Here is a 278,380-nt window from a genome sequence, read left to right as displayed (position 1 = left end):
ATGGCCCTCCCAGTCCCTGCACACGGAGGTCTCACGTAAAACCTGCCTGCTGGGACCACGCTGTCAGGACCCACTGAGGAAACACAGCGGGTAAGAGGAAGATAACAACAAATAATTCTGTACCGGAATCAACCGAACAAGGAGCAACAGAGAGCAGTGTTTCTGAAGTCTCACAGCAGAAACTAGACCAGATTCATCAGCATCCGCTGTCCCTTGCGGACGACTCCACCGAAGCTGACAGAGCTACGCCAAGGCAAGCCAGCTGGCCCCCGGGTCACACTTCCCCACGTTTCGTTACACAAGACAATGAAGCCAATGGAAATTTTATATCTGTTTCTGTGATTAATATTCAGCAGCTTCCTACCAGCCCTCCCAAACGGGTGGAATCTTCTTCTCTTTTGCACAGAACCATTTCATGAAACGGGCTGCCAAGTTTCAAGCCATGATGCCTCCTCCAACTGGGAACCAAGCTTCCGTCCTAAGCCAGCCATAATCCCAGAAAATAACCCAGTATGGGAATTTTCCCAAAATCTTCTGAGCAAAGTAGAAGGACAGCAATAGGTAGGAAATGAGAACAGACATAAAAGAAGGGATGCAGCTACTGCAATATAAAAAGTAAAATGAAGCTAAGAAGCAATGATAAATGAACCTAAGCTGCAGGTGTCCTATGAAAATGGGAAAATATTTTCCCTGGCCCCAGGTTTGCAAGCCTTTTTAATGTTTTTTATATGCTAAGTCCATCAAAACTCTAGTTCTATTATCAATTTACAGAGCAACTAAGAGTCCTAGAAGTGCAAGAAATCACCCCTTTTCCACCCTGCAGCCAGATGCACCCTTTAAAGACTACAGTCTTTAGGATCACCAGGGATGCTCCTCACCTGCCAGCCATACGACAGAAGATGCTATTGACTCTCAGCAGTCTTCCCGCCAGCAATAACCAAACGGACCACACAATGACCTGAATTTTGCCAGGGTTAAAGAAAAGCTCCAGGAAGCAATATGAAATTAAACAGCCGATCAACCCAATGCCCAATTTTCTGCAAGATTTACAATGCTGTACCACAGACAGTTGCATCTACATAATTAACACTGGTTAGTTTTGCTGCATTAAAGCAACAAATCATGCTCTTGATTGTTATGAGGAAGAGACATTTATTTATCTTTCTAGCCAGATAGGCCAATTAAAATTGTATGTCTGAAAACACTCGCTTTAAATTGTGCATCTAAGGATCTACTGTATTCTGTATTCCCCAAGTAGCTTTAATGTGGCAGTTGTAAACATGCAGCCACGTCTTTATTAGCATTTATTTTTAATGCAACCATTCCTGTCTGCAAATCTAAGAAAGGCGAATAAGAAAACCTGCCTCCTAAAAAGTATCCTCAATATTTTCCTTCTGGTACTGTCAAGCGAGCACCTGCTGCCAACCCTGGGGCCAGCATCCTCCTCTCCCGAGAGCCGCAGAAGGATGGAGACCAGCAGCAGCAGGACAGGACGGAGCCAGGGCCATGGCAAGGTGCCGGTCAGCAGCGCCTGTGTCCACGGCGGGTCACAGCGAGAGGTCCCCAGGCCCGGGCAGATAGCAAACACGGCGGAGAGCTGCCAGGACAGCCCGACTGCAGCAGCCACGAGGTATCTCCGCTCCTAAAACCAGAGCAGCACCGACCCACAGCCTCAGGCACCCTGCATCGCTGCCGTGTCACCCTGCCCGGCTCTCAGCCCTCTCTGCCACGTCCCGCAGGAGTGTCACAGCACAGCACTCACCCAGACCTGGGTGCACACACCCGCACACACCCTCTATCTTTCCGAAGCATTTTCAGGACAACTCCTTCCCACCATGAGAAAAGCAGACACAATTCTCCAGGGAGGGCAAGAAGACACAGAGTCATTACGGCTGATAAATCACCCCTGTGCAAGAAGATTATTCACCAGTTAAACGCCACTTACGCCAATCATGCTCCCCACACAAGGTGTGGGCTCATTGATTTTTCTGACCGAGGCCACAGCCCCCAGAGCGCAGGAGGTCGGGGCAGGGCTCAGCGCCCACGCTGCAGTTACTGACGGGCTGTCCCTGTCCGTGCCCAACAGCCCAAACAAGAGGGCTTTCACCAAAACTTCCCTAAAAACCAGCCTAAGCAACACTTTTTTCCCCCACCATGTTATTCCCAGTTGCCCATCAGGCCCCTCTAGTACTGCTTGGGCAGCTGAGGGTCTTTTACGCGCTTTTACGCACTGCTGGGTGGTTATTGCCTTGCGGGAGCCCCAGGCGGCGGCTGACACCTTACGCCCTCCCGGCTGCGTGGGCAGATCACAGGCCAGCACCCTGACCGTCCCCAATCCTGACAGCTATCTTTTAAATGCATCTCAACCGCACCTCTGCTGTGAATTACTTCCACCCATGCCAATGTATTCCCTGGAGTTCACATGCAGGTTTTCCACCTTTCTTCCCGCTGTTTTCTGGGCCACGCCATGGGGACCACCCCTGTGCTGTGTTCAGACTTCAGCCCCATCTTCCATAACAACACATCACTTCTTCAAACGTATCACCTTCCTATGTCAGTTCTTCCGTGACAACTTTTTGATTGACATCTCCCTTGTCACTGCTCCCCCTTTTCTTTCTCCCCATTTCTTTCCCATTTTAGTCTTTCTCTGGAGATCTGGGTATCCATCTTCACCAGGGTAGCAGGGGTTTAGATATGAACAGAACAACAACTAAATCCCTGAAGGAAATAAACAGGGGATCTGGGATAACGAGGGGGCCTACATGAAACCCCCAGGTCCAGACAAGAGAGCTCAGGCCCTGCAGAAGAGGAGCCCAAGTGGAGGTGGGTGTTTACGGTCACTGTCAGAGCCTCAGGAGAAGGTTCAGATGATGACAAACGCTCCCCCACGCCAGGTTTTGCTGACACCAGCGACACACGGATCTGTTGCGTTTGCACACGCAGTACACAACTAATCAAAGAAAAAGCCCCACGATCCCCGCAGCGCGCCCTCGGCAGCGAGCCCTCCTCAGGTCCCCGCTAACGTGGTGACCAACCACCAACTCCTCACGAAACCTTCCTGCCCAGGCCCATTTCCTTCCACTGCCCCTACTTAACGATGAGGCACGGGCTACCACAGACCTCCGTGCCAGTTCCTCTGGAGTCGGACGTTCACCCTCCTCCGACAGTTTAGCAACGTGGGAAGGTCAGAGCTGCCCTGGTCCCCGCAGGGAGGTGGCAGTGAGAGTGACAGCAGCCAGGACACAGCTGCGAGCACCGGAGCCCTTCACCGCACCAAGGTCACCCCGGGACCACGCTGCAGGACCTGACGCATCTCAGGGATGGAGCTGCCCGCACCTCCAAGGCAGCGGGCAGGCAGCACCCGCAGACATGGGGGCCTGACTCTTCCCACCTCGCCCCAGCTTCAGGTGCAGTTCAACCCTGACCACATCCGAATTAACCTTTATTTAGATGAAAACACAGACTGAGTACGCCAAATCACAGAACAGACATTTCTGGAGGCATAATTAGGCACAGAATAGTGTCAAGGAAATCATTACCAGCCCATGAGCAAAATCTGTCTGCGTTACAGCTGCCCAAAACATGATCGCTGTGGGCAATAAAACACCCCTACGCACAGCCCCAGCATGGGCTGTCTAACATATGGAAACCATGAGGCTACAGAAGTCAGGCCAAGAATGATCACCGCAAATGAGTATTCCAGTTACAAACAACAAGAATAAACACTGGAGATATCTGGAGCAGAGCTTTTGGAACCGATCAGACCCAGTCCTGCCCCCAGCTACCCCTCTGCAGCCCCAAGCATCTGAGAAGCAGGAATTACCTGGCCCAGGGCATCTTCGAGGCGACACCGAAACCGGGGACAGTCTCTATCAGCAAATGCAAATCCCCTCCCGTCAAACAGAACAATACCACAGGCTAAAAGAATATTTCATCTGCTTAACTGCAGGGTGCAATAACATCAATTTGCCCAAATTACACACAAGCAGAAAGGTAATTGGCACCGAGCAGAGCATGTTGTGACGGTTACATCACTCTTCGAAGCCAACTACAAAAGACTGAAATGCAAGAAAGTAAACAATGGCACGAAACCAGCAGACAGCCCCTTCCCCAAAATCCTCCACCCGGCGTTGCACTGCAGCGTTGGAGCAGCGACTTGCTCGGAGCGCTGCGTGTGTAGGCTCGACCTCCCGCAGCTGAGCTCAGGATCCGACACACGGAGTGACCTCTAGAGAAACAGGAAAGCTGTTTCGTTTGCACATTCACATGCTCATTTGCAGAAAAGCTATTTTATGTTTTCAATTAACTCTGTCTTAACCAGAGACTTAAACATAACAAAATGGTGAACGCAACCTATGCCGAGAAACAACCAGGGGGAGACTGGAGCCAGTTTTATGTAATAGCCGGGGGGCTCGAAGGGGGCAACTTAACGAAAAGGCATTAAGTAAGCAGTTAAGTATCCTCCAGCTGGAAGTGGGAAAAGGAATTGTCATCACCTAACGGAATTAGGAATTGCTGCAATAATGAGCAGATTCACAAACTGAAGCTGTCCAAAATACCAGTTAATACAGCTCGCTACTGATGCTAAAAATCCTACTTTTGTCATAGAGAGACGGCCACACAGACCACTATTTTTTGGTCACACTAACACACTCAACCCTTCACCGGACTGCAGACACCGGTGGTGTTTCACCAGGTACCAACTTTTCCGTAATAAGTCTAACTGTAATAAAAATTAATTAGGAGCCCGATCCGCGATGCTTAGTGCTCCCCACAGACATAACCCCCGTTACGTTCTCCTCCGACCCTCTGAACCACAGCGGTCTGCTTCAGAGCTCCGCAGCCTGCAATACCGGGACTTGCATAATAACGGCGATGTCCCCCGAACCCGCGGGGCCCGGCGAAGTTCCTGACGTCAGACCCGCAAGATCCCTGTGCCCCTCGCCGGGGGGCCTCGACCCGCGCTCCCCGCGGCGACCCCGAAACGAACCGGGGTCCCCCGCCACCGCCCCAGTCCCCGCCGCAGGCAGGCGGCCCGCGGCTGCCCGCAGGGGGGCGACGCCCGGGCGGGTGCGGGTCACGCCTCGCCCCCTCCCCGCCACAGGCGGCTCCTGTGCGGGGGCTGCTCCGCGCTTCGATCGTTATCGACTACAGCCGCTCCGCCGAGTGCCCCGCGCCGCCGCCGCCGCCCCCCCCCCCACACGGCGACGGCACCGGCGCCCACCCCGGCAGCAGCAGCGCCCGGGCGGCGAGGGCCGGGGCTCCCGCAGCCGGTCCCTCCGCCGAGCCCAGGCCCCGCGGCCGCCCCCCGCCACGGCCCGCGGGGGCGGGAGGTGCCGGCGCCCGGCGCTGCCGCAGCGCCCGCGGGGGCGGCGCGGGGAGGGGGCAGGGGCAGCTGCCCGGGGACCGGCGTCGGGGGCTCCCGCGGGCAGAGCCGGCCCCGCCGCCGCGCCGCGCCCCACCCCGCCCGCACCGCACACAAAGGCGGGCCCCGCCGCCCGCCCCGCAATGCAGCGGCCCCGCTCCGCACCTTTGACTTGCGCCTCGTAGTCGGCGATGATCTCTTTGTCCTTCTTGAACTTGCCCTGCGATGACATCGTGCGGGAGGGCGCGGGCTCCGCCGGGGCACCCGCTCCGCTGGGCACCCGCGCCGCGCCGCACCGCACCGCGCCGCTCCGCTCCGCACCGCCGGCCCCGCCGCCGCCGCCTCACCCGGCCGCGGCCCCGCCGCTCGCGGCTGCCTTCATTGGCGGGAGCCGCAGCGCCACCGGCCCCAGGAGCCGAGCCGAGCCGAGCCGGACCGAGCCGAACCGCGCCGAGCCCAGCCGCGCCGCTGCCCGCCGACAGCCGAGGCGGGGCCCTGGCGCCGCTCCCGCGCTCAGGTTGCGCGCGGGGCGGGGCGGGGCCGCCGTGAGGGGCGGGGCGGGGCGGGGCGGGCGGCCTCGCGCCCCTTCCTCCTCCTCCTCCTCCTCCTCCTCCTCCTCCTCCTCCTCCTCCTCCTCCTCCTCCTCCTCCTCCTCCTCCTCCTCCTCCTCCTCCTCCTCCTCCGGCTCCGCCGCCCGCAGGAGGCACCGGGGCGGCCGCTCCGCAGGCGGGGTCGGGCTCTCGCCCTCGGTGCAGCAGAGCGCGGCCCGGCCCGGCCCGGCCCGGCCCGGCGCTCCGCTCCGCTCCGCTCCGCTCCGCTCCGCTCCGCCGTTCGGGCTGCCCTGTGACTGAGCGGGCACAGCCGCCCCCTCCCCGCATCGCCCCCTGTCCCAGCTCCGCGGCCGTTCCCGTCCCTCGTTCTCCAGCCGCCCGGAGCCGCGCCCGCACAGCCGCGAGGGCAGAACCGTGGGGTCGCTGGGTGGGAAGAGCCCTGAGGGCATCAAGTCCAGCGCCAGCCCAGCCCCACCGGGCCCACTGAACCGCGTCCCTCAGCGCCACATCTGGGCGTCCTTTAAGCACCTCCAGGGACGGTGACTCCACCACCTTGCCCTGGGCAGCCTGTTCCAGTGCTTGACAGCCCTTTTGGGGAAGGAATTTTTCCTCATGTCCAGTCTAAACCTCCCCTGGTGCAACTTGAGGCCATTTCCTCTCATGCTATTATTAATTACTTGGGAGCAGAGACCGACCCCACCTCACCACAACCTCCTTTCAGGCAGTTGTAACAGAGTGATAAGGTCTCCCCTCAGCCTCCTCCAGACTAAACCACCCCAATCCTCTCAGCCACTCCTCATCAGACCTGTTCTCCAGACCTCTCACCAGCTTCATTGCCCTTCTCTGTACCTTCTCCAGCACCTCAGTGTCATTCTTGTAGTGAGGGGCCCAAAACTCGACACAGTACTCAAGGTGCAGCCTCACCAAAGCTGGATACAGGGGCACGATCACCCCCCTGCTCCTGCTGACACCACCATTGCTGATACAGACCAGGATGCTGTTGGCCGCCTTGGCCACCTGAAGGCCTACGCTGCCCTAAAACCAACCACCCTCCTGTGTTGCCTCTGTCTGGTAGCTCTTCCTCTTGAGCAGAAGCTTCAGCTATCTCATGGTTAACCACAAAACGGAGCTGGCAGCCCAGGTACCCGGGGGACGAGTCCCTCAGGGAAGAGAAGGGAGCTCCCCGGGGCCGTGCTTCCAGCAGCACAGCCTGGCACTGTGTCCTCGCTCCCCTCACCTCTGTAAAGGCACCTCTGGTCCGTACCTGCAGGCCAAAGGCTCAGCCGCAGCGGATTCACCAGCCTAACGGCAGTCACGAGCATGAGCACAGCGGCATGAGAGAGGTTTGCAGCACACGTTTAGCTCAAAGGCTGTTCAGCTCAAGCCAGGGTATCTTCTGACTGACACTGTCTTTAAAAACCGCATCAGGAAAGCTCCAGATCCCAAAACATGGCAAACCCTGTTGTTCAGAGCAACAGACAAAAGCTGGTTTTGCTGCTCCAGCCCCAGGAGCAGGCCTAGCACACAGGTAAAGGGCCATTTTTGAGGAGAGAAGCTCCTGCTTCGGGTAATCCTTACAGAGCATCACCTCATGGTGTGTCTGCAGGCTGGCTTGTGGAGGTAGCCGTTCATTGTCTCTGCTGTTAATCCATCATTACAGTAACACCGACCCTTGGTCAATCACTGAAATACGTGTATTTTAGGAAAATCCTGTTAGGAAAATGTATGATGCACAAGGCTGGGCTCTGTAAACGCCGTCTGTTTGGGCCAGCCTCCCCAAGCACCACTACACCCTTAAACCCTCCCTGGAAACCATGTTTCCCCCCCACACCCCGAGGTCTGGCAATGAGGGGTCCGGGGGGGTCAAAACCAACTGCAGACCGGAGCGGGACCCAACCAAGGTTCTGCCCGACGGCACAGATTTCCGAGTGAGGACGCGGTGCCCAGGCAGCCCCGTTCCTGCCGCCCGTAGCTGGGCAAGCAGAGACAGCGCTGCGGGGCCATGGGATGCCCACTCCAGGCAGGCACCGGCTCAGGGCCCCGGCACCCGTGGGAGCAGCCTGCCCTCCCTCTGGGCTGGGAGCCGAAAGCTCACATCCGAGACAGCTGCATGAGGGGCGTCAAAGTTGGAAAATCTCCTCTTCTGTGCGGGCACCGCTCCTGCAGAAAGCGAGCCCGGGAGGTGAGCGCCGCGCAGACACTCACTGCAGAGCCCCATGGGGATCAAGGTGCGACGTGAGCAGGGAGAGGAAACCCCTTTGCAAACTGAGGGTCTGGTCCTAATGAGTTCTCTGACTCCATCCAGAAGCTGCTTTGAGAGTGGGGCTGCACTTGAATAGGTTTGTCATTTTTTGTTAACAATTAGGAAAAAAAGGAAAAAGTGATTCTTCTAGCAGAAGCAGCGATACCATTTAAGGTTCTTTTCCTGATGTTTTCAGGTTGAGTAAGAAACAGTGGTTGGGACCCAGCGTCATGAAAACCCCACGCTTTTGTCAGCAATCGGCTTTCGAAGCAGCACATACTGGTCCGCGCGCTGGCAGCGCCCGCGTACCCAGGCGCTGGGGAAGCCAGACTCACTGCACAGCTCCTCTGTCCAGCCCCGGCTACGCTCCGGGTGCTGCTCTGCACAATGAATCCTTTTGTTGGTGTCTTGTGTGGAGTGAATTCAGGGAAATTTGATGATTCACAGTTATTCTGCCAGCTTACAAAAAACAAACCAAGCCTATTAAACAAATAATTTACCTAGCCCCAGCGGGCAGCACAGAAGAGCATTCTGCATTTCCAGCAGCCATAAAAAGAGCCAGAGAGGAGGGAGACAAAGAAGGCGCTGCCGGGGGACGCGGCAGCCTTTGCAGAGCGCCGAGGCTCAGGGCTGCAGGGCTGAGCAGCCGCTGCTCCCCGGCTCAGCGGGGGCTGAGGAGCCCAGGGCCTTTCGCAGAGGGAGGACAGCGAGCTGCTGTGGGCACCCGCTGGGCACGGGGAGAGGCAGAGCACGGGGCCCACAGGGTAGGGAAGGGCACTGGGATGGTGGCTTTGAGCGCAGGTCAACTTTTTGTGTCAGGGGCAGAAGCAGCCCGAGAGCTCATGGGGGTCTCCAGGACTGGTGGTGCTGCGTGGGTGAAGCAGGGCAAAGCGCTGCGCCCGCGGCCCAGGGTTTGGAGGAGCAAACCTGGCTGCGAGGTGAGCGAGCCGGGACAGCAGGCATCAAGGCGTGAAGTGACAGGGACACAAGCAAGCGATTCCGTGGAGCTGCTCCGTGGGACCCAGTTTGTGCCGGTGCGCAGAGCAGCCAGGGTCCCCACATCGGTAGCTGCGGCAGCAAAGGGGCGAGCCGGGAGGAGCGGGGCGCAGGGCAGCCCCTGTGCCCGGTAAGGCAGTGGTGCGGATCTGTAAACCCCCAATCCGAGGGAGCCAGGCACGAGGGAACGGAGGAAGCCGAGTGGGGAGAAAGGGTAGGAAGGAAGGGTCTGACAGGGGGAGGGTTGGGTGCAGCCAGCAGCACGGAAGAGGCAGGAGGAAACAAGTGGAGAAAGAAGGAGGCTGTGAGGAATCCTGAGGGTGAGCTGAAAGGGTGCAGGAGGGGCCTGGGTGCAAGGAAGATGGGGTGGGATCAGGGAAGCATCAGCGGAGGAGTGTTGACACCTCTCTTAGGGACAATTGGCAAGTCTGGGAGAAAAAACACTGAGACAAGGAAAAGAGATGAGGGGGTGATTTGGGGTGGGGAAGGCAGGAAGCTGTGCCCACTCTGTGCCCACGGGTGGGTAAACCCGCAGCAACGCAGGGAGCCGGCCCGACCTCGCGCTCTGGTTTTGTTTGCACCACTCACCAATACCCTGAGCATTTTGTGTCAAAATATCTTTGAAACAAAATTTAACTCGGTCTGGGCAGTTCCACACCACCGAGAATGGTGGGATGGGACAAATGAGGCAGGCAGCAGTGCAGCGCGTTACCCTTGAGCAGGAGGGAGGATGCGGAAGGCAGACAAGAGCGCGTCAGAGCACTGTGTACAGGGAGGTGGCTGGAAGACGGGTGAAGAACTCTTGGTGGTAGGCAATGTAACAGCTGATACAGGGAAACGGAGAGGGGTCAGAGATCTATTAAGCTTCTAGTGGCTGTGATAAAGGAAACCAGAAAGATAACACAAATTTGTGCAGAGTGGACACATGGCAAGATTTTGCATCGAGGAGGATTCTGTCCAGAAAATCAGATGTGTGAGAGCCCTTGAGAGAGGAGAGGGCTGGGCAGGGCCAGGAGCCGATTCCAGGGTGTTTGGGTGCAGGCATGAAAATAGTAGGACATTGTAGTTGAAGAAAGGAGAAAATGGGAGTGTCTCGGGCGTTTTAGTGGCCGTCATAAATCACCTATCAAACCAAAGGTTCAGGAGTTAAACCTCAGTCCGCTACAGAGGATCGTCACAATCCTCTCCACCGACGCGCTGCCCCTCCGCACCATTCACACTGAACATCCCTCCACGGCTCCGAAAGCACGAGCTCAGTGTTAAATCTTGCTCTACGTGAAAACACCGTTTTTGCCAGAACCGCTCTAGTGGGAAAGAGGAATAACAACCAGGATTCCCAAGCCAAGCGATGGTCCTGCAGTGCCGCTGCGGTAGGAAGCCCCTCGCTCTGGCCCGCGCCCCCCACGCCCACCAGGCAGGGGCTACCGCTGCTCTGACCCGTGGGCAGGCAGGAGCCGCGGCTGCGTTCCCTGCCCGGGGAGTCCGGGAAGGGGCTGGGGGTGAGTCCCAGCCCAAGCTGGGGGTGAGCCTCCTGGGGGAAAGACCACCCGGGGCTGTACTGGGAGCAGGGCTGGGGAGGGACGCCGAGGAAGGCCGGGAGGCATCAAAGAGCAATCCTCCAGGAGTATCGGGTCTCTGGAGAGGGTGCTGCTGGGATGGGGAAAGATCTGTCCCATGCAGCCACGGTCCGGACCTCCCAGAGCAGGGCACACCAACTTCGGTAACGATGGCCTCCTCGTGAAGCGGAGGGTGACGCCGTGGCGTTCCTCTGCAGCAACGGCCGGTACGGTTGGGACCTTACAGCTCGGGGCTCGCTCTCCACAAAAAAGAAAAACAAACAGAAAAAGAGACACGAGCGATTTTGTAATAGATTAATCCCCACGGCTGTTGCCTCCCCTTGTGACATTCACAGGTATCAGGAGAGCAAGTACCAAAATTTTCCAATAACAAGCTGTGCCATAGGACAGATTTTGATTTTCTTGCCAGATTGGTTCAAACGTGTGTGGCTGCCTCTGAGGTCCAAGTGGAGTGTCTGGGGTTGTTAAACGTCTTTTCTCAGAATGGTCCACAATACAGCAGTGAAAGAAAAAATCCCAAACAGTCATGACATTGTATAATAGTGTCAGGATTTTCTGCTATTCAGATATCACTAAGAATAAAGAAACAGCGATGTCTGAAGAAAAATAATCCAATCATGAATTAATGATCTTTAATAAATATCAACGTCTAAGATCATTTGTGGAATTCCTACTTAAAACAGCTTTTTAAAAGGAAGGATTACATTATAATTCACTTTGTGACACTTTCAGCACAGAATTTTTAAATTAAGAAGGGGATGGGATGGGATTTAATCATAATAAATACTTCAGGCTTGAGGTATAGAGAAACCAACAGTAACTATGGCAACGTGGTCACTCCAGTAAGGCTAATGCAGATTATTTCCAGGGCAGTAGCCTTGTGTGTGCTCAGGAAGCAGAGGTAATGCTTGCTTAAAGCAATTCCTAAATTAAGGAAAGTTCTTTAGGCAGAAGCTGTCTTGCACTCTTTGTTTCCAGCTCAGGCTGTAAGTGTTTCACGACGCGCTTACCACGTACCCAGCTGCCTCAGCAGGGTCTGCCATGCCGTGTCCAGAGAGATGCTCACGTGCCCTTGCCCTGAGTCGGGCAGACCCTCTGGCCACACCAGGTCCCGCGCTGGCAGGGCTTGGAGAAGGTGGGCTGGCGGCGGGCTGCACGGGCACGGCAAGCTCCGCCGGTGCAGACACTGAGCTGTTCGTTGGAGCCCGTCACAACTTTGCGCACGTACTAACGGCTGCCGCGTCGCCGCCCAGTCCCCACCCCAGGCCAAGGCAGCTCGTGCTACGTGGCCCCCGTCTTCCTTGGTCTTCTGCCTTCCTGAGATCTTGGAAAGGCAGAACTCCCCATGCCACGCCTGCGTTTGACCGAGCTGGGGAAGGGGGACGACCTCTGCTTCTGTGTTGCAGGACCCTCCGCAGCCCGCCCGGGAAGACGCCGTAGGCCCCTGCTTGGGGACAGCAACTGTTCCCATTCAGGCTCAGGAGTCACCAGGAGATGTGGGCTCTTCCTCAGGCTCGTGCGACCCGCAGCAAACCGCCGAGAACGGGCGGGCTCGGAGGGATTGCTCACACGGGAGCGTGCTCAACTCCAGTGGGATCATCTGCGGAACAAAATCTACAAAACATGAACTAAGGAACCAGATTCCAGCCCAAACGGCGTGTCTGCTCTGGGATACCACAGGGCACTAACAGAGCTGAACTGCTGGGAAAGACTCCCATATACACATTTCACAATGTAAGAACAAATGGGCTGGAGGCACGTGACATGGAAGCTGTTTGTGCTGCACTGCATCGCCTTTGGTTTTTTGAACCTCACATACTCGTTCCTGCCAGCCAAGTGCTGTTATCTTGTCACATTAACAAGAGAACTAGTTCTCCCTGTGCCCTTTTTTATCTGTGTGTAGTGAAGTGCCACTGTAACTTGGCACTGACAGAGCTGTATTGCTGCATCCTGCCTTTGCACCCAAAATAACTGCATCCAAAGATGAATCTTGATTTCCATATGCCTTAGGTTTTCCATGTGAAAGCTCTGGGAGGCTGCAAGGCTTAAGACGTCCTTGAGCCATTTGAGATGCTCAGGTGAAAATGGTGTCGCGTTTCCCTAGGACAGTACTGGCATGGTTCCTTCACCAGGTACAGAGCTGGGAGAACAAACTGGGGAGCAGATCTAGGCAGAAGCAGCCCCTTTCTGCCCATGTTGCACAACGCAACTGCAGCAGAATCTTGCTAGCCTGCCTGCTGCCCTCAGGACCCGTATCGCTGACTGAAGCGCTTGCTCCTAGGCATAACCTGGGGATTCCTTCTCTTCCCCTTTCCCACCAGGAGACTGGAAATCACCCTCCCCAGCAGCCCCACAGTGAGCAGCAAGATACCCCAAACCTGTAACTGCTTCTTTACTACCCTTGAGAGGCAGAGCGCGCTTCAAACAGCTCGGGAGGGAGCAGTCTCCATGGGGTGTGAACAAACAAAAGCTGCATTTGTAAGGGGAGAAAACGGGAAGCAGAAGCCATCGCTGTCACCTCCACCTATGGCCTTCCTTCCACTCCGCAGGTTGTCCGAGGCAGATCTACCAGCGTAGGTGAGCTGACCCAGACGCCCTCCTCCAGCACGCCTGGAAGCGATGCTCGGCACGAGCCGCGGTGACGAAGCCGGTGGCAGAGGCAGGGGCCCTCCTGCGCTGGAGTCCTGCGCGTGTGCTGCAGCGACGGCCTTGAGCCGATGCAGCAGCACTGGGAGGCTTTTGGAAAAGTGATCTGCTGTGGGCAGCACCCAACGAGACTCGGTGCAACGAATTTACTGCAAGCAGCTGCCTCCATCTGTTCTCCGGGTTATTTGCAGCGTACCCCCGCTGGTGTCCAGGGGTAACAAGTCCGTTTTTACTGGGAACTCCTAGCAAAGAGAGCTTCTTTGCCTCCCAAACACTTTAGGTAGGAGTATGTAATTTGGGATCAACGTGTTCCTTTTCAGGTAAAGCATCCCGGAAGTTTGCTTTTTATTTTTATTTTATTTGGGCCTCCACAGCTCAGCTGTAAGCAGAACAATATCTTCAAAAAAATGTGAGTGTAGTATCTTTGAAAACATTAATATTCAGAGAAGGAAAAGAGCACTCTAAAAATACAAGCCCATCTGGAAACCTGTCTCTTTCACTGATACCATTTTTAAGCCTTTGTAGTAATGGTAGAATTTAGCAGTGTGCTGGTCAATAATTCAAGTCACGGTAAGAAATGGGAATATTTACTTGTGACTAAAAGCACGAGGTATTGTGATAAACAACCTGGCAACAGCAATTCCTCCCAGTAGCTATAATTCTCCTGTAAAAGGCACTTGAGCCACCATCTACTCAGAATTTGGTGTAACTGCAAGGCCAAAGTTGCACTGCACGTTGCTGAAGTGGTTGTGAAAGAAAGTCTCTTGCTAACAGTTTCCTGCTGAAGATCTGTTGCCTCTTATTTCCTCGGGGAGGTTACCAAGACCGTGCGGTCAAAGCGGCGCTTTTGTTTCTCTGCTGCAATCCCGCAGCCGCTGCCCCGGGGAGAGGGCACCCAACGGCACGGAGCGCGGGGAGGCGGGTGAAGGTGGCTGAAGACACGCTTCTTCAGCGCGGGAGCCCCCAAACCGAGCCACGTCCTTCCTCTCGGAGAGGAACACACTCGGCTGTCCCTGCCAAAGGTCTGTTGGCCCAGGCTCTGCAGGAAGGACGCCACCCGCACAGCGCTGTCATTTGCATATTAATACCCAAGGGGTGCACTTGAAAGCCGAGTGGCTGTTTAAGTGCCACCCACAGGACAGGTTGGAGTCCGTTGCCCTCTACCCCTTCAGCCCACAAATAAGTGCTTTTGCACAATAGTTCTCAGGGAAAAGCGGCGGGAACGTTGTTTCTGGCTCGCTCCGTTGCTCTCCTTCCCTAGATTTAATCTGGTGCAAAACCCACGGTGGCCCAGGCTTCTGCTGGGGCTAGTCCTCCCTGTGCACACCGTGCTGCACCTGAAGCTGCCAGAGCTGTGCTGTTATTTATGTTCCTGCTAATTAAGAGGAAAGCTGCACAAGTAATATTTCATGTGCGACAGCCAACCCCTTTCCCCAAACGGCGGGCCTCAAGGCTTTGGTACAAACCTACGTGATTTGTTGCAGTTGAATTTGCAGTTCGGATGGGATTTCACCTCCGCTTTGCTCATGCGCGGTGGGGCTGTTCTCCCGGGCTACCTGCTCCCAGGAATCCGTCCCAGCTTTAGGAGCAGCACCCGCGGTTTGGTCATCCGAGACAAACTTCACCGGCCTTTCTCCCCCTTGCAGCCGTTTCCTGCGGCGAGGAGCACCGTTACCCTGCCCGGAGCAGTGCTCGTGGTGAGGAGCATCGTGACCCTGCCCGGAGCAGTGCCCGTGGTGAGGAGCACGGTGACCGTGCCCAGAGCGGTGCCCATCGTGCCTGGCACACCCAGACGACAGTCGAACGCAGAGCAGCGGAACGTTTTCTGCAAAGGTTCAGCTGTAACTGCCTCCGTGCAAAGTTCCCGACCTCCAGCCGAGGGTCGGAGATCACAGTCCTGCCAACGCCCGCGGGGGTCATTTGCCAAACTGTTCTACCACAACGGGGTGATTTTGCACGTGCAGAAGTGACCCCAGAGGTAGGGAGTCAGTGGCCTTGTCCTGTCTGCTCTACACGAGATAAAGGCTGTGACGTGGGGGAAAGGAGCTGAAATGCAGTATTGCTTTGAAAACAATTTTAACATTCATAAATTCAGATGACCTCTGTTACAGTAATTTAGATTATACATTTCTGATCTACGCCATTGGCATAAACTGAACTTTGCCAAAACTGAACTTGCCAAGAACTGTTTGTTTCTTTTTAAAGAATATTAAGGCTTTGGGGATTTTGGTACAGAATATGAGTTGTGGCTTAAAATACATGATGTCCACATGCAAAAGAAATAAAGCCAAGAAACCTAGTGTTTATAATCACCCACTGGATTTAAATAAGTTAATTTGATTTAATTGGTTTCTAAGGGGAAGGAAGAAAAAGCAACGCAGGAATTCTTGTCACAGGAAGACATGATTTCTATCTGAAATCTAACACAATTAGTGGAGCAGGATTCAGTTACTGAAGGCAAAAAAGAAGGCAAATCAAGAGTCAATTGAGTTGCTGCAAAATTTAATATCTTGCTGTCATCTTTGTTCTTAGTAGAGAGTTGCTGTAGCAACAGACCAGAAAAAGAACTTGCACTAGAGGAGGAGCTTGCTGCTCTTTTAACAGCGTCTTCTTATCATCCCTGAATTACTGTTTATGAACAATCAATCACATCCAGCAGTATCAATGACTCCAGATACAAGGCCAGATCCTGCAGATATTAAGCCTCTCGCACAAAGAGCTGTGTTTTCAGCTCCTCTCTGTGGGTTATACGGTGGCAATTTTCTTTTCTAGGATTGAGCCCATTTTATCCCATGCAAGACGCAGCTATCCCTCCATCCATTTACATCAGCAGTGCCCCTGCACCTTGCAGCTTAGGGCTGCTTGTGGCTACGCATCCTGTAAATAAGAAACAGCTTTTCCTGCCGCTTTCTTTCCAGGTGACGCAGAGGCACAGTAGCTCATGAGGACAGGGCACGGGGCAGCAGAACACAGCAGTGTCGGGGCTCACGCCCGCAGCAGCGTCGGGGCTCGTTCCGCAAGGCAGGCGCGGAGCCGTGTGCCTCGGGTCCACCCGAACCCAGAGAAACGCTCCCGCGTGGTGGTGGCTGTTGGGCACTGATGTGCCTTCTGACATTCGAGTCACTGCTATTCGTTGTTTGCAATTACCATAGAATGTATTGGGTTGGAAGGGGCCTCTAAAGGTCACCTAGTCCAACCCCCTACAATATTTGGTCAATTAATTCAGTCACACATCACCTCTGTTTCTCCATCTGTAGTATGAACCCCATTATCATGGGTTTAGGTACTCTGGGATCCAGAACTCGGAAGCACAGGGTGGCCGAAGCCTGGACCTGCTTTGGGCACGATGGGAGGGCAGCCGTGCGGGAGCTCTGCCCGGGGACGGGGCGTGCTGCCTGCGTGCCCCTGTGAAACAGCCCCTTCTCCGCCCCTGCCAGCCCAGCGGGACCAGCACCCTCCCAGCCTGGGCATGGTGGTCCCCAAACATCCCCGCAACAAGGCAGCGTCACTGCACGTCACAGCACATCCACCTTACGTGATGCTTGACTTTATTTCCAACAACACACAGAAAAAGGGTTGATAAACCTCCCCCCTGCGCAGCCCGCAGCTCGCCGGGGCCAGGCGCTTCCAACAGTCTCCGTCGTTTGGCAGCAGCGAGGGGCACGAGGCAGGAGGAGCGTGCGGGTGGGCATGGGGCCCACTGGGACAGAAATGGGGTCTGATCTGGGACACGGAGGTCTCAGGCATACCCCTGTTTCCTCATCTGTAAATGGCTTTAGGACTCCTGCTTTCTTCTGGGGGGTGCTCTCGTGTCCGTTGATGCAAGCTCACGTGCGGGCTAGGTGCCACTGCTGCCCTGCCTGTACAAAAAAGCACCATCCACCTGCTGTAGAGATTCAGCCTTTTTTTTATGTTGTTTTTAAACTTCACCCTGTTGCTCCTCACTCCAGCATCTTCATCTGTCCTGAAGAGCACTGTGGAGTAGCAACCCCCCCGTATCAGGAGCGCGGGGACCCCAGGGCGCCCGGCACACTGCAGCTCACCGGAGCAGACCGTAAGGGCACCGCAGCGCACCGCCCTCGCCGGAGCGACCCCAGGCTGCCTTCGTCCCGTCTGCCTGTGAAGCTGTCTGAGCGACGGCCAGAGCCCTGGTTGCACCCTGGCTTGCATTTCTTGCTGAAATCACCCAGGTCTGTTCTGCTTGAGGCAAATGATCCACAAGTACCTGCTGTCGGAGTCAGGCACTGGGGCGGAGGGCACAGCGCCTGGGCAGGGACCCCCGAGCCCCTCGGCTCTTTGTTCGGCAGCCGGTGGCAGCAGCCTCTGCCCGCTCCCGCATGCCGGGGGCTTCCAGCGGGAGAGGGGAGAGGAGAAAAGGAAAAGCCTGGGAAAGTGAGCCTGCACTGTGCTGTCACACAAAGCGCTATTGTTCGGGGGGCTCAGCGATGCCTTTTAGTAGGCCAGCCTGTCCTCCGCCGAGCGCAGCCCCGGCGCGGCTCACAAGCCGAAGGGAAGCTGCATGCGGGGCCTTCTGTCTAAAGTGACAGCGATTGATGAAGGAGAAGGGGCCAAATGGAAAACACGCCTTTCAGGGAGAATTTAGCCCTCTCATTAGAGCTGAATACAGCCGGCCAAAGGGGCCTTCTTGTGGAGAAGCCCCGGGCTCCAGCCACATTCACGACTTCATTGTAAATTCCAGCACGACAGTGTCATTTCCTGAAAGAGAGTGGAAAGTTTCGGGTTTTTTTTAAGCGCCCCTTCTCAGTAACACACGCCCGAGGAGGAAGCCCTTCCTCTCCTTCACGGCTCGGCCGTACAGCTCTCCGAACCCGCGCAGCGAGGGGAAGGAAAGCGGGCAGGGCTTTTTTTTCCTTTTGAGAAAGAACCACCACAGAGGATCTTGCTCACCTGTTTATTGATTGTACAATTTCATCTCTTAAAACAGAAGAGACCATGTTCGTGTTACAGTTTTGGTGCTGCTTAGGACAGTGAAAAGCACAGATAAAGGGGAAAACATGAGAAAGAGAAGTGCAGCAAAGAGAAGAAAGAGATCAAAGTGAGAAATGTCAGCGTTACTGTCCACAGAAACACCATAAGACATAAACGCCGTAACGGGCTGGGTAATCACACTTGCATTGGCACCACTAAGTTCACGTAACGCTCTCGCCTCTTCTCCGCCTGAGCCCTAGCCGAACTGCCTGCACATCATCTCCCAGGTCCGCTCCTGCCCCCGCAGCAGCTGCTCCACCGCCTCCAAGGGCCGAACACCGTCCCCCTCCAACCGCTCTCCAGACCAGCGCTGAGGCTGCCAATGCGATGCCGAGCTGCTGCGCAGCAATGAGCCCTAACCAGGAGGAGGCAGGCAGCGGCTCCCAGCACGGGGACTTCGGGTGCCCCAGCCTGGGGCCGGCACAGCCGCTCAGCGGGCTGTAGGGCTGGGGGCTCGCTGCAGCCCCCGCGGGGAGCGGCCGGCTGGGCTGGGCTGGGCCGGCTGAACATCCCACATCCCCCATCCCGCATCATTCATCCCACATCCTCCATCCCACATCCCACATCCCCCACCCTGCACCCCCTCTAGAAGCCTCCGCCTGCTCCCCACCAGGGCAGGCTAAACCCCTCATCCCACAAGGGGCCCTTCTGGCCCTTTACAAGGGATCAACGGCTTCTCCTCCCATCTTCCATCAGCGGAACATCTTTACCAAGTGCCACCGTGTAACACACTCTGCCAACCGCCCGCTGAGGCGACACAACACAAGCATTCGTGCTCCCCACGTTCCCCGACTCCTTTGACCCGTGCACAGCCCTGCGCCGTGCTGCTAGCCGTGTCCGTGCCAGTCCGTGCAACGCCGGCAGAAGCCAGGAGCAATGGCAAACCAGGGAACCTCGAGGCGCCCCTGAGGCTCGGAAGCAGGCTGTGCCCAACAGCGGGGGACACGACTGCCGCGCCGCTGCACGCAGCAGCTGGCAGCGCAGCGCCAAGAGCCGCTCGGCCGTGAGGGCGGCCAGCGCACGAGCTGGATGCAGCCAAACGGCACCGGCGGAAGGGCTGTGCCGGAGCCTTCCCATCGCTCGCCCGCCGTGCTAACGGGGCACAACCACAGCTCCCCTCCCCCGTCCCTAGCAGCTCCGGCCAAGTCCCAGGCCGGTTTCACAGCCTGTGCCGACAGCTCTGCGGCTGCAGGCAGGCCAAGTGCCCGAGGTAGCCCCTCCGTGCCCCCCTGCAGCGTGGATACACTCCAGCTCAGTGACCAGAGGAATAACCTTCTCACAGCCCGGAGCAAACCACGGCTCCTCGCACTGCCCAGTGACGGGGAACACGCGTGGCTCCGCGCAGCAAGGGCTCCTTCCCCCCTGCCCCACACTTCGCTCGGGCTGGGGTGGGTGCACAGGGGCTGAGCACCCCGCACCCCCTCCGCTGACACACAGAGCGGCGGCACAGGGACCCGACAGCCCGGCCCGGGCAGCGCAGCAGCTCCTGAGGCTGAGAGGTTTGATTGCAGTCTCCGAGGTCTCGGCCACGCGGAGCAGCCCACCTGCCAGGCCAGGCACGGAGAAACGGGCTCAGCGCATTGGTCACGGCTGTTTCGTCCCGTGGATTATCTGCCGCTGGGCGCGTACGGGAAGACACTAACACTTCCAGTTACAAGCTGCTGCCCAAGTTCTTGGCTTCAGTATTAATTTAACAGACAGGGATTTTCTGATTTCCTCCACCAAGTCAGCCGAGCGCGAAGTAGCTTAGGATAATCACAGCTCTATCGGCTGAAGGGCCAGCGTGAAGAGCGAACCTGCCTCTGCACTCAAGCACTGGCTCTCCGGGGCTTTGCCTCAAAGGCAGACAGAAAACTGTTCAGCCCGCACCACCGCAACGTGCCGTTTCCAGCAGGTTTTGTTTCCTTGGACATTCCCTTCTGCGAAGGCCCAGATTATACCCAGACTTGCCGTGCAAGGTACAGCCAGCCCTTGGTACAAGGCGTGTGACAGTGCGTGTGCTTTTGTATTTTCACACGGCAAATAAGGAGAACACTGGTAATTGTCATGGTACAGTGAGGTCCCAGGATTGACCCCAGTGTGATGGACTGGCTTAACATGGACAAGAAAAAGAGGGAAAGCTGAAGAGAAGAGAGGAGAAGAGAGAAAAAAGAAGGGAAAGGAAAGGAAAGGAAAGGGAAAGGGAAAGGGAAAGGGAAAGGGAAAGGGAAAGGGAAAGGGAAAGGGAAAGGGAAAGGGAAAGGGAAAGGGAAAGGGAAAGGGAAAGGGAAAGGGAAAGGACACTGAAGGAAGAGGAGAAGAGCAGTAATGCCAGCCAGAAGAGGAAGAGAGAGGCAGAGGCGAAGCAGACGGTAACTGTCTGGCTGCTCCAACCGGCCCCGTTCCCAGGGTGAACGTGAACGGCCCCGGCCTGTGCCAGCCGGCAGCCGCGGCACGGGCAGGCACACACCAGCCAGCCGCACCACATGTACACCCTCGCGCAACAGGCGCTGCTGCCGCGCCTGCCTGCCGCCCGTCACTGCCCCCTGCGAGCAGCAGCCACCCGCGCCGCCGCCACAGGGGCCTGGGAAAGCGCAGGGGGGTCCCACTGCCCTCATAGAGCTGCTGCTTCGGGGCAAGAGCAGCTGACCCGCCCTCTTCAAGCAGAGTCCGGGTTATTCCACACTGTCACTGCCAGGTAGCTCTGCCCCGCATCCTGCAGACACCGCCCTGCCCGTGGAAAACCTGAACCCAGTGGAGTCGCCCTGACAGAGACGTACCTGCCCATCGAGAGGAGAGGCTATTGACTGTGGCAGCGTACACCAGACTTTCCTGGAGCAGCCGAAGCAACACAAGCACTTTGCTAATGCTCTATCAGCATGCCTGAACCAGCCCTGGGTCTGCAGAAGGCCTTGGGCAGACGCCCACAGCACCGAGGTGTCACCGTGCCCACGCCATGTGCTGCCACCCTCTGCGGAGCGTCACCGATCCCGGCCGTGAGCGCGGCGATGCTCCTGGCAGCCCAGTAAACCCTGGCACCATCAGACACGCCGCAGCTCGGGCCGCGCTCCGGGGCTCCGCACCGGCGCAGAGCAAGGGCTCGCAGACCCCGCCGCGGGGCCGCTGCTGCTGCCATGGGGATGGGAAGGGCCAGCTGGCGAAGAAAGGGAGCGGAATTGTAACCCCCACGGCAATTAGCTGCGGGCACATCTGCCTAAGCCCTGACCGTGGTCTCCCCCGGTGCTGCCTGCAGAATGCAAAGCGACTCCAGAAGTGAGGCAAGGACAGCAATCTGCTCTCCTATGTCTTGTTTTCAAAGCTCGTCTTTCTTCCCTCTATTCCCAGCATCAGTGGGCTTTGGGTTTGAAAACTGGTGTGCACAGCGAATCTAATTTGATTTTTATCACTGTTGCCTCCCTCGTTCCGTTTTGCACACTGCATTAGGCTTTTGTTCCAACGCACTTAAAAGCAGATTTAGCGTGGTGAGACGCTGCCTAGCCGCGGCTGGCAGAGCTTCAGAGCAAAGGCAAGTGTCACGTAATAGATATGCTATTGATAAGCTGGGGAAGCTTTCGCAACAGGGAGGCCCGGGAGAGCAGGGATTTTCAACAGCAGCAGTAAACCCGATTGTATTTGAGCAGGTTCTTCTGGTTGGAGAGCTGCACTGTGCAGAGATGAAGCACTGTGCTCGCTAGAGCTGCAGCAACTGTGTGGGACTGTGTCAGGAAGGCTCGAAGAGTTCTGACAGAAATAGCAGCCCTGCTGTTGTTCAGTTACACCCCGATGTTTGGTTTCTTCTTTCCCTTTTTTTAAACTCACCATGTGGTGACTGACTGTGCTGCTTTTGCAGCTCTGCGAAGCATGAAGGTGGGCAGAGAAACGGCTTGTTTGTCGCCAGAGGTCCGTTCCACTAGTCCTCTGAAAGGGTTTGCCCTAGCAGCGCTGTGCATCACACTTCTGCCACCCAGACCAGGCCAGTTCCTCCTCTGATGCCACCCGACGAGGCGTGCGTGAACCCCTCCTTTCAGACGAGGTCAGGAACGTCCCGGCATGCTCCAAGCATGGCCCCGATTGCTTTCCAGAGAAAAAGCTGCACTAACTTGAGTTGGCACTGATTTGGCACGAGTTTCTCATGTGCCAATCATTATGATACAGTTCCTTATCCCACCCTCCCCCTAATCACTGCAGCAAGAAAAATCTGGTCTATAGTGACAGTGGCATATCCGTTAGCTATTATTTAAATCTATACAGATTTGTAGATGTAAATGTACTTAGATTCAAATGCCTTGAGGAGGAAAAGAGGACAAAAGATATTTTGTCACTAGATAATAGAAGTACGTGGTATAAGAAAAGCTACCCGTTATCCAACACTAGAAAATTTAACAAAAAATCCTGCGGACTTTTACTATCTGTGTTTTTCAGCCCTAAGGAAAAAGACCACCCTCTTGACGCCAGCAAAATGATGCTCAGAGAGGAACGAACAGCTGAGCCAGCCCTGCTGCGCTGAAGCAGGAGGGTGCAGGAGCACCAAGGTCCCGAACGTCGTCGTTAATTATTCCCCTGGGGAAACAACGGTGCCATTACCGAACAAGAGACGCACCTGAGCAAGCCCCTGCGTGGGGCTGAGCTGCCAGAGCCAGCAGACCGTCAGCGTGGAGGCTTCATGCCAGGCTTAAGCAACCTACCGTCACCCCCTGCTGAGAGGGTCGCACCTCCCTGCTGCCTCCCCACCCCTCCTCTCCATCCTCTTCCTCCAGCTGGCACCACCGGCAGTGCGGTGACTGCACTGGCTGAGGACCAAACCTACCAAAAATGTGCTGCGATTTCTTAATCCACCCAAGTTAATGAAGCTCCAAAATGGAAAGTAACAGGGTACGTATGGCAGTGGCAGGGTTCCCGAGGCACAGGAGACCTCTCAGGACTACACTGCTCCAAAAAGGAAAACTTCCGTTTGCCGGGGGCTCTCCAAAAACACAGCCCAGAAGTCAGGGCGCTGACCTCCCTGAAAATCAAGAGCAAAAGCTCGAGTTAGCTATCTCCAAAGGCAAAGCGGAGATGCAGCCTACATATTTTGGGTTTCAACTTCTCAGACATCCGGATGGGCTTTTTATCCATTTCACTACTGGAAAATACGGCGGCGACCTTGACCACCTGCATCAGGTTTGAGAAGGATCTGTGTCCCGTCGCACTGGGATTCCGCAGCGCTGCAGAGGTGTGACCCCCAGTCAGCTCTCACTGCGCAGCACATCCCTCTTCAGTGAGGACACAGCCCGGTGTTACAGGCAGCTGTTCCGAAGCATTTCAGGGATGTGCACTGGATGCCACAGCTCCAAAACTTGAGGAGTGGAGTAAAACACATGTGTAAACCAGGAATTCACCAGGGCTCTGCCAGCTGTCCGTATGCCCAGAATCGGTGTAAAATGTTGCTGTCAGATCTAACTGGCAACCTCAACCGTGACACAAATGACAATACAGCCTGCTTGCTCACAGGGATTCAAGGCCAGCATTGTCATTTCTATGAGAGGCTACATTTTGGGGGAGATTTTAATTTAAAATCAAGGTTGGAGTGAAAAGAGAAGAGCTCTTTCTTCAAAGAGGCATTTAGCTCTTGAGAAAGAGATAATCCTGATATTCCTGTCCTGACAAAATGAAAATCAGAACAGACAGGATGAGGTGAGAGGAAACAAAGGCACAAAACTCACTAGAAATCACCCAGTGCGTCGCCGGTGGAGCCCAAAGCTGGTCCCAGACCCCTGCTCCTCGGTCCACACCAGCTGCCTCAGGCTGCCCGGGGCAGCAAGCATCCAAACAGGGGTGCACACCGCTTTGTCTGCACCAAGCTACGAGGCCAGTCTGCCCCACCGGCGGCTGACATGGAGCCTCAGTGCGCTGGCCAGCCCAGGGACGGGTTGCACCTCTCCCCGCCCAGGGAAGGCAGCAAGTGTGGTGCTGCCGGCTGTGCAGAGCAGGCACCGTGCCACACGCCGGGCTCCAGCCGGCTGGCCTGGGGACCCTGGCTGAGGTGGACCCTGGCGGTCAGTGATAATAAATTAATCTTTCATTTCAGCTTTTAATTAAGTTCCCTTGCCTCAAAGCTGCAGAGAAAAATCCTGAAAACTATCATCCAAGAGCAGAGTAAAGGCTTAAATGCCCAAGACAAGCAGCAGCCTGCGCTGCTGTTGTTTTAGTTGTGATTTCGTTATTCTAAAGGAAGCATCGTGGTTTTCAGGGACTAACTCGGGATTTTCTAATGCTCGCAGTCTGACTTTCTGTATGACACATCAAACGTCAGCCAGGTCGTACATACAAGCCCACACCTCATTCTTGTCACAAGATGCTGATTTACCTGCACCCAGGGTATTATTCTTTCCATCCTCTCTCACTCTCACTCACTCACCTTCTCTCTCCCAAATGACTCAAACCCAGCTACTCACATAGCTCTTCTCGTGTCACAGCCTGGAGGACCTATTCAATCCCCCCTTCTTCCCTTACAAACAAGTTTCAAGCCTCGTGTTCCCAGGCAGCACAACCCGAGCTATGTGGGATCTCACAGCATCCTCCTGACTGCATACGCAGCCCCCTTCTGTAGTCGCTGAACAGTACCACCAACCCCTCTCTTCCAGTATTTCCTCGCCTTCTCATTCTCTGTTCACTTAAAAGCATGTGTGGAGCAGGGTGTTTTCACAGAGGTTTTGTCTGGGATTCTGGTTCATTTTCTCCCCAGGCAGATGTGCAGATAGCTCAGAAACCTTTACAGAAAAAGACTAAGAGACGTCCCTGGCATTAACAGCTCCTTTCCCTTCGACTGGACTGAGGAAGACTGTGCTGGGAGATGCAGTCCTTTCTCAGCCACCATCCGGGCAGTTTCTGCCTCTTGTTCCTGTAAGCCTTGGCATCCTTCCCACGTCCCCTTTCGCTCCTGGTCTAGGTTCTTCCCAGAGCTGTTTCATTGCCAGCTTTTGGCATCTGGCCCTTGGCATGCACTTAAGAGGAGGAAATTGAGCTGACACCAGCACCAGAGCCTGCTGCAGCCGAACAGAGAATATGCTGCATGCGCACAGACCCAGGCCAGAGCAGGGAGAGCTATTTCCTGAGAAAATCACCAGCAACGGCACTTGTTTCATAACCAGCTAACTTGAGCCAGGCCATAGAAGAACAGCATGCAAAGCACTGCAGCCCTTCAACTGCAAATGTTTTAGAAACGCTACAAAAACTCTGCATCAACACTGCAAGATTTTTGCTCTAACATATTCTGCACAAAATTAAATACCACGAATCCACAAACGGCTTCCTATGTAGGTGCGGTTCAGGTTTGAACATGGGGGAAGAGTTGTCGCTTTCTGTTCCCTCAACTGCCACTTCTCATCCAAAACAGCTCCAGCTCACAGAGCACCCAGGTTAAAAAGAAGAACCAGGTCAGCAGAACCGGTGACTGACACCGCCATGCTCTCCTGCGATGTGAAAGCACTAGGGAATCGCCGGGCAAGGAAAGCCACGTATTCGGGAAGACTGGCGCCTTCCTGAAGGTCACCTCCATGCAGTGATGTACCCCACAAAGTAACACACAACTGGCCGGACAACACTTCACTCCCGTTCGGGAGCCACATCCAACATACTGCAGCGTAACACTGCAGGTCGTTTTTCACAGCAGTCCTCACCGAAGGGCAGGAAAGTTGGTCCCCTGGAAGCGTATTGCAGGTGCCTTAAATAAAACACCCAGGACAATCACAGGGACAGCTTGCTGCCCAGGCAAACTGCATGAGCAGCGAACACACGTGGGTAACGGGTGTAACTCTATGGAGGGATTTTTACACCCTCCAAAACAAGATCTTACATTTGTGTGAATGACCTCTATCAGCAGTAAATTTGATTTATTACTCCGAAAGGGTCATCCTCTGGCCATAAAAAACGAGTTTGATGCTCTGTCATGTTTCAGAATTCCAAAATAACAAGTCTTGATTCTCTGGCTTCGTTGTTTCATAGTGAAGAGAAATCACCGTCTTGCGCTGAGGAGATTCCCCTCGGCACAGGGCGAGGCACGCTGGTGGGGCAGCATCAGAAAGCAGGACGGCCTTGCCAGAGGACTGGTATCCACAGCCCTGGAGACGAATGAACTAGGAACTGCTGTGGTGACTGCAAGTATTTCACAGGAGCCACATTTGATGAAAAAAGTCTGCTTCTAACAGCTACGTAGTCATGGATATAGAACAAACAAATCACTAAATTGCAAAAAAACAGTGAGAAAATTTAAACCTGGAGTTTGTTCTAGACTCTGCTCCCTGTGGAGTTGCATAACTCTCCCAGTTTCACTTTAAAATACCTTCATCATTTAATGCCAAAAAGCTGGGGCTCCAGTTGAGTCTGGACTCCCCGCAGTTGATTTCACAGATTGGGTCCAACAATACCTAACTCGGAAGGCATCTCCCCTTAGCCTCTTCAAAAGGCAGTGCTGCAGAATCTATTAAGTAATCAGTCAGATATCTGCTTAAAAAGAACACTCATCACAGCAGAGTAACACTGAAAAGTTCATATGTAAACCAGAACAAGGGGTTTGCTTCTGGCCTAAAAGAGCAGGCAAGTGCATGAAGAATTCATACAGATCAGCAGGGCTTCGAGAGACCCGATGGTGACTGCAGGGTTGGAATGGAAACTTAACTCTCAAATCCGAGTTTTCACTTTCTTACTTACATCATCTGTTAAAAATGATTTAGGATGAAGGAGTCGCAGTAAGCACACATGTTATTCAGGATTACCCCTTTTCCTAGAAGAAGAAGGTCTGTCCACCCACGGCGACACGAAGCACGTGTAACTCCCTACAAGCCACCGTGCGAACTGTGCGAGCATCGAGGGCTGAAGGCGCAGCTGTGCTTGGCAGAAGGGGTAGCAGGCAACGCGGAGCTTACACACGGCCGTTCCTCCTCGTGATGCTCCCTGCACAGCCCTTCCGCAGGAGAAGGGGAGCGCGTCGCAAGAGGCGCCCTCCCGATGCCAGCGTTCAGCACAGGCGAGACCGATAAGAGGTCACTCGCCGGCGGGGCGGGAGCGCAGAGTCCAGTGGCGAGGCACGTGCCCCGAGTCCAGCCACAGCTTGAGGCAGCAACTGCCCGCGTGCGGGACAAACACGGCGGAGAGGGAAGGGGAGGGGAAAAGAAGTCACAGATTTTCCCCCACCGCTCCAGAAGCTTTCCAGCTGGGCCTTGCGGGCAGCTCCCATCTGGCAGGCAGACCCCGAGCCCACGCCGCAGGGGGGGCTGCGTCCTCCCTCCTCCCTGGCTGCCCCGAGGAGGTTAAACAGCAACTGTCCTGGTGCCCTGCTCTCGGGCGCCCTGTCTGTTCCACTTACTGTCAAGGGCTCGAGAGGAGACAGCCACAGTCTGGACACTTTCTTCAGGGTTTTCATTGGTTTAAGCAGCATTTACACCGCAGTAATTCAAAGCTGTTAATGCAGAAGGCAAGCAGAGAGGACAGTTGCAAAGCCCTTGTGTGGCTGTAGAAGCAATGGCCGAGAACAGGAATCCCGCTGTAACAGACACATTCAAACTCGGAACAAACACAGGCAGATTCCAAAACCACTCACATGTGTGGGTGGTGGGTTTTTTTTTTTAAAAAAGAAAAAAAAAGCAAGGAAGATATCACAACTCTTCTCATTTTTTAATTTAAAATGGTAATTTCCCCTGTTCTCTCTCTCTTTAAAATGGGGGTGAAGGTATTGAACGCCTTTTTAAGAATGTTTTCAGACTTGTTCAGAAGTCTGGCAGCAGTTACAAAGTCAGCTAAATCTTTTACCAGCTCCTCTTTTTATTGTGCCTAAATGTAGAACAGAAATTTCTTGCAGTATCACCATTTTGAATCCGCAGAAGCCCACATGCCTTTCTTCTTCCGCCTCACGTCCCCTAGCGAGGTGGAAGCACGCAGATGGTTTTCCACTTCTCACTCCCTTCCAATGGTCTTTCCATGTGCAGGAGTCAAGTATTCTCTCCACTTAATAATTTCTTTTTAAGAAGGAGGGAAGCACAGACAGAAGCATCACCTGAATCATGCTATTGCTTTCACTATTCTTCATGTACAAATACCCTGAAAAGTTGTTTGCAAAGACATTAATTATTTCATCCAGCAACCTCAAAGCACAGAGGGACGCCCGGTCAATGCAGATGTGATGTGACTCCTGCAAGTCTCTCATCACACACTGCTCTCACCTTGGTTACGTTCTCTGACTCGTACACCTGCAGCATTCAGACTGTCACTGTCCAGAAGACATTTTCTCTTGAAACACACCTTTCTAAATGAGATTTCTGTTTTGCACGGGCTAGTGCTCCTAGAGGTGGGAACAACTGCTAGCAAATGAACACAGTTCAGTGGACGGAATTAAGTACTTGCCATATCCCACTGAAAGGCAGAGATTAATTTGGACAGATCTTACACTGCAAATGTTGTATCTTGTTTCTTCATGTGTGCTACACAGACTCATAAAGAACAAGTAAGATTCAGTCATTTCATTGATGGAAACCCCCTTTCAGAGTGACTCACAGTAAAACCAGCTTCCTGCCAACCCAAACTCCTGTTACAGTCACTCCTGAGCAGCTCTTCCACCCCACGAAATCAAAAGCCCAGGGGTATGATTCCAAAAGTACATTTTTGTGCAGAACAGAATTCAAGTAGGCGATCAAACTGCTAGCTTTGCGTGCTAAAAGACGGTGCAGGCTTCCCACTTAAAAGCAGTTGTGTTTAAAATAGAAACAAATTTTTACTAGTAGATTAGTTTAATAGATTTAAAAAAAAAAAAAAAAACAAACCCCAAAACCCCAGGCTCCCCAAAATGTCTTTTAAGTGTGTAAGTGTGTGCCAATCTTCCTTCAGATATTCTCAACAGAAGGATTTCCATTTAGTAATGCAATTTAAATCCCCTGTGTAGCACCTATTTGAAGAAATCAGATCACAGCTCAGCTAAACTGTTGGCAGTCGCACTCAGCTGCAATGGCCATACAGGTTATATGCAGGCTAAGACAATTCTCAGCAGAGTCCTTGTCACAAAGATCACTCAAATTTTCACCAAGCTCCTGCTGTTTAAGAAGTTGTGATTTCCCAGTGAGGTCAGAGGACCCACGGCGCACGGTACTTACCCGTTCTCAATACACACATCACCTCAGACGGCAGCGTGGTCTGTTTGAAATGCACTAAAATAATTCCACTTTTTCCACCACAGAAATGACTCAGGGTGAGTTGGAAACAATTGACTAGCCACAAAGGTCTGAGACAACAGCCTCGTGTTTGGACAGTTTCACTGGCAGGTGCTTATTACGATGACTCCAGAGCAAGAAAGAGGTCAAAGCACGCATGTGCCACCGCTTCGAGTACAGCGGCCTGGGTCTACACAAAAGAGGCTGAAACCGATTTTTCTCAGCTCGAAACACCGGAGGTAGCAGGGCTGCTGAGCACCCAATACATCTTCTGAACACATGGTTTGACACGACAGACGTTAGAACCTCAGCTAGGAGCCTGACAAATCCTCGCATCCCCACAGCAGGGTCACAGAGAGTTTAATGGCAGGTAAATTAATAGAACTCTGTTGTGCTGCAATACATTATAGATCTTGTAAGATTCCACCCTAGTGAATAATTAAAAAGACTTTATAAGACAGCTTTTCTGACCAAAAAAAAAAAGAGACTTCATAATTCTGTTAGACTCTGTTCTGGCCCCTAAGTGATACTTGGGCAGGTCTTTTAACAAGCAAGCCTCAATTTACTCAGTAATAAATTAGCTGTTAGGAAAACAAAGCTCCACAAGAAAGGTATTAGTAAACTGCAAATTCCGACTATGAAGATGTTCATCAGAGCCCGTGGTATCTCACAGAAGTTGTATGCTCTTGCAGCATCAGCATCCTTTTGGTCCCAGTTAGGAACTAATCAGACACATCAGGCATAACAGAAAATGTGGGCGTCACGCACACGGTGGGGCCGCAAGGAGATTATCCCCCCACCCCAAATTATGGGTAAGAATTAAGACTTCTGAATTAAGAATGAGGAATGGGACTGGTGGGGACCTGTCCCGGCAGGAAAGCCTCCTCCATCCCCTGCTCCTCCAGCCTCCTGAACTGAACAGAGCCAGCCAGGCGGACGGCTGTGACCGTGGGATGCTGCGTAACATGGACAGAGGGTGACACAGACTCCGCTGGGTCATTACACAGACGGAGTAACCTCGTGCGTGCCTCCCCACCCTGCACCCACGCTGGGCCACGCAGCCTCTGCCAGGGGTCTGGTGCCCGTACAGTGCACCCCATCCCCTGCCACCCCGTTTTCACGTGCCCACCGTGTGACAGACAAGCACAGGGCCCTCGTCACGGGATTCAACACACACAGCCCGCTCTGTGTGTGACCGGCATTCCCACGTCCCACCGTACCGCAGGACGCCTGCTCTGGGGGCAGGGAGCAGCAGAGGCGCCCCTGGTGTGGGAGAACCAGGAGCAGACTTCGGGCCAAAACAACGTGTCCTGGAGTTCAGATCGCGCCTGTGGTGGCAAACACAAACCTAGTGCAACGTGCGTGCTCTGGGCAGCTCGTTCCTTGAGGGGTGTCGTAAGAGAAGGGGGACTGAGAAAAAGCCAAGGAGAGTTTAGAACAGACAAAAATGGGACTGTTTATCCTCAGCAGTAAACGAAGAAGGTATATATAAAAATAATTAAAAAAAAAACATTCCAGAGACAAAGATGGGCAGAACAGGAGCTCACGATGTCGGCAGCAACAAAACCAACCAACAAACAAATAAATACATAAATACAAATACTGGCAAATTTCAACAGCCATTAAACAATGTAGTCCCTACCCCCTTAATGCATAATCACGCTGAGGAAAGTATCGTCAAAGAATATTAGAGGAGAAAAAACTCAGCAAAACTCAAAATAATTTATTGGAATAAAAGGAGCAGAAGGACAAATAGAAGTGGATGCTAAAAAAAGAGACTAAATTTCATGTATCATGGCCGAAATCAACCTGATTAGTAACAACTGTGAGGTCTCCTGGCCTGCTACAGAATCATCCAGTTCTGGCACTGAAGAAGTTTACCGTCTCTTAGCGATCCAGAAATTCTATGTAAGACCAGACTGTTTCTGTGAGGAGAAATCACCCAGGCTTGTCTGACACCTCACTGAGGTTAGCACAGACATTTCAGTTAGGCGGGAAAGCTACCCCTAACAGGCATACCCAGCCCACCACTGATACAAATCATTTCTTTCCACGAAAGGACCTTTACTATTATGTCCAGGAAAGGGGGTTTGGGTTGTGTGCTTTTCCCAAAACAGTTCATTTCTCTTCTACACACACTCAACAGTCTCTCTCCTCTGGGAGAGCCTGGCAGTCCAGCTCCACTGCCCCTGCTTTATCAGCACAGCCTTGGAGAGGGAGATATGTCCATCATCATTTGGAAGAACTTTCGGAGCCACGATTTCCCCAGTGTGGGCAAAGGTGGGATGACCGGGTACAAGGACTGTAGCCTCCCACGGGCTGCATAGCTCCTCAGCTACCTCCTGCGCCCCAGCAGCACACCTGACACAGCCCCTTGGATGGCTCAGGCAACCACAACTTCAAACACCAAAACACCCTATCCTCGGCAGAGCTGCAGAAAGCCACAGAAGAGCTAGCAGTGAAGTTGAAGGAAAGATGGAGCTCTACAACTTTAAGCTTAGCAGAATTTCGTTTATTAGATGGCAGAAGGGGCAGGGGGTAAAATTCAAAACAAAAAGTTTCCGTGGGCTTTATTTCCCTCTCCTCCCACTACAGCTATGATTAGACCAACTGATAATATTTTGCCTTCAAACTCTGCCTCATGAAAGAATCAAACAGCTGTCAGCTTCAGAAACGTACGTACCCTGTGATAGTGCATACAGTAAAACAGCCAGAGGCTGCGGTTTGAACCGCGGTAACTGGGACAAGAGATCTCCATTTTAGATCCTCATTATTACAATTCCCTTTCAATTAAACAACTTTCTTTAAGAAGCAGAGAGAAAGCAGAGTATTTGCTTCCTTTAAACTATCCATCAGTCTGTGGCAATGGCCTCTTCCTGCAGCCACTCGCGTGTGTGGTCTCCTTGATCAAGCTGCTTTATTTAAAACACGTGAATGCAGCCTGCTCGGCCTGAAATGCTGACTGAAGCTGAAACACACACGAAAAACCCCCAGCCGCAGGAAGGATCCGAAAAGTCCTTCTGATTCAGGCCTCTCAGCAGGAGGCAGCTTTTTATTAGACACACGTACTCCCACACATAACAATGAAAATCCGCGAGCTGGTAATGGCCAGGCCATGTCCTGGTGGAAGCAGAGGCGGAGTGCTGAGAGCCAGGACCCCCGCCACGCCGCGGGAGGAACGTGTCTGCCTGTCCCAACACAAGCAGGACGAGCTGACGCCCACGGTCACGTGGGCTGAGCCACTGAGTCCGGCACTTTGGGCTGAATCTCCGACCACGGCCCCACGGACGCGCTCTGTGCACCAGCACCGCACCCTCACCTCCACGCCGGGACGTGACGCTACCCCGCACACACTCCTGCGCAGAGGCCAGGACTTCGCTGCAAGTCCAGCCGTAGGCAAACCCAGTGCCAACAGAGACTGAAATGGTCTCCTGAGGAAAGAACCAGGGCGTTTTACACAGAGCGTTTAATAAATCCTGAATGCTGTGGACAATGCTGCCGCAGCGCAATGCCATTTACAGCAACACACCGAGCTCAGATACTGTTTTTTTCCCAGCCACGTGTGCTGGATGTATGGGGAAGTTTTGACTGATGATGGAAGGATGTGACAACCCAACAAAACTAGGAGCTGCTTCCCTTAGCAGCCACCTGACGATGCTTTGTGGTTTCTGTTAAAAAATCCTAAGGAGACAAGCTTCTGCCATAAATAGAGAATGTTTTACAACTATAGGCAAGCCTAGGCAGTGGCGTGGCAGATCCACCGCAGCAATTTAATGACCTCCTCTGCTGCCAACGATGAAGCCTGGGTATGTTTTATGGTAACATATGCAGAGAGACTTTCATTCTGCATCATCACAGGCAGGGAAGCCATCACAGCTGTTGTCCAGTGAAGGCAGTTTCAGCAACAGATGGATTGAACACGGCACAAACCTGCCTTGGGTTTTGAAAGGCGGTGTCCAAATGACCCTGTTTACTCAAAGATCCTGTCACAGGGTGCCCTATCACAAGAAACAAATGTGTTGGTGTATACCGCTCCTTCCCCCTTTCTCTTCCCCGAGAAAAGTGAGCCAGGTACACAGAAAATCTTAAAAACACATTGTGGTTTCACTTCCAGAGTTGTCAGAAATAAGTTTAGGGATCATTAGTTTTCCAATCTTTAAAGCTTATGCTAGCTCAGCAGGCACTTTGACAAATCCCTGCTTTCTGGATGCCAAAGCAGATTCAAGACCATGAAGTTGTAACCTGTCTGGAAGAGCAAGAGCTCCTAAACTGTGCGGCCTCTCCTCTTCCCCACAGGGGCCACTGAGACAGCACAAAGGACTGGACCCCATTAGACCTGTCTGACTGGTTTGCAGCTCTAGCCACACTTCATTCAGCACCATTTGAGGTTAAAATCCCCAGAAAAGTTTTGAATTGCAAACTGCTTCATCTTTGCCTTCTCTCTTTATTTGTGTGGGTCTAAGAATCTTATCTCAAAGTAAGCTTGGCTGACAGTTAGGAAGCAGATGCCTGTAGGTTAAAAGGTTATCTGAACAAATCCCCATACTTAGCCCTCACTTCTGTAGTTAATCCGTGTGTTCTGTGTAGCAGTGAAGTACCACAGAAGAGGGGGTAGAACCAGTACCAAGAAGCACGCAGCAAGAGCGACATTTGAAGAGGAAGTGGTGAAGCTGTGGCCCAAAGTCCCATGAAAGCAGTACCTTCTTCAGGGTCACAGAAGGAGAGCCTGACGCCCTCACACGTATTTTTGACTGGAAAGCTTCCTATACTGCTCATAACACTTTTGTTTTGGAAGAGCAAACTTTTGATTTCACTTCTCGACACATGTATCTCAATCCAAAACTCGACGCCCGGCAAGTTCGCTATTACTCCAGAAAGCATCGGAGCAACAAAGGACGACAGCGCATCGACCGGCGCTGTTCAGCCAGCCATGCACACACACCACAGCAGAGCAGCCACCAAAGGCCCACAGAGATGGGCATTACCAGTGATCAAAGAGCTGGGAGCGAAGAAGTGACAGGAAGTTTAAAACAGGATTTAATTCTCTCCTCTAAGACAGTCATTCAGGGTACGCCAGAAGCAACAATCAGAGCAAAAAACTGATCCAGAGGTCAGAAAATCATGGTGCTAGGCCTTCATATGGAGACCTTCGTGCTGTCATTTACAAAGAGGTGTTCAATCACCGTTTAATCATCACTTGAGTAAACTAATCCGCGAGTCCCAAGGTCTCCTTTCCAGGTGAGCAGCTCCCCTCCTAAGGGAACTACACATCTGCACCCCTGGCCATCCTGGTCAGAGCATCAGCACCACAAACGCTGCGTCCAGGAGGCTGGCATAACTCTCCAGGAGCACTAGAACTACTCTACAAATCAAACTAGATAAAATCCTTTTTGGGGAGGCACGTCCACTGATGAAAACCTTCTCATAAAGAGACTTCAACATAACAGATTCATCAGAAAGACTACAAGTGAAAAGATCTGAAGCAATTCAAGCAAGGAAACTGGAAAAGCCCCAACTCCAGGGTCCTTTTCTCAGCCATGTGGTTGCTATGTTGTATGACCTTCAGCATGTCTCAAAACATTCAAGCCTTGGTTAAGACCTGGGAGCAACTCTGATCCATCAACATGCAGAGACCAGCCAGGCAGTTTCTAATAAGAGACCTAGAACACTCCGAAGACTTTGGTTGCTTCTTTTGGAGACATCTTAGCTGTTAAGGAACAGAAGAAAGAGGGAGGTAATGTTTTTGGTTTATACATCAATAAATCAATGTCATCATAGCAATAAAGATAGTTTTTGATTTAGCTACTAACTTCTTGTACAAGAAGCTACAAGTAAAGTTCAGCTTTTTATTTCCTTTCACAGTCTTCCTGTTCAGAAAAACGCCTTATTTCACAAAGAAGACCAGGACAATTCAATGTGGTCCCAGCAGAGCACGGTTTGTGGGCTTTTCGCTAATCTCCCCTCTTCTGTCTCGTAACTAAGGTATTGTCATGCTCCATTTCATCTTAGAAGCCTGCCATTCTTTACTGTTAATTACTCAAGCTTAAGTTCTGGCCTAATGCATCACCCACATTCACAAACACAAGGGAAGTTCAGTGAGTCACTACTTTCACACTTAAGCCCATCCTGTTTGGTTCCCTCCGTGTCACAGGCAGTGCAGTCTGCACACACCTCCACCACGCAGGCATGGCAGTGCTCTCTTGCCTCTGGGCACACGACCACACAAAACACCCATCGAAGGAAACGTCTGTCCATCCTCCTCTGCTGCCAGCTGTAACTTCTGCTCTCTCACACCCTCACTAGTGTCATTCCTGTGACAGACTTTCTCGCTGTGCAGAATGTCCCCTTCCGTATTTTCATCTCCCCTCCACGCTCACAGCCTCACTGTGGGTTTCGCTGTTGCTGTTGTTGCAGAGAATTTCTCTTTCCTGATAAGCAGCTTCATTAAAATTACTGGCAGGAATGACTGAACGCACAGCAAGGCTCTCCCTGGCCAAGGAAGGGATGCAGAACACTGACAGGTTACCTGAAGTACATGGAACTGGAGTCCAGTAACGTCCAGAATGTCCTTCTCCAGAACTGGCCTAGCACTGTTCCCAAGCACTAGAAACATCTGTGGATGTGAAGCAATAATCGAGCTTTTCCTCAGGTTTAAGTTTGTAATCTGATCAGCTGCTGGAGCTGGAAGAAAGAAATCTCCGCCACGTGTCAGGGCCTGGCAGTCTATTCATGTGGGGAAGGAGAACAAACATTCTGCTGTATCAGATGTTCCTCTGTATAAAAGATCTGATTATCAGGGCCAATAACCTGATCCAGTATCAGGAATTCTGCAGTCTTAATCCAGGGGGTGGCTTTTCTGGCTGCAACATTGTCCTTTTTATATAAACTCACTCCTCAAGGAGAAAACTTGGCCTCTACCCAGCAGAATATGAGAAAGAACTCTGCTCCAAAGCTCTGGAAAGTAACATCAGGCACGTACTGTATTTAACAGACCTATAAAATACCGGTTCTCTGTAAAAAAGCAGTAACAATAATTAATCACAGGAGCAATTTAGCTTGTACATGAAGCATTCTCTGCCAGTTGACGGTTCTATGTAAAGGTCATTTTTCCAAAACAATGCTACAGGCAAGCAGAAGTACGGGCTGGCTGCAGGAATTCTTCAGTGAAGCTTCATGTAACAGACCTGACCAGAAGTCCCAAAAATGGCTCCATCCATAAAACTGAAGTTCAAAGAATTTTACACTGTTTTTAACGTAATATGCCAAACCCACACAGTTGTAAAATACACCAGCTTCTCATCTCAGTAATGAAGGAACTTGATTTTTGTCTAAAAGATCCCCCACAGCTCTCATTCTCAGGATCCCAATAAAACCAAATGGCTAAGGGATCCATTCTGTCAGAACACAAACTGGAAGAACCTGTTCTCTTACACCCGTGCCTTGAATGTCCTTCCACCATGGGGCTGTCAGGACCCACTTTCCAGCTAGCTAGTAAGAGCCCAGTTAGGTGGTTTGATGAGGAGCACGCTGTGCCAGTTTCTGACATCAGTAATGGACCAGTGTAGGTGTTGCCTTGAAACAATGAACACCCCAGCTCACACTACCTATTGAATTGCTTCAATTGCTGTTAAAACATAAATGTGTATGTTTAAAAAGCACCCGCTGGAGCCAGGAGACAGTCCTCAGAAACATCACATATCGCTCCAAGTGCACAAATTTGAAGCCACAGATGACCTACTTTCATTTCTGAAAATTGTCTCTCTGAGGCGAATAGTTACAAGTCCTCAGAGAAGGATTTGGCAGTGCTGGAAACCAAACTCACCTTCTCCAGGTGCTTCTAAATTCTTCTGCTTGTCGAGGACCAAGCCCACAAACCAATAGCCAGAGCAGCTCAGGTCCTTCCCTCGGTCACAGGTTTATGGCGAGAGCACGCAGGCTGCCTGCAGCAGGAAGAAAGGAAATACTGCTAGGAAGCAAACACAGTGTTTGGCGGCATTTACTTTCAGGAAAAGAAATGTAGTAAATTGCATTTGAAACCACTGATCAAACCCCATTTCATTTCTGAAATTTCTTCACTAACTGGTATTGTTTTGCTCTCCGTTCCCAACAGAACAAGCCTGATGTGATTAAATCCAGTCCTACTACCAGCTACTGTCATTTTCCCTAAGGGAAGTAGGAAGTATCCTTCCTCCTGCGAAAGCTGAACCCCTCTCAGTGGGCTCTTCACCTGCTGTCATCGGATCTTTAGTGATGAATAAGTGCAGCAATTATCATCTGACGGCTGTTAGCATAATTGCTGTGGATGAACAGCTCACAGAGCGCAGGGAAGTGCCACCACACTTGCTCCAGTGCAGACCCCAGGGGTAGGTGTCCCCGCAGACCCCCGTACCTCCTGAAACGTCAGACCACAGAAGGGGCAAAGGGGTGGCCCTGCAGTGCCTCCCCTCGGGTCACTCCTCTCCTGGGGGAGGACTTCAGACCGCACCAGGGTTTAATAGAAGGCTCTTCCAGAGCACGAGCTCACTGAAACTCTCCAAGTGTTGTCCAGCCGAGGTGCCAGTGACCCGCTTTTAGCTTCAGACTGCACAGAAAGGTAGGGCATGCGGAAACCACTGATGGCTGCAGGGGAGACCCACAGCTGCTTTGCCCTACATGTCTGCTATGGGTGGCCACCAGCTTGTCTGCTGAGTTTTATCAGGGTGTCTGGCATCTCTGGGCCGCTCAGGGTTCAAACACATAAAAGCTTCTGGTATAGCTCAAACACCTTTTTGCTCTCTTTCTCGTTGGGTATTTTGTTATCTACCACAGTATTTGCATCCCTCACAGTTTCACCGAATGTCTCGTAACTCCTGAGGTAGAGGAGTGCTATCTGAAATATTTCAGAGGTGGAGCACTGCGACAGGGAGAATAATATTTTAAAATATGTCTAAATGGCGTAAGAGGCTAGACTCCATTCACAGTGTGTAATCACACTGGAGTTCCACACACTTTGAAAATCACTGGAAATTGGGCTTAAGTAGCTTGCTTTATTACAGCATGCAGTGTAAGCATGCAGTGCTTTGCTGCCGGGGGTTCACAGCTCACACAGGGGCATGCAGACCGGTTCCTTCCCAGCGCCACAATGGAGAGGAATCATTAAATACTCAAAAAGGGATCTAGAAAACCATCCCAGCCTAAGCTAGCAGCAGGAAATGCAGAGGGGGGGAGGTATGGTTCAAGCCCTAAGGCAGTTAGACACTTGAAATTCCCCACCTGGCCTGTGGCATGTAAGATAAATTATCCTTTCCTCCAGAAAAATGGCTTTCCCCACACCCAGCACACCACCCTGCCCTGCCAGGCTTGGAGGCGGAGCTGGAATCCAGGTGAGCTTTGTCTCAGGGAAGCACCTCAGCTCCCAGACCAGACAGTCAATGGTCCAGTACACACTGACACCTAGAGAGGTACCGCAGGGACATGACCCCCCCACAAGCTGAAACAAACAGCTACGACACCCAAAGAGAAGGTCATGTGGAAGAGGAGCTTCGGTGGACCCCCTACCTCCACTCGATTGCCAAGACAGAAGAGAGCCCACAAAGCTAACCACAAAAGGTCTCAACGACTTTCTTTCGGGAGGGGCTGGGGTGGAGGGGAGGGGAGATACGCTTTGATTTAAGCAAGAGATTGCTATCTCTGGATCAGTTTCCATGGGAAAGTTGGAGAAAGAGAAGGTCTTGTCTGAGAATCCTCCCAGACCTTGTGCACGAACTGATGAACAGTTTCAGGAATTCAGCAGTTTGCTCGTGTCTGCCGACAGAGATTGAGGTATCCGTGGCTTTCAGGTACCTGCAAGATTAGGTGAGACTTTTCAGTTGCTGGGGGTACCTGGTGACTGGATTCGGGCACCTAACAACTAACTTGCACACCTTCACTGAGAAGGAAAACGGTTGCTCAAGAATTTGAGACCGGGTGGCTGGAGCTGGGAGTCACCACTGCCCTGTTCTCTGAACAAAAGGCCAGCCCAGTGCATTTACCAGAGAAAAAAAATACAATTCAGATCTGTATCAGCTGAAATAACAGGCTACTCTTTTCCCAAAGACGCTTTTCAAATAATTTAATTTTCTAAAATACATATTCATTTGAAATCAAAGAAAGACTTAGCAAGAATGGGATCTTGCTCATCCATCCTCAAATAAGGCTTCAGGCTTCAACTACCTGTGACTACATCTTTTCAGCCACCCCTCCTTTTCACCCTCTAGCTGCCAAACAGAGCAATGGTCTATAAAAATCTGCACAAGTCTGGAATACCTTGGAAACCCATTTTTAGTAACATTCAGCGTTACATGAATACTCTTTTGTTGGCATTTCTCTTAACAGCCAGGCACACAGTGCAGTGATTTCCTGTCCATGCGCAGGACCCGTCTACAGGTCTTCCCTGGTGGTCAGCAGTGCACCAGTTTTCATGAACGGGGAGCTGATGTGACCTGATATGGAGATCTAAGACAGCTCACCAGAGGGAGAATGCTTTGTGAATGTAAGAAGAGATGTAAACCAAGCGGGAGACTACTATTTCTTGAGTTTCTTCTGATTTTGATTATCACAGTGAACCCAGGATTACCTTGAGGTGAGCCTCAGACATGTCTAGTGAAGCCAACAAGGTGAGCCCAGAAATTAATTCACTCTGCTATTTTTATATGGATTTTTAAAGAAGCTGTGGCTAAATAAGCAGAATATAGAAAGGCAGTCATGCTTACATAAATGTGTAATTTTCTTCACATCCCCAAGAAAATGCGTGGAACTGTGTTTTTGCTGTTCATGAATTTGGATCTAAAACGTTTTGTCACCATAACCAAGAGATAATCCTTCCCTGTCCTGCAGCGTGGCATGCTAGTACAAGGACAAAGAGACATCTGGAAAACGTTGTGTATTTGTGACTTGCCAGAAACAGAAAAGGTCTCACGCAGCACCGAGCTGGAGGAAAAAGCCCACGCGGAACAGACTTGTGCTGAATCCAGGTCAGATCCGCACAGCTTCCACCAGAGCACTGAACAAAGGCAACAGCGTGGTGCTAGGGCTAGCAGTGCTGATTAGCACGTTCTCCTGCAGGACACAGAAAAAGTCACTCGCAGTTACCTGGTAATTCCCAGAAAGACGAGAGTGCTGGCTGTTCTGAGAGTGCTGATCCCACCTGCAGTCAGTACTCCTGCTCAAGCTTTCCTTCCTCGCTGTCATCATTATGTGGTTCCTTCTCAGCCATTCTGCCAAAGAACCATTTCCAGGATGGCTGAAATGCTTCTTCCCATCCAAGGACATTTCAGGTAACCAACTCCATTGGCCCTGAGGTTTAACTCACAAAGTCCCCACAAACTACCTCAAATAAACGAGTGAACGTAACGGTTCCTCCACCAATGAAGTTCAGGGCAGTATGTCTGGAACCAAGGACGCTTGTTTTTCCAGCCAGCACTCCAGGCTCCCTGCAGGCAGGACCCTGACAACCCTGACCGCTTCATCCTCCCCAACAGCCCCCAAGAGCACGATGGGACTCAGGGACTGGCAAACCATCAAAACTGAGCAACACCCAGATCACCCTGCCAGGCCCAACGCACGCTGCTGCTACAACGTAAAGCCCAGGAGATCTTTGGACGAGAGACATCGGAGAAGCGCCAGCTGCCCGGCACTAACGTAGACAGGCTGTTGCTTGCCTGAACGACCAACACATCTGGAGTGACGTGTGGCGGCTCATATGGGACTCTGCTGTGAAGGCTGATGCCAAGGGTTTGGATTAATTGTGATGTTTAATTTGGATTAATCGTGATGTTTTTCAGTCCAAAGTAAAAGTTGAGATTGGAAGAAAACCTATTTCCTCGCTCAAAGAACTTTAACCCTTGCAAAACCAAGTGCCGGATGGGATTTATATAACACATCCCTGGCACTGCAGGACAAACCATACCGGTTCAAACCAAATTAATTCTACAGCTCTGAAACTAACTCCATGTAAGCAGTTTCTCCAGGGAAGGCAGGTGCAGACATAACTTTGCACTTCATTATTGGAAATTCAATGCCACCTCTAAATTTGTTTATGCCCTACCAAATTAATTAAACCAATCCAAGAAGTTAATTTCAGTTACTTTGGTCGAAACTAAGCAAGATCTTTGAAGACCTTTCACTGCTTTCATGAAGCTGTCAGTGGTGTAAAGTTCCACGTGCACAGTAAGTTTCTTGCTAGACAAGACTTCATCAGCACAGTTTTCATTTCACAAACCTCGCAGAGGACAACCCTCGGTTTCTCTGGGCAGAGGTGTACGTGACCCAGCACCGAATGGCTCCATCGGCCTGACATTTCAAGCACATCTTTTATGTTCTGTAGTATGAGCTTCTCATTCCTGTATCGCTTTATCGCTCACCTGACTTTCCAGAGCACGCAGCTCTGCAACCACCCATGCGGCCCACACAGAAGTCGCTAACTGTGCCTTATTTGTTCATGTGCCACATCTGCTGGGGACAGGAAAGGAGCCCTCTTGTTAACAAAGTACCTCCAGTAACAAGGGTCTGCGATACAATTTCTCACTTGAAGTTGTTAACTGTTTGCTAGCCTCAGTTCACACCTCTTCTGACTAAGGCACAGGGCGCACCACTGCTACAATAAACATTGACTAATTCTCCCCGCTCCAGTAACCGTTCAGTTGCCAATTCAATCCTCTTCTATCTCTGGGTTTCAAAAAACACATTGCTTTATACTTCAGCCAGAGATTCCCAAACACTCTATTATCTTTCCCTCCAACAGTCCTAATTATAGGATAAGGTTCTGGTTTTAGCAAGTTAAGTTTATTGTAAACGTCCTTCAGTTACGTGTCAGTATTATGAGACAAACAATTTACTCCAGGACAATATTAGGACTTTCTTTAGTTGGGCAACTGCTATTTCCTTCATTCTGCTGGTTGACCCTGAAGAGCAAGAGCGAAGGAAGACACAGCATCCTCTGGGATACAGCCTGCTGGCTGAAGCGTGCCTTCCGCATGCACAGACCCAACTCCCCCGATGTGCAAAACCTTCCAGACGAGTGGACAGCAATGTTATTCTTCAGGTGTGTCCTAAGCCAGCCATGAAATCAATGCTGCCAGCTCATCAGGAACTGCTCTTGTCTGTAAACGAGCCTAACGGATCTACCCAACAGGAACCTTCTTGCTTTAACCGAGAAAACGTTCTTCTGGGAGCCAAATCGACTTCTGGGCTCTGCGAAAGGGGGATCATAATGGACAAGAAAATACAACTCTGGTTTTGTCTTGAAGAGAGTTTGTCATTTTTTCTCTCCTGCCAAAACACAGGCCCAATATAGTCTATAAGGAAACAACACATTGTCTGTTTGGATAAATGAGAATATGCATGCTACGACCAGTCTGACAACACGCACCGACCCCCACAGCACGAAAAGAGCCCCTTTTCCACCCACGTTTGTGACACTACATCCCAGCTCACATATTTCTGCAGCACCAACCACCAACATATCTATGGTCTGCTTCTACAGAGAGACACAGAAATGTGGTAACACACAGTTGAAAACTAGGATTTTTTAAACTCATAGTCACACAAGAAGGCTCTGAAATATACAGGAGCTTACTGTAACCAAGGGCTGATCAACGAGTGAGAATTAAAACACTTGGATTCCACAGAAACCATCCTGCATTTTGCCAGGATCAGCTCTCTTCTGCCCCACAAAGTGCTGAGCAGATGCCACCACTGCAGGGCATCACCATGTTCCCACTGAAAGCAACTGCAAAATTCTCATAAGGGCTCAACCCAGCGATTTCAGTAGCAGCCAAGGACACTCAGACACTCACAGGGTGAGCCTGCACCTTTCAGATCCCATGGGAGGACTATCCCCTAACTCGCTGCACGGGACCCCTCCCAAGAGCAGATCTTAACAAAAGTATTAATGCAGCTACGGGTATTACACCACCAGAGTGCCGCCCACATAGGAGGGCTTGTCCTGAATCCTTGGGTGAACATTCCTCCTTCCACCCCCTGTCACACCTGCCACGTGGTGCTGGTCTGAATGGTTTTGCTTCTGCCATTCACAAAGGTAGCATCCCTGCCTAAACTGAAAGGTGCTGCAGCTCCGCATTTATAGAGGACGTCAGGAGTTTTTAGGAGGAAAGCTGCAAGTGAAGTGTGGTGTTATTCTAAGAAATCGATGTCTTCAGCGACCGTAGGACCTGGCCGCTGGCAGGAAATAACTCTGCAAGTGGTGCTTGGCCAGATTTCAAGAGCTGAAGCACAGAGGCTGATTACCAGTTCTCACTTTTCAATCTGAGACCAACGGGGAAAGGTCAGAGCTGCTGCTGGTAGGCCAGACACACGAAATTAATTTAAGTGTCTGGCAAACACCTTCACCGAAATATGCTGAAAATTCTGCTGTTGGCAGTAGCTCAGCCAGCTGGGTTCACCATTCCACCTGAACCTGGAAGCCTGCCCTTGTTGTAGGCATTCCTGCAGCACAGAGCGAAGCAAAACCTGCCCAAGGGAGGGGAGCGGCAGGGCGCACGCCTGGGACCCGGCGGCTGGGGCTCCTGCTGCTGCAGCCGGCCGAGGGCTGGGAGCTGCACGAGCCCGGTCGGTGCTGCGCATGGCTGCCATGCCGCTCGGCAGGCACGGAGCCTGGGAGCGGGATACTCTGTGCCGGCCGGCCGGCGACCCACCCTAACTTGATCTACAGCTTTGCAAACACTGCGGTAAAGGCGTCGTGTCACGGGCAGCTTCGGCAGTCGCCAGGGGCATAACCATGGGGCTACGAGCTTGTGCATCTGCCGTCACACCCTGTCACCGTGCTGGGCAGCAGCTGTGGTTCACAAGATGCAAACGTGCCCCAGTGGTTGTCTCTGCTTCAGCTTATTTTTAAGTTCTCATCAAAGAAGCCATTTCACAGAAACTTTCTCCAGTATGTTTATGACCCAAATTCCATGTTTTTAATTCTGTATTTTCAGACTTGAATCACAAGCTTAAAAGAAACTGATGGAATAGAACCCACACCTTCCCTCTCTGAGACACACTCTCACACATACTCTCATGTGAAAGCAAAGTGATGCCTCAGAAGGCTTCACGGCAAGAGCAGTGCTTCAGGCGTCCTGCTGGTTATTAAAATGTCACAGCGGAATCAGAACTTCCGTAGGAAAAGGAAAACAAACAGCGCTGTCGCCAGCACGCACTGCAACCGCAGCAGAACAAGCCGCAAGGACGAGTTGTGTTTACATTTATAACTCCAACGCTGGGAAAGGTAAAGGCTATGGGATTTCAAGAAGAGAGGAGGAAGGAAAATAGTGCCTCTTCAGCATCAAGCAGTTCACACCTTGTCATACTGACGCAGTCATGGTCACAGAAGGTATTTAGGGTGGCCTGTCTCTCTCTGTGAGAAAACATTTAGCAGCTAGGATTTTAGTTAAAAACCAGCTCTAGTGCTGGCAGCGTGCCAAAGACAATAGCCAGAAGACCAACGAAATCCAGTTCTGTCCATAACAAGGGAAGAACAAGGAAATAGCCACCCGTGGTTGGCCACCCAAAGGCAAATGTGTGCCCACAGCCACTGCAGCTCACACGCCGTGCAGGCGCTCAGCAGCAGAGCTCGTCCCTGCTCAGCCGCGGCCCAGCTCATGCATCCAGCACGGCACCAGGGGCGACGGCGGAGCGCCCGGCCACCCTGGCACCAGGACCATGGCCTGCAGCCGGGCCGCAACCCGCCATCGCAACCCCCGGGCTCTCTCTGCTAATGCCCCTCAAGGAAACTCAAAACGCGGGTGTTAACAGAGGGAGAGCAGGAGGGCGCAGCCCCGCGGCCCTCGCTGTCCTGCCTCCCTCCCCGGGCTGTTTGCGGGCAGCTGCCTGCTTTCTGCCCACCGGGACAAGAATCTGCCTCTCCGTTTCCTCACGGGTGCCAGACGCAGGCCTGCTCGCCCGGCAGGCACCGCCACCGGCTGCAGCTGCTTCGCTAACGGGCCTGGGCGGGACCGAGCGGCCGGCGGAGGGGCCGTAGCCACCGCGCAAGCCGCTCCCCGAGCCGGGGCCGACCGGGGCCTTGCCCCGCCGAGCCCCCCGCTCACCGACCGGGCCGCGGCACCGCCTCCCGCCGGCAGGAGCCGCCGCCGGGCAGCAGGGGGCGCTGTCGCCCTGCCGCCAGTGCGCGGGCGCGGCGCCTGGCCCGGAAGCGGAAGGAGCGGGCTGGTGGCGGCGGCGCGTGGTGCCGGTTGGGCGGCGGGAGGCCCCGGCGCTGCGCGGCGCGGCCCGGCCCGGCGGTCACCGTCCGCCGGCGTCCCTCGGCGGCAGGGCATGGCGGAGGCGGCCGGCGGCGCGGGGGCGGGCACGGCGGCGGGACAGGGCCCAGCCCCGGCCGAGGAGGGCGCGGAGCTCGCGGCCGTTATCGGCGCCACCGTGCCCACCGGGTTCGAGCTGACGGCGGCCGAGGAGGTGCAGGAGAAGCTGGGCTCGGCCTCCAGGATCAGCAGGGATCGGGGGAAGATCTACTTCGAGGTCCCGGCCCAGAGCCTGCCGCAGGTCTGCGCGGAACGCCCGCCCCGCTCCCCGGCGGAGCCCCGGGTGTGCAGGGCCGGCGGAGCCCGGTTGTGCCCGGCGGTGCCCCCGGCTGTGGCTAAAGCAGCGGTGGCTTTAGGGCTTTACGCGCGGCCGGTTTGCAGGCGTTCGTGGGGAAAAACACTTCACAATTCCGCTCCGGCCGCGTTGTTGCGTCCGGGTTTAGCCCGTGTTTGCAGGGGCAGGCGAAGTCGAAGGCGGGCGGTGAAGTCAGTGGGCAGAAGCTTCCTTTGGCTTTGCCCCTAAAGCGGTAACCCCCGTGCAACCAAAACCGGGGGAGAACCCCGGTCTCTTAAATCTGGGTGTGAGGTGACAAAATCCCCATCACAGTAAGTGCAATCCCTGGACCTGCACGGTCAGTCACGTGCTACTGTGGTTTCTCGTTCCTTCTAGGTCCATCGTCTAAGGTCAGTGGATAATTTGTTCGTTGTGGTTGAGGAGTTCAAAGACTACCAGTTTAAAGACAGCAAAGTGAGTTACTCCTCGTTTTTCAACCAGTTCTGGGCTTTGGAGTGCTTTTTAAATTTAAGACCGGTTTTCATGAACAAGAGGGTTTTTTTTTATTTTATTTGTGATATTATCCCAGTTCCTCTGTGCTGGCTTGTAACGTGGGAGCACAGTCGGGTTGTCTGACGTCATTTCTTCAGTTCAATATGTTGCACAGGCAAAATTTAGGATGGGAGCTGCTACGGTGCTTGTGGGTCACACTTAGACACAGGGCAGCAAAGTACCGCTTCGGTCCCTTCATTTAGGGTTAGCTGTTCATTTAATGGGCTAAAGGATGAAATACTACAGGTCCTGTGATGCCTTTTTTTATTATTTTAGTGCATTTAATTAATTAATTTAAGTGCAATTCAGTTTAGTTATGGCAAAAATTGCACGAAAAGGCTGTGAGCTTTGCTTAAACATGTAGTGGGTTACGTGTTTAGGAAACTAATTTGAGAGGCTTAAAAAAAGGATCGTTTTTAAAGCGATGGAGTGACTTCAAGCACTTTTTTTATCTTTTAAAGGAAGATGCTCTAAGGGATTTGGAAGATTTGGTTAAAAAGCTGCCGTGGACCAATCCGTTGAAAGTTTGGGAGCTGAACAACAGCTTAAAAAAGAAAAAGACAAAACGCAAAAAACATAATCTGCAGAGTACCGCAAGCAAAGAGAAGGTGAATGACGATGGAGCCGAGGAAGGAACAGGGCAGGAAGACGCCAGTAAACAGGAGGACTGTGCCCGCAACGCTGCAGGTGCAGAACCTGCCAGCGGCCAGGACACAGCAGAGACCCAAGGAGTGGTGTCCCGAAATGGGGGGGGCGGGGAGGAGGAGGAGGAGGAGGATAATGAACAATCGGATGCTAAGGAGGAATTGCAGGTGGGTTGTGGGAGTGAGACCAAGGCTGGTGACGGCAAGACAAGCGAAGGAGAGGCGAAGGTGCTGAAGTTCCGCGTCACCTGCAATAGGGCAGGAGAGAAGCACAGCTTCACGTCCAACGAGGCTGCAAGAGACTTCGGTGGAGCCGTGCAGGAGCACTTCCAGTGGAAAGCTGACATGACTAACTTTGATGTAGAGGTATAGTGGCGTGCCTTGGCAATACCTACGCTTCGGTTGCAGGAATCCTTAGTTCTTAATTCTGATGCTTGGAGGTCTCCAAAACGCCTTCAGAAGGTGGCTCTGGAACTAAACCCTGGTAGTGCTGCAATCACAGCCTCCTTGGCAGCATTCATTTCACTGGCACGCTACGTGCGTCCTCAGATCCCGCTGCTTCCTAGTGCTTTGCTGTCCATAATAATTACAGTCTCTTTTGGGGCCCAGCATGGGCACCTCTCCTCTTCCTCGGGTCCCTCTTTGGCTCTGCGAACACTGTTGCCTTCTCCTCAGGTTCGCTGATGAACCTCACTGCACCCAGCGCAGCCCAGCTGGTACTCGATAGCTTCTGGCTCTCCCTCGGCCAAAGCAAAAGCTCTGCGACCGGTTGTTGCCGCCTCCTATAGCGTTTGGTCTCGTCCCTATTTAAATACAACGCGGCACCTTCTGCTTTACTTATCCCCTCATTAAATCTTCCCTTAATCCACTGTTTTATGTCGGCGTCGGTTAACAGCAGATGCCCCATCTAGACACCATAGTGTTACGGGTGAAGGGGACAAGAAGGGTTAACATCAACTGTCCAGAGTTCATGTATTGCCGTAGGGAAGGTGGGGAGTTGGAAAGGACGACCAAGTGATCCCTCCTGACCAAGTGATCCCTCGGTGGTGCAGGACCACCATTTCTGAGGGACAGAAAAATGGTTTTTGTTGCAGGTCTGTTAAGGGCTGGCCTGCTGTCCTGTAACAGTGTTCACCTTCCAAACTAACGTGGAGGTGGCCAGGAATGTGATTTTTATTGCTGCTTTGCAAGTGCTTCACTGTGACTTGCAGGACTTGCCTGACTTCTCCCCTGTACTTGTAAGACAAGACTTCTGAAAAGCCAGCACGATGGTTACAGCACTTTCTGAAGTGTGACAGGTTCTGCGTGAACGAGAAAATGCTCCTTCTCGCTCGGTGTGAGTGAGGAGATGTGTGAATGCTGAATTTTGTCCATTGCCATTGAAATGGTGCATTGCTTTTCTTCCAAGAATGCTCTTTTATACATCGTTGCTGGTTTTTTAAGTTGCTGCCTAAGCTTCTCATAAATATTTACCAGGCATACCACAGAAAACTCTTGTCACTCCTGAAATTTAGTGCAAACTTTCTCTTTAGGTTCTTCTGAATATTCACAATAATGAAGTGGTTGTGGGTATTGCACTAACTGAAGAGAGCCTTCACAGAAGGAATATTACACATTTTGGACCCACAACTCTTCGTTCAACTCTCGCCTATGGCATGCTTAGGTCAGTGCGATTGCGTGGTGTTGTATTATTCTCTGTTAACAAGTCATTTTGTTTCAGAAATTGGATCCTTTATCCCCCCCACTGCTTCCTCAAAAAACATTTCTGTTAATTCTTAAAAAAAAGGGAAAAAAAAAAGCGCAGCATGGTTGCTGAAACAGCGTGCTTTGTAACTGACGTGGATGTTTTCCAGCTAAGTAACCATTTGCCGTGTTCGCCAGTTCTCAAGATACTGTATCGCATCCTTGAAGGTGTTTCTCTGTATTGCTGCTTATAAAATGCTAATTAACAACAGAAAAAAAAATAATCACAGAGAAGTGCTTTTGTTAGAAGTATAGAATCAGAGTGATTGAACTAGTTCAGTTTCCCTTCCTTACAGAAATTCAAGCTTTTAAGGCTTGTCTCACCATGTCTTTTTTTCTGTTGCTCAGGCTCTGTGACCCACAGCCGACGGACATCATAGTTGATCCCATGTGCGGTACAGGTGCGATACCAATAGAGGTGATTCTTCCTTTATTCTTTAACTTGATAAAACTTGACAGTATCTGCAACTGAATCGTATGTCGTAGTTTTCTTGGTAATGACAGAATAGTGAGTTCCAAAAGTATCTGATCAGCTTTTACACAGATACAAATACAGGGTTTGCAAATGGCCTCGTTTTCCTTCCCGAAGCTGTAACAGGAACAAACTAAATCCACGAGTATTTTGAGCTTTTAAGGTGCGTAGTACCTACAACAGAGAGCTGTTCCAGAATTTGGAGATCATTGACACCCACTTCCAGCTGCTGTGTTGTATTCTGCCGTATTCGAGTGCTTTTTCTGTTTGTTTTAAATGAAGTGATGTTGATGCTAATGATGCTTATCATCCCTGTTTCCCCAGGGAGCTACAGAGTGGCCTAGCTGCTACCATATTGCCGGTGATAACAACCCACAAGCTGTAAAGAGAGCAGCAAACAACATCTGTTCTTTACTAAAGAAAAATGAGAGTAAGGAAAGGTGAGAAGAGTACAACTGATTTTCCTTCCCTGTGTTGTAGTGTTGTACATAAAGAAATCCACTTGGCGTTCGCGCATTTGACTCTCTCGTTCGTTCCTTTGCTGACATTGTGGACCTCCTCAATGTGAAAACACTCTCAGTAAAGCATGTCTGAGACAGAGTCTTTCCCTTGCAGCAGCACTTCCCTGGGCGTGCCCTTAGACATCGTTCAGTGGGATATCTGCAACCTGCCTTTGCGGACGGGCTCTGTGGACATCCTTGTGACTGACATGCCATTCGGGAAGAGGTGAGGCATCGCTAGTGACATTACTGGGCTCTGCTGCAGCGTGCGCTCCCCTGTCTGGGGTTAGGGCTCTCCCTAGCTAGTTACGTCAGTGGGCCTAATTAAGCAGCGTTGCTGTGCTCTATATTAGAAATGCAGGTCAAAATGAATAGTAAACGTGGTCCTGAACGAGCTAATCCCCGTGTGAACGACCAACAACAGTTAACTGGTTTTCAGCGGTCGCAAAGGGGATCCTAATTTATTTTGCAGGATAGGGTCAAAGAAGAAGAACTGGGATCTGTACCCGGCCTGCCTTATGGAGATGGGCCGGGTCTGCACACCGGGCACGGGCAGGGCTGTGCTGCTCACGCAGGACAAGAAGTGCTTTGCCAAGGTATGTTCTGTGAGAGAAAATCTAACCTCTTTACACTGAAAATACATCGAGGAAAAAATTGTAAGCTGACTTCATTACAGAAGATGATCTGTTTTAAGAACAGTCATTAGTAACACTTCAATGCACTTTTGGACCTGAAGAGCCATTTCACATTGCCATCAGATGTGATTGAGAATAATCAAAACCAATTTCTAAAGCAAATGTACCGTTAGTGTCTTGCCTTGAAGCCGCCACCGCTCTTCCTGTGTTTGTTTGGGTTGCAGGCCTTGTCACGCATGGGACACATCTGGCGCAAAGGTCAGACCGTCTGGGTGAACGTGGGGGGGCTTCATGCTGCGGTCTATCTTCTGAAACGCACCTGGGAAAGGGCAGAAGAGAAAAGATCGTTCTGGTAACCTGCCTGGAAGAAGACAAGAGACACCCCCAGAGTTTGTTGAATAGCAGTCTGGTAAAGCAGACACGGGAGAGCCGAGGTCTGTCGATTGCTGAGGGACAAAACCAAACAACCTATGTAGAAATTGTGTGACGTGAATATTAAACCAGGGATCAACTCGAGAGCTACCGCTTGTACTATGTGTTCTGAAACCGTGTTCTTTAAATCACCTCCTTCCTCCCTGCCGCCCAGACTGACATTCAGCAGTGGAATTAGTAATGCTTTCCTTTGCCTGAGTCTTCTCTACCAGGTCTATTGTATTTTTCAGTTAAATGTTTATTTCCTCTGCTTATAGGAGAAAGCATGTTGAGGCAGCTTTGGAAGTAACAGTTAATTTATTTCCTAAACTGTAGAAATCGTATATTTTATCTTAAAATGACTAACAGGAGTACCAGGACCGTCGTCTTGCAGGGTTTAGAGGTAGTATCTTTTTAATGTAGGGTTTTTCCAAACTGAAGTTTTCTATTTCATACTGTTGCCCAGATGTAAACTCAGCTAATAAACCAGTGTCTGCTTTTTAGGGTCTGACAGACAAATGCCAATGGGTAAGCAGTGTAGTGATGCTGCTGGTTTTCTTACCTGTTACCTCAACTTAGTGCTCATTATTAGTAAATGTCCCTATTTTAATATACCACTGCTGTGGGTCAGGGGGGTATCACACACAGCCTTAGCAAACTGTAGTTACTGTTTGAAAATACAGATACTTTTAGCAATTACATTAAAAAGTTCATGTTTTCAGTGTCTACTGAAGACACATCAAGGTGGCAATATATTTATTAGTGATTTAACTGCTGTAGTTATGCCACAACATTTACAAAAATATGTACCTGTTGAATAACTTGAAGTTGCAAATACTTTTTCTTCTGTAAACGTACTGTGATTTCTCAAGCCTCTTTGCTCACCAGAGGCTGAAAACACTAGTTACCAGTTTGCCATCTTCATTAAAGTGTATTCACGCGAAGTGTGTGTGTTTAGAGGTGAATTAACAAGTATTAAAGTTTTAGAAGTTTTGCATAGGAGATAAGTCTTAATTGTATTCTTTTTCTGGTCCATGACCCGGAAAGGATGATGTAGCCCTTTATTTGCTTTCTGGATAAAATAACACCATCAGTGCCTGTTGAATTCTTCCCCACACTTTGTGTGGCCATGTCAGGGCGATGTACACAGCGGTTGCATGAGGTGTGGCTGTCTGATACTGCTGCTGTAGTGAACTCTACAGCTTCCCCTGGGCAGATGACAGTCTTAAACTGCATTAACACCTGTGTGGTTTTAGCCTGGATAGATTATGTTCTTAAACTGCAAAAACACCTTGATTTTTTTTTTTTTTTTTAAAAGGAAAGCCAAGCAACGCTTTAAGACCTCAGAGTGTGCATTTTGAAGTATTTTTCTTGAGTTAATTAGAATGAGATTAGTAAAATGCCAGTCGTCCCTCTTGGCCTGAAAGGGGATAGGGACGAGTTGTCTAAACCCCAGCTAACAGGCCACAGGTTGAAATCAGACGGAGCAAGCTGGGCTTTAACAGCAGGAGGCGGCCACTAACGTTACTGTGAACAACTCCCATTCGGGTTTTGATACTCGTCACGCTAAAATGCCCCATAATTTCATAGGAAACCATTAATCGTGTTTCACAGGGAAGCTCATTAGCCCGTCCTCGCTGCAGAGGGAAGCTGCGCGGCGCTGTGTCTCCCCTCTCCCCCTGTCGAGCTGTACGATTTAAAGCCGTTTACTCTTCAACGATCGCGCTTCCGCTGGTACGGCAGGTCGCTGAGGAACGACGGCTTTTCCCCAGTTACCGTCACCAGCCCAACCGCCGGTTCCCGCCCTGTCCCCCCGACCCTCCTCACCGGGTCGGTGTCTCCTCACAAAACCTCCCTCAGGGCAGCCCGCCCGAGCTTCCCGCCGCGGCGGCGCGCATGCGCGGGGGGGTGTGGCCACCGGCCCCCCCCCCCCCCCCCCCGCGCATGCGCGGCGCTGCGGCGGGGAAGCGCTTGCGGGGATGTCGGCGCCGGTTCCGTCCCTGCGCTCGGTCAATACGCGGGAGCTTTCCGAGGTTATCTTCAACAACCGCAGTCCCCGCTCCGTTCTTCCCATCTGGGTGGACTTCGAGGGGAAGCCGCGCTCCTACCCGGTCCTGCAGCCGCGCACCGGGCGGGTCATGTACAGCTACCGGGGTGGGTGCGGCGCGGCCGGGGCTGCGGCCTTCCTTCGGGCGGGGCGGGGGAGACGCCGCCTTCGGGTGCTCTCGGGGCTCTCCGGGGAGTGGCAGCCTGCTTTCTGGGGCCGGGCGTACCGGCTCGGCAGGGACAGGAGATCGCACCGCTTCCCTCCTCTCCGCCTCGCTCCTCGGTGGCATCCCCCGGTCGCGCAGGCCGCGGCGGCGGCCTCCGAACGGGGAGCTGGGCTGGAGAGCGGGTCGGTTCGTTACGGGTTGCTCGTTAAAAAGCGCGATGACTGCTGCGTGTCCTCTCCCAGGTCACCTCTGGCTGTTCCGGGACGCGGGGACAAACGACGGGCTCCTTGTTAACCGGCAGGAGCTGTTCGTGGCGGCTCCCAACGTGAGGACAGCAGACATCACCCTGCCAGGTAAACAGGACGGGGCTGCCCGTGCCCTGGGAACCCGTGAAGTTTGTGCTTCATCTCTGTGGTCTTCAGTGTCAGGATCTAGTGAGAAATCAACTACTCAAATAATAAAATCTGCCTTAAAAATAGAAAGAGATCATGAGGGTTTCTAGATAGAGCCGTGGGGGTGTGCTGAATAGGGCTGTTGTGGTTGGGCTGGGACAGACTCCCAACCTGGCCATGCCAGGCTGCTCTGAGGGAGCTCCAGGTGGAGCCCATCCCGTCATGGCACGGGTGGTATAAAGGGGGAAGGTTTGCTGAGGAGAGGGGGCTTCTGTGGGTTTCCTGCTGGGGCTCCTCCTCTGGCTGCTCCCAAGAACTGCTCTCTGGTCAGTTGTGGATATTCATTTGGCTGAGCATAACTCTGGATATCTGTGCTGCTGGTGGTGGTGCTTCATTAAATCTGTTTCACTTCCACCCACAGGTCTGCTCTCCTTTTATGATTCCCCTCCCTGGCTGGTGAGGGGTTCTTGGGTGATAGAACGACTGTTACAGTTTAGCCTCGGGTACAGGCTAAGCATAGAAAAGCGCCATTGACAGACCCCTTGTTATTGATGTCTCTGCTGGGTTTGTAGGTGCCTCATGACAGGAAACAACCAGGCCTTTTCCCCTCCTCCTAGCGAGTCTAGCATGTTGTGAGCAGCGCTGCTGCGAGCTCTGTTCTGTATTCGCATTCTCGGAGGGGTGCTGGCTGTGCTGGAGGCAGCACGAATGCGAGCCCTTGTGATGAGGCCGTGTGTGTGTTTGTCTTTAACCGCAGTGTTCACCCTGAAAGAGAGGTGCCTCCAGGTTGTTCGCAGCCTGGTTAAACCGATGGACTACAGAAAACTGGACATTGTTCGATCGTTACATGAAGACCTGGAAGATCATCCTGATATTAAGAAGGATCTTCAGCGGCTTTCTCTGGAGAGAAGTGAAACGTTGAGGAACGGAATTCTGGAATGACGCGATTACTTGCTCCAGACTCTTTAAACAGCAAACCACTGAGTTTAAGCAGGGAGAGTCACCGTGAGACGTGCCAGGAACTAATGTCTGTATTTTACATTCTGAAACATAAACTCAGTTGAATTGTGGAAAACTTGCTGTGATGATGAGATCCAAAAAACTAAACAGCTCGTCGAAGCACGCCAGGTTCCTGATGGTCCGTTCTGCTCATTACGCATGTGGCAAACTGACGGCTCTGGAGGCCTCGCGCAGGTGATGCTCAGAGGACTGTCTCAGAAGACTGCACAGGGCCGTAAGATCAGGTCATCCCTTTGGAGAATATGCCTACAGAGCAACTTCCTGTGTATTAGAAAGTAAATTACACCAAGGATTACTTTAATCCAGGCTCTAATGATCGTAAGTGGCAGACCAACACCCATTCTGCTTGAGTAGTTTGGTTTTGATGGAGTTTTGCTCCCTCACGCTTAGCCCATATTTGCCTGTGAGTCACAGAGCGTGGGGGTGTTCATGTGTGCGAGGGTTTCCATCGCCACCCCCTGAGGCCCTGACCTGAAATGTTACGGTGGTGGAAAGATGACGTGTAAATGCTCAGGGGTTTTTCTGCCTCTTACCGTTGCATTTATAAACACGTGCCGTATCCACTCTGGGGCTGACACATTTTTACACGGATCGTACCTTGAATGCCTTACTGATCCTTTGTGATTGGATTCTTGCCCAGTGGATCTCGAGGTGATCCAGCCTCGTCAGCCACAGAGACCGGATCCCCATTGTGGAACGCCTTTCTTCCCTAGCTGCCCGGGCAGGCGTAGCAGCGTTCCTAGGGGGTAGATGCTCCGAGTCCTACCCTTTCCCATTGCAATGCAGTAGCTCCGGTCATAGTGGGAGGCCTTTTCAGGAGCATGGACCACTCGAGCTGCTGGTGTCTCCCAAGGAGCAGACAGCAGACTGTCAGCTCCGCCAGGCCTGTTGCTGGGCCCAGCTCACAGACAGGTCCATGCGTGGTTGCAGGCGAGATAGGCAGAGAAAACATTTCTTTACCTATGTTCTGTTCCCCCATACCTCAGTTAGAACGTGTGCCCGTGTGAACGCACACACATGACCCCGAGCAGCCTAGCTTTTAGCAGGTGTGTGAATTGTCCACTGAGTAGCAGCTGCAGAGCTGTTCAGTGCTGGAAGCAGATGGATAGGAGATGGTAGCAGGTTATTTCTTCCGTGCACGTTTCTTTCCAGGTGTACATCCTAAGAAACACAGCTGTGAAACTGAGAATATCAACGTGTTCTGTAAGTGTGGAATGTCTCCCCTTCTTGTAGACTTTTTTGTACATATTTGAAGTACGTGAGTTGATCTTTGGCATAAAAATTAAATCCACGCGAACTCTTTTACTCCAGTTCTGTCCAATAACCTCACAGTGCTTGTGAGGGTGTGCTGTGTTGCTGCAGTACTCCCAACAGTCGTTCTAGCTGATCGGTAGCAGATGCTGGGGGATTGAGTTTCAAAACCATTTGGCCTCCATTGCCACAGGACTGCGTTGTGGCTGATGCTAAACTGTCACCCCAGCTTTAGGCAATGCCCAAGTAGAAGGTGTCATTTCCCTGAATCCTTGAGGTGTGTGAGTCCTAGGACAGGAGTTTTACAAACCCCACTACTGTTCTTTAGCATTTCATTGAAGCACAGAGGCTGTCCTTGCAGAGCAGGCAGGCTGCTCTCCGTCCCCTCTGGAGGTGGCAGATGCCTGACTCACAGAACAGGGGCCAGACGGGGACTTTTGGATTCCACCCCAGGCAGCTGTCTCTAAGTTGGGCACTGTGGCATCTGATTTTTAGTACCAAAGTACCTAATTTGGACCTATCTTGACAACTTCATACTACCATTTCGTTCTGCCAACAGTAGCTGACTACTCTTTGCACAGCCCCTAACAGCAGGAGGGAGGTATTTCATCTTTAAAGTAATGGTTGCCTCTTGCTTAATGCACAGCAAGAGACAATCTGTGCTTGACATCTAATACTTTCCCTAGATAAGATAATCAAGGAAATTCTACTTTCATTTTGCAGATGAAACTGAATTTTCCACAGTGGTGCAAGAAGCCTGGGAGAGGAAGGGGCTGAACACAAATACAAAGGCCGGTGCAGAACCCTGTTCACGCAGCTGCCTCCCCGATTCCTCCCACCGCTGCTTGCTTGCGCTGTGGATACATTTTCTTGTGATACGAATTCTGTAACTGCTTGGCTAATTTTAGCTCTCACATACCATCTAAGTGTTCATTTTCCTGTTGACAAATCATGAAATACCTTTATTTTATTTTTTTTTCCATACATCAGGTTTAAAAGCTTAGCACTTCCACTCTAGGATGAGAAGCACTTAAAACCATCTGTCACAAGTAGCTGACGAGGTTTTGTGTTTGCAGACCTCTGGGTCACACCTGATGTTACAGTTGATCCTCTCGCCACACTCTGACAGTGCGGTGACAGTCGTGCTGGTGCTGGCTTGTCTTTTTAACCAACGTGGCAGCGGTTGTGAGCGTGTTCAGTAACACCTTCGTTCAGCTGGGCCCATTGTAGGAGTCCAGTTACCAAATGCTCCCAAGACCCTACCATGGACTAGTCTGGTAATAGCATCATCCCAGCTGTGTATCTTCTTTTTATTACTTGGAGGCATTCTAGCATAAACCAAATTTGATTACATATTGTCATTGGAACACAACTGCTCGTAACATTTCTGCTGTCATTTGGTTTTTGTTCTTCAGCCAAAGCCGTGGCCTGAGCATTCACTTGAAGTGCAAGGCACTGGCAGATGTGAGGAAGTAATTGGCATAACTAGCCTGTTCAATTAGAATTGTTAAAGTAGGTGCATAAATTCTGTACGAAAAAATTTTGGTTATTAAAGAGCTCCTATTGATAAAATATGTTTAAAAAAATAGACAACAAAACCAGATGTTCTAGACAGGTAGACTTCTGGAGAACTGCTCAACATGCAGAAAGTGTCTTTTGTCTGTTCTGGAGTGCTCCTTTGGGTCAGAATACAGGCTAGTGCAAACCCCAGCTGGCTCCAGGACATGAATGCTGGAAAATGGAACCTCCTACTAGTTACTCAGCTAGGTTAGTAATGAGTGAAAGTTGCTGTTTACTTGTGACAACCACATTAAAGATGTGGGTAGTTCTCAGCGGAGTCCTAGCGCTGTCTCATTGGAGAGTGAGGGGGCAGCAGGCCGGTGAGCAGGAGGGGTCGGTGGGAACGGCTGCTGTGGGAAGCGGCTGGTCACAGCTGCGGGCAGGAGACGCCAGAGGAATAACCAGCTGTTCCAAGAGTCGGTCAGCGATCACAGAAAGCTCGCAGCAGTCCTGCCCCCACCTCGCTATTTGGAAGTGAAGATTGTTCTCCTCACAAAAAAGAAAGTTTCAGTTCCCTTGTAAAACCTTTTATTGCATCCAATGTTTAGTGTGAAACTGAAGCCATAAGCACAGTTAGATGCGTTCTTTCCCCTCGTTTTCCCACGAGGCAAATAGTCCAAAAGGTTTCACAGTTTTTTCCAGCACCCAAGGGAAAGAAGTGCTCTTTCTTCCCGCTTTTATCCAGTTCTTTGCACACAAATTTTAGTCTCGTCTTACGAGACTTTCTGATCGTCTTCCTATGGCAGAGAATTTAGGTACATGTCAGAGGGAAAGTAAGCAGGGAAAACAGAGGGAGAAAACCCAAACATTTAACTATTATTGTTGAAACAGCGCTACTGCTAAAAGAGATAGGTCCCAGGGCAATCTTTGAACTGTGATATTTTATATAATAATACACTTCTGATAGTTTTGTTTAGTTTTTTTTCCTGTCTTTTGACCTTGTAGCTACATTAATATCACATTTTTCAGCTTTTCCTTGCCACAGTGGGAGTAAGAAATTCATTATTACATTAATGGTACTTGAAAGGTTCTTGATTTCTGAGGCAGGAAATACAGAAAACTGCCCAAGTCTGTAAGTTTGATACTGAAAACGAGTTAGCTGTACAGTAAAATACATGCAGATTACAAAGAAATAGTAAATGAAAAGCTCTCAAAACCCACAGCCTGTTCACAATTAACACAAAAGACCTAGGGCTAAACATGAACAAAAAGAACGGCAGGGGGAAGGAGTTACAGATTGCCAGCTGTCCCATGGTGGCAGAGGTACAGCTGTAAGGCTGTCCAAGTAGGTAATTTTGCCAGAAGTATTTGTGGCACGTACACTGGCAAATTAATTAATTACAAATGTCTATCAAAAGCAGGTTAAATGCAAAAAAGGGAAACACTAAAAGAACATATTTTAAACCTAATCCTTGGCTAGTGAGACCTGGCCATACAACCACTTTTGGTGTTTACTTCTCGCTCCCTGCATCTGCCACCGTGCCGCGCACTGTAAGGAGTGAATGCCACTGTGCCGCAAGGATTGCAAAACCCCAGCAGCAGGATCAGGGCTCACTGCAGCTGGCAGTGCGTTTATGGCCCTCTCTGTCAGGACGTGTTTCTTAGGTCTCGTGAGATCTTCGGCACTTTCTCGATGCCCGGTCGTACAGCCCCCAGCGTGGCGGGCAGCACGGTTGGTGTTGCTCTGAGGGGAATCGACGTTTAAACACGCACGTGCGCACGCGTCTCTGTCCCCGTGTGGGTGAGCAAACCGCTGGCTGGCTGCCCTGGGGACGCGGCCAAGGTCTGGGCTGAGCAGGCACGGCGGCTCTGCAGGGCACCTCTCCCGGCCCACACGCCCCTCGCGTTGTCCGTAAGCAGCCGTTGCGCAGCCCGTCGGCAATACCAGCCGCGTGTTACACGCAGGAAAGCGCCGCTCGCCTCCATCACGTGGGACTTGCACTTTGGCAACCCGGCTGGAGCAATGAGCACTCGTGGAAAGGAAAATCTGATTTGCATTTGGGGCCGGAGCCTGACGTCAGCAGCACAGGAAGCAGCGGAGTGCGGTCTGACTCTGCCAAGAAACGCTTGTCTGTCTCTCCTGGCTCTTCCCCCAGCCAAGAGCAAGTCGGGCCGGGGTGGGGACAGGCTGTCAGGGCCAGCCCCTTCGAGAAGAGGAAGCTTTTGGAGAAAATCAACCCTCCACCGCGCACAGAGGAGGCAGAGACTGCCGGACGTCACTGCCTGTGGCCGAAGTCCCAGCCCTCGGCGTGCAGCATGCGTAGCCGCTGCTGATGGCCACGGCGGGCACAAAGGGCTCTCCAGAGAGGGACTGTGAAGCCATGACCCTGCAGCAGCCACCCCTCGCCTTGAAAGGGGGCTCCCCCCCAGCTCTGTACGTTCACAGCATGCCTGCCTGGGTGCTGGAAGATTTCTGCCAGAAGATGGACTGCTTGAGTGACTATGACTGGATGCGATTCGGTGAGAGGGCCACTGCGGGGCAGGTGGGCTGGCAGCAGGGCTGTGCTCCCCAAGGTGGTGGGGCAGAGGTGCCGTGGAAGGGCGCGAGGTTCAGGCAAGGTTCGCGGCGGTCCCACGCAGGGTGTCTGGCCAGCGGTCCCTGGCGCTCGGAAGAGCACATCCTGTAGACAGGGAATTCCCATGCACTGATCTGTTTTGGGGATTGAGCAAAACCTCCAATTAATAGGTGGAATTCCAGACTTACGTGTTCCTTTGGCTTCTCTCGGGCAGCCAGGCTCCCTCCCCTCGCTCTCTACTACCTTTCACACTCCTTCTCCTTTACACTTTATCTTCTGCTACTTGCTTGCCTCTTTTCAAAACATCCCTCACGTGTGCTTACACGTTCTATTTTTTTCTTTCTTCCTTCACTTCAGGAACATTCCCTCATACTTACTGCCCTTATTTTTCTCGGTCCTGGCCATGTCCAGTTAAGTATAGAAAATGCAGTCTCTGAGGTTTTTATTTTTCCTGTATCCCAGTCCAAACGATTCTGACCTGAAGCTTTTCTTGGGTGGCCTACCTTCCTTTATTTTTGAGACTTCACTGACTCTGTCTGCTGGGTAAACTCTTAGCCCAGTTAACCTTGTTGGCTTCAGGGAGATTCATCTCCACTGTGATGCATAGAACTGTATGCCTAATGTCCCTCTGAAGCCAGCTGAGATGTGAGCTCCTGAGTTGTTGTCTCCACACGCACCCGCCGGCCCCCAAGCCTCTCTCCTACAGGCTGAGCAAGTGGCACATCAGGTGCGGGGCAGCTGAGAGGGGCCGAGTCAGACAGGCGCCTTCGGTGGGTATCCCCCCAGGAGACCACCGCTGAGCACAGCTGAAAGCACACAAAATCGCGGGACGGAGTGACAAGGTGGCCGTGTCCCACGAACCGCTGTTTCAGCACAGCTCCTGCCTTCTCTCCCCCAGCCCTCTGCTGCAACGCAAGGGCATTTCCCGACACGTCTGTGGTTGTACCACCTCGTTACCTCGCCCTCCTCCAGCCCGCGGTGCTGTACCTAGCGCTTACGCTGCGGCCGGCTGCAGCGGGTCTAGCAGGAGCTGGGTGAGGGGAGGTGGGTTACGTGGTGGTGAGCCAGCCGAGGAGTGCTGAGGGTAACCAGCATGCTGTGCCTGCTTGGGAATTGCGACAAATGGTGTAGGCTCAGCTTTAGCACGGTATCTCCTGCTCTTCGGTATTGCTGCCTGTCACCAACAGGTCTGTCTGAGTGTAACTCACTCCTAGGTGGTTCAGTTACTATTTGATTTACCACTATTTACCACGATACTGGTCTTTAGTACTGCAGACAGGAGTGCACCGTATTACTGGTACTTGGTACTGCAGATGGGAGTGCAACCTCACCACTGACTTCTGTTGCCTATTTCGGGAGAACCACACCAGGAATTTAATTGGAACTTACAAAGATTTAAGGTGAAGGAAGATTATGGGGAAAATATGCTAAAAAGTGTGACTGGGTTTTCTTTTTGGGTCTCAGATATAACAACATTTTCTCCAGAATGGTCAAATGAATAAAAGGAATATCTTACTTTAGGAACTGAATTTTCTTCATGTCCACATAGCTAATTTATTGTGATCCTTCCTTTTAAAAGTGTGCAAATGGAAAAGCAAAGTGTGTCTTGCCCCTTAGCTTTTTTCCCTGCTTGCACTCGCTTGCTTTTTCTCATCTTTAAACAGAAATATCGGTTGTCTCCCACCAGCCTCCTACGTGATAACTGATCAAACAGAGCTACGGAAAATCAAGTGCATGGAGAAGACGGGGATCAGCATAACAAGAGAGCTCATGTGGTGGTGGGGAGTGAGGCTGGCGACGGTGCAGCAGCTCCTGGACCTGCTGCAAGGGCTGCAGCTCTACCGAGCAGCTCAAGTCATTCTGGACTGTGAGTAGCTGCGCCTTGCTCCCGCGGAGAGTCTGTGCTGCTCCTCAGGGCACCCAGACACAACCCAGTACGTCTGTCTTGCTAACTGGAGAAACTTTTTGCTGGGAGTCTCATGCTCAAATTCTAAAATTTCTCCACTGATTCTGATTTTCTGCTCTCTCAAATAAACTTTGTGGTGGGAAAGGAAGAGGTGACATAGAGGAGGAATTACTAGTCCCTCTAGTTCATCATCCCACCTTGTAGTGGCCATCTCAGATGCTTCGAGAGGTGCCAAAGAGAGACTGGCTGTGTTCTGAACAAGGGGTGGCACTTGCGTGCATCAGACAGGGTTTCAAAACAGAGATTAATTATGAATACTTTAATTTTTCATACGTTATTGTTTCTCTGTGAAATTTTGTCATTATACTCTAATTGTCAACAAACTCAGAGTAGAAAACGTATGCTCGGTTTGGCCTATGCAGCCTGCTTCCTACCCCGTAAGGAAAAGGTTACAAAAAGGAGAAATGGTTTATCGACTACCTACATTGCTATTTCTTTATTCCACTTCATATTTTCTCTATTCCTATCATATGTTCTCCTTGATCCCTCCATAAATTAAACTGTAGTCTTTTCTGACTCTTTGCATGCAATCCTTCTCACATTCTCCACTTAGCTCTACTTCAGATTTGTCTTTTTTGATTAGCTTTTGAACTCAGTGCGCTAGTTAAGGTAAACTATTGCCTTCTAGAAATCACAATGCCTTTAAATAGAATTTTCCTTTCCCTTTTTCTCCATTGAAAATTATCTTTAAATTGCAGCTGTCCATTTTTGTACCTTCATCCAGTTCTACCACCAAATCTGTTGAGCCCTGGACCACATACTCTCTTTCTGTATTGAGCTGCTGCAAAAAGTTGCGCAGGCCACGTTCCCCTTTTCACACATACTCCCACCCAAAATCTACTTTCTGGAAATCAGATGTTTGTATGAATTTTGCCAGTTCTCCACAGAGAATTACTAGAAAGAAAAATCACAGGGTTTTGTGATGCGGCCAAAAACGCTTAGAGAGTGCTGCCCAGGCGCCCTTGGGAAGCACTCAAAGCTTGCGAGGGTGTGTGCTTCTGCAGGGGGAAGAGGTGCGGGACAGTCGGTGCCAGGGAAGCCGCCAGCGGCAGGGGTGGTTTGGGTTACGGCAGGGGGGTTTGGGTTACGGCAGGGGGGTTTGGGTTACGGTAGGGGAGTTTGGGTTACAGCGCGCGCGGCTGTTGCGAAACAGCAGCCTGCCTGTCAGGGCAGGGCCGCCAGCTCAGCGGGCAGCTGGCACGGCTGCCCAGCCGCTGGAGGCATTTCTCATGGAAAGTCCGGTAACGCATCACGGGTTTCTCGCCACAGTGTGTCTCTGCGTGGCACTGCTGTTTTGCTGTAGTTTCCTGGCATTGGCATGACTTTTAGCCCTCATTTTTGCATGGCAGAACAAAAATCTTTAACAATGGTATTTGAAATCCTATTTTCTTTTTTTTTTTTTTAAAAAAAAAAGGAATATTAAGTACTACAGCAGAAGCAGCCTTCAAGCAATTAGTACATCAAGCCAAATAACCACAGACCCTAACGAGAGCGCTGCTCAGTTAACGTAACTGATTCTGCCACCACCCACAGGCAGCCCTCTGATTCAGCAGATCCACTTGCTGACTGAACCTGGTCACAGCATTCAGCTTAGGAGACCGTCACCATTCCTACGCCTCATTCCACAGCAAAGGAAACAAAGCTACAGGAAAGCGAACCCAAATCTGTTTTAATTTGTATATTGGTTAATTTAGTCACAGTGGCTGTGACTCTGAGGGTCCTCTCCGAGTGGACAGGATTGAAAACTAAATCTTGATTATTTTTTTAATTTTTTTAATTTTTTTTAATATCTACATTGAGTAAGTCTGATCCAGGTATGACCAATGCAATAAGCCCGGCGCCCTGCTAATGGTATTTTTATGGATACTCTGGAGTAGAGGGTGACGACCCTGACACGATGACCCTTTTGCTCTGTGCCTGTTCAGTGTTCAGCAGCTGAGTCCAGAAAGGGAGTTTCTGGGTGCTCTTACATAACACAGGTAACCTACCACACCTCTAATCTCTAATTAATGAGGTGCAGTCCTTGCCTTCTCTCCCTGCCAGAGCACATCCTGGGGCCCACCTTTGTTTAGGGCTGGCTGACTTCAGCGTATTCCTTTACAGAGTTCATTGACATTTCTGTCCTCCCACTCTCTACACTGTGATTTAATAAAAAACCCACCTGCATTCTCCTTCCAAGAAACATAAAAAATGAAACTGAAAAATTACTGAATGCTTTTACCACTACATAATAGCAGCAACAATTTTCAACATAATTTTAATCCGTTTTATCTGGAAGTGGCCGGTTTTGTTCAGTCAGGTATGATGCCTTTTGTTTCCCATGTGGGTTCATTTTGCCATTTTTGCAAAAGCTGAGTTCAAAGAGCTTAGAAAAATTACCTGTTAGAACAACTGAGCTGCTGCTGCTTTTACCCCAAGGTAGAGGGTCTTCTCTTCTCTTGCAGGCCTTTAAAACAAGACCCTGAGTAGATGTCAAACCGAGATTAGTGCAGCACACTGCAGTGGTAAATCACTCCAAGAGAAGCTTTGTGTATTTAGTTCCTGAGAGCTGTTGCTTGCAAAGCACATTGTTGGATTCAGGCTGATGTCCAGCACACCCAGTAGAATGACCCCCTGGAAACCCAGAGGATCTCTGATCACCAGGCCTGGTCCTGTGCACGAAGGCCAGCACATGGCACTGGATCAGACCCTGAGGCAGCATTTTAAAGCCCCCGACAAGGTTGCTTACACAAAGAACCATGTAAGATTTGTCTCTCTGGTTATGTAAAACGCGAGGAATCAGGCTTCCAATCCAAAAGCAGCTTCCAGCAACACTGCCCTTAAAAATACCGATAAAACACAGCCAAAAATAATCATCGTCACTGCGCAGAAACACTCGTCATGCTGTTTGTCTGACTGGTTCTCTTTGAAGTGGTATGTCAATATCCCCGTGGCTTGCGCAGTCTCCCCATGACTTCAGGCCTGGTACCGGCGGGGATTACCTGCTTTCTCTTCTGCCCCTGTGATTTACTTTTTTATTTTTCCTTTGAGCTTTCTCAAAACCATTTCTGAGAATTTTTGGACTTCATTTGCCACAAGCTGCAAAAACAGAGGGGTTTGCCCTTGTTAAAAATAAAACCCAGCCAACTTCCTCCAGGCTGCAGGAGTACACTTCGGCTGGGATTTCTAAGGACAAGCTTGGTTTCTAAAAATTGTAGTTGGCTGATGCAAGTGAACAGGGTCTTTATAGTGATTTCTGTGGGCTAGATGGTAAACGGGGAAAGTAAATATTACGAGACCATGGCAAGAAATGGACGCGCTCAAGTCAGCTCAGTAAGACACCGAACTGATATACCAGATCTAACATACCTTGGTGTCTCTGATTTGCTCTGTGACGATGGGAGAACTACAATATTGGACTGTTCCACAAAGGGCTCATAAGGAGTTAGGAGTGATTTTGGTTTTGACTCTGAATTCTGTAAAACAATACGAAGGCTAGGTAAAGAGGATTTAAAAGAGGCTGGAAGAGACAAATCCTGTGGAGTGATCACTTTTTAGTCATGTTTCTGGATGATCAATATTAATTTTTGTCCCAGATCAATTCAAATGCAATAAATCGCAAAACTACAATGAAATTAACTTTTTCAAAAGCTTCAAGTAGTTGTCTTCTATACTGAAGTCCCTCACAAAACGTGGTATTAATTTAAGTGGCAGAAAGGCTGGATCATTTTGTTGTTCTGCCATGTGGAAGCAGTTAATGTTTGCTGGAATTAACCCAATAGGGGCATTCCCCTGTGTGCTTAGTCATAAGCAGAAGTGATTCCTAGCAGGATCTTTTTAGATTTAGACAAGTCTTTGAAGTCTTTAACCTCTATTTCTGCTTTTTTTTTTTTTTTTTAATCTATATCTGAGTATACTTATTCAGGTGATTCCTCTTGGGCATATATGGAGAATACATTGCTTGGTCTGTCGGGCACTTTAGAAAACTAAGTGGTCCTGACATCACCGTAATTCTATTCATTCTGACTTAAAAGAATCAGGTGCAACACACGGGTAGATGTTTTGCTGGCAGATTGCTTCCAGCAGCCTTCTACCTCCCTTCAACAATTCCTTGCACTACTCCAGTCCCACTTCTGGATGTCCACAATAATGATTTTTTGTGTGTGCCAGTTCTTCAGCTTCAGTGGTGACCTGTTTGTCTGATGTGCAGGAAGTTGCAAAATTTATGAAAGACCCTGAAAAATAATTTGAAAGACGGAAGTGATTCTAATTTTAGAGACTTCTATCTTAAAGTGCAGGAGGGAAAAGCCAACAACTGCGGAATATGGGGACTCTCATTTTGACTAAAAGCCTGCAGGCTGTTTGATAGCTAATTTTGAAACCCTCTGAAATTTGGCATTTCATAGCTTCCTGACACAGCAATAAAGAAACAGACCTGATTTTTTTGAGTTCTGGTTTGAAGACCTAGTTTCATTCAAACCTGCATTGATAGGTGACACTGAAGAAAGCGGGTACAAACCCCAGACAGAGGTCAAAGGAAAAAACTTGCCTGATGTGAACATGCCCACTTCTACCATTATTGCTTTTCATCTGCTCCTACTCTTCAGCCTTTAGTACATGGAAACTGTCATAGCTTGTCTTCTCCTCCACACTTCTCCTGACTGTTGGCTTACTGTAAGGAGCATGGATTATAAACGAAACACACCCCTTCCTGCTTGTTTCCGATGCTCCCAGTGCTTTGCTTGTACCACAAAGAAGAACACCAGCTATGATCTGATTCCAAACGCAGGGGCCTGCTGCTTTTGATTGCAAGATCACCACCACGCTTAGGGCACAAAGCTGATAAACCAGCATGACAAAACCCCCTTGTATTAATACTTGTGCTTATTTTATTTCATATAAAAATAAAACATTAATTTTTATTTTTAAGAAAATGCTAAATGTATTGCTGACAAAAGGTGCCAGGTAAAAACAAAAGTTTAGAACTACAACCAAGAAAATGTGATTATCAGGCTGTAGGAAGTCCTTATATCATCCCTAGTGCACACTGGGCATTTCCAAGCTCCTTTTCAACTTCAGTTTTAAATCATAGAAAAGGTTGGAAAAGACCTCTAAGATCATCAAGTCCAACCAACCGTCAACCCAACACCACCATGCTCACTGAACCATGTCCCAAAGTGCAACATCTGTGTTCCTTGAACACCTCCAGGGATGGAGGAAATGTATTCATGAGTAAGAATTCAGCTGCTTCTTCAGGAGATTTTGACAGCCTTGTATATCACAGTATCTTGATTTGGTTTACTTTATTTTTTTTACATCCTAACTATAGTCTAATCTAACTTTAATAATTCCCTCTAAGAGGCACATACTCTTCAAGTCCCTGTATGCTGAAAGCATCTTTGTACTTCTTTTAACCAGAGTTCAAGTTGCTTTTTCAGGCCTGATTCCGAGATTCTGCTCAGCTGTGTACAGCAGAGGATCTTTTAGAGCTGTAGTGAATCAATAATTCAGACTTTAATTTTTCCTTATATATCAGTCAGTCTTGACCTTTGGCCATTTTTATGTTTTCACTAGATTGTCTCCAGTTTCTTTCTTTCTGTTTGTAAATAAAACTATGATTCTTCATTGCAAATAGTTTTATATAGGAAAGTGTTTTATGGGAATGAGCATGGTCATAATACTAAAACCACACAACTGAAAATCATCCTAAAATATTAACTGACTAAAACCAATACAACTCTGTCAAACCTCCTCTCAGTCCCATGTCAACTGACAAAGAACTAGATGCCTTCTTTAGGCTGGGAGATATTTGTGATTTGAGATCTGTGGCTGAATGATGTTATATAGAAAATGACAAAATAAATATACTATTATTGCTAATTCCGTATTGTAAGAGACTACATATCTTTTGCGTTGTCATCACTGACCATTGTTTGAAACTATCACTTATTAATTTTCAGTAGTAGTTAATGTCATGAATATGGTCTGAATTTAAATGCCAATAGCATTCCAGCAATTTAACAATAAATTGCTTGAATGTTCATGTTAATGTTCATGTTAATTTACAGTCTGTTTTCCTGACTAGGTTTATTTCCTGATAACTGAGTAGAGTCACACAATCTTCATCTTTCCTTTGTTCTCCTCTGAAGGGACATCAGCCTCTAATATTGCCAACTCTGAAAAAGAAGAGCTGGTAGAGCTGCCTAAACAGGAGGACATATCTTTAACTCCCATAGAAAACAAAAATAAAGAGAGAGAAAACGAGATAAGTGTGTTGCCATCACCAGACTCCTCACATCTGGGAGTATCACCAGCAGGTAGTAAGTAAGAGATTCTGAATTTGCTTTGACATTGAAATGGCCATATAGACAAGACTGCTCCCCATTCACTTTCAGTACAGCACAATGAATATATTGCTCTTCAAAACAGTCACATTTGGAAATTTGCCCTTTTCCCAGCCCTGTTGTCTCCTGAGCTGTTTATTCCTAACTTTAGTCCACAGCCTTCTGTTCCTCCTTCCTATAGCTCTCTTGGCCTCGAGCGGTGCTGGCTATATCATATCCATCCTCGGGATCTCAAGCTGTTTCCCAGGTCTCTGCGAACACCCCGGTCCCATCATGGCTCCATGCTAAGACCAGATCAGTGCACATATTTCCTGCCCCATGTCCCTCTCTCCATGCAGAATGAATCTAGGCCAGAAGCAAGCTGTGCACAGGTCAGCAGGCCCCTCTGCCTGGGAAAGGGAGAGGCAGAGCCACGCGACAGACCGCGGAGAGCATCTGACCAACGGTATAGACGTAGGGAGCTCGATGTCCCCGAGCCAGGATGAGAGAGGTCTGCATAGTCATCTTGCAAAGAGGAACCAGGAAAATAGCTCCCTGTCTTCACACAGTATTTCACATTGTGACAGCTTGTCACAGATTACCCCTGGTTAGGAAATGCACAAAATACCCCACACCTTCCTAATTAGTCCCTGGCTGTGCTATTACAAAAATAAGGTGTATTTTCAATCCTGCTATTTCAATTCCAGGTGCTGTTTCTGAAGGGGCCTTGTATTCACTTCCTTCTCCACCACCTCCCCCAAGAGACCTTTTGAAATCCTTACAGTCAAATCCTCCTGTCTCATCAAGTGTGAAGGTAAATCCCTTGAGTGCTCATTGATTGTAACAGTGAAAATTGTCTTTATGACATTCTGTGTTTTTTCAATTAAAGTTTATCCCTCTACTTGTATTAAAACATAGAGCTGGTGAAAAAGTGGGGCCTGATTACAATTTGTTTGGACTGAATACAATAGTAATGCTACAGATTATTTATGTCAATTTTTGCCAGTGAAGAACCAGTGAAGGGAAGAATTAACAATATTGCATACTGCATAGCTCTGCATGGGTAACATGTCCACAAATAGCAATTAATGTTGAAGGAATTTCCCGTATAGATTTTACGGAGGACTTCACATTTCTGGTGTGATCACAGGCCAGTGCAATATATACCACTGACTAGTCAGAATAGCACACTTCTTTAATTTTATGCTTCAAATGTGGTTTCTGCTCAAAACAGGGCTAGTACCAAATTTAAGTCAGGTTGCCCAGAGCTTTCTGTGGCTGATAATAGAAAATCTCCAAGGATGGAGGTTCCATCACCTCTCTGAGCCCCTGTTCCAGTGCTTAAGCATCTCAATGTGACCAGCTTTTCTGGTGCTCCTAATTATTTCAGCACAGTCTCCTGTTCCTTTCTCCCTACAGCTCTGCTGTCCTTAAGATAGTCTAGCTAGGTCTGTCCTGTGGGTCCTCAGAGTGCTTCCTGGAGTCATGTGCACGCTCTGGTCCCATCATGGTTCTGTCTTGGCCTGTTTTCTTTGGTTGATTTTGTTTGAGGTTTTTTATTTAAAGAAGATTGAGTTTTAAGAGTTTAAACTCTTCCAAAAGAACATGTTTCAGGAGTACCAGCCAGAAGAGAAGATTGCTACAGAGAATGCAGTAGTTTCAGTGTTTTTGAGAGGGAGTTAATGTTTTGTTTTCTCAAGCCTGGAGCACATTAAGGCTGTGAAAACGGCTTGATTAGACTACAGTGGAACTGTAATAACAATTGGCATTAGGACTTGCCACACTGGAAGCAACAAATTATTGTGCAACCGACACCAGCTGCTTCAGAAGTAGGTGTGAAGTTCCTACCAGAATATAAATACATCATGAGGGACCCTACTTTCTGAGCCAACTGTTTCTTAATATATGCCCCAGCCATAAAGATTAATATTTTTTGTAACTTATACTAACATCACTTCAAATAAATACACGGACCTTTAAACAAAACTGAGTCTGTTTTCTGGGAAAGGTAAAAATGCAAATTGATAACTGTTTTCAAGTCTCTTCTACTATGCAAAATTTTTACATCAACAAAGCCCATCAAGGCAGGTATCACAAAGGGAAACCCTAATAAGTGATCGCACAGTACCTTTCACAATTTCTTTCAACAATCAAAGTGACTGCTCAAATCATGGAAAAGAGAATAAGACACCTGAAAGGAGGAAAAAGCTTAGGAATTTTCATGAGATAATCTTGTTTCTTCTACAAATGTGTAGCCCTGCAGCTCTTCTACTCCTCAGCAGGAGACAATGACTGATCTCCCCAGCGGGAGTCTTTTGTGGACCCAGAGGGAAGTTACTAATGCCACAAATGGTTTCAGTGACAAGAGCAGAATTTGTGAAGGTGCTTTTGCAGATGTCTACAAAGGTCAGAGGAACAACATGGTGTATGTCATCAAAAGACTGAAAGAGGCAAGTACTCCACCTTCTCTTTTTCTTTGAAGGAAATACGTTATTTGTATCTCTTGAGCATTAGCAGTTGTGTAATATTGTGTGGTCAAGGAACCAGCATGGCTGCACAAAAGGAGAGGTGAAAACGAAATGATGTAAAGTAAACAAACGTAGATTCAGCAAACGCATACGAGAGGCTGTGGAGTCTCCTTCTCTGGAGATACTCACAACCCGTCTGGGCACGTTCCTGTGTGACCTGCTGTAGGCGAACCTGCTTTGGTGGGGCAGCTGGACCAGATGATCTCCATTCTGTGATTCTCTGCTTCCGTGATGTGGGTAGTTTTATTAACTCTGTGTGTGGGAGTAGCCTGCTATGTAGCTACCCGCATTGATGATTGGATCAGAGGTGTTTTTACACTGGTCTTTGTTCTAATTTTCAATTAATTGTTGTCTCTGACACAAAGCTGCCATCAGTGATACTTGCCTGTTGTCTCAAGCAGCCTGTCATCTGCAGGCTGAGAGATCTGTGTACGCGCAACACCTTAATGGTCACTGTTGACATTCTCTCGCATGTTTTCATTTTTCAGACAGAATGTACAAGCCCGAGTTCCACCCAAAGATTCTTTCACACCGAAGTACAGATTTGCTTTCGGTAAGCGGTTGGCTTTCCCCCGCAGTCCGTGCGTGCCCTGCGCGTAGCCTGCTGCCCCTGTTCGGTTCAAGGCTGACGCGTCTGTCCCCGGGCACTGCGCTGCGCTGGGGACAGGGGGTTCTGCACTGCCACGGCCCGTACTGCAGCACCATCTGTGCTCCCAGCACTGCTGCAGGCCGCTGTGGAGCACACGCAGCCGCTCTGCCAGCCCCGGGGGTGAGGAAGGGTTCCTTCTGCAGCTCAGCATCCCTCCTGCCTGCGCGGGACGGGGCTTTGCTGTAAGGTCTCTTCGCTGCGAGGTTCTGCCTTCTGCCGTCCTGCTCAGGGCCGTTCTGTGCTTCCAGCTGCAGCACACAGTTCCCAGTCGCCTTGAATTTAGGAATTTATTCCTGCTCAGGAATGTTTTTTTCTGTGTTGCTCTTATTTCATTTGCAAATCCTTGTTAATCTGTGCCTGCAGGTGTAGTCACGTCAACATCTTGCAGCTGCTGGGTTTCTCAGTAGAAACTGGATTGCACTGTCTGATATATCCATATCTGTCTAATGGATCGCTACAAAACAAACTGCAGTGTCAAGTAAGCAAATAATCTGTGTCTATTTTCTGTCTGTGATTGCAAGTCCTGTCCTGTCCCTGTATGAAAAGCAAACATATCTCTTCACATTCTGAGAAACAGCCAGGAAAAAAAGTGCCCCAACCTCTTGACTGCAAGTACGAGCCAGGCTGCAGCCCTTTCCCAGGGCTGCTGCACAGCAGATCAGGGCAACGGGAAGTTTCTGCTGTGCAGCCTTGAGACCTCCAAAGTAGTGAGGAATCTGCAAAATGTGTCTGTTCATAATGTAATATCTAATTGCACTTGGAAATACGTTTCTGTAGAACCCATCATCATATTCATTGGCATCATGTGCCATGAATTGTTACAAGGGCTTAAGAGGGAACATTGGAGGTGTTCGCACCCACTGAAGGAGCATTTGCAGAGGAGGTCACAGGGCAGAGGAACATCAGGAAAGTAATCCATCGAAACCAGCGCCACGCTGCAGTAATGGCCAGGGCTCGATGCTTTGGACAAGCATGAGCCTTGCTGCAGCCTTCCCTCACTGTCCTACGGCAGGCAAAGCGGGCAGCTCAGTAGTTAAGGACGGGGTCCTTCCTTGGCCTAGAAACCACCAGTTTCTGCCTTGGACCAAACTTTTCATTTAGGTCAGTACAAGTTTTCATTTGGACTAAAACTAAGCCTTTGGTTTTCCAAACTACTAATGTCTTATAGGGTTTTTATTCTATAAAATACTACTTTTTTCCTCGCTTCCTTGCAGGATGATTCTGCTCCACTGACCTGGGAGATGCGAATCAGCATTTCTATAGGGCTCATCCGAGCCATAAAGTATTTACATAATTTTGGAATTCTTCATGGGAATATCAAAAGGTGAGGGGTTTGGCACTTCGTGGGTCACCTGTTCATTCCAACACCGGTAACAACTGCAGGCTTCCACAATGTTGAAATCCAGTTGCAGTAGCTTTCTGCTGTCTCTCGCTCTGTAGGGTGTTTCCCGTTTTACGTTTAATCTGTCTCTTTTCTAAGTTATGGAAGTGTGTTCTTTTGAAGTAATTTTTGGAGTGCTTGTGCTTCCCCCTCTCCCTTTATACCATTCTTTATCCTTTCATTCATACACAGCAGGCCAAATGCTGGAAACTTTCAGCGCTGGACTTTAAAAGGGTAAAACTCTAATTCTTTACCTCGAGTTAAAGTAATTACTTGACCAATATTGTTATTTGTCTTTCTTTGTCACAGCTCAAATGTCTTGTTGGACGAAAACTTTACGCCAAAGCTTGGACATTCAGGTCTGCGACTGTATTCTGCAGATAAAAAATCAGAATATGCTATGATGAAAACCAAAGTCCTACAAGCTTCCCTTACTTATCTGCCGGAAGATTTTATCAGACGTGGGCAGTTAACAGAAAAAGTTGATCTATTCAGCGGTGGTGTGGTGCGTGGCCTTTTTCCCATGTTCCGTTGCATTCTTTGGTGCTTGCAGACAGGATGTCAGAGTACATGCCTCAGATAGTTCTTTTGCCAGCAATTTCATGTCATAGTTGCTGACTGTACAATGTATTGAAATCCAGTCTTTAATTATGTCCACTCTCCAAATAGACTTCAGTTTGTGGCAAAGTGAGGTGAATCTTGTGAAAAACAGAAACAAAATTGTTTCTTGTTGCAAAAATAATTATTACTGCTGATCATTTTTTTTAAAAAAAAAAGAGTAGCAGAAAGAGTGCAGTTAGGTTCTCAGAATTCTGCAGATTTGCCACATGAACTGCTACAAACATCACCTGTTAATGTGGAATTTCAACTGAAATAATTGATAGACTATGATGTCACCCATCTCCAGGTGTTTCCATTTAAATGGAAGTTACTCTGTTCAGTGTGACTCCTTATCTAGATTTAGAATTATCTTCTTCTCATCCTTTGGTTCAAGAATATCTTTTGTACCTAACTATAACATTTGGACTTGCCTCTGGAGGTAGATCTGAAGGGTCATAACGATTGCCCAGATCTGGCGTTGTTAAGCCGTCTGAAGTAAAAGCGGAATTTCAAAATGCCCTGGCAGTTCAGTGTTTCTTTAGTTACAAAACTAATTGTCAAAACCAGAATTAATTCTGAACAAATGTTTTTATCTTTCAAATATACTTTTTAGGTCTTAGCAGAGATGCTGACAGGGATTAAGGCACTGGATGAAGGAAGACACCCTGTTTATCTGGTGAGAAAAAGCAGGAATAACAAGTACCAACACGACTGAACGGGGTTGCTGTTGTAAAATGAATTTTCATTTTATATAACTACAGTCTGTTATCTGCAGTCTGCTGTACGCATCCTGAAGAAGGGGTGTGGAGAAGCCCTGTCCTGGTCCCGTTCACATCAGCAGCCTACCTGCCTTTGTAGAAGCAGGATATATATATTCCCATCTCACGTAGCACACTCAGGAGTGCTGGCCCAATCGATTATAACAGGAGATACTCCAAATAACTGGTGTTTAAATACGTGTTTCTTTAAGAGACAAGGCTTTATGCTAAAGTGCTGCTGCATGTTTGTTATGTGCCAGAAGGAGCTGTTCTGAGCTAAACTGAATGGGGAAACCTGGGTAGGCGGTGACTGCAGTTGCTCACCATCGCGTTTCTCAGGTGTTTCTGTATTGCACTGGCGTCTGGAATTTCTGTCCTGGCCAATTTGCCCAAGCTGTGATTAGACCTGCACAAGCTGCTCTCACAAGCAACTAGGACTGGCCGGGCTCCCTGACTGCCATTAGCACCACTCTCATGAAAACAGATCCCACCTATGTTCCTTCTGTGGGATGTGCTCCTCGTCTGCCACCTTGTTGGAGCTTTTGAGGTGAAACCAATTACTCCTACTCACTATTTCCAGGCAATTCAGCAATGTTCAAATGGGCTCAGGCAATAAAGGATCCTAGCTTTTGGAGTTCTTTAGCAAATACCTGAAAAGGCCTGTGCAAGAATAGAATGCTGCTATAGGCAGTGTTGATTATTTTTTCTCACCTATAAATGGGCATAAGCCAGAAGAGCTGGGTCTGCTCTGACATTAGCCACATGCAGACAAAACCTTTGGCCTTTTCTCTCTTGTGAAAAAAACCATTTCTGTCAGTTGCATGAATGGAGATTCTTAAAGCTTTTAGGTCCCTAACCCAGACATTATGGAGCAATAATAACAAATATGTGGCAAGACTCATATTCTCAGTGATTCAGATAGAAATAAACATGCTAATTTTGCCTTCACTAATGGATCTCTTTCCTTTGAACAGAAAGATATGATTGCTGATGAAATTCAAACAGCGAAAGAAAGCTCACACTCCAAAGTAAAAAATTTTGAAAAGCTAGCTGCCAAGGAAATCTGCTGTAAATACCTAGACAGGAAAGCAGGACACTTGCCGGAAGAGGTTGCTATCGATTTTGCCTCAGCCATCTGCCTTTGTCTGAGAAAGAAGAATTCCAACATAGCAGAGGTAATATTTTAAATGCATGACCACGTCTTCTTGACAGCCAGGCCTAAAGCTACAGCGTTCATGCCTTACTTATTTTTGAGAGCGATGACATCGGAGAATATGTGTAAGCAGGGGTACAGGAATTATTCTGCATTCTCAGATTTTGTTGTTAAAAACAGGTGCTTGAAATGATGGAAACGGCTAAAACCAGATTCAGAGAGCATTACATCTGTGGAGGCAGCACCTCTGGATTCTCCATGAACACTCCAGAAGAAACTGATGATGAGACAACCAGTCTCAGCACGGACGTGCCTTCTTCAGGGAAGAATGCAGAGCGCAGCGCACAGCCAGTGATCCTGACGAGCACCGATCCGTGCACGCCTCTGACAGGAGTTGTGTCACCCGACATGTACGGCGGGCAGATGTCACGGGTCCCCTGTGAGTCAGATGAGTCAAGTAGTTTTATATGGAATCCTCCCGACAGATCTGCAGACGAGCTATCTAGCGACAGCTGCCACAATTCGGAAAATAGAGCAGCCCCCGATTACTGGCTCAAGCAGGACAAGCCTGCCAAGGGGCTCCAGGAAAGACATGCGGCGGGGATCAGAAGCGATGACCTCTTGGAAACAGCGTCTACTGCACAGAGCACCTTTCACCAAAAAAACGCAGACCTTGACTCTTCATGTTCTGCCCAAGGTAAATCTAATTAAATCGGAAGAGTGCGCGCAGAGCTTGATCTTCAAGCTGTTCTGGCAAAACTGCTCATGCTCCTGTTACAATAAACAAAGTTTTTGTGAAAGCACTCTAGTATCAGAATAGTAGGGACACATTACTCGTCTCCAGAATTGCTTAGGTTCTTCTTCCTACTTTTCAGTAAATCTTTTCTCCTTGGTTATGATTTTACCAATAAATCTACAAATGTTTTCCGGTTTTCTGTCAGTTTTTTTTCCTAAAACAGTTTGTTGTTTGTTTGTTTTTTATTTTAAAATTATCATCTATTCCTTAGACAATAGATGGACTTTTTTTTTCTCAATATTTGGGCTTTTTTGTTTTTCAGCATTAGCCAGAGAGACATCTTGGAAAATAAAGATAAATGATCAAAAAAAGAAGCTCATGGAAAATATTTTGCTGTATGAAGAAGACAAATTAAACAGTTCTGAACTTTTTGAATCATAAATTGGATGGACTTAATTAGCAGTGGCCAGCTCAGAAGAAGAAATAAGGACTGTCTCTTTGTTAGGAAGATGGTAAAAGCGTACCTGTCATCTTAGGTAAAGTAGCAGATCTGGATCAGAAACATTAGCCCCGGCTGAAGAAAATGAAAGCGATCACGCTGAGAAGAAACAAAAAATACCTGTTCCAAGCAGATTAAAGCACAATGCCACTCTGTAAACAGAAATGCCCTCTTCCTTTTCATCTGCAACTAGAAAGATACGGCCAACACAAACAATTGCAGAAATAACGTATGATCTTTTCAGAAAGCATCTACATATAGTGTATGTCTTACTAAAAAGCACAGTCCTGGAGTTACAGCGCAAGCCCTGATCAGCAACCGGTTGCCCACACCCTTCAGCATTACCCCGCCATGTACAAGTGGGCAGAACCCTTCAGCGAGAGCGGAGCAGGGTTCAGTTTTCAAGGGGTCTCTCCTAGTGCATCTCCTCACGCTCAGAAACACCGCGTTACCAGAGAGGTATTTTCATGCAAGTTCTCAGATGTATTCCACGTGCCTCAATCTCAGCCTGATCGCACTGAACAGTTGTAGGTAACAGCCCCGCCAGCCTGCGCTGGGCGCTGCTCCACCACCTGCATACCTGTGGCGCCATCTGAAGTCTAACCTTGAAGTTTCTGTCGGGAGCTCCAAGACAGTGTTTAATACTTCGTAAGAGTATTTTTGGAAGTTAATTTTTTCTCAGTGTCCTTTACATGTGGTTAAGGTTTCTCATTGTGTTTCACATGGTAACTCTTGTATATTTGGGATTAGCGACAAGATTTTAATTTTAAATGTCTTTAGTTTTGTTATAGGTCACATGAAATTGGATTTGTAGTATTTATTCTGGCAATAAGTTACATAATCGGTGAAAGATGAGCTAGTAAGCGGCCCTGCTCACGGTGCCACGCTCACCACGCAGTCTCAGAGGGATCACTCTGTGTGTCTCTTGGCTCACCCAGCATCAGCAGCTTGGGGTCAGCCTTGGTGATCACACTTAAAAAAAAAAAGGAGACTTGTATGCTGTCATATTTATTGTCAAGTGAAAGCCCCCTTAAGAAAGTGTCATTTTTCTTGTTACGACTATTTATTATTTTTAGTATTGTTAGCATATTCCGCTCTTGGGCAGTCCAAGGCAATCCAGGTTTATTATAAACAAAAAGAACTACCAGAACACGTAGCTCAGCTTACAGACAGGTGACTGCTGCCTCCTTAGCACAGGTGATAGGGCCTGATGTACAGAAACCACCAAAATTCACAATGGAGTCCAGGGAATATTTTTTTTAAATACAAAATTTGTATGTAATTCTTTTCATTGGACTTGTGTAATGGTGCAGTTTTCCTAGCTTTCCACGAAGGGCTCCAAGTAGGGCCTCATATCTTCTCTGCTGGTATAGTACCTAGTTCATTGTAGGTACTATTATGAGCAAGTAAAAGTATTTTAACTAAAGACCTGAGTATTAGAATCATCTACACATTTATCAAATTGATTTCTACTCTAAAAACTGGTAAAATTCCTTAATTGTGAGTGCCTGAGATACTGTCTATGCATTTGCCAGTGTCAATTTTTTTATTTTACCAGAATCAAACCAAGAAAACATTGGTACTGACATAAGAAACATTGAGTATATTCAGATTGGTCAATAACTGTTTAACTCTACATGAGATTTAATTGAGATACTTGATGGTGCTGAAAATGTAATACTCGTTGGTTCTCATGGGTGTATTTGGGGAGATCCATGGTAAATACCCTGGGGCTACTCGTCAAAGAAATGCACACAGACACACCCCCGAGCTGAACGGAACACCTCCAGTTTTTAAACTGAGAAACATAATTTAGACACAGTTCTGTTCCACAAAAGTGGTTTAAAGGTTTTGTTCTCCTGTAGTCACAAAATGAAACTGTTCCATGTCAGTTCTGAAGTGCCCCGAGGCAATACACACAGCCTTGCAGAGCTACGCGAGCACACAGTGTAACACGTACACGGGACTGTGTCGTCGTTCAGCAACGGTAGTCTGTGACCTCACTTGGCTGTTCAGTATAACATACATTTTAATCTCAACTTGGCAAATTTATACATTACAGCTTACTAATGTCTTTGTGAATAAAAAAAAAAGAAAAAATCTTTATTCTTTATAGCATGGTTTTTTATGATCTATGGCACAGGGAAACGCATCTTGATCCACCCTGTTTAGGTAAATTTGTATTCGTAGGGAAGCAGCTCAAGGTCTCTTTGCAGACAATCATTAGTAATTATTACCACAAACATGTTTATTCAGTCTTCATTCACTGTTAATAGCTGATTTTTCCTTTGAGGTGCCCCCCAGAAAAATTTAACTCTAAAATTAATAGTTACAAGGATTACTGAGACACAACTGACATTTATTGTCATTTAGATGCACCATCTATAGCATCCTTTATCCTTAAGACATCATAGCTCTTTGTCAAAAATGAAGGAGAATGATCTGCTTTTTTTTACCAATGAACACTAGAATAAGGGCACAGAATATATATTTAAAAAAAAAATACAGCTGTTACAGAACTACAGACCTGAGCAAGTAGAACTAATTTGGAGATTGGCACCTCTCGAAGGTGCAGTTCAAACCTAGAGGATGAACATCACCCTCTTGCTGTTGATTACTGGTAACAATTACCAATTCACTGACCCATTAGTCTATTTTTCCTTGTACATTTAATAACATAAATAAATACAAACATGGAAGCAAACTACCTAAACTAGCAAAACTAAGGCGGCATTTAAATATGCAGTGTGAAGAAAGCTGCATTAGTTTTCAAGGTTACTCATTGCAACATAACAAACCAGCAAGTTTTTCCGTAGCCATTGACTGTATCCTACATACCCTTTGTACTAGAACATTTTTGTATCTAAAAATGAAAAGCTGTAAAATATACAGCTTCCAACACATGCTAGGGTTGGGGTTTTTTTTTCAAGCAACTATGAAACAGATGCATTTCCTAACACTGATTAATTGTATTTCCTGGTGCTATTTCTTACACATTGGTGCTGTTTGCTACAGTAAATGGTAAATTTCCCTAAATCGAAAGGCCGGACTCCGCCTTCAGGCATCCCGGCACAGCGAGCACACAAGGAAAACCCAACCACGTGTGACATCAGTCCCATTACTATTAAGCAGAATCTTGTTGTGTTTACACCCTGAACCTGCAGGGGACAAATTCAACCACTTCCAGACCCAGTTCCTCCAGGAGAATATTATCATTCAGAGCAAACAACTACAGCGTTCGTTACCTGGGCAAAGCTGCTGACTCTTCAGAAAGCGTTGAGGCACTCGCAGTGTGCCCCTCGTGCCTGTCCCTGGCGGTGAGTAACTGAGCCCCGAGCTGTGCCAGGGGCTCACCGGAGCTGGGGCAGAGGCCGCCGGGCCCCACCAACACCAGCGGCTGCACTTGCAGCGGGCTGGGGCAAGCCAGGGGCAGAGCGCGGCCCAGCCGCACAGCTGAGCCAGTACCGGCAGCTCTCGCTGAGGACGTCTCTCCGCCAGGCACCGCGTGCTTACAACCAAATGGACATTTTGTACTTTGGGCACTTTTTGCCCCGCACGACGCCCTCGCCCAAATCGATGTCTGCCGGCTGCAGCAGTTCGTACCGCCCGCTCCACGGGGCTTGGGCAGCACTCCCGAGCCATGCAGGTTTCTGTTTTTCTCTCGTTAAGTCCTCTAGTTAACAAAGCCTGTCCCGGTGAGGAAAGTCTCGCTACAGAAGACCACAGGAGGGCCGAAGGCCTGCTCTGTGCCCCCCCGCCCCGCGGCGGAGGTTGGGGGCCGCGCCCTCACGGCTCCGGGCCGGGCCGGGCCGGGCTCCCCGGAGGGCCGAGACCAGAACCCGCGGGCGCTCCGGCTCCTGCAGCCCACCCCACAGCACGTTTCTGCCCATCGCCTGGACACTGACCCCCGGCTGCAGCGCACCGGGCTCGGCCGCGGTCCAGGGACCGCCACGGCGGGACTGAGCGCAGCGAACGGCGGGGCGGGGCGCCCTTCCCGCCCTTTCCGGGGTGCCTGGCACAGCCAATCGATGCAAGCGCTAGCGGGGGCGCTCCAATCGGCGCCAGGATTGGCCCCAACGTCCCGCCTTGGGGGGCGGGGCTGCCTCCTGAGGGGCAGACGCCCCGCTCGCCCCTGAGGTGCTGGATGAGGGGGTCGGCCTCGGCTCCGGGCACCCGAGCGGGGAGCGGCGGCGAAGCAGCGGTGCTCCGGGAGCCGGGAGCCGGGCCGGCGGCGTGGGGGGTGTAGGGGAGCTGGCTGGGTGCGGCGCTCCCACGGTCGGCCCCGGTGCTGCCTGCGCGGGCGGCCCGCTCAGGGCGGTCCCTAGCTGGGCAGTGCGACCCTGGGGCAGGAGGCCCGGCGCAGCCTGAAGGGGCCTTTTCGAGGGGCAAACGGGATTTCAGGATGAGAGGGCGAGCTGCTTTAAAAGACAAAAGCTCGTCGTGGCTGGAAGAGCCAGAGTGTAGGAGGTGAGTGTGGGGATCCTGCTGCTGCAGCAGCGCCAGTAAAAGCACCTGATGTTGGGTTTTTCCCAGGCTCAGGATGGGGTGGGGTGGCAACGGTTTGTCCCATGATAACGTGCTGTTTATTGGCCATGTTTTAGTGCAGTGGTCTGAAGGGGGACATCTCTGGAAAGCCAATGAATGTTGTTTGCATCCTGTTCCGCAAGGAATCTTTGAATGCGTAGCTGCTGTGTTTCTAGCACTTCTTACGGAGTGTTGGTTTTAAAAATAGCTTGTGAGGTATGGGAATGGCTTCATGTCCTTCTTTATTCCCTTATGATGAATTCAGTTGTTTCTGTAAGAGCCGAAAAGGGCATCACGCTGCTTGCGCTCTCCCTGGGCATTGCCAGGGCCAAAGGGCAGGTCGTGGTCAGGGTGACTCTTGCCCGACACCCTCATGCCAAGAGCAAACAACACTAATGCTTTAAACTTTTGTCTGTGACTTAAACTTTTTGCTAAACCCTGTCAGTTAATGGTTACCTATGTCTAAAAGCACAAAGATTTAGTCATAGTCTTTAAATATATCTCTCTATATAAAATTATGTAGTGTCGTCGTTTGCCATCATTCGGTCCCACAAAACCAATATCAGTGATACCTCATAGTCTTGAGTTCTGTTACTGAAAACAAGCTGTAGGTGCACGTGTAAATGAAAATGTCAGGTTTCAGACATCATTTCCTTTTTCTTCAGTTAGTAACTTGGAGGGCAATCTGATGTCATTCATTCACTTCCTTTAAAGACTTTCAGAGTTGTTCCTGTCACTCCTATTTTTAGTTATGAAATAATGTTTCTTTCTGGAATTCTTTCAAATCTTGACTTCCTGTTCTTGCAACAAACTGCAAGAATGAACATAATGGGTTGAGAAAGTACCTCATTTTAATTACAAAGACGATGTAAAAATCCTTTGTTGCAGCAGAGCTACTTTTTTTTTTTTTTTTGCTTGCTGCTGATGGTTGTTTTCTATAGATCCTCAGGCTTTGTAAAAGTCAGATTTTTATCTTAACAAGCAAGGCAACAAAACCGTAAAATACACTGAGTTTGTATTTTGTGTTGGCCAAAACCAATTGTATTCTCTATTTACCCCTTTTTTATCTGTATAATTCGTTGATGTTGTCTGAATGTCATTTAGTATCCTGTGGTGTCTGGTGGTCATTTAATACTTCCATTGAGGTACACAAATACTGATGTGTTTTATTGTAAGCAGAAGTGTGATGAGAGCAAAGCTGTAGGGAATCTGACTGCTCTATTTCCAGTTACCGTACTGGCTACCTGCAGAGTTTTGTAGCACCTGCCCCTTTCTTGGGAGGGGGGAAAAAAGTTCTTATCCTTTAGGTTGTTCTTTCCTGACACACATACTATCTGTTTAGTTGTGCAAAACTGCTCAAACATGTTACTAACAAATAGACTTTTTCATTTATTATCTAGCTTGAAAACAAACCTGAGCATGAGGAGGTAAATACCGTGCAAAGAACAGAAAACAAGAGCGACTTGGGGGAGCAACAGGCTGGCAGCCACAGGAAGCAGAAAACACATCCCCTGTGACCCACAGCGGTGTGCCTTAAGGCAGGCCGAGTGCCCTGGAAAGGCAGGGAATGGTCAGGAAGGAGGAACCTCCGCCAGGTGCGGTGTGGAAGGACTCCTGTAAGCTGGGTTGCACCTCGAGGAGCGTCCGTGTCATCCCAGAACGTGAAGAAGGCTGACCACTGCAACAGAAAACAGGAGCAGGTGAGCGCCCCGGCAGCTGCTCGTTGCGTTGGGAATGACTGAAGGACACCCTGTGACTTGTCGGAGTGCAGTCACTGAAGGAGCCTCTCCTAGTCCACGCTTGTGGATGAACCAAAAAAACCCCACCAAAAATAGGGCGGTGAGTATGTCTTTGTTAAAATACTTGTGGGATCTTAATGGTGAGATTCTTTTTGAAAATTTTTAAATGAAGGGGATGAAATGTTTTTAGTCTGTTTCTTGCTTTAGGAGTTTCCTGATTGTGTAAAGCCCAGTCTAGTGAAGTACCATTGCAAGAAAAGGGAAAGAAAGAAAAGCATTAGATCATTCTTTAGTTTGAGGAACTATTACAATTGAAGCGACTGGATATTTTTGGCTTCCCTGATCTATAAACACCTAAAGTCATTATAAAATACTAGCTGCTTATTTTCATTGTTTTTCCTTTGATGTGATGTTATACTCATTTCTTTCCTTTTGTTGTTTCGGGTGTTGGGTTTTTTTTTGCATAGGAACTGGGTTGATTATAGCTTAATTAGTCACCTTATTTTCACAATTGAATAATCATCTCAAATTAGTGGAAGAAGACAACTTACTTTTCTTAAGCATTTTGGAAAACAAAAGTAATACTGCATCCTCTTCAATTTAGGGAGATGGATTACAGCTGCAGCTGAGTCCTGTGGTGGCTGCATTGCCCTTTTCCTAATGTGATTTTTTTTTTTTAGCATATTTCATTCATTATCTTAAATAATTAGTAAGAACGAACCATAAAGAAATAAGCATATTCAGCTTTCCTTTTAAGAAGAAAATCTTAATTGTGGGCACTTAAGCAATACAGGAACAGTGGCGGATCCCAGACCAGGTTCTGGTTCGGGATGGCTGGGTGAGTAACTCGGGACTGGCACAGAAGCGCACTCTTCCCTTGCCACCTCCCAGCCTGGTGGCACACAGGGACCGAAGCAGCTCTCTGTGTAACGCTGGGGGTGGCTCCAGGTCACGCAGGGGTGCTTTGTCACACTCCTACTGAGTGCGTAAAGAAATATTGGTTTAGGGGTAGTTCTGCTTTTCAGCCCTGCAAGAATCCATTCCTTTGGGTTGCTGAAATCTGAGAAGGACGAGTTTGGTGAAGTTGCTTCTACTTCGGCTTTTGATCTGGTTTTTTTTGTTGTTGTTGTTAAGTAATTCCTTGCATCTTGGCATTCAATGCATGCAGTATTTGGGTTAGGACAACCAGTTGTAGTGAATACCCAGGCGATTACCCAGCTTCTCTTAGATGTTTTATACCTCAATGTCATTGCTCAGAAATAAGATAACAAGAATGCCAGTTTTGAAGCTATCTGTGCTATGTCAGAGGGTAGAGATCTTGCTTATTTTTTTCGAATAGATTGCACAGTTGTTTCAGAAAAATCCAAGGGCAGATATCATAGGAGTAACGTGGGTTATTTTATTTTTCTGTACCAGGGCAGATTGTACCACATGAGCACTCCCTGAGCAGTATAATCACAGTGAGAGCTGAGATTGCCCTCTTTTTTTTTTTTTTTTTGAACTTATGTCAATATGGGCAAAAAAGAAGAATTTTAGGAATTTTTCAATGATTGGTGCCAGTGTAGTTGACTGATGCCAAGCCAAAATATCTGTGTGCCAGCTAATTCTGATAATCATGCAACTTACTATTCTTGAAAGTATTTTGTTGAAATTTTGGTTCTTTTTTCCATTTGATTTGCTACTGAAATGGAAGGAGATGCTAGAGCAAATCCAACCTGATATAAAGTTTTAATTTAAAAAAGGCTTCTGAATAGTTGGTACTTAAGATGAGTTCTGCATTAAAAGTGGCATGTATTCCATTGTGCACACATGCTTTTAAGGGAAGTCTGGCAATGGACAAATAATTATGCACCAGAAATACTGCACTAAATCACTTCTGCGGCGGTACGCGAGGATCCTTTAGTGTATTGGGCACTTTAAACTGCTGAAATGGGGAATCGGGTTAACTGCCCTCTGTGGAGGTGGTGACCGGACCAGCGGTGAGGGCGTTAAATTAAAAGAGGGTAGATGTACGTGAGATGCAAGGCAGACATCTTTTGTGAAGAGGGTGGTGAGACGCTGCAGCAGGTTGCCCAGCAAAGTGGAGGATGCTGTCAGGTGTAACCACACTAGTCTGGTGCTTTGCTCCTTGGACTTCGTTTTACTGGCAGCTGCAGTGTCATGGAGCCGTTCCTGGAGCCCTTCTGCGAACTCACAGCTTCACTTACTCCTTCCTCTGCCTCCAGTGCAAGAGAGACGGTACAGAAAATCTCTCTGAGCAGAACACTTGAAAGAAAATAGGGAGCATCCATTTCTGCTGGGCAGGTTAGGAAGCACCCGAGAGCTGTTTTGCCCTCAGGATCATTGTGCGCTACTAGGTTATACTACCCTCTTGAGGCTGATGTCATCTTTGCAAAGGAGAAAATGCCGCACACTTTTGTCTTTTCTCTAGATCATCAGGAAACATTGTTGGGAGGTTTTGTATTGCCTTTTTTTTTTTTTTTTTAAGACACCCTTAGAATGTTCTGCTCAATAAGGTGGCCTGTGCCTCCATTTTTGTTCTGTAGACTAGCTGAGCCGTATCTTTTTCTTCTCGGTGGTAGACTGTATCCGGCACAATTCTGCCAGAATTCTAGAAACAGCGACCCGAACTACAGCACTCCTTATTTTAAGCAAGGATTTATGCAGTATCTCTGGCTGACAGGTTCCTTCCTGTACGGTTGGACAGGTTATTGGCTGTTTGCATGGAATATGCTGGGAAAACATTAAATATAAAAAGAACACAAGCGGTAGATCTGTTGTAGAAGTGATGATTAGAGTTCAGCGTAATAAACGCAACCTCAGTGCTCCTTCTGCGTCTTCCCTTGCCTAACACGTCAAAAAGTAGGTGTCCACATCCTTACCCTGGTCTAGTCTCCTCAGAATTGTTCATTCCTTTTTTCATCTGCTTCCCCCTTCACTTCTAATTCTCATTTGCCTTCTGGTGGAGTATAGCACAAGGCGGTGTTAGTGATTAATTTAGGTGACAGGAAAAAGAGAACATGTCTACTGAAAACTGCAGTTGTATTTACCTCTATTGCATTAGCCTGTTGAAGAGCACTTTGTACAGTGTCTTCAGGAGGAGAGTCTAGAAAATGTTCATTCATTATCAGCTGTTGGTATGGGCAGAGGTACAGCCAAGAGCACGTGCTGCATTGGAGCGTGCTGGTTTGTGCAAAGGCAGGAAAACTTACCTTGTACCTCTGACGTACGCACCAGCATGGATATCCTTCTGAACCCAAGCAAGTGAACTGAAAACTAATTTCTGTTTTCTTTTTAACTCAAAGAGATATTAGATGGTTTCCTTGATATGATCCATACTAACACATCCCTTGGCAATCAAGGTAATTTGGCAACTGAAAGCTGAGTCCTTGTCCAACTAGTTTGTGTAGTTTATGACATGAACAATCTAGTTCGAGCTACACTTAAACAAACAAAAAACAACTCTGCAAGTACTTGCAGTTTCAGCATAAGCTTTATTCTCTATTACAGATGTGTACAGAACTGTAAGAAGAGGTTTCCACCAGTTTTAGAAATGATTCATATAGCCTTCAAACACGTCATTTAGAATAATCACTATATTTATGAAGAAAAAGAGATAAAATAAGAAAATAAGCCTGCATGTCAGCCTGTGATTAACCTTGCCCTGTATCATTTTTGGCTCTAGGTTTTGTATTCTTCCTTAAAAGATAATCCATTCCAAATCCATTCTGAAATCCATTCTGTCAGGGCGAACTGTTGAGGTTCACATACTTCTTTCTTCGTTAGAGTTATGAAATTGGTAATAATTTCATTTTAAAGCAAAATTTAAAACAAATCAGGCCTCTAGTGCTGTCTTGGTCCTTCATGTTACCTCAGTTTTTCATCTGAGTTTCTAAAAAGGCAAAAGATAAAGATTATTTTGATAGTCTTAGTATTTTTCTGAAAATCCTGTTTTGATAATCTCTCAAAGTTCTGCAAGTGCTCAAACGAAGGCAGAAGGTGCCTTTCACATAGTTACGTTCCCTCAGGGCACGTATGCATAGGACTGAAGGGCTGCTTCTATGGCTGTTACACAAATAAGACAGAGGGAAATGGGGAGAGGAGCTTGGGGGAAGTCTGAGGAGCCTGAAAAGCAGGTGAAAGCAGAAGCGTGAGGCGATTTGTAGTTGGAATGTGTAACGTAGATCCGAAAACTGACAGAAACATTAAACCAGAAGATTTGGAAAGATCAGCTTAACATGGGTGAGCACGAATAAAGCATGACTGGCTGTAAAGGTGACAACCAGGCAGCTTGTGGTGAGAGCTGGTCATTAGGACTTTGGTTATCAGTCAATCTGCTAGGACTATCTTAGTTACAATAGTGGTTTTAATACTTGTCACCATGAAAATTGTGAAGGTCCTAGCTGAGAAAACAAGGAAATGCTGGGATTTGAGGGCAAGGGGGAAAAAAAGATCAGTAGCGTAAGGAAAGGAAGCCTTCCCCTTCTGCCTGATATACTTTAACATGATTCCTCAAAGTTCAGCTAGCAGTTTGTGAACATCACATGCGTTAGCGGTTCTCATCCTGGTGACTCGGTCCCAGCCACTTCTGAAATGATGCTCTGAACATCTTATGTAACAAATTAAATGAGAAGAGTTGTTTGGTTTGTGGTGTTGGTGGTTTTGTTTGGGGGTCTCAGGTTTTTTTGTTTGTTTTTGTTTGTTTGTTTTTTTTTAAAAGCTCTGCTTTTATGACTCGGTTGGCAGTACCTTTAGCATTCTCTTCAAGCATGTCCCCCAGCATCTTCTCCAGTGCTTGTCCATATTCTTGATACTCTTCTTCTGTTATCTGGACACCAATTTCAAAGGGAACGCTGAACTATAAAAACGTTAAAAGGCAGAGTTTAACAGACAAGCTCTGGACAAGGACGCTGCAAGTTCATTTTATTCATGGGAATGATGGTAAGCAAGAGGTATAAAAACCTATTCCATCTATTCACTTGGTGCTGAGATGTGCCATCAAAATCTGAGAATCGGGGCGTGCAGTTACTGCAGACCAAACTGCACAGTAAACTGGGGAGGAAAGAAAACTGTACAATTATTATATGTTAGTTCTGAAATGTAAGGAACCCTAAATAGGAGATTCTGATCTGACTTACTGCAGCTCATTTTAAATCCTTTCATACCATCCGTGCTGGCAGCTTTCATGTGCCCTTTCCCCTTTGCCTTTCAAGTTAAATATGATTGCAGTTTTAATTTGTACTACCTCCTGGAACAGAAATTGTGTTAGCCAACCCCACCCCTTAAACTTGTCTGTGAGCAAGAGAAATAAATACAAACTTTAATTTCAATGCTGCTTCTGTCATCTTCTGCCCCTGCTTCATCTCTATCCTGAAAGCCTTCCGTGCCTCGACGATGTAATTGTGCTGTGGTTTTCCTTGGATTCTGTTGTTGCTAGAAAGCAAGCAAAACAATAGCTATATATTCTTCCATAATCAAACGAGTCTGTAGTGGGGAAATTAGAACTTATAATTAACACAGATGGAGCAGATTAGCTGAAGGCACCCTACGCTGTATGTGTGATACATATGTGGGTCTGTCAGGATTGTACTGCTCTTGCTGCATTCTCTTTAGTAGGTACTTGGTTTAAGGGTTCATTAAAGATCAAGCACCTTACAGTTCATTTCCAAAGAAGATGCCAACAAATTATTTAAATGAATGCTTTCTCTTCAATTGTTCTTTTTTTCAGGTTATTAATTCTTAGTGAATGAGATCAGATACATATTCTCATAGCATGAATGCAATGCTAACGGCTTGTTACAGAAGTTTTCTGGAATAACTCCTTCCTCTTCCAGAAACTGTATCTTCTAACAGCTTCTCTGAACACTGTAAAGAATATTTGGCTTAAGGACTTAAAGAGGAGGATAATCTTAAGAAAGTATTTTGCTGAATTTTTTTACCTGTATTTTTTTATATTCAGGGCTTAAAAAACTAGAGCCAGCCAGAGTAGTTTCTGTCCAGAGGATGCTGAAAAGAATCATTCCCAGCAGAGGACTTCTGAGAAACATGATTGTCTTTCTGAGGCAGGGTGTCAAACCTGAAAACAGAGACTGAAAAATTAAACATATTTTACAACCTCTGTATTTAATTGAATCCAGATCCCATGAAAATACTTCTCCTGACTTGAATGACCTGAAATTATTTCTAAAAATGGATGTATAAAGCAAACAATTTTTATATGCTAAAGGTAAAAATATCCTGTCCAAAAGAGACTATTGCTTACTGTGTTCTCTTCTGTAACTGAGATACAGTAACTGGAACAGACAGGATAGTGGAGAAGAATTACACAGGAAAACTGGCAAAAGCTGAAAATGAAACTTTACCTGGTTGGTTTCGTGGCTTCACCAAACAGCTGTTTTCTGAAGCGCTTTATATATTGAGTGGAGTGTTTGTTCTGTGCTACAGTATCGCTGGAAATGCAGTCTGATATGTGTTTAAATTCCTTGGAAACTGGGCCTGCTTGTAAGATAACAAAATCAACAAAAAAGTGAAAACCGTGCATAGATCTGTTGCGGTGCTTATTTTTGTGTATAATGAAATTGTGCAGAGAATGACGTGAGTTTCCTTGTTTCCTGTGGCATTAACACTGTTCCTTTTAAATATTAAAATCCATAAAATGTAAGTGTAACGTTTAACATGGTGAGTTGTGGAATCTAGTACCCGCACCAGCAAAAACTTTTCTTCTGTACTTAAGGAGTTAGTGCCTCTTCCTTAGATGGAGTGTGGTAACAGCTAAGAATGAGGTTTCATTTTTGAGCCTTTTTGTTGGAGCTAATGTGCTTGATCTCAAGCGTGTGTTGTTTCCCCAGCACTTGAAGCCAACCCAAAACCCGTGTAGCTGATCAGGTCGATACAGTGCTGGCAATGAAGGGCTGCTGTTCAGCTTGGCAGTCACTGTGGTAGTAGAAACAGAAAATACCTTGAAAGAAAGCAGTGCCTTGCTGTGTAATTTGAGATGGAACTGTCTGAATGTGATGCCAGTTTCTAGATGGGTTGATTCATTTCTGGGTAAGGCTACAGTGCATTTAGACAAGACCAGGAATGTTGCATACTTCTGTTGGTATAGAGAAAGGTAATTCATGGATGAGTTTCTAGGAGAGCGACTAGGGTATTATTTGGTTAGTAGAGATAACCATCATAAAGCAAGGTTTGTTTCTCTAGAAAAGGGGGTATATTATCTTGACCATGCCAAAACAAAGGGCACGCCTAGGACCCGCTACCTTGGAAAAGGAGGAAGGTTGTGAATTGTTCACTTGTGTTGCTTGAGTGCAGCTGAAGAGTAAGGGGAAAATGGGACCTTTTAGCTAAGGACTTTCCCTGCAGGAGGAGGGGAAGGGTGCTTCAGCCTTAGCTGCAGGCATACTGAAATGGACTCTACTTGCCTGAAGTGCAGTGACACGGTAGTTTAACTGAAGGCCAAACGTTCTTTCTTACACTACATACAGTGTTAGTGCCTGGGGGATGAACACCTTCCCAGCTCTTGCAAGGCTAACGCCATGGATGGGAGGACACCGTGGCTGTGGCCTCACTGAAAGCAGGCTGTGGGCAGCCTTGAGAGGCCCCTGTGAAAAGACTAAATGCAGCACACCAGGCTTTAACCAATAGGACTTTATTCGGTTGGTATCTCAACAAAAAAAAAAACCTGAGGTACAGTACAGAAGCATGGCTAAAAAAAAATTCTTCCAATTATGGTCTGATTTATTCATGTTGGTTAAATAACCAAGTGTGAGATTCTGTAAAGCCAAAAGACCTGTGCATTCCACCGCTCCTTTTCACTGTCGGGAAAGCACAGACACTTCCCCTATGTGAGCATGCCACTTTCAGGAAGATCCAAGCGCCATTCCACCACTACCAGAAGGGCTAGCTACCGTGCTGTCACCTAATGCCAGACCCCACCCACCCTTCCCCTCACTTCAAACAAAGTTCTGGCCTTTGAAGGGACAGAGTATTTGTCCCCTTGCACAAGGGAGTTCACACCTCACCATGTTGGTAGCTGCCTCCTCTTCCTACTCAAGTGGTTGAAGTCTGACCACAGCATGATCCAAGTAAATTTGACCCCTGAACCAGGGAAGCAGGGTGCAATTTCTACAGCATCAAGGAGCAGTATAAGGCACAGTACTTTGCTATGCTCTTTACTGTAAATTTAAGGGAATGTCAATTAAGGCTGATTATCAACGTGTTGTAGCCTCTCAGCAATAGCTATAGAGTGCTCATAAAATTGGATAATTGTTTCCCATGTTCATGTCCAGTTCAGATAAAATCAGTTCTCGTCCTGTTCAAGAAACCTTGCAAATCAGGTACAGCGATCACTTGTTGCAGCTGGAACCTTGGCTCGTGCATCACTGCTCGTTCTGCTGCCCCTCTGTGACGGCAGACACCCCTCCTTGGCCCTTGTTGACATCGCTGATACAGGCCCACAGGCCGTCTACTGATTCCTTCCATAGCGTGACCTCAAAAACAGACCAGGAAGAAGTTTCAGCCTTAATACATTATCTGTTTCCCATTTCCTCGCAACCATTACGTCACTAGTCTGGTGACAGTCTACAGGTAGAGAAGCCAAGTGTTGCAGCGTTGTTGTGAGTATCAAGCTATCTGTTGCTGTATGCTGAATAATCATCCCGTGAATTCTGCTGTTAGTACCCTACAAAATAAAGTTAGCCCTCCATTTCTAATCTCTGGTAAGGACTAAGAATGCAGTGCAAGTAGTTTGCCAAAGGTTAGGGTCTTCCCCTCTGTGAGTCAAAAGAAAAAAATTCACCATTGCAGCACAGGAGAATCTACAACAGTCTCAAGTTAACCAGAAGCAATAATAGCCTGTCTCATCTTGGCCCTTCTGAACACAGGGTAGAACCATGTCAGCAGTACTCACTTTATTGTCTCCTCCGGACACTGCAAGAATATTTGCAGTAATGGACCAACTCACATGCCAGACAACATCATTGAACTTGTGCAGCAGCTTTGGTGACCAGGAATTTCCAGAGGCATCATCGCATGTCCAGATAAACACCCTGCCATCCTACAACAGCAAGCAGGCAGAGTGTTGGACCTCTAGTGACCACACAGAAAAACCACCTTGATTGCACTTAGGGCTTCACTTCCAAATAATCACAGCTCCGACGCAAACCCTAGATGTGCCTACACAGGTTTTTGCTCACCACAGCAAAGGGGCTGTTTCCTTCCTATAGCTAAAAGCAAGACAGGAGTACAGCTCCCTGCTGAGAAAAAACTACATACAAAAGACAACTTGCAAATACTAGAGAAGAGCCCCCAAAATACATATATATCAGCTGAAGTTTTTCCCCCAGAATGAGACTTTGCTTTCCAGTCACATGACAGCAAGTTAGCAGCCTACTGAGTAGTTGTCTTGATGAATTAAAAAAAGCACTTACAGAATTACTAGCAGCATGAACACTACAGTCAATATGAAGGCTGAGGACATTAGGAGTGACAGTTATTAGAAAACTACTTTTATCTGGAAGTTCATTGAACTTGATCCAGAGACACTAAAATACAATGTAAGTTTGAAGGTCACCTTCATAGTGAGACCATCCTGCTCGTGGTTTCGAAACAAAAGATAGTCTTTGGTACAGAGCCCCCCCCACACAAACCTTCGTCCAGAAATGCTTCCACTGGGCTTCTGCCTTTGGGAAGAAAAGGAATCAACGGCTCCTATGCCCAGGCCCAGAGGTAGCAAAGGGCTGCCGAGAGGAGCTGTGACAGCAGTTCTATCCTCACTATCCCTTTCCTTCCTTCCCCTTTTCCCTAGTAAACGGGAGCAAGGGTACCGAGAGCCTGCCTCTGTGCTCTCTGTGGGAACCCTCACCTGTGAGCAGCTAGCAATGGTACTTGTTGGCAATCCTATGGAGGGAGCCCAGGCTACATCTCGAACCCAGTCGCTATGAGCTTCCAGCTTCTGCTCTTCTTTCCACTGACCATCTTCTTCCCTGAAAGCACATTTAAACATCAGAAGGGTGGCAGCAGCAGCCGTTCATCTCTCTCCTCTCCTGTTCTGGAAAGCTTTGGCTTTGTAGCTTTAAGACTCCTGGTTTATCCAGATAATACAAAGCACAAGTGTTCCCCACTCTTCTCCAAAACACTCTATGGCTTAAACTGACAAAATCCTTGCCAGGGTACAGAAAGCAGCACAGGCAAAGAGTATTTCATCTTCAGTTACTGTACAGAAATCTGCTGTTGTCCAAGTGACAGTGGTAACCAAAGACAAAGAGAAAGCCACTTCCCAAGAGAAGCTGAAGCAGGGCTGACACAAATGGCTGTAACCATGTGATGACTGTATATCACCAAGTTGTCTCCATTTTGAAAGCACCTCTCTAAAATGGTAATTCAAAGATGAAGGCATAGAGATGCTGAAAATATTGCCTGAGATACTAACAGGGACATTCAAAGGCTATCAGGTTTTATAAGTTCTTAAGTCTGGCAACAGAGCACTTACTTCCAGATCTTGACAAGGTTGTCACAGCCACCAGATGCAAATCTTTTGATGTAGTTTGGTTTCTGACCAGATGGTTGTTCTATAAGGCTTCCTGGTACAACAGCAGGAGCCCAGCTAACTGCATTACATCCAATCTGTTTAATGAAAAAATACCATTATTAGAAGTTGCTTACTTTAAATAGATACATAAAAGCTGCTGAGGGGACAGAGGATACCCAGCATACTCTCTGTTGGGAGGGAATAAGCCCACCTTAGGACAACATGAGCCTGGCACAATGCTGGGTGGACATCGGATGAGTAAGAAATACAGAGACAGCCTAGTCTCAATACAGCACTTACTCAGAAAGCCTTAGGTAGCCAAGTAGCTGGTTTATGTGCAGATATCACCTTGGCTATGTAAACAGTGGAGATGGATACAAATGGAAAGGACACAAGACACATGCAGTTGCTAAGATTTAGGAATGCAGGAGTAGAAGGAACCTCTGGTCTGGAGCCCAGTTTCCTTTAATTGGGAGCCACTGCCATTAGCTTATGAAGTTCTGCTTAAGCACACATCCCCACTATTTTGGGGAAAACAGGAGTCCTGCAGTTTTTCCAGCTTCACTTTATTCACAGCTTGGGCAAGTGTTCTTAGTACCAAAGCCCTTTCCCACCAGGTAACTTCTAGCACTGTGTTTAACCATCATGCCTACTGAAGAGGTACTATCAGTGCTGTTCCGTCACCTTCGCGTCTTGTTTTCTACTTCATTTCAGCGGCTGCAGAGCATACCTTCCCTTCGGGATTAATTTAAAACAAGTTCTTCTTGATTCCAGAAACGGTGTCACATCGTTTCATGGTAGGTAAGTATTTATCTCATCTACAAGTTCTCCGAGGCATCAGCTCAGTGCTGTCAGTGGCTCCAAGAACTCTGTGCTGCTCTAGAGGAGCAGACGTACCGTGTGTGCGTTGCTGATCTTTTTGACTTCCCACTGCCCGTCCCCCGTGTAGCTCAATAACGAAATGGCCCCGTCGGAGCTCCCGCAGGCCAGGATCAATCCATAGTCATGGGGTGCCCAGCAGACGGAATTCACTGTGAAGGGCGAGACAGACTGGATTACAACACAGCGACCCCCAAAATGGACTAACCGATCCACGGACTAGTATTAGTGGAATAGTCACTAAAAGCAAGGAGCTCTGAAAGCCAAGAATAAGAGTGTAACCATTCCTGAACTTCAGCAAAGCCAGTCAATTAACACTGTTTACTGAATGACAGAAACCTGCCTTTATTTTTAGCACCCTTTTAGAACGTGACACCAAAAGAGCACTCTTAGTGAGAGATTAGAAACTGTGAGTGTCCCCTGCAACAGCGAAGAGTACCGCTGCCTGCAGAACAAGAGCTGAAAGGCAGGCATAGCATTCAAAGTCTAGATCAGTAACACAGCAAGGCTGGAGACTTCTCCTGTCTGCGTGCAGGAGTACTGATCATCCAAACAAAACAGTTCCCATTGTAAACCAAAACACAGCGTGCTAAAATCCACCTTCACCCTTTCTTCCTGTAGGGGGTACGTACAGTATTTTCCTCAGAAATTCAGTAGCCTAACACCTTGTTTATTTGAAAGCAAATGTATTTGTAGAACAACTCCTGCACGAACACAGTACGAATCGGGACAGGAGGTTAGCCCGCAGTATGACCATACGTATGTGTTCTGGTTACACTGAGCAGACTTACCGTCTCTCCGCTAATTTATCCCCATCTGTTTGATGGAGGCTTTCTTCCTCAATGCTGACAGATTTATTCCAATCTTACCCGAATCCTCTCGCATCCCCAGTCTCACTTCCCAGCTCCAGACCCCACGCACCTGAGGAATCGTGCCCTGTGTACTCATACGTCTTCTCCCAAGTGCCGTTTTCTTCCTTCCAGATGATAACCTTCCTGTCGTAGGAACAGGAAGCCAAGATGTTTCCGTACATAGGGTGAGCCCAGGCGACCTGCCACACGGGACCTTCGTGCCTGCAAGAAACAACGCTGCTTGGAACAGCCGCGACAAACCCATTCCAGTTGCGGCTCTTTCACAGCCCATCATTGCTGTAAACCAGCGCTCTGCAGGAGAGGCGAAGGACAAGGGATGCCAAGATGGAAAACAGCAGACGGGACTGTCAGACAAAGCCACTGCTGTCAAAAACAATTCCAAACGTTTATCCCTATATTAGCGATTCAGCCTGTGAGTCTACTTCTGGAAAGTTACAGGCATCAAGTATTTAAGAATGAAAAGTCCCAGTGTCGTTTCTAACCGGCTCTCTGTGCCCCCTCCCATGAGCTGTTTAGCAACAACCAGCCAGAGTCATTACTACCGTGGAGGAACGTGCCATGATCTTACGTTACCAAAAGGCAACATGACAAAGCATTAAACATCTCCACAGATACAAATCTTCTGTTTAGGACACTTTACCCTCTCAGGTCCGCAATGAGGATTTGCCCTCCGTTCCGAACATCAAAGATTTTCACGGATCTGTCCGAAGAACAGGTCGCTAGCCGAGTGCCATAGTAGTCCATCTGAGCATCGTGCTATAAGGTGATGGAAAAGCTGCTGTCAGTTTTTACACAACCCAGCCAAGCCACTTAAATAATTTATTTCCCCACTTGCTGTTTTCACTAACTATACAAGCGTTACGCAGAAGTAAACTCAGGAATTCAGAGCAGTAACGTGCAGCATTTTCAGGAGAGGGCAGGAAACGAGTGCCACTGACTATAAAGCCTCGACCAGTTACATGGTTTTGTTTCTTAATATGTAAAGTGGGTGCAAGAGCCCTGACACCTCTTATTTGTGTTTGAAACCTCATTACCTAACTGGGCTCCTTGTTCCTACAAATAGCTTTGAAATGTTTCCTCTACCCGTACCTACACGCCCGCTCCTGGAAACATCCACCTAAAGGACGTCACCTGCTGCAGCTCTGTGCCCTTCAGTGCACGCATACGTACTGCTCAATAGAAACGAGCAGAAACAAGCCTAGATGTGAAAATTAAAGTTTTAAATCCACCCTCTCCCGGTAGCTACGCCTTCCAGTGCACAGTATAAACCACCATCAGGATTTCAGACGGCATTCTCCGTCTCATACCCTACGGGCCCCGCTCTGCACCGGTACCTCCCGCGCAGCAGCACTTACTATCATGTCCTCATGGGAGGTGTCCACGGTGTTGATTACCGAGACCTGCGGGGGAGGAGGAAAAACACAGCAAGGGCACCGCACGGAGCGCCGGGCAGCCCGCCTCGCCCACACGGCGCAGCTCCCCGGGGCCCCCAGGCCGCCTCCGCCTGGCCCGGCCCCACCGGGGCACCGGAGGAGGAGGCGCTGCCCGGGGCTGCCGTTACGGAGCAGCCGGCCGCGTTACACCTTGTGCCGGGAGGCCGAACGCGGCTGCGCTCGGGTCGCCGTGCTGCCCCCGCCACCTCTGCCTCCGGCTCCCACGGGCGCCGCCGGGAAGGGCAGGGCGGCCCGGAGCCCCTCCAGCGGCCGCCCCACGGAGCCGGGCCCAGGCTGGCTCCCCCCTCCGCCCCCAGCCCCGGGCCTACCATGGCGGCGGCGGTCCCCGCGGTGCTCCCCGGCGGCGAGCGGTCCGGCCTGGCCTGCGGCCGCGCTCCTCAGACGTGGCACGGCGGTCCGGCACCCAAACGGCCCCGCCGCGGCGCGCCCCGCCCGCCTGCGCGCCGTGGTTCCGCCCGCGCCGGGGTTCCGGGGCCGGGCACCGCCCCCGCTCGCCGGCGGCGGGCCGGTGCCTCCGCGCACGTACGCCCCGCGTTCCGCAGAGCCCCGCCGCAGCGTGCGGAGCCCCGCCGTGCCCTGCGGGCCGGGATCGGAGCGCCGGCGGGAGGCGGCCCAGCGCCGGCCGCGCCACAGGCCCCGCCGGCGGCCCGTTCTCGCCTGGGACACCCAGCCCGGAGCTTGCGGCCGTGACGCCCTTCTCCGTGTGCGGTCCCTAAGCTGCCCCCGAGCGCCCAAGGCGCTCCCGCGGCTCGGGGCTCCCGGCATCCCCCCGCGGGGCCAAGGCGAAGCGCCTGGGGCTGCCCCGCCCTGCCCGCCGGTGCGCAGCCCTCGCCCGGGCCGGGCGGCCGTGGGACGGGCCGAGCCTTGCGCCGCAGGGAGAGGGCACCGGCCGAACCCGAAGAACAAGCTGCGGCCGCCCGGAGGGCTCCGGGCTGCCCCCGCCCCGCCCCGCCCCGCTCCCGGCCGGCGGGGCCCCTCGAGCCGACGCCCTCGGCCCCGGCCCGCCGCCTCGGGGGGGCGCCCGGCCGACGGCGGCCCTGAGGGGAGCGGGCGGGAGGCGGCGGCGGCGCGACCCCGGCACCTGCGCCCGCCGCCATCTTCCCGCGCAGCCCCGGCGCCGCCGCCGCGATGGCCAGCGTCTCGTACCACATCTCCAGCCTGCTGGAGAAGATGACCTCCACGGACAAGGACTTCAGGTGCGGGCGGCAGCGCCCGGGGAGGGCGTCTTGGTGCCCCGGGGGGGGGGGGGGGGGGGGGGCTGCACGGACGGGGGTTCCGCACCGGCGGGTTCCCTCCGCGCCAGGAGCGGGCACGGTGCCCCCGACCGGCTGCCGGGTACAGTCCAGCTGCGGGCGGGCAGGGTGTTTCTGTGTCCGCGGCGTTACTGGGGTTTATTTACCGTGTTCTGCCTGGGGGGCAGGTAGAGAAACTGGCGTTCCCGTCCCGCGTCGGGATTGCTGCACGGTGGGAGTGGAAGGGGGAGGAAAAGTCTGGACGGCTAGACTTGACATTCTGACTTGTTTTGCGGATGAAGAACGTCGTAGCAAAAATGCTGAAATACTTTTTAGTTTGTTTCTCCGCTAGGAGGGTGGGTGGTCACTGCGCTAGAAGGGCTGAGGCACCGCTCTGAGCACCGTGTCACCCGGGTGATAGGCGCTGCAGGGGCTGCCTCTGCTAGATTGGTTTAAGAACTACTTCTGTGGGTGGGAAAATGTGCCTCCCGGACAGTACTAGGATTCATTTATTCTCTTTATGTCAGCAGAAAATATTGACATCTTTGTAGGATTGTGTCCGGCGGCTTGATACTTAAGGCACTCCATAAAAAATTGGTAAAACTAACAAGTATGAAAGATTTCACCCATGAGCATATCGTTCTCTCACTATCAACCTGGAAGGTAACATTTGTGCCAGACTTGATATTTTGAGGTCTTTTAGAAGAGAGGGGTTAGTAATATCCTAAAAGTAGGTTGATTTTTTGCACAGGCTGCTGATGTTTTTCTGTTGTTAAAATAGGTACTTTTTTAAGAAGTCTGTGCAAGAGTAGTCGCAAAAACAGTTCAAAGAATTGACAGTTAATACTCTAAACCAGATGTGCCCAACACAGGGCATGTGTCAAGTTACAGAGGTGTTCCAGGGCCATTTCCTCCCAGCACACAGTCAAACGTGAGCCCGTTGTCTGTCCTCAGCTGCATGACTGGTTACAGGACCCGGTTTCATGTGCTTCCCTCTCACAGACGGATACATGTGCCAGTTTCCAAGGGGGCTGCGGGCAGGATGGCAGCAGGTAGCGAGTGGAAAGCTGGATGTGGTGTTGCCACGGCAGACTCTGCTCAGCCTGTGGCCATAATTGGTCATGCCTGTTTTGTGCAGATGTTGGACTGCGAGTGCAGCATAGCACCTCTTGCAGGATCGGAAATAGGCTGCACAGTGTTAACGTTACAGGGCAGAGTCCCTCTGTTTTTCCCATTTGGGTTTCGGGCTGGCTTTCTTAACACTGCAGCAGGCCCTCGTTCCCCGTGTACCCAGTTGCTACCCAAGAACGGGCTTGCAGATTGAAGACTCAAATGTGTCCCTGGCACACGAGGGCTCTTACATGCTGAACGCGTTACATCAGAGCCTAATTTAAAGTGGAGGTGTCATTTGGTAAATGAGAGGCAAGAGCTTCTCTGTGGTTCCTTTTAGACATCCATCCCTGGGCTGGGGCTAACATTAGAAAGCATCTAATACACGATAACCACACTCAGATTTCTCAGAGCCTCAGACTGCTACACCAGCACCTTTTACATTTGCTGCTCCCAGGAGGACAGACGTTTCCCAAACATCTCAATTTCCCTTTTGACATTGTCCCTGTTCGGTAATTACATTGACTAACAGTCAGCTGGGAGTTTGTTTTTCCTTCTAAGCTGGAATAAGAAATAACTGCTTGGTTTTGCTTATAGCAATCTAAATACAGTCTAGGGACCTTCTAAGGCCTAGTTTGCATGGAGTCATGACTTTATTTTTCATTTTTGGGCTTGCTAGACCTTCTCCATGTGTAGGATCATACTATCATTGCTAAATAAGCCAGAAAGAACAGTCTCAAGTATGTTCTGAGACCCCAGACTGGTTTACCTAGGCCAGGCAATTGCTGAAAAAAACCCACCATGACTTTTTTACTTTAGCATTGTTAACTGATTTAGTGACTGACAAAAAATACACAAGTGGGTGCCAATTTTAGAGTTTTAGTTTACACCATTCCTGTTAGGTATTTTAAGGAGAGGAGGGAACATACATTTCTCATTTTCACAGGTTCCTTTGCTAAAGTCTTTTCACCAGCTACCTCTATCTGAGTTTCCCACTTGTAAGATAAAGTAAAAATTCTTTGTACCTTATTTTTCAGGCCAGTGTAAAGGGTTGCAAGTTACTCTTTGAAAATGTGTTTTCTTACAAGGACTGGTTGTCAAGTTTCATCCAGAGTGACGTGAAGGAAGCGCCTTTGTGTCCGTGGATCAGCCAAGCCACTGTTGCTGTATGTTCTTGCAGGTTTATGGCCACAAACGACCTGATGATGGAACTGCAGAAAGATTCGATAAAACTAGATGAAGACAGCGAGAAAAAGGTGGTGAAAATGCTTTTGAAATTGCTGGAGGACAAAAATGGGGAAGTTCAGAACCTTGCTGTCAAGTGGTAAGAGCCTCGGCAGTAATGACCCTATTCCCCAGCAGGGATAGAGCTGGCGCAGGCGGCAGAGGGTGCTCAGCGTGGAGCCTGGCCCGGCGGTGGAGGCACCTTCCTCGAACCTCCCTCTGCAGGGGCTTGGCCGCTCGCACCAGGCACAGCGGTTTGTTTCTGTTGATATCCAGAAAGGGCGAGCATAGGGGTGTCTTTGTAGAACCAGCAGGTGGTTTTGGAAGTAGTTCAGTGTTTGTGCTATGGATCTTACCTTATCAAAAGTAGCGTGCCCAAGATGTTATTTCTTCAGAGAGAAGCCCGGGTTAAAATTTTGGGAATCGAATTCCTCTCCTTTCTCGGGCTTTGAAATCCAGCACTGAATTTCCCAGTGGTCCTGTCTTTGACAGGGGTGGCACTAAACACGGGCAGCCCTTCAAAAGTGGCGTTTGAGTTTCAGGTCCCAATCCTACTCTTCAAGGGCATTTTCATTAAAGGTTATAATGCACTTGGGTTTTTTCACCCACTTCGACTCCAAGTGTAGCCTGTGCCGTTGCTTTGCCTTTGACCGTTTTTTTTTTTTTTAATCCAAATGAAAAAGGCAGAGGGTTCCTTTATGACTGAATCATCTGATGAAGTGATCCTCTACTGACATGTTCTTTCCCGTCTCGTTCCCCCAGCGTGTCTAAATCAAGTGTTCATTCTAGAAAGGCAACTGAATGGGTCAGTTCAGGCACAGGGCTCCGCAAAGGTGGGCCATTTAAAGACAACTGTGGGTTCCTGTATGCTTTACTGCTGTGGATCTTACTCATATTCCCCCCTTTTTAACCACATTCTGCTTCTCTCCCTGTACTTTCCCTGTGACCTTTGGCCCTTTCTTTTTGATTCCCACTGTCACGGCTTTTTCTGGACCTGTTCCTGTCTATGCCTGCTTTGTGTTTGTTTATTCTGTTTTTTAAAGCAAAGTGGTTGTAAGTACAACATTTTGTAAGCAAAATTTTTTGTTTGGTTTTTTTTTTTCCCCGAAACCTGACTGTAGATTTTACCATTACTCTGTGTAACGTGGTTGCTTTAGTCCAGATTCTTTGTCTCATGATTTCTGAGCTGCTCCTTCCAGTAAGATCTTAACTGGCCTCATGTTTGCAGTAGCTGATGTGAAATGTCTTCCTACAAATCTGATCTAAAATCCACTGCAGTCTGATCCAGAGTTAACTGAGGCAACAATGCAGGGTCCATAAGCCTGGGGACACGGCGTGTGCTGCAGGGTATCAGTGCTCGGTACCGGTGTTCTGGTAATATTTGCACTTGAGGCTGAGCTGCCCTTCAGGAGGAGTGAGCCTGAGCATCCCTCCTGATGGTGGAGACATCCTCTTCCATCCCTGACTGGCTTCTCCTCCCACAGCCTGGGCCCGCTGGTTGGCAAAGTGAAGGAGTACCAGGTGGAGACCATCGTGGATACGCTGTGTACCAACATGTTGTCGGACAAGGAGCAGCTGCGGGATATCTCCAGCATTGGCCTGAAAACGGTCATCTCTGAGCTGCCGCCAGCTTCTGCAGGTAAAGCGCCCATCCCTGATTGTCAGACTGGGGTATGTTCAATTGGGAAACGGAGGAAGGCGTGTCGTTCAGAGCCTGAAAGTTACAGATTCTGTATTCACCTGCTAGAGGACAACTAGTGAAATCAGGAGAGACCGTAGAAGCTGAGGCACCGATGTTATTAAAGATGGGGTGAAATGAAAACTTCAGCTGGTCGCCCGGGGGATACTTAGGCCTGAAACTGCATCTGAGTTCTTGGAGCAACCCATCGATGTGTGCGGCAGTCCTAAAGCCTTCAGCGTGCGTCAGGGCACTGCTGTTCAGTCGGTCTGGCGGGGCCATCGGTCCCCACGTCAGCAATGCCACTACCCTCTGCGGTCTCCGCAGTGCCAGCACTGCACCACCTCCCGTCCGCAGCCCAGCGGGACCAGGTCTTCTGCCTGCCTCAGCCACCCTGGCTGCTGCTCCTGGGTTGAGAAATACGCATCCCAAAAATGCACCGGCTATTCAGGAGACACCCGAGGCTCACAGAGATTTAAGTTTCCTCTGCAGCCATCTCCTGTGTCCGTTGTTCCTTCCTGGCAGGTGGCTGTGGCAGTGCTGCCAGGCTGCTGGATTTTAGGGTGGGAGGAGAACTAGAGTTAGTATGCAAACACTTGCTGAACTCCTCTCTCCATTTCTGCAAAATGTTACGCCTTTGAGAAACACCCTTTCAGAATTCTTTATTTAACATCAACACATGAACTGAAGCTGTTTTAGGGTAGCGACAGATAAGTCATCTCCTTAAGGGTTGGGATTGACACTGTGTGAGTAGAAGGCAGCAAAAGCAGCGTGGGTTTGCTGCAAAAGGAAAAGTTGGACATCTGCCCCTGTCCAAGAGGCAGCGTGTGCCCGAGGCAGGCTCCTTTGTCGGTGTTGTACAGCAGTTAATGGTGCTCCTAGGATGTTCCACTTTTGCTTTATCTCTGTTGCATCACGGAGGTTGTTCAGAACGTGTGGGAGCAATTGTCCCTTTCTCTGAAACTTTTGTGGAATTTAAAGCTGTTTATGCTTTGCACTGAACCAACTGGGGAAAAAACCCACAACAAAAATCAGTATTGGGACAGGCACACCCCAGCACAAAGATTAAACTGATATCGAGACGTTGATCTGGAGTGCAGGAGACTGAGGTTCTAGATTGGTTGTAACCTGAACACGTTCTTGAACCGGGGTTCTATATTATTTTGAGACAGATTTATCTAGTTCTACCCTTAAATTTCATCATGGAGCTGACAAAGTTTCTGTCAAGACTGCTCTTCCTACCAAGAAAACCTCAGTTTGTTGAAATGGAACATTTTCAAGTTAAAAATGGGGGAAAAATGCCAGAAACTTCTATCCAGCTCTACTCCCTGCATTGCATGGGCCTAGGAGCTGCCTGTGCAACAGCCAGGGTGTTTAAGGGTAAAAGACACTCTGAGAAGAGAAGCTTCTACCAAATAGTTCATGATCACACCGCCGAGGAAGTTACCTTGCCGTCTGCAGCGTGCATCCACCATCTCAAACAAAAGCTAGTTGACTGCTGTTCTGGGTAGGTCTCCCAGTGGTGATTTCTTTTTTTTTTTTAATGTAGGAGGGATTGAATGGTTCTCAGCAGTAAAAAGACTTCTTTTTAACTGACAGTGGGGGAAAAATCTCTCTCCTGCAGGCTCCACCATGACAGCAAATGTGTGCAAAAAGATCACAGCCCAGCTGACAGGAGCCATTGGCAAGCAGGAGGATGTCTCTGTGCAGCTGGAGGCTCTTGACATCCTGTCAGATATGCTGAGCAGGTACCAAAGGATTTCCTTCTGGCAGCCTTGTACTGCAGGGGGCTGCATGTATGCGCTTGCTTTTGATTTCTGTATTTCCCTAATCCTACTACAAGGACTTAAAAATAAAGGATTTGGGTTGGCTGCCACTGGGGAATATCTAGCAGAGCAGCTTCCCCAGCAGGGGTGAGAGATGACACGCTGAGCCCTTCTGTGCTTGGGAACAGCAGTAACACTGGTGACAGATCCCAGGGAGGCTCGGTCCAAACACATGTGGGGAGGGAGAGGGCAGAGCAGGGAAGTTTATTTTAGCCCTGTGAGCTGATGGCACATGCATTTTTTTCCCTGGCTGTCTCTTTCTCCTGTTACCTGAGTCAGAGTGACAGTGTCGTGTGTCACTGCACGCAGGAAATGACCGACAGACCCCCGGGTCATGCAGAAGGACACACTCAAACTCCTCTGTGATGGAGACAAATCACCTCTCCCTGTGTTCTCCAGAGCAAGTCAGTGTTCAGACCAAAATGCCAAACCCACCCTTTTCCTCCCCCTCCCCACGACATGCATGAGGTCTTCATAGCTGAAGGATATTCGCGTTTTTTGCTGGCAAGAGGGCTTTGTCTCTGAAGCTTTTACTTTCAACTTCTGCCTTGTTCTGTTGATTGCAGACTAGGGGGGACGCTCTACTCTTTCCATTCCTCCATCCTGAACTGCCTCCTACCCCAGCTGACGAGCCCCAGGCTGGCAGTACGTAAAAGGGCCATCATTGCCTTGGGTCACCTTGTCTTGACCTGCAGCGGAAGCATCTTCGCAGAGCTCACCGAGCATCTGCTTGCTGAGCTGAAGAGGAACGAGTCTACTTCCACTACCAGGACATACATTCAGTGTGTCGCTGGCATGAGTAGGCAGGCTGGACACCGCATAGGTAGGATGAGCCGCTTGAAATGACGCTGGGAAACATGCATGGCGTGTGCTTTAGAGCAGCTCCTGACAGTGGTAAGAGCGTGCTCGCTCTGTTCCTAACGTATGAGTGGCTTGTGCTTTGTGATTCCCTCTGTGGTCCTGACCTGGCTTTCTGATCTCCACTTGGAAGGGAGGAGACACCAGAGGAACTCTCTGGCTGCCCTTCTGTAGTGATTTCATCTCAAGGTCTTGGAGCACCTTCTTGGTCTGAATTAACACCTCTGTGAATTAGGTCAGTGGATTCACCCCATTTTAAATGAGAGGAGAAATGGAGGGCAGCATATCGTATTACTTGCCTAAAAGATCTGCCAGAGCTGAGATTAGGTCCTAGAAGATCTCTAATCACAGCTCTTGCCATGATAAATCCCAACGAGGGTCTGAAGACAGGGAGCTGGGGTTGCCTGCTGAAAATCCCTGCAAGGCTGGTCTTTGGTGGGCTGCTGGCTCCCTGCCCGTGAGGCCCGGGGGGGGAATGCTCTGCCAGGCACACAAAGGAAGCGGCAGGTGGCTGAGCAGTTAGCTGCTCGGATGAGTGAAGGCTGGAAAGATTTTTCACTGCTGCTTCCTTTGTCTTTCCCAGGAGAACATCTGGAGAAGATAATTCCTCTGATTGTTCAGTACTGTAATGTGGAAGATGACGAGCTGAGAGAGTACTGCTTTCAGGCCTTCGAGTCTTTTGTGAGAAGGTGTGTGCCCTTGAGGAACAGCTGCTCACCACCCTGTGCCTCAGTGTCCTCCTGGTGTGAATATCTAGACGTTCAGCATCCAGGGCCGAGTACCTTCCTATGCGCCTTCCTGTTGGGAAAGACAGCTCACAGATGAAATCTCTTCTTCACATGCAGAGCTGGGCTTGAGTTATGAGCTATTTTACCTCAACATGTGAGACTGCGTTTCTGTATTGGTTTTGCAGGAGCAGGAGTTGTCCTTGTCCTTGGAGGGCTCCTCAGCAAGAGGGAGCTGCCTCACTCCTGCTGTGTGGAGGGAGTGGGAGGCAGGAAGGGAGCTCAGGCAGAAGAGCTGCTGAGCTGCAGCTCTCGTGTTGTTTGGTCAAATGTTTACTGCTTGTCTTGGAAAAGGAGCTCTGCGAGCTGCCAAGGTTTTCTCCCATGAAGGGAGGATTCAGCCAGGTGGTGAAGGCAATTTATTATTTTTCCTTACAGAAGTCATTGCATCCTCCCCAGGGGAATGTGGTCTTGCTTCGTGCACAGCAGGAGGGAGCAGCTCTGGTTTAACTCATGCTAGCAAAATGTTCATATAGTCTGCAAAGCATTTGGGGATCCTTTTGAGTTTAATTGTATTATTTGGGTATTTAAAATAGCTTAGTCTTTAATTCATTAACCCTTAGGATTTGTATTTGTTGTGATAGGTGCCCAAAGGAAATTGACCCTCACCTCCCTAATGTGATGGGGTTATGTTTGAAGTACATCACCTTTGACCCAAACTACAACTATGATAATGAGGAGGAGGAAGAGGAAGAGATGATGGAAACTGAAAATGGGGAGGATGAAGAGCAAGGTGCCTGCTTGTGAGGATGACTGTGCTCAGCAGAACACTGGATTAACATTTCTCCCCTTCCTGCTTTCTCACCCTCTGTGATGTTACTTTTCAGATCTGCTTCAAGACAGTCAGTTCTTTTAAATGTGTTATTTTAATTTACCAGTGGTAATAACATAGCTGCATGTGCAAAGTTCCAGCAGTAATTCTGAGTTTGTTAGTTGTATGTTTTTCTGACAAGGTCCTCGGATCTCTCTGCCTGCCTTAGGCGACAGCGAAAACACTGAAACTTGAAGTCTGACCGAGCTTAGTGGAGAGCTGGACCCAGGAAGCACAGTTTTTCCTGTGCCTGCAGAGTGCAGAAGTTTCTTAGAGCACATCCAGCAAGCAGCCAGGCTTAACACTGGAGATCCTGAGGAGCAACCGCTTTGCCCTGCTGATGGTTGGAAACGCTCCCTTGTGCTGCCAGAGGTGCCGGCGCTGCTTGCAGCCGGCCAGGCAGACCTCGGACCCCTGCTCCGAGTAGCTGACTTGGCAGGCACGGGTTGTTCTTCAAGGGGAGGTGTGAACGCTGCTGTTCTTGCTGCTTTCGGGCTTGTCCTGGTTTCAGGTGGTGGCACCAAGCGTTTGAATGCAGCTGTAACACGGATCCGTGTCTGTCCTTGGAGTTTAGCTCTAGTAGGCTTAGGCTTATGTGAGAGCCTTTTCTAACCAGCAGCTAGCCAGCATTTGTAGCTTACTCTGGGTAGAAAAGGAGTTGGAAATCTTGGATGTGGTCTCACTGACGTACAAGACTGACAAGCTCCTGTTTGTCCTGGTCGCAGGGGAGGTCAGGCAAGCAAGCAGCACTTCCAGGCTGCAGCAGCCAGCACCCCTGCCAGGGCGTGTCAGAACCATGCTGCTTTGTCAGGCTGCAGCTTTTTCTTGGGTTCTGCATTGCTGCCTCTTACCTCTGTGTCTCCTAGTCTGTTAGTAGCTTTTTTTTTTTACTACTTCATAGCAGAAGAGAGCAAAGCTACAGTCGTGAACACTTAGAAGTGCCACCACTAAAAACATCTTAGTCATCAGTGAAAGCAATCTGGTACTGTCATCAAATGAGGCCTTTCATTTATTTTCTGAATCATGTTTACTTTGAGGTGGATGTCGAGCCTTGGTCAGGTAGGAGGGGTATCTTTAATGCCTTAGACGACACTTCATAGTGTCTCTATTTACAGCTGCCGGTAGTGTGGCAGCTAAGAGCAGAAGTCAGAACAAGTACCTTGGAAGAAAGGCATTTTTGTTTCCTTTTGTGCTAATTGGGGTAGGATCCTGGCCAGTTTCCTGGAGAATATGTTAAATGTTCTGCCGATAACATGGTAAATTGTTACGCTCTTTTGTGCCTTTCAGGAATTGCTAAGACAAATATTTACGTATTTTTGGCTTTAAAATCTGGGAACCTCATTCTCCCTTCAAAACAAAAGCCTTGATGCCTGAGCTGAAGCAGCCAGTAAGGGTAGGTTTATTCTCTGTCAGCTCTTTCTTAGAACAGAAGAATCTGACACAGGGCAGCCCTGGACCATACTGGCTGGTAATGACCTCTGTAGGGACAGGCTGTTCTGGCCAACTTCATGTTCCCAGATGTGTGAGTTACTGGCATCTGTTTGTCTGGTCAGCTGGAGAGGGAAGCTCTGAGGATCAAGTGATCTTCTAGTTCTGGTTTTCTCATAATGATGTGTCTTGTCTCCCCTTGACTTCTTTCCAGAAAGCGATGATGAGTACAGTGATGATGATGACATCAGCTGGAAGGTCCGCAGGTCTGCAGCGAAGTGCCTGGAGGCCATCGTCAGCAGCCGGCACGATCTCCTTCAGGACTTCTACAAAACTCTTTCCCCGGTCTTGATAAGCAGATTCAAAGAGAGGGAGGAGAATGTCAAAGCTGACATCTTCAGCGCTTACATCGCCTTGCTGAAGCAAACGCTGCCCATCCAGAGCTGGCTGCACGCTCCAGATGCCTCTGGCAAAGACGACGTTCCCCTGACAATGCTTCAGAACCAGGTGCGTGAGGAGGTGGTGGGCTGGGTTAAATCAGAAAGCAGTGAAGAGACGTGGGTACCGTGCCGCCGGTGAATGTGCCTAGTGGTTAACCTTGGGCATACAGGTAGCTGAAGGAGCCCTTGGGCACGCCACCGGAGGGGACCAGATCCCGAGGGCTGACCGTTCCCTGTTTGTCTGCCACCATTCCCGGAGAGGGAGCGCCGAGCTCTCTCCGTACCTCTCACTAGGGTACAGCCTGCATTGCCCCCCACCGCGGGCTCTGGCACGGGTTTGCCGGTGGGCACCATACCGGTAGCCTTCGGGTGAAATGTCCATTGCCTTACAGTTACTCCAGCAGCTGCTCAGGAAACTCATTGAACACACGGTGCTAGAAACGTACCGGAGCACGTCACTGGAAGCTCAGTATGGTTTGGATCTGGTCGGCAGGCGTAGGAGAGCTCGGTTCATCGTGGCAGAACAGCCAGCGGCTTCCAGGGTAGCTTGCTGTGGTGTGCACACCGTGTGCACGTCTCTGCTGATCAAACAAGCAGTAGTGGAAGCAGGTTTTCTGACACGCTGCTTCGATTCAGAAATATGCTGGAGTGATTACAGTCAGAATAGTTTAGCCACACGTGCTGATCAGGACTCTGCCCAGCCCAGGATCCCTGCTGATGCTGGCCCACACACGGCATTAGAACATGACCAAAGAAACATTGGAAATGACCATGTGGTTATAGAACAGCACGGCCGTGAGAGCAGCTTTTTCTGGCTGGTGCTGCTGCTGACTGGCAAGCTGTTGAATCGGGAGGGTTAAAATCCCTGCCAAAATGTCATTACATCACTGATTAATCATCTTGCGTGTAGGAGATACTGATTTAAATAGCTTGCGCCTCAGCCCTGTGGTTTGTTTTTTGATTTCACTGAAGCACTGGCAGGGCGTCCAAGTTTAAATACAATGATGGGCCTAGATCCTTAAACAGCAGACCAGGAAGGAATCGTAAAACTCTAAGCTCCTATAGCAGCGTGTCCCAGTCTGATCATTTTGGTGTGTTTCTTTAAGCTTCTGTGTTAGGGGTAACATCAACTTCAGGAAAGGCTGCTTAGGAGAAGAGTAATGTCCCCTCCCACGCTTCTGTTCATGCGTCTTTCTTCACATGCACTGTCCTGTAACCTGTCCCGAGTCTGTTCTCCTCTGGCGAGCGGGTGCGCTGCCTCTTGCTGCCCCCTGTTAGTTCTCCTGGTGGTGCCTCTGGCTCAGCTGAGCAGGCTGCTCCGGGAGCACAGCTCTGCGCAGCCCTGGCAGCTAGGATGACCGGTGTGTTTCTTTCTGGTTTTCTTTTCCAAACTGCAGGTCCCCAAGATCGTCAAGGCCTTGCACAAGCAGCTCAGAGAGAAGAGTATCAAATCAAGGCAGGGTTGTTTCAGCCTCCTGACGGAACTGGCCAATGTTCTTCCTGGCTGCCTGGCAGATCACATCCCTGCGCTCGTCCCTGGTAAACTTGTCCGTGGGCTGGGGGTGGAGGAGCGGGGTTGGCTTAATCCGCTCCAAACACGTGTGCTCCTTGCCTGCCTGTTCTGGTTTTATTCCTGTGCGCCACTCTGCTCAGCGTCAGGACGTACCCATCAAGTTCTGCTCTGTGTTGATGTGCTAAACAGCTCCCAGATCAGCCCTGGCTTCTGTCTACCACTGAAGGCCGTGGTAAGAAGATCAAGTTCATGGCACAGTCCCCTGAAGAGACGCTGTTGGGAAGGCCTGTTCCAGCCTCCTTTGAAATGGGCTGGAATTACGCTGTTAGCCCGCTGAGATCAGTAACACGAGTGACGTTTTCTTTTACAAAATGCAGTGGCATTTAAAAAAAGTCATTGGTCTTGTCCAGTTATGTAATTTGCACGGCCACGTTTTTCTCTGAGCTTTCCTGCCTGGAGGCTCCTGCAGCATCCCACTGCCAAAAGGCTCATAACTGAGGTCCTGCCTTTGCTCTCGGTGGGACTGTATCGTAAATATAAAAAAAGCCTCCCGTGGTTGTCCCTGGGCCAGATACGTGCACTTCCCTCTTACGAATGAATAGATTGAAAAAAACCATTCAAGCCAAGAGGCAGGCGTGACTTCAGGGGTGGCAAGCATTGTCGTGGATGTTTCTCATTAAGTCTTTGGGGAAACTTAAATATGTGCCACAGAAATTGGACTTGAAAGCACCTCCTTTCTGCAAAGGCCAGTCGTCTTTAGTTGCGTTCCAAACAATACTAACAAGCTGTAAAACTCGATAAACATAGAGCCCTGCTTCTTGGTTGTGTTTGGGTTGTGGGTTTTTTTTTGTTAAGACTTCCAAGAGAAGAATGAAGGAGAAACTCCTGAAGGGGCACTGCTGCTGCCTGGAATGCCTGTTGTGGAGACGAGGCTTTCCCAGTCTCAGTTTCCTGCCATTTTGTCATACTTGTTTGCACTTGACCAGCCATCCCTTCTTATCTCAACCCAGAATGCTTTTTCGAACTAACTTCTTCAGAAGGTTTTGTGGCCAGGACTGCCACAAACACCAGTTATGTCTGACCTGCCGCCTCCTGGAAAGCAGGAAGTTGGCAAGGAGAGGAGCTCTCTCTGTTGGCATGGACCTTTTGGGTGGGGAGAGGAAAGAAAGAAAACCGATTCCAACTGTGTCCTTCCTTGAGGGGGAGGGGGGTATGATAACAGCCACTTGATGAAATCAGACAGCAGTCATTCTCTTCTCTTCTGCACAGGTATTGTGTTCTCCTTGGCCGATAAATCCAGCTCCTCCAACATGAGGATCGACACGCTGTCTTTCCTTCACGTTCTTCTTTGCAACCACCAGCCAGAGGTGTTTCATCCTCATATCAAAAGCCTGTTACCTCCGGTTGTGGCCTGCATTGGAGACCCCTTTTATAAGATCACTTCAGAAGCTCTGCTGGTTACTCAGCAACTTGTGAAAGTTATCAGGCCTTTGGACAAATCTTGCACTTTTGATGCCAAGCCCTACGTGAAGGACCTTTTCCCTGGTACTCTGAAGCGGCTGAAGGCAGCTGACATCGACCAGGAGGTGAAAGAGCGTGCTATCTCCTGCATGGGACAAATTATTTACAACCTGGGAGACCATTTAAGCACTGATCTCCAGCCAACCTTGAAGATATTTCTGGAGAGGCTCAAAAATGAAATCACCAGATTGACAACAGTCAAAGCATTAACCTTAATTGCTAGTTCTCCACTTAAAATAGACTTGAGACCCATTCTAGGGGAAGGTTTCCCCATTCTAGCTTCCTTCTTGAGAAAGAATCAACGTGCCTTGAAACTGAGCACTCTGACTGCTCTGGACATCCTGGTGAAGAACTACAGTGACAGCCTCAAGCCTGCCATGATAGAGTCTGTCCTGACGGAGCTGCCCGCTTTAATTACTGAGAACGACATGCACGTTTCCCAGGTGGCTATCCTGTTCCTTACTACTTTGGCCAAGGTTTATCCGTCCTGCACCTCCAAGATCAGCGGTTCAGTTCTCACTGAAATCCTTCAGCTTGTCCACTCACCTTTGCTCCAAGGAGGGGCGCTGAGCGCCATCATAGACTTCTTCCAGGCGCTGGTGCTGGCGAAGACGGCCGCCGTGGGTTACTCGGAGCTGATGAAGCAGCTGACTGCGCCTGTTTACTCCTCGGGCTCAGCGGGGGCATCCGTGACGTTGCACAAACAGGCCTATTACTCTGTGGCAAAGTGTGTGGCCGCCCTTTCCTCAGCCTGCCCAAAGGAAGCCCCTGCGATCGTCAGCCAGTTTATCCAGGATGTAAAGAGCCCCAGGTCCAGCTCTGCCGTTAAAGTGCTAGCTTTCCTTTCCCTGGCAGAGATGGGGCGCAGCACGAACCTCAGTGCTCAGAGGGAGCTCAAAGCCGTCATCCTGGAAGCGTTCACTTCCCCCAGCGAGGAGGTGAAATCCGCTGCTTCCTATGCACTGGGCAACATCAGTGTTGGAAATCTGAAGGAATATCTTCCCTTCATGCTGAAAGAGATCGGAAGCCAGCCCAAGCGACAGTACCTCCTGCTGCACTCGCTGAAGGAAGTCATCAGCTCCTCCCCGGCCGATGGCCTCAAACCTTACGTGGAAGATATCTGGGCTCTGCTTTTCAAGCACTGCGAGTGCGCGGAGGAAGGGACGCGCAACGTGGTGGCCGAGTGCTTGGGGAAGCTGACTTTGGTGAACCCTGCCGAGCTGCTGCCCCGGCTGAAGAAACAGCTGACATCAGGTACTGGCAAGGGCAATGGTGAGAGCAGGGCAACACCGCCTCTTGCTGGGAAGTCCTCTTGTCAGCTGCTGGCGGGTGCAGCAGGGAGCAAAGCCAGTCTGCAGAGGCGAGAAGGAAACAAGGGGGATCTCTGCAGGGGGGATCAGAGCAGCGCTGGCTTGCACAGGGGCGTTGGGAACAGGGGCTGCACGTGGAGATTGTGCGGGAGCAGGATTTAAACAAGGAGGTTGTTAAGACAGCGCCTCTGTTCTCTTGCCTCTGCAACGTGTGCGTGACGTGACCCAGAGTCTGCTGCGAAGTCACTGCAATGATTTGGTCTCTCGATCTTTCCCTGTTTTTTCTCTCCGTCGCAGCCTCTCCGCACGCCCGGAGCACGGTGGTGACTGCAATCAAATTCACCATCGCAGACCAGCCTCAGCCCATCGATGCTCTCCTGAAAGGCTGCATAGGTAGGCTGGCACAAACAGCAGCGGGAGACGGTGGGCGTCAGCAGCAGCTCGGGCGTTTTTCACACCTAGTGAACCTCATCTGATCCAGTTAGTTTTTATGTGTTTCTCTGCTTTTGGGCAGAGAAGAGCAACACTGCCCCAGGAGCCCTTGTTAAGTACTGCGGTGCCTTGCTCTTGGGCGTGTTCTGTTGCTGACAGAGTGTTTTAGGGAACGTGAGTTCCTTTTGCATTTAAACGTAGGATTCAAGCATCTCACGACAAGGATCTTGGAAAATACAACCTATGTTAAAAGGGTCTTACCTCTAGGGAGCCTGCACCTCAGATCTGCGGTATAAAACTGGGCCTTCTGCTTTGGAGCCAGGCTAAAACAAAACCCAGCTTCCTCGAACACCAAAGCTTCTGATTTGACTTTAGGACGAGGTAGCTAGAATCGTGCGGTTTGTTTTCATGCTTAAATGCAGGAAAGTCATGTTCCTTCCACTTACTGCATCCCAAAGGGAGGGAGGGAAGGCATCTCCAATGTCTCTGTTAGACTGTGCCCCTAGAGGTACTTTACGGTAAGTGCTTTCATAGCCAGGCTCCTTGAAATGTACTTCTAAAATACTTCCAGAACACCGCAGCGGCCCGACTGGTGTGTTCTTACCCCACAGGCGACTTCCTAAAAACCCTTCAGGATCCAGACCTGAATGTGCGACGTGTGGCTTTAGCCCTGTTTAATTCTGCTGCTCACAACAAACCTTCTTTAATCCGAGAGTTGCTAAACACGGTTCTGCCCAGCCTGTACAACGAGACGAAGGTCAGAAGGGAGCTCATCCGGGAGGTACGTCCCTAGGTCGGCTTGGGGGCGGCGCGGCACGGACTCCGTGCGTGCGAAGCCGAGATGAAGCTGTCGCCCTGTCTGCTGTTAGGTGACCGCGGTGGTTTTTTTCTCGTTTAAGGTAGAAATGGGGCCGTTCAAGCACACAGTGGATGACGGCCTTGACGTGAGGAAGGCTGCTTTTGAATGCATGTACACACTGCTGGAGAGCTGCCTTGACCGACTGGATATCTACGAGTACCTGAACCACGTGGAGGATGGACTGAAGGATCACTATGACATTCGGGTGAGTGCTGAGCTTTGACTGCCGGAGGGTGGTGACGTCACTGGTGTCATTCGTGCTCCGGGGGCCTGGGGTTGAAGGGAGCTGGTGTGTCGCCACAGCACAGCGCGCTCCTGCCCTGCGGTTCCTGTGCTCTGCGGCTGCGGCAGCCTCTCACCTGGCACTGGCTACCTCCAGTTTGACTGTGGTGGCCTTGGAAACGCAACCTGGACGTAGCTGGTTTTGTGGGAGATTTACCAAAGCCTAAAATAAATTCGTTCTGCCTTTAAGCTTATGGTTGTCACTTGCGCAGCGGGGCCAGTGACGCTGTGTTAAAAAAGGTTTAGCACTGTCACTGCCGATGGCCTCACAGCTTAGTCGGAAGCGCTACGTCCCTTCCGTACTGTCGCTTGCTTTCCCTCCCCGCAGCCCTGGGCGCAGTCCCCGTTCCTCTCGGGCTGCCGGCCCTTCACAGCCACCGAGAGCGCGGCACCACGCGCCCCTGAGGCTGGCGCCCAACTGGGCAGCTCCTGCGCCTTGGCTGCCAGCGGGGGCGTCTCGAATACCACCGAGGCTCTTACCAAAATCCCTCGCACAAGTGCAGAGCCACTCACCACCGCGTGGGTACAGCGTGACACCCCAGGGAGAACACCCGCGCTCTAGGCCTGCGGGTCGGAGGGCGCAGGGAAGCGACGCCCGTTTTCTCTCTCCTCCCGTGTCCAGATGCTGACGTTCATCATGTTGGCCCGGCTGTCCACGCTCTGTCCCAGCGCCGTGCTGCAGCGGCTCGAGCGACTGATCGAGCCGCTCCGGGCAACTTGCTCCACGAAGGTAAGATCGGGCAGAGAGCGCAGCACGTGGGAGCGGGTTCTGCCCCAAAGCCACCTCTGCCGTTGGCCTTCTCTGTCACTGCTGCTGCGTGGCCTGCTCCCCGCTCTCCTCCGGCTGGCAGACAGTCTGCCCGCTCCGTCCCTGCTGGCGTGCCCGGTTCTTTGTGCCTGTACTGTCTTTTCTCAACGCAACTGAAAACGGTGCTTTGGATTGGCAGGTGAAAGCTGGTTCCGTGAAACAGGAGTTTGAGAAGCAGGATGAGCTGAAGCGATCCGCCATGAGAGCGGTAGCTGCTCTCCTGACCATCCCTGAAGTAGAGAAAAGTCCAGCGATGGCCGAGTTTTCGTCTCAGATCAGATCCAATCCTGAAATGGCGTCGCTTTTTGAGAGCATTCAGAAAGATTCTGCTTCCCTACCCACCCCGGAGTCGATGGACATGAGCTAAGATCTGCCAGTTCACTGCCACTGTCCTGCCCTCGCAACGCATCAACCCAACGGAGACGCTCGGCGGGCCAGGGCAGAACGTCCCCGAGCTGCGACTTGCAAGTCACTGGGTGCCGCCGGGAGGAAAGGGCTGGTGCCAGCAGCCGCCTGGCTGAACTGTACCGGTACAGGAGAGGAGGGAGATGTGTCCCGGTGCAGGGGAGGGGTCGGAAGATGGGTGGGCTCATTTTTCAGCAAGTTTTGAAGGGGCGTACAAAGCAATCGAGATTGAGCGTGGTTCCGTGAGAAACGGGAACCACTGCCTGCAGTATTTCCTGACCGCAGTACAAAGAAAAATCGTTTAAAATGGGTTTTTTTAACCACTGCACATGCACTTTCTCCCCCAAGTCGCCTGAAGAATGTATTTGTATTGTTTCACTAAATAACATGGCTGAAAACTAGAAGTCACATCTTTCATTAGTGACAAGCACCATAAGGACAGGCCCCGTGACAAAAAGCAGGGACTTGCAGTGGCCCAGCTGCAGGGGCAGCGTTACCCCCCCACCCCCCAGCTGGAGTTCAGGCCATGGAACGGGCACCGATTGTGTGGTGCTTTGGCGGCGCTGGGGGGACACGAAGCGATTGACCTTGCTTGCCTTCTGCTTTTAGGGTTTTGAGTGCAGCGTACCTCAGCCAGCCGCCTTCCAAGAGAGGACTGCTCGATTGCGTGACAGTAACGAACCTCACTGAGCTGCTCTTTTGTGTTTAACTCTGGCTTAACTTTCCCCCTGTGAGCAGCTCCGTGTTTGTGGGGAGCGACCAGCCGTGAAGGCCGAGATCTGGTCGCTGAACAGCAGCAGCCGTTGTGGGGAAGCAGGCGTTGGCAGCGGGAGCAATGCAAGGCACCTGCCGGAGGTGCAGGCACACGGGCAGCCCCCTCCTGTCAGCGGCTGTCATGTTCAGATCCTGCTGGGCACGGGGGGGGGGGAAAAAGCCCTCGCAGTCAGGGAGGATGTAACAGCAAGTTAAGAGAACCGTGACACACTCCTAGTAGCCACGGAGCTGTAACAAGCTTTCCTTTCCCCTTTTTTGACAGAGTGGTTGATGTGAAGAGTATTTATAGTGCTGTGTGAAAGTGCAGCCCTTGCTGGAAGGGTTAACAAATAAAAATGTACTTGTGAAGCTGTGTGCACTCCCGCGTTCATCAGCTATGGCAGTGACACTGCAAGTCGCTGCCACGAGCGAGCACGCTGCTACGAGTCTGCCCTGGGGCAGCCGGGCTCACGCCAGAGCCACAGCCCTGGCTGCCGAGCCCCGCCGCAGCACACAGGCACCACACCGACGCCTTTCCCCTTCAGAACATCCACCCCTGTTTCTTTGTACACTTTATTAAATACACCCCGGCTGCAGAAGCCCGTTTACTCGTTCTCCTCGCTGCGCAGCCTGGCGTTGGGGTTGGTGATCTTGATGGCAAGCTGGGCAGCCCGCTCCACGATGACCTTCCGGTTCTTGGAGGACACGTTGTGAGCGATCTCCGCGCAGTACGACCTGTCCGAAAGAGGCAGCCTGTCAGCCTTGGCAGAGGCCGAGGCAAAGGGCGGCAGTGCCGAGGCCGCAGAGGGCGGCAGGGTCACGGCCCAAGAGCCGAACCACACGCCTCCCGCACCCGGCCCGCTCTGCCCCGCAGCAGCGGCTCGCCTCCCAACAGCTCGGCCCTCCCACTTCTTCCCTCGTGGGTGAGGAGTCAGCAAGAGGCAGCTTTTAATTGTGACTCTCATTACTTTGTTTTGAAACAAAGTGCTGCAAGTGGGTTTAGGCCCACGCCCGAACAGAGACGAAGCCACAGCTCTGACCGCTGTTACCGCAGCACCGTGACCGCCACCATAAGCGGCATTTCTGCCAAAGGTACGAGCCTGCCAGCCCCAAGACGCCCCCTGCGCCCTCCCGCCCGTGGCGCCACAGCCCTAAGGAAACCCAGATGACCGTTGTGCACTCAAAAGCAACAACTCCCCTTGTCCCCTGCCCACATCTCCCCCTGACTGCGCCACCCTTTTGCCCCCGCGCCGCTGGGGACGGGCAGGGCACTGCTGCAGCGCCAGTCCCGCACACTCACTTGTTGCTCATCATGAGCACCTCCAGTTCTTTGACGTTGTGGACCAGGAACTTCCTGAAGCCCGTGGGCAGCATGTGCTTCGTCTTCTTGTTGCTGCCGTAGCCGATGTTGGGCATCAGGATCTGGCCCTTGAACCGCCGGCGAACTCTGTTGTCGATACCTCTCGGTTTGCGCCAGTTGCGCTGAAGAAACGTGGGAAATATTTCAGAGTTACAAAACGAGATCAGTCTGGAAACACCCGCCTCGAGGGAACAGCTGCGGCCCAACCACCCTCCAGAGGGACCCGCTGTGCCAGGCTGTGGCCGCAGGGCCCGCTCTGCCAACGCCGACCCTCTGCCCTTTAGTTCCCCCCTGACCCCAAATCAGGCAATCGTGTCCCACGTCCCCCATCCACCTAACGAGCTTCCAGTGACTTCTACCTTGATCTTGACATAGCGATCAGACTGATGCCGGATGAACTTCTTGGTCCTCTTCTTGACGATCTTCGGTTTCACGAGCGGCCTGAGGGCAGGCATGGTGCCTAGGAGGGGCAGAGCCGGGATGAGGAGGGACGCCCGAGGCGCGGCGCGGCGCCGCTGGGCTCGCAGCCCCTGTCGCAGACTGCCTTCCGCTCACGGGCCACTCGGAGGCCGGCGAGGGAATGGGTGTTCGCCTGCAGTGTCTCTGCCTCCCGCCTCCGAAGCTGGCAGAGCACTGGGAGCTCTCCAGATGCGATCCTGGGAGGTCCCACCTTGCCCGGGCCGCGGCCGCCCCCTCCCCACCCCTCACCCTCCCGCCCCAGCGGCGCAAAACGCGGCTGCTGCAGTGCGGACGGACAGACGGACACCGCCGCCAGGTCCGCCCTGACGGACTAACGGCGACCGAGACCGACCTAAGGCAAACCTGCAACCGCCTCTGCTCCGCGCCCCGGCACGGCCCCGCGCCCAAAGCGGCCATCTTAGCCCGCGCTCTGCCGTTCAAACGACACGCGTGGCTCCGGCCGCGCTCCAGCGGTCGCCGGGTCGGGCCCTGCATCGTCCCGGGCCATCACACACCCCCCCCCCCCACGCGGGTGAAGACCGGCCCCGCCAGCGCGGCCCAGGACAGGTCCCAGCGCTGCCCCCGGCCACCGCCTCGCCGGACCGGGGCGGAAATGGCGGCTCCCCGCGGAAAACGGGTGGCGGAGGGGAGGGGGCGCGCCCGGAGGGGGGCGACCATGCCGGGGCAGCGGCGCCGGGGGCGGATGGACGCGGATGGACTCACCGGGTGCGCTATGGCGCTTCCGCGGCAGCCCCCGCCGAGAGAGGGAGGCGGGGCTGCGCGCAGCGGCTTATGGGACACGGGGGCGGTCCTGCCAGGTCCGTGAGGCTGCGCAGAGCGGGCAGCGGGGCCGCGCGAGGCACGGAGCCGCCGCTGAGAGGGGTCGTCGAGCGGGTAACTCGGGCGAGAACGTCCCGGGAGAACGGATCGGTGCTTCCCGCCTCCCCGCCCTGAACCGTGCGTTCGGTATGAGGCTGCCAGGACCTGCCCGGCGTCACTTCCGCCAGGCTGTGCCCAGACGCCGCTTCCGCCAGTCCCGCTGTGCGGGCGGGCGCCCCCTGGCGGCGCGGCGGCGCGCCCCGCCCCGTCCCGTTCCCGCCGGGCGCGGCTTCGCTCTTCGCCCCGTTGTGCCGCCGCCGCCGGCACGGCCGGGGCCGGGAGCCGTGACCCCGTGACCCGCCCCAGCCCGGCGGGCCCAGGCCGCGGCGAGCAGCCGGGGAGAGCGCTCGGGGACCCGCCTGCCCGGGCACACGCAGCCGCCCGCGGTGGGCGAGAGCCCCGGGAGGAGCGAAGGCCGAGGTGCGACGCCCCCGGAGCGGCTGCAGCCGCGGGCCCCCGGGCCCCCAGCCCGAGCGCACGGGGCCATGGCGGGAGCTGGCGGCGCCGGAGGGAGAGCTGGGGCCCGGCGGCAGGGCCGAGCGGGGTCTCCTCTGCCACCCGCGCAGCTACAGCCCTTGTGGGGAGCAGGGGGGTCGCGGCCTTTCCCAAAACACCCCGGAGGCCGCGGGGGGAGCAGAGGGGCTCCCCGCGGAGAAGTGGACTCGGCTGCCTGCCCGCCCAGCTCCTCCACCTTCAGCCTGAACGGCCGGTTCGGGTATGTCTGTCGTTACCATACATCCGTTGTGATATTATAGAAACGCCAACTTGCAAAACTGTCTGAAGAGCTGGTGCGTTGCTGGTCACTGCAGCATCCAAACACGCTCTAACTGGGGTAACAAGGAAAGTCGTGCTCTCCTTTGCTCTATTTTTTCCCTCTAAAAGTTTCTCCACCAATCCAAACAGTTTGTACTGTCCCATTTTTGTAAAGAGCGAGTTCTTTGCTGCTGTGGCAGCTGTGGTCTGGCAGGAGGGAGGTGGGACCATGCTGCTTGTCTCCTAGAGCAACACTTGCACTCCTCTAACGCTCAGGGTAACTCTTAAGTGGGTGCCCAGTCATGTAAGACCCCAGCAAAGCTTTTGTTTCCGAAGTGCTATTTACAGCTTTCTGAAAAAAAAACCACCCACGGAAGTGGCCCTGAGAAGTTCTGGCGGTGGTTTTGCAGCTGGGACGCAGTTGTCAGTGGGACGGGCAGGGCAGCTGCAGCTGCAAAGCCACCTTGGATCAGGGAGGGAAGCCCTGTTCTTTGGGACTGTCTTTCTTCCACAAGAATTAACATTCTGAGTGGACTCCAGCATAGGGTCAGCCTGAGGAGAACTTCTGGGGCGATCGTCACCTCTGCAGCTCTCTGCGGGTTCAGAGCACAGAACCAGACCCAGACAGACTGCCCTGCTCCTGCCAGGCACCGCGCCCTGCGCGCCGGCACCACCGCAGCCCCGGGACTTCACTGAAACACAGATGCAGCCGCGCAGCCCAGGGCAGAACCTGCCCCTTGGCTGTCGCTGCTGCTCCTCGCAGCACCCCGACGTTGTGCTCCAGCACCTCGGCACCGCCTCCGACGCAGCGGGGACCGAGCGCAGAGGCGTGACGCCCAACAGGGCGGCAGGAGGAGATCCAAACTCTCTCTGAACCAACCTATTTTCCGCCTCTTCGGCCTGCTTTCCGCGTGCGGTTCTGGATGTCCTCACAGGCGATGGAGCAGGACGTGGCGTACGACGCAGCCAAGCGTCGCCCCCCGGCCCAGACCCCGCTCCCCCACCCAGACTGAACAGACGGTGCAACAGAGAATTTATTAAAATACAGCGATTTCAGTGTCCCGCAGCAGCGACATGCCGGGGGCTCAGCCCAGGCTGAGCCGCTCCCGGTTCTCCCAGAGCCACGCGTGGTACACGTTCAGCTTGTGGTCCTGCGGCTGCACCTACAACGCAGCGAACGGGATCGACATTTGCCAAAACACCCCCTTCCACACACCCCCTCCCCAGGCGGGACCCCCCGTGCCTTGCAGGGAGCAGTGACAGGCCGTGCACTGAGGGGTCCAGCGCTCGGTCAGCCCGAAACCCCCACCCCCCGTGAACGGGGAGGGGGCCCTGCGCCAGGGAGCAAAGCGTCCCTCGCAGCCGCCCGCCATCACAGGAGACCAGCACAGGCGAGGCCCCACCAAGGGATGCCGGGATCCGGCTGGCAGGAAGCACAGGGAACCCCGGCCTGACCCGGAGCAGGGGAGAGACTCCCACCCCCACATCAAGGGAGTGAGAAAAAGAACACGGTGGAAGTGGGAAGTGACAGAACAAAAACAACCCGGGTGACACAAGCCTTCAGGTACAGGCTCGGGCTTGCGCATCCTGGGAGCCCAGCCCACCGAAGGATAAACCCAGCTGTCTTCCGTTTCCCACCCAAGGCAGCCCGCAGGCACCAGCCCCGGGACACCGAAGGACGGAGCCCCACTGCCGGCAGCGCGGCCGCGGCACCCACCTCCTTCCACTCGTTGACGCAGAAGATGCGGTAGGAGTCGTTCCCGTACTTGCCGATGCCGTGCAGCTCGATGGGGTACTTCCACCGCTTGCTCAGGTACTCGTCTGCAAGGCAGGGCCACGGGCCTCACCGCCTGCCTGCCGGCAGCAGGGCGCGGGGAGCAGCTCTGGGCAAGCCCCCGGCTCTGCCGTCCTAACACCTCCACTTGGGAACGTCTTGAGTGCGAAACACAAGTTTTAGCTATTTCCTGGTGAAAGCAGGCGATGAATCCCTACGGGGTACATCTTAAATAGCCCTGCAACAACTCGCTGAGGGCGAGTCTTAATTACATCTCTCTCCTCAGAACCACAGGGGAACACTTTTACTCCAAGTATAGAAAATCACAGAAAAATTCAGGCTGGAAGGGCATCAGCCGGTACAAAACGGAGCAGAGTCACCTCATCACAGTGCTGCAGAACAGTCAGCCCTGCAGGCGTTCCTAGCTTCTCCCGCTCAGGGACGTCTCCCCACCAAAGGCCTCTCGCAGAACCCACAACGTGTGGGTTATTTTATCCTCGGTTACGCCGCAGGATCGGCAGCTTTGCATAAGGGACCAACACGTCCCAAAGCTGCATGAACCAAACCAGCGCCGACACTTGCCAAACGGAAGGCGAAGCCACCGCGCGCCGTTTGAACCAACGCTGACTGCCCGGGCAGCACCCGTCCCACCGTCCCAGGCATGGCCAGGGAAACCTACCCGAGAACTTGGTGATGGTTTTTGCTCTGAGTTCGTAGAGGCCGAGCGGTTTGAGCAGCTCTGACATCTCTTTCCAGTCTGCGGCCCTGGCTATTTCCGGAGAAGGATACTTCTTCAGGAACTCCCAGAGCACAGGGATTGCCATCTTGCCTAGTGACAGAAACCACCGTGAACAGAGAGCCGTGCAGGCCATCCTCTCTTTTGACTGCCCCCGTATGCCTCTTGGAATCCTCCTTTTCAGAGGCAAGAGTTATAAATTAAAGATTTTCTTTCTCACACTGACACAAGTTAATATACATTTCTTCTTTCATCGCTGCCATTACAAATGGCACCCGTTCTGACCTTGGAACAGCAACCCAACACTTAAGCAACATGAAATTGTCTTACTCCGTTACCTGAAGTTTTATTGAGAAATATGGTTGCAATGAGAAGTTTCCACGGATCATGGAAAAGTGTTTCTTGGACCAGATTAAAAGGAGAGCGTGGAGGAGTCCATTTCCTTAAGGCCTTCCTTCTAGGTGGGCTGGGAGCTGTACACGGAGGCAATACAGGGATGGTTACTGGACAGCAGAGGATGGCTTTACTCATTTAAATAATGAAAAAAATTGGAGACTTTTTGAAGCAGATTCATCCAGGGGGGCACTACGTGCGGACGGAGCAATGGCCATTCCACACAAATTTCACGGAGCGGCAGGGACTGCGCGTCCCCCGGCACAGACTGCAGTAAGGGTCACGGCTGCCCACCTGCGTCCCCGCGCCCCATGACACGCCTGTGTTTGGAGGAGAGACCCTCCAGCTCCCGCCACGCTCCCGTGTACGTGCAGAGCAGCAGCCGCAGGGTACGGGGCTTCCCCCGGCAGGGTGAACGCCTCAGCGCTCCCAGGAGAACTCCCCCGAAGCCCTTCGCCCCAGCGCTGCGCTGCTGCCAGAAGAGCCGCCGAGGCGTTCGATACCAGAGACCTAACGGGTGTTGGCAAGGCACAGACGCCGAGGTTTAACAGGGGGCAGCCCGGCACCGGGGCAGGCAGCCTAAAACTGGCGACTTTCCGTGACTTCACTTCATCTTGAGCCATCCTATTCCTCCCCCCACAAAAAGAGATCTATTTCCCTAGCGAATATTGTACCTTCTTTACTGTATTTACTTGAAAAATAGGGACTCGTTTTCCTCCTATCCACTTGTGTTCGTGGGACAGACTCTTCTGTAAAGAAATAATACTTCAGCATTAGAAAACCCAAGTATTTTGCTGTCACGTTTCATACACTGCTCCCACTTTATGCTGTGATGGAAATACAAGGATTTCTGGTAGGTGTACAAACATAAACATGCTTTAGATTCACTCCAGTGCTGCTCTGCATTTCAATGCCGTGAACAATCTTCAGAAGATTAAACCGCTACTTTGCCACAACCTGAGGGAAGAGGCTCAAACTACAACCAAGGACTAGACGCTGCCCACACGCTCTAGCACACGAAACAAGCTAGAACTTGCCTTGTTCATGAATCAAACTGACCAACCACACCACAGGAAGGGTTAGTGCAGCCAAGGTCATGAACACGACTACGTTACACCTCACAGCTAAGAGGCTGGCAGGGCAAGTTCCAGTTGTGAATTCAGCTGCATTAAGCTAGAGGCTGTTGGATAAAGAAATGAGGCGGATTCAGATGGCAAAGCCACCAGCCCGAAACGGAAGACTGTGCTGGTGCCGTGAGGAGAACCGTGGCAGAACGTTAGGGTCACGTCCTGCTCAGCAGCGCACACACGCTGGCGGTGCTGTCACTGCTGTGAGGATTGTCTTGTCACACGGCTGCAGGACGTCAGCACCCGTTTCAGTGGCAGGTTTTAATTCCCAGTTACCTGGATTCCCTCAATCTGCCTCCTTCCCTGCTTTCCACCCACCGGTTTTCTCCTCAGGCTTTGCAGAACCTGCCTCCACACCTTCCTCCGCTGCCAGGACCTCCAGCTGCCTCTGCGCGCGAGCTGCCGCTGGCCTCAGCCGTGCGCCCGACTGTGACCTGGTCACCCTCCACGGAGCTCTCCCTGCACCCAGCGGGTCGGTGTTCTGATCAGCAACGCCCTGACCACCAGCGGCACGCGGGTCTGTCTCTCGACAGAGCTTCTTGCTCTGAACGCACTCAGCTTCCTCTTGGCTACAGACTCTTCTCTGCCTTTTCTTCTGCGTATTATCTCGATTCCTCTTCCCTGAGCTCCTTCCAGTCTTCTCACTCTGAATGCTTTTTCCACCTGCCCCCTTTTTTTTCATTTTCAAACAGTCCTGGGGGTTTATGCCTTTCGTGATCAAATCTTCACTCTCTGGAGTGGACGTAACATCTTCCAGGTGCTCATTTCCAGTCTGAACATTTAGAATTCTGTCCTCTGCACCGTTTTGTGTACCGAGGCCTTGCACTTGCCTGTGGCAATCCTCGTTCTCTAAAACAGTTCCCGCAGCTTTTGTGCCGCATCTTTTCACCCTCGAGCGGGCACTGCTCTGACGAGGAGCTGTAAAATCAAAGTCTTCTGCTTTTAGCGTTGTCTCACCAGTTTTCCGAAAATACTCCGCAAGCGCGCTCTTTGATCTGAGCTTGCTGCCGTCAGGGCTGCGGTACGAAAGGAAGTAAGTTAGTGACGGCTCCTTCATTCTCTCGCTCTTCGCTTAAAAAGTTGTTTAGAGTTTAAAAACAACGAATGACAAAACCAGCTGGCGGGGTGACGCACAGACACGCTTCTGTGCCTCGGCCAGGACAGCTCTGCGCACAGCGCTGACAGGCAGCGACGCGCTTCAGCTCACGAACCCCGGGTCCGGCAGGGACGCGGCTCCCCGGTACCACCGGGGGGGAGGAGGGGGATGCCCAAAGGCGGGCGGTGGCTCCACCCTGGACCCAACCCGCCGGCCCCGGCCTCACCTCACGAAGTACACGTCGATCCTCCCTGCCGTCCTGCCCGACTGCCTCCGCCGCGTCTCCTTCTGCCACCCGCCGGGGACAGCGCCGGGCCCCGCCGCGGCCCGTCTCCTCGCAAGTCCCCTCTCCGCCGCGGCGCCGGCGCTCCCGCCGCTGGGGCTGGGGCCGGGACGCTCCGCTGCCTCCACCGCCGCCCCGTCTCCGCTACCGCCCGGGACGCTGCGCGGGGAAGGAGACGCCCGAGTGGAGCCCTGCTCCAAGCGGGGGGCGCCGGGGCCGGCCCCAGGCCCCGAGCCCCGAGCCCCGAGCCCGCCATCGCCCCCGCCCCCGCCCCACCGCCATCCCGCCCGTCGCCGCCGCCTCACCCGCCGGCCGCCGCCATCTCGGCCGCCTCCATCACGTGACTCCCCGCCGCTGTTCCCGCGTCCTGCCCTGCGCAAGCGCATCCTGGCCCCGCCGGTGGGCGGGCGCTCCCTGCCGGGCCGGCGGGCACCCAGGCGCATGCGCGTTGCCCGTGGCGCCGGCGGGGCGGGCGTAAACAAGCGGGCGGTGGCGGCGGCGGTTTTGGGGCGGGGGGGGGTGCCCGGCTTGACCCGGCCCGGCCCGGCCCGGCCCGGCCCGGCCCGGGGGATGCGGGCCGCGCTCACTTGGCGCGACAAGGCCGAGCAGTGGTGAGCGGCCCTGGGGGGAGCCGGGCCGCTCCGCCGTGAGGCGGCGGTGGCGGGGTGGGAGCGGGCCGGCCGGCCGGCCGTGGCCTGGCCGTCGGGGCAGCCCGGTGAGCGGGGCGGGCGCGGGCTGCGCGGCCTGTCTCCGAGCAGCCGTTCTCCTTCCCCTCGGCGGGCCGGCCGCGGGCGGGAGCGGCCGCCGTCCTGCGGCCCCCGGGCCGGCAGCGGTGATGCGGTGACGCAGAGCGGCTCTGGGGGCCGTTCGTGGTGTTTCAGCGGCGTTTCGCTTCGGGCCAGCGGCCGCCCCTCTGTCGGTGCGGCTCCGCCTGCGAGCGGGCCGCCGGGGGCTTCGCCCAGCCCTCCCGCCCCGCCGGGTGCGGGCTGGAGCCCGGCTGGCGGCCGGCGTTCGGGCTTCTCCCGAGGGCGGGGGGACAGTCACGGGGGGCGCTGGTTCTTTGGGGAGTTTCCTCAGGAGTCGGACGCGCTCCCAAGTACGCAAGTGACCGGTTTTGTGATGTGGTGTCTTTGGCGTTGAAGGAAACACACCTTCTGCCTGTTAATACGTGGTGTTCTGGGGGGGGTTGTTTGTTTTCTTTAGTATTTACGATCTTGCGTTCAAACCAGACGGGACTCAACTGATAATTGCTGCTGGAAACAGGCTGCTGGTAGGGAAACTTTTTTTTTGCTCTTGCGGTTAAGCTGTACGGATATGATTTCTTTCACATTAACTTATGGATATAACCTCCCAAAATCCTCTTATCTCTACTCGTCCAGCCTCATATCTACATATATATTAATGCATGTGAACTGTAAAGTGTTTTGAAGCTTTTTAGTATTTCTTACCAAGTTTTAAGCTCTATTTCCAGAAGTAATGAGACTCAATTGCGTCATCTCAGCCTCTCTCACCTCACCCAGTGGTCTGAAATCCCTTAACCTGCGCCCAAACTTGGCGCAGTGGCACGGTGTACAAATACAGTGTTGTTACAAGTTTCATGCAAATCCCTATGAAAAGGGGAAAGAAACTCAAACTGACGCCCGTGCTTTGTGAGAAGCTTCAGCTAGAGCTTTTTGCAGTTCCCTGGGTGCACTTGCCTGCTGGGAGCCCACCAGCAAGAGCAGCTCAGGACCGCGCTTCTCACTGTTCCTGCAGCGCTTTGGGATGGGGCAGGTGTAGAATCTGCAGGGACGGGTGGACACCGCGATGACAGAGGTGTAGTTCAGGACCGCAGGACAGCGGGCTCTGGTGTTTCCAGCGCTTGTAGCGATGAGCCTTTCCAGTAATTTGTTATGTTTGACCGTCTAATGCGGGGGAAGCAGTAAAACGAGCTGGCCAAGTGAGCTGGTTGGAAATCTGTGCACGTAGTTTTCTGATACTGAGCCTTCTTTCATTCCAACAAGCATCACATTAAGGAAAGGTGCTTCCACACTACGGAAGGCTTTGTCTTGCATGGGCTGTATGCTGTGCAGAAAAGCAAACACAGATCAAAGCGTGTAATCGTGTTGGCCTTCAGTAATTTTATATCCTGGTCCTCCCTGGGAGATTCTTTAATGTATGGTTTTTTGTTTGTGTGTGTGCTTGCTTGTTTCCCTTGTTTGAACAGGTATATGATACTTCTGATGGGACCTTGATTCAGCCTTTGAAGGGACATAAGGACACGGTGTACTGTGTGGCTTATGCTAAAGATGGTAAGTATCACTTTGGGGAGCTTTGTTAGTCTGGTTTGTAAAGTGCGCGTCCTCTGTTTCTTACTGCCAACTGATGAACAGAGGAATCGGGGTTGTTTGGGTAACAGTGTTGTGAACGTGTCGGTGGTGCTTTGTTGTGTGATGGACAGTTGGAGCTGCCCTACAGCCGCTCTGTGCAGAAGTGCTGTGTCCTGACCTGTGGGGCTGCCTGCTAACCCGAGAGCTGCAGTCCCCTTCCCGCCCCCTCCTGCTTCACTGCTGGCTAGGTTTGCATCTGTGGAGTAAAGTGAGGAGGAGGCTGACCCCAGAGATCCCTCTCCCTGGTACTGCACCTGCCTCAGATTTTTATTCCCAGAGTTCCTCTGTCCCAAAGCTTCCCGATCTTCTGATCCTCCTTCACACATTGCCGTGCTCACTGCAGACCTTATCCTGCTTCCAGTTCTTTCTTGTCCCCGATTCCCATTCTGTGGGGGCTTGCGGTCGGTGGACCCGGAGGACTTCCTCTCCCATACTGCTGTTGAAGTTAGAGGGGATGCCTGTGAAAAGGAACCATTTTTCCCTTGATGCTGTTGACATAAAATCTCTAGGCTGTGACTGACAGCGTTGGAGAAGTGCGGTCACATTGAGACACGTGCAGCATTAGGCCCTTTATTACTTGAGCCTTGTCGGGTTCAAGAACTTCTTGCTCTCTCTTTGATTGAGTATTTGAAGTGAGAGTGATTCTTGTATGTGTGGGATTTAAGTCATGTTTAATTCCTAGGCAAACGCTTCGCATCTGGCTCGGCTGATAAAAGTGTGATAATTTGGACTTCAAAGTTAGAAGGAATTCTGAAGTACACGTAAGTGGTGCCTTTCAGTTCTGTGCCTCTCAAAAGCGGGCTTGGATTATGCACTTTGGCTGTCAAAGAGTACATGCCGATAGATTTGGAGGACCATTGACCTGGGTCAGAGAAAATGCCAGGGGGTAATTGGGGAGGGAAGAGGAGAAGAACAGTTGGAGTATCTGAATGAGGCAGGAAAGCAATTAAAGGCATAAAAGAGGGTGGGAAGTCTAGATCCACCTCTGAATTTGGAGGGCTGGCAGAGAACTGGGGAAACTCTGTATAGATCGAAATGAAATGAAATATGGCTCTGGAGTTGTATAATAAACAAAATTAATGTAATGCTGGTTCCAAGGCCAAATTAAGGATAAGGTTTGATACTTTTGGTGTATTTCTTTCTTTCTTCTGGCCTTGTTTTTGTGTCATCGCTCCTAAGCAACATCTCCAAAGTCTGTTTCTGAATGTGTGTGCATTTATTACTAGTGTGCCCAGGCTGGTGTACTGCTCGGAGCATACACAAGCACGCTTGTTTTAGAATTTGGATACCACGTTTAATCATATTTCACAAACCACCATCTAGGTACATTTTTGGCTAATCTTGATGAAAAACAGTGAATCCTGCCACTTAGAGACAATTTTTTGAAGGTTTAGTACTGATGTAGTTTGCAGTAATTGCAGATTAATCTGATGTAATATAAACTGATCAAATTGTTTCTGGCATCTGGTAAACCTTTCAGCTATCTTGCTGAAAGTCAGAAAAGGGGGCATTTAGGAATGATTTATTGAAATAGGATTGTAACTTCCTTCTAGGCATAATGACTCTATACAGTGCGTTTCGTACAATCCTCTTACTCATCAGCTGGCGTCCTGCTCCTCCAGTGATTTTGGTATGTCTTCTTCCTCTCATGTTTCCGTTAAGCCAGTAGATTCTGTCCAAGCTGTATAGCTGAGCTAACTGCAGATGGGTGCAGCTCTCTGTATCCAGAAGAGAGGAGATACAAAGCTGCCTAAAGTCACGTTAAATGCTTATTTCAGTCTCTGAAACGCAGTGTGAAAGGACGATGTCGAGAGGTGCCACAGGATAAAATGGACTTTGTTACTGTGATTTTTTTGCAGACACACCCTCTGTGTTTAGATGGATTTTTTTTCCCCCTCTTTACTGATAAATATGTATTTAAATGTCCTTCTAGCAGTGGATGAGACTGTGATCCCTGAAGTCCCAACGGAGTTTTCTGACAATGTTAGTTTCTAATCTGAGCACCAGTAAATGCTTACTTGTAATTGACTTTGGCTTTTTGTTTGCTTTAATCAAGGCTTGTGGTCTCCTGAACAGAAGTCAGTCTCTAAACATAAAACTAGCAGTAAGATTACTTGCTGTAGGTAAGTTTTAAGGATTATCTGTGTCATTTGAGTTAGTTCCAATACAGACTATTCAAAATAACATGCAAACTTGAAGAAGAAAAGTTATAGTTCAGCGTAGGCAGAGACAGTACCTGCTAGTAGGAGAGGGGCTCTGCTGCCTTGCTGCTCAGTAGCACCGTGTGCTTCGTGCTGCTTTGCCGTTCTCAGTGTTAAAATACCCCAGTAGCGTCCATAATGCTCCAGTAGGAATATGACTGGTATTTGTCAAAGGTGCTTTGTTCTTGTGTACTCTGCACAGAGGGGTGTCCTCCCGCCCCTTCTTTTTTAATAGCAAAGGGTTTTGGTATTATTTGGTACTGTTTATAAGTGAATTCTGAAAGTGTCGGAGAGCTGTTCTGGTCTTGAGCAAGTGTCTTCTCTCTCCCTCTGTTTAGCCGTCTTGGGCAATAACAGTCAAATGAAATTAGAGGACAAATAATTACACTTTTTCTTTGTGGACCTGTTCATCTCCTGTGGTGTTGGCGTTTTCAGTAGAAGGAGACGTTACCGTTACGGGGAGCCTGAAGCAAGGGTGCATTAATTTGGGTGCAGTCATCCATCTAACTGCAGCAGAGACAAGAATAGAAACCAGGTCTCCTCTGTCCCGCACCATGCAGCTTTATCTGATCAGTGTTCTCAGTGTGGCTTTTAAAACAGTCTGGTCTACTGCCAACACTGTCATCCCCAAAAATGTGTCTGTTACTTAGCACATGTTAGAAGTATTGCAAGCAGATGATAGCTTTAATATTTTTTCTTATTTCTACATTTCTTTATTTCTGTGTATATTATAAAATGTTCTTGCTGTAGTCCATGCTGTTGCCATAAATGTGGATTTAGATGCATAAACAAACTGTAGGATTACTGGCTCCCTCCCAGAACTCCCTCTTAGAAGTATTTTCAATCCGTCCCTATTTGAGTATGCTGTACTTCCTACCTTCCTGCTGCTTGTTTTTAGTAGTTTGCTCTTCAGTGTGTGTGTGTTTTATCAGCTGGACAAATGATGGCCAGTACCTTGCTCTGGGGATGTTCAACGGCGTTGTCAGCATAAGGAATAAAAACGGCGAAGAGAAAGTTAAGATAGAGCGTACAGGGGGTGCTTCGTCTCCAATATGGTCAATTTGTTGGAATCCATCCAGGTAAATCATGTCATCCTTCCTTTTCTCATGCTGAATGGATAATCCTTGGCTTAGCGATTGCAGAAAGGCTTGACTTTTATCCCTGCTGAAACAGATTAATGCCACGTACGTTACCTTTCTTTAAGTGATTACGTGTTTGGGCTTTGCTGCTGGTCTTTAATTGAACAGAGAAACTGGGAACAAGTTCCACTTGGGTCACAGAGTCATGGAATCATTTAGGTTGTAGAAGACCTTTAAGATCATGAAGTCCAACCCTTAGCCCAGCACTGCCAAGTCCACCACTAAACCATGTCCCCAGGCACCACAGCTACATGTCCTTTAAACATCTCCAGGGACGGTGACTCCACCACCTCCCTGGGCAGCCTGTTCCAGTGCTTGACAGCCCTTTTGGGGAAGGAATTTTTCCTCACGTCCAATCTAAACCTCCCCTGGTGCAACTTGAGGCCATTTCCTCTTGTCCAGTCGCTTGTTACTCGGGAGCAGAGACCGACCCCACCTCACCACACCCTCCTTTCAGATAGCTGTACGGAGCCATAAGGTCTCCCCTCAGCCTCCTCTTCTCCAGACTGAACCACCCCAGTCCCCTCAGCCGCTGCCCACAGGGCTTGTGCTCCAGACCCCTCACCAGCTTCACTGCCCTTCTCTGGACACGCTCCAGCACCTCAATGTCCTTCTTGCAGTGAGGGGCCCAGAACTGCACCCAGCATTCGAGGGGCAGCCTCACCAGATCTCAGGAAAGATTTCTTTTTCTTTTGTATTGGTTTGGGGTTTTTTTGGGGGGAGGGTGTTCTGTTTTGGTTGGGGGAGAGAGAGGGGGAGCTGTTTTTTCACTTCAGTTCAGGAGTATTGTCCCAAACCTGTGAATAAACAGTTGCAATTGCAGCAGGTGGGAGGATTTTTGGAGTAGAGTAGATGAACGAGAGGAGGCCGTTCACAGCTATTTAGAGGAGGTACCAGTGCTGAAATCCAGGCCTGGCAGTAGGCAGTATGGTCAGACAGAGGGAGAAGGCCACGAGGAAGACCTCCTCTATGGATTTCAAGTTGTGAGTGAAACTTCGAAGGAACAGATATATCTGTATTATCTAGAACAGTAACTTACAAAAAAGACCAAGGGCTGAGAGTGTTATGCAGGGTACAAAATAGGGTCAAAATCGGGACAAAAGTCAGGAAATTCTAGATGAATAATTGCCTGTATGGTCTTAATTTATTCTGCTAGTATGTGTTCATCATGAGAGAGTTCTTAAGAATGTGACAGCGTGTTGCTTGTCCCTACAGGTGTGTGCGTTGAGCAAAGGGAGGGCACTTACTGAGGCGGTTAGCTTGTCCTTAGGGGTTTTGCCCATTTCCTTGCTGTTCAGTTTATGGCTAGAGGCATTATTTGCAGCAGAATGTGCAGGTTACCATCTCCCTTCTTCCTAGGCGAGAAGCTGTGGAGAAGGTGACTCTTACATTTTGCTCCAAGCTGAACAGGTCGTGTCAGAGTCCCAAAGTTAACAAATTTGAGACCTGAAGCCTGTCCTTGCTCTGCTGCTGGTCTCACACAAACCTTTTTCCCGCCCCCCCGACCCGCCTTACGCTGATAATCGTAGTTCCCTCTTGCTCAGCTGCATTGAGGTTGATGTTCCAGTGGCTTTGTGCTGCTGTGGCGGAGATCAGGATCCAGGCCCAGGAGCTTCACCTGTTCGAGGGACCGTTACCTTCGCGGTTCCCGCTGCCAATACAGCCGTACGTGGAGGGACAGGTCAAGCTGTGCGGTTACTGCTGTACAGGAGACTGGCTCCTCTTTTGTGTCCCCAAGCTGTCTTCCTGAGTCTTAAATGGCAAGATGTATCTCCTGCCTTTCAGTTTGTGGGTTTTTAAAGAGTAATATAAAGTAAATTCTGCTATCCTATTACTTGGTTCTGTTGCTCTAAGAAACTTACTAATAAATTACTGTAGCATGACCTTTTTTTTTTTTTTTTTTTTTTTGTTAGAGATGAACGCAATGATATTTTAGCTGTGGCAGACTGGGGTCAGAAACTTTCCTTTTACCAGCTCAGTGGCAAACAGGTATGTTTTAGAAAGTGCATTCAAGAGTGGCAGGGTATTTACGATTCTGTTTTGTGTCCTATATTCAAAGTGTTCGTGTGCTAGTGCTTTATTAGCCACGTTGGATGTTTTTTGTTTTCCCAACCTTTAATGAGTCTGCTTTTTTTTAAACTATCTTTTCCTTCAGCTCTTGTATCTCTCTTGGCAGCTCTGCTGCTGTCTTACAATTCTTGTATTAAAGCCCTTGCAACTTTGCTGACTTTGGTGATGTGGTTTACTGGTCTGTAGAGGACATCTTTGTATGTTATTCATCTGGTTAAAGGGGGTTTTGAGTTGCTTGCATTCAGAGTACACTGGTTTGGGACTGAAGGATTCCTGGATGTGTTTTGGAACTGCCTTTGGGGATCTTAATGTAGCCTGTGGTTCTGGGGTACTGAAAAGTCGTGCATGTTGCCTTGGGAAAATATGAAATGATCATTTTGTTAATGCATATGGATTTTGAGGCGTTTTTGATTTATTTTCCCTTGTAGGTTGGGAAGGACAGAATGCTCAATTTTGATCCTTGCTGTGTTAGCTATTTTACTAAAGGAGAGTATATTTTGCTGGGAGGTTCAGATAAACAAGTTTCCCTCTTCACGAAGGATGGCGTGCGTCTTGGGACCATAGGAGAGCAAAGCAGTTGGGTGTGGACATGCAAAGTTAAACCAGACTCCAACTATGTGGTGAGTAGGAACAGTTCTCTGACATTTTCACAGACAATTTGTCATATAAGGCAAGACCGTAAATTTCAAACTCAATTGCTCAGTCTAGGCATTCTTGCTGAGGCAGCAGAACCTAAGCGGTGACTAGTGAGGTCTGAGAACTACCACCGAAATTAAAAACGCCCTGCAGAAGTAAAACGTGGGCGGTGAGAAGGCTGTAAATGAGCGTAACGCCTGTTTTCAGATGGTGGGGCATTTTCTGCATTTTGATTAAAAGAGGAGGAGGGAGAAGAAGAAAAAATGGCAGCTAATAACTTCTAGGTTGACCAAATCTAGTTCCATGATGGGAAGAAAATGCTCAGATCTGTTTGAGTTTCTAGCATTGCACCTTGGGGGAAATGCCCGCAAGGCAACTGCGAGCCATAAATGCTGTGCTCTGTGCCATTGTGCAAGCGCGATGAGATACAGAGCGAATTTAAAAACAAAGAACCACCCCCAAAAACCCCTCAATGAAACCAACAACAAAACCAAACCAAACCCCACCCGCCCAGCATGGTGGTCTCCATGGCCTGTGATGAGACCCGCCCTCACTTCGCAGTGCGCTTTAGCCGCCGTTTCAGTACACGTGGGCTATAATTGGTATCAACGTGTACATTATGCAGGAGAAGGAACATAACGTACCGATGCTGCGCATTTGCCAATTCTCACCTACATGTCCCAATTAACTAACGCTATTTTCTTCGTGTTCAGGCAGTAGGATGCCAAGATGGAACCATATCCTTTTATCAGTTGATTTTCAGCACTGTTCACGGCCTTTATAAAGATCGCTATGCTTACAGAGACAGCATGACTGATGTCATTGTCCAGCACCTCATCACTGAACAAAAAGGTAATTTCACACTTGCCATCAGAAAGCTTCACTCTTGCTTTGGGTTTTTTTTTTTTTAATTAATATCCACCGGAACACTTGGAATATATGCTGCATGTACCAGACAGATTGTCGTCGCTTTGACATTAAAACTGAGGAATACTGTTTGCAGGGTGAGAGCGCAAACTTGGATTCTGGAGGATCAGTGCTGACAAGCTTAATGAAAGATGAGGGGATTTGAAAGGACATGGGGAGGGGCAGAGGCTTTTAAGATAAGGTTTTAATCTCCGCGAATGAGATAAAAATACTGCACATCATATTTAGCTTTTTTTTTTTCCCTCCCCTTACTTGCAGCCACAAGGGTTTGTGCTGATTTTGTTTCTTCGTATCCACTGGCTTTTTATGGCAAGGAGTCAAAGTATTGGTCCAGAATGTGCTGGTGATAAATTGTGATGGGTATAGTAGATTGCATAGATGCAGAGCAACAAACATATCTGAGCAGGAATCTGCTTTTAATTTTAGAGGTGCTCTAGAAAGATTCAGTTTTAATGTATTAGCAAGTTTTCTGATTTCTGTATCCATTATTTTCCTGTCAGCCTATGCTATATTGGTTTTGTGTTTTTTCTCTCTAGTTAGGATAAAAGGCAGAGAGCTTGTAAAGAAAATTGCAATCTACAAAAACAGATTAGCCATCCAGATGCCAGAGAAAATCTTGATTTATGAGTTATACTCGGATGATTCTTCAGATATGTATTACCGGGTGAAGGAGAAGATAGTAAAAAAATTTGAATGCAACTTGCTGGTTGTGTGTTCAGATCACATTATTTTATGCCAGGTACGTGCCTGAAAATCTAGGGTGGCCTTGGGGTGCATTCAGACTTCGATAGCTGTCCAGACAGCCGGTGGGGAGGGATCACACTGTGTGATCTATTCCAGCTGTTCCCCAAGGTGCCCCTGTGTCCTGCTATTGTCGTGTACCTCTTGCCAAGAGCTGTGGCTGCCACAGGTGGCTCCGTGTCAGTGAAACGGCTCTTCACGGAGGTCGATAGGTGGGCACATAATGCGGGGGAACTTGTGGGTGGGGGTGAACTACTAGGGAAAGGCGGTGGGGTTTTTGTTTCTGTTTGTTCATGGTGTTGGGAAACCTTCAAGAGTTCACCCTGCTAAGCTGACATTACGGGTTTTGTATGTACAAGGAGGCGTGCGTGCTGCTATAGGTATGAACGTAGCACACGGAAGACGCAGGGTTTGGTCTTTACCTCCATGCAGTATTTTGTACGTTACTGTGTCTTCAGGAGAAAAGATTGCAGTGCCTCTCATTTAGTGGCGTTAAAGAACGAGAATGGCTGATGGAATCTCTTATTCGTTATATTAAAGTAATTGGAGGACCTCCAGGAAGAGAAGGCCTCTTAGTTGGCCTGAAGAATGGTCAGGTAACACAACACATAACTTCTGGTATGTGTCTTTTCACTGCAAATAAAATCTGTTCTGTGCTCTTAGGGGGACACCTTAGGAGCAGGATGCTCTTTCACGACCTAGAATTTTATTTGGCAGAGTCTCATCTTGTGTTTAAAAGCTAGTTACCTCTATCTTTCACGTTATCCATCTGTAAAATTAATACAAACGTGTTTAACTTTGTCTAAAGTCCTGGAGTTGTAATGAACAGCTGACAAAAATGGAGTTCCTGGTGGCCTGAGAGCGGGTTTATCTTTAGTGGGGGTTGGAGTGTGTGTGTACGCTGTTTCTGATGACCACTTGTGAAGGTGTGGGTGTTCTAGAGGTGAAATTGCTATTTCACAAGCCAGTTGGCAGCTGAAAATCTCAAACTGGAGCCCAGCGGTATTATTGATACAGAGAACAGGATAGAGAGGTAGTAGAGATCACTTGTGTCCTCTGTATCTATGCTATATGTTCCTGTAGTAGTATATTAATGTAATTGTTCAACTAGTGGAGCATTAAAAAATGCAGGCTGTACAGCATGTGATTTATTTGCATAGGCTTGCAACCTGGAGTCTTTCCAAGATACCACAAACCAAAAGCACTTCCTTAATTTTAACGCCCAGTTTACCTCTGGAAAAAATGGCAATTGCATGCGTTGCACAGCATTAAAGTTTGCACCTGCTGTGCTATTTCTGGGTTTAGGAACAAAAATGGAGGGACTGACTTTGGTTTCCAATCTGTCTAGATTCTGAAGATATTTGTCGATAATGTCTTCGCAATCGTCCTGCTGAAGCAATCCACGGCTGTGCGCTGCCTGGATATGAGCGCGTCCCGAAACAAGCTGGCAGTGGTTGATGAAAACGATACCTGCCTCGTATATGACATTCATACCAAAGAGTTGTTGTTTCAGGTAAGATTCAAAGGGGTTTTGTTTGTTTAAAAAAAAAAAAAAAAAAGGGGGGGTGTGTGGGGGGACAGGAAGCGGTTTGGAGCACCGTTTGGAGCACCGTTGTGTGCCAGGAGTGTCGCTGTGCAGAAATGGATGCGGCTGACATTTAAGCCAGTAATCACATTTTGTAGGACTTCACTGTGATCTATGTCTCGATCGAAACTACCCTTTTAGAGACGGTAGACAAGGAATCGGAAGACGGGAGATACATGTAAGCAACAGCTGGATAAAGAGCGCTTGAACACGTGACCTTTTCAGTTTGATTTAGAGCCCTGTCCCGCTTCCCTTTGCAGCATTACAGTTAATGACCATTTGGCTTTATCATCGGTACCAACAGAATTAAAGCCTAAACTTTGTTCGTCCTGTATTCCCAGACTGAATAATGAATGACGAAAATTCTGTCTTCGTGGGCAGTTTTGCAGTCGCTCTAAGGGTTCACCCAGTAGCGTGGGTGAAACGTTTTCAGAGAACACTGGGTAGAAAGTACACGGTGCTACAAAGACAGGGTCTGCAACTTCCCTTTTGTAACAGGCAGAAAAACAATCAATTAAACGTAGTAGCGAGCTAACAGTATATTGTTCTGCAATCTTGTATTATGTTCTACAGTTTGATGGTATAGATCATTAGTAAATACAAAGCAATTACGGCTGCTCGTTAAAATGTAAAGTGTGTCCCTGTAGGTCTGTTCAGGCATCTACCAGGCTGTAGCATATTGCCAGTGTAAGCAAGAAGAGTGTGTGTGTACGCACCCTGGCATCAGTGGGTCAGACGTTCTGGCTGAAGGATGCATGTTTCTTAGGAAAGAAGATGTGATTGCATCTGTTGTAATCATCGGTTCTTTTGCTTGTCAGGAACCCAATGCTAACAGTGTGGCTTGGAACACGCAGTGTGAGGATATGCTTTGCTTTTCTGGAGGGGGTTACCTCAATATCAAAGCTAGTAACTTCCCTGTCCATCAGCAAAAACTTCAAGGCTTTGTTGTGGGTTACAACGGCTCCAAGATCTTCTGTCTTCATGTTTTTTCCATGTCAGCTGTTGAAGTTCCGCAGGTAATCCTTTAATCTCATTAAGCGTTGCTTTACATCTCATAAACATCAGTGTTTAAGGAGTGAAGAGCTTTTCTGAGATTTACTCGTATTCCATTACCAAAGTGATTGCAGCTCACACTTCCTTCATCGTTATTTAAGTTATATTGCATGAGCTGGTTTATTTTTGTTTATTTAGCATTAATTAAAGATAACTTCTGTTTTGCCTCTGTTGATTGTCGTTTCCAGTTCTCTCTTTCTACTTGAAGATGTGTTGTGGGTGTTAACCTATTCCTGTATTCTTACTGCAGTCTTTCTATGTACCTTTTCTCAAGTTGGAATTTATTTTTTTTTATGGGTACATCAAATACTGTCTTATTGTTTCTTCATCTAGATGTGTTTAGGCAATATTTTAAGCTGTATACTTTACTCTGAATGTGTAGTACATGTATAGTCTTTATGTTCTAAATTTGCAGATTGCCTTCCACAAAATGCTATTTTCTGCATTATGGGAAGCAATGGCAGAGTCTAAAACAGTCCAAGAAATGAAACAAAAAAAAAAAAGGGGAAAAAAAAAAAAAAAGGAGTAAAAGATTCTGACTGATGTACCCAAGTGTGGGCAGGATTTGGAACAGCGGGTCAACGGAGAAGGCAATAGTGCCGTGTGCTTTTATGACCTACGGATGTCTGTGTTACAGACCCTGTCGGTTCCTCGGAGGCGTTGTGCAGATCCTCAGTGAGGCTTGGGGTGTCCAGGGTGGTTGGCAGCCATGAGATCGGCCAGGCCCCGTGCGCTCTTCGCCTGGCTTTGGCGTGCTGTGGGCACCGTGTGCCACAAAACTGTTCTGAAGTATCAGAGGGGCAGCTTTTCCAAAGCTCTGCTTTTGGAGGGAGGGAGGGAGTACCAAAAAGTGTACAACTTTCAGATAAATTGATAAAAATAACGTAGAAATCGATCTGCATGCTGTCTTTGGCTGCAAACCCAGAGTCAGAGGTAGTGTAGCTGCAGTGCTGCTGTTCTGTCACAGGGCTCGAGCCGTAGGTGCAGTTCCTGAGCCTTAGTCTGTCTGTGTCAGCCTGCAGTTGGCAGTTTCTCTCTTTAATTCCCTTTTAGGGTGGTCCTTATGGTCAGTGTCTTTTGGGCTTAATAGGTGCAGTCTTGGTGAAACAGCTTTGTAATCAGGGTTGGCGCAGAAGGGTTACTTCCTCGTGACACCTCTTCCTTGTATCTGAATATTTCCAGGGCTGTTGTGCCACTTCTCATGCTTTTAGCCTTTGAGAACAAACTACCCCCTCCTTTGCTCTGCTTCCGCAGTATTTTAAAAAAAAAAAAGCTCCTTGTACGTAATATTTTGCACATACAATGCTCAGAAGAATTCACATTCTTAACTACCTCATAATATGCAAGGAACTGAAGATTTCAAGATGGATGAGTTCAGAATATGATTAACCCAGCTTGTCTAAAGATACAAAAATAATCACCCCCAAATGTCGATCTGTCTGTTATACAAAAACCATACATTCGTTCTCTGTGGAGCTTGTCATGGTTGTGATTAGAATACATTTTTTGTCCTAATGTATGTAGGGAATTTCACAAACATATCTCAGTATTATGCTTTCTAATACGTGTTTTTCAATGGGCATCCTCAGTCTGCACCCATGTATCAATATCTGGAACGGAAAATGTTTAAAGAAGCCTATCAAATCGCGTGTTTGGGAGTAACTGACGCTGACTGGAAAGAACTGGCCATGGAAGCCTTAGAAGGGCTGGAGTTTGAAACTGCTAAAAAGGTAAAGCGGCTATTTACTTGTTTAGCAGAAAGCTTGTGTTGCATTTATCTGTACATATGGTGAGCGTGTGTATGATACGTGTTTTATGGCTGGAATACAAAGTGGTGTTCCTGGCTTACCGTCTTGCTTGTCTTGAGCTATGTCTGTTATTCCACATTCCAAAGAAAACATTGGTTTGTTAGTTTGTTATATACTCAGGATCTTGAGATGAGGTTTTAGACTGAAATCTAATTTATCTCTCTAGATAAATGCCATGTTCTAAATCAAAGTGTTAAATGCAAAGAAAATGGTTTCTTTCATCTGCTGGAAAATGCATTAATGAATTTGAGGGAAATGGAACTGGAAGGCTGTTCACTGGTGCTGCTGATCACTGGGTGGCAGCAGAGAATGCCTTAGCTGGCTCCCCGCCTTCCCCAATGCTATAAACTTACTCTTTTTTTTTCCCCCTAAGCATTTAAGATAACCTCAGTTCAGATGTGGAGGTTTCATATTCTTTGTTGTCCACACATTAATGTTCTTTGAAGGCAATGGTCACGGGGAGTCATCGTTTTAGTCATTTGCTATCTGGAATGCCTGGGGTTTGGGAGCAGGCGATAAATGGGCATGTACTGAAGAACAGACTTTTCTCTGGCACAAAACACTTCCCTATTTTCCTTCAGCACCTTTTCTCAAATAAGAGGGGGTGAACAGAGTTCAGTGTCATGAATATTGTATGAAAGACAAAACATTCTAAAAATATGCAGGGAATGGCCTGTAATGATAGGCATCTTTTAATAACAGATTTTTTTAAAAGGAAATTAAATGCTTTATTTTTCTTTTTTCTTAAGTGGAGGCATCAGAATAATTCCAGTTTCATGGATGGCTTTATGCAAATAGATATTCTTAAAAAGAAGTTTTCAGCGCCATCCTTGGAATTTTAAAGTAGTGCCCTCTTAGAATTAGAGCGGATTAATTTGAACAAAAGCAGCTTCTTGATGTTAGAGGCTCTCATAGTTCCTAGTCCAATCTGGTGTAAGCAGAATATTCTGTGCCCTCTTAAGCGTAACTTTGGTTAGAAGTCTCTAGCGTGTGGTCTAAAGAGTTAAATTTCTGTTTTTTGATGCATGTCAAGAATAAGTGCTAAGCTGCTGTGACTGGCACGTGACTGCCGCTGAGGCTGTGGGTTGCGCGTTTACCTCCGTTTGCAGAAGACCTTACCCTCCCTCGCAGTGCTCTTATCTTACCCTCTTCCTGCTGCTTCCCTCTCCCTGAGCCGCTTCCGTGCTGGATTTTCAGAACGGTATAAAACCTCCAGACACATGCAGTGTGCTCTGGCAATACGGTCAGTTAGATCTTCCACCTTGGAGGAGTTCCCTTTGGTTTCCTTGTCTGCATCGCGCCTCGCGTCAGCGTGGGGAGGCGATAAACCAGCCGGGATCAAGGACGTAATGTTTTAAGTGACTGACACAGGTACAGCTGCTCGTCCCTGCCTTCGCTGTTCCTTCTCAGAGAGGAGCTGTTGGCATTGCGCCCTCGTCTTGTTCCGTGTAATGCCTCAGGGGCCGCAGCCGTGGTCAGAGCCCGCCAGGTTAGGGGCTACACAAGCACAGGCCCCAGCGTGGTTCAGTCTGTCCTGTTTGTGTGAAGACAGCTTGATTGATGCTTTTTTTCTTTTCACTAGGCGTTTACCAGGGTACGAGACCTGCGATATTTAGAGCTGATCAGCAGCATAGAGGTAAGAGAGTGTTGAAGATTTTGGAGGGCCTTCTGTTGGGATAGTGCTTCTGACTCTTGGAGATGTGTTTAGAGGGGAAAACCCTCATTAGCAGAGGTGACTCAGGTTCTAGTCGTATGACTGAAACTTCACAGAAAAAAATGGGGCTGTGGGACAACGAGAACTTCTGAAACTGTCTTCAGGAAAGCTGGAAAAACGTTCAATATTCAATTAATAATTGGTAGAATACTACTGTGCTAACAGAGTTTAGTACAGAATACTTCATAAGCATGAGTTAATGAAGCCTTTCCTTACCCCCTGGAGGTAGGTAATTACTATTATCTCCCCTTTGCAGAGCCAGAAACAGGCCCAGAGAAATAAAATGACAAACTCAAGGTCTCGTAACAAGTTTGTGACAACTGGAAATAGAATTTGGGATTCCTTACTGCCATACTGTGCTCCAGTCACTGGTTCTTATTCTTTTCACACTTCTTCATAGAATTTCACTAGACAATAACTGTCTGTCATGAGCACGTTAAAGACATGGTGTCACCCTTGTCCTTCTACAAAGGCTGCATGATAATGCTTAGTTTAAAGATGTGTTGAGGTGGCATAAAGGGAATTCCTCTTTCTCATGCTAATTAGATTTACACCTTCTATGAAAGAATACCTTCCTTGTCTTCCATTTCTGCAGAGCTGTCCTGGTTCTGTCAAAATGCCAGCTGGTTGCAGTTAACTTTTCTTGGTGTCTGACATGGGACAAAGCTCTGCATTAGGAGCCCCTCTTTACTTTTTTGTTGGTTTTTTTTTTTTTTTCTCTTTTAAAGGGTAGGTAGGTAGATGAGAGCATTCTGTCACCACTCCTAACTTTTCTTTTCCACACGAGCTTCTCCAGATCTGGGTCTATTGAGTATACTCTGGAATTGTCATGTTGTACTCTGTTCTGAGAAAGACTTCCGTTGTAAATAGGCATGAACTTACTTTCAGACTTCTTGAAAATGCTCCTTCTGAAGTGACAGTTCTACATCGCTGCTTACTCTTGCTTGTGGTGTATCGGAGTCCTTTTAAGGCTTGTACGGGTGTAACGAGGCACACATGTTCCATTAGTACGATGGGCTTTCTCTCAGTAATGACACATTTTTTTTCTAATTGATGACAGCAGGAAACACAACTGCCAGATCTCTGTATCTGGCAAGATTCAGTGAAGTCTTTGAAAAATGGTGTAACAATTCCGCTGATCATTCTCGTAACCAAGTTTTTAAAGGGAACTTTCAGCACCAGTCCAGTGTCAGCCTAGTCAGAAGTGTGACCAGGAGGAGGGATGGCTGAGTCTCCTCTGGCAGCAGAGAACTGAACTGGTGTGCTCAGGGAATGCTTTTCTACCTTCCGTGCGGTTTTCTTGAAGTTCAGTTCTCATCTCTGTGTTCCCATATGAGGTGAGCTAATGGCAGTAGTAATTTTATCCAAAGCAGGGTAGTGATGCGTTTCCAGGATACGGGATAGATATGAAGACATGCGTTAAAGCACACACACGTGCACACGTGTGTGCGTGTAAATGGCATTGGTCCCGTGAAGTGAGTGTCCCCGGGTCTGGCTCACGTGAAGGGTTTCTCCGTGGCGCTGCGCACACTTTGCCACTGCGTCCCCTTCCCACACGATCGGGGAGAGCAGTTCCGGGGGGCAGGAGGGTGTGCGCAGGGCTCGGGAAGCGACGGCTGCCGGCCTGAGATCAGGAGCTCGTGCCAGTGGGGGCCGCGGTGGGGACACTGCTCTTTGTCCAGAGGCAGGTGAGCGTGCTGCTTGGATCTGCTTGTGGCTAGCAATTATTTTTGTGTTTGTCATCCCGCCCACACGTATTGTTAATTTAGTCAAATTACATGCTAGTGAGTTTCTACAGGAGAAAATAAGGAACCCATCAGATGCCTTTTTTAAAATAGCATAGCATAATGATAGCATGTGTTCATTTTCCTGTGCGAAATCAAGAGAAGTGATTTTTTTCATCACTTCGGTTTGTATAGTGACATTTAATTTGCTCTTCCTAATTTTAATTAAGAAGGGATTTAATCCTTTAATTATAAATTTGCCAGAAATGTAGGAGAGGCATAATTATGATATCCTGTTACAGGTCTTACTAACAGTTAAAATCTAAGCCTGAAAATCCAATTCTTCAATGGCTGTTTCTCACCTTGGTGCTGATCCTCAAGAATATTTTCTACATCTCTCTTCGGTTTTGGGTTGTTTTTTTTTTTCCAGGAGCGGAAGAAGCATGGAGAGAAGAACAATGAACTGTTCCTAGCAGATGTGTATGCCTACCAGGGAAAATTCCATGAGGCAGCAAAGCTGTACAAGAAGAGCGGACACGAGAACCTGGCTCTCGAGATGTACTCCGATTTGCGCATGTTCGACTACGCAAAGGTAATAGTTTGCAGCTGAGTATTTAAATGCAGAAATAGTAGTGTACCTGTAACTGTTCTCAAAGTGTGATCCTACAAAAGGACTGGATGAAATGCGGGCTTTGAATTCCAGCTTCGTTTTCTCATTTAACTGGTTGAAGTTCATTCGGCTTATAAGAGGAAAAACGGCATCTTCTGTGGCTGGAGGTAGCGGTAGCCCTTTTCTTCAGCCTGCTGCTGAGGCAGCAGGTGTGTTTTGTGTGGTCTCAAATGTGCCCCTGGGCTTTGTGGCTCTTTGGTGGATCTTGTTGTTGGACACCACCAAAGGTGACTTTCGTTGTGATTATACAGTATTATCCATAGTAATTTTTCTTCTTTTAGAAACCAAAAATTTTGGGCTTATCACTGTTTCTTCCTCATTATCTCGCTCAAGAGTCCCTTTTGATTTTTTTGTCTTCTGAAGATAACAAGGTAGTACACGTGCAAAGTGGGGGTGAGTGCACCGTGCGTTTAACTCACTTCTATATTGTAATAAAAATATTTTTCTTTCAGAGTTTGAACTTAAATAGTTAGCTCTGTATTAAAGTATTTTATAAAGTGTGTAGTGTACTAACCCGGTATATTTTTGTTTACTAGAGAATTTCCTTCCAAATATTCAATATGTCTTGACTTTTATTTTAAAAAACTCTGTTTCCACGTAGAGGCACATGGAGTATGGTTTTTAAAAAGTGATGTTTTTATATGGTGATAAGAAAGCATTACTTGGCTTTTAAGTCTTCTGTGGTGTTTTCTTATCAAAATCCTCGAGAATGCATGCCCTGTTTAGTCTCATTCATCACTCACCAGAGCCTTATTCTGCCCAATACGGGACAAAGACTTCACCATGAGATGCATATAAACTGTTTTAGCATCGATTCCACAAACCGTGCTACAGAGAGATCTTTTTCTTCCAAGAGCTTAATATAAATACTTTGGGGCTTTGCTGATGCAAGTCTGACTTCCACTATTTTTGGCTGATGAGTCTTTGTTAGCTTCAGTGTTTTGGCTCCTCTTGAACATAAATGTAATTCATAGATGAAAATTTTCCCATGAGTCTTCATAAGGATCTTTTAATTCTTGGCCATAGTCATGTCTATATTTAGCTAGCAGGGAGCAAAAGGTCTTGTGTCTGCTATCCTTGAAAGTAATTCCATGCAGACGAAATTAAAGGTACTTCATAGCATGTGAAGGAAGCCTCTTGTGCAGGGTGCACAGTACATGGAAGGATGTGTAAAACCCCCTTGTTTGCCAGTTATTTTTCCAGGGAAAGGTAGGGGGCAGGGAGCAGGGGCCGGGTGTTTGTGTCGGGTTTTGTTGTTGTTGTTGTTGTTTCAATGTTGGCAGAATTAGACAAAGGGACCCTTACACAGTCTGATTGGTTGTGCTTGACTTTGATTAGCTCTGGCTAGAGAGTCTGGGCTGGAGGCAGAGGTCAGCAGGTCCTTTGAAGTCTGGTCATAGGCTTGTTATCACAATACCACATCCCAAATCACTGAGAGCTCACAAAAAACTCTTTATGCTGTAAGAAGCTGAGCTTTTGATTTTGGACTTATTTTGATGACCTAAGCTGAAAAACTAGTTGTGTCAAAGATGTTGTTCAACTCTGTCCTTTCGCTTCAGCTTTTCCTGTTCAGGGATGGTCGTGGCACCTTTACTGTTGTCCCCTTGGGTCGGGGCTGTGTTGAGCAGGTGATGCCAGAGCAAAACCCTGCCTGGAGCTCGTTCGAGAGCTGACGTGGAGACGGGGTATGGTTCTGTCCCCGTCGGCTGGCTGCGCAGGGAAGCTGCTGGGCTGCGGTGGTGGGACAGATCTGTTGTGTGGGCGCTTCTTGTGTTTGGGTTTTTTCTTCCCTGTTTGTTGCTTTTTTTACTACTTTTAAACCTCAGTCAGAATTTAGCAGAAGCACAGAGGATGAGGTAATTTTCCACTCCTTTCTCAGCTTTCCGTTTCTCCTCTGTTCTAATTTTCCATGTGATAGAAGCTGCTTTAATGTACGGTAGCCCGTTCTGTTGACAGACAAAACTGCCCTTAATTGATCCTCTGGTGTTGGAGTACTCCCCCTGCCCCCCCAACACATGGTATCAGCAGATGTGAACCATATGGTGCCAGGGCTTTGGTACTGGCGGAAGAAGCTGAACAAACTATTAGAAATATTTCCAAAATGTTCGTCATCACAGTGGCCAGGCTTGGTGTTGGCAGCGCTTGCAGAAGTCCGACCGGTAGTTCAGAGTCAGTCTCACTGCTGAGCAGCTGTTGTTCCGTCCTGATAAAGAACTTCTTTGATATATCGTAATACAATTATCAAATGTCTTTGCAGAAGACAAAATTTCAGCCTTTGATTGTGTCTGGGCATCCCGATGCAAACATACGATTAAGCGGGTATGCTGTTGTTAACTAAGCATGGGGTGGGGCTGGGTCATCTTTGAGAACGAAACTGAACCTCCTTGGCTTGCAAAAGAAAACCCAAAACTTGGATTGATCAGTTACGGGTTCTGGGATCAGTACTATTTTGTTTTGGAAAGGCATGTTCAGGAAAAGCATGCAGAAGTCATCATTTGTATCTACATAAACAGGCTCAACAGAGCAAACTTCCCAAGAAATCAAGTGGGCATATACTTATTACCTCTGAGGCATCTGTATTGTCCTTCTCCTGCGCCTCCCAGAATATCTCACTTTTTTTTTTTTAATTGAAGACTACCCAAATGGAAGACTTGCCATTGTTTCCTGGCAAACATTGGACCTTAATGGCTAGTTGCTGAAGGCTCAGTCAGTTTGTGGTGCTCTGTATGCAGTACTTCTTTCCTTAGGAGGCATAATGATATTCATTTTAAAAGTCTATGTATTTTAGAATTTGGACGTGTAACAATGTTTGTGACCAGAAGGTAATGCAAATGGTTTTATTGCTCTGTTTCAGGATTTCCTGGGATCTGGAGACCCCAAAGACACAAAGATGCTAATAAAAAAGCAAGCCGATTGGGCCAAGAATATCAATGAACCCAAAGCAGCAGTGGAGATGTACCTCTCTGCAGGCGAGCACATGAAGGCCATAGAAATCAGCGGGGACCGTGGCTGGGTCGATATGTACGTTTTAGTTCTATCTCGGACATAATATATGATAAAAACTCTAATGAGTTATTAGGAGTTCTGCATAATGTTAAAGTAAGACAGAACTTGTTTGGTGTCTGCCTGTGTTTCTATCCAATTCAGTAGTTGAAGCACATCCACAATTAAAAACATTTTAAGGGTTACACGTGATCAGCAGGGAGGGACATACAAACACGTTATGGGCACGTGCATTAAAACAGCAAAGTGTGAAGGGCTCATCTGTAGCATGAGGTGATCTTCTAAAACACGCCTGCCTTGGGCTTTCAGAGTGGTCACCGCAGCAGTGCTGGTCTGCGATAGCCCGTTTCTGTTGCTTTAAGCTGTTCAGGGCAATCGTCTAGTGGGCAGAGGAGACAGCTGGAGCACAGAATCCCTAGAAATGCTGGGGCTGCTCCTGTCACTGGTCAAATTCCCCTTGATTTGCAGTAGGTGGCACTTCTGGGTCATCGGCCGCATTGCCACAAGATCTTGGGCAGGTCACTCAGCCTTCTCTTGCCTCAGTTTTGCTGTGTGGCAAGCGGGGTAGTGTTCATTAACGAGTCTTTTGTGTAGGTTGGGGTTGAGGAAGCGTGTCCCATGTCACTTTGTCATGTAGGACCTACTCCCTCCCTCCCTCTTCATGACTGTGCAAATGAGATATGGAGTTGCACGCCTGAGTAAAGGTTGAAGGAATGGGGTTTGAGTTTGTAAAAGGGGAAAAAAGAATTTGGAATGCTTACTGAAAAGTGTTTAAACAGTGCTGCGTGCTACTACTGTTATGATATTTATTAAGTAATAACTGATTACAGGGGGAGTTATTACAACAATTAAACAAAAGGCAGAACCTGAAACATGTGGCTTCTTTTTACTGGGTCTAGGTTAATTGAAATTGCTCGAAAACTGGATAAAGCTGAGCGTGAGCCTTTGTCAAAATGTGCCTTCTATTTTAAGAAACTCGATAACCCTGGCTATGCGGCAGAAACCTACATGAAGGTTGGTGACCTGAAAGCATTGGTCCATCTCCACGTGGAGACTCATCGCTGGGAAGAAGTAAGCGTGCCCTTGATTTCTGTGTTGAAAACCGCTACTTCTGACTGTCTCTGGTTGCAGGAAAGGGAGACAGAGGCCTGGCTGCCCCACCACCGTAGTGACGGGGAGGCGGGGAGGGAGGCTTCTGTGGAATGTGGTTCAGAGTGTTGAAGTTCATTTTGTGTGCTCAGGGCTTGTTTGGTGGTGGTCTTGGTTTGGGTTGCGTTTGGGTTTGGGTTTTGGTTTGGGTTTGTTTGGTTTTTTTAGTTTCCTGGCTGAGTATTTCTTCTTCTGAGCGCCTTTTTTGCCTGTTGAGTTATAGTTGCTTGCTTCCTATGGTAATCTGTGGGATGCTTCTAGCCCATTAGAAAGAATAAATACTAATTATATCATGGGAAATTCTGTTTTGAGCTGTTATTTATAATTTGGACACACCCAAGTGAGAATACCGCACACATAACTTAGAGCTGATGAACGTGTGCTGTGTTAGTGTGGACCCCACTCAGTAACCAGATTTCTGCTTCTGATTAGGCAAAGGTCTGACTTCACTGGGTTTTTCCATAAAAACATGGGTCTGCCAGTACCACCCTCTTCATGGCTGGGGTCACCATTAATTTTGTTCTTGTTTCTTCACATTACATTTTTGATAGGTGTGGGTTCTTAAGGAAATGTTTTCAAAGTGCTGCTGGAATTGACAGACCCCCTTCCCCAGTTATATGCGTGCTTTGGAAAACTGTAGACTTCGTTCTTTACTGACTAGTTAGTGAGTTTAGAAAGTGAGTTTAAACTTCATTTAGCGTTACTTCAGTTTCTTTCTAGAAGATATCTTCAGTAAAAATAAAAATATTTCTGCCTCTTGCTGTGAAATCTACGGAACTTGCTAGATAATCACTGTAGAGTGCCCCTGATTAACTGTTTAAACCATGCAGCATTCTAAAAGTGATTTTTTTATTTACCTCAGGCATTTGCTTTGAGTGAAAAGCACCCTGAATTCAAAGATGATGTCTATGTCCCTTACGCTCAGTGGCTGGCAGAGAACGATAGATTTGAAGAAGCTCAAAAAGGTAAGAATGCCACGGGCAGATCACTGGTCACTCAATTTACTCCGTGCTTTTCCAACACAGAATATGCAGTCTGTGCCCTGGGGAGTTTCTCGTGGGATTCAAGGCACTTTGTTAGGCTTATAAAATTACCTTTAAAGAGAACTGTCTCCATACCATCGTGTGGACAGGCTTCAGAATTGAATCCACAAACTGTTCCAGGGACAGGGAGATGTTGAAGCAAGCTCCACGTGGGGCCAGCGCGTTTTCGGCATAGCTGCTTTCTCGGGTGCAGCTCCGTGGGAGCGTCGCACCCGCTGCTGCCAGCGCCCGCTCGGACTGGCATGTGTAACCGCTCGTTCGTGAGGGCCGAGCTGGCCAACGTGCCGGGTGCGATCGGTCTCCTCACGGAACCGCGCCGTGTCTCGGCCCCAGACCTCGGAGCCCCTGGCTCCGGGCGGTTCCGTAGCTCACGTGCAGAACTCTGAGCGCGGGGGTGTCGCTCCCAGCGTGTCCCGCAGCCCTGTGCTGCGGTGGCTCAGCGCCTACAAACGCCCCGGCGTCGGCTGAGCCGGGGGTCACTGTGTAGCTGGGCGAGTGCTCGGCCCTGTCCGGGCGAGCTGAAGTCAGGAGGCAGTTGTGCTGTGGGGCCGGGGCTTTTGGGGGTTGGTTGGTCCCCGTCCCCATTACCCTGCGTGAAGGCTGTTTGCCAAAGGCGTGTTTACCAAGCGAGAATTCAGGATCTTTATCCTGGCTTCTGAGCATCCAACAGAGAAATGCTGTTAATAAATGATAGAAGGGTATAGCGAGCGCTGTCCTCCTTCAAAATACTCAGCGTTACGAACCAGAGCGCTGACTTCAAACGTTAATTTATTGTAGTTTTGAATGAAGTTGTGATTTGCAGTGTTTAGAGATTGCCGTTGTTTATATAGCGATCTAATCATCATAGCAGCTTTCCTCTTTTCTGTACTTAAAGGTAGCCAGCCTTGTACAAAATCGATGAGCTCAAGAGCCGCTGAGACGGTGAAAAAGCCACAGAATATCTACAGATGCTTCTCATGTTCCATTAGTGCCGCTGCTTTCAGGGAGAGAAATACCAGTGTATAATCCTTTTTATCCTGCCCTGGATAGAGTGTTTGATATTGGCTGAATAGACTGCTCTTCATTTAAAAACATTAATTTCAGTTAATTGATATAATCGTGCTGTAAAATCCTCTTTGTTTTGGCCTCCTTTGTAGCGTTCCACAAGGCTGGCAGGCAGAGCGAAGCTGTGAGGGTGCTGGAGCAGCTAACGCACAATGCTGTGGTGGAAAGCCGGTTTAACGACGCAGCCTATTATTACTGGATGCTTTCCATGCAGTGTTTAGATATGGCCCAAGGTAAGTGGCTGAGAGGAAGTTTGTGTTTGTTACCTTCTTGTGCGTGTAGACCAACAGTTACCGAGTTGTGGTAGCGCGGCTGCAGCTGCTTCGCTGCGGTGTGGCTTTGGGTTGGGTTTTTTTAATGCTGTGCATAACTCTGGCTTGTGCTATTTTTGTAGTCCCCCTGGTTTTCCCATGTGCTTATTGAAAACAAATAAGAAAAACAGCAGCAGCGTGCGTAGGCTCCCTCTGAAATCTGACTAGAATCAAAATTGTGTTTTCTGGGACCACGCATCCTCCTGTACCTCCCCGCAGCACACGGTAACTGAGAAGTGGCTGGGGGGTGGACGGACAAGTGAAGGAAAGCCGCTCTTGGCCTGTCAGACACGTCGAGTATTTGAACGTAGGTTGGAGATGTGTTTTACAAATTATTTCTGCCAACGGAGATACAGCTGATTGTTGGTGAGCTATCATCTTGTCTTCTGAATGTGTTTCACTGGGAGAGAGGTGGAGCCAGTAGTTAATAGGTGTGATTTAGTAATGGTGAATGCAGGAGACTGATAATCCTGCCTTTTGCCTCGTGCTATAAGCACCCTTATTTTGTAGTTCAGCTGACACATGGTAGTGCTGATCTGTTACCCCTCAGGTATTCGAGAGCTGCAAATTTTTCCAAATGGCTTAGTAATGCATTTAGTATTTATGAAACCAATGTTTCAAAACTAATTTTATTCATAAATTCTGAAGTTACAGATGAGGTTTCCAGTGATGCATGCCTACGGCTTTGTACCTTTAACTAACCTGTGGCCTCTAGCTGTGTTAAAACCATTGCCTCAGCTGTGTTGTGTTTTACCGTCCTTGTTTTGGACCAGGAATTTGCTCAGAAAAATGGCAAGTCTGTGTAACGTGTAGTTTGCAGAGGTAGATGGGACGCACTGGAACTGGTACGCACCTCTTTTGGAAGTGCTGGTGCTCAACTCGTAATAGGCCGTTGTCTTCCTACTGAGTCTCATAGACTCCTCTTGGAGACTTATACTAATGCCTTTGCCTCCCGCAGAGAACGAACAACAGAAGACTGAAATGTTACAGAAGTTTCATCACTTCCAGCGTTTGGCAGAAGTTTACCATGTCTATCACTCTATTCAAAGATACACTGTAAGAATCTCACTTTAGAAGTTGTGTATTTATGCTTCCTGAGCATTTTCTTTAGGGAGTCCTTAAATAACTAGGAATAATTAATGACTTTTCAGGCAATTAAATATTGAGTGTAGATTAGTGATACTGTATAGTAACTTTATTTATTTATTTGCCTTCTGCTTACTGAACTTCTGCTGTCTTAGTTCCTAAGAACTGCCATGTGGTTTTAGCAGATCTGTGCTTGTCTCAGCTTGGGTAGAAGACACGATGCTGACTGACTTCCCACCGCCAGCCCTTTTTCGCTCGCTCTGTCTGGGTGGTTCCACAGTGACCTGGGCCTCTGCTCCTATGCAGGCTGCAGTCGGCTTTCCTTTAATCCCGGGAAAACAAGGTTGAACAGGAGCATCCCCTAGCCTAGGGATTCCCGCAGTGCTGTAGGTGTGTCAGTGGGGGGGTGTGTAAAGTACTGCAGAGCGATAAACAGGCAGGAGTGAGGAGCTCCGTCTGCTCCCGGCAGTCACAGTCGTGTCCCGCCACTGTTGGCGAGGGTGTCTTGTCAGGCGTTGGAGATCCCTCGGTGGGTGCCCTCGCCCGGTGGGGGACTCTGTGCTGTGGAGGTCTTTGCTGGTCAGACCACTGGAGCCTTCCAGTGGTGGAGACCCTACACGATTGCTGGCCAGCCTGCCCTCGTTTTTGCATAGCCTGTTAACGACCCTGGCTTAGCTACGTGGGGATCTGTCTCTCTTTCTGCATGTAGCAGGCATGAGCTTTGGCGATAAAGACATGTAAAATCCGCTTGCTATATTCTGTCAGCACCTCTTCTTCTGCAGCTGTATGAAAGAAACACAGTACTTGAGGCGCTAGTGCTGTGATGCTTAGTGAGAGGAGTTGTTGATTTTCCATCTTAGAAATCTGTGTCTGTATTTTTAATACTGCAGGAGGAGCCTTTCAGTTTCCACTTGCCTGAAACCCTCTTCAATATTTCCAGGTTTCTGCTTCACAGCTTAACAAAGGAGACTCCTTTGGGGATCTCAAAAGTGTATCCTTCTGATTAAGTACAAAATCTAGAAGTTATCTTGTGAGGTACATGAAAGGAATAATTGATGTTGATCCACGATGCAGAGATCTCCTGTAGGGTATCTTCAGTTTCAACTGTTGGTTGTAGTTAATGGAAACTGACTTTTATCCCTAAGGAAATAATCTGCGTCTTCAAACCAGTGTGTTTAACTGCGCTACCTTTTTTTTTTAATGGTTTTGGAGAGCTGTACAAATCAGCTAACACGTAACTCTCAAAGCCACCCACCCAGTCTGCTGCATCACCTTTGTCAGAGAAGCAAGTTCTAGGATTCCAGTCGCCCAGCAGGATGTTGGCTCTGAATCTTGACAGTGTTGTTGCGGGGAGGCTGAACTGAGACAGGAGGGGGGGAAAACCCAGGAGCTTTTGCCTCCCATGAGGCTGATGGAGCTGTGTGGTGTCTGTCAGGCTCACATTTGCACAGCCTCGCTAGTGCATATTGCGTCTTGGGAGAGTGCTTCGTGCACGGTCTGTGAGAGCCCGCCCTGTGGAAACGCGCCTGTCTAAAAGAGAACCAGAAGGGTCACTGGATGCCACAGGGATTCCTTGTTTTCACTTCATTTATGGCTTTGGATGGGATGCTGGCTTTCCTCTTTGTAACCTCCTCACTTACGGATGTATAATCTGTCATAAAGTCTCTCATAGTCTCTCCTGTGATCAGTGGCTTTCTAAACGCCAGCTGCTGTGCTACACTGATGACAGGGGAAGGCAGCCCTTGGTCAGTGGCACAGGGCCTATGCTTTATTTCCAACAAGTCCATGTGTCTTTAGCTGTTGTCCGTGGGTTGCTGGTGGTGTAAGATTCTTTTGTTGTTGTTTTTGGCCGGGGGAAAATCCATTCCACCTAAAATTACTGAAACTTTGTCAGTGGAATCGGACTATTTAACCAAAGCAGTGTTTATGTAGGGTCAGGTCCTTACCTTGCTGATAATTGCCCACAGACATTTTGATAGTTCTTTCACGCTTGCTTTTCAATGGAGTTATGTAAATGGGTTTCTCTTGTTAAAGCCTGTTTAAAGTACCGGTGTTGGACATGCTTCACTGCCCGACTCCTCTGATTAGTGTTGCCGTTTTTCCTAAATGCCGTATGTGTTTTTATTCCTTAATTAAATTGTAGCAATACGTTATTTGCCTTGGCAAAACAGAGTAAAGCTCTTGGTGCGTATAAACTGGCTCGTCATGCCTATGACAAGTTGCAGGGACTGCAGATCCCGGCCAGGTTCCAGAAATCAATTGAGCTGGGCAGCCTGACGATCCGGTCCAAGCCGTTCCATGACAGTGAAGTAAGTCGGGATGTGTTTCAGGTTAAGCATTACCGTGTGCCCTAATCCAAGAATCCCAGTTGCTGTATGCAGAAAGAAATCTGAAATGTGTTATGCATAGCTCTGTGATATAATTATGTTTCTGCTGGAAACACAGTCTTCCCGTTGTTATTCTTCAGGTCAGGCTTCCTTGTGCTCCTGAGAACAAATTAAAATCAGTCCTTGCCTTACAGGCAGCTTCCATCCTCCCTCTCCTGTCTTGCATCTACCTTCCTCTCTGCCTATTAATTCTGTCAAGCCTTTTTCTCTCCGATCCACATGCAATTACTCCACAGTCTTTGTCTCTCTCTCCGGCTGGAGGTCACTTTCATTTGTCCCACTCCTAGCACTCCTTCCCTCCTCCCCCTATCCCCTGAATGACCTTCTTGCCTTAAGTCTTATTTTAACACCTTTTCTTCTTTAACTGAAGCCTGACTTTCTGCAGTGCTCTATAAAGCCACGTCTTATGGAGTACTCACTAAAAATAAATTGTATTGTGCAAGTGAACATGCACCTGGCCACCTGAAGTAATAGAAACACAATCTTAAGAACAGCCTAAAATAACCGTGCTCTTGGAAGGAAGAGAGTGAATTAATTGGAGAACTTGAATTGGACCAAATCTTAGAGGAAAAAACTTTGCTTTGGTAGCCGTCTTGTCAACTTCTTTTGTCCCCATCTATTTGCTGCAGAATTCTGCTTCTGTTACTGCAAAGGCAAGGTGAAAATTTAATTGTTAGAATGGTGAAGACAGCTATTTTTAGTGTGAAAAGCTGCTGTTTTATTAAAAAGGGAAGGCACTTTCAGATGTTAAAGGACCTGGTTTCACAGCAGCACCTCTCCACGTTAGCACTGTTGTAGTATCTGTCAGTGGTGTAAATATCTGACTAACTGGCGTAAACCGAAGGAGCCTGTATTTAACCGAAAACGAGGCGTTCAGGATGTGCTGATCCGTTTAGATTCCTGTGCTCTGTGTGTGTCTTTGCAGGAGCTTGTGCCCTTGTGCTACAGGTGCTCCACCAGCAACCCCTTGCTGAATAACCTGGGGAACGTCTGCATTAACTGCAGACAGCCTTTCGTCTTCTCTGCCTCTTCCTACGGTGCGTTGGGGTGTCCCGGCCGCGTGTGCTTCCCAAGTAGATAACTGTTAACTGCACAGAGGAGGCTGGCACTGAATTGGTTCTCTCTGCGATGTTATTTGGACAGACAGATCTTTCCTTTTGCTGTTGTTAGATTTGACAAAGTGGCTGCCCCTTGTCCCAGGGACGGTTGGATTGGTTTCATTGCGGGACAGCAGCAGCAGTAGAGCCTTGCTTCATTACGAGGCACTGAATGTGTAAAGTGTTTCATTAGCACAGATGCATCCCTTGGAGAAGCTGAGGGGTTTGGGGTTTGTTTTGATTTTATTTTATTTAACTTGCTCCATGAGAGCACATGGGCAGAGCACCGCTGTCGTAGAAGCCAGAGAGTGTTCCTTTTTCAAGGGGCACAGTGTCTTCTAGGAGGCGTTTCCCGAGTCCTTGCCGGTCAAACGCTCCTTGCTTTTCACACCCCTGTAGAAGTGCTGCATCTGGTCGAGTTCTATTTGGAAGATGGCATCACAGATGAAGAAGCTGTAGCTCTCATTGATCTGGAAGCTCCAAGATCGAATAAAAGAGAGAATAAATGGCAAGAGATGATGAGTGACCGTATCCTTTCGATTAAGATTGGTTTCCAGTTCTTTTCTTATGGAAAAAAGCAACAATTTTGAGGTTTTTTTTCCCCCTTAGTTTTAAAATATTTTTTTTTTGTCATACGACTGATGTGAGTACAATTGCATCGTGTTTCCTTTTCAAGTTAGTGTAACAACCGAAGTGATGTTTTTAACTAAACCTGATATTTTTATAAAGCTTTTTCATCAGGACAGTTCGTTTTTAATAATGTGAAATGTTTAACAGTGGCATGCCATGCTTCACCTGTCCTGTTTTTTAGCTGCTTTCTGTGAAGAATGGGGAGAACCTGAGCCGTGTTGCTCCCTTCCCAGGAGTAACAGCTGGCTTCAGGGGCTGCCCTCTCTGAGCCGCGGGAAGCCAGCTCGGCCCGTGCCCTGACCGCTCCTGCTGGAACCCGGTGCAATGCCTGGGCACCCAGAGCCCCCGCTTGCTGGGGCTGCGCGGTACCGGGTGCAGAGGGCTGGCCAAGAAAGCACCGTCTCTGGCTAAAGCTGCTTCCTTGGCTTTTTGTGGTCTGTCAGAAGGGGCAGAGGGGGAAGGAAGGCCGAGCTGGTGCCGTAGCTGGTTGTGGTCAGTTTTGCCGTCCTGCAGCAGCTGCAGTGATGCGTTTCCGCGGTCGCTGTGCCTCACAGCAAGCCCTTCTGCAGTGCTTTCTGTAACCACCCAGGCACTGCAGCAGCCTGAGAATCCTCTGACCCTCTGGAGCAACAAGGGTACCAGCCCTGCTGGGATGCTTTCGTACTTAGCTGTGAGCGCTAGCTGCTGTGAGGACAGCTGATATTACAGGAGCCCCTTTTCTTCCTTAAGAAGTGCATCTAGACGCACAGAGTTTGAGGCTTGATGACAATACAGATGCTGTTGAAGACACTGATCCCTTCACAGCAAAACTGAGCTTTGAGGTAAGAGCCTTACCTGTATCTTCCACTTGTTTGTTCTTGCCACCAGTAGAAATGAATGGAAAATTTTAACTTGCAGTCCGTGCCGCTCTTCTGGCGTGAGCGTTACAGACTGCCGTGGGAGAGAGACAAAGCAGGGGCTGGAAGAGAGGGGTGGAACTTGCGAGGGAAAGGGATTTACCAGTTAACAGCTATCTCAGAAAAGCACCAAAACCAAACCCCCCCAAAACAACAAAGATCTTTAAGTACATGTTTCTGGAATTTGGTTTCATTGTTGTACCAGGATGCACCAGGGCTGTCCCCCGGGGCAGGACTGGATCTGGGCAGATGCCTGTGAAACAGTCATTACTGTGAAGCTTTAACAAACTGTGGGCATGGGGGTTAGTTAGGAGGAATTGTGTTAAAATGGATGATGGGAGCTCACTGAGGCCAAGTTGGAGATGTGGCTGGGTGTCGCTATCGCTAAAGGTACTGAGGAAACCAGCAGTGAGTGTGGTGGGACTAGGCTCGGGCCAATTCTCTATTAGCTTTTTCTACTGAATCTTACTTTGCTTCTTACAAGGCCTGACTAATCCTCAAAGGGCTTTGCAGTTGGTAACACATTCTTTCTAAACCTGCTCTCCTGCAGCAAGGTGGCTCGGAGTTTATTCCAGTGGTTGTGAATCGTGCTGTTCTCCAGTCAATGAGCCGGAGGGACGTCCTGATTAAACGCTGGCCAAAGCCATTGCGGTGGCAGTACTACCGTTCCCTGCTACCAGATGCCTCCATTACCATGTGTCCATCATGTTTTCAGGTAGTGTTTTCATGGAGAGTTTAAAAAAACCCAAACCAAACAAAAAACCCTACTGAGAACCTATGGCTGAAACAATTCTGATCGTTGAAACCTCATACTTTAAAATGTACTCAATAAATTCCTGAGCGATGTAGAGACAGAGAAGGCAATGAAAACCAAAAAATAAGCTGTGGTATGGCTGGAGGAACAGCTGCCTTCTGAGAACTTGGAGGTAGCTGAGTTTGAGAAGTTGCACTGACAGCAGTCAGAGCCTCTCGAGCAAACCGTGGCTGAACAGCAAATGCTGGTTTGTATTTATTTCTTTTTGCTCTGCCCCTCTGACTTTCAGCCTGGCCTAGCTGGGAAGATCAGTAGGAACTCAGTTAGCTTGTGGCTCAGTCCCTCGCCCTCTCCTTCCCCTCTCAGGAATGGGTTTTTGAAATACTGGAATTCAGTCACGTTTGCTTACACAGAACCTGACTAATTTTTGTCCTTCCTTCTGCAAAAGTAATTAGTTGGTTTGTGCCTCTTCAGCAGCATTGGCAGCAGTGTGTGGAATGCTTGCTGCTCTGTTCCAGGTTATAGCGCTCCTGAGCAACTGGAAGTGAGAGGACCAGTTCTCTGGTAATGGTGGCTTCAGAGTGTCTGTGCCATGCAGAAGCCCTTGAGCTCAGTTTGCATTTTCCTCGTCAGCATTGTCCTTAGTCACGGGCTAACTTGTCCGTAAATCTGTTCCTAATTAACAGATGTTTCACACAGAAGACTACGAGCTCCTCGTACTCCAGCATAATTGTTGTCCGTTCTGTCGACGGAGAATAGATGAGTCAAACCAATGAAGAAAAACAATCTCAGAGCTCAACTGAGAGACTTCGCTGTTGGCTTGGCAAAGCATTTCCTAGATTCAGAGTTTTCCTGACAACTTAGTTAAGGCATCTTGTTCCATTTTGTACATAAAAGTGGAACAGAGTTGAAGAAATTTAACTTTTTTTTTTTTTTAAATGAAAATGTCTGTCATTTGTGAATGTCCTCGACATTTCCCAGGCGAGCAGCTGAAGTGCCACAGATTTTTCCAGGAATGTTTCTGGGGTCGAGTTCAGCCTTGAAATAATTGTTGTTTTTACTCTAACTTGTGTTAGGGCTTGATTTGGTCCTTAATCTGTGCCTGTTATTGACAGATCTTCAAATAAATGGGACTATTTTTCACTACTCTCTGTCTTGGAATTTTCTATAATGCTGCTGCTTCTGAGCTTTTTTTTTTTCCCCTTTCTATTCCATTTAGGCAAGAGCAGCATTAGTGTTTAGAGCTCTTAAAGCGACATCTTAAGAGTCACGCTGATCTTGGCGCTGAGGACTATCTCTCGCAGCCACGCGGCGAGGAGGCGGGGCGAAGCTTTTAATCTGTGTAGAATTCGCCCTGTTGAAATGCAAGATGCCCAGCGGTGCATGGCAGCGTGCGCTCCGCGTTCGCCAGGCTGCCCACGCCCCGCAGCCCCCCATGGCCACGTGTGTGACCCCGGGAACGGGAGCCTGTTCGCTGCCAGCAAAAGCAACGCCGCTGGGCTGCCCCGGACATGTTTGCACACTGACGAGGGCGCCGGGCGCCAGGCGGGAGTACCAAAGGGGCTGAGGGCTCCTCCTCAGCCAGCGGTGTCCCACCGCACCTCCTCTGTGCCCACGGCAGGGGAGTTCTTCCCTGCCTGCTGGGAAATCCGTAAGCCACGTGTCTTGCTGTGGTACCGAGGTGGGAGGATAGTCACGACTCCCGGCACCCTGTCCGTCCTTGTGGCGTTCGGTCTGAGCGTGCCTTGGTGCGTGGGCACGCGCCTCTGCGCTCCCCTGGCCCGGTGCTGCCCGGTGGGGTGGTGCGCTGAAGGGGTGGTTCTGGGCAGTGTTTCAGGCCAGAGCTGGGCCGACAGAGGTGGGAGGAGAGGGACCTGCTGCCTTCTGCTGCAGCCGCTTGCTGAGGCTGAGGGGATTTTAATGATGCAGCTGCTGGAGCAGGCGTGGTGAGTCAGTCCCAGGCAGCAGCTGCCCCCCACACAGCAGTTTGCTCACTCCCCCCGCCTCCCCCCAGGACTGTGGAGGGAATCAGAAGGGCAAAAGTGAAAGAGCTCACGGATTGAGATAAAGAAGGTTTAACAAGTGAAGCAAAGCGGTGCGTGGAAGCGAAGCCGTACAGAATTTATTCACTGCTTCCCAGGGCAGGCAGCTGTCCAGGCCGCTTCCTGGAGAGCCGGCCCTCGGCATGAGTAACGGGTGCTTGGGAAGGCAAACGCCACACACACACCATCCTCCCCTCTTCCTCCCTTCCCTGAGCCTTTATTTCTGAGCGTGACTTCGTCTGGTGTGGAATACCCCTTTGGCCAGCTGCCCCGGCTCCCTCTCCTCCCCACTCTGGCCTGTTGCTGTGGGGGACAGCGCTGGGCAGAAGGCGACCCCGGTGCTGTGCAAGCACTGCGCGGCTGCAGCCACAACCCTGGTGTGTTACCCACGCTGGACACAAATCCAAACCGCAGCGCCACGCGGCTGCTATGAGGGGAGTTAGCTCCGTCCCAGCCAGACCCAGCCCACCCTCATGCTCCGGGCAGTTGAATCTCCCAAGGATGGTTCGCGAGTGGTTCCCCCCAGCAGGAGAATCTGCGTCGGTACCCAGCTGGGCTGGACTGGAACTGGGAAGCAATGGGTCTCTTGACTTCAATCTGGTGTGAGTTGTGCCTGTGTTACCGTGAGTTCTATTGTTGTGACATCCCGTCCGTCTCAGCCTCCCTTTGTTTTGAGTGGGAAACGATGTTCTGCTTCGCTGTCGTTAAGTTATTGGCTGGGGCTGTTGGGTGCTGGTAAAGCAGCTCTTTGCACGTGCAGTCAGCTGTGTCTCCCAGTCTGCTTGAGTTCCTCTTGAGCGTGGCACCCTGCGATGGCACTATGGGTGTCCGAGTCCCTCGGTGGTTCCTGACCAAGTTTGCTTAATTTGCTACTTGGAAAACCTTCTGTTCTAATTACCACCCGCCGCCTTTTTGACTCATCTGTCAGTGTCTGCAAGGAAGACACGGCAGCTGACGCGGGTGAACGCTGCTGTTTGAGGTGCGAGCCAGAACGGAACTCGGCTCGTCCTCCCGGGACCGTGCTGGCTTTGCAGAGCTGGTGGGGACGAAAAGTTACAGAAATAAGTAAGTAAGGTTTGCCATGACAGAGACAAAATGGATCAAGCGAGGAAGCTTTTTTCTGTTTTTAAACAACTCTGAATGCAGTCGAGGTTTGGAAAGTGTATTGGGCTTTTCTGGGCAAACCCATGGTGAAGGTGCTCTGGTTCCAGGCCACCCTGCATCGCTGAAACCCTCAGGTAGCTCCATGGTCAGCAGCCCCTGGGTGTACAAGAAGTCCCACCGTGGCGCTTTGGCCTGAAGCTGTTGGGAGTGGTTGACAACCGCTCTCTTCCGTCTGCCCTGGTCCACCCCGTTGCTGGCCTGTCCTGCGGCCGCGCTCCGGGGGTGACGCATGCCCGGCCCTAAGCTCTGAGCAGCAGCTGCTGACCTCAGCAGTGGCTTATTGCATCAGAGCTTAAGGTGGCATATTTGTGCATTGGGGAGATAAACCGTTAATCCTCCCCCAACGCCCAGGTACGAGTACGAACAGCTGCATTTGCAATTAGAGAGTGGCACTGCTCCGGCCTTGGCAACGCGTGTGAAAAGTTAATTGAGAGGGACTGGGGATGAGCGGAGTGTGTGAGGACGTGGTGTTTTCACATAAAGGTGAAGCAAGACCTTTGGGACGGCCCAGAGCGATCGTGGCTACAGCCGGCCGGGTGCTCCTCTGCCCGTGGTGCCAGCACCTCAGCTCCTTCAGCCCTTCCCCGCTCAGCACGAAGGTTTCCCAGCTTGGTCTCTCCTTTAAAGAGAGTACAGCACTTTGTGCTTTTTCCCTTTAAACTTTTTGCCTGTGCTAAACTCGCCCATGGGGAACGCTGGTAAAATCTAGGCCAGGTCTGAAGGAAGTTTATTAAGGCCAAGAGGGCGTGAGCTTCTGCCCACCTTGCACCAGTGAGCTCCAGCAGCTCTGTGCTGGACGAGGACTCAGAGTTACCCACGCCTCTGCTCCTGGCTGGGAGGAACGCTCAGCTCAGCCCCTATGGCGAGGGGAAGGGGGTGCTCAGGTCCCTTCTGGCCTCTGTCCCCTACCAAGGGCAGAGCAGACAATCCTTGCCCAGCCTCTGCAGGGGAACTGCCTGGTACTTGCCTGCCAGCCGGAGCGTCACTGACTGCTGATGAGAAAGGAGGTAAAAAAAGATCAGGAAAATTTGGAGTGTAAAATATTAATCAAGATGGTGTGAACTGTAAGGAGCCCCTTTCACCAGAAGAGAGATCCTCTGCGGTTGGCTTCATTGTGCTCGCTCCGCTGTGTGCGTTGTCCCATTGCCTCTGAAAAATTAAGAGAAGGTAACGTCTAACTTGGTTGCTGGTTGTCACAAAGAACGTTTCAAGCATAGTTGAGTGCACCGAGTGGGGAGGCAGAGAGACAAGGAGGACATGGGAGGCTCCAACGACAGATTCCCCTGTGGAATTTGACGATTCTGCAAGGTTTTGAGGAGACCGGAGGTGTCTGTCAACCAGCATGTGAAGCTGAGGGTTGGCTTCAGCTCGGAATGTCCCTTCAGTGCCCCTGTCCAGCAGTCTCAGTGCAGAAGGATACCTGTCCCGGACAGATGGACTAGGTTATTTGTTAGGTGTTACCAATGTAATTGGCATGGCCCAAACCACATACGTGCCAGGCACAGAGGAGATGGTACAGCTGGAAACCTTCCATCGGGATCAGTGTTTCACTGTGGTGTTCAAACCTCCCCAGCCACATACTGTAGCAGAAAAAGAGGTGGCTGAGAGCATGTGGAAGAAGGGTTGGTGATGCTCATGCTGCCTGAGAGCACCCTTCTGCAGCCTCCCACGGGGAATGGCAGCTGTGGTGGCAACAGCTCTCCAGTGGGCACTCACTGGTGTCGTGGACCCACTTTCCCCTCGTAAGAACGGGCCTGGGACACCCGTCTGTCACTGACAGTCATGGGGTTTGGAACCACAAACTTCCCTCCTTTAGCAGGGGATGGGAAGGAGCTCCTGTTTGTGGGCGAGCACCGAAAGCTCATACCGGGAGCCTTGAGAAAGCACGGCCAAAAGAAGGATCGCCATGTGCCTTGCCTTCCTCAGGCAGGGTCCGCCTGGCAGCCCGATGGTAATGCATCCCACTCCTGGTACCCCTCTGGGGGGAAACCAAGGCATTTCAGACAGATGGGCAGCGCACCCCTGAGTGCCCGTGGAGGGTGGACTGGGGGCCTTGAGGGCGGGGGCGAGGGCCTCCCTCTGTTCAATGGCAGTGTGAGCTGTGGATGTCCAGCTCTGGATCGTGGGGTGCAGAGCCTGCCGTGGGTGCAGAGCCCACCCCAAACCCTCGCTCCCTGGGGAGCAGAGCTATGCTGAGGAGCGAGGCGGGGCGAGTGGGCTTGCCACCTTGTTTGGGCCCCCCCCATGTGAAAGGTGCAGTGCAGAGCCACCTCTGTATATCTGACCGTGAGCCGCGGTGTCCAGCAATGACAGCGCGGGCCAGAAACAGGTGTCACCTTAATACGTTCCCAGGAAAGCCAATTACCCCTGGATGATTATGATTAATAATTCTCTAAGCCCTAATCGCGCTGACACCAGTGCCTGGAGCTTACCCCAGGGGGCACTTTATAAGGGGTGCCCTGCGGAGGTGAGCGTAGCCACTGCTCCTTGGGGTGACGGCAAAGGCTGAGAGGTGGCGGGAGCCCCACAGAGGCGATCCCCCCGCGCTCGAAAACCACCCCTGAGCAGGAGCAAAAGGCACCTCACGAACCGCAACCATGAACGGGACAGAAGGACAAGACTTCTACGTGCCCATGTCCAACAAGACCGGGGTGGTGCGGAGCCCCTTTGAGTACCCCCAGTACTACCTGGCTGAGCCCTGGAAGTTCTCGGCGCTGGCCGCCTACATGTTCATGCTGATCCTGCTCGGCTTCCCCGTCAACTTCCTCACGCTATACGTCACCATCCAGCACAAGAAGCTCCGGACACCTCTAAACTACATCCTTCTGAACCTGGCGGTCGCCGACCTCTTCATGGTCTTTGGAGGCTTCACGACCACCATGTACACTTCGATGAATGGGTACTTTGTCTTTGGAGTAACGGGGTGCTACATCGAAGGCTTCTTTGCTACACTGGGCGGTAAGTTTTCCAAATGTTCAAAAATCTTCTGCCAGGAATTGCCCCAGATTTTAGGAGGAGGAGGGAGGACGCCCAGATGATCTTAGAAAAACACAGTATCTGGAAGGTCCTCAGTCTGCTGCTGATGTGGGCTGAGGCAGCTGCGGTGTGTCAGGGTGGGAGGTGAAGAAAGTGACAAATGATGCTTTTTTTTGGACCTTATTTTGGTAGCCACCTGCTCGGTATCCTGAGAACAACAGCGTAGCAGTGGAAAGCAACCAGTAGCAGATTTTGCAGTTGTTGGATTTGCACATCTTTCTGGCTTGCTGTCTGACTTGAGAGATGACAAATTTGTTCCTCCTGTTTCGTGGGGCCGAGCCTGTCATTCTCTCTGATGTGGTGCGTGGCGGCGCAGGCTAGCAAAGCTGGCTCTCCTCCCGTGCCAGCCAGGCTTTGACCGAAACAGATGTTAAACTGTGTGTCTAAAAACACCCTCCTCCCTTCAGCTCGGCCTTTGGCCACAGGCAGCTGTTCTACTGGTTTGGTCCTTGTGGCACAAGTTTCCTGGGAGGCTGTGGGCAGCGAGGGGAAATCTTGGGATGATGGGCAGGCGCTGCATCTCAGGGTGGGACCGTAGGCTTGCAGGTGCGGGTGCTGTCCAGGATGAGTGGTGGGATCAAACCACGGATCTCAAAACACAGCAGCAAAGTCGTTACTGTGGGTTACCCGTGCAGCGAGGAGAGAGATGTCTTCTCGTGCCTTCCTACCACACCTGTGCTTGGCCTTTGTTCGTTTCTCTTTCTGAACGCTTGGCGGAGATTCACCTGCTGCCAGGGGTCTTCCTCGGGGACCTCAGTCTGAGGAGGTCTCATGCTGCCACCAGCACCTTGTTCTCCCCCTGTTGCTCAAAGTCCCTGTGTCCCCATCCCTCTCTCTCCCTGGTGCAGGTGAAATCGCTCTCTGGTCTCTGGTTGTCCTGGCTATCGAAAGATACGTAGTGGTCTGCAAGCCCATGAGCAACTTCCGCTTCGGGGAGAACCATGCCATCATGGGCGTTGTCTTCACCTGGGTGATGGCCTTGGCGTGCGCGGCTCCCCCGCTCTTTGGCTGGTCCAGGTAGGGAGGGCGCTGTGCCGGGGGCTGCGGGAGCCTGGCCGGCGGCGGCTCAGCCGTGGCTTCCAGCTGGGCTCCTCCGCTGGGTGCTGACTGCCCGGCTCACCTCGCAGGTACATCCCCGAGGGCATGCAGTGCTCGTGCGGGATCGACTACTACACACTGAAGCCAGAGGTCAACAATGAATCGTTCGTCATCTACATGTTCGTGGTGCACTTCATGATCCCACTGATGGTCATTTTCTTCTGCTACGGGAACCTGGTCTGCACTGTCAAGGAGGTGGGTGCCTGACAGTAGCGGTGGGCCAGGGGCCATCCCCATCCCCAGTGCTGGGAAGGGGCCCATGCCAGGCTCCAGACCGGTGACAGAAAGGGCCCTCAGGGGGGCACGCTGGCCCCCCATGACAGGAGAAAATGCAAACTCCAGTTGTGCAGTCAGCTCCCCAAGCCCTGACCCCGCGTCCCGTGCCGGCGCAGACCTCCCCAGCTCCATCGCGTTTCCATTCCCTTCTGCCCGCAGGCTGCCGCCCAGCAGCAGGAGTCTGCCACCACCCAGAAGGCAGAGAAAGAAGTGACCCGCATGGTCATCATCATGGTCATCGCCTTCCTGATCTGCTGGGTCCCCTACGCCAGCGTCGCTTTCTACATCTTCACCAACCAGGGGTCGGACTTTGGGCCCATCTTCATGACCATCCCGGCTTTCTTTGCCAAGAGCTCTGCCATCTACAACCCTGTGATTTACATCGTGATGAACAAACAGGTAACCAGCGGGACGCCAGGCGTCGTTTTTGTTGTGTTGCCCTTTGTAACAGCTTGCAGGGACTTAAAGGCACCTTGAGGTACCAGGGGGCCGCGAAGGGAGTTTGTTTCCAGGTGAGCTTGTTCTGGCATGCAGGAGGGCGACTGTGCAGCTCCTCCTTGCCATTGCATAAACCTCATAAATGCCAGCCCATCCTGTCTGAAACGACTCAGGCGCTGGGTCGGTGGAGGAACTGGGGCTGCATCCGCGCCAGCCCTGAGCAGGAGGCAGGGTGGGCAGCAGGCAGCAGGGAAGGAAACTCCACCAGCACGGCACCTCCCATGCGGCGGTGGTGGGGGCTCCCAAGCAGTTCTGCCGGGCTCGGAGGCAGCCCCCCAGCTGGAGCATCCGCCCGCCTCACCCCGGCGTTCCCTCTCTTCTAGTTCCGTAACTGCATGATCACAACCCTCTGCTGCGGCAAGAACCCACTGGGCGACGAGGACACGTCCGCTGGCAAGACAGAGACCTCCTCCGTCTCCACCAGCCAGGTCTCTCCCGCGTAGGCCCCGCCGGAGTGGCCGGTCCTCGGGGGGCACGTCGCCGCCCCGGGAGCACGAACCCAGCCCCGCTGCCGCCGCCCGCCCCGCTTCGCCACGGCAGGGCCCCGCGGGGCGGGCCCCTCTCTCCTGGCACTAGGAACCCCGGGAACAAGGCTGTAAATGTGTACACACGTTTTGTAATTAAAATGCAAAGGCTTAGCTCCGCCGCCGGCGTAAATCCGTGCTGTTCTGTTGGCTCGCTGAGAGCTCGCGCCCCCCTGCTCCGAGCGCGGACCCCCGGGTCTGGCGCCTGCGCCCACCTGTGAGGCCTGGCCCGCGGCAGAGCCTCCCTCGCCGCCCTTGCCCCACCTCGACGCCCCGGCAGGGGCTGGGGCGCACCCCTGCCTCTGTGGCCACGGGGGCTGGAGCCGGGGCCACCTCCTGGCTCTGCCGGTGGAGACGGAGCCCGGCCGGTGCCACCCAGCCCTGCTGCCCGGGGCAGGTCTGGCTGCTGCAGGGTGCCCCCAGCCCTGCCAGGTGCTCCCAGCCCCAGCGTGTCCAAGGCCCCGGGAGGCACCGTGACCCCTCCGGGGGGGACAGGAAGGGGTACTGGTGCACGTGGCCCCTCTGTGCCACAGAGGCGGCGTCTGTGGCTCCTGCCCAGCGAGCTGGTGGCACGGAGGGGCGCAGGCAGCACGGCACAGCACGGCACAGCCCCGTGCGGCGGCAGTCGGGGAGGGCTCGGCGCTCGCTCCCGCAGGCGCCCAACGCAGCACCACGCACACGGTGTTCGCGCCCTCAGCAGCAGCCCCGCTTCACGTCCCCCCAGCAGGAAGCACCCCCTCCCCGTAGTCCCGCCGCTCATCCTTAGGCGTCTTGGGGCCCCCCAGGGCCAAGCCCCAAGACGCGCTCCCCCCCGCCCTGGTCCTCCATTTCAGCGGCAATCAGCTTGGCGCCGGCCCAAGTAGGGGGTTTTGGCCAGCGCTTGTGCTTTTGAGGATTGATCGGTGCATCGCTCAGCTTCCCTCCGCGCTGCAGCAGGCAAGACATGGGAGCATATGGCGCAGAGACGTCGACATATGTTTTAAGCACTACAAGATGGCATATTGCAATTGTAGCAGTGTTCTTCCTTTTTATTTTTAGCTCAGTTATACAAATAAGATGTTTTTCTCGCTGTTCAGTGTTATCAACATTTGAAACTATTTTTGTACATTATTATCCTCTCTGATTTCTAATCCTATGCAGCTTTGCAAGGTCTAATAGGGAACGTATAGAACCCATGCAAGTTAAACCTTTAATAAAGAGCAATTTGCAAGTACAATTCTCTCATTATTTTTTTTTATCGATACTTCTGCATATTCAGTGAAATCTAAAGATTAGAGGTTTATGAATAATTCAGTGTTTAGGCTGATGTCTGATTCATGTACTTCAAATCTGGTAGCTGATTTTGGAGGGAAGAAAAGGAAGGATTTGGTGTTTGTTTGCTGTCCACGAGGCTGTGTTCCACGGAAGCCCTGTGATGTTTGGCACCATGGCTTTCCCACCGGTGCCAGCCCAGCCTCAGCACATGCTGGTGATGTCCTGGCCCTGAGCCCAGAGGCTGTCACCCCACACGATGCCCAGCCCTGCGGCTGCTGCTGGCGGTGGTAGGGGCAAGAGAGGGTTTGGGATCCCCCTGCCAGCCCAGACGGGTGCCAGAGGCATCACAGAGCTGCCGGAGAGGTGATGGCTGGATCCAGGAGGAGGAGATGCACCCATACCTGCTGTGACACCTGCCCCTGCAGCCCTCCAGTGTCCCCCCGGCCCCTTCCCAGGGGGTTCTGAAATGAACTGGAAATGCAGCAGGGAACGAGCTGGCAGTGCTGGTCCTGGGGAAGCCGGGCACATGGGGCCTGAGCACTGGGTGCCTCTTCCATCTCCTTGCTCCAGGCCTGGCTACTGCTGGCACCACCCCGGTCCCCTGCCAGGATCCAGCCCCAGGGCTCAGCAAGTGGGCACAGACCTTGACAAAGGTCTTCCTGGGCAGCACCTTGCACGTACATCGGTGTGGCAACAGGTCCACTGAGTTGGGCTGTGAACCAGCCCTGCCGTCATGAAATCCCAGCCCTTCCTCAGGCTTGCAGCTCCCCCAGGGCTTGGGCAGCCGATGCATGTGGAAGCCCCGTGACTCTTGTGTGAAGAGGAAGGGACCGATGTGGCAGGCTGTGGAGGACCACAGCAGTCCCCGAGGTGGGGACATGCACGCCGCTCCCGCACCAAAGAGCGGCTGGCGAATGACTCAGGCTGCCTCGCCAGCACAGGCAGAACAGAAAGCAGCACAAATACCCTACCCCACTGGAACAGCAGGGAAAGTGTCCACAGGATCACAGGAGGACTTATTTTTGTCACGGTCATGATGCAGAAGTGCCCTGGGTGCCTCGGGGACCCAGGGTGGCCGAGGGCTCAGCTCACACCTGGCCCATGGGATGATGCCGTCCTTGGTGTGGGGTGGTTGCTGTGCCAGGAGCCGGCATGGAGGGACACAGAGGGGCTGGGAGTGCTCCCCCCCGAGCACAGTGGGCAGGGGTGAGTGGGGGTCCTGCTTAACAGCGCATGTCGGGGGCTGCTGTGGGAGAATCGCTCCTCCTGCCTTTGCTGGCCAACAGAGCAGCTCTCCATTTCCCTCCTCCCATTTGTGGGATCATTTTTCCCTCTCGTTATCAGGCTCTCCTGGCCGTGCAGCCCCCCGCTTCCCAGTGGGGCCATCCCTGGGTGAAGGGAGCCAGCACATCACACCAGTGCACCAGGAATGGGTCCTGTGTGGGCACCACAGCTCAGGCTGGCTCCCCATCCGCCCCACAGCAAGTGCCATCGGCAAGCTGCCATCCCAGCACCCCGCCGCCCACCAAGCAGTCAGTAGGTGTCTTTGCCCTGCACGTTCAGGGCGGTCATCCCATGACACCCCCCCCACCTTGTCTCTTGCCCCTCTCCAAACCCTCTGCTCGGACGTGCCCCTTCTTCCCTCCAGCCCCCTGCAAAGCTTTGGCAAAGGGCACTTGGTTTCCCAGCCACCTGCTCCCACCGGGGCGGCACCTGGAGCAATTAGCAGCTGCTAACCAGCCCCTGCAGTCAGGGAGCTGCTCATCAGATAAATGAGCTGGAAGGGAACTGAACCTGCAAGCAAGGGCAGTGGTGCTGGGAGCAGAGCTGGGGCTGCCTGGGCCAGGGGTTTAGGCTGGTGTGAGCTGCCATGGAGCCTCAGCTGGGTAAGGAAGGGGTTTGCTGGGTGCTGTGGGGTCCTGGCAGAGCGTGGCTCCCGTGGGGCTGGGGCTCGCTTTGGGCGCTGGTGGCCACGGTCCCTGTGAGGCCGCAGGGATGAGCCGGGTCATGGCTGCTTGGGTTCTTGGCAGCCCTCGGGGGTGAGAGCACCTCGGGGGTGAGAGCACCTCGGGGCTGGGCCTGGGTCCCAAGCGGCGCCTCTCGCCTCCCCCAGCAGCCAAAGCTGTCGGCACAGCCCAGCTCCTGGGTCCGCTGGCCCGGGGCCGGCAGCGCTCGCACCCCCCAACCCTGCACATGGTCATGGAGGCGCTGCAGGCCCAGGACGACAAGAAGGGCACCTCCGTCATCGCCATCAAGCGGTTCATCCTGGCCAAGTACCCCACTGTGGACCCCATCCGCCTCAAGTACCTGCTGAAGCAGGCGCTGAGCAAGGGGCTGAGCCGCGGGGACCTGGTGCGGCCCCAGAACTCCTCTGCCATGGGGGCCACCGGCCGCTTCAAGGTGAGCAGGGGGCTGCTGGCCCTGAAGCGGTGGGGCTGGGGGGCCATGGTGCAGCCTGGCCCCACTTCCACCGCGCTCTCGCCCTCAGTTAGCCCCCGAGAAGCTGCGGCACAAGCAGCCACAGGGCAAGGCGGATCCCGATGGAGGACAAGCCCCAAAGCCAGGACAGAAAGGGACCACCAAGCCCCCACGGGCCCCTGCGAAGGGCACACGACAGCAAGGTAAGGGGCTGGTGGTGCCATGAGCCACCCTGGCCCTGTGCAGGGGCCCCTGCTTGGGCTCGTCCACCATCCCTTCTCCCACAGGCGCAGAGGAGGAGAAGCTGACAGCAGCGAAGCAGCAGAGGAGGGCGAAGCCCGTGCCTGTGAGTAGGGTCTGGGGGTGAGGGTGGGTGGCTGGTGGTGTGGCGGCAGCCTGAGGTGCTCTCTCCTCTCCAGGCCCAGCCGCCAGCAGCAGCGAAGCCCAGGAGCGATGGAGCAAAGCCCCCGCGAGCTGCCAGCCGTCCCCGGGTCCCTGGCAAAGGGCGTTCAAGACCCCCCATGGCTCCGGCTGCTGAGGATGCAGGAGGGGGCGATGGCAACAGCCCCGTGGGTGCTGGAGCAAAGGGGCCCCGAAAGGCCCCAGTGGGGAAGAGCAAGGGGAAGGTGCCCAAGGGGGCACAGCAAGATGCCCCCAAGGCAAAGGGGGGTCAAGGCAAGGTGAGGAAGCCCCGAGTGACCCCGGGAGCTGGCCAGGGGGAGGCCAGGCTGCAGAAGGCAGCCGCCCCAGCAGCAGGCAAGAAGGCCCCATAGGGTGTCCTGGACAGCCCTGCCTCCCCTGGGATCCCAGCCTTGCTTCCAGCCGATCCCAGGCCCTTGGGGTCTGGGTTGGTTTTAGTCCCCAGGACAGGTTTTAACTCTGTGTTCACTTCCTGCTAATAAAGATTCTTCACTTGCCTCACGAAAGGGCATGGCTGCTGCCCTGCTCATGGGTCTCTCTCCCTGCACTCCCAGCACCAAAATCCCCCAGCCCTGGCCTCGTCCCGTGTGGCATGGCAGTGAACTGGTGCTGCAGGCAGCTGCCTGCCTTCATGGAGAGGTGCCCTGCCTGTCCCCACGTGTCCCCAGCTGCAGGCCACAGTGGCACACCTGGCCAGCCAGCAGTGCTGGGGGTGCCAGGCTTTGGGGGCTGCATGCGCGCAGGGTGGTGGTGAGCCCCTGTGCTGGGTGATGGCAGGGTACCCATGGGACACAGGACAGTGGCACCCCAGGCACTGCAAAGCTTGGGCTCGGCCAGTCCTGCCGGTGCGGGGCCGTGGCATCCGCAGCCTCGGTGCAGGGTGGGTGTCCGGCCCTCTGCCCTCCTGGCTGCCCTTGTGCTAATGCCTGGCTGAGCTGGGATTACAGGAGCGCCAGGGCAGCAGGTCCAGGTGCATGCTGTGGGCAAGGGTCCCCAGCGCCGGGGGAAGCTGCCTGTGCTCTAACCACGGTAAGAGGAAGACTGAAGTGTTTTGGGGCTCAAAAAAGGAGTTTAGGCGGTTTGCTGTAGACTGCAGTGTTGCTTGTGCTCTTTTTATCTATCTGTAGCACTGTTCCCACCTCTAAACCTGTCTTGCTATCTCCCGTGGGTCAGCGTATGAACTCTTTCATTTAATAGCTTCAAATGCCTGAATTTCTCTTGCTCTGCACAGAACAGAGCCCTTCTGAAGGTCAGCCTGATAACGCAAAGGGTTACAGTCCTCCTGGGCAGGAGAAAATAAGTGGAAGTAAAACTCTCTTCCTAAAGAGGATTTTGCTAATCTTCGGCTGGCCTTGCCAATGCCCTCCAAGGCTCCTGGCCTTGCTTTGGGGCTTAAGCAAGAGCTGAGCAAACCAACTTCTCTTTAAACTTCAGCCTTGACCATGTTGATCCATCTTTAATGGAGCTGAAACTCGTGTCCCCCCAGTGACAGGGTGGGGGATGCCGCAGAAATAACCGAGGAGAGCTTCCCAGACCCTTAGGTGATGGTTAGCCTCACAACGCACTGCTCACTCGCGTGGAAACGTCCCGTAACAGAACCCGGCGGGAGCTGTGTCATCTCTCACCAGGCACTCTGTGTGAAACACCAGGCTCTTCGTTTTGAGAGAGGCCAAATCATTTAGCGGCTGGATTTAGCTTTGCTAAGAATCAACTTTCTAGTGGGAGAAGAAAATCCCTCTGGTGTGTGGAAAGAGCAGCTTTTCCTGGGGGAGGTAGAAGAGAGGATTTAGCAATGCCACGGCTGTTAAGACCCATGGGCTGTGCCTGGCGTCGCGGCACTGCAGCCAGAAGCCTCGAGGGTCAGGGGCGGTGGTGGTGTTGAGCCGGCGCTGGGCTCCCCGGGGCTGCGAGAAGACCTCCCCTGGTGGGCTGAGGGCACAGCGTGCGGCCAGTTCGGGTGCCTGGCCGTGTCCTCCCGCAGGTCTTCCCCTCCTGTGCCAGCGCCAGCTCTGGTGGGAGCCGTATCACCGGGCGCAGGAGCGAGCGCGGCCGCAGCTGCTCTGCAGGAACCCGGGGCTCTGCAGCCCAGAGGGGTGGAAACGCGTACAGGCAAAGCTCCCCGTGCGCACCCACCGGGGTCTTCCCTGCACCATGTTGCGCGTCGCCTGTGTGCAAAGGGGCAGGAATGTCGCTACGCAGGTTTCAGCACCTTGTTTTATTACAAAGATAGGCTTTTCCAAGAGTCTGCCACTTCCACTACACAGCAGGTAAGGGCACTACACCCACGACACGTGCCAAAGTTTAAAAACATGTTACAAAGGGCTCGGGGGTTCAAGGCAACACTACAAACCCTCAAGCTTCTGCTCTGTTAAAGTTGTTCCTTTAAAATGGTTGCAGCAACTACTTTTTTTTTTTTTTTTTGCTTTGGAAAAAATTAAATAATAAAGCAATAGGCCCCAATACATGGCCCAGTCACATCACCTGGAGGCAAACTGTACTCACTACTGGCTCACCTGTGTCCTCTCCTTGTAACAACATGGGGCTATTGCTCCATGGCCCTTTCCCCACCTCCAGCCAAGCTCAACGTTCTCTGCTACCTTAGTCCTTCTCACCCTCGCCTTCCCTGTGCTGGGCCTGCCTATATCTCTGGCAGCTATTCACAGTTTCTAAAAGAAAAAAAAAAAAAAAAAAAAATTCAAGAACTTTTTGTGAAGTCACTTTCAAAATAAAATGTAGCCCAGCTACATTCTTAGAGTTTCTATTCTGAAGCCACATCCTCAGCAAAGACATTGAAACCTCCACAGTGTATGTACTTTTCTGTAGTTCTCTTTAAAAAACACTCTGTTCTTCCCCTTTCCCTTCCCTCCCTACCCCCCCCCCTTTTAACATACTGGATAAAGTCTATTATTTGTTTTAAAATAGATATCTATGTACACATACACAATTCTGATGTTCCGATTTCTGACAAATGCGGCATTACTGGAAATGACGGGACGGAGGCCACCTGTCCACGGCAGTGAGTCACCCAGGAGGAGTTTTGGTGGACCAAAGTCATCCAGTGCCAGGCTGCATCCTCGCCAGCTGGATGAGTAACGGAGGCTCACCTTAGACCCTGCCTGGAGTGAGGTAGAAACTTTTTTTCTTTTCTATTTGGCAGTTTGAAGATGCGGTGGCTACGGCTGGGTTTAGCTGTCCTGGGCAGGTTGCCTTTGCCCGCACGTGGACGCTGGCTTCAAGCACGCGGTGTCAGCTGCGGTCCAGCCTCTGCCGAGCGGCCTGTGTGACGCCGGAGAAGACCAGAGCGGTCGCAGCTCCCCCGGCTGCAGAAAGGACGTGGCTGCCTGCAGAGAGAAGGGGCCGCCAAGCTGGGACAGGGGTTTTGCCCGAGCGTGGATGCCGTGGGACAGCAGTGACGTTTCTAGGGTGAGCTCGGTTTATCTGCGCAGTGGGACCCTGCTCGCTGACCCCAGTGTAAGTAAGTGTGGGACACCTGCTACCTTTACGTGCAGCTTGGGGTGCTGGAGCTGCTCTGCTGGCCTGCGTGAGTGAGAGCGCCGCGCTGCCAGGGGGACGGGGTCCAGTCCCTTTGCCTTTATGAGTCAAAAAAAGACTGGACATACAGCAAAACTGCGCTCCCTTGGTGGCTCTCGGGTGACACCCACGGTGGGCTGGGCCCGAAGCAAGCAGAACAAGCTGCTTTAGGAAGACACTGCTGCAGCACAGACCTTGTTTTTGGTGATGATCGCAGGGAGACGCTGGGGCACGTGGGGCAGAGGGGGGGGGGAACGATGCTACCTGGTGTTCTGCCCTGCATGGGGCAGAGGGAGGGACGATGCTACGTGGTGTTCTGCCCTGCATGCGGCTCAGGTCCGCTCTGCCCGAGGGCCGCCAGCAGGAGCTGACCCATCGGTGTGAGCGGTGTTACCGGGGCTGAGCCGGGGCAGCGCCACAGACGTGCACAGCCAGCGCGGCAGGTGACCGGCGTGCGAGGCACGGGTCCTTCCCCTCACCACGTCTGGCTGCCTCAGCCTGTGGCCAGCTGGCTAGAAGGTGGGGTACTTGCCTACCCACAGCAACCCCAGCTCACTGTACAGGAACCTGGGGCAGGGGGAACAGCCCTTCCCACACTAACACCTAACACGCTCCCTCCGCTGGGCGATAAAGTGCTTTCACCGTCCCTTCGCTACTTGGGAAGCAACTGCTTTGTCTCAGCCCCGAGTTCCCCGTGATGCCCAAGTCTCAGATGGAGGAGTGGTGATGTTTACACATACGGTACAAAAACTAAAAGGCACAAAAACACACAGAATGCAGCAGACAGTGAACAGCTGATCAGAGTCCCTGGTGTTGGAAAAACAAGGATGTCAGAGGGATGGCGTGGAAGGGAGCTCAGGCGTTGCTCCGATGGCCTTTGCCATCTCTGCTCGTTACTCCCTGAGGCTACCCTTCTGCTTTGTGTCTATTGTTACGGCTCCTGCAGCCCCACCTCTCGTCCCGAGGAACCACAAACAGGGATGCAGGGAGCTGCCGACCGCTCAGCGCTGATCAGAGGGAAGTGGTGAACGGAGCTTGCCACAAGTGTCATGTCTCCATTTCTGGCTGGCAACAGCAAATAAATTATGGGTGCCACAGTGCAGACCAGAGGGTTTTTGAGCTGCTCGGGAAGGTGTCTCCTGGCTTCTTGATAGGTGAGGGAGCCCTTCAGCCGCGGGTCAGGCCCACCCCTACAAGGCTGTCTGAGAGCGACCCTGGCGGAGGCGATCCACGGCACACCCACGGCTGAAGGCAGGTTCCCTACGGCACTGCGCTGCGGAGAAGGTCACTTCCAGGGCTGTGGTCAGCCTAGGCTTCGCTGCAGCACTCGTAGATGTTATCCTCCATGAGCGCAATCACTTGCTCAAACTTGTGCTGGAGCTGGGTGCGCTTTGTCGTGGGGTTGGCGTCCAGGGCGGCCACGATCTGCAGGAGACACGGGCAGGTGAGCGGCGGAGGCAGCCCGGGCGGGGGTGCCCTCTTGCCTGCCCAGCTCCCCCTGCCAATCCCGCTGAGCCCAAATCCCAGCTGGGCCTCCAACGGGGAGCGCCCACCCTGCCCGACAGCCCTGGCACCCTCCAGCTGGGCCAGCGTACCGCCGAGTCCCTGGGCAGGGGGTGGGAGAGGAGGGGAACGCAACCGAAAACCATCATAATAAAGTGGCTCAGGGTGCAGGGTTCACTCACAGCGCGGGCTGGCAGGGGGCAGGAGCCAGCCAGGGCTCAGCTGGGGGTGGCGGGTGGCAAGTTATTTTGGGTGTGGACTGTATTGGCATGCTCTGCCCTCCTGACAGCATCTGTGGGTCTACACATCGGGCAGCCCCACTTCAGTCCAGCCCAGCCAAACGCTGTTAGCACCAGCCAGGAATAGCTGGCCATCTCTTCCAAGAAGTTGCCAGCCAAGGGAGAGGAGAGCAGGTGCGCCTGTGTGTGCATATATTGCATGTGTGTGTGGGATTATGCAAAAAAACAATAATCCCTTTTCTGCTGGACTGGATGCAGGCATCTGACCGCTCAGATACAACGTGCTGCTTGTTACTCCCTCCACTGGGACGCTGGGGCCTGAGCGCAGCTGAACCCACTCACCTGGGAGCGGTATCTCTTGGCATACTTATAGATCTCAGCCATGGCAACGTTGGTGTTGAATTCATTCCGGTATTTCTTTACAAAGACAGAACAAAGAGGGGAAGAATATTAACATCATGCAGCAAAAGCATTCAAGTCCAATCAGCAGGCATTAACTAGATTAAAAGCAGGTTTTGCCTGGGTATTTTTGTTGCTATTCCACAGATACAAACAGATGTTTGACTTACTCCTTTAAGGAAGGTGCATTTGCTTACAGCAGAAATGGTCTCAGCCTTTTTAAAGCCAGCCTTAAATGCCCACACTTGATGATAGCTCCGTTTACCCCTCTGTGCTCAAAGCCATTTTGAGGAATGGGGCAGCGCAAGAGCTGGGCAGAGGAATGCCGACGGAAAAAACGGTGCTTGGTGGCTGAAGGTAAAATGCTGTGGGGAGATGGTTTGATTTTGAGGGAGCTGTGGCACATCGCTGGCAGGACTCGGATCCGGAGCATGGCTGCCAGCTCCTGTAGCTGGTACCAGGGCCGGCATCCCGCACCCAGGCCGGCTGCCAGGGCTGGCTGCCAGCGAGCTGCCTGGACTTGGGGCCGGCCCTGGCAGTCGGTGCCCAGGGGCCAGCTGGCCGGGGGGCTGCGGGGCTGCAGAGATCCTTTTCCAAACTTCCTGGCTCTTTGGCACTGAATTTCGCTTTCAGCTCCCAGTGGTGCCAAAGCTCGTTAGGTTCAAGCTAACTCGTGGGTGTTTACTGCGGCTCCAGCAGTAATTGAAGATGCTTGGAATTAGGTCAGATGAAGTTTGTGTGTGGAAGTTTGAGGCAAAAATATTCGTTCTTGTTTGCTCCTTGCAGCATCGAACCAGTAGCTGATTGCAGCCTCCCTGCGCTCCCAGCCTCCCGCTGCCAGCCAGCGCAGAGCAGGCTCGGTGCTCCCCGCTCCGGCAGGCCACCGAGCCCGCAGCCCCGACCCCGGCACGGGGGTGCGCAGCGGCCGAGCCCCCACCCCGCCGGGGGCGGCCCAGCGTGCCTTACCCGCGACTCCTCCGCGAGGTGGGCGTTCATCTCCTGCTCGCTGAGCGGGGGCATGTCGTGGATTTGCTTGTAGTATCGCTGCACGATCTTCCTGTACTCGGGGATCTCCTTAGCGTACAGTAGTTTATTGGTTGGGGAGTCCTAGAGCGAGGGCGAGATACCGAAATCAGACACCCTATTGTTCCTGGCTGGAAACTTTTTACCCTGCTTGTCTGATCAAAGCGCTAACCATCGGACACGGGCTTCAGCTACGGCTGGGTTCAGGGCATGGCTGCGTCTTTGATCCTGGCTTTATGCAGATGGGAGCGCGGTGGGACGGCATTGAGGCACAAAAGAGCTGATGACAGAGGCGCCTGGTCAAACACATCGAGGTGGTGTGGACAGGTACCACCCGCCTGCAGAGCCACAGCGCCATCCCTCTGCCCTTCCTCCTAGCCTGAGCTAAACGTTTGCTAGCCACGAGGCCAGTGAAGGTGGTCTACGTGAACGTCCTGTTATCTGCAGCCAGGGCAGGCTAAAAAGCACGCACAGGGTGGGGTGAGGCGGCCTGCTGCCAGGTGATGCTCTGCAGATGAGGGTAGCACGACCGTGGCAGATCAAACACTTGGGCTCCGCGTGTGGAAACTGGTAAAAAGGGATGGGCTTCTGCGCGCATTTACTTGGGTCTCTTGAGCAGCCAGATGATTTACACTGAAGAACAAAGCTCTCTTACAAGCTGAACTTTGTCAGCTGAAATGTTCCTCTTGGATTTTTTTCATGTAGCTTTGATTTATTTTGCATTGACTAACCCAGCCTGCCTGGCCTATATTGAGTGCATGTAAAGTAATTAACAGAAAATACTGAGTTCTCTTGATTAATGTCAGCTTGGACAAAGCAGTTTTAACCTCCCAGCCACACACTCGGGTTGTACCAGTGAAGGCCTAACCCCGCCTGCACTCCTTGCAAACACAAGCATGAATGATTTTAACCTCAAGGCAATCCTGCCCTGCTGATATCATTACCCCGGGAATGAACTTGGCCGCCTGGCCTAGCGTCGCATCCCAAAGGGAAACAGCCCCAGGCTCGGAGACACGGAGGGGAGCAGGATCAGCGTGTCCTGCCGCTAACAGGAGCGTGGGGCTGGCCTGACAGGTGGACAGGGGAGGGAGGATGGCCAGAGGAGGGGAGCGCGGCAGGGCTCCAGCCGTGGAGGCAGCATCTTCAGCTGGATCGGGCAGTAAATACGGAAGCCCCGGGGTAACTGCAATCTGCTGCTGCAATATGTAGCGTGGCTAATGCTGCAGGGGAAATGGGAAATGGGCACCAGGCTGTGGCACCAGATCCCACAGCAGTTTATTTTCAAACCCAATGACAAGGCTTTACAGGAACAGAGCCAAGTTACAAAGCCTGCTCACAACATTTTTTTTTTCCCTTGGAAACACAAAAGAAACCCATTCTGCCTCAGTTTTGAGTTATTTTTTAATTTGTGTCTGATTTGTCCACTCTGTATTATGAAGGGGGGGGGGTACTGGTTTATTAACTGCTTGTGCACTGTAGATGTACAGTCTAAGTCTGCATTCACATTCACAGTATCAAGAGCAACATGCTGAAACCAGGGGAAGAATCCAGCTTGGAAAACATTCAGCGATATACTGTGTGTATATGCAAGCTGATTTTTATGCCGAGGATTTATTCTTCCCACATTACTCAACAATTCCTTCACTTATGCTATTGTATTCCTGAAAAATGTTTCCATCTGCTGTCTGACTCCAGCTGACCCCTCTTCCCCTCATCCACAGCTTGACAAGGACAAATTGTAGGTGTTGCGTAACATAGGCAAAAAAAAAGACCGAAACCCAAACAAACAAAAAATCAAGCACTCATTAGATCTTCCTCCAGTATTACCCTCTCCCAGTGAAGGCTTCCTGTTGCTCTCAGTCCGGGGGATGCACTGAGCAGCGCCCGCCCCCCGCCCCGCTCTCCGTAGGGTCCCCTCGACGTCACACACGGTGCTGCCGCCAGCCTCTGGGCGGGGGGGCAGCGGGGGACGATTTACAGTGTTTCTTAATAAAACTTATTTATGTCGGGAAGTTCCAAATGTCAACACCGCGCTCAGCCAAGGCAGTGGGAGAACAGAAAACACGCACGCCGGACGCCTCGCTGCCTGCCAGGACGGTGCGTGGGAGCCCGCTGGTGGGGCAGGAGGCACGGCCCGTGCAGCCTCGCCTCTGCCGGGAGCAAGCTTAGCTCTCCCTCGGCGGGTGTGCTGAGTCCGACGGGCTCTGCGCGCAGGCCAGAGGTGGCCAGCGGGTGATGGAGACCCTCCACCGGAGGGGAGCACCGGCTGCTCCACCGGCACGGCTGCGGCAGCGCCCGCCAAGTGCTTCCCAGGAGCTGATGGATGGTGTCCACGGGTGGCCCCGGGCAGCCCCACACCTCTGCGTGAGCCAGGCTGGGTCTGTGCTGCCCGGGCAGGCTCAGCCCATGTTCGCGAAGGCTCAGCTCGTGTCCTGAGCTTCTCACGGCTCTCCCAGGTGAGAGCTGGGCAGAAACCACTGGCTGCGACCATTAAAGCTTCGCCTGAAGCTTCGCCATTTTCCATCCTGCCGCTGGGAGTTCACATTGTCCCCCAGCTGCTGTTACAGGTTCACTATGCTAATGCTGCCCCCTAAACCAGCCCTGACTGAGGGAGCTGGGCTCCTGTGCCCAGCGCAGAGCTGACACCCACCCGTGCTCGCCCTGGCATGTCACACCCCTGCCCGAGCCAACCACAGGGAATATTCGTCTGCTCCTGCACCGGCTCAGCCCCGTCAGGAAGCACTACAGATGCCGTGCTGAGTAAGCTGGGCCCTCTCCTGCAACCGCGGGACAACTCATACGGCCACGAGGTAACAACGAGCACACGAGCCAGCGGCTGGGTCTTGCTCCATCCTCCGAGCCTCCCGGGCTGGGGCCTTGCCCTTTGTCCACCCACCTCTGACCCCGTGTCCCCACTCCCTGACTGCTCTTTGTGACAGAGGGGGGGTGCAAATTTCAAGCTCAAGCCCGAACAAAGTAGTGGGAAAGGGAGGGTGAGAACTCATCCTTGGAGACCACCAAAACTCAACGGCATGAACCTGAGCAAGCGGCTCCTGGGGGAGGTTGGGCTGGGTGACCTCTGGCAGTCCCTTCCCACCCGTACGGATCTGTGTCTATGACTGCCCAAGCAGGAGCAAGACGCCCTCTCTGGACGGTACCTTGCCCAGCTGCAGGTCAGACAGGGAGCAGGCGTCAATGAAGGCCTGGGCTATCACAGAGAGACAGGCATCGATGTGGTCTGTCTTGTCAATGTCGAAGACGAACTGGGGGTTCTTCAGGATGTTGACCCAAAACCTCAGAGGTAGGCTGCGAAGGAAACAAGCCAGGAAAACACACTGGGTGAATTTTTGTATTCCAGAGGGAGAGGGGAGGAAATGCAGGAAAGACAATGATAGAAAGGGAAAAAATGAGGAGCCAGGTTCTGCTATTTAGTCCCCTCCAGGTGGCATACGGCCCTCTGCCTAGCTAGAGGGGCAGGCACATGTCTTCACCCTGAAGAGACATTTCTTCAGGCTGAAGCTGCGACACGGACAGGAGACGTCAGGCACAGCCCCAGCCTTCTCTAGGCGAGCGTATGCCCTTGCTCCTTCAGCAGCTCCCTGAGCCAGCCGTGTCCAGGGGAGAACTGGCAGGTTTGCCTGCGCGGGGCTGTTGAAGCAGGCTTCCCCACTTGCTGCTTTCTGTAGCAATGGTGTCAGCTCCTTTTCCTTCTTCCCTGACAGTAACCGTCATCTGGTTCTGATGGGTAAGCCTGGCCCCGTGAAATGCATTTCATGTGTCTTTTTTTCTGCTCTCTAATAATTTTCTCCTCCAGTTACCGCTCGCCCTTGCCACCATTCCTCCTCAGCAGCTGAGGAGTGAAAGCCTCTGTAAGTCTTTGCTCTACTGGCAATTAAAGGTAATGAAGGGTAGGCAAATCTGTGGCTCAATGGTTGTGTCTGCGTGCCTGCTATCCCAGCCAAATTTGGTTTTAATTTTCACATGCTGAGCTGGAAACAGTACTGTTCCTGCAGCCTCAGAAGCACTGAGCCTCTCCTTGACGCTTCCTCCAAGCTCCCTGCCCTCCCCAGTTACATCTTCTGGTTTCTCCCTCGCTCTATCTCCCCCCTTCATTTTGGCTCCCCCACCCCATTCCTGCTCCTCATCGCGCCCCTCAGCACCGCTCCTGGCTGGTCCCCAGTGCTGCGGTGCCCACCAGCATGCCACTGTCACAGCACCAGCTCCTGGAGTCCTGTGAATACCCTGGAGTCTCAGCCTGGTTACAGAGATAAGTTAGGAAAAGTGCCCCCAGGGGCTGAAAAGCCAGAAAGCAAATGAAAAGGAGCCAAATACGCTGGTTTTAAAATCTCCATGATGTTTTAAGACCCGACATGAATTTGGACTCTGTCTCAGCTCTTCAGTGCTTGGAGCTAACACCATTGCTGTCTCCCGTCATCCCATTCCTCCTCTGTTTCTCCTTTAATTATTTCTATTAACGTGCCACTTTGTTCTGCCCCTTATCTGCCTATGCCTCCTCTTCCAGCTCGCTGTTCCCCTGAGCTGTGTCTGTTCAAAGCTCTCCAAGCCTGTGTTTGGCCTCAGCTTTCACCGCCCCCTCCACCATCCCTCCTGTTTTCCAAGTCCCTCTTCTACTTTTAGCAACCTAATGATTAGTCCAGGACACCAAGGCTTTGCAGCTGCTGCTCCTGAGAGAAGGAAGAAAGGAGAGAAAGAAAGAAAGAAGAGATTTCCTTTTCCAAACCTGTTGGTCTTCCAGATGTGCATAGTGTCAGGGTCTGTGATCCCTCTCTTCTCTGCTTGCTCCTCCAGGAAGTCAAAGAAATACTTCACGGCCACAGGTGGTTTGTCGTCTCGGATACTGAGAATGGCTTTGAACAAGTCGTCCAGGAACTTCTGCAGCGTGCCCTGTGGGACAAGCACACACGGTGGAGTCTGGGGAAAGCAGCAGCACCCGAGCCCAGGAACACAGCGCAAGGGGCTGCGACTGCTGCGCACAAGGGGAAATCCGTTGCTGCCAGTTGGACAAATCACAAGAGAACGGAGATGCCGAAGCAGGGAGGGAAAGGTTTGTTTGTGCATAGCGATATAATTAGCTTGCATTTGGGTTTAATTTCTTTTGGCATTGAGATATTCTTTCTTACTGCTAGGATGTCACATCTGTGATTGTTCTGCACAGTAAATACAAAGAAGACTAGAGACTGCTGGCCATTCTTGTGATCTCTGCTCCAGTGAGGCATCATGCTGGGATTAAAGATGGGCTGGGAGCCCAACTGCTGGAGCTGAGCACTCGCAAAGACTGGGGAAGTTCAGATCTGAATTAAGATCGCACAGACATTCCCCCTGCTCCCAGAGCCGAGCATCTCCACCTCCTCTCCCAGCAGGATCTCCCACTGGGCAGATCAGTACAGGTCTAACTGCGCATCACGAGCCCCGCGGCAGTCAGCAGCCCTTTCATGTGCGCAGACCCCGGACCAGCCTGGAGAGATCGTGTGGGGCTTCACGCAGCAGCGCCGCCGCTCCGAGGGCGAGCTGGGAAGCTGGAGGGAGCCCGAGGAGCCCACGGTGCCCGGCTAAACAGGCTCCAGCCGGCCAGGACAGAAGAGTCCCACTGCCCCTCGAGAGGGACCAGCCCGCAGTGCTCCTTCCCAGAGCAGGCTGCTCGCTACAGACCACAACCAACCGTCCCCCCGGCTGCCGGCGAGGGCGTCTCGTCTCCTACCTTCGTGGAGAGCAGCCTGGTCAGGTAGATCTCTGGCAGGACTTTCTTCCTATGGCTCTGTCTGTGGGACTTCTTATGTTCAACTGATTCATCGGTTGGGAGAACCTGGTCCAATATAAAACACATGTTCAGAGCACTCCTCTCTGGAAGTGTCACACTGAATTTTCCTTTAAGCATAGTATTTCAACTGCATATAAAATTCAATTAAAAAGCAGTTACTGCGTTATAAGTACACCCTTATATGGCTTTAAAAAAGTGATTCATAATGCACTGTTTTTCTGACATTTGTTTCTCTTGCGCTCTTTATTGCCTCTCTCAAGTTAGACAAAGAAAACGAAACAATCAATCTCACTTTGCATGTTAGCCTGCTCGCCTTCCTGGTCCCTGTGCAGTATCCTCTGTGGCTACAGTTTAGGCTCCCAGAAGCAACACACAAGGCTTCTGCGGAAACCAGCTTTTCTTAGATTTGGAAAAAGTGCAAGAACGAACAGCCAACAGTGCTACCCTGGCCTTTTCAAAAACAAAAATAAATACTCCACCGGTCAGCTCAGTTAGCAACTGCTCTATAATGACCTAGCAAGCCATTTGAGTCCATCTTGGCATTACTTCACATGTGCGCATTCACTTGTTCCTTCTCCCTCCTTGCTCTGCATGTACATGTGTGTGCACGTACACGTGTGTTTGCACTCTATTTGAGCACGGAAACTTTAGCAGAGAAAAAAAAATCAGGCTATAAAATATTGTTGTTGTCCATAACACTTTTTTTCATAACAGCTTTTAGCAACATTTAGCACGTTGTACTTCCAGCGTGGCACAGAAGCAGGAACTAATAGATCTCCCCAGCCCAGGGAAGCAGGCAGCATGCCAGGAGCTCCCAGTAGGTAACTGGACCAGGGCTGTGCAAGGTGCTGCCAATGGCGCTGTGCCGTGCTCCGGCCGTGCTCCCGAACCCTCTGGGGCTGCTGACAGCTAGATCAGGCACAACAGTTACTTTGCCATCCTGGTAATTTTTGATGATGTCCCACAGTACTAAAGCTTGTCTCCAGACAACCTTTCTGCGCCTCTTTGAGCCGCTCTGAAGAAAACCAACGAGCCCTGATCCAGCTTGTTCATCACACCTGACGCGCCAGCCCACAGAGATGAATTAAGTTCCTATCAGCATGGCTGAGAAGGTTTTCTCCTCTTTCATCACACACACTGAAAAAACAGGGCCCACAGATGGAAGCGAGGAGAGACGAAGCATCTCTGGGCACACGCAGCCCGACTGGTCGCCTCTTTGCTCCCAGCGCCTTCCAGGCTGACGCCTTCCACGGGGACGTCTCCCCAACAGCCAGCCCGGCGGCACGGGACAGCCTGGCCCCCCGCCTGGCTGAGGGCTCCCCACAGCCCCCGGCCTCCCTGCCCCGCTGCCGCAGGGACCGGCAGCTGCTGGAGGCAAAAGGGCCTGTGGGGCACCCGTTTGCAGGGGCGAAAGCAACAGCTTCGGCGCTCTGCTGAGGGGCAGCCAGCATAAAGGCGGCCGGTGGGCTGGTGCTGGTGCCTGCTGCAGAGCGGGGGTCCTGGAGTGACGGCTCTGCTTCCCTGGAGGGCAGGAGGGGAGAGCGGCCCCCGGCCCCCGCCATGCAGCCACCAGCCTCCGCAGCCAGGAGCGGGGCACTTACCAAGTGGAAGTACTTCTCGGTGTCCAAATCCTTGACTGTGAAGAAGAAGAGAGAGACACACCGGCTCAGTCGGGGGACCCAAACAGCAGATGCCCTCTGTGTCAGGAGGCATTTCACTTTCCCCAAGAACCCCAACACTAAGCTGGCGTTCCCACCCCAAGTGACCTCAGTTTTAATTTGTTTTGGGGTTGTTTATTGCCTTCTGGGGCACGTGGCCAGTACCTCAGGAAGTACTTCAAGGAGGACTTAACGTCTCCCAAAGGTTGTTTTAAGGGGGACCCAAGAGGGCAGGAGAGCAGGATCAGCACAGGGGCACTCCTGCATCGTGATGATGCTCTGCAATGCCCCGCTGTGCCCTGCGATGCCCCGCTGTGCCCTGTGACACCCTGCTGTGCCCCGCAGCCCCACATGCCCTGGGCCATTTCCCAGCCTCGTTGTCAGGGCAGCTGCAGCCCCGAGCAGCTCCTCGCTCCAGTGGGCGAAAGGACTCCCACTGCAGAGACAGGCTCAGCGCGGGCAGCCTGGAGACAGGGATTTGAAACTCCTTGTTCAATGTGAATTTTTTGTTTCCCTTGGTCCGTTTTGACTCTCTGCACAGACTGAAAACCTAGAAATACCCTGGCAAGAAACTGAATGTGTGTAACTGAGAGGGAAAGGGTTGTTCCAACCAAGCGGTTTCAGATCCTTCCTTTTTTTCCACTTTGTTAGCACAGACTGAATGCAAACCCCTAATGAGGATGTGAGATGAAAGGTGCAAACACCTCTATCTTAAGGGCTGGGAAAGTACTCAGCACCCCAGCAAGAGGAGAGAGAAGGATACTGGACCACACATTTCTAAAGCAAAACCACAAGTATGACACTTTGGTCTCCTGCAATGTGTATATCAGAAATGTACACTTCCAGCTCTTCTTCTTTTCTCCTACAGAAGGAAAAGTGAGCACAAACCCCCACTTTCACAAGTGACATACACAAGCCTTAAAGTTCAAAGGGGTGTGGAAGCCGCCCACTCTCCAGGATCAGTCCCACACTCCTGGAGACCCGTGACCTCTCCAGTGGCCACTGCAGCTGTAAGCTGCTGCCTGTCCCCCCGCTCTGGGGGGAGCTCCCCTGCCTGCGGTCAGTGGGGAGCACTGCTGCCAAGGGGAAGGGGCAGTGCACAGCAGGGACAGGGCTATCCAGCGGCGCTGACAGGGATGTCCTTGCGCCGAGGCCATGACAAGCCCTGCAGAAACCCTGCTCCCAGCTCCCTGCACCTCTTCCCCCCGGGTGCTGGCTGCAGTTCAGGCAATGTCACCACGCACAGCAGTCACTACAGCACTAAGTGTCTCCACTCCGCCTGCCTGTCTCGCCTCGGTCCCACCTGGGACAGCTGCACCACCGATGCCTGCATGGCAGGACTCGGACCTGCGGCCCTTGTGGGGAGCACGGGCACGTTGCTCGGCTGTAGCAAGGGGGAACCCCATGGGAAGGAGGGAGGTACGTCTCCTGCAGCTCTGCAGCTCTCTGTCTCAAACATATGCCACAGCGTGGGCAAAGGGGGTTTGTGGGAGAGCAGTGGAGACCCTGCAGGACCTGGAGGGCTTCCTGAGCACGTCCTGGGCTGCTGGCTGGTCAGCTTGCTCGGCGGTGGCAGTCCCAGACCATGCTTAGTGTCTTCCCTCGCACAAAGGAGGCCCAACTGACGCCCAGCTCTGCCCAACGTGCCACTACAAAAGGGGGCTCTGCAAGTGCTGGTAACACCAAAGCCAGCCCTGCGTGGGCTAACCCCACACCCCAACGTCCAGGTAAGGGGGCTGGCAGCTGGCTCTCAGCACCCCTGGCCAGAGACACCCTTCTAAAAACCCAAGTGTTTCTGCCCGGTCACCAGAAACAGGGGAAGAGAAGTGAGGCATTACCTCTGCTCAGCGTGGTGTCCTTCTTGTCCGACAAGCTCATGGCCAGTGACGCCCCTTCGGGGATCTGCGGAGGAAGGGAAGAGAGACATCAATGACAGGGGCCTTAATGGCGCCTCCCACAGAGCTGGGGACAGCCCTGGGGAGATGCCAGGAGCTGGGGGACGCTGGTGCAGTCACTGCTCTGCCACAACATCCTCTGCGCCTGCCCTGCCCTGCCCCTGCTCCCCAGCTTGGAAACTGGCAGTAACAGCACTGCCCTACGTGGAAAGGGTTTTTTAAATGCAAACGCAAGACAGTGAGGTTCTCAAATCCGATGGGAATCAGGCAAATACGTCCAAGACACATTTCTGGATGTCGACACCAGGCAGCTGGAAGGCCAAAGTGTTCTGCTGTGCCGGTGCTGTTTTGCCCTTCCCCAGAAGGGGAGAAGGAACCCGCGGGGCTGTACTACCTCTCTGTGCTGCGGCTCCGGCTCTCAGCACAGCGGGGCACCGTGCCAGCAGTGGGGCTCCCCGGCACGGCTGTTACACAAATAATAATATTAATAAGTACTCAGCTCCGTTTTTGATTTTCCATGCACTGTTACAGACCAGTGAGGATTATGCTCCCAGGCATACCAGGGAATATGGAAATCGTATATGAATTTCTGGTTTCATTTAATTTTAAAAGGAAAAACGGTTAAGAAAACAATTTGATTCGCCACATTTCCCCACATTTTTGGCCTCTGCTCCTCGATGGCATCCCCAGCCCCTGCTTTCAGGGCAGGCAGGGACAATTGTGCCAGTGACATCAGCAGGAGCACAGATCAAGAGCAGAGTGATACTAATCAGCCAAGCTGGTGGCCGTTGGGAATAAGAGCTTTTTTTCCTCCTCTTTCTGTTGTCAGTAATAACTTGTTTTGCATGAAGAGTGTTTAATTAGTTTCAGTGTGTTGCAATATTAACGAGCTTCTCGCCAGGGCAGATGTCTATTCCCCGGAAGCTCTCACGGAGCTATGGCAACCTCCCTGCTTGTTCCTGATGATCCTGTTTTTGGAGGGGAACCGCGGCTCGCCCCTGAGGCCAGGCAGGCTCCGCTGCAGCACCAGCAGGTTTACCTTGTAATGCGCTAATGTGTTGAGTTTCTTCCTGCCATCCTCCACCACCGAGGTGTCATCAAGGTCCCGGAGGATGTAGCTGTCGGTGCTTGTGGCAAACCACTCTGAAGAGAGAAGGGAGAAGTGAGACACCAGCCTGAAGGAGGCACGTGCAGCCAGGCCTGGGGCTCCGGGGACCAGCCACACAGCGCTCGGGGGCTGCACAGCCCCGCTGCCAAGGCCTCTGGGGCTCTGTGGACCCACGTTTAGCAATGGCCTCCGGGGTTAGCCCCTGGAGCGGGCAGTTCCAGACCAGAGCAGAGCTGGATGGAGCTGGGGAGGTGACAAAGGCTCTGCTCAGAGCGACGAGGAGGAGCACACCTCCCCCTTCCCCTCTCCCCATCTTGCCCCTGGGGTCTGTGTGGGACCTGCCTCGTGGAGCACGAGGCGGGTGAGATGCTGCGTGTCCTGCACTCGGCCACCGAAGGTCGGTGGTGGCTCCCCGCAGGGCAGAGCTGGTCGTGAATCTGTGACCGGGGGACATGCCACCCACCAGCTGAGAGGTGCGGGGCCCCGTCACTGCTCCAGCCCAGTCAGCTCCCTCTGGCACTGACTGCGTTGCACGTCACCCTGTGACCGCTGCCAGCCAGCCTGTGTCCCCCAGGCCGCTGCCTGCCACGGGGGCACCGCAGACAATGTGGGTTTCTCTTACAGCATCGGGCTTGGATCCTGATTAAGTTTTGGCAGAAAGAGCTGGCCACTGGGTAGACAAATGACAGATCTGAATCTACGGCCGGACAGGAGTCCATGGGCTCAATTATAGCTGCTTATGGAGACACATGTATTAACAAGCCATCTGCAGGCTCAGGGGGGTTTTTAGGGGGTACCTGTTCTGGAGTTAAGACTAGAGGCTTTAAAGGGTGCAAGTCCAAGCACCCCTCTGCTCCACTTGAGCTTTCCTAAAGCTGCTCTCCAGTTATGTGCCCAGTTATTCCTGCCCACCAGTATCTGGTCCCATCACTCATTCCCGAAGACCATCTTCAGGAAAAGGCTGCCCCGATGTCTGCCCCCTTGTCAGTGCTGCTTCACCCACTGCCCTCTGACAGGCACCAAGAGCTACCGTGCAACTTCAGGTGCTTCATCTGGTTTTAAGGACTGGCTGATCCCATATATCTGGTCCTTACCGAGGTCGACGTCTTCCACCCTTGGCCACTGGGAGTAGGGGACGTTCTTGCAGAAGGCCTCCAGAATCTTCTCCTTCACTTGGCTGAGTGTGTCCGTGTCCATGGCCCTGACGCTCAGGGAGTCCATCCCGCAGCCTTGGAAGGAGACGTTCAGGTTCTGCAGGCAGAGACCAAGTTAGAGGTGACCTGCCCAGTTCTGCTGGCTCCCAAGGACGCGTGGAGGCTGCGGCGCCCGCACAGCTCTTACTGGTGTGATCTGAGCCCCGTGCTGCTGGAAATCAGGCTGAACAAATGTGATCATCTAAGCTTTACGCTAGTGAGAGGCGCTGATTTATAGCCCCCGGAGGCTGAAGGCCCCTGTTTGTTGATGGAGCCAGGAGGACACAGGGAGCGACACTGCAACCTCCTCTCACGCTGCCTTGCTAATGGGCCTTAGCCCTGACACGCAGAGACCACCTTGGGGGCAGGAGGAAAGGTCAGCCCCCATAACCAGTCATGTCCTCAGCTTTTTGGCTCCGACCGGTGACTAATGGGACCGCCAAGGCTCATTGCTCAGCCTCTCCTGACGCAATGGGCTGAGGTCCTTTGTTTAAACAAGCTTTAAGCACGCCGCAGGCTGGGTCTGCTGCAGCACTGGAGTCCGCCACCAGCACCACCCAATAACCTGCTCGAGCGTGCTGAACAGTGGGACGAGCAGCTGCAGGGGGTTGCAGGCTGCCAGAAACACCACCTCGGACCTCAGGGACGCACAGCTACTGCCTCAGTGGCAGCAGAAAGCTGCAGGGCAACGAGAGCGACTCTCTTCGTCTAAAAAATCCTCTCCCCTTTTGGGAGTCAAGCAAGGAGAGGCAGAGTCCAGGTGCCTCCTCCTCTCGCAAGCTGTGCAGATCCAAATGCTACAAGCATGGCGTCTCCCTCCTGCCCAGGGGCTTCACTCCAGGACAGCCTCAGCTCTGCCTCTGCTTGTGTCCTTGGTGTGCCCGAACCCCAGGGCAACGCTGCGCCTTCATTCGGTGGTGAGCGCGGCCCCGAAGCCATCTCGCTGCCTGACTGGCAAGCCCAGGGCGGGAAGCTGCAGATGCCAGGAGCGCTGCCTGTGCATAAGCACAGCTGCCTCTTGGAAGGACACCCGGTATGCTGAGAGTTACGGCTGGGATTTTCACAGCCTAGAGGTTCCTTTGCAAACACTGCTTCTCAGAGTCAGCATCCCTGACTATGCACACCGTGGATGCACAAGCAAAGTCCAATTTTCCCCACAGCATTAAAGGAAGACATTATTTCACAGTGTGTACTATGCAGGTGTTCTTTAAAGCAGAGGTTCAGTTACCAGCAACGTGGGGGATTGCCGGTGAGTTAGCACTAACTCTGCAGTTGCTCTCCTTCCTCCAACATACCCTGTTCATAACTTGTCCTTCTCCTCCTTCAACTCGGAAGCAGCCGCAGTTCCCCTGCTCAGACTCATGAAGTTACCATTTCTGCCGAGAAAGCTAATACTTTGCACCCTGCTGCTAACCCCTCTCGGTCTGCGCTGTAAATTTACAGGTCAGTTGGTAACAGGAATCTGCAGAGGATGTGGAGCTCGAACCTGCTCTGAGTTACAGTGGTGCACATCTGGGGTAACCTACTGACTTCAGTGAGGCTGCTCCAGATTTATGCCAGGTAATTGAAAGCAGGATGTGACCCAGGCTCTGGAAAGGCATCTGCTGAATTCTCTGTCAGGTACTGGAGGGAACCGAGCCCTTCACACGCACAGCCCTCGCCTGCCCTGTTCCCGCAGGAGGCATTTCGCAGAACTGCTTTTCAGCACCACTCCTGCCACAGCCTGGGCAAAGCCCTTACCTCGGGACCCAGGTTTACAGCCAGCACCTTCTCGCTGCTAGTGAAGATGCTCTTTTGCCAGGAATGGTAAACTTGTTGCTTTAATTCTCTGAACAGGGCAGAACAAATTTGCTTACCTCCCTCCACCCCTAATCTGAGCTACTCAGGTGACCCATCGAGGGACAGATGTGAAAGCAAATAGTCATTACGTGTCCTGTTCTGTAGTTGTGAGCTTAGGCAGCAGCAACGTGCCTGCGCAGACGTGTAATTTACACGGTTATTGCACCTGCACAGGTACCAAATCAGCCTCTTGCACAACTACCCCGCCGGCGTACGCACCCGTCAGACCCCCGGGGTGCAGACACTCACCCTCGGCTTTGCCTCGATGTTCTCCCTCAGGAGCCACTCCTCGTTGAGGGTGTACCTGGCTTTCCCTGTAATGGCGTCGATGGACCCTTTGTTAATCTGCTGTTTGATGGCACAGATCAAGAGGAAGAAGGGCTCTCCCACGGTCTCCTGGGGAAAGGAAAGAAGACCAAGTAAGCAAACCAGCCCTGGTGGTGGTAACTCCTTCCAGCGGCAAGGCGGGCACAGGCTCTGCACAGGCACCAAAGGTGCCGCTGCACATCGGGGAGCGGGACTGGTCCGCCCCAGGCCCCGCGAACTCCCGGCGGGTGCTCAGCGCTGTTGCTCCCCCAACTCCCACCATCATCTCCCCGAGGCTGCTCAGAAGTTTTCATACTCGTGGCAACATGACGGTGCAGACAGGGAAGAGGACATAACAGCCGACACCAGCCGCGGGCAATTCTTGGGGAGGGTGAACGGCAATTGTCAGCATCAACGTACCCATCCAACCTCCACAGAGAGGACCAGAGGGCTGGGGACTGCCACCAGCATGTGCTGGCTCCCGGGGCAGAGCACCCAGGCACTGTCAGAGGGTAGGGGCATGGGTGTAGCTGCGCTGAGTGGGTACGTGCATGCACAATGCTCAGCAAAAGACAAATGTGCATTAATTTACATGTAAAATTACACATGCGCTTCAGGGAGAATCTGGCATACTCCAGTACGGAGATGCTTCTTACGACCTGACAGGGCGCAGGCTGTACAACGTACTGCATTCAGCAGGACAAGGGCAGGGCTGATGCGCACAAAAATCCAGCTCTACAGAGACACTTGGGCGCCCGGCTTTCTCACAAAGGTATCAGCTCTTTGAGCTGCCTGGTTTGCCACAGAAATCCATGGAAGGGAGCCCACTGCGTGTGCCTGTGGCTCTGGGAACTAGTGTTCATACTTCTCATACCACAGCAGAGCCCCGATCACAGCAAAACAGAAAGGATCAGGGTCAACAAGCTGTTCCCATGCGACAGCAAGCAAACACACCATTTAACTCCTTACATTCATCAAACTTTGTCTTACAGGAGAGAGGTGAATTGTGACACTGCTGCAATGAAAACAAAACGTGTAACAGGGACCAGCTATTTGTGATGCGGTTCAGCTACATGGTTTAATGCCAGATTTCTGATCCACTTCTGTCTGCTACGCTGATGTGCAAGTAAAACATAAGCTATTTTCTTAAGAAACTTTTCAGTACTGGAGTATGTCCCATTCTCCCTAATGTTCATGTGCAATTTCTTTCCAACGAGGCAAGTGCAAATTATTGCACATTTATGTACTTTCTGAGCATCACACACCCCGCACAAACATTCCTGCCATCTGAAATCTTACTCAAGACAACTGATTATTGAATGATTTTGAAATTTCTCAGCTAAGAGCTGCTAAATCCTGTTCAATCTGCTTCTTAATTAAGTCTTGGTGATTCTTTTATTCTAATTGCCCTATAATTGCTAAAGCAATTAGTTTGATGTCAATTTTGATTCGGCTGCATTCAGCGCAGTTGACGGTAAGACACTACAGCAGGGCTGTAGGTGGGCACGCACCATCTGTGCCAATGGTGCACCCGCTTTATTTTCCAAGGGCAACTTTTTTTATGAACGCAGGGAAGCTCCTTGGGCCTTCTGCCGGGGTTTAATGACTTCCTGCAACGCTCCTTCTGAGCACGCAGCACAAAACGGGCTCAGCAGCAGAGCGGCCGATGCTGGAAGAGGAGGAAGGCACGGCTTCCAGAAAGTAAAGGTGTGGAGTCGTGGGGACACGGAGAAGTTGAGTATTGTGAACAGAGTGAAGAAAATGTCAGAAGACATAAAGAAGAGTCAGTTTCTGAGAGAAAGGCGGGAGTACGAGATAACAAGCAAGGGGATGGCACCGACACGGAGACGTCCCCGGGCTGCAGCACCTGCCTTCCCCAAGCGCACTGTGGAGCACGGCCAAGCTGACCCTACCCAAGAGGTGCTGACAGGGCCTGGCGATGGCCCTGCTAGAACAGGAACTCTGTTTATGTTGCATGTGCGTGAGCACACAGCAGGGACGAACCCAAGGCTAAATTCAGCGCCGGGTTTTGGAGCCTGCCCCGTCCCCACCGTGGGAAGCTCTGGCCCCGGCCGCAGCTCCGGCCGCAGCGAGACGCGAGGGGGCTGCCAACGGCTGCCTCCAAAAACAGTAAGAAAGTGGGAGTCCTGCTGATACAGGAGCTCTTTGTGGCTTGAAACCAGCACAGGCTGCAGGGGTCGGCGCTGACCGTGTGGCACCTTCCCACACTCGTAAAGCCACGGGGGAAGGGGCAGCCGGTGGAGGAGCCGGGGGTTTCGGACCTGCCGCTGCTGCAGGAGCAGGATCAGCCCCGGGACCGGCCACATGGGAAATAACGACAGTGCTCCGCCGGCGAGATACTATTTCTGTTTGGCTTTCTGGCTTTCAGGCTCAGGAACTGCGGGATGTTATGGAAATCTGCAAAAGTGCTAATCAGACAGCAAATTTCAAAGAGGGGAAAGAAGGGCTGGCAGGCAAGGACTAGAGATAAAATGGCAAACTTGGAAACCTCAAGCATTGTTCAGAAAACTCATCTGGAAACGAATCAAAACTGTCTTTGGACTTGGCTAGTTGGGAGAAAGGAAGTTTAACTAGAAGAGATCAGTGCTGATTCAGGACAAAAAAATACTTAAAAAAAACACAGTCTGGGGCCTTTTTTCCTCCTATTGTGAATGTATTTTAATGAGACTTCATTTTCATTTTTGACTGAACTGTTACGGGCTCTTAAAGCTACCCAGGGCACTGAAATAACTTTGCAGTAATGGAAAGCACAGTTCAGGCTGGCATTACTTGAACTGTTTCACGCACGATGAGCGTGGGAGGGCTTGGTTTTTATATGCTTGGGAAGAAAAAAAAAGGTTTAGAGCACAGCCTGGATTCACATGTTGCTGCCCTATTAACAAGGCTGACAAGTCATTAGCGATGTCCTCCCAGGAACACGTTACAGCCATTTCCAAAATGCCTTGGTGAGGCTGGGGTGGGAAAAGCACAGAAAACAGCTGCTCATCCCAAGTGTCTGCTAATTTTGGGATGATTATCTGTTTGCATTCTGTGAAGAACCAACCCTCAGCTCCGTCCCACACGCAGAACTTTGGGAAGCTTGGACCTAGACCTAAAAGCTGAATTCCAGGACCTTAATCTTCCTTTAACTCCCAGTACCCCAACCTTGTTAGGAGCCAGGCACAATGGTACCACGGTATCTCACAGGGAAGGCTTTTCTTTCAGTATTTGCCACCAAAGCTGTAGCAGAAAGTAGAGACACGGACCACTTTATCTACGATTCTCACTCTGTTCTGCAGAAACAGAGGTCTGCATCAATTGTGCAAATGCTGCAAGTTTCCTCTGAATCCAGTCCCAAGCCACAAGCCTCCTGCTAGCTCTCCATCACATCTGCACGCACCGAGCCGAACACCCCCGTCACAGCGGTGACTCCGCTGCCTTCAGGTGCCCTCCGCATGTTCAGAACACTAGTGACTGCGGCCTGCAGCTCCTTCCCAGTTGAAGACAGCTCCCTCAAATCATTTTCCCCCAAAACACAAATGGACGGACTGTTAGGCAGAGCATTAATACGAAACAAATGTTTCGAGCATGTAGCGCTGACTTACAAGGGAAAATACAAGCACTTGGAACCTTTCCACTGCACCACGGCAGGGACCTTTGCAGCAGCTGTTTCAAATAGACGTTGTGATTAATGGGGATAATTCAGGAATGAAAACCAGACCCATCGTCACACGTCCGACAGACCAGTGCTACAGGCAGGCGGGCAGCCTTTCTTTTAACCAAGAAATGCCCCTGTGAAGGCAACGGAGTTTGATCCAGAGGAACGCAAGGCACATGGGAGGCGTCTGACTATCGCTAGTATTTAAATCACAGCCTGGAGCTGAAACCAGCCCACGTGTATGGAGGTGCCGTCTGTCTGACTGCAGTTGCTCCGTGCCCGTTGGCACAGCGGGGAACGTCCCGGCTCTGCCGATCCGGACCCAGACCTCCCCACCCCTTTGCACCGCTGAGCTCGTGCCCGCCTGGGAGCGTCCAAGGGCCTCTCTGAACGTTTCTGGCTGATCAATCTCTTCTGCCTCCGTACTTCAGCAGGCAGCACCGTTTCTCCTCTGATCAGGTCCCCCACCCTCACTGCAGAGCACGTGTGATGTGAAAGTCTCTTGGAAACCAACCCTTCATTCCGCTCTAGTATGGAAACCGTTCGCTTTTCAGAAGTGGGAAACAGGCTGCGGCGAGAAGTGCTGCGATGGTCTTCACTGCCACGGCTTCAGGCTGAGCACGTGAAGCGAGGAGGGGCTGCAAACCCAGCGTGCAGCATTAGCCCCTGCTGAGCACTGATCCGCAGGCGGGTGGAAATCAGGGCCAGCGGGTGGCCCGTCAGCTCTGCAAAGGGCCATCGCCGCCCTGCACACCCACTCCCACCCAAACCCTGTCCCTCCTCATCCCTCTGCAGGGTGGGCCAGGGCTGCACGGCACGGGAAAGCCAGCTCACAGCTCGCACCAGCACCGCCCTGGCCGCAGGGATGGCCACAGGACCCACCACGGACCCTGGACAAGCCTGCGGTGACGGGCAACTCCCCGCCAGGCGCCCCAAGGAAGGGCGGCATGCTGGCACTCAGCAGCTCCTCGCCGTTAATTAGCTATGTAACGTGCCCAAGTCTTCAGGCCCGCGTGATAAGACTCGACTTTCTTCCCTCTTTTTATTTTTTTTCCCCTGAGAAAGCCTTCTTGCACAATGTCCATTTTTAGCACAAACTAGAGTTGGATCAGATGCCTCACATGTGGTCTCCACTTTCCAAAAGGAGAGATCAGCACTTTTTTTTCTCCAACGGTTTAACTACAGGCACAAAAACTGAAGATTAAAAAAAAAATTTCACTAATTCACTCTTTTCTGCTCTTACAGTCTGGATAGTCGTGCTGCATCGGCACAGCCATCCTCATTCGTTCCTTTAACTTTTCTTTCATTATACTGGCTAATTATGTGAGCTAAAATGAAAGATTATTAACTACAAAACCACAGGCTTTAGGACAAAGAGTGATCATCAGCTGGGATCAGAAGACATTACGATATGTACGAGGACAATACAGTATTGCTTCTGTGGCTATAGTAAACACTTTGGGAAAAGAGATTTTTCAAAGGCTTTTTCAAGGCTCTCCCCTGTGGGTATAATGGGGTGTCCTCCAATTAACTGCCGTGGAATCAATTAAGTTATTGCTCAATCCTTCTGGGAAATTCCAACCAGAACTGGCGAACGTTGGAGATAAAGCACTGAGCAGATGGACTGCTGATGTGCTCTGAGACGCCAAATATATTCCTTTTCATTACCATCGGAAGACAGCCTGGAACAGACATCCCACCTCTCCTGCTAAGACCTGCCTGGCCAGGGCAGAACCACGAGGACACCTCCCGTGCGAGACACCTCCCCACGTACCAACAGGCACCGACACGGAGCAGCCCCTGCCCCAGCGCCACCAGCGCTCCCGGCAGCCGGGGCTCTCACACTCCAGACAGACAAAGCTGAACTGGCTGGGACCATCAGCACGGCTGCGCGGGCTGGTCAGAGAAAACAAGTAACTGGAACGGTTTCCAAAACCTCAAGCCATTCTGGTTTAGTTTTCACCTCCCCTCCGGCTCTCTTCTCTAGCATGGTGAAACCGTCAGTTCGTGCTCTGGCCTGAGGAAAGGCCCGCCGCGACGTCTGATCTCACCAAGTCCCCAGGCAGAAGTGGAGAAGCAACTGAACTGAAGGTTGCTCTTCCACACTCGAACCTTTTGCTGCACTGGAGTTTGTCAACTGTTAGTGACCATTCCAGTGGCAATGCTGGCAGGTATTTCGGTCCTCAGCTGTCCCACACATCCCTCCTTCCCACCGCGCGCAGCGCTGAACTCACACCCACAACAGCAGTGATCTGGTTCTCTTACTCTGAGGTAGCTGTACATGCAGATGGACATCCAGTTGGTGAGCATCTTCTCCACCACGGATTCCGTTCTCCTCAGCATAAGCTTGGGGTTTTTGGAAGCTGAAGCATCTATCAGATCCACCAAGAGGTCCTTCATGATGCTGGTGTAATACTCCAGCTTCCCATGCAACGCAATAGTCAGCAGGGAGGCCAAGTTACATCTGAAACACAGAATTGTGTACGACTCAAGCACCAGCCCAACAAGACTAAACCACCAACTGACACAAAAAAACCCAAACCACAAAGGCAGTATTTCACACAATTTTCATGAGCCTTCTCAATGGTGTTAGAACTTCAAACCCTCTTTCAGTGTGGCAGGACCTTGGGTCAGTGCACACCCTCTTACTTGTAACCCAAGTGTTCAGAGGTACAAACACTCATAAGCAAGTCACTCATTGTACCTTCTGGTGCTCCTCAGGATAACGGAGGTTTATGGCTTTCTGTTTCTATTAGAAAAGTGGGAGGGAAGTACAACTCAACCTTCAACTGAAATGCACGACTCCAGACATCAGCTGTCTTCCTGACAGGTTAGGAATAAATCAGCCTCCTCCAGCTGCCAGGTCTTTGGTTCTGAAGCTCATACCTGTCTCTAACAGCAAAGTCCTTCTGTTGCTCAAGAGCATGGACAAACACAATGAGAAAGTGCTTGTTGTTGAGTAAGGTGGAGAACAGTGAGATTCCTTCTTCCATATTGGGTCTGCAGTTTTCAGGGATCTGAGGAAAAAAATAGAAAGCTGAGTGAGAAAAACCCTGCTTCTTGTTTTCTTCTAGCTTTTACCCTTCCTGAGCGCAAGGATGTCCCTGCCGAACACAGAGGTACTGGGCTGAAGACCTCTTACTCCCTCTGCTAGATACAAGTCAGCAGCACGCTCTCCTGGCGAGGGCACAACTGCCTGTGATACAGGGCTGCATCAGAAGCCGCTCGGCCAGCAGAGCACTGGCAGTGGCCATCCCTCTCTGTTCAGCACTTGTGAGGCTGCCCGGAGTACCACGGGCAGTTTTGGGCTCCCCGCTATGAGACGGACATTGGTGAACCAGAGCAAGCGCAGCTGAGGGCTGCCAAAACAACCGGTGGGCGTACAAGGAGAGGTGGAGAGGGCTGGGTTTGGTCAGCCTTAAAAAGAACTGGTAAGGGCAGATCTTGCTGCAGTCTTCAGCTGCCCCACGGCACGGCAGAGAAGACAGAGCCAGGCTCTTCTCTGCTGGCACAGTGCTAGGATGAGAGGCAAGGGACACCAGATGGAGCACGGGACGCTGACTAAATAACAAGGAAGTTTTCACCTTTAAGGTGGCTGGACACTGGCACGGGGCCCTGAGAGGCTGTGGGATTTCCATCCTTTAAGATATTTGATGCAGCTGGACAGGGCCCTCAGCAACATTGTAGTTGGAGCTGCTTTAAGCAGATCTCCCTTCCAATCCAGGTAAATCTCTGATTCTTCAATTCCTACATCTTGTCCACATGAAAACCAGCTCTGGTTTTACCAAGTCTCTGCTTGGGAGAAATCTCATTTATGATGAACTGGGTATGGGACTGAAGCGACACACCATACGATACACCCAGGAAGAAAAGCCCACAGCAGAGCTGGAGAGGATCTCAGACAAGGCTCCTCCATGCCAGAGCAGATCCACAGATCTGCCTTCTCCAATCAGCCAAAGCTGATCCGGCGCTGGTATGTGCTAATTGTTTCAAGTGATGAAGCATCCCACACACACCACAAGAAAACACATGGCTTTGTCAACACACGCGAGTACGGTTAGCAACCACCCAAAAGCATTTGTTTTGTTAGTGGGTTACTCACTTTCCATTCCCCCACCAGGAGCGGATGAGTTTCCTGGACCTGGGAGCCCACCTGGGAGCTGAGCTGCTGGGACGGCAGGATGTAGCACTCCTCATAGAGCGAGGAACACTGCAACCAAGCACAGCGTTAGGGGAGGGTGGCTGCACCCGGCCGGGGATCTCCTCGTTTGCCGTGCACCGCAAGGGAATGAGATGGAGAAACATGTCATCGGGACTGAAGACCACCCATTATGAAGAAACGCATTGGTATGGTTCACGAAGCCTTTAAACACTTTGCAAGAGCCTCTTGAATGAGCGAACGCCACAAGAATGGGGGGAGGCAGATGTCTACGCAGACACAAGGCTGTTAGGGTAGGGAGACTGCAAATAGACTAATTTGACAGCTAGAAAAATCCCAGAAGAGAAAGCATTATAGAAGACTAAGTCAAAATAGAGGAGTACTGGGTGTTTTAACATATGTAACTTTTGAAACAGATGGGAAAAATGTTTAAGTCTCTAACATTCATATAGCAGCCTGAATCTTAAAGACTCTAGTGTGCAGATATATAGAGATTGGATAACTTAAAAACCTGAGTAATAACTACTAATGAAACACTCTGCAGTCATAAATCATCATCTCACTCCTCACCACTGAAATGCAACTGCCTCAGGGGTGAAATACAGCCGCTGTTAAGGGCACACAGCGACACAGTGGAGCAGCCGGTGATGGGAATTATGGCACCGGCGTGTCTGGTGCAGCCCTGGAGGACAACTCTGGGTAGACAGACTGGGACGGGGCGCCCAAGGGGTGCCTTACTGGGAGCACCACGCACCCAGCCTTTGACAGAGAGGAGAGAAAGGGGGAGACGAAGACATCTAACAAGCTCCTGAGGACCAGCAGAGCAGCTGGGAACGCTCGGTGGCACGCTGCGTGGAACAAAAAGCCACCCTTCAGCCGCAGCCTCTGCCAAACAGAGTGGGGTGACATGGGACCTGGAGAGAAGGGGGAGTCCCCAGCATTTTCTGCTCAAGAGTGCCTTCAGAAGAGGGTGCCCAATGGCATCAAACAGGCGAGCTAGAGTGGCTCCCGGGACGGCGCTGCCGCCGGGCTGTTATTGTGTGTGAGCAAGCCTGACCTTGCTTCACACCCCAGGAACTGCAGCTCCACTTTTGACGATAATTGAGGCTGAAATACGTGACAACTAAATATGTAACAGTGGAATGACTTTGTTATGCTGCAATAACCCTTTAGCAGAGGGAAAGCAGAGCCCTGATCTGGTCAGGAAGGACCTGGGAGCGATTAGGTGCCCGTGGAATGCAGTATCGCCTTACTTTGGGGAAGAACGTCCGGGTGACAAAGTGCTTGTACTCCAGGAACGGGATCCCCTGGCTGCGGTTCAGCTCCTTGGTCAGGTCTGTCATGTCTGTCTGCAGTTCTGCAAAACCTTACACAAAGAGACCCGCAGACGGTAAGAGCTCCAATATTCTACCAGCCGGGACAGTAAGGAGGCTGGCACTGAAAAACGTGGCATGTCTCATCTCTGCCTCCTCAAGCCTTTCCCCCGCGTGGGCTGACGCAGGGTTTTCTCAAGGAGCAGCAGATTACCGTCAGGGTTTAACCATCAGCATTATCCCTCACATCCCGCAGCACCGACAGAGAGAACATTTCCCCTGCCTCCAGGAGAGCAGCCCCCAGCCTGGCTCTGCAGGAGGACCTCAGCCTGTGCCACAGAGACACCAGACGCAGATGCTTGCATTGCATCTCCCACTGCTCTAGCTGCAATTTCTGTTGCACCCAATCACAAAGCACACTAAAGACTAGCGTGGCCTTCAAGCAACTCTCTGACACGGCCAAGAGCCATTAATCCCGAGACAGGGAAACGCGTGGCACTGAAGTTCGGTGGCTTGCCCAAGTCAGGCAGCGGCAGAGTGACACTTCCATTCACAAACCCTGCCAAAGCTCAAAAGTGACGACAGAAATTCTCCTATAAATAATTCTATAAACTTCTACAGAATAGAAGGTGAATGGCTTCAATCCTCCTAGTCCCGGCTCCTCCTCGGTGCCCAGAACGGTGACTTACCTTTGCGGATTTCCTCCCGGATCTGCGACTCCATCTCCTCCATCTGGAGCAGGGTTTTCTGCCAGTAGCGCTCTGCTCTGCGGCTCTTTGTGCAAAACACAAAGAGAGCTGGAAAAGAGGAAGGGAGCATGCCTTTTGGGCTAGGGCTTAGGAGCACCTGCAGCTGGGATCAGAGCGGTCCCCTGCTGACACGGGCGCAGAAAGCTAAACTCAGTGTTGGTTTAACACCTACAAGACTGGTATCTGATCAGGCAGTTGTTGATTATCTGTAAGTAAGTAAAACCAGCTGGAATTTAATGATCATGCTGTAACTGTCATCTTCACTTTAGGTCTGGGCTGTCTATATTCAGCTTAACTGTATATTAATGTATTCCAGCTGATTAATGAATAGAGATTTTAAGACGTTTACCACCTGTATTACAGTGTTGATGTCTGACAGTCTTCCCGTGCCTCCAGAAATATGTTTCTAATGGCGGGTGGTGCATTTAATAAATAGCGTGCATTATAACATTTATTAAAAATAAATTAAACCCCTATTAGAAACACCTAATTTGCTGTGAACTGACAGGTTTCTTGCTACAGAGTCATTCCAGGCATGCGATGAGAAGCTACCCTAGCCAGAGGACACAGGTGTGCTGCACAGCTTCCAGTGAGGTCAGCAAACTGCTGGGTCTGCTCCAGATCCGCAGCTAAGGACGCTTGCTCTGTTCTTCATACTCTTTGCCAGGCGCCTGTCACTGGCTGTTACTGATGACAGGACCTCGGGCTAGGTGGACCTTTGGGATGGTCTGGGACAGTTATGCCTGTGAGTGAGCCCTGTTCAAGTCAGTGCGAGTCCAAGACCCATTTCTCACACCTTCTTTATTTTATATTATAGTTGCTACCAAGTGTTTGGGGGGGAAAGGGTAAATTTGTAAGTATCACAGGCTCAAGTAAAAGAGCTGAACTACGGCTTCAGCCAGCAAATGCTCCATGCTGCAGGAAGCTTTGGTCCTGGGTACTGGCTTGGTCCTGTACAAAGAAGAGTGGCAACTGGATGCACCCAGACCAGTTTCAGATACTGCTCAACTGCAGCACTCAGAGGGTTCTTAACATATGAGTGAGTCATCTTCACCTCTCTGCATGCAATGAGAAAAAAGCTCGGCACAGCCTGGCATCTCATCATTCTGTTCCCTTACCTACGACAGAGAGGACCAGCAAGATGCTGCAGATGACAATGGAGACGATGATTGCGGTCTCTCCTCCCCCAAGGTGCAGTGTCGCAATCGTGTAGTTGAACTTTCCAACTTGGATCTAGAGAGGGAGAAGGAGGGAGGAAAAGCAGGAGCTCAGCAGCACGTTGCCAAGCGGCTCAGAAGTCGAGCAAGGAGGGACTAACGGGGCAGTGCTCGGCAGACCTTCACCCAGGGACATACTGATCACGCTGGCTCAGCCCACCAGGCTTCGCGGGGAGGCCGGGCTGTGCCTCTCACCGCTGCACCTCAGCACCTCATGGGTCTCAAAAAGAGCCCAGTCCCCTTCCTGCATGCTCTGGTGGAAAGCTGAAGCCAGCTCGCAGCAGGCTGCAGTGCCGCAACAGTGCCCACCCTAGGGCCACCACAGGGTTTCAGGGGCAGAGCCGCAGGCTCCAGCCCATGCCATGGCCCCACCGTACCCACCCCAGTGCACGAGACAACCCCGTCCTAGAGAGCTCACTGTATCATACAGTACTGCCTGAACTGCTTTTACTAGAGAACCACTTCCACTGATCGTCTGACTCTGTTATGCCTCTGAAGGGCCTTTGAATCCCAGCTGCATTCTCCTTTCTCCTCCACAAGCAGAACTGCCGCCACTCAGAAGGCGGGCAAAGAAACTTTACAGTCTTTGAAATACAAATACAGTAAGGGAATAAAAATAAATAATAATGAGACCAGAGACGAGTAATGATCTTGTGGCTAAAGCAGTGGACTGGGTGTCAGGAGGTGCTGGCTCTGCTCCCAACCCGCACTTCTTGTGACACCAAGCACAAACCACTTGAGCTCAGTCCTTCGCTCTCCTGAAGGAAAGAGGCCAACACACATCACAGGCAGGCTGGCGAGTTTACTCAGCACTGCTTATAAACAGCTCTCTAGGCTCCTGGGATGAAACGGTTCAACAGCACCATCTGATAAGGAAAACTCATGACCACGCTAGTTTTTTGCTTCTGGAAATGCAAGTTTCACTTCTCTCAAGGAATGAGAAGTGAGAGAAACCTGAGCAAAAAAACCCTGAAATGAGGTAGGGAAGAGTTGGAATAACTTCATGACTACAGCTGTGTCACAGAGCACCTCCGGGAAAGGGGCACACTGTGGTTAAATTAGTCAGCTGTCAGCAGTGAGCCAAAGCAGTGCCACAAGCAGGGCCTCCCCACCACGGCCATGCCCCAAACACCGCACACAGCTCTGTGCCCGCCGGGAAATCCAAGCCCTCGCTCTCGGGAGCGCTGGTGAGGGCACCGACGCTGCCAACTGAGGGCACCCGGGGCAGACCTCCGGGCGCTGCTGCCTCCACAGACAAGCGAGCACGGACTGCCCTGCCGCGGGCAGCGCCGGCTGCCATCACCCGGGGTCAGGAAAACCTTCAGCGCCTCCGACCGTCAGTGCCGGACCACGCAGCCAGGCTCCTGCGGCTCCCAGCCCCAACGTGCCTTGTACCATCCCCCAGAGGGATGCTGGTTGTTTCTGGGGTGGTGCCTGCAGGCAGCGCCCGCCACGAAGAGCTTTGGTCTGCTCCCCGGTGCGCGCCGGCTGGGAGCCGAGGTGCTGGATGGGGACGGGGAGCCACGAGCGCTGCGCAAGCAGCTGCAGAGGTTCGTTTGGCAGTCTGCACAGCACCCTGCCTAGCCTCAAGATTTCCACCTCTTTCATCTGAAGTGCTGCACTGAGGCAAGTCCTTGATGCATGTCGAGACTTTTTATCCCCACCGACTCAACCTCTTGCATTTGCCAGAGAAGAAATCCCAAGCTTGCTGTTCAATGCGGTGTTTCAACAGTTTGGTCATGAACCAAAATGGGTTTGAAGGCCTCGGCAAGCTCGTTTATTTGGACAGGTCTACTCAGTGCTGTATTTTGTAAGGGGGATTAATTAGCCTACAGGTTAAATGGCAACATTTCCTGTCACCAGCACGTGGGGGTGTGCAGAAGGGGTCAGGGCCAGAGGACACCCCGCTCCCGGGAAGAGCTGCCAGGGCTGGGCAAAACACCTGGGGCACAGGGCCACCTCAGGAGTCACTGGGAACCGCGCTCTAGCTTACGGATGGAGCCCTCTTATAGCCTCCCAGGGTGCTAACAGGATCCCCCCGGGACTAAACTAGACCAAAATCAAGCTCCAGCTCACCTCAGGCACTCCCAAAAGAGATATTTGAAAGTGACCCCCAAAACACAGGGAGGTTCAGGAGCCCCATCTTCATCACCGTCTCCTCTCTACAGACAGCTCCTGCTGCCCTGGGCAGCTTGCTCACACTGACCAAGAACACCTTCACGGCACTGGCATACCCAAAACCACAGTCAGAACTAAGACCAACAGTGGGACATGTTTTAAAGGGCTGTTTTCCTGTGCTCCAACCGCTGCAGGTGTGAGCTCTACCATCTACACAGGAGCAAACTGGACAGTCACAACAACAGGCATCTCCGCCTGCCAGAAGAGCGAACCCGCATCCACAGGCGAGGCTTCTGCAGCCCCCGGTAGCCGTTCTTGATGCCAATCAGGCAGGCACCACCGCGCAGGTCTGGCCCCGTGTTACCAAAGCTATCACAGGTACGTTACAAAGGCAGCTGTTGCCTGTGAAATGGCCAGCAGGCGATAACTCACACCACGTATGAAGGTCTAATAAGTACGCACAGACGTGAATAAAGTTGACTATTTAGCTGCACTCTCACTGCTGGTACGCTCTTAATAGCCGTGTGACACTTTAGAGCTGGGTATCGTTCTCCTGCTTCCTAGGGCACTGCCCTGAATGTTTTATGTCAGACCAAGACTAGCAAACTCATAAATTCCTTTTCTTCCCCAAAGGGATTTCCCTGTTTCTCAGTTCTCACTAAAACCGAAATTATCCTATTTAGAATTTCCATTAAACTGACTCGGGAAATTCTGATACTTCTGCATTTCCATCTTTCCAGTTTGCAACAGAATCTCATGCACCACTGAACAGGGCAACCCTTTCTTCTGGACAGTGCAAGTCCACAGCCTCCTCAACATCCTTCGCAGCCTTCCTCCTCCTCCCTGCCCACATTGCAGGCTCCCACCCATTTCCTGTTAGCACACAGATTGGGAGGGGGGCTGCAGGGTCTCAGACCATGGAGATGGTGGCATTTTTCTCTCCAGATACAAACAGCCATAGTCACAGCCCTGCACGGCAATGGGCTGCACATGACATGAGGGAAACTGAGGGAGAGACCAGCAGTTAGGTCAAGCCCTCTGTGGAAAAAAGGATAGTAATAAAATACTGTGAATTTCGCAGACACAAAGATAAACAACAGCCCTGAACACCAAACTCTCTGCAGTGACAAAACAGCAGCCCCTGGGAAGCAACACGAAACTTTCCAGCCCCACGTACTGCTCTTGCCCTCCCCAGTCACATGCAGGGACCCATCTCCAGTGGCTTAGGGCAGTCTGGTAAGGGTCGGATTCTCATCTCCACTTGTACCTCTTCTGCTGGCAGTAGGAGGCCAGCTGACTGAAAACTATGGAAATCCCCAAACATATCTCATGAGGGGCAGAAAGAAAATTACTGCAAGTGACAAAAACTCACATGTCTGGGATTTCACAGTGCCTTACAAGAACTGACACAATCCTCCCCCCCAGCTCACGGCACAGTTAACTCAGCCCCCCAGTTCGGAGCGCGGCAGCCCCTCTCCGTGACTCGGGGCAGCCTTAGCACTGGCTACCCCTGCATCCCGCCAACGAGCCGCCCTGGGGACAGCCGCAAGCCAGCGTGCTTTGTCCACCCTTCCACCCGTGCGGCTCTGCATGGCTGCTGGGAGCGTGGCAGGTCCTGCCCGCGCACAGGGCTGACCCCTTCGCACGCAGGGTGTGCGGCAGGGACCCCGTCTGCCCCGGGCGCTCAGCGCTTGGCGGCTCCTGGGACTCACCGTCACAGGTAACTGTCTTTCCGAGCTGCTCAGCGACTCGTTGACAGAGCAGTGGATGACTTTGTCTGAAACAATCTGGATCTCACACGAGATAAGGCCAATTTTCACTTGGTACTCGTTGCTTTCCAGGCCCAGGCTGTCAGGCTCTTTCTAATGACAAAAATAGCAGCAGGATATCAGTCTTTAGAGCAGCAGTCGGAATTGCAATGGATTTTCCTGCTTTACTTTCCATATTCCCCACTGTTTTTCAGACCTGGGAGGACTGTCCTTCAGCAGGGACATTCTTCCAGCACTCCACAGGAAACCCAGAACTGGGCCATTCCCCACTTTCCTGTTTCCCATTCCTCACTCAGCATGGGGCATGGGACAAGCAAGCCCCTCATGGAACCTGGAAAAATCTGCTTTTGATCTTCCCCGGCTGTGCACTGAAGATAAGGATCTAAGCGCCCACCTGGGAGGGGGGAAGGATGTACAACAGAGGAGATAGCCAGGGGATGCGTCTGCAGAGCCTGAGAAAGGGGGAGTGCATTTCTGAAACACGTTGCAACCAGTGAGGATATCCTGCAGTGAACAATGGCCTTTGAATTACTAGTGCACATTGTCCAGGCCACTCGGTTGCTGTATCCCGACTTCCTTGTTAATGGAGCCGAAATCAGTAGCCAAAAGAGAAGAATGCATGACCTGTTTCTGCAGGAATACATAACTATTGTCAGGACCTCCTGGAGTACCTGCCTGATTTCAGACCAGTGCATTATGATTCTTTTACGTATGTCCAGGACTTTAATTAGCTTCAGTACTATTACATCCTTCAAACGCAGCTCGCTCTCATCATGCCTCAAAGGGCATCCTCGGGTCAGCCTGCGTCTTCTGGCGAAGAGAGATGCAGGTGCAGCAGGCTGAGCAAGAGCTGCCTGCTCCTGACTCTACTGTCCTCATCACCCCCCTTCTCTCCTGCATTTATAGACAGTCACTGTGCTGGTACTCAGGACTGAAAAGCTTCCCAGTGGGGAGCAGGCAACACCCTGAAAGAAGCAGAGCTGTAAATGCCACCCTCTTACGTGTATAACCAGAGTTAAGGGCTCGCCAGGATGGTGCTTGATCCACTTCTCCTTCTTGGCTGTGAAGAACTGGGGGTCAGCATAGTACTCCAGGCTGAACTTGCTGATGTGCAAGGCCTCCTCGGGGTACATCTCCTCATCCAGAGCCGGATGGTCGTCTGCATAGAGGCGACCGTTGAGATAGAAATCGACGGGTGCGGGCTTGCTCCCTGCGGTGATGTTGGAGGCAGCTGGAGAGGGGCAGGTGATCACGGTGTCGGTGTGAACCTTACAGCTCTGAAAGCAGCAGAGGGCATGCACGTCAAAAACCACACCATCCTGAGTGGTCCCACCCAGCCCTGCTCCCAGCCCAAGCTGTAGCACGGGCTACGGCCTCAGCTTCACCCCCCAAACGTCTTCAGGCACCGGGCACGCAGCGCCGCTCCCAGTGACTGGGCGACACCCCGTGGGGACACCCACCGTTTGCTCTCTGCCGATGCCACGGACAACCATGGACACGTTCTGGACCAGTTCAAAGCCTCTTCCTTCCAAGGTGATGATTCTGCCCCCACTTTGAGGAAAAGGGAAGAAAGAGAGGGTGACTGCAGAGGACGACACAGTAGCGAGGTGCAACTGCTGCATCTCCCCGCCATCATTTTCCCAGGGATGTTTCCCAGCTGCTTGAGCAGAAAACGCATCCCAACAGCCAACGTCCTCTTCCTACTTACAGCAAGCATCCACACTGCTACCAAGGTATCAGGGAAGGAAGGAGGAGCAGCAGCTGCTGTGGTGGGAAGGGGGGACCTCTTCCAGCAGCAGCAAACTGCCCCACTTACTCCCACTCCCCAGAGGAGCAGCCTGCCTCTGCACGCCAGGGGTACGCAGCAGGTTGCCCAGGCCACCAGCAGCATAAGAGGTTAACCTCCAACCCCCCAAAGCAAGGGCCAGGAGATATTCCCAGCCAGTGACCCACAGAGAACTGTAAGTCTTGGAAAGGGAAGAAACCCCTTTAAGGTTGACAGAGATCCTGCATCTCCCAGACACTTCTGATTTAGATCAAAATGTGAAAGTTGTTTTGTGTTTTGAATCTGCTGCCTGGGGAACGCGAAACATGGGCTTCTCAATGTGCAGTCAATTAACGACAGTAACGAGACAGCCCTGATGCACACAGATAGGCAGAGCAAAGGTGTCTGCTCTGGACAGCAGAAGCCATACCCTGGATTCACCTTCCCCTTCCTCTGTACTGCATTTGCTCTGTTTGGAGTATCTGTCAGGGAGCAGTCAGGCCTTACAGATCCTGTTATCTGAAGGTCACTCCAGGCACACAGAATCATGGAATCACAGGATGTTAGGGGTTGGAAAGAATGTTAGGGGTTGGACCTGGAAAGATCATCTAGTCCAACCCCCCTGCCAGAACAGGACCACCTAGAGTAGATCACCCAGGCCCAAGGTCCTGAGAGTCAGGTTCTCTGAAGGCTGTGGGTATTACCACGTCGTTATGATCCAAGGTTCCAGCTAAGAGCCTGTCATATCTGCAGACTAGTTTACAACTTCTGTTTTGTTTTTAACTTTGCCTACATAGCCTACTTTAGCAATACAGTAAGATAATTTAGATCCAGCTAAATTTTTACACCAATTATTGATGCCTCATGGTCAACAGCTCAGCAACACACCGGAGCAGTCGGACAACACAAGCCACCAAGCAGTCTGAAGACAGACACTGCTGTCACATTCTCAGCTGTCTGAAATATGGGAACTGATGTAAATACTAAGAAGGCAGACTAAGGTGATGGAGAAATACCCTGGTAGTTTCCCTTGTGAATACGGGCAGTGACATTCTTCCACTGTCTCTGTGTTTAGATACCGCTCTCGCCACTCAGCACAGTTCACAGCCCTGCAAGGAGCTGAGGTTGGCTGAGTCACTGCTGTGCCTTGTCATTAACTTCCCACAGCCGGCATCTTTGGCGCTGCGCTTGGGAATGCCGAGATGCAGCTCTGCTCCAAGGGGATCAGACCGTCAGAGCCTGCTGCGTGCTCGCGCCCTGAGTGTGCTGCCTTCACCCTGGTCCTGCAGGCACAGGCGCCGGACTCTCAGATTTCTTGGTCAGCCCTGGGTTTTTCAGGCTCCACAGCTGAGGGAGGTGGGATTTCACCATGGTATCCAAAGGAACAGGAGCCTGAGAGCTCCACGGAGAGACATGAAATTGAAAGCAACACACTTTAAAAATCAAATACTGTGACCTCAGGGAAAGCTGAAATCCAAAATTACAAATCTCAGCTTAGCCTTCAGCAGTTTTACTGCCAAGAAAAATCCTCAGGGCCTCGTGGAGCCCCCCACCTGAACCTGCCTAAAGCACCCACCAGACGTACGCAGTACAGTTACCAAGGCTGACTTTTTTCCATGTCCTAAATGCACTGAAATGAGTAATGGACAGTCCTGGGGTGTGAGACGTCTCCTACTCCAGTGCTGGGGTACCCCGAAGCACCCTGAGAGCACTCTGTGGTGCCCTTTTGTACCTGTCTGCAAGGCAATGTGCAAACCCCGGGGCTGAGAAAGCCCCTTTCTCCCTGCAGGACCCTCTCCCACCAGCCTGGAGCTGACCCTCTCTTTCGCAGGCAGATGAAGACGCGTGCCAGCTCTGAACGGGAAGTTGTGATGCTACAACAGCGTGGCACGGGGCCCCAACACCGCACCCTGCCTCCTGGCAGTGCTTCAGTGGCTCCTGCGGCTCCTGACACAGGGTTTGCTCAGGACCTGCTCTGCATCTGGATGGCTTGAGGCGCGGATGGGGTGAGCTCGCGTCACCTGCAGCAGGCTACACCAGGATACTCCCATTAGCTCTGTGCTTTGAAGGGAGAGCAATGTTCACTTTTGCATTTGGCAAAAATTAAGAGGCTGATCTCCACAAAGGCCACAAAAGGAAAGACAAATCCTGGCAGACTTGGCTGTTTCTGCTGGGGGAGGGATCTCACCTGATCTGGCTCTTTTTGGGGTTGATGTCTGATACAACCGGGTTCTTCTCGTACTTGAACGTGATGTTGTAGCTGGCACAAGACTTGTTCTCGAACTGAACGCAGACTCGCACGGCCGTGGTGAGCTCTGCCGACGGCATGGTGCAGGTGATGGTGCTGTCGTTGCGGCTGCGCAGGGAAAGGCAGGGTAAGCTGCAGAAGGCCACGTCAGACAGAGCGGACGGAGCCAGGCACCGTGGACCTGAGCAGCCCCTTGGAAGCGATGGTAGATACAGGCAAGAAGGAGCTCCCAGTCACGTGCCAATTGCCTATTAACTAACTACACTGCCTACAAACGAGCAGTACTCACCATATACCATCCCAGGCTGCCAGACTGATCTCCCATACAGTCAGGGGGAAAGGGCAGGCTCCTACTCCTTCCCCCTGACGAGACAGGAACATACAGGAGGAAGGGTTTCTTCTGACCAGCAAGCTGCTGTGGGAGGGGGACCCTGGGCACGCAGGTGCCTCCTGCCTCCAGCAGATACGGGAACAAAGCCTGCGTCTGCTCTGCTCCCAGGGTTTTGGTCCTGGTCCCAGACCACCCAGGGGGCCTGGCAGCGTCAGCGCCGTCACTTCGTCAGAGGAACTCGCCCCATCCTGTGCCAGGCACCCGCACCGCAGCTCTGCCTCACCGCTCCGGGGACGCCAGGCTGACGGGCGCTGGAAAGGCAGGAGGCAGCAGCCAAGCCGGCTGGTGGGGGTGCTACTCTGGCTCCAAGGCTTAGCAGCAGCACGCAGTGGTGCCCCCCACCCAAACCCCAGCTCTCCCGGATCTCCTGGGGGACAACGCCATCCTTCCTAACGCTTTGGCTCCTGTCACTCCCCCAGCGCCAGCCCCCAGACCCAGTCCCACCTGAGGTCCGTGCACTGCTTGGAAGCATTGACAAGGACGCGGAGCTCAGAGCCGACGTCCAGCCTGCTGCCTCTGATGGTCACTCTGGTTCCTCCAGCCTTCGGGCCGTTCAGGGGAGCTATGGACTGCACCACGGGAAGCTAAAGACAAAGGGGAAATCTGTTTTCTAGCCTAGTAGATTCACAGTTGGATACTCCACACTGCACAAGGGAATTGCTTCAGTAATTTTAAGTATCCAGTATTGTAAGGCTTTGAAACAGCAGCACGGCAAAAGCTTTTGCTGGCAGGGTTTCAGAACAAGGGGAGAGGTACATGCGCTGAGGAGTGAGATCATATAAAACCTCTGTGACTTGCTGCAGTCCCTGAATTCTGGCAATAAATGAGATATGAGTCCAAACTGGAGCCCAAGATCCCACCAGTCCCTTGAGATTTCCGATGGAGGGTCCACAGCTGGTGACAGCTCAAGGTCCATCAACAAAAGGAAATTTCTCATTCATTCCAGCTCCCACCATCTCTGCCCTTCCAGATCCATTTCCTCCTGAATGCGAAGATAATGCTAAAGCCCTGCTGGATGATGGCCTTGAGATCTGTGAAAACAGCCACCTGGGTCTGGATAATTGAATATCAAACTCCTTCTTAAGGAAGCTTCAAATCTGAATCTCTTGAGGTGACAGGAACTAAGGGAGAAGTTATTTTGCCTCTCGCCATTTTCAGCAGAAAACAGCATGTATGTTATCTGCATTTGCAGCCCCTGGAAATCTTCCTGAGGTTCATGAGCTTGAGGCTTTGATAACTAATGCTGCACTGAACCCTCATGTCTGCTACACAGAGCACCCCAGGAGACTCTGCCGGGCAGCATCCCTGCTCCGGTTTGAACAGGACACCAAGGGCAGAGCAAATAACTATTTCAAGACCCTTCCGTAAGGCACATGGTAACTCCCTGTCAGAGACTGCAAACCCTGGAGGCACAAGACCCGCCGGGCTGCGGAGGGTGGCTGAAGGCTGCTCACCACCGCAGCCCGTCCCTCGCTGCAGCCGCAGAGCAAAACCGCACCGGGGCGGGCTGAAGAACGTGGGCTAAGCCGCTTCGTACCGCCTGGCGCTAATGCCCTTTCCTGTCAATCCCAGCCACACAAACATGCTTATTAATAGCTATCCTTGCCCTTGTCCTACGCTCAGACTGCTTTATTCCTCCACAGCCATTTCCTCTGGTGTTTCTGGTCATTACCCATTTCCATAGGACTCGTTTTGTTAATTTGTATTTCTCTGAGTGCCTGCAGGCAGCTGTCTCCTGCCCTTGGCCCCTAACCTGTGCATTCAAATGTGCAGTTACAACAACAGCAGAGGATTATTCATGCTCCTCAAAGCCCTCCAGCTCTTACCCTCAGCAAGACCCAGTGGCTATGGCTCTCAGTGCATGCCCAGCACTGATCACCTCCATCACGACTTTGGCAAATTCATCTCATCCATAGCCTACTATAATGTCCTGGAGAAGTCTCTCAATCACGTTTCTCCCTCCTCCTAGCAGAAATACAGCTGAATTCTGTCTCTTCCAGATAGGCCTAACGAGGACGTTGAAAGATGTGGCACACAAACAAACACTGGTATTTTACAAAGGACCTTCTTTGGAGGGGCAGTTTTAAAAGTCTTTTAAACTTTTTCAGGTAAACTGCTATCAGCGCTCAAGCTCAGGTCTCACTGAGACCAGCCTTGCACGGCGTAGTCTACTCCACCTTCATGCCATCATATGTGAGAGGAGAATCAAGAAAACGAAAAAACATTTGCTTAGTTTGCAAATGGTGTGGAAGCCACTGTTGGTGTGGAGCACATCGTGCAACTCCACTCCCCGACACACGTGTGCACAAAGCAGGGCTCTCTCTCATCGCTTCTCCAAGCTTTGCTGAGATAAACAGGCGCAAGACAGCTTTCTGCTGTGCCACCCGAGCACAGAACGGCTCCTCTCCCACTGCCAGGAGGACAGCCTTCTCCTTGAGCCTGCCCAGAAGCTGCCAGCACAGAGCTGTCACGGACCTGGTTTGAGTTCAGTGACCGACTTTTGCTCCTCTTGCTTTGTTTAGCGCTGGTGCTTTTACAGGTGTTTCCTGAGAGGGCTTTTCCTTGCACGCCGAACGCCGGCGAAGCAGCCACCCACCCCTTTCCCACTCCTCAGGCCCTTCTCCCCTTTGTCCATCGGACAATCGGCCCGGCAGCACGCAAAGTGGCCAAGTCAGCACACGCATCCTGATGGCAACACACCAGAAATCCCAAACCCCAGGTCCCTTTACTGGGTCGTACCCCTGTGGTACCTTGCTCCACTCTGGGCTGCCGGATCTCGGAGACATTCTGGATGTGTGCATGGATGCCTCGAAACGATGGGAACAGGTCCCAAAGCAAACGCCCTCCAGGGAACCACTGCTGAGCCAAGCCTGGCAGTGCCCTGGCCTCACCAGTCCCCTCCTCGTGCGCTGCCAGGCTTGGCTTTGCTACGGGGCGCTGGGATGTGCCGTGCCTGTGCTGGCTGCACGCTGTGTAAACCTCTCTGAACTAAACACCCAACACGAGGTTACAGGGTGGGGAATTACACTCCACAGTCCTGCCCTAAATTCCCCACACAGGCTACCAGGAATCAAATGTCATTTCCTGGGGCTCAAGTCTTCTTTCATGCCAGCAGACTGCAGCACAGTCTATTCTTTCCCAGATAAACCAACAGCAGAAGCACAAAGGCTCCGAGTAAACAGCATGCCCTTGGCACCCATCCTGTTGTGTTTGCCCTGGACACGTGGGGCTGCCCATGAATAACGTCTAGCCAGAGACGACGAAGGTGCTTGTCAGAAAGAGAAGAAATGTATGGATTTCTTTCAGGTTTATGGAGATGAAAGTTATCTTTGCGAGATGGTACAGTACAAAGCTACAAAGGGCTTTTCTTTGTATAATGACAGGGGGTTAGCTCAAGTCTAATCCCTACACATTATTCTCAAGCAAAAACTAAGACAATTCCTGCAGCAAAAAATATCAGTTCTAAATAATGTGAGTCCACAGTACGTAACTTACACAGCACAAAGAGACTTTGCAAGCCTCAAAAAATCTCACAGGTTCAAATAGCACCTCAGCAAAAGAGAAGCAAGAAAAATGAGCTCCTTTTATGACGAGGAGAAATGACAATACAGCCAGGATGAGTGACAAACCACCGCAGAAGCTGAGACTGGGAGCGAGGCTGTGCCTGACGACACCCTGCCTGCGGTCCTGCCCCTCGCACTGGAGCCTGGATTTGCCACCCCTCGCCCAGGTAACCAAGGGGAAGGGACACGGCAGCTGCTCCTCGAGGACCCCGATGCTTTTTGTCCCAGATCCTCTGCCTCAGCCAGTGGGGGGCATGGGGGCTGCAGGCTCATTTCAAGGGGTGCGGGAATCACTCAAGAAGCATCCAGGAGGCAGCTACTCACCACGTAGGAGTATCGCTCCCTGGACTTCCCTTCCCGGCTCACGTTTACCGTCACCATATCAGAAAAGGCCTCCTGAGCCTCTCCGGTCTGGCACACGATCCTGCGGACAGCAAAGGGGAGGTTGGCGGTAGTGCCACCCCACCAGAGCAGTGGGGCAGAGCCGATAGCCTCCCCCTCCTCGTGCCAGGCAGTGCCAGGGTGCAGCGGCCCGAGGCTGGGAATGGGGTGAGCAATGGGGACGGGGAGGGACAGGCATGGGCAGGGGACACGAGGAGGCAGGACCCCCCTCCCCGGCTCCCCCGACACTCACGCCTCGGAGACGAGGTATCTGCCGGGCAGCGGCACGCACTGCACGCTGCCGATCCTGACGGCACCCAGGACGTCGCTGAAGCGTCGGCCCAGGTTCCTCCCGCGGATGGTCAGCAGGGTGCCCCCCTCCAGCGGCCCGCGCAGCGGCTCGATCTGCGGCACCAGGGGAAAGGTTGGAGGAGAACCACCGGGAAGCTTCTTGCCTTCATCCCTAGGCCTGTGCCTACATCCCACTGAGCCCCCCACGAAGACGACAGAATTGCTCCTCGCCTTCCTGCTCCCCCCACCGCACGCCCGCCGCCACGCTCCCCTTGCGGTAGCTTTGCAAATGAGAAGACATCGGCCTTCTGCGCTGGGTCTGGTGCTGGGGTTTGGCCAGGGATCGCTCCAGCTCCCAACGCACCTGGGCTGAAACATCGCTCCTTCCACACCACAGCTTCGAATGGAGTCGGGGCAGAGACAAACCCAGAGGAGGCATGCTGGTGTGCCGGAGAGAGCCTGCCAACGCATTTTTAAGGGCTGTCCCAAACACAGCGGGGCCCTTCGGGACACAAGTTATCGGTGTCCTGATGTGTGGAACGTGGCCAAGACACCAGCACTGTGGCACCCTGGGGCACAGGACAAGTCCAGCACTGTGGGAGGAGAAGGCTGCTCCCCATCCATCCATCCACTGGTTTTTCACCTGGCAGCGGCTGACCCCACCGCTGCAAGGGGACGGGGTGCTGGGCATGATGCCGCTCCACCGCGCAAGGGGCATCCCTGGGCACTGCGACTGCATTATTCAGCGGGTGAGACAGACCCCTCCAATTCAGAAACGGCTCTGTTCCCTTTGCAAAGGCAGCACAAAGTGCCCGGTGGCACTGGCTTGGCCAAGGCTGGGCAGGACCCACCACCAGGCTCGGCGCCCTCCTTCGCCTGCTGCATTGTGCCCCGCTCCAGCAGGGCTCTGTGAGGGCTTGTACGCTTGCGTGACCCTGGAGCATTTGGATTTACCAGCCGCTATTTGCTAAGGAAATAGTGACAGAGCCCTGTGACGCTCTGCGACCTGAGCTGCGGTTTCCTTCCATTATTTTCTGGTGAGGTGCTGATAACACTTGATGTGTGCTGGGGAAGGACAGGCTCACGGGGGAGCACCCCTCTCCCACAGTGGCAAGGGGGAAGAGGCCAGCGATGGGGATCCTGCGGTCCCTCCATGCAGTGTTACAGTGCCTGGATTCCGAGCAGCTATCGCTACACGCCTCCCTAAGAACAGGAATCTCATATCCTTGCTGATCTTGATGTTCGCATTCGCTGTTTTGCCCCTCCAGCTTCTCCTTTCCTAGGGAGCTCATTTTAAGATTTGCTCTATATACTTTCGCTGCTACTTGCCAGGGACAAATTTGTTGGCTCATACCATACCTCTAAGCAGAACCCCAGATCCAAATGCCCCCAAGAAACATTCATTCAACTACATTTTAAAGAAAACTCATTTCAAAATGCATAATGCCAAAAGGTCCTTCTGCCACTCTTAATCTCAGCGGAACTGCAGAGCACGTGTGCCTGGAGATAGGGTTCACGTCCACATTAAATGCTATTCCTGATAAGAATCCTTCAGCCAACCCTACAAATCTTTCTCGCTTTTACCAACCCCAGGAACTCTGGGACATTTTGACTGTGCTGCTGTTGTTTTTCCCACTAACACGGTGAAGACTGGACCTTGTCACTAGCAAGATGTCCTTGGTATCAGGTGAGGTACAGCATAGAAAGCCAGTGCTGGTCTTGACCCTGCCCTGTGCCAGGGACAAAGTGCGGTTCCTCTTTTGCCCCCAGCCGGGACAGCGCAGCCCGTTTCAGCCCTCTGCGCCACCTGCCACCCACGCGCGCCCTCCACGTTGCATTCGGGTCTCACCTTCTTAATCTCAGGAGCTGGGCAGGCATCCGAGACCTGGTGGGGCTCGCCGTGCAGCCTGCAGCTGGAGCTGCTCTCGCTCCAGACGCAGCGGTGCCCCAGGTCCTCCCTCCCCAGGCACTGAGAACAGTCGGCACTCCCGGTTGCGCAGTTGTACACCTCCACTAAACCACCAGAGACAACAGAAAACATGAGCTCCTGGGCCTGGGACTCTCATAGCTTTGCTTAGCTTGAGGCAGTCAAACACAGCCCCACTCCCCCCCCCCCCCCCCCGCAAGTAATGCAAGTAACATCTGAAATCCAGTGGATGAGCAGAGCAGCTTGCACACACAGCAAGATGAGGCAGCGCTTGGCTGCCATCCTGAAAATTTCCCAGAAGGACTGGGTGCTTGTTCTCACTGCAATGTAATTTAGCACTTTCTTTTCCTTTTTCTTCCCCTTGAAAAACAAACAACACCCAAACTCAGAACCTTTTGTCAATTTATGCTACATGTTTCCAACTCTCAGCATCCACATGGGAAGCTGCTTGGCAAAGCTGGCTCCATCCTGTTAGCAAAGCAATCACATTGCTTCCACACTCTGACAAAAATCGGATGGTTACAGTGCTTTGTACAGTGTTTACAGTTCCCTTCCTTCCCCCTGGTGACCACAGGCCCCTTTCATTGACTTCTCCCTTCAGATCTGCTCAGCTCAGCTTCCACATCATTTTCCTGCACCGCTTTCACCTCTTCATTAGCTGGTGCCCTAGGTTACGTTTCCTCTCCAGCCTAAAGACTTCTGCCACTGGAGTGTGGGTATCCGCTGAGATAAACAGCCAGAAACACTCAGGAAACGTTGCTTTCACACCCTTTTCCCCAGAGGAGGCTTTGCAGGAGAACATAAAACAAAGAAACAGTCACATTTTGCACTTCTGTTTGCAGGAGGATCTCAAGGCGCTTCATAAGCAACTAACGAACCCCCCAGCCTTCAACAGCCTGCCTGTGCTCGTGCTGATGAAACGTCATCGGCACCGAGGGAGTCTCCTATTCTTCACACACACAAAAAAAAGAGCTTATTTCACCTCATCTTGAGTCCACTCAGTGAGTTACACTGATTGGTTTTCCACTCAACAGCAAAGAGCTGGGATTCCTTCAGTGGACTACCAAAACGCAGTTTACAATAAAAGCTAATAAATATCGAAATAATAAACACTAATAACAGTATAAAAGATGCACGCATTTATAAGTGGCCCGTCAGATCTCTGTCTCTGCTTGCAAGTCAGCCTCTCTAATTTTACTTGCACCAATCTGATCAAGGCGAGGAGGAGCCAGAGCAGTCTAACAGTCCCACAGGATCTCCAAATATTCTGGCAAATTCAGATCAACGCAAACACAGTCTGTGTAAGCGAGCTCTTTCTCCACGCAGGGGGAGGGGGGATTCCACCACACTCTTTCCGCTGTCGTTCCTGCTCCCAGCACCACCCACGCTGAGAACTGAGAGTCTTGCACATCAAAATAGTCTTAGCTCAGATCTCCCGCCCCTCTCCTCGGGGTTACATCTCAAAAATAAGGACACCCTCTTCTTTCTGCAAGGAAGTCATGTCTCATGCCTACCCATACTGGTATTTCAAGGGTTATTTCACCAACGTGGAATGCTCTGCAAGATAAGCCTCCTTTATACACTGAGATTTACTATGGGGAAACCTTTTTATCCCGGGTCGGTGGCCGCTGGCATTAACGCCTCTCTACCTATTACAGCTGTCCGCCAGCGAAAACCTCACTTCAGGCTTCCAGTTCTCATTTGCATCCAGGGTAAATCAGTTCCTTCTACGACAACTGCTGACACTACCGAGAGGGAGAGGAGCCCAAGGCTGCTGCCCCCAGCGCGAGCACACAGCTAGGCACAGCACCGCGTCTCCGGCCAGGGCAGGGACCAGCGGCTCTTGGGCAAGCTCTGGTTCTGCCGGCCGACTGGCCGGGCTTGACTTACCCACATGCCTTGTCCGAGTGCACTCCTGGTCTGACTCCCTGCCTGCCTGCCTTAGTCTGCTGATGTGGCAAGGGCTTTTTGGGGAATCCAAGCATTCTTCCCAGAGACAGAGAGTGGGACAGGGGTGAAACGTGTTTACACATTTTATTCTTTCTCAGCACAGGAGGAAAAAAAACAAGACTCAGTTTTTACAGCGTGCTGAACCTTGATGCCACACTCCTGTGAGAGCTGATGGCAGAGCCCTCCTGCGTCGCTTATCTCCAGGAGGAATTCCTCACTGACCCAGGGGACACCTCACATCTCTGCTGTGGCCGAGAGCACCAGCACACCCCGTCCCACGTGCCACTGGCAGGCGAGACCTCAACCGCTGCCTGGGCTCAAGGACGGGGCTTGACTTCCCCTGGGTGTAACATGCATGTCCACAGGCGTCCGCCTGGTTTCTGGGCACATGTTCACCTCGGTGCAACTCTGGGTACACACAGGTTTTGTATGTGCCTGAGAGAAAGCAACGCGCTGTGCCCAGCTGAGCCGTGGTCTCTCTCCTGAACCCATTAACTTTGCCAGGATTTCAGAGTCATTCAAGCTGACCAGATGAGAGCAGAATAAAAATATTTTCAACTCAGACCTGTCATCATCTCTGGACTGTCAATAAATCTGTCTGGTCTGTCCTTCAGCTGAAGGTTCACTGGGAAGAGATGGCTTTTTTCTGATGTGTGGAGCTGCACACAAAAAGCAAATAAACAAAAGCTTAGGAAATTCAGTAATATAAAAGGTTCCATAGGCACACTACATGGAGTAACATTCCTCATGAGGCTTCTCTGACCACTGCTCCTCAGTACAGAAGGGTCTCATCTTTAGCACAGAGAAAGAGAGGGAAGGCTGTTTTCTGTTTTAATTGTTTTGCTGAGGTCCCAACGAAGGGCATCGGGGCACACCGCAGCGAGAGCAGAGCCCTGGCTTGCTGCTATTTTTAGTAGAAACGGACAGGAAAACTAACAGACTGGCCAGTCTGCACATTTTCAGTGCTGGGCTACACTACAGAGTTTTTCGGGTGACATGATGGGAAAGCGCTCCTCTCCAGTTTCTACTCGCAACATTCCCTTCAGTGGAAGCCCAAACGTTTGCTGCATCTGAGAGGTGCGGTCTGCCCTCCAACCATGACACACACCGCTCTTCAGTCAGTGCCCGAGCATTTTCTCAGGCCAATTCCTAGTTCAGAATAAAGGCTACAGAAATAGCAGCACTGAAAGGTGGACAAATTTTTTGCCTGAACTGAACTCTTCCCATTTAGAAAGGTAAACAAGCAGCTCCTTCCCAAACCCCAGGGGAGCAGGGGCTGGAGCCACTGCAGATACCCGCGGAGCAGGCATCGCAGCATCGGCGACTCAGGATCGCTCTTCCAGCGCCAGCACAGGCACAGAGCCTCTTGCCGGAGGGGTGAACCCGGTCTGCACTTTTTTCAGCTGGAAGCGGAGGGAGGGAGGAGGAGAGGCGGTGTCCCAGCTGCCGGGTGGGAGGTTGGGGGCAAGACCCTCCCTGCCCCAGACCTACCCCGCGCCGTGGGGGAAACAGGGGCTGCCAGCCTCACCCCTCGACTCACCAGCACGTGTACGCACTCCACGGCAGAGGAGTTCACCCACCGGGCTTCAAACGTCCTGTCTGTCCCAAAATGGCACTCCAGAGCCGTCTCCTGGGAGAGGGAAGACAAGGGCAGAACGGCTGCAACAACCGTTCTGTGCAGGTCTCTGACTCAGTCGGCCAATACGGCAGGCGCCGCGTCTCACCTGGTTTCTGCCGTCAGTACCTGAGCCACGTTCAAGTCAAATAGCGATTGGGACCCAATGCTGCAAACGGGGCTGGGATCTGTGCCCAATTAATCCCACTCTGGTACACACCCACACACAAAACTGCTGCAGGCTGAGCACTGCACGTGGAGCCAAGCCCTGGCCCTTGCTCTCGCCCGGCGCGCTGCTGGGGAGCGTCGTGACCAGGTATGGGGCAGCCGCTCCCGGAGCCGGGGACATGCGGCACGTGCAGACCAGGAGATGTGCCTGGCCAGGCTATGCTCTCATAACCCCTGCCAGTGGGGTACCTGGGTTCCTCTGGACTGGGGGTGTTCAGAGCTCATGCTGCAGTGCAGACCAAGAGCCAACATGGTCCCAAGCTGCCTCACCCAAACCAGACCAAACAAGTCCATGATTTGGGCTCAAAGCCACCTTCCTTCTCCTCCCAACAACTGCAAATCTCGAATTCAAATGGGGACCCAGCCGGGAGTAAGTTCAAAGGCAGATTTTCTGTGCTGTTTTCCTGATAACACAAGGATGATATCCTGCCCTGAGTTACTGCTGTGCCCCCATCCTGCAGGAAAAAAATCCTATCTCCAAGCAGGTTGATGCTCCACCACTACTGAGGTCTAACTCCCCTTTGAAAACCGACAGATCTGATAGAAGACATGAAAGAAAGCGCCAGACTCCTGGCAGGCAGCTGCTGGCTCAGTGAACACACAGGCAGCCAGGAGGGGAAAAACCGGAATCTGCTCCAGCGCATCACTTGCGCCCAGGCAGCTCCTGCTCTGCAGGCTGGCCCGTGCCCCTCGCCTCTCACCCACCGCCTGGGCAGTCCCCTCGCGGCAGCCAAGGTGTCAGGGCAGACGTCTCCAATGCTCTGAGCTCTGGCAGCGCCCGCGAGCTGCTGCGGAGAGGAAAGGAGAAGGAATCCCACCCGGTGCCCTGGGACAGTTTGCGGATGGCGGCGGGAGGAAGCCAGACTGCCAGAGCCTCTCCGGCCACCCCAAGAGCGGCAGGGCCTCGGCCCCTTTCCTGCTGACTGCATTTCCTACTGGGTTACACGCAGTATTGCTTCCTCTTCAGCCACCTCCAGCATCCACAGAGGAAGAAGGATTTCTCGCCCTGTGTTGCTGATTGCAGAGGGCATGTCCTCTACAGAGGCCAGACCTGTGCAGGAAACAGCAGCCCCGGCCAGGCGGGGAGAGCTCCCTTCTGCCCCGCACCGAAGGGCGGGAGGTCACTGGAAGCGGTGCCTCCGCCTGGCAGCACCCCTGCAGCCCCTGGGGCGCAGCAAGCCGGGCAGGTCCACCAGCATTTCCAGCCTTCTCCTTTCCCTGCAGACAGAAGAGCTGCCCGGCTGTCCAGCGTGCAGGTATCCTCCACAGGGACACAGCGAAGCAGGCACCATGGGCCCCCCTAAGACTTGACCCAAAATGACACAGGGCAGCTTTCTACAAATATCAGAGCTTAGTCAAGTATTCTCCCTGCTCCAAATTCCTCTGGTTCCTCCTGGCGTGCAACGCATCTCCAAAGGCACCACTTGATGCCCACTCCCACTTTTCACCCTATCACAATTTGCATGCCAGAAAATTTCACAGAAAAGACCTTTTCACCAAAAAAAAAAAAAGAGCTCGGCAGTGACGATCAGATATTTCCATGCTGTACTCCAAGCAGTGGCTTAGCCAGCACAGGGCTCTCTGCCCACAGCTCGGGGCTTTGTCCCTCACTCCGAAGTGTGGGGCAGGGGGCCGGGCTGGCACACGGTGCCGGGAAAGCATGACACTGGTACGCTCTGCGGTGGAGCAATCACCCACAAGGAAACCAGGAATTTAATTTCCCCCAAACATTTTGTTCTACTGACTGTTTTACAAGGTATATAAACCTCCTTCTCCCACTGAATGCAAAAAGCCCATCATTAATTGTGGGAGATCCCTGGAGAATGCCTGGATGCAAACACCATCTCCCTTCAGCTTCGCCATGCAACCTCTCTCGCCATTGGGGTGCCTGCTTTCCACCAACATCTTTTGTTGTACAGTGATTTCAGCTGCTAACGAACACTGGGACCGGCCCCATCACCCGCTGCCGAGGCAGAAACCAGCTTGTACTTGAAATCCCCTTGGCTGACCTGGCCACCTTGCTGCACACCAGCTCAGGTTCACCTGAACCTTCCCGATCCCTCTAGGAACTCATTTACCTTAGAGAAAGTCGCGTTAGCCAGTGAGATCATAATGTCCCGAGATACTCCTGTGGGCATTGGGTCCAAAGAGGCAGGTACAATTCGTGGGCAGTCAATTTTCTTCTGTTAGGTACAAAGCAAGAGAAAAAAAAAAGAGGTTAGCTGGTTGCATGCTGAGCGCCCTCAGTGACGAGGCAGGAAGACCCATCAGGGCCCTTGATAAGATTAGTTTCACTACATCTGTAAAGTCAGATCACTCTGTAACCCCAGGAAGTGAAATATCAAAACGGCACCATGATAACACAGAGTGGTAATGCCACGTGGAGCCCTCCTCCCCTGAGAAAGGCTGTAAGTCCAGCCCAGCATGTCTCTGCCTTAAAATCCCATCCTCTGTGAGCTGTCAGATAACCACAGCACGGAGGCCGAGTTTCCAGGAGGGCTGGTCCACAGCCACAGTCCAGCACAGGGAGGAGCACAGCAGGAATTCCCCTCTCGCTCCTGCCCGGCTCCTCTGCCAGCTCAGCGGCAGCAGCAGCTCCCAGTCCCTGGGTGGAAAAAAGGTACTCCCAGGTAAAAAGCAAATGCGTACACACTCCTCAGCGGCCACTCTGGGCAGCTCCCTCACTATGTGCACTCAGATGTCAGAAGACGGGGCCAGAGTGACACTAAAAGGAGGCACTGCAGCCTACAATGGCCAACCTGCCGGCGTGACCCCTCCTGCCAGCTGGAAGCCAACGTCTCACACATCTCAACGCGCGCTTCTGCAAGCCCCTGCAGAGATTTCGCTCTCCAGCGGCGTCCCTCCTGCGCAGTGTCATTTCAGAAGCGTGCGGGGGTTTGTGTGTGTGCACGCGTGTGCGCGCAGAGGAAAGGGTATAACGAGCTACAGGGGCTTCAGCAAGGGGACTGCAGCAGTAGGACAGCTGAAATGAAAGGCCTAAATGAAGCTGTAAAACGATTTTAAAAGGTCATCTGTCCCCCTACTTTTGTTCTCACTTTAAATTGATGGCTCAGATACTGGAGCTGACTCAGAATTCAAGTCTGTATGACAAGCCCATCCTGTTCTCTCATGAGATGTAAATCACACTGCAAAACTACCACAAAAATGAAGCCAGATTCTCTGTTGCCCCAGGGTATACCCAGATTAATGCCTTTGACAGTGGAGCCATTGGGGTAAAAGACAACAAAATATTTGGTCCATTATGCAGAATAATTTGCAGCATGCAAGATTTCCTTCTTGCTTGCATTAAAGGTTACCGCCATTGTGACTTTGCTGATGACAGTGCTGCTGCTGCTGTGACGAGAGGTAGAGCCTGCCCTCCCAGTGTAGAGATGCCTGGCAGGACACATCCCTGGTGCCGGACACAAAGTGAGCATGAGGTTTCTCTTTTGCCTTCCCCAGACCTAGCTAGGGGGCAGGGAACTATCTGGAAGTGCCTGCCTGACTGTGGAAAACATGCTTCATTTCTATCAGGATACTCATCTTACCCAAGCACAGTTATTGCGCCTAAACAAGAAGATTAAATAACAGAGATGCACACGACAAGAGAAGTAAAACAACAAGGCAAAGCCCTGGAGAGAGATTTCAGTCCTATGCCTCTTCCAGGAGAATCAAAAGAGTTAAAATAAAACCAGCAGGGCTACAACTGAAAATTCATGCAAAAGCTCCTATGGCCTGGTGCGTCCTTGCATGTCACAGCAGCTGGCATAGCTTGCTAGAGAAACACACTTTAGAGGACTGATTAACTTGTCGTCTTGCAGCCCCTTCTCCTGCTGTTCATCAGTGGCTAGAAATAGAGCTTTCCAGCTGATGATATCATTCATGTCTGGATCAGGGCAAAGGGTCTGCATGTTTAAAATGCTGCGGATGATGCCAGTACAATGCTGGCTTCCCGGCGGACCAGTTTTCAGGTGCGGCCATGCCAGCAACGGCTTGTTTACTGAAAGCTCAGGCTGTAGGACGAGGCACCATGTTTCCAGGGCTACAGAGCACCTCGTCCTGCACTGCTCAGGAGGGAAGAGCTAAGAAAGGCACACAGATAAAACAGGGATGTGCCCAAACCAGGTGCAGCATCCAACCGAACTGTACCTCTGGAGTAGATCAGAGGTGAGAAAGCGAGGATAGGCACAGTTATCCTTAAGGAAGGACAGGCACAGTTATTCCCGGAAGGTTCCCTGGCTCTCACCATCTGCTCGAAGTGATGGGAGCGGTGTGGCAAGACTGGCTGCAGCCCTCCCTAACATGTAGGCGAGGCTCCTCGAGACCCATCTCCATGACCCTAATCTCCTCCCTCCGGGCGGAGGAGCAGCTATTCCCCGTGATGATACACAAGCACCCCATGCCACGCTGTCCCACACAGTCCCCATGGCCAGGGAGGCAGATCCAACGCTGGGCTGCCGAGGTCCAGCCGTCCCAGCACCTGTGTGCCCCACCTGCACACCAGCACTGGTGCTCAGGAGCAGAACACCTCTGCTGGGTCTGATTTCGGCCGGGCTGGCTCCTCCAGCGCATGGCTGCACAAGTGCTGGGTGCCGGCAGATGCGCAGGAGCAAGCTCAGATGGGGCAGGGACACCCTGCCAGCTCGGAGGGACCAGGTGGCTGTGGTCACTCCACCCCCTGGCTCGGGCTGCTCCCCATTTGCAGGGCCATAGGCAATGCCACCTCACTCTGCTCGCTCCCATGCCCCGGGACATTGCCCAGCCTCGGGCCATGGAAATCCACCAGACCCAACGGTAGCCACATACCGGGTCCTGCAGCAACTCCAGCACCATGGGAGGCATCACCGACCGACAGCCACAGCCTCGGGTTTGGCTTTACAAGGGATGGCTCGGGTCTGGCCCCCGGAGGCTCCGCGCGAGAAGCCCCACGCCCTCCCACCAGCAGCATGGGCACTGCAGCAAAGTTTTACCCCCGCAGCGTCAGTTCTATGGCGTGTCCCCTCTGTCCCCTCTCCAGGAGCCCCGCGCAGGGTAGGGGACAAGGCCAGGCTCTGCCTTGGGGGGCAGGGAACGAAGGGGCAGCCAGACTCAGCAAGATCCAGTTCTCAAATCCTCCCCGGCATCTCCCTGGGCACAGTCTGGGAGGGACACCAGGAAAACACACTGCTCCCGCTCCACTGAATAACTGCTCTTCCTCTGCCTTCCAGGAAGCAGCTGCACTTAAGCCAAACGACACAAATCATCTCAGGCAATTTTTGCGTGTGCCAGCCGAGTTGCAGGCTAGGCGGCACTTCATCAAGGAAAAAGTCAATCCAATAACACGGGACCTTCTTCAGAAGTCCTCTCGCAGCCCAAGCTCTTCCTCTAGGTTTAATGAGAAACCCAATGCGTACCAGCCGTGACCAAAGCTCGAGGACTAATCTGTGGCGGTCCCCAGCCACCCCCACAGCCCTGATGTCACCCAGTGCCACCAGTGGGGCTGACAGGCCCCAGAGCCCCTGCCCCGGGCAGCAGCCCCCGTGCCCAGGAGCACGTGCAGCACAGGCACCTGCAGCTCGTGGCCCTCCGTGCTGCGAGGCCTCGTGCCCCGGCAGCCCAGCACTCACCAAACACCCAGCACAGCCCCCCGCGCCCCAGCACAGGGCAGGCACCCCATCGCCCCACCTCAGTGTGTGGGTCCCACACCTGGAGCAGCCACTCACGATGGTTTTCAAGTGCCCAGCACCCATCCAGACCGCAAGAAGAAACAGCAGATACGTTCTGAAACCTGGGAAGTTGTCAAAGCAGAGGGTGCTTCCTCAAACCACCCGGTATCAGCATCCCGGGATGCACAGGGATGCACGACCCATCCAGACACGCTTCACAAGCCACAGGGCAGACCCGCACTGCCCTGCGCTGCCACTCAGCAGGGACGGGAAACCTTTCCCAGGGTTTTACACTAGAGGCGATCACATGGAGCTGCAACACGGTGGCCCCATCTCCATCCCCGTCCCCTGCACTTGCAGCCACCACCTCCTCCCCGCTGGAGGGGAGCAGATGCCAGGGCTGGCCCCAGGGTCAGCTGGGGGGGTAAGGGTGGGACGTCTGACACGGGGCCAAACTCTTGCCAGTGCCGAGCATGGGGAACTCTGGAACAGCTGAGATGGGAGCAGAGCACCGGTGCTAAAGGGATATTCAATTTACAGTGTAAAAGCTTGGCTTGGATCTGCGGCAGATTGATTGCTAAAAAGCCAATTTTATTTAAATTAGTTTCAATTTAAATTTCAGAAGCAGTAACGCACTGAGCCTCTGGGTTATTAACGCTATAATTTGGAAAGGGGCGATTTTCTTCTCTAGACAGGCACCACCAGGGGTGCTCCAGCAAGTTATTAACATACTGCAAGAGCCTAGTCAAAGCTAAGTGAATGGTAAAGTATTGCTGCGTTTGCTGGGTTACTCAAAGCCAGGCGTCCCAGGATGCGGAGCAGCGGCACTGCTGCAGACGTGAGAGGTGACGAAGAGCCAAACGGACGGAGCCTGCTGAGGGCAGCGGGACAGCAGAACGCTTCAGCCAGGCTGCCAGCCTCCTCACACACACACACGCCTCTGGGCACGGCACGGCACGGCTGCAGCTGACCTGCCCCACATGCATCCCCCTCCTGGACGCCAGCAGAGGCGGGTGCCCCAGCTCAAGCCCAGGACAAGCCGGGGCCAGCAAGTGCCGGTCGCTGATGGGGGAGACTCAGAGCCTGCTGGGAGGAGTGGCCGAGACCGCGCTTGGTCACTAAACAGAGCAAGGCTCAGCCTGGCGACCTCGAGGCGAGACAGTCCAAGCCCCGGCTCAGCCCCACACCCACCCACGCTGCCAGGGAGCGCTGCAGACACAATGCACACAGAGCAACACTCCAGGGTGGCCCTTCAGCCCTCCATCTGCTGAGCCTTTGCGAGAAGCGTATCGCTGCATTTCCGACAGCGGAGAGTCCCCAAGGCCAGGCGGCACATCAGTGATGCCGAGCAGCGCCGTTCTCGGAGCTGCCAAACCCAGGCCATCTGCCTCCATCCCCGGGAGAAGGAAAACAACAGCAACAGCACAGTGAGGTGGGAGGGTCTCCTGAAGCAGCAAAGTTTGACGGGCCTTACCTTCATCTGCAGCGCGTCGTCACACTGCGAGTGGTTGGAGACACAGGTGTAGGTGGAGGGGCACCAGTGACACTTCCACCTGGCCGAGAGGCAGCTCGTGCATCTGAAATGGCAAAGGTGCGGTGAGAAAAGCAGATTTCAGGCTGCTCAGGGGAGCCAAACCTCAGCCCTACAATCCATCTTCACACACTGTGTTCAGTCTTTAATGGTGCCCAGACAAACCGGTGGCAGGTGCTGGGTTTTCCTCTCCTCCTCTCCCTGGGAGCTGGTGGGTGACGTAGGCAAAGCCCATCACACCTGTGCCGCTGCGAGGGCAACTCTGGGGTGTCACCGCCTGCAGTGCCACCGCCTGGCCCCAGCCCACACAGACCAGGAGCCACCCTCCCCTGCTTAGGGAAAACCACTCTTTTCCTCCAAAACACCCTTTCCCCCTGTCTGAAGGCTCTCCCTCGGGGTCTGCAGAGGGCGTGGGACCACCAGTGGGCAGGACACGGGGATCCCGTGGTCAGGCTCCGCTGTTACGCTTCGGAAAGGTGGATGAATTTCTGAGGGTGGCACGAGACTCCCTGCTCCAGCCCACCACGCTGAGGAGGAGTACGTGGCTGCTCCCTCCCAGGGCTGGAAGGGGCGGCAGAGCAAAGGGAATGCATCCCTCCTCCCTCATCGCCCCACAGATCCCCCAGGGATCGCTGGGGAGGCTGCCTCCGCAGCCTAAGGGTTAACAGAACAAGCTTTACATAAAAATATTATTCACATTTAAAAAAAACCCAACACGTCCAGATGGCTGGAGACGCTGCGAGGACCCTCCTTTGTAAATCCCTGGCAGCGCAGCCCCTACGCTCCTGCCAAACCCTGCCCAGGCACCCAGCCGCCCCGCTGGCAGGGGGGCTCCGCTCCCCCAGTAACCACACACGGGGGGACCCTCGTCCAGCGCTGCGCCTGCACCCTCCCGCCCCCAAACGGCTCCCTCCATCCCCATCGCCCAGTGCCACCCGCGCCCTGCTGCCGCCTGCCCGCCATGGCCCTGCACTTACGCTCTCTTCGGGTAAATGTTTCCAGTCCTTTTGCAATCATAGATGGTGAAACTGGCCCGGATAATGTTTTTGCTGTTGACCTGGAGAGCAGTTTCGACGACGACGTGGTCTGAGAGAATTAAGCCAAAGAATATTGGGTTGCAAGAGCCTCTTGCTCATGCTCATGCTCAGAAGACAAGACAGACTCTTGGGAAAACAAGGGCTAAATCTGATTTGTTTTCTCCAGGGCTTCCTCCGAGCCGCATTTCAGAGCTCGGACCATTCATCTTTTGCCCTCTGACTTCCAGCTCTCCCTCTTAAATCAAGGCTTTACATCACCCTCACCAGAAAAGAACATTGCAACTTTCAGCAGAAAATTCCAGCGTGTTGTGCAAGTGTTAATTAGCAGAGTTAATTATTGTCTTCGCTTACAGTTGGTGCTAAATGATATTTCAAAAAAATGTGGTAATTAAAACATGTTAGTTATCATGTTTTAAAACCCCGCTCACTTTCCCCATGACAACAAACCCACAGAGAAGAGTGGAAATCCCTTTTTTGGCTACCTAACACACTATACTAACTCCCCTCCCCCCAAAATTGCTTAATTTTTTTTTTCCTTGCAATTTTGCCATATAAGCACCAGGGACAAGAGACAATGCCTCTTTCAGAATATGTACAATAAATCAGTGCATTGGATTCCAGAAATTCATTTGGACATTGCTGTAACCAACAATACAGAACAGTTAATGATCTCCCATTCTTTGGATAGCTAGGGAGAAAAACAATGCAGCTTTATAAACTTGCCTATGAAAAGTGGGATTTCAAAAGGACTGGCTAATTCTTCTCCTACTGAAGTCAGCCATCTTCAATAGAGTATTCACTCCAGGCTTGAAAGATGAAAATTTAACAAGCACTCAAGTCTGGAATGAAGCATTGAACTTCTCAGAAGGAGCTGTAACGTGGGGCTGTCTCCATCGCTAAGGGGCCAGTACCAGATCGGCCAGCTCGGCTGCCAAGGCTCGGCTGACTTCAACCAGATCTGCAGGTGCTCATCACCTCTGGAGCGCAGCTCCACAGAGCCTCGGGCTGCGCACCCCCGTTGGTACCACCTGAAAACAGGGGGACACTAGAAGACCTTCAGTCTGGTTTTTGACTGCATAAACGGGATTAAGAGTTTCTGAGCTGCCTTTAGGGACGCACTTGCTCTTCTTCCAGAACTTCTCCTGAAAGGTAGCGCACATTCGGGAAGGAAATTAAACAAAAGCGATTGAAAATATCAATATAAGTAGCAACATTATTTCCCCAGGGCTAAAACAGTTTTGGTTTGGTACCTACTAAATCTAAAGCAGAAGCTCTAACCAGATAATCTTAATAAAATAAGTACAACTGGCTTTTAAATTCTGACGTTTAAACAAAAATGGATACATTTGATATACTGTCAATTCACGTTAAGGTGGTGGAACTCACTATGCTTTAAAGTCATAAGCCCTATAAAACAGAAGCAGCTTGAGCCTTTTTTCCCCTTTATGCATTATTGGCAAATACAATCGGAAAAAAAAAAAAAAATTCCTATGAAAAATTATATCCACAAAAGTGGTTAGAATGAACCGAGCTTGTTTTCCTCTACACACCTTGGTCATCTGGAAATGCTGGATATTTCTCGCGTGGAAGTAAACTGCAGTAAATAAATTGGTTTACGTAATCTCCAGCAATTCTGGCTACCATGTGGATATTATTTCCATAGTCACATGAAATATTTGTTCCGTTCAGGTTCGGAATAGTCCCATTTATCTGTATTATCAGGGCCTATATTGGGCAAAACAATAAATCAGTTATTATCACACAAAATTATATTAAGGATTTGTCACTGTTTGGCAAGCTTTCCTTAGGCTAGCGATGCCAAAACAAGCCCACAGGTAGCCCTTTTCTTCCGTTTTGTGCACTTTGAACTCCAAGAGCCACCCGCACGCAGAACCTCGCCTCAGCAGTAGGAGCTCTGCCACCACCAGCTCCAGCAGCCGCAGCTGCCACGAAACCCCCGCCCAGGGCTGCCCCGGCAAGCGCTTGGAGGCAGAAGCTCCAGCTGGGAGGCAGAAGCTCCAGCTGCGTGGCCCACGACCCACCACGAGCCCTGTCTGTCCTGCTCTGGGCTGGGCTCCTCCGCCCTAGCTGCCCCCAGGCTCTGGGGACAGAGGAGGAGGAGGAGGAAGAGCAGAATAAAATTAACCCCTGCTTCTGAGTGCCTGACCCTCCTGGCTTGCACCAGTCCGTACCAGGGACCGGTGACGGGAGGTGTCGAGCTGCTGGGAGCCTGCTGGGAGGGTCGTGGGAGCGGCCACAAGCCAGCATTCCCCCGGCACACGCGGGCCCAGCCGGCCGACTGCAGGGTTTGCTTTTAGCTGTCACCCTCCAAGGGGGAAGTTTTGCAGAAAGGGAATGCTTTTGGGGAGGGCGACTCAGGAAAACACACAGCCCACGTGCTTGGCTGGCTTCCCCTGCCACCAGCGGGGTGACTCCCTGCGGACCCCAGCCCACCGCTCCTGCGCAGCAGGAGTGGAGCCGGGCCATGGGACCCCTCTCTCCAGCTCCGGTCTGGGCTCTGTCCCAACCGCTGCCTGTTCACGAGCGACTTCCCCATGTTAGGGCTGATCAAGAGCTTTGGCACAGAGACACTTTTGCCATTGGGAGAGGGTCTGCCTTTAAACGAAAAATATTTTGATGAAAACATTTTAAATGTTATTAAAATACTGTTAAAAATAGCAACAATATAAAACCAGAAAATCAGTTGATTTAGCTGCCTGCAGCTGATCTTCTGAATTCCAGAATTTTGCAAATCTCCAGTGAGTTCAGCACAGCAGCTTTAGAAGTCCTGTTCACCCACAGGCTCAGCAGTGGGTGTCCTGCGGTCTTCCAGGGTACCGAGGCGCAGGAGGTCACCTCCAGGCGCTTTTGAGAACCTTGGCCTGACTCGGTAGCATGCAACAGAGCTCAGCATCCCCACGAGCCATACCCGAGCTGCGTGGAGCCACATTGCAATGCTAGAGCAGCATAGATATTTATCAGCCCTGAGAGCAGGTAACAACTCCACGGGACGCTGCACATGATTAATTTGGTATTCACGTCAAACACACCGGGTTCTCTTTGTCGATATTAATCTCAGGCTCCAAGATGGTCATGGAAGGGCACTGCTGCACTCCTTCACTTGCACTTGCCCAGAAGTTGGCCCCTGTGAAGTTGGTGCACTCGTGCTGCAGAGAACACCTGCAATGAACAGGGGAGCAATTCGTGGTTGATTATTTTTAAAACACGTGATTAAAACATTGACTTCCTTGTGAGGGAAGATGCTGAGAAAATCCTGTGCCTACATCTTTTTCCTCCATCCATGCAGCTAAGCCTAAAGCTTTGCTGCTCTATTTAAAGTGTCTAGTTGCCACCATAAGAGCACATACTCCCACCAGCATCAACAGAGCACCAGGATTCAGGGTAAGTGAGAGCAGCCCAGGCTGAACCCAGAACTGAAGAGAAGGTGACATTTTGTCCGACTTCTTCAATTTGTAAAAGCGGAGTCTAATTCTGTAAACCCTTTTTTAAGTGCTGATTCTCACCTACTCATAAATAACTGCAAGTGCAAAAGACGGTCTTTAACAGGGTGTTGGTTCCCTCAGTCCCATGGCTGGATGCCTGCAAGATATTCTTTGCACTGGCAGCTGACTGCAGCATAACAATGCAGCTGCAGTTAAATCCTGGCTCTGAAGAGCATCCCAACCCTTTGAAACCAGACGCAATTGTTTTTAAACACACCTATTTCATAAGGAATGGACAAAGACTAATGGTAGTGTGACCGTGTGGAAATATAAAAGGCACCAGAAATTGTTGCCCAGGCTTGAGGGCCAAAGTGCACTGGGACACAATCAGTCCTACCTGGTCTCCATCGTGCACCACCCGCAGTAAGCGTCAGCGGCGGCCAGGCACTCCGTGCACGTTGAATACTGGTCGCAGGCAGCCACCTTCACCCGTGTCATCTGCACAACAACAGCACAACTGCTTCCAAATGTGACAACACCACAGAAACACTCAGCCCAGCCGGGGTTTGCTGCTATGGCCACATGTAGCCAGCGACGAGACACCAGTGTCTTGGGCTGCTTTACCCATTAGCCTAGACCAAGCCCTACAGAACAGACAACAAGGAGCAGACTCGGGCACCGCCGTTCTCTGTGTACGACCAGCCTGCACTGGGACCGGCACAGGCAGCTGCCCACCGCCCTGCTGGGGCTCCTAGCAGAGCCTGTCCTAGCCCAGGGGCCGGGTGCCTCAGGGCAGGTAAGGACACCCAAGGGACGGGGCTTGCTGCCGCCAGCACAGTTGCCCCGCAGGGTGCACAGCAGCGCCAAGCTGAGCCGAGCTGCTCCTTTTCAGCCAGCACCTTGGCAATGGATGTGCGATGGTCAGGCCACGGAGAGCGGCACCACACCTTTCTGCTGCGTCAGATGGAGGTGGTTTCACAGCTTGTCTCTCCCTGTGAAAAGCTCTCACTCAGACCTGCAGACAGCTCCTTGCTAGGCAGAGCTGAACGCTATCTGGCTGTTCACAAAACGATCAGAAAGCAACACCACTTGGAAACCTTAATCTGTAAAGAAATCAAAGCATCTCTGGGGACTTGCTCGGCAGGAGCAGTTGGAGGGAAAGCACATGGTGGTTTCTGCTTTTTCCTCCCTCAATTTCTAAACGTTTGAGAAGGAAAACTGAGTCATTTGGTACAGTGGGAACTGGCAAAGTGAGATGCTGGGAGCCCTGAGCTCCCATCAGGCACCTTGGACTGTGGGCTCCTTGGCCTGACCCCCACTTTACCTGCAGCACTTTGCTGCTCCCCAGCTCTGCTGTGCTCAGCAGCCCCCCAATCCTACTGAGCTCCTAGGGAGCTTCCCAGGATGTTAATCCCACTAAAGAAAAATTAACTCATCCGGTTTACTGGAAAAGAAACAGAGAGAGGAGAGCATCACAAGTGCTGCGCTGGGTGTTTGGTCAAGCCCAAATGAGGTGCACAGCCCAGCCTGGGAGCTGAGCTGAGACAGTCTGGAACATCAGCTAAAGAGGCATCCCGGGAGGGTCCTGTGAAATGATAATGACCAATCTGCAGGGAATTAGGGCTTGGAAAATATAAATGCAACATGTAACATTTGTGGTTGTGCATCTGTTTTGACAGATTAAAATGTAATTCAGGACAAACCACCAGCGCCTGGAGCACTCAGCTCTCATCTTCCTTCTCTGCTCACTTGACGGAGATGAGACCGTCTGTTTCTACCTGCTGCGGCATTCCCAGTCTCTGCCGAGAGCCCTCCTCCCATCCAGCCCTCCTGCCCGCCAGGCTGAGCAGAAACCTCCCCAAGGACCATTTCTGACAGGCAGACTTTTTGTCTGCAGGATCGCCTAAAAGCCTCCTTAAAGACTATGTACCGTAATTTTGGGATTTCTATACAGGAAAAAAACCTCTGTTTACTTCTGCACTCCCATAAGTGGGATCAGCTTCGTTATCTTTCACTCTTCTCTTTACCTGGCCACCACAAAGACAAGGGAGCCTGACAAGCCGGTCTGCTCAGCATCACCCCCCACCCCGTGCAGGGGAATGGACAGGCACAGGTACCCACCCCCCCCCCTCCCCAGAGAGCCCTTTGACACCCCAGCCAAACCTCTGAACTTCTTGGCTCTGCCCATTAATGCTAAAGCAAATGTTATTGTCCCTTCCTGCTTCCAGCTTAGTGCTGCACACTAAGTCAAATGCATGATGCTCAAAGGGCTATTTTGCTGACGCCTGAAGATCTCACCTGATAGGAGGTCATCAGATAGAGGTAGGTGGAATCAGAAGGGTCGAACTGCATGATGGGGTGGACAGGCTCTCCGTAAGCCACCGAAATGGATCTCCTGCTTATGACCTTCATGGTACTGTCCAGATTAATCTGTAGTGAGAAGAAGCCACTCACTGAGACCATTTTTCAAACACTATGGGGAGAAGATTATTTTTCCTCAGTTATAAACAAGAACCAAAGCAGTATCTAATTGTGTCCCACATTTTCAAGCACTGTAAATCTCTACACAGTTTGCAGGCTGCACGCACAGAGCTTTACTGAAAAGCCAGCTCTGTGCCACAGGAAAGGCACTAACTGGCCCAGAAGGCCCAGGCCACGGCCAGGAGCCCCGCTCAGTGATGAACAACCCTCGCAGCCCTTGGTCCCTCTGTTTAAAGCCCTCTGTTTGAGAGGCTGCCTGGAAAATGGCTAGTCCAGGGCTCTACTTGCTGCACGGCCATTTCCAGCAGGCCCCAGCAGCGTCACTCTCGCTTTACCCCAAGGTAAGTGCCACCAGCCTTCAGCCCTCATTGAACACATATGCATGCTTCTGTTAAAAGAACACTGCATGTCCAAAGCTTAATGAAAAACAGTGAACATCAGCAACAGGGCTGTACAACATGGCACCCCCCACTCCCTGCATATTTGAAAAATAAGTGTTGTCATCCCTGGCCAAAAGAAGCTTTTATCCCTGCTAACTCCAAAAGACCACGGCAGCTGCCGCAAGAAAGCCGAAGCCTACCTTGCCTCATGAATCACCAGCCAAAGCGCTGGCAGTGATGGAAGAGGCTGCAAAGCATCAGCCTGCCTTTCCGATCTCAGAATGTCTTGGCATTTGACTTGAAAACTCAGCAAATTAAATGTGGCATTGCTGAGAGGAAATAACAATAGGGCTACACAATTTTGCGTGACAGTCACTTTTCCGCTTAAAACAGAAAGGGAGCGAGGAAAATTCCTACCTCCTCACTAGCAACGGAAGGCAATAATTGTAAGGACCAAGTGTGCCTCTGCTCTCTAAAGTCTGGATTAATTAATTAACATAGGATTAATTAATTCTTACAGTAGAGCAGCACTGACATGTCCTAGTAAGATAGCACAAGCTCAAAGCAGAGGGTTTCCCTATGCTAAGAACCATATGCAAGCACTGCAAGCTACTGTGAGGAACAAGAAGGGAACTACCATTATCCCCATTTTAAAAGCCGGTTATCCAGAAGCTAAAAAATTTGCCTGGGATCACCCAAGACATCCATGAACTGAGTCCCAGCGCCCTCCACTACAGGTTTGTGACCATCCTCTCTCCCTTCCTGCTGAGATGTGCTCCATGCTCGGCTGTTTCTAGGTGCCTGTCCGCAGGTCCCTCTGCCCCCGGGGCTCGACCACCCTGTGCTTTCCCTGCTCTGGCGCTTCCTCTGGATCCCCATGAGCGCGGCCCCGGGCAGAGCCACCGCAGCAGCGCCGGGCGGCACAGACCACCAGTCCTCTCGCTGGAGCAGGGTCGGGGCATGCTGGAGGACACGTGCTGCACTGGTGCTGGCGAGGGCAGAGTGGGCTGAAGTTCTGGGTAACCCCACCACAGCACCTTGTCTACAGCCCTCCAGAACTGGACACATGGGGACTTGCCAGAATAGACCCTTCCCATGCCCCCGTCTCCTTCGAGGGCACTGCACCCTGGCACACCTTGCCCCCGCCACCGCTGCCCAAGCGCTGCTTTTCCTCTAATGACCGCTGGACGCGGCACTGATAACGGCCCTCACGAAATGCCCGTCTGCAGCCTATCTGATTAATTCCCCATACATACCCCTGGCAGCCATAATTGCTGCTGGCAGGAGCTGGTCGAGCACTATTTCTGCCTCTTCACTGTCTTTTCTCAGGCAGCAAATCTGAATGATAACTCACGCAAAGTATCTTGTATCCCGTGCCAAATAACGAGGAGCCCCGAAGGTAAAAGGGCTTCTGGTTATGCAGCTGTGTTGCAGAATTAGATTAGAGCTATCTGAGCAAATTATCCTAGCAAAGGGTAGCCAGGAGCCTCTCCCTAATGGAGGCGCAGCAGATAAGTCTGCTTTCTTGGAGATGATAATGGAGGCAGAGCTGTTAATACTGTGTGAACAGGGGCTGCGCTGCGTGTGGCATGTGCCTCTTGAGCCCGGTGCACCCGGCTGGGGTGCCAGGTTCCTCCCACCCTCGTGAATTACCTGCCCCTGCAGGCAAAAATCAAAGCAGTGAGTTTCTTTGTGATCGTTCCCACATTTCTGCCAGGAGCACTTGGATGCAAGGGAAGAGATTGGATCAGTTTTCTCCTCTCCAAGCATTTTGATCCAATATTCCACTTTATGCACCGCTCGCCCCAGGCTGAGACAAAGGTAGTATTGGCCATGTCTCTGCTCCAGGGCTTTTTTCCTCTCTCCTCTATGGACTTCCGATCTGAGAGCACATCAAACTGTTGTGGCTGGCTGGAATCAAAACTTTCTTTGGCAAACTTCAAGTGCTAAAGCTACTGAAACCTTGGCCTTGCTTCTCGGTTCTGGAGCCAAGGTATTGCATTGCCCTACATTGCCTTTGGCACGTTAGTTAAAACAGATACCCCATCAGATGCATGGATTCACACCTGCTTTGGACGCAGCTGCGATGAAGCATCTCTTGGTGATTCCCTTGTCTACAGGAAGCCTTCAAAAGCCATCAGCTCAGAGGGAGAATTTATTAAAAGAGCTGTTAATAATTAAATGCTGCACAATAACATTTCCAGCATAGGGTTGATCAAGAACATCCTGCTCACATGGCAGCCTTGAACAGCCTAATTAACGGCCACCAGTCACCAGGCAGCATGTACCACTGTACACGTTATGGCGATACATCCAATGACTTCTTCACTGCCAGACAAAAGCAGGTGCTCAAACTCGACAACAGTGTCCTCTGTGCAAACCAGAGGTGCTGGAACGGGCAGCCCCACCGTCCTCCCTGTCCCCCCAGCCCTGCCTTCCCCATGTTGGTGCTGCCAGGCTCCACTTGCCTTCAGGAGTCCTCCGCTGGCAGTGCCCAGGAACACCACGGTGTAGTTGTTGACACTGGCCACCGCCACCGCGGTCAGGCCACTGTAGGTGAACACGGGGGTGGCTGTGATGGGGTTCACGATGGCCAGCGGGTGCTGGAGGTGTGCCGCTCCACAGTCCAGCTGCTCCGGCTGCAGCTGCGGAGAGACACGCATGTCAACGGGCTGCAGCAAACACCAGCAGGTCCCCCCCGCCGTCACCACCTCGGGCTCAATGGGGACAAACTGCTGACGGCCCTGCTGTGCCCCCCGAAAGCTCCTCACTACTGAGTCACAGAACAGGGAAATGTAACTGGTTAATACAGGAGCAAAGAACTGTCATAGAGCCTCCTCTGTGCTCGCCAGATGTACTGTCAGAGCCAAACCCAGACCAGGCTTTGCTGGAGATGAGCTGTTGGAGGAGCTCTGCCCTTGTCCATGCTGCAGGCAGGATCAGGGCAGCACCAGGATCGCTGCCAGAGCCAGCCAGGGGCAGGGCGCCCCAGGAGGGCGTCCTCCAGCCCACGGTCTGTTTGCTGTGGCAGCACCCGCACCTCAACACAAAAGTCTGGTGCGACGGTTAAAGGGGACAAGGGCGCTCCTTGTCCCCCTCTCCCAACCGAAGCGGTCAGAGGTCTCTTCTCCAGCACGACGCTGGAAGCCCCTTGCCGGCGGGGGCTGCACCGCAGGGGAGGTTTCTCAGCCACCGAAGACAAGCCCTCCCCAGTGGCTGCCAGCCCTTGCAGAGGTGGCTGCTGTGCCCGCAGAGGGCTGGTCCCCGCACTGGGATGGGTCCCCTTCCCGTGGGTGCTCAGCACTCGGGGTCAGCGCACGGAAGCATGCGGAGCCGCGTGCAGCTGGGGTGGCTGCAAGCCCAGCAGCCATCTCCGGCTCCTTCCTTCTCAAACAAAAGGTGAAGCGAAAAGTTTCGTCCATAGAAGAACTCAAAATATTATTTCCCCGCAAGTAAGTGAGGAAGTGACTGAGAATATAGCGAAGGGAGGGGGAAAAAAAAGCTTGCTGGCGACTCTCAGGACTGTAAATCTTGGCTCTGATCTTGCTGCTATTGCAGTCAACAGCAAAATTTCCACTGGTTTTCCACTGGGACGGGATGGGATGGAGGAGCTGCTGAGCAGAAGGAAGCACCGTGCTGCAGGACATGAAGGCAAGAGCAGCGGCTGCAAAATTCTGCCCAGAAACGCCAGAGCCACCAGCCCTGTCCAGCCTCAGCCCGCAGCCACTCGCCGTGCCCTGGGGAGCAAGCACAGCCGTGCGCTGTGCCCAGGACCACAAGATATTCATTATTCGTCTCTGGCTTTGCTTTCGAGCTGTTCCTCGAAGGGCTGGGGGAACAGGAACTGCCTTTGCTCCAGAAAAGTTAAATTCAGGACAGCAGGACGGCAGGCGCTGCAGCTCAAGCAGGCGCCCAGCTCCAGCAGGAACCGCCGCGGTGAGCGGCACTGCCAGGGCTGGCACCGGTGGACGAGCTGCCCCACGCGAGGGCTGGCAACCGGCGCCACGGGGCCGGTGTCAAGGCTCCCGTGTCTATGCGCTATCAGGTGCCAAGGGGTGAAGGCAGAGGACAACTGTTAAGGACTCCTCGTCTGTGAGCAGGCATGTGGCTGGTTTGGCCCAAAGCAAGACAACAGACTTTACTATCCTGTGCTAAATTAATTAGCACAGTTGCTGCATGACAGCAGCATTTGAAAACAGGACTGATTCCTCCTACCCTGCCGAGATGCCCCCCAAGATTTATGACCACTCTCACCCTGAATCCTCTGAGACTCTCCTTGTAATTTCTGCTCAGACAATGTGGATGGATTCAACAACAGCTGAACATCACAACAGTCTCGCTACCGACAATTTACCTGCTGTCACTCCTGCAGCAGCTTTTATGAAGCACTGTGGGTGCAGCTGAAGCTGTTCAAATGACGGGCATGTTTCAAGGGCCATTACCACATCATCTTAAGAGAAGCCGCAGTCGCGCTGTCACCCTGCCCGGGTGTGGGCACGCAGCTGCAGGGCTGACGTGTCGACAACTGCGGGTATTTGCAGGCTGCCTGAAAGCACACCAAATTAAGGCCCTGATTGCGGGAACTGCTTATACAAAACTCTAGACAAGAGACCACTGGTGGACTGCAACCCACACCCCTAAATCCGAGCACGTTTTATGCCTTATTGAACTCAGCCATAACACGGATATTCCTTCCATAATAATCATCAGGAGTGCTAATTTAAGCAGAACAAATGCAAGGATTTGAGCCTGTATCTGTTAAGAAACTGGACCACGTGCTCCCAGCAGGCAGGAGAAGTTGACAACCAGCCTGTTTAGCATAGTCCCTCCTCCTGAGCTGAGTGCACCAGGGCCTGTATTTTAATTCCCTTATTATCGTCATTATTTCATTAATGGAACCAGACTAAATCTTCAGCTCTCCCCTCTCTCCAGTCCGTTTAGAAGATTAAGCAAATCTTCAGGCTTTGCAGCGAAAGCGTGAGACCCGGGCAGGACCACAGCTCCGCTCCGGCCCCAGTTTGTGTGCACCTCCCGCCGTCTGCCTGCCCGCCCTCCCGGCCACAACCCCCTGCCTCGGGTTGGTGCCACGCTACAGCAACACATCCCTGGGCAAAAATGGGGCAGAAACTGGCTAAACCCCACAATGTATGCGAGGCAACTGGGCTGCGTCTCTGGGAGGGAGGGATGGTGTCCCCTCGCAGCTGGGAGGAAAGAACCCCTGCCAGACCACCCGAGGGCTGGCGACCTCTCTGCAGCAGCCGGGGCTGGTCCGGGAGGCTCACTCAGCACAGGGGTAGCAGGCCATGGCACTGCCTCCCCCCTCTCTGCATGGGAGAGGACAGCAGCAAACCCCAGCACCGGGCTGGGTGAGAACCGCAGGTGCCAGCCAGTTCTCAGTCTTTTGTTGCTGCCAGTCAGCAAACAGGAGGCTTCCCGAGCGCCTCATCCCGTCAGACCCTCTGCATCCTCTGCGCAACAGCACACTGGGCAGACAATTCCCTTGTTCTGTGGAACAGCTCGTACCCCTGCCCGGAGGGAGCAGCCAGGGCTCAAGCATGCTGCTGCTGCAAACGGCAGACTGGGTCCTCCCCACAAAACCACCCTGATCTCGGACCCCTGCGCCCCAGCAGACACCAGACCCTGCGTCCGCTGCTGCCGGCGCTCGCTCCAGACATGGAGTAACAAAGACTGATTTGAAAAGCTTCCTCTGCTGAAGCGAGTGCCAAGCAGGAGGCAACACGCTCGGAGCTGCAGCTCGGTTCACATGGGACCGAGACGAAAGGATCAAGTGTTGTGGATGCAAGTGACTTTGCTAAATGCATTTTGCAGTTTTCAGCATTTCATTCTATTAAAAAACAGAATAGCAGCCCAAATTCTGATGTGTGTATGTCTCCTCCCGTAACTGGGCAACACAACTTTTTTACACCATACAGGGGGGAACCACAAGCCATTCATGTTTCTGATTTAATGGTCCCTTCTATTCACAGCCGGACCTTTAGAAATGCACTTGGGTTTGTTTATTTGTCTTGGGGATGATTATCTCTAGCCCCTCTTCATTACTCTTTACCAATATTAATTACCTGAAGCTCACAAGACTCCTTCCTGCTGGGAAACAGAGGCACCTCAGGCTGCCTGGGAGCTCGAAGGATGCTCAGCACCTCGCCTCCACGGGAGCCGGTACCAGTGTTTGTCTGCCTGCAGCTGCGCCACCTCCCAACCCGAGGGACACAGCCCTTTCTTCTCACAGGTGGCCAAAATCACGGGAAGTTCCTTATCTGCCGCGCCTGCCTGCTTATAAATCACGCATTTGAGAGCCAGGACCAGCGCAAAGTGTTTTCCACAGTAAACAGGATGTCACTATTCTAACGCAGGCCAAGCTTTAGTTGGGCCGCACACATCCTTCCTCTGAAACACCTTTCTTTAGATGACATCAGCTCTTCCGACGGACGGGCAGGAGGAGACATATGGTGTTTCCCTCTCCCGGGTCCCAGGGTGGGGTGACACACCATGCTGCTGCTGTCTATACACCACGGCACTGAGGGGACATCTTAACTCTGTCACGTTAGAATAAACAGGATACGGCCAAGTCACATCCTTCTGCAGGCACCGGGAAATCGCACTTAAAGGTTGGGCTAAAAGACTTTCTCCACACGGAACGGGTTGAATCTCGCTCCATCTTATATCAAACTGCCCTACCCTGAAGTGGGGAAAGCATAAACATTAAGTTTTCTTCCAAAACCAATCTCTTTCTATCATCTGCATCTCAAACCAACCCCGGGGGCATTTACTGTATGGCCAACTGGTTTTCTGCTACACACTCCGGATACTCAGTAACTCACAGAAAGGCAAGTCTAGATGCCAGTCCCTCTGCACCCAAAACATTTGACTGTGCTAACAAAGAGCCACCTCGGGCACGAGCTGGAGACAACCCACAGCCAGCACTGGCCGAGCAGCATTGCTGTCACCCTGCACACTTGCCAGGAGGGTGTACTCGGTATTTCTGTAAAATTTCACAAGTGATGCAAATTAATTCAAACCAAGGAGCCACATCTAAGAGGAGGGTTAGTCAGATTAACCCTTGAGCGTGATTGCAAAAACAAAGTGGGACAGAGATAAAAGATTTCCAGCCACATCAGAGCTCAAGAGTTCAGCTGTTTTCATAGTGTAAGCTCAGTTCTTTATCCCAGGCCTAAAAGGAGCAGAAAAAGCAATTTCCCAGAATTTCCATTACAGCTCCTCAGCCCTGGGCGCTGCGTCCCAGCAGCAGGCACGCAGGATGTCCCTTCGGGAAGGAAGTCTGCTGGAAACAGAAGGAGGAAGAGGAGTGGTGAGGCAGCACTCAGGAAAACCATGAAACGTACTGATTTCTGCATCCTGTGTTTGTGACCTTAAAAATAGTTCTTGAGCAAAGATGGAGTTTATTTCTGAATCAAAAGCAGGCTACAGTTCAGAAAAAAGCCCTGCAGCTTTTGCTTTCAGCCAGGCTTTCCTGACTCCGCTACAGCGGGTCTGAAACCTTCGCAGAGGAGCAGTAAGTGGGAAGGGAGTCCAGCCCCTTTCATGCATCATATCAGAGCGGATTAAAGCATTGGCTTCTAGCATGCCTGGAGTCCTGGGAAAATGACACAGCCAGCATCCGATAATCCGCTCCAAACTTGTTGATTTGTGGGACTTAGCCATCGTCTTCATAGGCTCAAAATTTGGCAGCTGCTCCCACGCAACTGACATTTTCAGGCCATTAAAGTCTGTGATAAAAGGGCTCTAGTTTTATCTCTTGCCTTCCTTAACATAAACCATTAGGCTTTTATTAACGTTTAGGTATGACTCAGGGAAATCTCTGATTGCAGGGAGAATATTCAAAATAATTCGGACACTGTCCGAAGAGAATAGCAGGACATGGACTCAAAGTTGAACAGTAGGGAGAGGCTAAAAACCAATATGGAAATATTGCACAGACACCACAAGAAAATAGGCAGAGCAAGAGATGGTGGCAAGCTGGCCCGGCTGCATTACAAAAACAGAAAGTACAAGCCCTCCTCTGTGTCAGGCAGAGCTCGGACTGGCCACGAAACCCCTCCCAGGCAGAGCCCATTCATCCCGGAGCCCCCTCCCCGTGCTGCCAGCAGTTTGTACACACAATCACGCGTTTATCTGCTCAAGTGTCGCAACCAGAGCTGTCAAAAACAGGCTTTTTCGGATGCCTGGAGGAAAATGTCATCCTCAGAAGAGGACTCTACTGTTAAGGCACTTGAGACATAAGCGGTCTCTAATTGTAGTGCTGCTGCAAGGGCAGGCATTACCACAGAGCTCCTCTGACTTCCCATCATATTTTTTAGGCAACAGGAGGCAAATCAATGTGCACTCTTGGCCAGTCGAGGCACCCGGGCTGAGAACCTCTGATAAAATGAACCTTGCTGAATTTTTCTCAAGAATCACCCACACTAAGCAATCAGCACCCCCACAGCACAGCAGACATCCTTAAAAAAAAAGGCTTAAAATGAGATTTGCGCCCTGGATTCACTGCTTACTTAGACCACAAGTTTCCTGAGCGAGGAAGTGGCGGTTTTGCCATGTTTTGTACATTTGCACAATGCCAACCCTGGCCCACGGCGCTCTGCGAGCCACCAGCATGACACCAGCAATGTGCTGTCCAAACACCCATCTCTCTGCTCTCAGTGGCAACCCAGACCGTGTCCCGCCTGCGGGGAGCCCCGGCTCCACCACACCAGCCAGATGGCATCACGACACAGTGTGGAGCAGAGCCCTGGGGGGGCAAATCAGCACTGCCCAACCGACGCTGGGGAGCCCGTCAGCATCGACAGGACCTGCCCAGATGCTCCCCTGAGCATGCTGACAGCCGCTCGGCAGCAGCCCTGGGGACCTCTCCTGCAGACCTCCGTGTTGGTTCATGCCCTGAAGCCACACCGATTCACGGGCAGCCCCGTGCACCTCACCCCCGCGAGTCGTCTCAGCTGGGACAACTATCGCCGCCAGCCTGAATCGGGAAAGCTAACGTCTTGCTGAAGAGGAGTAACTGCTAATGGAAAACTACCACCAGATTCCCTCTGCCAACCCCCCCCCCCCCCGAGCACCGCTCCCCGGCCAAACATGCACCCACTGCACCCCAGCCAGCGGCACCAGTGGCAGAGCCACATCGGCCACACGGAGAGAAAAATTACGTCAGTGCACCCGCTCCTCCCTCCACCGCAGACAAAAGTCACCCCCATCCCAAAAAGCATTCCTTCAGCTTCTGCAGAGCTCCTGATGCTTGGCAGGTTTTTAGCCCCTTATCTCTGTTTTTGTTTTACAGGAAAGCTTTTTTCGCCCCATCTTATAAAACTCATTCTTTCTTCTCTCTCAACTCCAACCCTTTTCTTTCCTGCCAGCTCCCTAACGTTCACTCTCCGCAGCTTCACATGGGACATTCACCTGATTAAAATGAGTGAGGAATTCAGGCTTGTGTTCCTCTCCTGAAGCAAGCGGAGCAAACCCACAGGGAAGCCCAGCGGGCACAGTACCGACGGCCGCTGGGGAAGGCAGGGAGCAGCATGCACTCTGCAGACCAGTGGTTCTCCTGGGGCTTTTCATCACCTTAGACCTGCTCTATGCTGTGCAAGAATTACCCGGGAACCTGCCCAATGGGAGGCACAAGATGCCCAGCAGCCGTGGGTGCTCATGCCACTTGTCCCGCCCTTCACTGATTCCTGAGTTTTGGGCAATGGCCGAGGTGCTCGCCCGTGGCAAGGCGGTGGGCTCAGCAGACCGCATGCCTGAAGCTGGACTCAGGGCCAGAGCCGACACAACAGGCTGAGCTCACCAGCTCCCTGAAAGCAAACAAGAAACTATTTTCAGTGAGTCTGCAAAGACACGGACCTCCAGCCAGCTCAAGGCCAAGCCTGGGTCAGGCCAAACGGCTGCATCTCAGCAGCAGCAGCAGCCACGTTCATCTCCATCGCAGCCGCAGACCTCAAGCCACCAGACGTGAGGAGATCTGAAACGCCAGAAGATGCTCTCAGCACCGTGTCTCATCTCAGAGGACGAAACCCAAGCTCTGGCTGCTGTTCCCAGCACCAGCAGCCCTGGGCAGACCTCACATACGCCTGCTCAGCTCTGCCTGCAAGAACCCATCTCGGAGGGAAGACGCAGGTGAATCGGAAGACTGGGACAGGACCGGGGATCAGCTGGGCTGTTGGCAGAGCCAGTCAGTCTGCTACGGTGAGGCCGAAGCCCGACAACGGCTGGAACAAACACAGGCTTCCTGCAGCCATCCATCTTCTGCTGCGTCACTTCAGGTGCAGGAGGAAAGGGCGGGGGGGTGTCTGTGACAGGACCCTTCCTCGGGGTGTTCAGGAGGATGTAAGAGTTCTGAGGAGTCCCCAGAGGCTCCAGCCTCAGCTCCAGGAGCAGCACTGGCGCTGGACGCCTGCAGCCAGACAGAGCGATTGCCCCCTCAGTCTCCTCCACCACCTCCTCCAGCAGGAACTGGCCAGACTCATGGCCATCCATCACCCCGCAAGTCCCAACCCTGGTGTGCTGACCCCAAGGCTGAACTACCGGCAGAGAAAGCTGAGGGAAATATCAACAGGAGCCTGGCAGGAGCTGCCCTGCACAGCCCTCCGCCAAAACACCTTCCCCCTGGCCCGGGCAGCCCTGCACTGGTCCCCCTCCCTCGCTCCACACAAGCTGGGGCGTCTGGCACATGACGACGCTTCACCCTGCAGGGAGACGAAGCAGCACGTGCGACTGCACGGGGAACTGCTCAAAGCAGAGAAATACAAAAAAGTAGCAGTCTTTTAACTGAAATTGTACATCCTTCATGCCGCCAGGAAGACTGGTCAAGCTTATTACGTTTGCCTTCATCCTGCATTAAATACAATACTTCAGATTATACAATCAAATCCCCCAGGAATGGGCAGGCAGAGGGATTAACGAACAACAGGCTCCAAAGGGGTTGCCATCGTCAAAATAGCATGCATTTAAGCAGTGAGCGTTGGTATGTCCTTTAACTTCACCCCCGCTGGAAACACGGCTCCTCTGTCCCACACCCCAGGGACAAGGAGCGGAGCGGATCAGCCGAGCGTGCCCCATCCCAAGGACACCCGCGCCGCTCTGAAAGCCGAACTAACGCGTCCCCCTTGAAACTCTTTGGAGTAAGACGCCTGATTTATTCAGGCTGTATTTTCTTAGCTGCTCTTTCCTTGGGAGAGCCCCCCTTCCACCACTCAAGCTGTGTTTCCCATTTATGTTGAGCTTTGGCTCCACTAACCAATCTCAAACTATTCAAACTCCTTCCCAGAGGGAGGAGCCCTGGGTGAACTACGAGTTTGGCTCCTCAATCTTCCGGGGTTATTTTTTTATTATTGCTACTACTCACACTTAGCACTTTACATGCTCAAAGTGCTCTGAAGGCGTATCTGCGTGATTCTGGGCTGAAAAAAGCATCCATTAAAGTAACAACTCCTTACCTACTACAACTGGTCTTTTGCATGTCAGTTCAAATCTGTTTCATTTAGCAATAGTTTATAGTAAATGTTTTCTTGTGTTTTCCTCATTAGTTCTGCCGAACCAATTAAGCTCTGAGATAACGAGCAGAACTCTACTCTTCTTCTATGCATCCTCAGTGAAACCTGCCTCTGAACAGCAGCACTGCCCCACGCTGCCGTGCCGCAGAGGCATCCCCCATGGGTACCACCACCCGCATCGCCTGCTCGGCAGCCTCGGCACTGGCATCCGGAAACAGAACAGCACTGCTTGCTCCCGACGCCCAGCCCGTTGTGGCAGCTTGGCACGGAAAGGTTAAAAAAAAGCTGTTTTGCTCACTAACCAAGCAAATGCAGAAGTGACCAAGGAACAAAGACTTGGTCTATGGCAGATGCACTGCTTCCCCAGCTCACAGAGGCACCCTTCCTCCATGCTAACGCACGAGATAGAGGCCTCTGCCCTCATTTTGGGGACTGAGAAAACTCAAGTAAACAGGCTAAACAGACGGTTATGGAAAGTGCGAAGAACGAAGGTGTGAGCGCAGGCTCCTCTGACCCGCAGCCTGCCCTCGGACTCGCACACACAGTCTCCTCTCGCTGGCAGCACCCGTACAAAGCAAAAGACATTCTCCAGGCATCTCTGAAAGCGCTGTGCTCGCTGACTTGCCAGTATTGTATCTCTACAGCTTCATCTTTGGACGTACTCCCTCCCCACCCTGTCCACCCCAATTAGGAAATACTTTCAAAATTTGATAAAAATCAATGGTGCTACTGGATTCTGCAATTCTGAGCACCTCTCTTACTTGGTTAAAGTATGGAAGGCTTTCCTTTTCTCTACCATTTTATATTTTGTCATCAAGATTTGTAGAAACTGATGTTTCCAAAGCTATTTGGAAAGATCCACAGAGCCTTGCAGCTTGCTGTGATCCCAAATCTCAGCAAAAAATGACAGCACAGTTAGGAGATCCCAGGAAAAGATAACATTGCAACCCCAGCTCCTCCCCAAAGCATGCAACCTTTCTTCAGCAGCTTATTTGACAGCGGCCAAGTGGCCCTTCTGCAGGCAGGGAGCCTCAGCGCGCTGAGGTGGCCGGCACACTGGCTGGAGTGCTCTCCTGGCAGAGGGAATCCCAGGGGGAATGCGTGGGATCACCCGTCCCAGCCTTCCACCGTTTGGCCCACCCCAGGGACAGGCATGATTCAAACCAAATGAAAAGCGTGGGGAAGAAATCATCTGTATCGGTTGCTCTCCAGATGCAGATGCCTGTCCCCTCAAGCAGAGATTTAGCCACAATTTCCTTCCCATTTAATGACCTGCCACACTGGTTGCCAAAAGCCTGACCTGAGCCCACTCCCTGCATGAGCCGGTTCCCAGACTTGGGTCCACTGCTTTCCAAGGAACCACACGCAACAGCACACCAATATCGGTGCCTCCGTACCGCCTGCAGTTAACATTTGGGTCTACGAGACGTACTGAAGGACAACAGGGACTCACGAGTCAAACAACTCTGGAAACTGCTATTTTATATTGCATTAAAAACCTCTCAACTTTCCGATCTTCCCTTCTTCTAGTGCTATCATTATGCTGTGAACTCTTCCCAGCTCTTCCTAAAAAGATCACTCTACACACCACCATTTTCTAGGACGCGACAGGTTTTCAATGGCCCCTTTTAATTAGGCGATCCACCAGAGATGGCTTTTGGCCACTAGCAGCTCACAACCCGTTGAATGTTGGCGGCGGTCAGCAGACGGTGGGATGAAAATGCAATAGCCGAAGGGCTTTTGCTCCAGACTGAAGCAGTACAAAGCAGCATAATATTTTAAACAGAGATGAGACAGAAACGGGAAGACAAGTTCCAAATTTCCTTCAAATAACAGAGGTACATGTTTGAAAAATCCAGACTTTCAGGCAATTTTGCTTCTGGGTTAGAATTGAAAGATCTGTATCCCAGCGCCACTTGCAACACCTAAGCTGCAGAAATCTTGTCAGAGCAACGACTCTCCAACGGTTCGGTCCCAAAAAACAGACAGTCTTGTTCCAGCAGCTGGTCCTGTCTGGCCAGGCTGCTGCTGCCCCGGGTGAGCTGCCTCGCACCCTCTGCACCTCTGGCACAGCGGTCGGCACAGCTTTGGTGGCTGCAAATCCAAATGCAAGCCGAGGCCTAAGGCTTGAATTGGGGTTTGTTCCCTGGACTCGACCAGCCCCACCATGAGCCCTGAGCTCCCCTGGGTGCTGCAGCTCTGGCAGCCACCACTCACCCACGCAGCAGCACCCGCAGGAGCACAGCAGCAAACGGGGGACTGAGACTCTGGCCGTGCCACCTTCAGAGGAGGGCACGGCAGAATGAGACCCCCCCACATGGAAAAAAGACTGAATACCCAAGTTAACTCCTGTCCTGTTGCCCACCAGAGAGACACCCCAGGCCGATGCACCTCTTGTCCCACCCCTCGCCTGCCAGGCTGTGCTGATCTGTAGGTCTCTTCCTCCGAAAAACAATGCATCCTGAACTGGGGAGGAAGGCACAGGTGCTGGCAACAGCATGTCACCTCTGCTCAGACCTCAAGTCATCACTGCTGCACCCCTCTTGCTGCAGGATGCAGCGGCTCCCATGCCCCCTGTCCCTGGGGACGTCCCGGTCCCTACCCCAGCACCGATCCGCGTTAGGAGCCAGTGTACACTCCCCACCCTGGACAAGCCCCGCTGACACTCAGTGGGTAACAAGGTGAAATCACCATGGGCTTTGATGTCGGCCCTGCTCATCAGCGCACCACATCCAGCAGGGGCTCACCCAGGCTCCATTCGATAGGGGCCTTCTCGGGAGCGAGCCGTCCCACGCCCCCGCCGGCCTCGCTCCGCTGGAGCAGTGGCTGCCAGCAGAGCTGCTATCCAGATGTTAGAAATTAGTGCTGCTCCCTCTGCTCAAAAATGTCAATAAATTCTACTGGACTCTCAAAGTGGGAGATTGCTGTAGACACTCTGCCACCTCCTCCACTGGCTGCAAGGTGCTACAGCCCAACTTGGAAAGAAAATAAGGACTTGCAATCAGTTCCTTACCAACCCAACAAAAAACAAAACAAAAAACAAAACCAACCAAACAAAAAAGAAATAAAAAAGCAAAGTGGATCCCTCCTGCAGTGGCAGGGGTTGGTCCACCCCTCTGCCATGCCGTGCCGTGCCCCCGGATACGTGTGCTGGGGACGGTGACACAGCAGCACTCCAGCACTTGGGACCTCAATTCAAATCCTGACACTGCCACCCATCTGATCAACGACAAGGCATCGATCAGGCAGTCTCTGACCACCTACTGCCCCCGTGAAAAGAGGGCAGTAACGCTCCCCCAGCACAGACGGTGCCCTGTACCGAGAGTTCACAACGACAAACGGATCTGCGCGTGGACAGGGCTGCAGGAGCGCCACAGGCACAGCCACTGCTCCTTGCACCAGGGGCACAGCACACACCTCTGGGCATCAGCCACGTGCCTCTGACCACGGAGCTGTTTCGTCCTCCTGGTCAAGAACGCTGACCCCGTCCATCATCTCCTCGGCGAGAACAAGCGGTCAGACGCCTACACGCGCAGTCCCTGCAGCTGGGCAGCCCCCGGCCGCAACGGGCAAGCCCTCGCGCGTGCCGGGCACGAGCCCGAGCTGGGAGGCGCAGCCACGCTGCTGTAGGTAGTGTGTGGTGGCGCTCAGGTGGTTATAATTGATTGCTTCCAACTGCTGCTGGTTCTAGCTTGCCCGGTGTTTGCATTACATTACCACAGCCAGGGGCTCAGACCTATTATGTTTCCAACGACTTGCTGGAAGAGGTCATCAGACCAGAGTATCATCACAACAGTGCAGTTCCCTGCAAGTTTGCATAGACACCCTTTGGGATTTACAAAGCATAGCGAGGTGTTTTTACAGCATCCCCAAGCACCCGTCCACATCTCTAGGTGTTTGTTCACCTTTCCAGGTGCCCTCAGCCCCACCAATCTTCTCTCTCCATCACTATAAAGTATGACTTTGAAAAATCAGAAAAGAGATGGCAAATCCCTTAATTTCCACCCGCTGAGACCCAGCAGCCGAGCTAGCACCCGTTGGGGCTCCTGGGGAGCAGGTTTACTTCACCTGTGGGAGCCAAACGCCTGCCCTGGAAAACGTCTGGGTCTCCACAAACAAAAGTGGTTGAAAACCCTGAAGGATGGGACTGCTGCTGAGGTACTATCACTGCCTCCATACGATCGCATGAGCACCTCTGGAGAGTGCTCCAGCGTCCTCCCAGCCGTGATGCACCTCTACGTGCAACACTGAACTTGGCCAAAATGATCCTTTTCCTGTTTTCCACCTAAACCATTACTTCGTTACAGGAGATCTGATGAGCTCAATGGATCAAAGGTAGTCTGACCGTGTAGCTACCAAGAATGACAAGGTCTGCACAGCCGGCTGCGGTTATGGCTCCCCAGAAACCTGAGGGGACGGCTCTGACCCCCCTCAGCAAAGCGACCTGGTGCCCACCTCACCCAGGCAGCTGGCACCAGCCAGCAGCACCAGCCCAATGCTCCAGGCGCAGGCGGGTGCTTCGCCACAGCCAGGAGCCACTTTCCATCCTCTCACCTAAAGCAGCACAACTGCTGGTTTCCAGGCACAGAAACTTCTGCCACTTCGACCGAATTTCCCTTTGCAATTTGGGACCTGTTTGAGCTTGAGATGCAAAGCAGGGGTGAGCCCCGGGCCCCAGGCGTCGCGTTCCCACCACCCACCTTTGGCTCGGGGGCACCAACCCGCTCCCCAGGAGACTCCCCTGCTCAGCACAAAGCACCGGGGCCGCGCCAGCCCTCGGCAGCGGGAAAGCCCCCCGGGCACAGGCAGCCGACGGAGCTGAGCCTGCCTTCCCGCGACGGACGGGATTCACACGGCTCCTGCTCCCTCCTCCCAGCCACCTGTGTGTGCCGTGACTGCAAGCAGAAGGTCATATTTCCACACAAATTCCCAAGGAAACACACCCAACAGTTGGCCTCAGCTCGCTAACACCAGGTAAGAGACAGAGCAGGTAGGCAGTACTTCGGGTCCCAAGTCTTGCAAAGCCCGGCAAAGCTCAGGCTGTGGCTTGAGCCTCTCGCCTGGGGCACCCCAGCCCCTGCCGTGGGCACACCAGCCCCTCGCTGCCCAGCCCTCCAAAGGCGGCTTGGAGGGACACCAACTTCCCACGGCTTGTCAAACAACATCCAGAAGCAAAATGGATTGTGGCGACACAACAGCGTGGTGCAGCTTTGCAGCAACGGGGCATTTGCACCTTCAGGTGCAAACACAATGCGTGACGCGAAAAGCAGAAATTAAGTCTGCTACAAGAACTCCTGCCTCATTTTTGATGTACAAATTAAGTGTAAATTCCCAGTTTCCTTTCTATGGCTAATCCTCCAGATTTATTTGAGTAGATGTAAGGTTAGAGCACATTCATTTTCATGTTTGGAATTTCTAAATTAGTATAAACCAATACTTCAAAGTAACTCAGCTCCTATAAAACCCAATCCCACGGAGATGCCACAGTGTATTTGGACAGTAAGTAGATGCTTTGTCATATTCCCACGTGTATATGAGTTTTTTTTCCTTTGGGAACATTTTCCGACTGGTTACAAACCACACTTCCATGCCCAGGCATACATATATACTGAGACTGTTTATACAGTCTACCCAAGGAGTTCATTTTACTTAACAACCCGTTATAGTAAAGCTCACTGGTGGGTATCTCATCATTACACCACAAAACACTGTGCTCAATGAGCATGCAGGATCTGACACAAACCCACAAGAGCCAGAAACTTGAGAATTAATGCTGAAATGCATCATTATCCCATGCTGCCGCGCTTATGTTTTTTCAGCATAGGAAACAAACTGGATTTTCAGCCCTTTTTGAGTTGCAGATCCCAAGACATTTCCCAGGAGAGATGCAGATCCCTGGCTAGCAAATCTAAGTCTAACAAATGCAAGTCTGCTTTCCCTAGTTACCTCTCCGGGAATTTTTAGACGGCGAGTATGGCGCTTGGTGCAGAAACCACAGAAGACAAGCAGTCCAGCACAGCTGGGAGCGTGGGATGGAGTTACCAGCTCGGCTCTTCTCAAGCGTGCTTGTTCATCACATGGTGCTTTTTATTTTGTGTTAAACTCAGACCCCCATGTCAGCTACCGTTTAGACACCCAGAGCAGGAAGGGTCATAGAGATGCCTGGAAATCCACATTCGCTTGCCCTTCTGCTGCGGCCATGGCCAGGTGAGCGGGGCTGGGACCGCCCGGCAGCCATCCTCATTCCCCTGGCTGAAAAGGCAGCTGCTGGCTGGAGCAGCACAGAGGTGCCCGGTTGTGTCCCCATGCCCCGAACAGCAGCCCGAGAGAAGTGGCAAAGGTGAGAGGATGCCGTGGGGGCTCCACTCCGCTGGGACGTGGCAGTGACGCAGCACGGCTGCCCACGCTGCAGGAGCAGCCGTACCTTTGTTTTCAGTGGTGCCGGTGGGGAAGGCACTGGGACGCCCCACACGGCCGCCCCTCGCAGGCCGGTGGGAAGCCGGGGCCGGGGTCTCGCCTGCTCCGCTTTCGCAAGGGCCCTGGCGCACCGCAGCTGGGCCGCGCTCCAACCACGCAGCTGGCGTGACCTTCAAACCTACTGGGCCACGATCCTGCTGGGGCAGAATAGTTCAAATATGAAGCAAACCCACTCAGTGTCCTTGGGATTGGATAAGCTCTGTCAGCACGTTGCTGCAAATGACGTTACCGACAATCTGCTACGGAGAGCTCACACTCCTCCTCTCTCCTGGGGGCTCAGGTCCAAATTCCACCCGAGCTTCAAGTGGGCAAAACACAGCAGCGACTCCCTGCAAGTATTTCATTTTAACTGCATGCGTTACAAAGACAGCCCAGTATTTGACACAAAATTCATTATAAAAAGCTATTTCTGTTGAGGGAAAGTAATCCTAGAGCTCACCCACACACTCTTGGTACAAGAACCAAATCAAACGAAATCCTTCCTCCTTCCCCTAAGCTGCTGCTGCGAATTCACCTCCTCTGTACATGACTTTTCAGCAGCACTCATTGAGAACAACCAACCAGCCTCCACGCCTGACCCAGACCATCCTCCTCTGCGCATTTTCTCCACATCTCACAAAGCCGTTAAGCATGTGCCTAATTGCAACTTAGCGCTTCCATCAAAGCGAGGGGCCATTCCCAGGCCGAGCTGGTGACTCCTCTCCCCCTGCGGTGGGGACGCGGGCTAACCGGCCACCCAGGCTCCCCTGCCAGCCAGCACAGACGTGCTGTCCCCAGGTCCACCCACCCCACGCGCCCTCTGCAGCCCCTGTGTGGCCGGTCCCACGCGGCCACAGCAGGAGCCAAACAAGCAGCTGCCACCACGCTGACCGCGACTGCTCGAGAGCGCTCCCCCGTACGGGGACGAAGCCCCTCTGCTCAGTGCTGGCCTCCCGCCGGACCTCATCGCGCTGCTGAGCAGTAACGAGCTGGTCCCTCATCAGCGAGCGCTGCCACAGCAGTGCCGTGGGGACGGCCGGGGTGCCAAGGGCCCGCTCCCAAAACCCATCACTGGCGACTGAGTGCTGCAGCTCCCTGGCTGAGTCACAGCCGAGTGCTGCAGGAGAGGAGCATTCAATTAGACAGAAGAGCACACAAGGGGGCAATGATTTTCCTTTCACACCGCATTACGCCTAACAGCCCATGCTCCGTATTTGTAACAACCCACTACTTCAGCTGAAGGCGCGCTCGGAATGAATCAGGCCATCATTAGGTTCTTATTTTTTCTTCCAGAAGTAGCTTAAAACCCAACTACCTAGTCCACAGGAAGAACTAATGAACCACAATTTTGATAATACCAGAGCACCTATCAGTGATGCATAGGCAAAGTAAAACCTGGAAACCCACTAACGGGTGGAGAAGTGGAGCTCATAATGGGAAGGCAGCTAGATGCTGATCTGCTCCACCAAACCAGCTGCTGCTTTAATATATTTTCCTGCTGTGTTCCCAGGGCTGGGACACAAAATGTAGTAGAGTATTTCATTGTCTTGAAGGTGGAAATTGATGTCAGGTTTTTGCAGCACAACTCTTCTCTTGACACTGTCACTCTGGGACTTGAAAATGAAAACAGCTTGTTAACTTGTTGGCAATTCTAATGATTAAGTAAAAGGCAAAAGAAAAAATTAAAGGCTCTCCTTCTGACTGCTAGGAAGGCTTCCCAGCAGGCTTGGTCAGCGGTTTTAGAGGAATATGCTTCAAATAAATGGAAAGCACAGAAATACTAGGCATGAACGAGTATTAATGGTATGCTTCATTGATATCCTGCTGTACTTGACATCAAAGGATCTCAAAGCAGCTTTACAAATGCACTCTTACGCTACGTGTGAGCTATGTTTCTGAATAACAGTAATAAATGCAGGAGTACGCAGCAAATCAGGAAACTGAGGCACTGAGGGTTAAATGGCTGGTTCAAGGTCAGTGACACATCAGCAGTGTCAGTCAGAACTAGAACCCGGTTTTCCCCGTTCCCCCCTATGTAACACCAGCCACACTGCTGTCTCCATGCAAATGAATTTTCTCGCAGCCTGATCTCGCCATAGTGGTGAACACAGAGGGCTTCTACAGACTCTGCAGGACTGGCAAGGCTCGACAACTTCTAGCTCGCTCCTCTGAACCTCACGTCCCTTACCACTCACCCCCTCAAGAACACCGCTGTCCATCACAGACTGCCTTTGTAGCACCAGCTGACAACACACTGCTAAGCACCTTCCCCACCTGCCCAGGGAGCACTCAGAGAGAAGGACTGCTACCAGGAGCATGCTCTGCAGCCCAGCAGCATTACGGGCTAGGCCCAAAGACAGAGTGAAATCTCATTTCTGCGCTGAGCCTCCCTGGAGTCACCAGGGAATTTAGCTGTCGAAATGCCTTACTGGATATAGCACTTGGTATTTTCAACATTAACAGACTGGTGCTAGTCATGATTATTTTCTTTACTGAACAAGACTTAGAACAACCAGTACCTTCCCAACAGTCCTGGAGCACTCAGGCAGCTCAAGGCAAGCGGGTGTCTTTCTGCCACTGGCTTTCAGTTACAAGGAGGCTGTTAACTCTCCAGGCACCCTCCAGAAGCTTCAGCCACGATGCCTCCTCGTGACCTGCCTGGTGGAGACAGTTCAATCCTGCCAGGGGCTGAGGGGCTGATTTGCTGGGATGCTGAGCTTCAGCCGCAGCCAACAAGAACTGTGTGTGCCTTCCCACCCTGTAAATAGGATTCCTGACTCCCAGTGGCTCCTCTGAGAGCCGTGACCATGCCAAGGCTTCAGGACTGGGCTCCCACTGTTTAACACACCAAGTCTTTGTGGCATTAACTCAAAAGCCAGGACAACTACCAGATTTCCTGGCTGTCAGGCAGCTCGTACTTTGCCACCAGGGAAAAACTATTCAACTTTGCTAGAGCAGGTCTATGAACCAGTGCATTAAGGCTACATATTTTAACACAGCATGGAGATGCCACACTAAACACTTCGGTTTCCATGGGAAACCTTTCCCTCTTTGCCACTGGCATTGCACACGGAAGCCCAAGCCCAGACGCTCTATCTTGCCTTTCAAAACGAACAGATGTTTTTACGATCTTGGATGGAGCTGAGTTATGCATCCTTCCAGAGGAAGGGGAAAACGCAGTGTTAAAGCAGTCCTTTTTCCTTTCTTTCTTTCTTTCACAAGCACCGCATACCTTTAGTGAAAGGGAAAACAGGCGCCTTTGGCGTTAACATTTACGGCCGCTTGGTAACAAACTGTGACAATGGCAAACTTTTACTCGAACGCCACGAAACAAGGCAGCCTGTGTGTACGGGTCCCCTGGCAGCGCTGGCGGCCGCGGACGGGACGTGGGAAGGGACCGGCCGGGCGGGCGATGCTCACCGCGCCCCCGGGCACCCTCCGGGCGCCCCCCGGGCAGCTGGGACAGCGCGCCCGATCCACCGCGGCTCGCCGGGGACCGGGCGTGGGGACCACGGCGTCCCCTGACAGATGGGGGTGTGCCCCCCCCCAACACACGCACGTTCTCTGTTCGGGACGAGGGCCCCCCCCCCCCCCGCACGCTTTGGCTGCAGGGGGGCAGCGGGGACCCAGCCGGCTTTGTCGGGGTGACCCGGCGCGGCGCGGGGAGCAGAGCGCAACAGAGCGCGGGGAGCGAAGCGGGGAGCGAAGGGAGCGCAGCGGGGGGAGCGGAGCGCGCCCGTCCGCCCGCAGCGCCTCTGGCCGCGGGACGCGCTGCCCCCCGGGGGAGGCGCCGGGGCAGCGGCTGCAGCCGCAGCGGGACAGGACGGGACGGGGCCGCTGCCTCCCGCCGGCCACCGGCTCCCCGCGCCCGACCCGTGCCGGGACGCCCCGTCCCCGCTGCTCCGTCCGGCGCCGGCAGGTGCTCGCCGCCCGCCCGTACCTGTATGTTCCTCTTCTCGCAGGCCGGGCCGGTGCCCTGCACCACGCTGTCCAGCACGGTGACCATGCCGGCGGCCGGGCTGACGAAGCAGGAGTTGCGGGCAGCCCGGATCGTCTCCTCGATCTCGGCGAAGCGGAACACGCAGAGCGCGGACTGCGGCCGTCCCCCGCCGCCGCCGGCCCCGGCCCGCTCGAAGACGCCGAAGAGCAGCTCCTCGGGGGGCGGCGGGGCCGGGGCGGGGGCGGCAGGGCTGCGCCAGGCCGCCCGCGCCGGGAAGACGGAGACGAGGCGGGTGAAGGCGTCGGCGGCGCCGCCGCAGCGCAGCCCCAGCTGGATGTAGGACTCGGTCAGCTTCTTGGTCTCGCCGCTGCCGTTGAGGGTGGCCTCGGCCGCCTCGCCCAGGCAGATGCGGGCCAGCAGGCTGTGCGAGGGGCTCTCCTTGTCGCCCGCGTTGGCCTCGCTGTTGAGCGCCAGGTAGGCGTAGGGGCGGCGGGCGGGCGGCGCGGCGCCGCGCTGCAGGAAGGCGCGGACGAAGCTGAGCTTGTGCCGCGCCTTGGCGCCCTGCTTGATCTTGAAGATGTTGTCGTCGGAGGGGTTGATGTCGAAGGTGAAGAGCTTGGCCAGGTCGCCGCGGGCGTTGAGGGCGCGGATGGCGATCTCGGGCGTGTTCTCGAAGCGGTGGTCCTCCAGGCTGCGGTTGCGGGGGAAGAAGGGGCTGCCGAAGCCGGTGTAGGTGGCGGCCACCAGCAGCCGCGCCCCACCGCCGCCGCCGCGGCGCAGCACCAGCCCCACGGTCGAGGCGTTGGGGTGGTTGGCCGCCACGTTCAGCATGCTGGGGAAGACGGTGACCGGGTCGCTGCCGCCCGGCGGGAAGCGCACGGCCACCGCCGAGATGTTGGCCATGCTGCGCAGCTGGCAGAGGCCCTGGTAGATGGAGCCGCAGACGACGAGGACGCCCTGCTCGGGGTCGGGCTGGAGGATCTTGTTGTAGTTGTTGGTGAGCACCTTGGGGTGCTCGCAGGAGGCCTGCGGCAGCTGCGGCGCGTGGCAGAGCGGACTGTCCAGCACCGGCCCCACCGCCGCCTCCGCCTCCAGCGCCAGCTCGCCCCCCGACAGCTGGAAGAGCCGGTTGACGGCCGCCAGGTACACGCGGGAGCCGGGGCCGTCCAGGGCGAAGTTGTTCGTGGGGGTGGGCGAGAGGAACTTGCGCTGCACCTCCAGGCCGGCGGCGCGGCCGGGCAGCAGCAGCGGCAGCAGCAGCAGCGGCAGGAGCGCGGGGGGCCGCGGCTCAGCGCCCGCCGCCGGAGCCGAAGCCGGAGCCATCCCGCCGCCCGCGCCGCCGCGCCGCAGAGTGCATGAGCCCGCCGAGCGGCGGGAGGGGCCGGGCCGCGGGGCCGCTTCCTGCGGAGGCAGCGCGCCCGCCGCCGCGCGACGCCCGCGGGAAGTGGCGGCCGCGGCGGGTGCGCGGCGCTGCGCGGCGGGGGGCGGCGGGGCGCGCTCGTGGCCGCGCCTCCGCCCGCCCCCCCCTCCCTCCGCCCGCCCCCGCCCCCGCCCTCTCGGCGGCGCTCGCGGGGCCTCGGTGCGGGCCCGTCGCGGGCGGGGGGCGAAGTTGCCGGGGTCGCCCCGCGCCGGCCGCACACCGGGCAGCGCTGGGCGGGGCGGCGCCCCCACCCCCCCCCCCCCCGCCTCGGGAGCGTCCCCTTCGGGCTTTGCGCCTTTCTCTCCGCTGCCGCCCGCCCGTCCCCGAGCAGAACGAGCCGGGGGAGAGGCGGCGGGGGGTAAGAAGCGCTTTTGCCAGCGGCGGAACAGAGCCGGAGCGGGCGACCCCCGCCAGCCCCACCGCTCCCCGTGAGCCGGGCTCGGGGCAGGGAGGCGAGGAAGCGGCGGTCGGGGTGGTCGGCCCCGGGGCAGGCGGCCCGTGGAGCGCACAAGAACGCCAAGCACGTAAGGGGGGTGTCCCCCGGGCTGTGTGTGTCCCCCCCCCGCCTCCCCCGCAGCACCCGGCCCGTCCGGGCGGCCGCGCTCGCTGCGGGCTGCGCGCCGGAGGGGAGCGGCGAGGGGTCGGGAGTGTCAGCGCGGCCCCGGGACACCGCCCGCTACGGCCACGGCCTCGGGCCGCCGCCGGCTACCGCTGCCGCCCGCCCGGGAGAAAACTCCCGGGGAAGGGGCGGGGGGCGAGGCGCGGGTGCCGCCGGGCTCCACCCCCGGAGCGGAGAGGCTTTGCCCGCACCGCTTGCCAAAAGCGGAGTTCGCAATAGGACTGCGCGTCTCCTCTGCCCTCCAACGGGCTCTTTTTTAACTGTGGAGAAAAAAAAAAAAAAAAAGACTCGGAGAAAGAAAGAAGTGATGAAATTCCCGAATTCCACCCACCGGAACGCACAGCCCCGAGGCAGCGCAGCCTCTGATCCACCCTCCTTATTGGCGTAGGAGCGCTCTGCCTGCGTGGGTGAAGGTGTCGCTCTCGTCTGCTGCCGTTCTTCCCGCGTCCGCGGGCGTGTGAGCTTATCCCCCGGTCGCGGAGGGGAAGGCGCTCCGAGGCCGAGGAGCTCTACCGGGTGTGAGACCATCGGAGAAGGTCAGCATCCATCCTGGGACGGGGGCTGGCCCGGGCCACGCTCTCTGCAGCAGATGCTTCGTTGGCCCGTGTACCTTTTGTCCCTGCAGTCCAAGGGAAAGAGCCCTGAGTGGTTGCCCAGACCATCGCTTGCCTCCTGCCACACCATCACCACACAGGGTACAGCCAGAGGCCCAGGGTGCACCCGGGGAGGGGGGACCCGACTCCTTGGGCAGCACATGCCGGTCTCTGTGCAAGACGGGGCACAGGTGGGCTCCAGTGTGCAGCAGATACCCTGGTCGTGGCGCTTGCAGTGCTGGAAGGATGCTCCAAGCCAGAGTGATGGCAGAGCTGACAGCCGCATGGGGTGGTTACAGGATGTGGGCGCAGCATCCTTGTCTCAAGCCTGAGTTTTCACTAAGAGCAGAGACCTGGCTGGAGCATCTGTGCGGTGGAGGAAAGCCGAGGGGAAGCTGGCAGGCCTGGTTTCACCGTGCAGCTACAGCAGTACCTCAGTAAAACAGCACAGGTCCCCTTGTAAGGGCAGAGCATGGAGGCACCTTGCCATCCACAGGTAGCCAGGAGCCTTTAAAGCAAGGGTGGGAAATCGAGGCTGGTGTTTGGTCGCGACCACCTGGAAACGCTCCGCAGGCGAGCCCTGGAAAGCTGTCCTCCCTCTCCATGTCCCCAGGCTGTGCCTTGCTGCCCTGCCTGTTCTCGTGGCATGTGTCTTCGCTTATGCAAAACATGTTAGCGAGGCTGATGAGGATTCTGCACGACTTCTGTTCTGGAGAGAAAAATCCTCTGTTGTTGTCTAATCTCATTTCTACACCTGCCAATTTCCCTCTCCCCCTTCCTGTCCTCCTCACCCTCCTCAGAGCACTAATTAATACACAAGTGCCTTGGCCACGCCATGTCCACCAAAAATGTGCATTGAATTCTATGCTGCGCTTTCGTGCTATCTAACTCATTGTCTCTGCTAATCATATCCTTAATTAATAGAGTTATTAGCTGTTTTTAAATGTGGGACTCCCGGTTGTTGGGGTTTTTTTTAAACTACAAGTTAGCAATTTTTAAATGTGATCATGTCTTTAATTGCATAGAAATAAGCCCCACGATCCCAAATCCTTAATCTGCCTATTTTAGGATTTCTTATGGCTGCTTACCCTGATAGTACAGCATCTTCCATGTGAAATCAGCCTTTTAAGGCATATCAAATTAGGTTCCAGATTACAGCTGGTTAAAAAAAAAAAAATTAGGCCAAAGAACATTGAAAAATGTGCGACTTACCCAAAGGTATCCAGTACTGGCTTTGTCAGAAAAAATCCCCCAGGAGCTCTGATGCCCATTTCCTATGCCGAGCAGTTATCTGCGCTGATACAATTAAAGCCAAAATATTTGTGGTATTGAAGGATTATTTGACAAATATTTTATTGTTGTTGTTAGGAAACAATCCTCTGGTAAGATGCTTTGAGGGGAATATTTTCCAGAAATGATTTCCCACCCCCTATTATCTGGGCTGTTAGAAGCTCCAGTGAGTATTTCAGGGTAATGCTCCTAATGGAGTAGTAGAGGTTTTCAAATCTCTCATACACAGATCTCACCATTATTTTTTGTCCAGGAAGAAAAAAAAAGGTCAAAATTAAACCACATGCCTCTTGCCATAGACCATTGCCCCCTGCCAAAATTCCTCCCCATTTGACTCCTGTGCGGGCTTAAAGACAACAGCCTTTCAGACATCTCTGCGGGGGAGAGGGGCTGTGTGCACAAGAACTCAAAAACACTTTAATTATTAATAAATATATTTACACAAGAACAGTTTCCCTTTAGGGGAAACATGAGTTACTCATGCAATTACTCAGGTTATATTGACTCAACACTGTCAAAACCCGGGATCTAATCACTTTAATACAGGGAGCATAAACAGCTATTTATTTAGCGGGGTTTATCTGCAAGGTACCCATAAAGCACTCTGTGGATTTGGGAAGAAAACTCACACTTGTGTGCCGAAGGTGGCCAGGTTTCACCTGGCAGCTCTCGGCCAACCCCAGCAGCTGGCGGTGGGGCGGGAGAGAGGCGCTGCCTGCGGGACGGGCGTGCGGGATAGCTGCTGCCTTGGTGCCCACCAGTGCAGACCCCCAGGGACCCCCAGGGACCGCGGAGGGCTGGCTCAGGAGCTGGCACCTGGGAGAAGAGCAACGCGCTTCGTGTCCTTGCCTGCGAGGCTGAGCGCATCGGAAGGCCTGACCGGCAGTGCAGGCTGGCGTGTGGAGCAGCCACCCCTCCTCTGCCCTGCACGGACTCTGCAGAGAGGAGCCCCGGGGAGCCAGCACCGCTGAGGGGCTGCTCGGCACCCCAGCGGAGGAGAAGCCAAGGCATGGCCTCAGCCACCCGGAGCTGCTGTGGGGCGAGCACCGGCTGCCGTGGCGGGTTGGAAGGTGCCTCTGCTCTGAGCCAGGCAGCCAGTCCTCTCGTTTTTTTACATTGCCTTCACCCTGTGCCTCTAAGCGTGCTATTTGGGTCATTTTCTATATGATTGCAGGGCAGGTTGGCAGGAGACTGCAAGGTGCATTCACAAACACTTAGCAGACGTGTTCTGAATCCTTCCGGACGCTCTCCTCCCCTCTCAGAAACCCATAGTGATGGAAAATGGCCATTGAGTAGTTGTACTGGGTCAGAGCAGGGATCCAACTCCTGCCTTTTCCCCATCCTGAGAGAGGCTGTGAGCAGCTACCTAAGAGGAGAAAGTAAGAGGTAAGTGAGAGCAGAGCAGTCCTGCTTGGTCTCCACCAGCCTGGCCCAGAGCCGGCCAGGACAGGGCCCTCCCTGGAGCGGTGTTTCCAAACAGAGAGGAGTCATGGACCAGGGAAAGGCAAGGGGAGCTGGGGAGGAGCTGCAAAGTGCTTGGACACAGAGAAATTGTGGCCTCAGCAAGAGCTGTTCCCTGATCACCACGCTATCAGTCCTGCCTGCCACCCTGCCTTTGTCCAGCCACCCTGCCTTTGTCCAGCCAGTTGTTGTGTCACCAGGCTGGAAGCATCAGCAATGTGCTCACTAAAGCACTTCAGGGCGCTCAGAAATAACAGAAGGCTTGGAAACAGACTGATTAGCAATCCTCGGTATATTTTTGGATGAGCGTGGACAGAGTCCCTATTTTATTGTTATTAATCTGTATTGCAGGCGCTGCTCATGGAGAAGGAGGCCAGATTGTCATTACTGTTCTTACTAATAATTTAGCACACTGGGAGTCTGCTAGGTGCTTAGCAGAAAGATTAAGGCAAGGTCACTTCCCAAATGTCCTTTAATCTAAACACACACTCCAGTGTGGTCTCAGGCTTTGCTGCAAATGGCTGTAGCAGGAATCACAGGCATGCAGCATGCTCCGCTGCCAGCCTGTTGCCAGCCTCTAGCCCTGGTCTGAACAAGGGGGAGAAGGATTTATGGGGACCTGATGCACTTTCTGAGTAAAATCACTCTTTTTTTCCTCAAGCCTCTTTGTTTTCAAAGACGAACCTTTCCCAGTGTAATATAGAGCATTGCTCCCTTCAGAGTATGTAATGCAGTCATAACCTTGTCTGCAGCGTGCAGCCGGCTGACGTGTTCACCATGAGGGATTCGCCTCCAGAGAGGAGCTGTGCAGACAGAGGTTGTGAGCATGAAAAGGTCTCCTTCTAGGTTAATGACAGATTCGGTGCTGGTGAAAGTTCACACACACAATAATGGCAGGATTTTCCAGACTGGAAGGTTTATCACAAGACAATAAAAAAATGTGTCTTTTGTAGCCTGTGCTGGGGTTTGACCCGGGTGCTGTGGGGGGAAAGGAGTGCTTTCACCATTTGGGCCCTCAGCCGGGATGCAAAGGCAGCAGGTTCCCCTGTTTCCCGCAGGTCTCCTTGGTGACCTGTTGCTTTTGTTTTCCTTAGAGGCTTAGGAAGGGCTTAGCATTTACTCCCCCTCAGCTTCACACCAGTCAGGGCTGGAAACATGGCTGGTGAGCTCAAACACGTCTCCAGCTCTGCTCTGCAGGAAATTCAGCACGTGCTGGGGCTAGGGGTCAGGTGAAGACACAACCCGTTCAAGCCCTGTCCTCGCTGCACTAATAGTCCCTTGTCCATACGTGTCCCTTGTCAATGCAGACCGTGGGGCGTCACAGGCAGGCATGGGTGCAGGTGTGCATGGCAGAAGAAGGTCCCTTCTTCGTCTGGGTCCCGACAAGCACCAGCCCAAGGGGGTTTCTGGCCAGATGATCAGGCTCGATGTGACTGCAGGGTGAGGGAGAGTTTCATCCAGTCGTGCAGTTCAGACTCCAGGGAAACTCAGGTACATGGCACCTCTCTGAGCTCCAGAGATAAAGGGTGTTTCAAGACCGAGCGCCCGGCCTGACATCCTATGAGGACAGCACAGACGCATTCCCAGCGCATGGAGGTGGGAGGACACGAGCTCCCGGCACCCCCACAGCTCACAGGTCCCATCCCAGCACCGGCTTCGACGCCCCGCTGGGGCTGAGAAGCACTCCCCACCAGGTCCCAAGAGCCACAAACGCCCCTGCCCGTCTCGTGACGCGCCGCAGTGGTGCCCCGCTGCTCAGGCCGCAGGGAGACGGCAGCGCTGGTGCGGTCCCCGCGGGCAGCGGTGGGTTTAGCACAGTTTTGCCTGGACAGAGCAGGGGCTTGTCAAGCTGCGCCCGGGCTGCAGGGCCCTGCCGCCCACAGCACGAAGGCTCCTGCGGGAGCCACGTCGCGTCTGCGTCAGGCCGTCCGCGCAGGCCCTGCGCCTCTTGACTGCGTTCCAGCAGTGTAGGACGCAGCACTTGGCTCCGAGCAAAGGAAGCAAACGCAACATAAAGCAGAGCATCCCCTCGTGGGATTCACAGCAGGGGCCATGCTGATTGTTCAAAAGAAAGCATGGCTGTGTTGGAAGCAAGCCTGTTTTTTACCCTGAGATTCACACATGAAGGCCATAGCTGACCCAAAGAGCGAAGCCCTGCAATAACAACCAGCAGTGCTGATCCTACCCGCTTTGTTCAAACATCCTCCGCCAAAGCCTGGAGGAAGTTTTTCCTTATGAAGTCAGGCAGGATCGTGCCACACTCTTTGCAATATGCTAACTTTCCAGTGAGCAGTTGCTCAATACGTGCTTAAGTAGACAGGCCACCACTACTCGTTAACCAAAACAAATGGGAAAGGGGGAAAGCTTACAACACAACAATTGCTTTCAATTAGAGGAAATATCTATTGCCAAACTATGTCAGCGGGATTTGACAGACTACATTTTTAACTGTGTACTACTGAAGAACTGGCTGCACTAAAATGCAGCTTAAACTAAACAGGGATTTAATCCCCTTCCCTTCCTTCCCACAGTATAATCACCAGACTGTAAATATATTATTACAGCCCACACTACCCTCATTAATTCCAACCAATCTGACTTACCTCAGTGGTTTCAATGTTATTCTCTCCCACGTTCACTGGGCTTGTTGAGGCTTCAGTGTTGGTGTTCATTTTGTGCTTTGATGTGAAAGGGTTAAATGTGGTTAATCGTACAATTATTGTTTGCATTGTACATCTTAATACAATCCTAAGCAGTCTGGTTAAAATGCCATATTGCTTTCAAAGACACACTGTGTCACACTGAGCTCTGAGTTAACTCTGTATTTGATCTGTCCAGCTCTAAGTATCTCTGGTCTGCACCTGGGTGAACAGAGTAGACCCCAGACCAGCTCCAGATGTGCCCTCGGCTTGGCAGGGCCTGTCACTGGTAAACCTCTGTATGCCCCAGGTGGCACCCCCTGGCTCCGTCCCACATACTCAGTTCCCTCCGACAGGCCCTGTCCTAATTCCAGCCAAGCAGCCACGGCCACCACCTACTCTGAACCAGCTCTGCAGATGCTGCTGGACCCAGGGCCACGTGAATTCATGGGCTTCTGCCAAGGTCAGCCCCAGCTTCAAGTCACTTGTCATTGCTATGACCCTTGGGCAGGCAACTAGCCCATGTGAAACACAGCCCTGCACGCTGTCCTGTATCTTCTGCGCCCAGCTGTAGTGCTGACTCGCGGCCACTGCTAGTCTGATCCTGAGCTGAACCTAGTCTGAACCCCAGCCTCGTAACGTCAGCCGGCCCCAGACACAAACCTTGGTCAGATAACCCTTGACGGCAGCATTGCCAAAACCTACCTGAGCAGCAATTACCACAGCTGGCAGTAAACAGAGATGGGTGCCAGCACCTGGGTGCTACCACCAGGGATCCTCCTGGTGTTTACCCAGCCCTAGCCCACTGGTCCTGTCTTCTAACACCCTAACCTTCACCTCCTGAGCTGTCCTTGCTTGAAGTCAGCCCAGAGGTCCCTGCCAGCGACCCACCTGCAGCCAGCCCCAAGCCCTTTCCCTGCACCCCAATGCTGCCCACGATGTGCCCATGCCACTTTCCGTAGAGGCAAGGCTGTACTCGGCCATTACGGGAAGACCGTCCTTGACCTCGCTGCGCTCCCCGCAAGCTGAACAGGCCCTGCAGCTCTTGTGCCATGTCCTGAGGGCATTGGAATAGAGGCAAAGGGCCAGCCTCTCCGAGTAACTCATTAGCAGACTTTAGTTACAAATTTATGTGCCCGCTGCTTTTTACTAGGGAACCTGAAATGTTTTCATACCTATGTCTCGCAATGGCCTGCTATCTGCAATTTCAAGATAAATCTTTGACATGCAGCATCCAGCAGCATGTGTTTCACATTGCCTCTAATAGCTGTCTCTCATTATAGTGTCACTTGTGGGGTGTTGTCTGGTGTTGTATATTTTTGGACATATTGTAAACAGTGTGATCTCGTTCCTGACATTTCCCTGGTGACCCCAATGGTCTTACAGGTTTACACATTTCTCATGTGCAGTCAACACATTCATTAATCTTAGCGATAAGCCAAAAGTCAAGTCATACACATACATATACACGTATAAAAAAAGACATGTAAGCACGTACACATTTAAAATGTCAGCAAGTCCTATACTGGACTAGTTGTAGCATTTTTGATTTTGTAGCAGAAAAGGAGAGTTATCAGGCGGTTTCAGTTTAGCCTGCAAAGTTACTACATACAATCTGCATGCTGCGCGTATGTATTTGTGTCTGAACTCACCACAAAATCAATGATGTAAAATATGAGATGTTACAAAACGGTGTGCTAATGGAAACATTTGCATGAGTCTTTACACAAGTGAAACCAGCTTTTTCTTTGGACTATCTGGATAACCCACTAGAACAGGCACCCAAAGTGCTTCACCCACCAGTGAACGTGATCCTGAAACTGAGCAGAAGCAGTGGTAAAGCAAAGAGAGGTGGAGCAACCTGCTGATACAGCTAAGGAAAGTGGAAGAAAAAAGGTAATCAAACAGCCTAAATAGTGAAAATTACCTTTCAGCGCTCACTCTGTTTTAAAACACCATAAAGACTGGGGTACTTTTATCCCTTAAATGTCAGCTGTTCCATCTTCCTAGCTAAGCAGTAGTCCTTTTGCTATTTTCACATCCACATATCACATTGTACATAGGCCTGCAGTGTATTTCAGGAGTCAGTGGGTGGCACAGGGGACTCCCTTTTCTCAGCGCCCTCTGCCCCATAGGGTAGAAGGAATCACGCAAAAACCACTGCCACCTTACCTGAGTTCAGCCAGTCGTGCAGTCACCTACACAGGGTGCACAACAACGGCCACGTTGAATTAAGCAGCCTGCCTAGCCCTGGAAAGGCTGGGAAGGGCAGCCATCCTTCACTTCATGGCCTTCATCTAAGAAGAGAGCAGTAACGAGCTTTAATAATAATGAGGACTAACGAGCTGCAGGTGCTGGCTCTGTGCTGAAGGTGCAGCCTGGGTGCTGAGCTCCTCCACCCCTTGAGACAAGGTGTGTGTTGGGAGGATTCGTTCACCGGGGGCTGGATGGAGACAAAACTGGTTCACTCACACTGTTGGGTCAGATTTGGGCTCTGTCAGCTTGTCCTCCCAGACCTGAACCTGGGGTTTCCCATCCGTTGCCTTCCAGCTCCGGTGGTGGGCAGCAAAACACCTATCTGGGGCAGGACCTGGTTTTGTCTCTGCAGAGCCACCCAGCCCCGAGCGCCCAGGCCCAGCCCAGTGTTGTTTCAGTCTTCCCCAGCGAGTGCCTTGGCCCTCCCGGCCGGCCGGGGCAGGCGACCAGGGGTCTGTCAGGGGTCACGGTGGGAAAACAGGCGTTTCACTAGGTGACTTCAGGACGTGTCAGGAGATATGGGGCCTTTCTCCTCCCTGCCAGGGAGTCCTTTCAGCTAAATACCCAAAATTTGTTCCTACCCAGAAAGCTGCTGGCATATAGGAATTAGTTGACAATTTTGGGTCAGTTCACAGAGGAGAGGTGCGAGTAGCACCAAAGCCGTCACAGCTGGCACTCATTAGGCTCTTGCCTGCAGCCCATGCAGAGGTGCCCAAGATGGAGCAAGCCACCGGGGCTTGTAACCTGGAATCTGACCTCGTAATCTTCTTATCTCCCTCTGGGTGCTCTCTGGGTCCTCTCGCACAGAGAACAGCTTGTCCTACGAGGGCAGGCTCCTTTAACCTATTTAATGGTACTTTTCACCTTCAGGGTCCTCTCATGCATTGGGTTTATCTTTCGATCGATGTTCTTCTTCTAAGTGATGTCTATTTAAGCCTGGGTTTAAAAAACCCAGCAAAACTTACTTCTGGTTTCAATCAAAACCATCGATCAATTGCCTTGCTCATTTTAGCCTTGCTTAGCAGTGTTTAGACTTCTCTGTGCAGCGCTCATGGAAGAGTCTGAGGGCTGGTTCCTGAGCTCCTCACACACACACACACAGAGGTTTCCTATCGCACAAACAGTCCCATTGATCTTATCAAAGTATTTGCTAAGCAGTTCAATAATCGTCGCTAGCAGGGACGACAGAACGTGGCCCATAGTAAACTGTATCTTTGTTTAAGCTCATTCCTGGTACTGTGAAAAGGAAGTGCAAGTTGTTCCCAGCAGATCTAATATTTCTACCGTTTTCAGGTAGATGCCCATCTCCAGCACCAATTCTGCTTAGCAAAACTAGAACCGCACTTGCAGGGCCCTGTCCTGCACTGTTCTCTCGTTTGCATGAAACCTGTGCAGTAAGCACTGCAGCAAGAGTGGCAGGATCTGGCCCAGTGGCTGTTCAGATGCAGAAGGTTGAATAAATGTAAGTGGTTAAACTAGTAATTAACCCACCAGTTGAAATATCCAACAGATCCCATGTTTTCCTCCTGGTTGATGCAAATGAGAGTTGATTGTAAACATCTCATGCCTAAATTATACCTTAGAGAATCCAAGTAACACAGTTGGCCTTGCCTGAATTATTTCAGTGAAAACAAGGCAGACAAATTAGTGTAATTGTCCAACTTCTTTCACTTGCTAGCTTTCGCCTTGCTTGGAAACTCTTGCAGCTGGACGTTCATGCAAAGTTTTGAATGTAAGTGTACCTCTTGCCTCCAGATCTGGCAGTATTAGCAAACCTGTTTTTCTTTCATTCTTTCTAAGATAGAAAGTGGGGGGATGTGGGCTGTCTGTAAAAAATAGAAGAGCTTGTTTGTGACCTGTATTTCAAAGGAACATTGCACTCCAGCTCCCAGACGCTCATCAAGAAACTGGTGGCCAATTCTTTAGTTATTATGCTGGGATCTCACACTTAATCAGCTTCAGATCTAATAGCTCTGATCCTGTGGAAGAGATGGGGAAAGACAGCATGTAAAAATATATCAGTTTCCCTATGCCACTTTACTTGTTGCATGAAACTTTGCATCTGTTTTACACTAAGACCTAATCAGAACAGCTCCTGGCTGGAGCTTTCTGTTCCAGAAAGGGACAGAAAAAGCCAGTGTCTACTTCCTCCCTAAGGGGCCAATCCTTCCCCCCTTTCATGTGCGTGTCCCCCACATACACAGCCCGTGGAGGGAGGGGGGAGGGAAGCACCAGAAGAAGCAGCTTAAGAATGAGTGGATTTAGGCAATGCCAAGTACTCGAGGGAGCTGGTCCCAGCCCAGCTCTGGTCAGCATGATGTCTGCGCAGCACTGGGTCAGGCTGCTGGGCGCAGACATCATGACTGTTGCCCTCCAGCCACAAAGCGGGCTTCAGCGTGAGGTACGCAGCCAGATGCCCAGGTGTGCTCTGCTGCTGCAGGACCTGATCGTCCTCATCCTCTCCGGACTCTGCGGTGCTCCGCAGCCGCCACCCGCACACCCTCCCCATTTCAGGCTCCTGCTGCCAACAGGTCGGCTCTGCCTGCTGCCACAGCAGGTCTGTGCGCCCTGCGGGAGCCGGAATCTGAAAGCAGCAAATGCCTTCACGGCAGCTTCACCAGCTCATCCTCACATATGTTGTTTACCAGGATTGCAGCAAGGCTGCTGTGGGGAGCTGCTTGTTGCAAGACCAGATTAGTAATTTGCGGGGAAGAGCTGAAGGGTTGGGCTGGCAGCTCAGGAGCACGAGTGGACGTTTTTCAATAGCAGGTTAATCATGGCAAATGCCAACAGAGCCACAAACCAGCCCTACTGCAGGGTGGCCATGCACAGCCCTGGCTCTGTACATACCAGGAGAGAAACGGCAGCGTGTTGAGGGAAAGCGTTAGAAAAAGGCATTTGCGTTATACCTGCGCACTCACTGCCCCTCTTGTAGGGAACGGTCATCTTTGCAAGGTGTCTAGCAATGCAACTCTGTTGAAGAAAACAAATATTTCTTTTCACTTCAGGAGGGCTATTTGTGCCCTTAAAGCTAAACACATGATCAAACACCTTCCTGATTTGAGGAAGGAGGAGAGCAGGGCATTCCATTTTCGGTCAGCACAGTATACAACCCTTTCCACTTAGGAAAAACAAAGCTGTGTCTCATTATCTTTTCCTTTATTGCAGATTCATCGACTAACGAATTCTTACCAGCTGTAACATTCATCTGCACACTTAAAAATCAACCTTGTAAAACTCTGCTTGTCCACAGTGAGTAATTCTTTTGATGGGTGAGTAATTTGTCTCTGTGGAGGGGCTTATATTTGGTTTATGCTTTTGCTGCTTGGGATAACGTGCAGTGGGAGTCTGCCTATTTTGCATAATTGTGTACTTTAACCAAGTGTCAGGGGAACTCAGAGTCAGGGGTGGGTAATTTCATTTTTACTGTTATTAATGGCAACAGAATAAATAAATACAAAATAAAGAAAAATATCAAATTATGATCTGATTCTTAGATTTTTCTCAAGATTATCCCAGTAAAGGATGCAGGAGACAATATGATGGCTGGGCTGGGAAATTTCCATGGCAGTTTTTCAGGTGCTTCCTAAAATGTTTTCCATTAAGTGTCCCTAGAGGTCCAATATTTGTGTGATTATTGGAAGGAAGAGGTCCTGATTTTTTCTTTCCTTCTTCAGTTTCCTTCATCTAATGGCTCCTTCAGATTCTGCAACCCACATTTTTCTTTGCAGAACACAAGAAATAGCATCCCTTGTTTTCACACTTCAGAGAAGAGACAAAAAGAGACCTTTTGGCAAAATGTCAGATCGTGTGACTGATAACACCCCCAATCGTTTCAGACTATGACTTGTGGCCATGTTAGTCTGAGATTTGAAAATAAAACACATACATTTTATGTTGGCCACTTCGCTCCATTCTATTAAATTAGGACTAGTCATTAGCTGGTGGAGAAGAAGAAACGTTTCCACTGAAAACTGGGGCGGGAGGGTTGTGTCTGACATCCCCTCTCATTCCCCGCCCCCCCCCCCCCAACTTTCCAGCATTTTCCCTCCAGAGATATTGGTGTGAAACCAGCTCACATGACAAATTAAAGTGATTCATAACCCAGCTGCAGTCTCTGTTGACAAGCCCCATCGCAAAGCAATCATGCAGATTTTATGCATCCAGAGCGCCAGGGAAGAAGCCTGGTTAGTGGCATACACCGTGCTTTCAAGAGAGGTCTGATACAACTTGGCTGAATTCATCCACATCCACAGTGAAGGCCAAATGGCTGTCACTTGACAGCAGTTAATAATGTCGTTTTAAAAAGGATATTTTCCCTGCTAAATTAAATTTCCAAGACATCACCATGCATCTTCAGCCTTATCTTTTTGTCTGGATTTTTTTTTTTTTTTTTTTTTTTGGCTCTCCTATCGGTCTTTAAACACACAAACAGGGATTATACAGATAAGCCTTCAGTATGGTTCGTTCTGGCAGTGGCCTATCAATCACAGTTAATTAACTTGGTGGATCCATAAACTAGACAATTCAGCAGTGATTCTCTTTTCGCCACTATCAAGTCAGAAAAAGCCCCATGACCGTTTCAGACGTGCCAGCCTGTCCTCTGAGGCAGCGCAGCGACCGAAGCGCAGGGACCCCTCGCACTCGGCAAGGATGTTCCGCACACGGCTGAGCACATTACCTCCGTCTCTCCCTGCTTTCTGCTGTGTCACCTCCCCTCCTTTAGGAGGGCTGGGCTTAGCTGCAGGTTTGCACTCGTTTGCTTACAAGGTTAAAGCATGTCTGACTGCAGGCCAGATGGACACGCAGTTACCTACACTGGCCAGTTCATTATCTTCACAAGCATTGATTTATACACCCTGCTAAGGTCACTCTGAACTCAGTGCCCCAAAGCAGGGGCCAATCTGGCCTCCCCACTTTTCCTCCTGTGCCCTGATGAGGGTACTAGAAGCCTTGTTCCCCAGATGATCCCCAAAGGAGGGTCATACTGGTTTTAGGGGCACATCTCTGATTCCAGGGAGCTGCACAAGGACCACCCGCAGCTGTGTCAGCAGGACCTCCTGTGTCACCTCATGGTGACCAGCAATGCTCTGGAAACTCCTAGTCACGCAAACTAGGAGGACTTCCTCGGAGACATCACCAGTTTCAGTTCCCCAGGATGGCAGAGACACAGATGGCCAGTGCTGCTGTGGCTGTAGCGCTTAAAGACCCACTAAGCAAGAGCAGGATGCCCAGGCAGCTTCCCACGTATTTACACCTCACTTACCTGCAGTTCCCTGCAGCTCTGTGGGGTGCATCCAGCTCCTATGCAGCCTTGCCCTGCCCTCCCCTGCCCTGCCCTCCTTAACTGGCCACACTTGCCTCACAGTGTAGCTGTGTTTCAGAGCCAGGTGCGAGGAGTTTCCCTCGATCTCCTCTGATGATGCTTCTTGGAGCTGACAGATCCAATCATTTGGCTGTGGGTCTGTGCAGGCAGCTCCCCGCTGCCCCCAGCAGATCACTGAGCAGCAGCAGAACAGACCCAGGTCTCACAGCAGTGGACCTCTGCAGTAAACAAGGGCAAGCTCTGAGTGAAGCTCCATGAGTGGTTATAACATCTGCAATGTTTCCACCTGGGGGTCTCTCCACAGCAGTCTCCTTGCCCCAGCCGATCAGAGCACCGAGGTGCCTGCTTGCACAGTGCCAACAGTCAGAGGGCTGCCAGGGAAACTCTGCAGCTTGGGTTCGCTGCGTCCCCTTGGTCCTGACAGAACCTCACCACATCACCCTCTCCTGCAAGGTCTCTTACAGCAGAGATGGCATCTGCTTCAGTCTGAAGCTACACCCTCTTTTGGAAGGGCTGGCTGAAGCTGCAGTGTTTCTGATCAGAAAATCCTACCTAAATAACGTTAACATGCCCACGCTGCATCTGGAGACCCTGGGTACATGGCACCAGCTGAGTTAATGGCTCCACTTCAACCACAGCCCTGGGGGGTTGAGCCAAGCAATTTCGACCCTGGCTGAGCACCATGAAAGGTGCACAAACAGCAAGTCTTTCTCCCTGTGCCAAGCAGCAGGGAGCAGCGAGGGCAGTCCCAGCATGGGCAGAGCCCTCACCAACACGGCACAGCCCTGCAGGGCCTGACCATGGCAGGCAGAGGCAGGTGCTGGAGACAGGGTCCATTGACAGCCCCAGGCAAAGCAAGCCATCCGAGGGATCCCACCAGGGGTGAAAGATGACAGGACCAGGGACAAGCCGACAGCATAGGTCCGAAGCGCTTCCGAGAGGCAGGGATAAAGACAGGACTGGAGAAAGCTGTAACATGCCACCAGCGGGCCCACCCAGGGCACAAGGTGCCTACGTCCCTCCAGGGCCAGGCCAGAGATGGGGCTGGAGAGCAGCACCTACCAGTAGCCCAGCCCAGCCCAGCCCTGGGCTTAAATGAGCTCTTGGGCCCCTGCCAGGGTGTGGACAGAGGCTCCAGGTGGGGCTGCCCAGGGCCACCAAGGCCTGTTGGTGCCTGGCACCAGGCCTGCATCCAGGATGACAGTGAGCGCAGACAGGCCCTTCTCTGTCCTACTCAGTGAGTGCTGGTGGAGTGAGAGGGGCCAAGAGGTCCTTTAGCAACATGCTGCTGTGTGATGGAAACCCCAGCCACCCCGGGGTGGTGCAGGACTGAGGGCTTGAGGGGCTCCACACACCTCAGGTGCCCCCGGCCCTTGAGGGACACCTGCAGAGGGACTTAAGCCTGGCCCAGACCCACTAGTTTGCGTCGTGTCTAACAGGGGACACTGGTGCTCCACCTCAGACCATGGGAGGGTCTAAAGAGTGGGGAATATCTTGTCCAGACCTCAAACATCCATGTCGTGCCGAGTGGATGGAGGTGGCTCTGTGAAAACCCAAAGGCAGAGGTAGTTACAGGTATTCTCACCAGTGCCTCTGCTGAGGGGGAAAAGCAGCAGCAAAAATGCAGAGGAAGAAAATGAAGGATTTCAAAATAATGACCTAGGCTGATTTTGACTCCAGAGTAGATGAAGGGAACTGAGCTGGGATCCGCTCCCATCAGATGGAAGCAAATTGGACTATTTCCCAGACAGATTGGCCCCAGCTGGGAAAGATAGAAAGGAGGCAAGGAAGGAAGATGGTTCAAGTAGGAGAACAGCAGCTCTGAGATACCAGGCGCTTTCAAGAAAGCCAGATTAGATATATTATCAAATCAACAGCATTAGACATGGCTGGCAGTTTCGGAGACAGAGCTTGTCAAAGCTGATAGTAAATCAAGGTGGAAAAGCAACCAGGCTTCATGTGATTTTTTTCTGAGCATGACAAACACTGTGCTCTGCCCCCACCTGCAGCTCACAGGGCAGAGGGGACACACTGGGGGCTGGCGGGTGCTTCAAAATCCCTCCCATCTCTCAAAGAGACTTTAGGCAGTGGCTGGAGACTGATGTGATGCCTTGGGGGAGCGGGGACCCTGCCTATCACCACACCAGAGGGACGTAGCAGGAGGGTCCAAGCACCAACATCGGGGTAGCCTCTGCCCACCTCGGAGGAGTGCCCGGCAGCAGGCACACTGTGAGACCCTTCGGCACCCATGCTCCCCTTGATGCTTGTGCAGGAGCAGCCTAGCCTCCTGCCAGCAGCCCAGAGGCTCAAAAGTCCCGTCCCCAGACCTGCCATCCATGCCACCGGTGACCTCAGGGATGCCATTCCACCTCTCTGTGCCTTCCTCGAGGAGGGCTGCTCTGCCAGAAGGCCCTGAAGATTAATTAATGCATCCTTAGCCAGAGTTTCAAGCATCCATTAGCAGCTTACTTGGTGAAAAACTTCAGCCCTCTCCAGATCTTCCTTCTCCGAAAGGGCAGGGGTGGATTACCTTCACCTGTATGTTGTGACAACAACCTGCACTTCTCAGGGTTTCCAGATGCTCCAGACAAAAAAAAACTCAAACATCCTGGGTGAGAGCCTACAAGCTACAATAAAAGGAAATAAACGAACAGGAGCACTGATTAGAGTTGGGTTGCTCCTCCTGAGAAGCCCGTGGGTGGGAGACAGGGCTTAGGGGAGCACAGGTATATCCTGACCCTGTGTGTCTGTGACCTGGCAAGCTACTGACACCGCTCATGCCGGAGGAAACAGACCAAAGCACGCCAGTAGCTTCTCCACCGGCCTACGGGAGCTTGCAGAGGGACCTCCTTCAGCATTTGCCAAGGAGGAGCAGTGGTGGGAAAGGAAGTGAGTCAGGGCTGAAGCGTGCTAATAGAGAAGCGAAAACAGCACCTTTAAAAGCTGTGATTTGGCTGCGGATTGCAGGGATGGCCACAAGCAGCGGAAACGGAAAGTGTGGCAGGAAAAAAAGCTGGTCCCTGCTCTCCTCTGCCCCCGCTCCCTGCCCAAAGCCTGCACCCACGGAGTGAGACCCCTGGCTGGGGCCCAGCACCAGATCTCCAGGCTCTGGGAGGAAAACCAGGGCTCATCCAGCGGGGCCTTGACAGTGCCTCCAGTGGGGTGGGCAGCGAGCCCCGGGGCCACCCGGTAGGACTTTCCTGGTTTTCAGTCTGCGCCTTGAGCCTGGACGTGGCCCTGCCTGGTGCCATGGGGGCAGGCACTTGGGGGGCACTGTGCTGTGTCCCCACTGGTTCCATGAGCTGCTGGTGGTCGATGCAGCGCTGGGGACCTCAGCAGAGCTGCTGGCTCCCTGGTATGCAGGGGGACCCTGGGTGGACCTCCTCCTGCCCCATCCCTGGTCTCACTGTGGGGAGACGCCGCAGCAAGGGGAAACCCCAGTGTGAAGCCCTCTGGTCTGGGTGGTGCAGCCGGGAGGACCTTCGTAGTCCTGGCTGGCCTTGGCTGTCCCTGGACCTGTGACTCTTCTGGATGCCTCCGTCTTGGGCAGGGGAAGGCAGCAGTCTCCCACCAGCAGAGCCTTGCCATCACCCTGACGAGATCCATGGGGACAGCAGCTGCCCCAAGCACATGCTCAAAGGGAAGCCTTAAAAATAGAAGGCGGCGGAGCGTGCCAGCTCTGCCAGGTGCCGCAGCCGCAATACCATCAGCGCGGGGCTGGAGCCAAGCCAGCCGGGAGGAGCGTAGGCCTCACCCACCCGCAGTCCTCCGGGAAGGTGGCTGGCGCGTGAGGGGCCCTGCGGCACCACTGCCCTGAGCTCGGGCTCGACGCCTGTGCGAAGCCACCCTGACCTTCCCAGGCAGTATCGGGGCAGTTCCTCGGGCGCAGGCACCCGCTGCCTCGCTGCAGGCTGCTCTCTCCCGGCAGCAGGCACCATCAGCCCTGCGTGGCACTGCAGGAATCCAGGGGCAGAGGCAGCAAATTGAGCTTAATTAAGTAAAGCCCTTTTGCAACCCAGATAGCGGCAATCTATCTACTCTGCTGCCGTTATCACTCCCGCTCACTGCTACATCTGTCTGTAAAACATGTTTAGGTTAGCCTAGCAAGAGCTATTATCTCGACCTTGTGCCTTGCCCATGTTTCTGTATCAAACACGAAGATTGGGCAAGTCCACCTTTGCCGCTTTCTCTTCATACTCTCTGTGCTCGCCAGCCAGCGCAGCGCCGAGGAAAAGCAGGCGCTCCCCTGTGTATCGGCACTCCACAGCCGCTGGCTCCGGGCCTCACTGTGAACGCCCGCGGCAGGAACAGCTTCACCACTGCGGCACTTTGTGAGAGCCGGTCGTGCCAGCAGCCAGCCCTGTCACAAGCCACGGTCCCCACAGCCACTGAGTTTCGGCCCCAGGCTCGAGCCCCTGCTCACAGGCTTTCCAGGCAGCACGCTGCAGGGCCAAGCTGTCCTCACAGAGCCCCACAGAAGGACCTGAGTTGTTCGGGGGTCGGATGGGACATCCCGGCTCACTCACGATTTGAGTCAGTGAATTCCTTGGGGGGGGGGGGGGTCCATGAGCAGCTCCTCTGACTGTCCATGCACCACAGTAAAACAAGAGTGTCCAGGACAGCAGAGCCCCAGCTTTCCTTTTGCTGATGGGGAGACTAAAAAAATGATTTTTAGTCACTCAGTTAACAGGTATTTCCCAGTCAGCACCCTGCTTTTATTGGCTCACAGCCATGACCTGTTCCCACACCACGGGCAGCCCTCCGTCCGCACATCCCACCCTCCCCAATGTTGGCTGTGCCCACATGCTGCCCCAGTAATTAGCCGCGCCGCTTGCACGTGGCAGAAGGCACTCACCAAGAGTAGCGCTTGGGAGTGAGACCCAGGCACGAAGACAACGGGCATTTTGCTAACAGGAGGGAGCATCTTCAGGCTGAAACTCTGCAGGCTTATCTCGCCCCACGGGGAGCAGGCAGCTTCTTCCTGCCCACTCTGCCTGTGCCTGCATGCCCCGTGGGCCATCTCTGTGCCAAGCTGGCCCGGCTGCCATCTCCAGCCCCTGCCGCTCTGCAGCGCTGCCACTGCAGAGGTCCCTCCTTCCCTGGCTGGCGTCAGGAAACGGGGAATTTATCAATGGGGCCATTGTTCCGGCGCTCTCTCTGTCCCGTTCCAAGAGAACCTCCAAATCTCATATGATTTTTTTGCCGATCTTTTTTTTTTTTTGTTAGGATCCTACCCTGCATCAGAGAAAAGGTGACGTTGTGTGTGATCTCTGCCTCTGGACACACAACCCCACCAGAGCAGTGCTGAGGCCAGCCCTTGGGAAGCCTAGGTCAGTGTGGTTCCCCCTTGCTGCTGGGACAAGCCAGCAAACAGGACAACGTGCTGCTCAGGAGCCAGAGGAGGCACCAGGACTGCCAGCAAATGCACTGTGCCGCAAACAGGAATGAGAGGCAGCAGCAGGGGATCAGGCCCGTGTGCCCAACAGAGGCTGTCTGGCACGCCAGCTATGGTGGATGAAGCACGAAGGAGCATGCCACAAATTTTTGTAGACTCCAGCCCCACTTTGAGGGGAGGAGAGGAAAGCCGCAGATCAGGCAAATGGCTGATTTTCACTAATCACAGACTCAGCCGTGCTTAACACAACAGAAGCAGAGCATTCAGCCTTACATGAAAGCTGGTTTGAAAGCTATCGATGTGCGCCATAAACAATTGTGCCTTGGATTATCTCCCTCCAGAGCCGGGGCAACCATGCATTGCAGAGCCACAGCCCGTGGCTGCACAATCCCTTTCTGTGGAGACATCGGAGCTGAGCACAGACCCAGGTGCTGTGCTGGCAAGCACGCAGGCAGGACCCAGAGAGAGACTGCCAAGTCTGCGCGGGGAGAGGCTGTTCCTCACCTGGGCCAACATCGGGTACGGGAGCGGATTCAAGCCGTAATAACCCCTGAGTTACTTCTGAGTGATGCTGAGCCATGGGGGAGAGGGGTCCTGCCCAACGGGAACGGCTCAGGGTCTTTGATGTGCTGCTGCGGTCGTAGCCCGCAGCCCAGCGACGGAGCGGGTGGGACGTCTGTACGGCAGGGATGCTCCGGAGCCCGTGGCAACGTCGGCAAGGTGTTCGTGTAACCGCGCGGGTCACGGTCTCCATGTCGCCTCTCGTCCCCCAGTGCTGCTCTGGGAGGAAACGGCGATGACAACCCAGAGAAGAGGGTTGTGCTGGGGGGACCTGCGGCTTCCCCGGCCTCTGGGGCGAGCTGCGCCCGCGCCCGTTCCGCGCCCTCCCACCGCGGGTCAGACCCGCGCAGCCCGGTGGCACGGCCGAGTGCCAGGAGGCAGCTGGCGCACGGCGGGACCGAGAAGCCCCCGGGGGGTCCCTGCCCTCCTCTGGCCCTTGGCAGGACGGCCGAGCTGCTCCCCGCCCAGGGGGCCGCTCCAGCCTGCTCTGCTGCGGCCCTCACCGGCGCCTGCCCAGGCTCCGGGGGCACCGCACTGTCCCCCGGCCGGGCCCGGCCCGGCGCTGTCCCCAGGCCCCGAGCAGACGCTGTCCCGCAGCGGCCGGATCCGGGCCGCTCCCCGCCGCCCCGCCTCGCGCCGCCATGCGCCCGGTGGAGCAGGACCCGCCGCGGCGCTTCAGCCCCCCCCGCACGCGGCCCCGCCGGGGCGGCGGCCCCGGGTCACAGCGCGGCCGCCAGGTGGCGGCAGAGACCGCGGGCGGGCCGGGCGGGCGGCTCCGGTGAGCGGTCCCAGCTGCCGCCGCCAGATGGCGGCAGAGACCGGGCGGGGCCGGGGGCAGTCGCGGTCCCTCGGGCCGGGCCGGGGGTGAGGTTGGCCTCGGCTCCCCGGGGGAAGCGGCTCCGGCGGCAGGACGGGGCGGGGGAGCCCGGCGCTGGTCTTGGGTTCGTTAGATGGCCATAAATTAGATTAGAGCGGCTGAACCCTTTGAGCCGATCCCCTGTCATTAGAGCGGCTTGGACGAGAGTCGCCCAGGCACGTCCCCGCGGGGGCAGCCCCGCTCCGCCGGCCCAGGCCCCCCGGGAGACGGCGGGTTCCCCCGGCCCGGAGGGTCACTTGTT

The 278,380-nt window shown here is 51.9% G+C and overlaps 12 protein-coding genes across 15 annotated transcripts; 7 read left to right on the top strand and 5 right to left on the bottom strand.

The window, feature by feature from the left end:
• Positions 1-45,815: 45,815 nt before the first annotated feature.
• On the top strand, positions 45,816-51,135 carry THUMPD3 (THUMP domain 3 tRNA guanosine methyltransferase). 2 transcript variants are annotated; one of them, XM_086469824.1, is made up of 10 exons: positions 45,816-45,851; positions 45,885-46,040; positions 46,470-46,547; positions 47,087-47,635; positions 48,802-48,932; positions 49,361-49,430; positions 49,809-49,924; positions 50,100-50,210; positions 50,457-50,580; positions 50,844-51,135. In XM_086469824.1, exons 1-10 carry the CDS (start codon positions 45,816-45,818, stop codon positions 50,973-50,975), a joined length of 1,503 nt encoding a protein of 500 aa, XP_086325950.1. In that variant the 3' UTR covers positions 50,976-51,135. The 2 variants fall into 2 exon arrangements, with proteins under 2 accessions (XP_086325950.1, XP_086325949.1); XM_086469823.1 differs by having other exon boundaries at positions 45,816-46,040.
• A 1,874-nt stretch (positions 51,136-53,009) lies between these two features.
• On the top strand, positions 53,010-55,952 carry VHL (von Hippel-Lindau tumor suppressor). Its single transcript, XM_086470124.1, has 3 exons — positions 53,010-53,184; positions 53,486-53,596; positions 54,393-55,952. The coding sequence occupies exons 1-3, from the start codon at positions 53,010-53,012 to the stop codon at positions 54,575-54,577; spliced, it is 471 nt and encodes a 156-aa protein (XP_086326250.1). The 3' UTR covers positions 54,578-55,952.
• A 3,777-nt stretch (positions 55,953-59,729) lies between these two features.
• Positions 59,730-78,636, top strand: IRAK2 (interleukin 1 receptor associated kinase 2). 2 transcript variants are annotated; one of them, XM_086469956.1, is made up of 13 exons: positions 59,730-59,926; positions 61,670-61,849; positions 68,077-68,244; positions 68,958-69,064; positions 70,506-70,700; positions 71,267-71,331; positions 71,791-71,905; positions 72,642-72,751; positions 73,118-73,313; positions 74,022-74,084; positions 75,141-75,341; positions 75,500-76,016; positions 76,378-78,636. In XM_086469956.1, the coding sequence occupies exons 1-13, from the start codon at positions 59,740-59,742 to the stop codon at positions 76,494-76,496; spliced, it is 2,223 nt and encodes a 740-aa protein (XP_086326082.1). In that variant the 5' UTR covers positions 59,730-59,739; the 3' UTR covers positions 76,497-78,636. The 2 variants fall into 2 exon arrangements, with proteins under 2 accessions (XP_086326082.1, XP_009960378.2); XM_009962076.2 differs by having other exon boundaries at positions 59,788-59,926; positions 68,077-68,245; positions 68,950-69,064; positions 70,506-70,704; positions 71,271-71,331.
• A 7,662-nt stretch (positions 78,637-86,298) lies between these two features.
• Positions 86,299-89,610, bottom strand: GHRL (ghrelin and obestatin prepropeptide). Of its 2 annotated transcripts, none has more exons than XM_086469868.1 (5): positions 89,180-89,610; positions 88,757-88,906; positions 88,137-88,250; positions 87,567-87,675; positions 86,299-86,709 (listed from the first exon to the last, which is right to left on the bottom strand). In XM_086469868.1, exons 2-5 carry the CDS (start codon positions 88,862-88,864, stop codon positions 86,690-86,692), a joined length of 351 nt encoding a protein of 116 aa, XP_086325994.1. In that variant the 5' UTR covers positions 88,865-88,906; positions 89,180-89,610; the 3' UTR covers positions 86,299-86,689. The 2 variants fall into 2 exon arrangements, with proteins under 2 accessions (XP_086325994.1, XP_009946397.1); XM_009948095.2 differs by having other exon boundaries at positions 88,757-88,893; positions 89,180-89,192.
• Positions 89,611-90,769: 1,159 nt separating this feature from the next.
• On the bottom strand, positions 90,770-96,900 carry SEC13 (SEC13 homolog, nuclear pore and COPII component). Its single transcript, XM_086469867.1, has 9 exons — positions 96,859-96,900; positions 96,452-96,496; positions 95,737-95,852; positions 95,146-95,297; positions 94,243-94,376; positions 93,307-93,440; positions 92,680-92,800; positions 91,726-91,872; positions 90,770-91,306 (listed from the first exon to the last, which is right to left on the bottom strand). The coding sequence occupies exons 1-9, from the start codon at positions 96,859-96,861 to the stop codon at positions 91,196-91,198; spliced, it is 963 nt and encodes a 320-aa protein (XP_086325993.1). The 5' UTR covers positions 96,862-96,900; the 3' UTR covers positions 90,770-91,195.
• Positions 96,901-97,678: 778 nt separating this feature from the next.
• LOC104353944 (cullin-associated NEDD8-dissociated protein 1) lies at positions 97,679-116,194 on the top strand. Its single transcript, XM_086469777.1, has 15 exons — positions 97,679-97,746; positions 100,073-100,216; positions 101,601-101,755; positions 103,419-103,542; positions 104,187-104,443; positions 105,062-105,167; positions 105,848-105,996; positions 107,717-108,009; positions 109,340-109,481; positions 110,725-112,230; positions 112,584-112,679; positions 113,330-113,499; positions 113,618-113,782; positions 114,482-114,589; positions 114,807-116,194. Exons 1-15 carry the CDS (start codon positions 97,679-97,681, stop codon positions 115,032-115,034), a joined length of 3,711 nt encoding a protein of 1,236 aa, XP_086325903.1. The 3' UTR covers positions 115,035-116,194.
• A 190-nt stretch (positions 116,195-116,384) lies between these two features.
• Positions 116,385-118,416, bottom strand: RPL32 (ribosomal protein L32). The gene is made up of 4 exons (XM_086470176.1): positions 118,368-118,416; positions 117,545-117,645; positions 117,126-117,307; positions 116,385-116,560 (listed from the first exon to the last, which is right to left on the bottom strand). Exons 2-4 carry the CDS (start codon positions 117,638-117,640, stop codon positions 116,431-116,433), a joined length of 408 nt encoding a protein of 135 aa, XP_086326302.1. The 5' UTR covers positions 117,641-117,645; positions 118,368-118,416; the 3' UTR covers positions 116,385-116,430.
• A 1,876-nt stretch (positions 118,417-120,292) lies between these two features.
• Positions 120,293-125,128, bottom strand: MBD4 (methyl-CpG binding domain 4, DNA glycosylase). Its single transcript, XM_086470298.1, has 7 exons — positions 124,629-125,128; positions 123,625-124,322; positions 122,854-122,928; positions 122,125-122,259; positions 121,730-121,879; positions 120,994-121,097; positions 120,293-120,439 (listed from the first exon to the last, which is right to left on the bottom strand). The coding sequence occupies exons 1-7, from the start codon at positions 125,126-125,128 to the stop codon at positions 120,362-120,364; spliced, it is 1,740 nt and encodes a 579-aa protein (XP_086326424.1). The 3' UTR covers positions 120,293-120,361.
• A 127-nt stretch (positions 125,129-125,255) lies between these two features.
• Positions 125,256-157,868, top strand: IFT122 (intraflagellar transport 122). Its single transcript, XM_086470280.1, has 29 exons — positions 125,256-125,296; positions 125,889-125,955; positions 126,892-126,976; positions 127,737-127,815; positions 128,608-128,684; positions 129,111-129,177; positions 130,188-130,334; positions 132,308-132,383; positions 132,893-133,084; positions 133,814-133,952; positions 134,564-134,766; positions 135,227-135,364; positions 136,117-136,281; positions 137,172-137,369; positions 138,996-139,136; positions 140,797-140,850; positions 143,083-143,244; positions 146,177-146,343; positions 147,225-147,396; positions 148,337-148,439; positions 149,654-149,794; positions 150,831-150,928; positions 151,849-151,949; positions 153,102-153,267; positions 154,271-154,382; positions 154,842-154,970; positions 155,814-155,893; positions 156,519-156,683; positions 157,409-157,868. The coding sequence occupies exons 1-29, from the start codon at positions 125,256-125,258 to the stop codon at positions 157,496-157,498; spliced, it is 3,555 nt and encodes a 1,184-aa protein (XP_086326406.1). The 3' UTR covers positions 157,499-157,868.
• Positions 157,869-162,525: 4,657 nt separating this feature from the next.
• On the top strand, positions 162,526-165,279 carry RHO (rhodopsin). Its single transcript, XM_086470268.1, has 5 exons — positions 162,526-162,886; positions 163,813-163,981; positions 164,092-164,257; positions 164,498-164,737; positions 165,160-165,279. Exons 1-5 carry the CDS (start codon positions 162,526-162,528, stop codon positions 165,277-165,279), a joined length of 1,056 nt encoding a protein of 351 aa, XP_086326394.1.
• A 3,205-nt stretch (positions 165,280-168,484) lies between these two features.
• Positions 168,485-169,805, top strand: H1-8 (H1.8 linker histone). The gene is made up of 5 exons (XM_086470555.1): positions 168,485-168,500; positions 168,728-169,014; positions 169,103-169,235; positions 169,320-169,378; positions 169,452-169,805. Exons 1-5 carry the CDS (start codon positions 168,485-168,487, stop codon positions 169,803-169,805), a joined length of 849 nt encoding a protein of 282 aa, XP_086326681.1.
• Positions 169,806-174,291: 4,486 nt separating this feature from the next.
• On the bottom strand, positions 174,292-257,025 carry PLXND1 (plexin D1). Its single transcript, XM_086469775.1, has 36 exons — positions 255,703-257,025; positions 236,253-236,429; positions 233,222-233,353; positions 231,321-231,421; positions 230,531-230,660; positions 229,031-229,205; positions 227,421-227,529; positions 226,387-226,489; positions 221,346-221,450; positions 218,965-219,054; positions 217,990-218,083; positions 215,397-215,560; positions 213,510-213,661; positions 213,200-213,299; positions 209,757-209,896; positions 208,862-209,029; positions 206,369-206,459; positions 205,910-206,185; positions 204,852-205,001; positions 200,923-201,037; positions 199,745-199,852; positions 198,996-199,108; positions 197,686-197,793; positions 196,470-196,600; positions 195,849-196,047; positions 189,869-190,015; positions 187,682-187,838; positions 186,519-186,622; positions 185,423-185,486; positions 183,528-183,562; positions 181,867-181,971; positions 180,889-181,052; positions 179,306-179,453; positions 176,091-176,231; positions 175,068-175,142; positions 174,292-174,408 (listed from the first exon to the last, which is right to left on the bottom strand). The coding sequence occupies exons 1-36, from the start codon at positions 257,023-257,025 to the stop codon at positions 174,292-174,294; spliced, it is 5,811 nt and encodes a 1,936-aa protein (XP_086325901.1).
• Between the last annotated feature and the right edge of the window lie 21,355 nt (positions 257,026-278,380).

The sequence above is a fragment of the Leptosomus discolor genome, chromosome 9, assembly GCF_034619465.1.
Source record: "Leptosomus discolor isolate bLepDis1 chromosome 9, bLepDis1.hap2, whole genome shotgun sequence".
NCBI lineage: Eukaryota > Metazoa > Chordata > Aves > Leptosomiformes > Leptosomidae > Leptosomus > Leptosomus discolor.
This window is presented reverse-complemented; position numbering and strand designations above follow the sequence as displayed.

Excerpts from the sequence above, each read along its gene's own strand:
- RPL32 (XM_086470176.1), bottom strand. The coding sequence starts at position 117,640 with ATGCCTGCCCTCAGGCCGCTCGTGAAACCGAAGATCGTCAAGAAGAGG. Across the intron at positions 117,308-117,544 it reads ATCGCTATGTCAAGATCAAG|CGCAACTGGCGCAAACCGAG; the intron begins GTAGAAGTCACT and ends ACGTTTCTTCAG. Across the intron at positions 116,561-117,125 it reads GTGCTCATGATGAGCAACAA|GTCGTACTGCGCGGAGATCG; the intron begins GTGAGTGTGCGG and ends TCTTTCGGACAG.
- GHRL (XM_086469868.1), bottom strand. The coding sequence starts at position 88,864 with ATGTTTCTCAGAAGTCCTCTGCTGGGAATGATTCTTTTCAGCATCCTC. Across the intron at positions 87,676-88,136 it reads GAAGCAGCATTGAAATTAAA|TTCAGCGTTCCCTTTGAAAT; the intron begins GTTTGTATTTAT and ends ACGTTTTTATAG. Across the intron at positions 86,710-87,566 it reads GCTTGAAGAGAATGCTAAAG|AAACTCAGATGAAAAACTGA; the intron begins GTACTGCCAACC and ends TTGCCTTTTTAG.
- THUMPD3 (XM_086469823.1), top strand. The coding sequence starts at position 45,816 with ATGGCGGAGGCGGCCGGCGGCGCGGGGGCGGGCACGGCGGCGGGACAG. Across the intron at positions 47,636-48,801 it reads TGACTAACTTTGATGTAGAG|GTTCTTCTGAATATTCACAA; the intron begins GTATAGTGGCGT and ends CTTTCTCTTTAG. Across the intron at positions 49,431-49,808 it reads CAGGTGCGATACCAATAGAG|GGAGCTACAGAGTGGCCTAG; the intron begins GTGATTCTTCCT and ends CTGTTTCCCCAG.
- VHL (XM_086470124.1), top strand. The coding sequence starts at position 53,010 with ATGTCGGCGCCGGTTCCGTCCCTGCGCTCGGTCAATACGCGGGAGCTT. Across the intron at positions 53,185-53,485 it reads GGTCATGTACAGCTACCGGG|GTCACCTCTGGCTGTTCCGG; the intron begins GTGGGTGCGGCG and ends GTCCTCTCCCAG. Across the intron at positions 53,597-54,392 it reads AGCAGACATCACCCTGCCAG|TGTTCACCCTGAAAGAGAGG; the intron begins GTAAACAGGACG and ends CTTTAACCGCAG.
- H1-8 (XM_086470555.1), top strand. Across the intron at positions 169,015-169,102 it reads GGGCCACCGGCCGCTTCAAG|TTAGCCCCCGAGAAGCTGCG; the intron begins GTGAGCAGGGGG and ends TCTCGCCCTCAG. Across the intron at positions 169,236-169,319 it reads GAAGGGCACACGACAGCAAG|GCGCAGAGGAGGAGAAGCTG; the intron begins GTAAGGGGCTGG and ends CTTCTCCCACAG.
- SEC13 (XM_086469867.1), bottom strand. Across the intron at positions 93,441-94,242 it reads AGATCAGCAACGCACACACG|ATTGGATGTAATGCAGTTAG; the intron begins GTACGTCTGCTC and ends TTCATTAAACAG. Across the intron at positions 91,873-92,679 it reads CCATTGCTAGCTGCTCACAG|GATGGCAGGGTGTTTATCTG; the intron begins GTGAGGGTTCCC and ends TTGCTGTTGTAG.
- RHO (XM_086470268.1), top strand. The coding sequence starts at position 162,526 with ATGAACGGGACAGAAGGACAAGACTTCTACGTGCCCATGTCCAACAAG. Across the intron at positions 164,258-164,497 it reads TGGTCTGCACTGTCAAGGAG|GCTGCCGCCCAGCAGCAGGA; the intron begins GTGGGTGCCTGA and ends TTCTGCCCGCAG. Across the intron at positions 164,738-165,159 it reads ACATCGTGATGAACAAACAG|TTCCGTAACTGCATGATCAC; the intron begins GTAACCAGCGGG and ends CCTCTCTTCTAG.
- IRAK2 (XM_086469956.1), top strand. The coding sequence starts at position 59,740 with ATGGCCACGGCGGGCACAAAGGGCTCTCCAGAGAGGGACTGTGAAGCC. Across the intron at positions 71,332-71,790 it reads GAAGTACAGATTTGCTTTCG|GTGTAGTCACGTCAACATCT; the intron begins GTAAGCGGTTGG and ends CTGTGCCTGCAG. Across the intron at positions 73,314-74,021 it reads ATCTATTCAGCGGTGGTGTG|GTCTTAGCAGAGATGCTGAC; the intron begins GTGCGTGGCCTT and ends TATACTTTTTAG.
- PLXND1 (XM_086469775.1), bottom strand. The coding sequence starts at position 257,025 with ATGGCTCCGGCTTCGGCTCCGGCGGCGGGCGCTGAGCCGCGGCCCCCC. Across the intron at positions 231,422-233,221 it reads ATCTGATGACCTCCTATCAG|ATGACACGGGTGAAGGTGGC; the intron begins GTGAGATCTTCA and ends GTTGTTGTGCAG. Across the intron at positions 226,490-227,420 it reads AACATTTACCCGAAGAGAGC|ATGCACGAGCTGCCTCTCGG; the intron begins GTAAGTGCAGGG and ends TTGCCATTTCAG.
- IFT122 (XM_086470280.1), top strand. The coding sequence starts at position 125,256 with ATGCGGGCCGCGCTCACTTGGCGCGACAAGGCCGAGCAGTG. Across the intron at positions 125,956-126,891 it reads CTGCTGGAAACAGGCTGCTG|GTATATGATACTTCTGATGG; the intron begins GTAGGGAAACTT and ends TTGTTTGAACAG. Across the intron at positions 150,929-151,848 it reads ACTCTATTCAAAGATACACT|GAGGAGCCTTTCAGTTTCCA; the intron begins GTAAGAATCTCA and ends TTAATACTGCAG.
- LOC104353944 (XM_086469777.1), top strand. The coding sequence starts at position 97,679 with ATGGCCAGCGTCTCGTACCACATCTCCAGCCTGCTGGAGAAGATGACC. Across the intron at positions 112,231-112,583 it reads GAAGAAACAGCTGACATCAG|CCTCTCCGCACGCCCGGAGC; the intron begins GTACTGGCAAGG and ends TCTCCGTCGCAG. Across the intron at positions 113,500-113,617 it reads GAAGGGAGCTCATCCGGGAG|GTAGAAATGGGGCCGTTCAA; the intron begins GTACGTCCCTAG and ends TTCTCGTTTAAG.
- MBD4 (XM_086470298.1), bottom strand. The coding sequence starts at position 125,128 with ATGCGCCTGGGTGCCCGCCGGCCCGGCAGGGAGCGCCCGCCCACCGGC. Across the intron at positions 121,098-121,729 it reads AACCATCACCAAGTTCTCGG|ACGAGTACCTGAGCAAGCGG; the intron begins GTAGGTTTCCCT and ends CCTGCCTTGCAG. Across the intron at positions 120,440-120,993 it reads GCGTCAACGAGTGGAAGGAG|GTGCAGCCGCAGGACCACAA; the intron begins GTGGGTGCCGCG and ends GCTGCGTTGTAG.